Below are 255,790 nucleotides of genomic sequence, written 5' to 3' on the forward strand. Positions count from 1 at the left end.
ACATTAACGCTAGCATTAGATACGGTGGAGAGAAGAAAATTAAGCTGGATTGTGTGAGAAAGATGGAGTGAGGAGTCAGGTACGGAAATAAAAAGAAAGAAATACAAATCATGGAGAAATGATGATCGATTTTAGATGCATGGATAATGAAGAAATCTCAAAGAGCAGACAAACCAGAATCGGAAAATAAAATAGCAGAACATAAAAGATCTTGAATGAGGGGGAATAATAGACAATTTTACAAAAAATTGGCTACAATACAAATGTTAATCCTCTACACAAGTAGTCCTAACTCCTCACTCTATTAACCCAGAGTCTTCACCCATCTATATAGTTTCTAAAATGTGACCAAGAGATGGGTCTTCCCCTTTGCATTGTGAAACACAAATCCTGACTTTGCAATCCTGAACTTGTCACCTTCTCACACTCCAACAGTAATGTTAACTCTGTGAGATGTGGATAAGCAAGGTTCATGTCTGCCGTCTCCCTAGGTAGGCCCAAAACATTGAAGGAGGCAGGCAGGTTCTGAGGTTAGCTATTTAGTAGCCCAACTTTAGTTCTCTTGTACATGGTTCCAATCCTTTACACAATTGTTAGGCATCTTATCTCTTATAGCTCACCCCCACTGATTCCCTCAACCAATGCCTGCTCCATTCTCCCTCATAACCCTCATTTAGGGGGAGGTGATGGCCTAGTGCCGATATGGCTAAACTATTAACTTAAAAACTCAGCTAATGTTCTGGGGACCCGGGTTTGAATTTGAATCCAATAATGAGTATCTGGAATTAAAAATCTACTGAAGCCATTGTCAATTGTAGGAAAAATCCATCCAGTTCATAATGTCCTATAGGGAAGGAAATCCTTGTCTGGCCTTCATGCAAATCCACACCCACAACAATGTGGTTGACTCTCAACTGCCCTCAGGTAACTAGGGATGGGCAAGAAATGTTGGCCAGTCAACAGTTCCCATGACTCATGAATGAATTAATAAATAAAAAGAAACTCCTATGCGCCATCCATAACTTTCATGCCTCCTCATATCCCCTCCATACCCTGTGCCCCCTCCGCCAATCATGCCCTCCATACCATTTCCATTACTTCCATGCATCCTCCGTACACACCCTGTGACTAACAATTGAGTGATTGGAAATACTTTGAGGTCTTTGAATTGCTCCTAAAAATGACACAATTAGAACATAGAACATTACAGCGCAGTACAGACCCTTTGGCCCTCGATGTTGTGCCAACCAGTGGAACCAATCTAATGACCCTCTAACCTAAACTATTCCAATGTTATCTATATGCCTATCCACTGACCATTTGAACGCCCTTAAAGTTGGCGAGTCCACAACTGCTGCAGGCAGGGCATTCCACGCCCTTACTACCCTCTGAGTAAAGAATCTACCTCTAACATCCGTCCTATAATTACCACCCCTTAATTTAAAGCTATTTCCCCTCGTGTTAGCCATCACCATCCGAGGAAAAAGGCTCTCACTGTCCACCCTATCTAACCCTCCGATCATCTTGTATGCCTCAATTAGCAAGACAACGATCATCCTGATATAAAAAAAGCCAGGCAGCGTGCCTTAATGATTATTATCCAATGGCTCTGACATCCATCATTATGAAGTGCTTTGAAGAGTTAGTCTTGGCAGGAATCTGTTCCAGCCTCCCAGATTGCCTGGATCCACTATAGTTTGCTTATCACCGCAACAGGTCCAAAGCAGAAGTCATCTCCCTGGCTCTACACTCAACCCTGGAACACCTAGACAACAAAGACACTAATGTCAGACCCTTACTTATTGACTACAGCTCAGCCTTTAACACCATTATTCCTATAAAACTCATCTACAAATTCCTTGGCCTGGGGTTCGGCTCCTCCCTCTGCGACTGGATCCCAGACTTCCTAGACACAGACTGCAATCAGTAAGCCCATCAATGCCTCTATTTTCTCAAGAGGCTTAGGAAATTTGGCATGTCAGCTACAACTCTTACTAACTTTTACAGATGCACAATTGAAAACATTCTTTCTGGTTGATATGGTCCCTGCTGTGTCCAAGACTGCAAGAATACTACAAAGGGTCATGAACAGAGCCCGATCCATCACACAAATCAGCCTTCCATCCATTGACTCTTTCTACATTTCTCATTGCCTTGGGAAAGCCGCCAGCATAATTATACATCCTAGACATGCTCTCCCACCATTTTCAGTCGGGAAAAAGATACAGAAGTTTGAGGATATGTGCCAACCGACTGAAGAACAGTTTCTGCTATCAGATTTTTGAACGGACTTACGTCACATTAAGTTGTTCTTTCTCCACACCACAGTTATGACTGTATTTTGCACTCTCCTTTCCTTCTCAATGTACGGTATGCTTCATCTGTATAATGCGCAAGAAACAATACTTTTCACTGTACACTAATACATGTGACAATAATAAACCAAATAAAAAAGAAAGCTTAGAAATTCTCAGTAGAAAAAACTGTGCATCTTAAAAATGATGTAACACACAAAGAGCCCAATTTTACCATTTTCATTCTAAGTGCTGAGTCTGGGCGTAATTCAGATCTGACTTGGAAATCTGTTCTCAGGTGCCTCCATAGCACGTAACTTGAAGAAAAAATCACAAGTCTGAATCGCAATGTGGGCAGGGTTTAGCGCGCCTGAAACAACCGGAGCTCTGAACAGCGCATGCTCAGTGAGGAAACAAATTTGAAAATCGCACTGCTGTCACATTGCTTCCAGGCCGCAAAAAGCGGATAAAGCGGCCCAGAAGTGATGTCCTCACAGACATCGCCCCCACACCTACATAACTTTCCCCCTTATGCATCCATCCCATCCCGCTACCCAGATCAACCATGGCCCTCTGCCCCCTTTCCCCCCACTAATCGCTCACAAAGCGGCAGCGAAGCCCCCTGCCCCCTTATCCTCCACCAGAGATCCATTTGGCCTCTCTCCCCCCAGAGAATGATCACCTCTCCCCACCAAGAGAATGATCGGGCCTCCCCACACCCTCCTCCCCCCACCAAACGCCTCCACCCACCCCCTCCATTGCACCACCAGAAATCCACTTGCCCCCCCCACCAACCCAGTATATTTCAAATATCACAGCTGAGTACTTTGACAGTTTCACTGATTAAGTGCACGTGCACTATTATAGCTGTGGAATCCTTTCTCTCTGCTGCCTGTACTTGCAAAATCCACTGAGGTACATATTCAGGCCTTTATTGAAGTTGTGTAATGAAACATATACAAATAACCCGTTGTTTGATTCAACAATCTTTGCAATTGTGTTTAGCAACAGCCAACTTGCAGTAAATTCTAAGAGCTGCATTTCTAAGTTTAGAAGATAATTTGGGAAATGGTAATAAGAAATGTGATGGGTTAGAATTAATTCCCCCCCCCGAGAATGATCAGGTGTCCCCCACCCCTCGACCCCCAAGAGAAAGTTCAGGCCTCCCCCCACCAGACAACGATCTGGCCTCCTTCCCCCCCACCAAACAACAATCGGGCCTCCCTCCTCCCTCCTCCCTCCTCCCACCTCCAGAGATACATCTGACCTGCCTCCTCCTCCCTTTCCCCCACCAGAGAATGATCGGACACGCCTCCCCTACCTCCCTCCAGATAACAATCTGGCCTCCCTCTGCCCTCCCCTTCCCAACCCCCCTATTAGACAATGCCCTCCCCTCCCCGTCCACCAGAGATACATCTGACCCACCTCCTCCTTCCCCCCCCACCAGAAAATGGTCAGGCCTCCCTTCTCCCACCCCCCCATTCTCACCACAGAATGATCTGGCCCACCTCCTTCCCCATCCCTAAACCGACCTGAGTCAGAGAGCTGTCTGAACTTACCTCTTCAGTAGCTAGAGCGCCTGAAACAGACCTTTGCTGAGCATGTCTATTTCGGACCGAATCTGGATGGGTGAACGCTTTGATAAAGACAGAAATGCTGATCAAGTTGGGCGGGCAGTTCATTAATTCAATTTAAATACATGCAAATGCATTTAAATCGCTGTTGCGCCCGTTTCGGTAAAGTAGGCATCTGCACGGACATGGGCGCGGATCATGTTAATGGCCTCACATCCGACTTTATCATGTTTTCACGCCCGAGAACAGGTGTGACACAATAGTAAGTTCAGGTCCAATGTGTCAATCAACCAGAGCCATCCATAATATCAAATACAAAGGCTTTAATACTGTTAACTCCTTATAGTATTACTGAAATAAACATACAGACATTGAAAAACTACTTTGAAGACATAATAATTTATTACAACCTGATAAAGCTGTTAATCAAACAAAGCTAGCAGTCCCCATCAAGATGTGTAGACAGGCCTCTGCAGAGCTGAGTCCATTAATAATTCTTGGCACACAGCCAAGCTTTCATAACAAAGTCATCTGAAAAAACAGATATTTGCCCAGTTGTTTAAACTGCTTATATTGACACAGCAATTTGGCCAAGGGGACTTTGCCTGCCGAACATCTATCTTGCAGATGTATCGAGACAATGGGCACGACCTCCTCCTTCTCCATCCCATCCAATTATATTTTGTCTCCTCCACCCAGCAGCTCATTCCCAGTGGTGCATAAATTCTGGCTAAAGGGTTATAAATAAAGAAATTGTTATAGATAAATCTACTAGGGAAATCACAGAAACTTTACAGTGCAGAATCAGCCCACCGAGTCTGATAACCAAATGGTGTCATCAACTGCTGCCTCCATTATCCATTGAGAAGTCCAGCTTTCATCACAGAATCTTTACAGTGCACAGAAAGGTCATTTGGTCCATCAGAACTACACTGGCTCTATCCTTGATTGAACTTCCCTCCACCACCCTTTCAAAAGGAATCTTCCTAGACATTGACTGCAAATGAGGTAAACAACAGGACAGATCTTTATTGGATACATTGCATTAACATGCTGCATTTTGCCATTCATTTTACTTAAAATTCACAATTCATCTTAACAGCAACTGTGGGCTATACAAAATCCTTATAGCAACATAAAAACATAAGAACATAAGAAATAGGAGCAGGAGTAGGCCAACTAGCCCTTCGAGCCTGCCCCGCCATTCAATAAGATCATGGCTGATCTGTCTTGGCTCAGTTCCACACTCCCGCCCTCTCCCCATAACCCTTAATCCCCTCTCTTATCAAAAACCCATCAACCCGCGTCTTAAAAATATTTAACGAGGTAGCCTCCACCACTTCAACGGGCAGAGAATTCCAGAGATTCACCACCCTTTGAGTGAAGAAGTTCCTCCTCAACTCCGTTCTAAACCGCCCCCCCTTTATCTTGAGGCTGTGCCCCCTAGTCCTACTATTGCAATCCAGGTAGAGAAATACCAGACAAATGAGAAGCGGTTTACATAATATAATGAGAACATTAAGTATGCAGTGCTCTTTATAGCTTTGACTTAATTTGAATGGTTTAAAGTAAATGTAATCTAAGTGTGTTAAGCGTTGCATTCCGATTTTCTCACATTGTAATCTCAAGGTCATTGTGGCCAATAAAAGAATTGCTAAATGAAACAAAAGTGCAAAGAAAAAGCTTCTCAAATGAAGCAAACTGGACATTTTGTGGACAACTAAAGAATATGGGGACTGATAATGAGATCCTGTTGAGAGACAGAAATGACCACTCTTTGATTTCTGTACAGTTTGTACTGCAGAAGGTGGACCTGCCTTTGTTGTGAAATTGCAGTGCATTGGCAACACTGTTGAAAACATTAGCGTCCAGCATTATCTATCGGCAACAACTTTGAAAGGGCTGCTGAACTTCCATATAACCTTTCTGTTTCTGAAAAGGGAGAGAAAAGGTTACGTAAACACAAATGACTCAATTTAAATGAAGCAGCAGTGAGGCTGCAGCTAAGAAGGTAGATCTATTTTGCTGCTCAGAGCCATCTTCTGGTGAAGAGCAGAACCAGTCCTGCTTGGATACAAGTTATTGAAAGGGTGTCTTAACAGTGTACCAAAACTGAGGACATTGAAGAAAAAAATCTGCTTGCCATGGGAAGATTGTAACAATAATTTGACTTTAATACCACTTAATTTTATAATGTTGATTTACAGGTCAATTAAAAATCTGTCTAATTATGTGGCAGCATCACACTAGGATATAACATGCTGATGCCTACTTATGTATAAGTTTTCTCATTTAGTAAGGGTGCCTTTATCTCCACATCACAATGTATTTCCCCTATGACCCATTAAATATGACAAGTAACAAGCATGCAGTCAGTCTAATGTATCTGCATTCTACTTGTTTCAAATTCGCAAAGTGGATGACCTGTCGGGCACACATCTATTCTCAGATTTCTTTTTTTTTGATATATGTTTAATGAAAATATCCTTATAATTTACCTAGCAAACAAACACAGATACAGATCTACACAGTGCTCGGGTGTACATTCCAATGTGACTGGGCACAGGGCTCCCCGTGGCCTGGGGACGAGCCCCTGGTACCCCCGGCATCCACCCCACCCAAGTCCCGTCTAATTGCACCAGTAACAATGGTAATAATATAAAAACAAAAAGGCAGAGGAACGCCGCTGGAGAACCAACTGAGCACTCAAACAGCCCAGGCTATAAACTAGCAAGCAGAGAAAAGAAAGAGAGACAGCGAAGGAGAGAGAAGAAGAGTGAGAGGGAAAAGAGAAAAGTTCTCGTGTTGGTCCCTTCTCTACTGAGCACACACAGTAAATCCCAACCAGCAGGAAGGGATCCAGCTAGACTTTTGAAGTTGTCTCTTTGCAACTGCACTCCAGGTATGTTTAAAGCTTGCTTGATGTACATTAACCTCTCTCCAGATCTCAACAAACAGCTGGATTTCAAGAAGGATCTTGCCACCAGTCAATCATGCTTCCTCTCACACCACTGCCATCTTTGATTCCTCCCTCAGATTTTTTAATCTATGTTTAATTTGCTTGCAGATAGAAGGTGCAAATAATGAATGGGAGATGTATAGACCAATGAGACCAGAGTGTTCTCCCAAATATGACTGTCAGGTAACTTGGAAATACTCAGCATGGAGACAGGAACATCAGAGGCTTTCTAAGAGTTCATTGTTAATATCAGTTTTTTGTTTTTAATATTTCTTATTCACTTATTCAAGAAATATTTAATATTTCTTATTCACTTCTTCACAGATGGACAAACGCTGTACTAATTCAGCATTGCACAGTGAGCTTGATACTCATTGCAGCCTTAATCAACAATCTCACAACCTAGGCTAAAACGTTCAATTTGGCCAGTTTGCAGGATCAGGTATCATAGTGAGACCTACAGCACAAGTGGCCCAGCACATGTAGCCACTCATACGTATAATACACAAACTTCTCATTTCCATATTTTTCAAAAAATTCCAATTCAATCAAATCAAGTCCAATTCAGAGTCTCAACAAGTTGAGACATTCCTGATCCAATCTTGATTTCATTTGCATCTTAGCCAAAAGGCCGAGATGCCACTTTTAAAAATTGCTTCAAATGAAGCTAAACTGCAACCAAATGACTTCAAGCAGCATTACATCAAGCCTTGGAGGAGGAGCTACACCTACTCTAATCAGCTTGGATCATGTAGGTCAAGCCCAAGACAGGAGGTGAGAGCCCTGTCTTGTCAGCTTGGATCGGGAATGTCCCAACTTGTTGGGACTCTGAATTGGCTTTAATTTGACTTGATTGGATTGGGATAAAGTAAACAAAAAAAAGTTAGGAAACCAAAGGCAAAATGGGGGAAGGCCACCTTTTAAAGCCTTTTGACTGAGGGCCTGGTAACTAGAATACCCTCAGCCTGCAGAACTGTGTGCCAATCTGAAAAATAACAGCGCACAGTAAAATCTGATGTATGCATATAGTTTTAAGTAATGAAATGTAATGTTGTGTAAATAAGCATTGTATAGGACTGTAAGAATGACTTTTTTTTGCACTGTTTGTAAATTTTGGATATATTGTGTTGCAATGGTTCATTTTTGAGGTTTTTTTGTGAATAAAGTATATTTTTGAAATAAAAATGAAAGCTTGAAGTATCTGACTAAAGAAATGAATATGCTCTTCCTTTCTTACCCCATGCTATTTTTGTCTGACATTTTTGACAGTCATGAAAGCCCAAAGTTATGACCAATAATTGGGTCGCCATCGTCAGTACTATTGGAAATTTAAATTTCCTCTCCCCTGCTATTTTTGTGCGTTGGTGCAGATTTTGGAGGTCCTAAAAAAAGTTCACCTTGTTAGAGAGTTTGTGACTACTGGGAAGAACCTAATGAGGAGTTGGGAACATTCTGACAGGGTAATGTCTGAATATTCCAAGCTCCTGGTGAGACTTTGACATCTGCAAATGTCACTATTGAAGTTATATTGTAATGTAGTTGTGTTACAATGATAGTGGTTCATTATAGGGCTCTGTCCTGTAAAAGATAATTTGATCATTGTAATCATGCACTTAAGCATTCAAAACTGAATCACAAAGAAAACCTCTGTCAGAAAAGAAAGCAGCCCTCTGCTCCTGACCTGCTTTGATTAGCAGGACATCTGGTTTAACTTGGAGAAAAGGCTATCTGGTTCTTCCATTTTAGCAAACTTCATTGTTTAGATTTCTTTGGACAGCTGATCCCTTTACACATGATTGGCCAAGTTTCACATTTTGTAGGGGGTATTGTTCATATTTTGGTCGACTTTTTTTAAGAACTTATTAACTGATTACCTTTCTTTAATGTGCTAATTGAATAACAGTTTTACAATAGATTGGTTGCTTCAGGGGAACTAACCATTTTTTAAATGGTTTTAATGAATGAGTTCTTGAATAATAGTCCCAACAGAATTTTAGAAATTTTTTTAATGTCCCAAGAACACAAGCAATAGGAGTAGGAGTAGACCATGTGGCCCAGTCCATCATTCAGTATGATTATGGCTGATCTTGAGCTTCAATTTCATTTGACCACCCACTTCCTACGTCCTTTAATTCCCTGAGAGACAAAAATGTATTCAATAATGGAACGTCTGCAATCCTCTGGAGTAGAACATTCCAAAGATTCAGCCCTTTGAATGAAGTAATTTCTCTTCATCTCGGTCCTAAATGATCGGCCCCATATCCTGAGATAATGCCTCCTTGTTTTAGACTTCCCAACTGGCAGCAACAAATTCTCAGTGTCTATCCTAAGAAACCCTCTAGAATTTATATACTTAAATTGATCATCTCTCATTCTTCTAATCTTAAGAGAATATAAGCCTTATTTACTTTGGCCCTCATCCCAGGAACTAACCTAATGAAGCTTCAATGTACTGCTAACAATATAAGTATATTCTTTTCTAAATGCAGAGACCAAAGCTTTGTACAATATTCTAGATGTGGTGTCACCAAAACCCCATACAAGTGTAGTAACCTAGTAACTTTCAAAGACATCCTGAGGTCTGTCTATGTGGATTTTAGGTGAATGGTTATAGGGGATATAAGAGGGCATGAAAATGGGTATGGGGAATGTGATAGGGCTCAAAGTTGAGATTTAACTACTTAGAAATGATGGTGGGTGCTGGCTTGCTGTCCCTGAGAACTGAGGCAGCCTATCTAACCATCCCATCTCTGTACTCACACTGCATCATGGCTCACAAAACCCAACTCTTCACACCTGCGTCTCTCAGAGATAAAGAAAATGTCCAGAATGGAGCTGGGATGCGGGCTTGTATTTTAGAACCTACAGAAGAGCCCAACTCCTTTCCTCAAATGAAAATCCAGTCCTAGGTTAAGGCGAGTTTGGAATGAGTTAAAAATAATCTCCCTTCATAAAGGACTGCAACACATGTTGAAACTGACTCTGCAAATGTTTCTCACATGAAAGAAAGAGACACATTGGGGCATCAGGACAAAAACAGGATTTTAGATTCTCAAATATTGCACCAGATGTGGAAAGGAGGACAAGCATAATGCAGGAGCCTGAGACATCCTTCAGGCACACACCACAAAGGGAATGAGAGCAGATAGCTACAAACGTCAATGCAAGAAATGTCACCTTGAGAACATGGCAGGTGTGCTACAAAAAGTTCAATGACTTCACATGAATGCTCAAAGTTAGTGTGTGTACTTTCAAAACAAATATCTTAGCAACTGGACTATTAACTCTTCAGATCAATCAGCAGCATTATTCATCTATACACATTCTCTAGCAATCAGGATTTAGCATTTGGATGCTTCATCTCACCCTCACATCGTTGCTAGTTCTGTCGGTCTTACCTCTCATTCTCATTTTCTCATATTTCACTGCTTAGAAATACTTCCATCTATTTAGCTTTGAGAAGTATTTAACCTTGGCACATTGCAGCACCCTCTCTGACACTTGTCCCTCCCTCTTGCAGGCCAGGGTGGTACATTACAGAAGGGAGTAGCAGAAAAACAACAGAGGACATGCAGTGCTATACTTGAACCCCTTGACAGTGTTACAGATTACTGGTGCAACAGTCACTGAGGCAATTGGAAAAACCATCCAGGCTGGTGATTTGTTTTTTTTAATTCATTTGCAGGATGTGGTTATTGCCCATCCTTAACTGCAATCCATTTCAGAGGGCAGTTAAGAGCCAACCACATTACTGTGGGTTTGAAGTCATATGTAGGCCAGGCCAGAAAAAGGCAGCAGATTTCCTTCCCTAAATGGCACTAATGAACCAGATGGGTTTTTATCACAATAAACAATGATTTCATGGTCATCAATAGACTTTTTTTAAATTCCAGATTTTTATTGAATTCATATTTTACCATCTGCTGTGGCAGAATTTGCACCCAAGTCTCCAGAGCATTAGCCTGGGTCCCTGGATTATCAGTCCAGCAACAAAACCACTATGACACTGCCTCCCCATGTTCCTGCCTCATGCGCCTTCTCATATTTCATTCTCACATTTTTCCAAGACCTGGATAATATCGAGGCTTGGGCTTACAAGTAGTTTAGCAACTAGGCATCAGGAGTTTGTGTAATAACCTTGGGTATACCAATGGAGTTAGGTCGAGGAATCAGCCCAACAACAAAACTGAAGGTCTACAGTACCGCAGTACTCACTACCCTCCTGTATGCCTGTGAAACGTGGACTGTGTATCGAAGGCATGCAAGACAGCTCAATCATTTCCACATGACTTGTCTTTGCAGAATATTACGCATCAGATGGCAAGACAAAGTACCAGACACTGAAGTTCTCTCTAGAGCAAGTCTACCATCAGTCCACACACTGCTGATGAGAGCACAGACCCGGAGGGCAGGTCATGTCATCCATATGTCAGACAAGCGCATACCCAAGCAGCTCCTTTTTGGGGAATTCTCTGCTGGAAAGCACTCGCATGGAGGGCAGAAGAAACATTTCAAAGATATACTCAAGGCCTCCCTGAAGTCACTTGACATAGACACAGCCACCTGCGAAACGCTGGCACAAAACCGCCCTACCTGCCGCTCCATTCTTCAATATGAAATTGTCAGAAATGGAACTTTCAAACTGTACAGTGCAATATATGTTGTCAGAGAAAGAATGTATGAGGCTGAGGAGCTTTGGTGGACAGTCAACTTTCTCCAAAATCTTGCAGAGCCCTGTTCTGCTGATGATGTTGAATGCCTTAGTGAGTTATGTGAAAGCATAAAGGTATGTCTGTTCTCTACGCTTCTCTTGTAACTGGCATATGGAGATTATGTCTACAGTGGATCTGCAGGCATGGAAACAGGAGTGCAATTTGAAGCGCACTCAGGCTTCAAGTAATGAAATCTTTTCAGTATCACCATGACAAAGGCCTTCCCCACTAAGCTAAGGAGTGAGGTGTCCGTGTCAGCGTTGCAGTCTCCTCTTTCTCCTTTATTTTTGCAGAGTGATGATTTTTGCATCATGCATCTTCTGTGGAATGCAACCCACTTTTCAGCAGAAAAGGAGATGATCTTTAAGATACAATGATAGATGGGACTTAAGCTGTTTAGCTGTGAATCTATTCTTGCTGCATGTATTACTGCTTGCTATGAGTTCATGGCCTTTTTCAACTGAAAGATGAGTGTTTTTTGCCTAACTTATCTGTGATGGGAAATTGAGGAAGAGTGCTAGAGTCAGACTATCACTTGGGTACACAAAGCTCTTCTGCAATGGTGGAGGTAGTGAATGTTTATGAAAGAGGCAGCAATTAAGCTGGCTGCTTTGTCCTGGACGGCGTCTAATTTCTTCAGTACTCTAGATGCACCCATCCAAGCAAGTGAAGAGTATCCTATCACACTCCTGGCTAGTGCACTGTAGGTGCTGAACAGGCTTTGGGGAGCCAGGAGGTGAATTACTCAGCACAGGATTCTTAGCCTTTGACCTGCTCTGGTAGCCACAATATTTATATGGCTAATCCATATAATCAGTTTCTGGATGTTGAGAGTGGAGATTCAGCGATGGTAATGCCATCGAATGTCAAGGAGTAATGGCTGGATCCTTTCTTGTTCAGATGGCCATTGTCTGGCACTTGTGTGGTGCGAATGTTACTTGCCACTTGTCAGCCCAAACATGCATATTGCCAAGGCATCACTGCATTTGGACATGGACTGCTTCAGGATCTGGGGAGACACAAAAGTGCTGAACATTGTGCAATCATCAGCAAACATCCCCACTTCTGACCTTGCGATGGAAGCAGCTGAAGATAGTTGGGCCTAAGACACTACCCTGAAGAACTCCTACAATGATGACCTGGAACTGAGATGATAGACCTCCAGCCATCACAACCATTTTGCTATGTGCCAGGTATGATTCCAACCAGCAGAGGACTTTTCCCCTGATTCCAATTGTCTCCAGCTTTGCTAGGGCTCCTTGGTGCCACAATCAGTCAAATACTTCCTTCATATCAAGAGTACTCACTTTTCCCTCAGACCTGGAGGTAAGATCTTTTTCCATATTTGAACCAAGGCTGTAATGAGGTCAGGAACTGAGTGGCCCTGGTAGAACCCAAACTCTGTCAGTAGGTTATTGCTGAGCAAGTGCTGCTGATATCCTGTTGATGACCCCTTCCATGATTTTACTGATGTTTGAGAGTAGGTTGCTGGGGCAATAATTGGCCAGATTGGATTTGTCCTGTTTCTTATGCACAGGACATACCTGGGCAATTTTTCACATTGCCGGGTAGATGCCAGTATTGTAGCTGTCTTGGAAGAGCCTGGCTAGGGGAGCTGCAAGTTCTGGAGCACTAGTCTTCCATACTAATGTGGAAATATTGTCAGGGCCCATAGGCTTTATAGTATCCAGCACCTTCAGTCGTTTTTTGATATCATATGGAGTGAATCAAATTGGCTGAAGACTGACACCTGTGATGCCGGGGACCTCTGGAAGGGGCTGAGATGGATCATCCACTCAGCACTTCTGGCTGAAGATTGTGGCAAATATCTCAACCTTTATTTTTACACGTATGTTCTGGACTCCACTATGAATGAGGATGGGTATTTCTGTGGAGACTTCTCCTCCAATGACTTGTTCAATTGTCCACCACCATTTACAGCTGGGTGTGGTAGGACTGCAGAATTTAGATCTGATCCATTGGTTGTGGAATTACTAAGCTCTATTATTTGCTGATATGCTGTTTTGCATCCAAGTACATCTGTGCTGCAGCTTCACCAGGTTGACACCACATTTTTAGATATGCTTACTGTTATTCTTGGCATGTCCTCCTGCAATCTTCTTTGAACCATTGTTGATTCCCTGGCTTGGTGCTAATGATACAGAATAGTATGTGCTGGGCAACAGGTTACAGGTTGTGGTTGAGTGCAATTCTGCTGCTCCTGCTGACCCATAGTGCCTCATGAGCGCTCAGTCCTGGGCTCCTAGACCATAAGGTATCACATATATTCATTTAAACTGATGCACCATTCACTGCACTATTGATTACCGACTTCCAAACATCACAATGCTCCTTTTACAATCAAACATAATCAAATATGCAACTTGATCCAGGTACTGATTAGTTGAAATATCTGCACGCTGCTTGTTAATTCAAGATTGTTGCATTGATGAATCATCATTACTGAAGGTTGGTATTGCAGCAGTAGAGGTTAATGGCATCAGCATTTTTCTTAATGTATTACTTGGAAGCTAGAACAGGTTCTACTGTTAAAATAACTTACAAAATGTACAGCAAAGTTAAATGACAAACTTCAGTAACTTTGGGCAAAATCTTACCAAAAAATGCCAATGTTAGTTCCAGTACAAAGAACAGTGTTTCCTGTCGACGTGTTTTCGGCTGAATCTTATGCCTCAATTAGTGGTCATTTTTATGCCCAAGAGTTTCATGCAGCTCCGTTGGTGTGTTCCCTCTGATTCGCCCACGCCGCAACGATTCAACTGCTGCAAGCACTAGGGAGCCCCATATAAACATCTCCCCAGCACTTGTTCCCCAACAACTGCAGGGGATGGCAGGCAAGAGGGCAGCACCGTGCTTTTCGGAAGGGGGCCCTCACCAGGATGATGGATGGAGTGGAGTGGAGTGAGACACAACATACTCTGCTCTTGCTCCAGGAGATGGCCATCTAGCAGGGTCACCAGTCCCTTCTGGGATTAAGTGCACTCCAAAAGACAGGGCAACAAGGTTGGAAGAAGATGAATAGTCTTCTTTGCTCAGCAGGATAAGCGAACCACTCCCAGTCTCCCACTGGACCCCTCACACACTGCTTGCACCCATGACCCTTTCTCTCATCCAGCTACCTTGGCCTTTGCCAACACAAGGCAAAAGGTGGCCCCTTCCCTCCCACAATCATCATGTTCCTCCAGTAGCTGCCATGCTCCTCACACGCCAGTTCCCACCCAAAACTTGCACCTACACTCTTTATCACTGTGTCAAATGTAGAACAAACTCAACCACAAGAAGCATCAGCGGGCGCAGTCAGCTGGAGTCATGCCCAAGCTGAGAACCCTCAAGCATTTTGAGGAGTGAGCCCTTGACCTGGATGGAGAGGCAGCTGTGCCTGCACTGCTGGTGAAGACCAGCAGAAAGAAATGTGAGAACGTCAACACATATGCTGTCATTCTTCAAGTCTCAAGTTAGTAATTAATGTTCAATGATTGTTTCAAATTCATTAGGGGTGAGGCATCTTGCTGTAAGTGCCAGGATCTGCATACATGTGACTTTATTGAAGATTATGGATTTAAGGGTAGCATGTGGGAACAGCAGATCTTTGGTTGGAGGAACACACAAGAGATCTGTCTGGGGCACCCACATAATGAAGAGGCAAGAAAATCCTGTTGTAGGAGGGGAAAGAGTCCTTCAGTGATGTTTCTGTCAGGGGACACCAATAATATATATAAACCTTTTTGCCTAACATCTTTGACAGTCTGAGCCCCACCACAGGCATGGCTCACATGACTTGACTTAACAGGCACACCACTGTTTTTCCCTATGCCAGATCTTACTGAAAACTAGAGAACAAGAAGTTCCCAGTTGAACACTTCCTGCATTTTCTTATACACTGGGCTTGTACAGTCAGGCTCATACTCCACCACTGCTAGCCGTATTAATGGCCTTGAGATTTCAGGCTTTTGGTATTATTTACGCAAACCTGGGAAACCAACATAAAATAGGTATTAGTTTCAAAAAAGATGACAACTCAATAACAGCCTTGAAAAGTGAAAATGTTGGTACATGATTTATACCTTCAGTGTTAGTTATACACAACAATTCATCACTTGAATAGGAGGGGGGAGAAACAGATATATGAAAGCTTGAAAGCAAATTCCAAATCTTGAAGGCATTAAATTTATACTGCCTTTCCAGAGGCTCCAGGGCCAAGCTTCCAAAAGGTTTGAATTTTTACGAGGAATCATAGGGGTGATTCTCCCATCCCACTATGCTGATCGAGTAATGCAGCAGGGCAGAAGACATCAGTGGCGGCTATTTTGTGGGATTCCTGTCGGGTCTCCAAGCATCTCTCAGCCTACGTTTTTCAGTATCAATGGACTTGTGCTGAATATCAGCGTGGCGGCGATTTGCATGTGTTACCATAGCTTACCACATCATTAGCGGGCCTGTGACTAAACTCCACACCCCCCCCCCCGTTAACGTTTCACACCTCTCTGGTATGAAGTCACGCTGGCGGGGTTTGCAAGTGCTCTATAAAAGTCAGGAGCTGGTGTGGCAGCGTTGAACAAGAGTAAGGAGGTCAGTGTTATGTGGCTTCGGCCTCTGGACTGTAGGGGAGTATGGAGGCAGGGCCAGGAAAATTTCCCCATGGTATGGGGAAGTTCTCGGAGAGCTGGAAGTGCTATCCCCAGGCACAGGGATGCTCTATATGGTCTCTGTGGGGTGGGGTGCGGTCCTTTACTGACTGCTGGCTAGTCTGCAGCAATTGGGATGGTCCATTGTCCTGGCCCTGTGGTCTGGTGAGGGACTGCACCGAGTGCTGGGGTTTTAGGGAGCAGGTGGTGGTGCTGAGGCGGTTGCAAGCAATGACGTGTATTTATCAATCTGTCCCTCTCTGACCCCCACCATGCTGAATGGATTCCAGACTTATTGGTCTAGAGCTGGCCATTATGGTGGTGACTGAGGAGGAGGAGGCGACTCAAGAAGTGGAGGGAGTAGGTAGGCCACTCCAGGAGAGCCGGGGCAGACCCTCAGGAAGGAAAGGTGGCTATGAGGTGGGAGAACAGTCTCCCAAAAAAGGTGGCCAGGAGAAAGAGGATGCGAAGGCCAAGGCAATACCGCAACAGGATATCCTGTGGGGGTCTGTCGGAGGACATGTGCCACCATCAGCTCCTCCTGTCTAAGGATACGGTCCAGCACTTGTGTGAGGTGCTTACACCCCTGGCACCTCAGGGGAGGGGAGGCCACCCACTCCCAGTAGAAGTTAAGGTGACGGCGGGACTCAACTTCTACGCCACAAAGTCATTTCAGGCACTCAGTGGAATCTCACAGGCCTCAGTCCACAGATGTGTTCACCAGGTCAGTTGCCTTGTACCGCCTGGCAGGCGAATACATCTATTTTGATGTTGGCTGGGCACAGCAGGGGACCCAGGCTGCAGGTTTCACCACTATTGCTGGGATACCTCATGGTCAAGGGGCAGTGGATGTGGCACACACCACCCTGTGATCCCCTTGAGGTGAGGGGCAATCATTAATTAACAGGAAGGGATTCCACTCACTGAATGTTCAAATTGACTTTGACTATCACACAGGTCTGTGCACACCACCTAGGAGTGACCACTATACACTGAGATGGTCGAACATCCATGGGCTCTTTGAGGACCAGCCCAGCCTGCTGGGATGGCTACTGGAGGACAAGAGCTAACTGCTGAGGTCGTGGCTAATGCCAGCAGTGCGGAGGCCCAGACCAAGGTGGAGTCCGGTTATAATGAGGTGCACGGTGCCACCCAGTTTGTTGTTGAGCATTGCATAGGCTGCTGAAGATACGGTTCCACTATCTGGGTGCCCTGCAGTATGACCCTGTGTGGTGCTGATGCATCATTATAGTCTGCTGCATACTGCTCAACATTGCGCAGCAGCGGGGAGACCAGCTGGAGGAGGAGTAAAAGGAGGAGGATTGACACCCACCCCTCTTCCCTCTCCCTCTCCCCCCGCAAATCTGAGTAACATCACAACAGGATAATGGGCCTAGGCTGGCTGTGATACTGAATCTTTGGTGAAGGCTGGAGGATGATGACCACTCTCTGTAAGGCACACTGGGATCCTGCCCCTGGTGTTACTCAAGTTTGACCCCTACCTGTTCATCGACTGCCACCTGGGCCCACATAGCAATAAGGGATAGGAACACGAGCATGGGTCGAGAGCTCGACCAGGGGTTGGTATGGCGGTGGGGGGCGGGAGGGTGACACCAGGGGGTTTTGATTGACTAAGGGTCCGGTGGATGCGGCAGAAGGTAGTGCAGACAGACTATAACTTCCGGCCGAGAGACCAGTATTGCACATCACAGCAGCCTGCGCCTCGATGTGTGGGACTGGGGAACAGCTCTGGGGAGAGAATCAGAGACAGATTAGTACAGCTGTGACATGCAAAAAACTTTTAATTGGGCTCTTAACAATTACAAAAACTTAACCCTGACAACTGGTAAACTTCACCTGTGTCCTTTTAGTGAATTACAACTTTCTAACATTGTGCGGCCTATTTCTTCATCTAGGTGCTCATCCAGGGTGCACATCGGAGGTGGAGGAGTCCAGCTGTGATCCACAACCCGCTGCCTGTGATGCTTTTGGTGGCTGTCCCCTGGGGGCTGAAACCTGGAGGGCCCCAGCCAACTTGTGGATGGCACTGTTTCGGTGCTACCCTGTTCATCCAACTGGCCCAGGAATGCCCCAGTGTGAGGAAGGGGGGCAGTTGGAAGGTCTCGGGACATCCAGATCTCCGGGGCTCTAGCAGTTCCTCCTTCCTTGGGGTGCCGAGAGGTCCCGGGAACATCCATGAGATGCCAGGATAGCTGGACTGAGCTCCAGAAGCTCCAGTATCACCTGGCACTGCCATTTCTGGAGGCCCAGATGCGATTGCCCCATGGTCTGTGATCCCTCAACCCTGGCCCTCTGAGACTGGGCCAAGCTCTGGAGCCCCTCATTATTACCTCTATGACACAGGGCCTAGTTGGCAAGGCCCACAGCCACAGCCTGCTGTGTCTCCAGAATCCCAGCGAGAGCCCCAGTCTTGGCCAGCTGTGTCTCCAACATGTCTCCGATATACTTGGCCATGGGCCGATGTGCCTCCAGGATGCTGGCGACACGCTTGGCTGTAGCCTGCTGTGTCTCTGCCATGGCCCACTGTGTCTCCAGGATGGCCTGCACCCTGTCACCCTTGAGGCCAAATCCCTGAGCCAGACTTTCCACTGCAGACACCATCCTTGCAGTGATGGCCTGCCAGCACCACCTCCTGCGACAGCACTTTGTTTGGCTCCTCTGAACAACCTTGCAGTTGCGAGGCTGACAGCCCATGCACAACTCCCCGGGTTTCCTGATGCATCTCCATCAGCTTCGAGATGAACGAACCCTGAGGTCTAGATTCTGGCTTGGAGCCAGCTGAACCCTTACCTCCGGCAGACCTCCATGTGCCCACCTCCACCCGATGTGCATCAGCGGTTGTGACGTGCTCACCAGTTAGTGACTCAGAAGTCTCAGCCCTAACACAATCCACTGTCATGATAGCCTCTGTGTTGAGGGGGTTGTGTGGTTGATGCGTGTGCTGAATCACTGGTGCTGTCCTCAGAGGATTCTTCAGGGCCACCCTCTGAAGTGTTGTCCAAGATGTCAGGGAGTTGGTTCAGGAGCAGCAGCGGTGGGGGTGCTGGCTGTCATTTACCATTCTAGGCTCATCCCCCTGCCAGCTCCAGGGCATACAGTTCACAGACCATCAACATCCACAGCTCAGGAACACCCCCACCAGGCTTTCCCCTTTCACAGAAGTTGTGCTGTGTTTCTCCTGCGGGATTGAAAGTGTGATGTATGAAGAGCATGGGATGCAATGTGTGTTGGGGTTGGGGAGATCATGTTGGCCATTTCAGAGAAATGGATCCCCGCTGGGCGTGCTGATTTGGGGGGTGCCACAGGGGTTGGTGGTAGTACTGTGTTGGGGGGGTGTAGGGTGTTGGTTGGTGACTGCCCCTGGGGTGTCCAGAGAATGGTTTGACATTTTAAGCACAGCACATGCGATAAAAAAAACTATATACCATGAACTCTCCCAAGTGGCTCCTTTCTATTACTATTTTCAACTATCTTCTCTCAGCATCTATTTCTCCTTCCTTTTCCCTGTTGTTTTCACCTTTCTATTCTCTTTCACTGTCAACTTATTCCTTACGGATTGTCTTCCATTTCTTCCATTTTGTTGCCACCCAGTCATCTCCTCACTCCCTCCCCTTCACCCTACCATTGATTTACCTCTCTCCCCTTCTCATGATCAGTCAATAATTTTCATGGTTACCTTATTTCCTTATATCCTCCCATCTAACCCCATAGGAAGATAAATAGACTTAAGGTGCAGATCAAGATCATGATCTAGTTGAATGGTGAAATGGCACTTTCCTGTTTCTGGAGGATCCAGATACTGCCCTATGTGGTCAGCTTTGGCTCAGTTCACATTAAATATGTAACTGAAACACACTATTGCAGCATTCATTAGTGCTTGGAGCACTTTATTCCTGAAATATGCTTTTTTCACTAGTGTTCAGCCAACTTTTCTTGCATTTCATTACTCTATAGCTACATTAACAAGGTTTGGGGAATTTGTACTGGTTAATGGATCAATATTTCATCAATATTCATTGTAATATCTTCATATCTTTTATTGCAGCTAATAAATTCACTTTCATTAAAATTTAACATTGCAGCATCCTGTGTTTTCACTAATGGTTCATGATTAATAAGAAAATAAACATGGCTATCTCAGATTCATCATTGAGAAAGATGTTTTAATTTGTGTATGATTTTCCATTGTCAGCTAGGAATCTGTAATAGCCTGCAGGGACCTGAAATGAGTTGCCACTGACCGCCTGAATACAAGGTTCATTAAATCCTCAGAAAATATTTAGACTGTGGCTTCCACATAATATTAACAGAGAGAATAGGCAGCACTACAGCTCCTCAGCAAGATACTGAAGGGAAGGCCCTACTTACTTAATCAAAACCCTGCATAATTAAAAATGGCTCAATGAAACCTCATGGCTGTCTCAGTTCAATTAAGGTTTGCTTTTCTAAGGCTGGAGTTAAGGCACTTAATTGAGGCTGCATATAGGTTGATTTAAACTGAGTGATTGAGGCATTATATAGGTTGTTTTACACTGAATATAATCTTTGCTTCACTTGAACTGGAGAGCACTGCTAGTTAGCACTGCTGCCTCATAGCACCCCAGACCCGGGTTCGCTCTCAGCCTTGGCTGACTGTCTGTGTGGAGTTTGCATATTCTCCCTGTGTCTGTGTGCATTTCCTCCAGGTGCTCTAGTTTCCTCCTACAGTCCAAAGATGTGCAAGTTAGGTGGGTTGGCCATGCTTAGTATCCAAAGATGTGTAGGTTAATTGGGATTAGCCATGGTAAATGCACAGGATTATAGGGATAGGGCAGAGGAGGGGGGCCTGGTTGGGATGCTCTTTTGGGGGGTTGATGCAGACTTGATGGACCTAATGGCCTCTTTCTGCATATTAAGGATTCTATGGTTCCCATTTTTGAGTCAAATGGGTTTGGTTTAAGTCCCATTTGTGCTTGTATTCAATGGGTATGAGTTGCCTTTTCCAAGTAGATGGGTGTCTTCAGCCAATTTAGAAGAATATACTTGGAAGAGTGGAAAATGTCTGATCTGCTGAGTGATTTTCCATTTTTATTTCAGATGCTAGATGGTCACAAACTTACTTTCAACCAACAAAGGAGAAGTGATTCCTGATTTTGTTAGTATGCCTGTCATACAGTGGTCTGAAAATGTTGTTAGTTGATTAAGCTCTGTTTAATGCTGGTGTTCCAGCCACCACCACTTTGGGAGTAATCATCTGCTGAATGGGTGGAGTGCCTACCTAGCTGTCCTAATAGTTCCTTTTCATATATCCATCAGACCTCAAGTGCAATTTTGAGGATAACGAGGCAAAGCTTGTGCCATTCATTTTTACTATATGGGCATTTCGAAAAGCATCCCCAAATCTTTTTTGATATCATTTTTCTGGGAGTTAGGAGGAACAGAAGGGCTCTTCCAAGATTCAGAGAATTCTATGGCTTTCTCCCATGCTTGCCTCTACTCTTTCCATTGTTTGTTTTCACCTGCCTTCTTCCCCACCCACCAACAAGCTGGAAGGTTGTACAAGTTATAATTCCTCTGAGAGCCAATCAATGAGTTATAGCCACATGCCCAATAAGGTGTCCATCCTTCAGGTGATGATGCTAATGAGGCCCAAGCTACAAAATGGCTCAGGCTTCTTTGCAAATTCAATTGTCCAAACCTACCCATTAATTTTAACTGTACTTAAACACAAGTTCCTTGATGAAAATTAACGTTTTAACATATGGTTCATTGAGTTATTTATAATCAGGACAATTGTGAATTGCTTGCTCCATGTTGGTTGCAGCATTGCTACTGGCAGGATTATTAATATTGTGATGTTATTGTCAACAACCCTTGAATCAAAGATCAAGGGCCCTATTTTACCATTTTGATTCTAAGTACTGGGCAGACTTGAAACTGCGAGTGTTTCAGATCAGACTTTTAGGCCCATTCTGAGGTGCCCCCATACGCACTCTACTTGCAAAAATATCAGCGATTCTAAATCGCACAGTCGACAGGGCAGAACATATCTGAAACCCTGCAGCTCCGATCGGTGCCTCCAACTGCACATGCGCACAAAAATGATAGAATGCCACTTCCCTGCCACATCCCTCCCAGTCCAGATAATGCATTCCCTACTCCCACAATATTACTGACCCTCTTACCCCCACATTCCCACCATCCAGACCAATTGTGGCCCTCTCCTCCCTCCCCCCCCCCCCTCCCTCCCCCCCCCTCCCTCTCCCCCCCCTCCCCCTCCCTCCCCTCCCCCCCCCCCTCCCTCCCCTCCCCCCCCCCCTCCCTCCCCTCCCCCCCCCCCCCCCCCCCCCAACTGATCTCCAGCAGTGTGGTAATGGATCCCCTTCCTCTCCACTGATCTCCAGCATAGTGGCAGCAGAACCCCTTGTGCCCCACTGATCTCCAGCAGAGTGGCAGTGGACCTCACCACCCCCCCCCCCACCCCACCAATAATCTCAGACAGATTGATTCCCCCCTCCTCCCTCCCCCCCACAACCTCGGACCCTCCTGCACAAGGCCCCCATCTCCTCTGGACTCTGATGACTGTGTGAAACCTCACTCTCTCTCTCCCCTGGCCCCAATCATTGAGGCACTGATCCACCACCCGCACCTCTTCCCATCAGCACACCTGTAAGTGCTCACTTGCCTTCCCCTCAATGCTAACAAACAAACTGCATGGAACTTGCTGCAATGCTCTGCCAAACTGCCTGCAGCTGATCTGCCCTAAGGAGGGGCAGCTCCATAAAAACCCTCAAGGATGGACAGGCAGGAAAAAGTGAGTACACAATCAGCACCCCAGTTTACTGAGGGCAAACTCACTCCCCCACTCACATGATCCCCAGAATAACAGATCCCCCATTTCCCCACCCACACGCTCCCCAGAATCACAGATCCCCCCATTCTCCCTCCCACACGCTCCCCAGGATCACACCTCCTTGAAAGCTCAGAGTCTACAGCAGTGCAATTTGCAAGGGCTCTGTGCATATCCTTCAGCTGGCAGCGTGCTGAGTTCACTAGGACCCAGTAGCATCCACAAGATCAAATGTCAGTGCTGAGATTTGTGTCAGTGCTGCAAATTGGACATCGACCACCCTGCTGAGCCCCCATCCCCCCCACACACTTGCAGATCCCCCATCAACCCAGGAAACAAAATAGCTGCAACGAAAGGATGCCTGTAAGTAGCAGAGAGCCATCGGATGCTAGGCACTTACCTCCTCACTAACCCTCACTGATGGAATGTCGGAATCGGACTTTTATGGAGCATGTCTGTTTCATGCTGATTCTGGATGGGCGAACACAATGGTGAAGGGGGAAAATGGTGTGCCACTTTCGGGCCTTGGTAAAGAGAGAACTGATGTGGGGATGGACGCAGACCATGCTACTCGCCTCATGCCCGACTTTATCGAGTTTTAGCCCCCAAAAATGGGCACAATACGATGGTAAAATCGAGCCCCAAATGTTACACTTTATTTGCTTTTCTAACTTGATCTCTAGCAGGGTTAGTCCCTTGCTTTGTTACCAAGGCTACCAGTTTCCTGTTTCTCTACAATAAATTGAAAACTGTACTAAATAATATAAAAGTACCTGCTGAGTAGGGTGCCATGGCAGCAGTCCTTTCTTGTTTCAATATACAAAAAATAAGCAGGAATGCTCATCCCAATTCTACTTCAAAGGAACCAGTCAACAATGCCTCCACACCCTATTCCTTCCCTGTCCATTTGCTATCGTTTTTAGCTCCAACTCCTATTGCCCCAGATTTGATCCTTTGATAGCCCTTCCTCAATCCCTAACATTCCATTCCTTGACCTTCTAATGCCCAATTCCAATCCATTGGCCATAGATGTCAACCCAGTCCTTAGACCTACTTATTCAAAGCCATTATGATAGAAGCAACCCATTTTCCACACCTTGTCAGCAGCCTTTGACATTGCATCGGCTCCACAACAATCCAACAGAGGCCCAATATCCGGGAAGGATCAGGCCTTATTCAGGATCAAGGGATGCAACTGCTCATCCCTACGTGACCATGTCCAAATTCCTGGGAAAATACTTCAAATAGAACAATTGTAATTGAAAAGGTGTCCAAATGATCTCATGATCCTAAAGATATAAACAAAAGAGTTTGAGGATTTTAGCATTGCAAAATGCCATGTTATGTTTTGAACAATTCTCATAAAAAATATAAAATACAAAATATATGCAGGGATACAGGGTACGGGGAATGCATAGGAAATTTGTTGCATCATGAATAGAAGGCAGGATAGAGTAGGAATGTGGTACAAGCAGAGAAAGTTTTATTGATAACATTCTTCTGAAAATTGCCCATTCTTCACAGCCAGGCTTCTTAAATAACTAATGGCAACAATTAGAACATTTTGAAGTAATGTTCCGATGTCGCACAATCAATTGTAGCAGTCATGCTGTTCTAAATCCCATCCTTGATAGACTGCAATCCTTCATATTATTGATCCAGCTCAGTAAAAATGCCACAAATGGAGATATCCATCACTCAGATGACTCACAGCATTTGGCCTTCATTCATTTTGTTGTGCATAACAGATACGAGATCGTGCCAGATACACTGGTGCTCCAACACCTTCCATTTGAAGTTAGGCTACTATTCTCCTTAACTCTTTTGAGTGACACCTTAAACTGAGGTCTTGTCTTTGCTCTAATGACAGTTTAAATGGCTCTCATTGGTACTTCTAATAAAGACTTTGTTAGCTTTGTATTAAACTCATCTGTGTATTACAAATGAGTAAGCAATGACACAGCAGCTAAGAATGAATAATGATTGTCACCAACATATCCTCATTACCATAAAATGGCTAGTGTATAATTAAAATAGACTATAACACAACAGGATCTTACTGCCAAGTATTAATGGGCGCTGAAGACAAGTCCCAGAATATTCCTGTTTTTGTTCATGTAATAAATGGTTTGACCTTTACTATGTGGCACCTTTCTTATTCTCAGAATGTCACAACAAACTTCCCTGAATGCTTTTGAAGCATAGCCATCACTGATATGCAGGAAAACACAGATAGCCACAATGCTCATAACAATATCTCCCAAACAGGAAGGAAGTAAATTTCCATGTAATTTATTACCCTGTCACATTTGTGCTTTAAATGATGGTAAAAGGAAAATAACTTACTTTCTCTCCCTGGGAACAAGGCTGACTGGTTCAAGAGAGGAATTTAATAACAATACTGTAGAAGTTTGAACTGGTCAACTTTAATTGGCTATAAAGGCAGGAATCTAAGAATGAATGATGATTATCAGAAACTCATCCTGATTACCATAAAATAGCCATAATAATATAAAAATAAATGGATACAGAATGGAACTTACTGCCAAATGCTATTAGACACTGAAGTCTGTAAAACACTGCCAGCCATGCTGTCAGTTGGTGGCACTGCACCCACCTGAGGCACAGAATTATCATCAGACCCTCCAAGCCCCAAGATGAGTGAGAGAGAAATGGGCGTTCAGGTGGGGGGAAGCTTTCAGAGACCATACACCTGCCACTTCTGGGTCCCTTGATCAGGAATAGCTTGACCATTAGGGACCCAACCCACCCCATCAAATTCCCTCAGTCCGCTAGGGGGCTGCTGGTAAACCCAACTGGGCACACTTGCAAGGGGGTGGAAATGCCATGCAGCCCCAACGAATCCCTGAGCCACCACTAAATTACGATAGGCTGAGTGATAATGGGTATCAATTGGTTTATTACTGCATCTAATTGACAGCCCCGTTGCCGACAGCCAGAAATCTCATATCAGTCCCCTTCACCCTTGTGCTTAATTGGAGGAAGTCTTGCTGCCACTGGGAGACTGTCCGACAGTTGCCTACAATGGGCCTTGTTGCCATGCCTCCCTCCACAAACAGATACTTTAAATCCACTCCATTGTTTCAGGCAGGACTCAAGAGTCAGGCATGCAATGAGGTGACCAGAAGTTAATGTCCTGGAACTCACTCTGGGGAGCATGGATGCTTCACCACCCATATCCGTCCATGCATTCCTGTCTCGAGTCCCAAATTACAATCAGCCCTTTGCAATTACTGATGAAGTTTTCTGTCTTTCTTTGAGAGTGGGAATGCTGCTGTCAGCAACAGAGAGCAACTCAACATGAGTGAGCTTACATTTATGATCTCTGCATGCACAATCCCCACATTTGCTGGGTCTTTACTAACAGGTTTTTCAGCCGTTTATTTTCTGTATTTTTTGATTGATTCTATAAAAGCAATTATATGCACAAGCTTTTATATGTAATACATTTATCTAGGGGCACCAAAAATGCATCAATATTTTGTTTAGGAAAGGTTATTAACTGGTCTTAACTTATCGAGTCTGATATAATCCAACGTAAATTCCCCATGCCCTGGAAAGTATTTTAATCAAAAGCACTCACTGAATTCCTTCCCTGCCGTTACCTAGATTATTTGTGCCTTAACTTCCATTGTTCCTCTGAAGTTACCACTTATTCTTGTAAAATACATTAGTTCTAATAAAACTACTACAATACCACAATGCAGGTATACAAAATTAGCTAAAATTATGTTTCCATCTCATTATCAAATTGTTTTCTGGATACCGATCAAAAGTAAGTAAATGTTGATATAAAGCATTTCCAGACTAATTGTTTCAATAGAAGAATTTCACTGCTGGTATTAGAATATACATTTATGTCACTTCATTTTATGTAAGCAATTACTTGCGTAAAGTTCAATTTCAGCCTTGGGTCACTGTCTGTGTGGAGTCTGCTTGTTCTCTCTGTGTCTGTGTGGGTTTCCTCCGAGTGCTCCAGTTTCCTCCACAGTCTGAAAGACATGCTGGTTAGATGCATTGGTCATGCTGAATTTTCCCTCAGTGTACCCAAACAGGAGCCAGAGTGTGGCAACTAGAGGACTTTCACAGTAACTTTTCATAGACAGAATTTATGGCTAGAACTTTGAGTCATTTACACTGGTGACACACCCTCCACTGTGGTTTCCCAGTTTTAAAATAGTTATTTATTATCCCAAACTTGCCCCGGATGTTTGCAAATGCAATGTTTCCCACATATACCCACTGAAAATACACACATGCAATCTGTGTTCAGATTATAATATCCCTGGTCTCACTGTGCTAACACAGAATATTTACAGAACCAGCTGAGGTAAAGAAAACACTGGGGCAATTCTCTGACCTCACCACACTGTTAGTAGATCATACTGATCCCAGAGAATATCGTACGAGCCAAAAGTCAGTTCCATTCTCGGCGCAAACAGTTTGCAATTCTTTCTAATGACATAAACCATTAGTATTTGCATTTAAATATGCATAGTCCATTCCAATCTCATTACACAATTTCATTGGCCTTTGGGCGCAGTGCGATAATGGGTGCGAATCACTACTCCACTAGGGGACACCTGGCATAATTGTCACCCTGAAGGGCTCAGAGACCGCTGAAGCCCTCAGTTGGTTGGGAGAATGGTCGGGCGGAACCCATTGGGCAGTATCCACCTGGCAAGGCCCACCTGGCACACTGGCTGTGCCCAGCAGTGATCAGGGAGCCTGGCAGCGCAGTTGGGAGGGGATGTCGGGGATTGGGCAGCGGGATCCATTGGGAGAGCCCCAAAGTTGGCGACCTGTGTCTGGGATGGCATGGGGGAAGGGGGGGTGCCAGGCTGGAACATGCTGCTGATGTGAGGAGCGGTCCCGATTTCTGTGAGGTGAGAGAAGGGGGTCTCCTAGTGCTTTATGACATTATGGTGCCCTCATGGCATCTGACTCTGAAGCCGGGCTCACCAGCATGTTTAGGCTGCATTCCATGATGGAAATAAAATTGACATCAAAGCTTCTCTCGTCTCCTGACGAAATATAGCATAAGTAGTATGGTTTGATATCATCCCTTCCAACGGATTTAAGAGACCTGTGCAGCAAATAGAATATCTTGTTCTGTCCCGAGATTTTATGTTGTCCAAGCATTCATTGCCATGCAGTAAGTCAAGTCTCCAAACTCTTAGAATTACCACACTCTCATCATAGATGAATACATTATCAAATACACTGAGGTGTCCTCTCCATTCATTGTACTGTCTGAGGATGGGATTGTGTGACATGTATACGGGAAACTCTTTTAGTCAGTAGTCTCTGACCTTAGCACATTGTTCATCAGGTTTCAGCGCATCACCGGTTTCATTTCAGTCGCTGAATTACAGCTGATGGAGTTTTGATAGTTGTTGATTCAAAACATTTCCACCCTGCAACAAGGACTATATCTTGTTGAGGCCTTGCCACTGGCATATGGGACTATTAGCTGACTGCTGTTCTCCCTGAATTTACTCTTTCTTTGTATCAAACTTCATCATCCTCAGTCTGAATCATTGTATTTGTGGAGGCATTTTCAGTAACACCTTCGAATTTAGAGCATCTCTGAGAGGTTGTAATCTGTGGTGACCAGGAACAACAAAATGTTTTGAAAACCCATGTAGCAATTAAAGCTCCTTTTACAATGACTGCATATCTCTGTTCAGTTCCAGTCAGTGAAATGAATGAAATCTACGAAAGAAAGCAAGATCCATAAAACATTGCCTCACTGCCTGTAATTATTTATACTGTGTCTGAATAATATATCATTATATATAAACTACATGATATCACATAGTTAGAAATGACCCCTTATACTACAGATGAAGAACCATCTAAATATTGAGAGGTCAATGAGGACCTCTACACATTCATCCTTTGAGTTTGATGTATCCTTTGTCCATGGTAAACGAGAAAAACTAGTTGGCTGGAATGCTATTGTCCTTTTGTTGATGTTCAGCTTCAAGCAAAGGGATGTTTGAATTTCCCAGATGCTGTGAATGTTCATGCTTAATTAGGTATTTTCTTGAGTCTTTGTGCTATCTGAAGTTGATATTGCCAAAAGTCACATGGTTTTCAGCCCTCATTTTAAGATTTATTATTTAAAATTTTTAAATATGGTCTGAAATTTCAGATTCCATTCGAAGACTTAAACTATCTGAACAGGCAGTTGTCTCCTCTGGGGAACAAGTGTCATCATTCCACCATTAATAAAGTGTGTATTAAACCAATTACACTCGCCAATTACACTTAGACTCATGTAATACAATGCTACTACAGTGTAAAGTGCATTATAAACACAGTCAGTGCACAGCCCTGCCCAAGATACTCATCACTTACTCTGTACAGGAAAATAAAACCTTCATAGCAGACGTTATTATCTTCAGAGCTTTGACTATCAAATGCTTGCTGGCAACAGACCAGAAGTTGTGTATTTTTCATATAGCCCAAAGGCGAGTTGAAGAGGCATCCAGGTTCGCACGGACTGCCCGAATTGCTGACCACAGTAATTTCAAGCAAACTTGTTCTGAAAGTATATTTCAAACAGCATCACAACTTCAGCATCGTAGATGGCCTCCTGATATATGATGCAAGAATGGTGTACCATGAGCTCTCCTCTTGGAAGACCTTTAGAAGATCCACCAAGGACTTCTTCCTATATCCAAGCGTAGAGCCAGCGCACAACTGTTCACACAGTGACCAGGATTTTCACACTCTATTGAAAAGGTGGTCTCCAACTGTGTCACATTGCACCATTCAGACAAGAGAAGAAAGAGATACATCAAGTTCTTGGGAAAGCCTGGGCATGAATTTGTTCAACAGTAAAGGCAAAATATTGCTTTATTCCAGCTGGATATGGCCCTCAGTTCTGAAGCTGCCGTATCTCCTTGAAGAAGATGTTATTCCTGACATTGTCATCTCTGATAACGAAGCAGAATTTTCCAATGAGTTCTTCCAATCCTTTGTAGCATCATATGGATTTGTGCCATAAGAACCTAAAGTACCCTCAATCTAACAGAGAAGCTGAGCAAGGATCATGCGCCATAAAAGTCTTGAAAAAAATGATAAATCTGAGCTTACTTTGCTTAGGTGCTGCTTCATATCATTATATAACATAACTTCTCCATGCAAGCTTCTGATGGGCTATAGGCTAAACACCAAATTTACTATTTTGCCCCACACCTCGCTACCAACTGTCATGGAGGAAGAGCTTGATCTAACAAGGAAGAAGGAAGAAACCTACCGAGTGAGTCAAACTCTTATGTTTAACTAGAGGCATAGGGCTCAAGACCTTCTGATTTTTGGAAGGGGAGAGAGGGTATGGATCAGAGACCAGAACCATACTGCTATGGTAATTGAGAACCTACAGCAACCAAGATCGTATCTGGTCAAGATGCAGTTAGGCATCATTCAAAGGAACAGATCTGCTCTAATTTCAATGAACAGCATGGGCAGAATGTCCTGAAACTCAACCTACAGACCACCAAATGAGGGAAACCAGGAGTGACAACCCCAAGATCTGACTTCAGAGTAATAGGATTGTTATCTACCGCAGAAGAAGGCCAGCACTCATTCAGGAAAACTGTTGCAACCACCAAAAAGACTTTCCCTTTAAGAGAAAATACTTTTCAGGGAGTTGTAAGGGAATATGTATAGAATAATATGACTTGACATATTTGGAAGGAATTGTGGGGTAAAGGGTTAACTGTAATGATAGCTACTGAGCATGTGTGTAAGGAGCGATCTGAGAGGAGATGAGTGTGAAGTGTCTTAGAGAGTAGCTCCAGTTGATTTAACATGTGTAAATAGCTTATAAATATTTATTTTTGAACATAAGATTACTGCCTCCAGCAAGATCTGTTCTCGGGGAAGAAACCAAAGAATCACAAGATAAACACAGAATAACAAGTTTCTGGAGAAACAAACCAAGATTATGAGTTAAACTGTTAAATTAAAACAAGATTAAGATATGACCAACATCAGTATGCACATGTACAACAATATGTACGCCTATGTAAAAACATTGCATTTTAGGCTGCATGCATTATAGAGTATGATTTTTTTAAATTTAGTTAAGTGAAATCTTTTGCATAAAATGTATGATTCAGGAAATAAAATTCGTAAGTCTTGTTTTGTAATGAGTTGCTCCAGATTTGATAATACACTTATAGCATATTTTTCCACAAATGAATAAAATATCAACAACTCTCAATAACTAATATTAACCACAGCCCTCAGTTCTTTCTAAGGTTCTGCAACTTAATTGTAATTGTTGAGAGTTCTGCACTATTCGAGTTGTTGTCTTTTGACCAGATGTTAAACTGAGGCTCCATCTGCTCTGAAAGGTGATGTAAAAGGTTCAATGGCACAATTTCAAAGAAGGGCAGGAGAGTTAAGCTCATTCTGTGGATCAATATTTATCCGTCGATCAATATCACCAAAAGAAAACAGATTATCTGACCATTGTTACGTTTCCGTTTGTGGGAGCTGGCTGTGCACAACATTGAGATCGGTATTTCCTACATGACAGCAGGGACAAAAACTTAAAAGTACGTCAGAGCTTGTGAACTTCTTTGCAACGTAGAGATCATGAAGACGCTACGTAAATGCAATGCCTTTACTTCTTTAACACAAGGAACTCCCTCCGAAGATAGATTGCAATGCTCTTGTGAACTTTGAACTATTTTTAAAATTTTCTTCAAAAATTGCAAGATAGGAGAACATGAACTGGCAACTTGAAAGGACTGCAGCACGAATCTTGGGATTTCCAATGCATTTGATCACCAGATAATATTCAGGACAAAAATATGTATTTTGATCATTGGAAACAATCAATAGAAAGTGGGAAAAAAGTCTAAATAATTTGATTGTGAGAGGCCTTAAGCCTATATATCACTGTTAAATCTTTCTAAGTGAGAATTCCCATGGCATAATATTGAGGACAATTAGTTTGGATTGCTTGACTTTCTTCTGATGTTTTCACTTTAATTTTCACATTCAATCTTGAATGTGAAGATTTGTGCCTGTTTTCTGGAGTTATATAAATAACCCAACTGCATATCAATGAAATTGGATACCAGCCTAAAACATCCTGACTGGTCCAATCACTGAAGCCAGTTAATTTAACACATTTTATGTTAAGCACAGCTGGAGATAACCAAATGCTGAAGTTAGTATCATTTCCAGCCCTTCAATAATAACTGGGTGCTTGCCAATGGAAAATTCTTACCTCTTTGAGAATTTGGAAAGATTTTTGACAACAGTATGACTAATAACGAAATAGCACAGGTCTCTTGACAATTTTAAGGGCTGTAATTTTAGAATTACATTTGGCGATTAGAGGTATTTAAGAAAGAAAACATCTTACAAGTGGCGTGATAAATTATCTGCCACACATTTAGAGAAATTGGTCACATGTCCATGTAATAAGGGAGGGTAGTTTGTTTCAAAACCTCTTCTTGAAATCAAGGCCACTGAGAATTTTTGCAAATCAACCTTCTTTGAGCTTTTCTGATCTTCATCGAAGCCAGGGGCACATCGGTACCCATTGTCATCTTTTTTCAAAGTGATTTTTAGAATTCATTATGGACGGCTCAATGGCATAAGGGCAACACGGTGGCACAGTGGTTACTGCTGCCTCACAGTGCCAGTGACCCAGGTTTGATTCCGGCCTTGGGTGATTGTCTATGTGGAATTTGCATGTTCCCCCGTGTCTGCATGGGTTTCCTCCGAGTGCTCCGGTTTCCTCCCACAGAACAAAGAGCTGCAGGTTAGATATGTTAGCCATGGTAAATGCATGGGGTTACAGGGATCTTGGCAAGATGCTCTCTCAGAGAGTCAGTACAGACTCGATGGGTTGAATTGCCTCCTTCTGCAATAATGGAATTCTGCCAGACCTGCAATCTAAGACCAAGGCCAGGACAGCACTAGCCACGGCTATGAAGGTGACTATGGCCCTGAATTCCTTTGTATTGAGATCCCTATTGTGTCCATTTTTGCAGCATTTACAATTTTAGTCCTAAGATTCAGTGAAGCTAGGCATTGTTAATACCATTCAACAGACTGGTGAAATCCGTTTAAATGATCCTGAATCATTTTCTGAATGGCTGGTTAGGAGGTTTAAGAAAAAAAATATATGTTTGCTGTTTCTTTTGTTCAATTATCCATTTAGCGGACTTTTCTTCAACTACTTGTGCCAATTTCGGTGGTGTAATTTATCTTGACAGAAGGGTTTCCCATGGGAGTCCATTTGAAATGAGAAGAGAAGAAGGAAAGGAAAGAAGTCAGGTAGGTGAAGATACATGAGAGAGAGACATTTTGTCTCAACTTTTGTTTCCCTCGAATTCAGATCCACATATATTTGGACTTGTTTGAACATTTAAATCTTCATAGACTAGGGTTAGGATTTCCCCTGCAGGCTCCAGGTCCCACCATCAGGTTCAAATAAGAGTTAAGAGCTTGCACTTTCTATCACTTACCTGAGATTTTCCCAGAACTAACTAATTAAAAGTCGCAGGGCAGGCTCACCTGGATAGCAGGCAGGCTGTATAAGCTGGAGGACCAATAGGTGGCCATTCAGCCAAAAGCAGCAGGAAGTCCTTACCTGATAATTGAGGGGGAAGACCACCAAACCCGAAATACCATCCCTCTAATCTTTCTTTAAAATCTAAAATATTCAAGGCCTCTACAGCTGATTTTTTTCTCCATTGGAACTGCATTATTCCCCACCACCTATCAGGGCCTGGAGGCTGACTGGGAACTCCCTTAATCAGTCTACACTCACTTGATTGGCAACTGCAGCTCGTGGGTGAGTGGGTCTGCCTTTCTCTGGAAATCCCATCTCTGGATATATGGCCCAGAGTTTGGGATGGAGCTGGAGAAACTGCACAATCATTGGCAGCAAGATATTCTGTGCCCATACGCCTCCACCCCCACCCTCATTAACAGATAAAATTTCCAACCCAAGGATTCAGAGATGTTGGAACACAATACACAATGTGTAACCGCAAGCTAAATTCCTCCAAGTTCAGCAGTGACATTGGCCGGTGAAGTCATTACATCATTTAACCTTTGTGCAATATGAGCCGACAGTAACAGGAATCAATTTACTCTCTCACAGGGATCTTAAGGAGGTGATTGATGTCTTGTTTGGCAGAGTGTGTAATTCTATCACTTCCCCCAGTGTCAATTAGGAAGAGCATGAGAAAACAGTACATTTTTTTTCACCTAAAGAACAGGACATCATAAATGTTTAATAACATGTACACTTGCTATCCCCACCTGCTAACTTGAGTGGTGAATGCATTAATCCAAATGATTTCAGACACATCAGATACTAGTTCTACTGTTCACTCACAAGTGCACATCTAGACTTCTTCTGAAATGCAGAGCTCTTATTCTGGATATGGTTTCCTTCACTACCAGCACATTGGGCCTGCAAATACACAGTGATCCAATTGTGCAAGTTGCATGTGGGTGAGACAACAGAGGCAGAATTTCTGATTGGGTGTTAATGGTGTTTTATGTACAAACAAATTGCCATCACTGTTTCTACTTAGAAGAGTGTCAGCTACCAATTTAGACAGATTGAATGTCTAACAATCCCAATCATGACCACTGATCTCAGACAGCTGTTGCCAACTGCAGCAAATTCCTGCCCTGGTGGATTCCTCAGCTCCAGCCCTTCCATTATAGCAGCTAGAAGTCAGGAAGAGCCTGGAGTACCAGGGGCTTCAGTTGAAGAAGTTGCCTTGGACAACCATATAAAATTACATGAGAATAACATGGATCCTCGAGAAAGGGATCTGATTGATCTGCAATCTTGAAGAAGCTGGTCAAAGACTCTAAAGCAAGTTAGAGGACATGCCATGTGTTGTGAACAGATCAGCCATGATCTTATTGAATGGCGGGGCAGGCTCGAAGGGCTAGATGGCCTACTCCTGCTCCTATTTCTTATGTTCTTATGTTCTTATGTGAATGCTCCACTGCATAAAAAGCAGTGGTCCAGTGGACAGGGCCTCAAAATGCTGAATTTAACATTATTTTTCTGGAGCCCAGAGGAGCAGGGCTGCTGCACCTTGCCCCAAATCACCCCATTCCCATTGCCACTCTGTCTCCTACACATATTTTAATGCTGGCAGAGTTCACACTCAGTGGTCTACTACTACACAAATTACCAGCAATAGTTAATGAGGCCTGGCCTGCTAAATGCACCACAGTTCCTACTGTGTGCATTTGCTGTGTGCTAGCCGACTGCCTGTTAGTTGAGATTCATGCCTACCCCCTCTTTCCAATAACAACCAAGATCTTTATTGTGGTAGAATTGCTATTCTACAAACCATGGGGTAATCTCCAGCTTTGTCAGCCGGTAGTGAATCAACCTCCCACATTGTTCACTCATCATTTTTCTTCCCATTGTTATCAATAGACAGAGGGTTACATAGTAAGTGGATAATTTCTCTCCAGCATTGAAAGTGTTAAATGTCCCCAAAGTGTATCAAATTCCTTGCATTCAGGACAGTATCAATTTTCTTTGGGTGTCATGTTTATAGGGAGGAAAAAGAGGATGTAAAGGGTAATAAAAGCATGTATCCCTCACAAGAAGTGGCCCCTATTCTGGGTTGATATGTATAAAACCAAGGATAAATTCTTAGGGATGTCCCTGGAGGATTGTCATGGCAAGTTCCACAACATCAGTATTGACTGTAGTCTAGAGTTGACTGAAAACTAACTTACAGACAATGTCTGACATTCAAGGTCATCACATTCCGAAACTATTTTGTTTCAGGCTTGTTTTAAGCTACTTTAGGAAGCACAAGAAAGTTGCGTTAATGTGAATTGCTGAGATACATCAAAGAGTTCTGGACAGTTTTGTTTGTTGGGGCAAACACTTTTATCCCTTTAGCCATTGAAAATCAATGAGAGCATAAGAGGTCACCACAATGTTTCCCTAGAGTCCACTATTGATGTCATCAAGACAATTTTGTCATACTCTTCATTAACTGCAAGCTGCTCCATTCCTTAGTACAGATGGCCAGTGATCAGCAACACAGGATGATGCCAATTAATATAATCATGAATCATTCATTTGAAGCCAATTCACTGTGCTATTATTGGAGACTGCTAGGATGACTCTTGGGAAAAAAGTGTTGCCCTCTATAATCTGCCAAATTGTGGCACTGTAAAAGTCAAGTATAGCAGCTCAGCAAAAATCTAACATAAGACCATAATACGTAGGAGTAGAAGTCAGCCATCAGATCTGCTCCACCATTCAATGAGATCATGACTAATCTGACATTCTTCTTAGATCCACTTTCCCACTTGCCCCCATAAACTTGATTCCCTTACTGATTAAAAAATCTGCCTATCTCAGCCATGAACACACTTAATAACCCAACTTCTATAGGTGGTGAAGAATGCCACAGATTCACTACCCTCTGAGAGAAAAAAACTCCTCCTCATTGCTGTCTTAAGTGGGTGACCCTTTACCCTAAGATTATGACCTCTGGTTCTAGACTCTCTGAAAAGGGGAAACAACATCTCAGCTTCTAATCTGTCAAGCCCCTGTAGAATCCAAGATGTCTCAAAAAGGTCTCCTCTTAATTCTTCTAAACTCCAATGAGTACAGGACTGACCTACTTAACTGCTTCTCGTAACAAGGCATGTATAGCCACCAATATCTTTATGAATCATATTGAGGGTATCTTGAAGCAGTGCTTCATATGTCTGAACAGGTAATGAGCATATTAGACTTCTCCAAGGCCTCTGCGATTATTGACATCCACTGTATGCTGCACAATGTTACTATCCAGAGAGGCCCAGATGTAGCAGAGGAACGGTGGGCCACCCATGACCAAACACAGAATAAGTATTCTTGCTGAAAACATTTTACAGCCTGGAATATTCAGACACGGCAGGTATTTTACGACCTCACTCAAGCAAGGCTCGTAAAATCCCACCTGAGGCCAATGGAGAATTCCGATTCTGGGCCGGATGCGGTGGTGAAATTTCGGCACAGGTTCTCATTTTTAAAATGATCGCAGAAATGCTTGAGCCTCACAATAGCCCTGCCTACAATGCAGTGGCTCAATTAACTTTAGCAATGTTGTCTTCCTCATAAAATCAATTGCCATGGTGACCAATCTTTTGATCTGCTAATAACTAAGCTTACAGTGCTCCATCAGAGGAAAACTTGTTGAACACAGTTGAAGTATAAAGCAATCAAAATTAATAACCAAAAGATAATGAGCGTTTGTGTCACAAAAACAGAAAATGCTGGAAAATCTCAGCAGGTCTGACAACATCTGTGGAGAGAGAATAGAGCTAACAAGTGTATGTGCCTACTGTGTTTCAATTAATATGGTCACTTGATGAATGTGTGTGATACGTCTCGAGAAACCAAACCAATGTTTCTTCTAAGGCAGGAGTAAATTTTGCTAGTTACTTCCTTTGCTCCATATGGTCAATGAAATTGTTTAAAAATGACTTTGTCCCTACATTCTGCTACATACCTTGGAGTGACCATATATATATTTATTTTCACCTCACAGTTTGACGAATCTTATTTTCTGCCCATGCTCTTTGATCTGCCATCAACTACAATCCATGCTGGCTGATCACTATATACTAATCATGTGGCTCAATCACTTCTGTGACCATTTTATAAGCTTTCTCAATTCAGATAACGAAAAAGAGTTACAGCACACAAGCCCTTCTAATTGAAAATAGAAACTAAAAAAACGAGATGAATTTCAACAGAAACACCCAGTTTGTCTGCTGTAAATTTGCAGAATACTTGTGGAAGGGAGGAAAGGAGGGCAGGGGGCAGGGGGCGGGGGGGGAACTCAGCATTGGGGAATGGGGGCTAGTGGTGGGGCCTGCCATCAGGGGCAGGGTCAACAAACTGGAGGTGGCGATGTCCAGGGGTAGAGGGATGTCAACTAATCTCCCAGCATGCCCAATGGCCCCCCGAGCACTCTGCTGCCAGCATCTCCAATGGGTTTAGTAGCATCATAAATTCATGAAACTCAGGTCGCCCAAGAAATGGGCTGGGAATCAGGAGATTTTGTTCACTTCGATTTTTCTTTGGAAAATCGCCCCCTATATTTTTTCCAGTGTGGTGGGTTTTTAGTTGTGTACTAAGTTCCTAATTGCTGATAAACACCCTCACTGGACATGAAGAACTATTGTCCTATTTGTAGAAAGCCAAATTTCTCCATTGTTAAAAAGAATCTATATATTTTAAAAAATTTTTTTGAAAATTTGTTTATATTGATATTTTAACTTCTAAGTTAGATTTAATGAGCGGACAATAGATTTCAGGTGAGGAGACACTTAATGCACAGGTATTTATTAACAAATGAAGATAGTCATTATCCTAACATTTGAATGATTCTTGCTTTTCACTGACTGTAATGACAGCAGACAGCTTGTGACTTTCTTCCTCTTTCTCTCCCTATGACTTCAAATCTGCACACCAAAATTGTTTTGCTGTCTGGATTTATTCTCTGAAGCAAGGGCTCATGCTGTGTTCTCATATTGCAGCATACTTTTGATATCACTATCCCATTTATCAATAGTTGTAGACCATGAATAGAATATCTTCAAAACTTAAACAGCCGACTCGTTCCTGTACAACCATTTGCCAGAGTTAATAACTTACACACTTGTCCTTGTCCCAACGTTCATTGATCTATATATTTTGACCATATCTTTTCTGAACATCTGTCTTGCTTCCTTTTTGCTATTCGCACCATCAATTCACCTTACTGTGTGACTTCGATTTGACTCAAGTCACACAGGCCAGATGTCCTTTATATTACAGTTTGACTCCAATTTGACCCATTATGCCAATAGTCCATTTATCATTCACACACATTTAAAATGAACCTTTCATCTACCAGGAACTCATGCAAAATATGAAATACAGAATTCACTGCACAAAGTACTAAAAGGTACACATTTCCCACAAAATCTATCTGAAAATTTAAATTAAAGATAAAAGATTCAATGGTTTTAACTTCCTTGTTTGATGTGAGAATACTTTAATGTGGTTGCTTATCCTGCTTGCTGACATTATTGCCATTAGATCCCTGGAGATTGCCTTGATTTCAAGCCAGATTTAAGCTGCCATCAGGAAAAGGAAAGTTTTCTCCACAGAAATAGTGAGCCCGATTTTACCGTTTTCATTTTAAGTGCTGATTCTGGCGCAGTTCAGATCTGACTTGGAAATCTGCTTACAGGCAGCTGCATTAGCGCATAGCTTGAAAAAAAATCGAGGGTCTGAATTGCACTATGGGCGGGGCTTAGCACGCCTGAAATGCTGATGTCAGGATCGGAGCTTTGAACTGCACATGCACGGTGAGGAAAAAAATTTGAAAACGTGCCCCTGTCACATCGCTCCTGGGCCACAAAAAGCAGATGAAGTGGCCCTGGAGCGATGACCCCCACAAACATTGCCCCACCCCCCCACAATATGACTGCCCCCACTTATCCACCTCCCCCCCCCCCCCCCTGTTACCCAGACAGGTCCTGACCCCCTGTCCTTCCCCCCCCCCCCCAATGATCGCCTGCAAAGTGGCAGCGGACACCCCCTACTCCCCCGCCCCCACTAGAGATACATCTTACCCACCTCCCTTCCACCTCCGCTCCCCCCAACCAGAGATATACCTGACCCGCCTCCTCCTCCCTCCCCACCCTCACCAGAGAATGATCTGGCCCGTCTCCCTCGCCCCCCCCACCCCCCACCACCACCACTGATCTGAGTCAGAGAGCTGTTGGAAGCTCTGAACCTACCTCTTCAGAAGCTAGAGCGCCTGTCCGATTCACGCTGAATCTGGATGCATGAACACGATGGTAAAGGGGGAAATGTTGGTAAAGTTCAGCAGGTAGCCCATTAATTCAATTTAAATGCATGCAAATGCACTTAAATTGACGTTGCACCCATTTCGGGCGTGAATCGGATCATGGCCACTTTCAAGTCTTGGAAAAGTGGGCATCTGTGCGGATGCAGGTGCGGATCGGATTAATGGCCTCATGCCCGACTTTACCAAGTTTTCATGCCCGAAAATGCAATGGTAAAACGGGGTCCATTGAGTACTTTGAGGATAGCTTTCCTCATCGTCAGCAGTGAGTACCATTACTTCAGTACTGACTGTAAATCGAAGCCATAACGTTTTAAACCCTAAGATATTTTCCACCCCTTCAAAATTTGTTTAGAGGCTGATAAGCTGAAATAATATTTTGTTCTGTTCTTTTTGCAATAGTTCCAAAGAAAATTAGCAATGGTCCATCATTTTTACTTGACAGAGCATATTAACACACTAGAGCTAGAATAAGAAAAGTGAGTCAATGGGGAAAGCTAATGGTTGGCACACAGAGTCCATATTGAATGATAAACTGAGATAGAAATAGCATTAATGAATGAAGATATAAATGGCATTTATGAATAATAAAGTTGAGGAGAAAGGACATCAAGAGGCCAATATAGGCAGCAATTAAATGTCGGATTGTGCAGTCATGATCTAAAAGTAGTCATCCAAAAATTCTAACACAATAATTTTCTGGCATGGTGTTGGGGGGCTGGAAGAGATCTTAGAATTCATTCCCTGCAACAGAATGGTGAAACCCAAGCCTCCTGAGATATTGGGCTTCAGGCTGATTTCCACAAGTGAGATACTGCTTCTCCTCTATGTGAATCCTCTAATTCTGAAGGCTGAAGTACCATTTACCTTCTTCACCTGCACTTGCATGCTTACTTTCAGCAACTGAGATATACAAGAATACACAGGTCTCATTGCATATTCCCCTCTCTTGGTCTATAGCCATTCAGATAATAATCTGCTTTCTTGTTTTTGCTGCCAAAGTGGAAAAAGTCACATTTATCCACAGCATATTACATCTAGCATGCATTTGCCCACTCATTCACATCACACTGCGGCATCTCTGCATCCTCTTTACAGTTCACCTTCCCATCTGCTTCCTGTCACCTGCAAATTTGGAATAATACATTCAGTTCCATATCAGGAAGCATTCATTTATTTATTTGTAATACTGCACAAGATGACTTCAACACTTAGTTTTTAATAGTGTGGTGCCACCAGGGGCTGTGTGCTGGAAGGACAGTATTTACCTCATAATATCCTCCAGTTTATGGAATAGACCTTTCCCTACCAAGGTAGCCACAGAAAAATGCCTTCCGTGCCCGCTGGGCACCACAGGGACTGGGGTGCATTATTGACTCCTTTAATCACGTTTTGGTTTGATGTTTTAAGTTTCCCTTCCACTTTGTCTTTTGTTTCAGGCAGTTCCCTTCCTCTTTGGGAGCTGCCCCATATCATTTATCTCCTTGTTAACATGAGTTAGTTTACTTGGTTTACCAAAAAGGTTGGTGGCCACAGGAACTCACATGGTAGACTGATAAGGAATTGATGCAACAAGAATCAGCTGTGCAGCCTTATCAGACTATATAAGCAGAGTACAGAGGCCTGTCTGAAAAGGGAGGAGGCTGTCATGGTGACTGACTGATGGGTCAACCATAAAGTTATACTCAAGGATGATCTAGCTATTGATTGTTTTCTGTTTTGCTATATGTCTGAAGACCTGTAAATAAACATTCGCCTTTATATTGTATCTGGACAATTGTGAGTTATTGATTTGAAAGAAAATTGCAATCTCCAGCCCCTGGTGACATCAAAATAGTGATACTTGCGATGAAAGGGAAAATCACTTTGGACTCTATTCCAGGAAGCAGAAGCTTCACAGAAAACTAAAACAAATAATTTACTTCCTTAAGCAATTCACTCATTTGAATAAAAAGTGAACATTTCTAATACGAAATGTATCGTTGTGACAAATCAGCAATAAAAAACACATTGTTTAAAGAGATGTGTATATAAGGGTCAATTTTACAAATTCCCATCTCTGACAGACTTGCTCAATGGGAGCAGACATCAGGAATCAAAATTGATGGGAAATCATGGCGAGCATACAATGAACTTTGTGATCTCAGTAAGCAAGGGACCTTTGAGCGTGACTGGTCAAATCAACGCTTAATATTGCGGGCATGATCATTGTTCAGAGCTAAAATGAAATAGAGTGGACCTTTGACTGCTGAAGAAATTGCCTCATAACTAATCAGTTTGTCTCTGATTGTGTTTTTTCTGTTGTTCAGGCGGATTTATGATATAAATGGATTTTTGTGGTACCACGGCCATCTGCTGCAATCCCTGCAACAATTTGTTCCGTCAAATTACAAATGACAATTCACTACCAAAATGCTTTCAGCAAGTAAATATTTATTTATTTCAGAATTTTAATTCATCAAAATAACAATAAATGACAGACCTGTTTTCTTTTCAAAACTGTACTCACATATTAAAATTGAAATGTTTATATATATTTGAAGACCCATAATTAGTGGTCAAACAAACACCAATTGCAACATGTAGACAAAAATGAACTATTCCACTGATTTCCTTAAAAAATTGAATTTTTTTCTTGTTATTTGTATTTATTAATTTAAACTTAAAGCTGACTTTGTTTAAAGTAAAGGAAATATTAAACAAGCATTCTCTGAGACTCAGTTTTGGTCAACATTCAGCATTTACTAAACTGTCCAATTATCTTGTTCTCCATATCTTCACTGTTTTCCTTTTTTGTCCAGATTTAATGAGACCTGCTGACTAACACTGAACAAAACAAAGTGTACCCAACAACATATCCAGTTTAGATTTAAAAAAAAATTATTAACCCTCCCACCACCATTTTTCAAAGTCTTTTATTCCCCTTCATATGCCACAGATGTCACTCTGTAATGATTCAGTTGCTTGCTGCCACTTGTGGGTAGGCAGTCAACCTGCATCGAGGTTGTTGCTGCTATGAATCAGTTGCTAGGAGATAAGTGAGACGAGTGGGGGTTGGTTCATCCTTTGACTTTCCCTTCCTCTCAGGATTATCTCAGCACTTCCTCAGCAGCACTCAGCAGAGTTTTAGATTCCCCCTATACTGTAACAATGAATTACACAAATAAATACATTTATGTGCAATCTCTGTGGTGCACCCAGGCAGTGCTTCATTAGAAATTCTCTTTTGAAACACCATGGCACAATCTATGCTTTAAAAGTCAAGTCTGGGAAGCTGAGACCCCACTTATTAAAAATATCTTCAGGTATAAAAATGTTTCCACAAAATGTAGTGTGAATTTCCCATTGTTAGGTACTATTCTATAAAGTCAAATCAAGGGCTCATTTCAACCTCCAATTTTCTTCTCTCACATAGGATGCACAATTGACATTAACCCTGTCTATCCCTGACAATCTCACACACAAATTTTCTAGCACAGTCAAGACCAAGTCTGGCTGATCCCTTGAATGTAAAATCCGCCTTATCAGCTATCTGAGGAGATCAGGTGGTAATTTTCTCATGCCAACACTTTGATTTATAGACAGCTATTCTCATAAGTTCATAAGATGCAGGAGCAGAATTAGGCCATTCGGCCCATTGAGTCCATTCTGCCATTCGATCATGGTTGATATGTCCCTCATCCCCATTTTCCTGCCTTCCCCCCATAACCTTTCAACCCATTACCAATTAAAAATCTGTCTACCGCCTCCTTAAATTTACTCACAATTGCAGCATCCACCACACTTTAGGGTAGCGAAGTCCACAGATTCACAAGCCTTTGGGAGAAGTGGTTTCTCCTCAACTCTGTTTTAAATCTGCTACCCCTTATCCTAAGACTATGACCGCTTATCCTAGAATGCCTCATCAGGAGAAGCATCCACTCCATGTCTACTTTATCCATACCTTTTTTCTCTTGAATACCTCAATTACCTCTGGAATCGATATGGTGAACCTCCTCTGAACTGCCTCCAACGTCACTCCATCTTTCCTCAAATACAGGAACCAAACCCATGCACAATACTCCAGCTACAGCCTCACCAATGCCATGTATAGTTGCAACAATACTTCCTTACCTTTATATTCTATTCCTTTAGCTATAAATGCCAACATTCCATTTGGATCATAGAACCCTACAGTGCAGAAAGAGGTCCTTCCGCCCATCGAGTCTGCACCAAACACAATCCCACCCAGGCCCTACCCCCATATATTATACCCACTAATCCTTCTAATTTACACATCCCTGGACACTAAGGGGCAATTTCTTAGCATGGCCTATCAACCTAACCCGCACATTTTTGGACTGTGGGAGGAAACTGGAGTACCCGGAGGAAACCCACGCAGACACAAGGAGAACGTGCAAACTCCACACAGACAGTGACCCGAACCAGGAATCGAACCCAGGACCCTGGAGCTGTGAAGCAGCAGTGCTAACCACTGTGCTATTGTGTTGCCCCATATTCGCTTTCTTTATTATCTGCTGTACCTGCATGCTAGTTTTCTGTGACTCATGAATGAGGACACCTAGATCCCTCTGCACCAGAGCATCCTGAAGTCTCTCCCCATTTAGATAATAAGTCACCTTCCTATTTTTGCGACCAAAATGCATGACTTCATACTTATCTATGTTAAACTTCATCTGCCACGTTTTGGCCCACTCTCCTAACTTTTCTATATCCATTCTCTATTTATTTCCAAATGCAAAGGAACAGGGGAAAAAGAAGAAGGCGGGAGCTATTTGGCTTCTCAAGGCTGCTCTGCCATTGAATTGAATCATGGCTGATCTTCTACTTCAACACCATTTTCCTGCATTATCCCTATACCAGTTGATGGCTTTGCCATCTAGAAGTTTATTGATCTTTCTCTTGAAAGTACTCAATGACCAAGCCTCCACAGCCCTCTGAGGTACAGGATTCCAAAGATTTACCAACCTTTTACTGAAGAAATTCCTCTCCATCCAAGTCCAAAATGGCCTCTACCTTATTCTGACTCTGTATTCTCTAAGTCTAGACCCAGCACACCACAGCAACATATCAACCACATTGCTGCATAATAGCGGCTTCTTCCAGGCTTCACTGGAAATTTTAAATGATTTTTATCCTGCCTCCAGATGTCACTACTCATTTGAAATTATTGTGCAGCAGCCAGTGAAATTACAATGCATGGGTGTAGTTTTTATTTTCATTATTGTATTGAAAAGTGGTTTGTCAAATGCAAATAACATTAAAGTCTGATTTTAACTTTGATTACCTGGAAGGATTCAGTGAATAAATGTGTTAGAAATGTAAATTCCTAACACATTTATCTCTGCTGCTATTTTAACTTCAACAATTCTGGTCATCGGTAAGGTGCTTACTGCTAGACTCTGGTCTGTTTTTTCACTGAAGGTCATGGCTGCAATGTCCATTCCCGGAACCATCAGAAAATGTTGATATAATTTGTATTCAACAGGATTCAATAGGGATCAGTTGCACTCATTAGCCACCATCTGTGCAAATAAGTGATCTTTTAGCCATCATTTGACATCCCAAGTAGTGATCAATAAACGTTATTTCATCCTTAATTAACATAACTACTCCTCCATCTTCTCATAGCTACCTGTCCTTCTTAAATGTCATGTACCCTTATATTCAGCTCCCAGTTTATGTCACCTTGCAGCTACATCTCTTAATAGTTATGACATAATACGTGATTTCTAATAGTGCTTTCAATTTATCTGCTTTGAAAGTTGCATTCATCTAGATACAGAACCTTTAGTTCAGTCCTTTTACCATCTTCATAACTTTTACCTTTATCGCTGATGCACTCTCAGGTTTGTACACCCTTTCCCTTCCTCCCATGCTCTGATCACCATTTTCCTTTTCCTTGTTCATTTGCCTTTCCTTCTCAGTTTAATTTATTATATTTATTACATTTTCCCAGACTTCCCCAACCCACTATTTAGTTTAAAGTCCTCACTATGACCTTGTTATAATATGTCTTTAAGGGATATGGATGGTACAGTGGCACAGCAGTTGGCATTGCTGCTTCACAGTGCCAGGGACCAGGATTCGATTCCAGCCTGTGTGGAGTTTGAATGTTCTCTATGTTTGTGTGGGTTTCCTTCAGGTGTTCCAGTTTCCTCTCACATTCCAAAGATGTGCAGAATAAAAGCATGGGGTTATGGAGATGGACCGGGGTGGCATGATCTTTTGGAGACTCAGTGGACTGAGTGGCGTCCTTCTGTCTTGTAAGTATTCTATGGTTATATGGATAGGACATGACATTGTTAGAAAGGAAATGTGTCATGCAATCCAATACAGCTTCATTTTTGCTTTGAGCAGAGCACATACAGCTCTGCTGCTGCTGTCATCAAGTTTTATCCCCATGTATATCTCTTTTCATGTATCCAGTTTTAATAAATGCACCCATAATGTTTTCCAACTCCTTATGAGTGATTGATGATTTTATATTCTTACATAAAAGCACAATGTGATGTGCATCAATCATTTCTTTTAAATAATGGTGCTCAGCTTGGTAAAGATTAAATACAAATATGAAATGCTAAACATTCTTAAATCATGCTACATAACATGAGATGATTTTTGGCAACTTGGGCCAAAACACAGTTGCAGTGTCGGAAAATGTTGAAACGGTAATGTTGTAACCATAATGTAATTAAAAAGAAGGCTAGAGAAGGCTGCAATTATAATGACTACAGTGACATTCATTATTACAGGAGGACATAAGAACATAAGAAATAGGAGCAGGAGTAGGCCATCTAGCCCTCCGAGCCTGCCCCGCCATTCAGTAAGATCATGGCTGATCTGCTGTGGCTCAGTTCCACATTCCCGCCCTCTCCCCATAACCCTTAATCCCCTCTCTTATCAGAAACCCATCAACCCGCGTCTTAAAAATATTTAGCGAGGTAGCCTCCACCACTTCAACGGGCAGAGAATTCCAGAGATTCACCACGCTTTGAGTGAAGAAGTTCTTCCTCAACTCCGTTCTAAACCGCCCCCCCCTTTATCTTGAGGCTGTGCCCCCTAGTCCTACTGTCCTACTGTAGGAGGAGGGTCAAAGGAATATTGTCAATATGTCCACAGAACTTCCCAGTCTGACTTGGGAAGCAGTTAACCTACTGTCCAAATTCAGAACATTTAAGCTATGCTTTTTTGTTTCAGGTTTATCTGATCTAAATAAGAACACCATAAAAATTTGCCTAGCAATTGGGAAAGGTCATCTAAACTGGTTGAACACACCAGGATTAACAGCAGAAGAGCCAATGGTTCCCATAAGATATGAATTATATTAAAGGACCGGTTAAGAATTAGATTAAACTTTCATATTCATGTGGCACAGTGGCCACTGCCTCACTATGCCAGGGATGCGGATTTGATTCGTGGCTTGGGTGATTGTCTGTATGGAGTCTATACATTGTCCCCATGTCTGCATGGGTTTCCTCCAAATGGTCCGGTTTCCTCCCATATTCTGAAAGACATGCTGGATAGGTGCATTGGCCATGCTAAATTCTTCCTCTGTATACCCAAACAGGCGCCGGAGTGTGGGTGACTAGGGAATTGTCACAGTATCTTAATTGCAGTGTGAATGTAGGCCTACTTGTGAATAATAAATAAACTTTTCCTATATGTCATTTTGGCAACATTTTACAGAATCCATAGACCACATCATCAGCCAATGCAGAGAAAAGAACATGTACTGTGATTTTCCAAACACAAAGCTAGCAGACAGGATTGTTGAATTGGTAATCACATCCACTCTCAGAAAGGCAACATTTGCTAAATAATCCTCAGTGTGCTACGCTGACAACCAATTTAAAATTGTCAATTGGAATTGCAGTACAGTGCATTTGCATCTACTGGAAGCTACATATATTAATACACAAGGCTCCGTTCTTTGCAGACAGAAAAAAGATGTACACATATTGCACCTATTTCAGCTAAACAAAATAGGTGACAGCCTATAGCTGATTCATCCTGAAGGCAATGCTTTGATCAATCAGAGTCAAACTGCTTGGTTTAAATTTCAAACAATGCTTTGCAATTACTGTCAGTCACCTGGTGCATTCTCCATGGCAATGCCTCTACCAATCAGAGTCAACTTACCAATCAATTAGCAAGTTCTTTTAATATAGTGTAAATTAATATTTTTCCCTTATATTGGTATTCACATGATGTGTCTTGATGAGCGCAACAGAAAAAGCTTTGATATGTCTCTTTTTTTAGCAATACTTAGGTCCTGTATTACCAAATGACTATTAAACAGGGCAAATAAGGCATCTCCAGTGGAGTTATTTTAAAGACAGTTAGATCATCATATCGGAATCCTCGTGACCTGATATTCTTCAACAACTTCATTACTCTCACAGGGGCATAGAGCCGATGAGAACATTTGCAAAAGACACAGCCCAGAATGAAGATGAAAATGAAGCTGCCATCAAGAGGCATGTCAAGAGAATATGCCAGGTCACATTCCATATGAACTTACAACCTATCCTTGGCCCAAAATTGTACGGATCCTCTTTCACATTCTTGGTACTGACCTCCATTGAAGTACCCAATTATAGACAATTGCACAATATGTTAAGCACAACTGTCATGCATGCAGTAAGTACTATTTTCAATTTGTTTGGTGTGCCTAGAGAAATTGTTATGGATTGCAATTTATTGGTAAAACATTTCAGGATATGTGTGAGAAGTGGAATTTTGATCACCTGGCTACTTCTCCTCATTACCCTAGATCCAAAGGTCTAGTTCAATGAATGAGTTGCACAGTGAAATCCCTAATTCTCAAATGTAGACAGACCAAGCAAGATCTACAAATTGCAATGTTAAATCTGATGGCAACACCTTTAAGTACAACTATTCCATCACTGACAGAGCTTAAGTGAGTACAGTAAAAAGTCTGACAACACCAGGTTTTAGTCCAACCTATTTATTTGATAATATACTCACTAGCTTTCGGGGTTACCCCCTTCGTCAGGTGAATGGAGAGTCCTGGCCTCAGACAGAGCGTATAAAGCACAGACAGTTTAGAGGTTGGACTAAAACCTGGTGTTGTCAGACTTTTTACTGTGTTTACGCCAGTCCAACGCCGGCATACCCACATCAGAGCTTAAGTGAGGCAGACCGGTGCATAACAATCTATCTGATCCATTGTATTTTCTCAGAAACTAGATAGCAACTTTTAAAATGGCAAGAGAAAATGACCAACATGCACAATAAAAATACATGTAGAGAACTGCCAATTTTAAAGTTGGAACAAGTTAGCATCTAGAATCCTACAGAAGATACGTGACAGCCAGCCAAGATGACAAGGTTTTGTTCAGAATCAAGGTCCTATGAGGCCATTTCACACAATGGCACAATGGTGGGCATAACCGAGAACAAATCAGACCCATTCCAGCTACTGAACCGCAATGCAGTCCTATTGCAGAGGACAAGATTCCAAATGGAACCAGGAAGAATGACAACATCCAAGGTCACTGTACGCAATTAAACAAATCCTTCAGACAATATTACCATTGCAAAATCTGAGTGTATCAGCAGTTTACTTCTACAGTTTAAAGTCAAAGGGGGGTGTTGTAAAATGCCTTTAAGAGTTATGATAATTCCAACACTAGAAAGGAAGTGTGTTATGTGTTCCAGTTTAGTTTCATTTCAGCTTTCAGCAGACCACAGCACATACAGCTCTGCTGCTGGTGTCTTCAAGATTTCTGTCCATGTAAATTTGTTCTCATATGCCTCAACTTAATAAATGAACTCACAATGTGTTTACCCAACCCCTTAAGAGAGACTGGTGCCTTTATTTCGTTGTAAAGACATGGCAATCCTTGTTATATGATATATTGGAGCACTGGTCCCAGCATGCTTCAGCTGAAGACAATCCTAGCGCTATTGCTCCTACTTTTCTCAGTACTGCTGCTAGTGCCCCATGAATTTAAATTAATTTCTTCCACACCAAACTTTGAGACATGCGTTTAACTCTCTAATCTTTTTTATCCTATGCCTATTTACTTGTCCTTGCTTGTCCATTTAAGTTTAGCCCTTTGTTCATATTTCTTCAGCAGAACTACTTTCCTAGTTCTACCTATGTCATTTATGCCAATGTGGACCATGACAACTAGATTCTCCCTTCCCATTGCAAGTTCCTCTCCAGCCCAGAGCAGGGGTTCTGAACCCTTGCACCAGGCAGACAACACAGCCGTGTGGACTCTCGCTCATGGCTGCAGAGAATTGTGTCAATTGCCTGATTTTCCGAACCCCTACAATCTCTCTTCTACATCCCCCATCCCCCCTCCCAGTGGTGTGACATCACACCAGTACAAATCACTACTGGTTTTCATGGCATCCCACCCACAGACATCGGTACCCTTGGCATATAAGGTGAATACCCAATCCCACCCATATGCTGAAGTGCCATCTGTCACTGACACATACCTGTGCCTGGCATTTCCCCCGGCATCATGGGCAGACATTATAGCAGCAAGCCCAATAATTAGAATATAATTTATTAAAATTATTGAAATCGGGTTCTCTCCCTCAATGGCCATTACAGGATTTGCGCCCACAGTCAATAGGGCCGTTAGATCATGGCCTGGAAGTTTTTTCAGCTTGTATCTGCAAGAGGCTTAGCAGAAAACTGGAAATGTTTACTGAGAGAATCAGGCTCCAGAATGGTGCAAGTGGGAATCAAGACTTGGACTCTAAAAGATGGTTAGACTTTAAAAAATTAAGCTGCATAATCCCCTCTGTAGAATGGACGAGTGGGATGTCTACACAAGGTCTCTATGGGGCAGTGAGGCATATAGTGTGATTGTGGTAGCTGGATAATAGGGAATCAGTCCTCTGACTCCAGTCAGACACTGGAGTTTTCAGCAGCATAGAGAAAAAAATGGTCCCTAATCCAGTGGTGTCACTGAGGAATAAAATTACAATAATATTTAACTAATTATTAAACTTTGTACACAGCTCTATTAGCCTAAGTGCAAGAGATACTGACAGTCAAAAGCTTGACTCCACATTGTCTTCTAATTGGTGATGATCCCTTTTATACCAATACTTATACTTTGAGTGGTTTCCTTGCAGAGCCCTCTAATCAGATGGAGAGTCCAGCATGAACAGCACATCTCAACGGAGCGTAAGAACTTCATGGTACTTAAATTCTAGAACATGTTTTTTCTGATGTGTTTCATTTTAATTTATACCGTAAGAATGGTTAACATACAGGTGATTTTTTTTGATCCGTTGTTTCTCTGTCAGGACTAATTTTCTACCACCCACACATACCTGTCTAACATTGACACAAACACTATTGCATATAATCCCCATTTGAATTCCAGTTTGAATAGATGCAAGGTTAACACTACTTGCTGCATTGTCAGAATAAAATATCCTCTCAAAATAAAACTGTTATCAACATGGATTAGAATAGGATTGCTCCCTTGACTTTACAGAAGTCTTGTTTACAGTTGACCCACATCCCTATAACCTGTTCTAAAATTTCCTGACAGTTTCTGGGGCTTATATGATGGTCATTAACAATGATCCTCTCACAGGAGAACTGCCTGTGTAGTTGAGGCCAGCATCAACAGATTGTGCTGAGCATGCTAATGAGGCTCAAGGACCAATTTTCATCAATCCTTGAGCATCTCAATTCAAGAGTATTCTTGCACATGAATAGGCCCAGGCTAAAATCTATCCCTTTAATTCCAAAAGGATAACATAGTAAAGTTTAGATTAACATAACATAAGAAACATAAGAAATAGGAGCAGGAGTAGGCCATCTGGCCCTTCAAGCCTGCCCCGCCATTCAGTAAGATCATGGCTGATCTGTTGTGGCTCAGTTCCACATTCCCGCCCTCTCCCCATAACCCTTAATCCCCTCTCTTATCAAAAACCCATCAACCCGCGTCTTAAAAATATTTAGCGAGGTAGCCTCCACCACTTCAACGGGCAGAGAATTCCAGAGATTCACCACCCTTTGAGTGAAGAAATTCTTCCTCAACTCCGTTCTAAACCACCCCCTCTTTATCTTGAGGCTGTGCCCCCTAGTCCTACTGTCCTTTCTGAGTGGGAAGAGTCTCTCCACCTCTATCCTATCCATCCCATTCATCATCTTATACGTCTCAATGAGATCTCCCCTCATTCTCCTAAATTCTAACGAGTACAAGCCTAGTTTATTCAGCCTCTCCTCATAGCTCAACCCCCTCAACTCCGGCATCAGCCTTGTAAACCTCCTCTGCACTCCCTCCAAGGCCAAAATATCCTTGCGTAAGTACGGCGCCCAAAACTGCACACAGTACTCCAGCTGCGGCCTCACCAATGCCCTATATAGCCGCAGCAAGACCTCCCTACTTTTATATTCAATCCCCCTCGCTATGAAGGCCAGCATCCCATTCGCCTTCCTGACCACCTGCTGCACCTGCAAGCTGGGTTTTTGCGACTCATGCACAAGGACCCCGAGGTCCCTCTGCACGGTCGCCTGCTGCAGTTTTTCTCCACGTAAGTAATAATCCTTCCTACCATTATTCCTACCAAAGTGGACCACCTCGCACTTGCCAACATTAAATTCCATTTGCCAGTTCCTGGCCCATTCGCCCAGCCTATCTAGATCCTTCTGTAGACTCTCCACACCCTCCGCGCAATTTGCCGTTCCACCAATCTTGGTGTCGTCAGCAAATTTCGACACTATACACTCGGTTCCCTCCTCCAGATCATCTATATAAATGGTAAATAGCTGAGGCCCCAGCACCGACCCCTGGGGCACTCCACTAGTCACCAACCGCCAATCTGAATAGCACCCATTGACCCCCACTCTCTGCCTCCTATTTGACAACCAGTCCTCTATCCACGCTAACACCCTACCCCCAACTCCATGTCCCCTGACCTTCTGCAATAACCTCTTGTGAGGTACCTTGTCAAACGCCTTCTGAAAATCAAGAAAGACCACATCCACCGGCTCTCCTCTATCCACCGCCCTAGACACATCCTCATAGAACTCCAGTAAATTTGTCAGACACGACTTCCCCTTAATGAAACCGTGCTGCGTCTGCTCTATCAAGCAATTCCCCTCAAGGTGCCTCGCTATTTCCTCCTTGATGACGGATTCTAACATTTTACCTACAACAGACGTTAAACTAACCAGCCTATAATTCCCCGCCTTTTGCCTGGCACCCTTCTTAAACAACGGCGTAACATTAGCCGCTTTCCAATCTTCCGGCACTTCCCCGGAATCCAGCGATGTCTAGAAAATAACCACCAAGGCATCCACTATCACCTCCGCCATTTCTTTCAGAATCCTCGGATGCATTCCATCCGGTCCTGGGGACTTGTCCACAATCAGCCCCTCCAGTCTGTCGAGCACCACCTCTCTAGTAACAGTAATGTCATCGAGACCCTCCAGTCCTACCACCTTTCCATCTCTAACACCTGGCAAATTATTCACGTCCTCCTTATTTTTAGTAATCCTTAAGTTAATCCTTCAAGATAATCCTTTAGTTATCCTTAATCCTCCATTATTTTTAGTGTTCTTTGCTGGGGGGATGTAACATTTGATGACCTCCCTCCAGTGACCAGCACCACCCACCCCTCAGCAAAGAAGGGCACCCTTCCCTTCCACCACTCATATTATGGGTCATTCCACCCCCACCCAACACACACACACCACACATCCATGAATAAACCACTTATTCCTTTGAAGAAACCACAGCTATCAATTGGGCTTAGAGTCTATGTTGGGACAATGGGGCTACTTGAGATCCATTCAAGCATGAAGGAAATGTAAATCAATACAGCAGACTGGAGGCTGAGTAGAATTCCAATAAACTGTCAATGGATGCCTATTTCTGAGCAATGCATCATGAAAATGACAGTGATCAAATGTTTCTAATAGAGTAAAGAGGGTTTCAAAGATTTCAGCTTGCTAGGAAGATTCGGAGATTTTAAATAAAAGCTAGAAGAATACATTGGGGCTGAATGCACAGCTGTGGAGAATGGGCTGGCCCAAATGAAATTGACATCTCCTCTCTACTTCAAAGGGGTCTCTTCAAATCTGCAGCCTCTGATGGAGAGAAAGTGAAAGCTGTTGCAGAAATAAGTGCTGCTGTGATTTAAAAGCATGCCAACTCTCCATCGGTAATTGAGATTGAAGTGGCCTGGCCATTTCTAAACTTCCCTCCCCACCCCTGGGGAGAGTGCAATGCCAATGGTGCACTGCCCCCTGGCAATGACATCCTAATCTGGTACTTTGGGCCCTATTTGCTATTCTGCTGCTGACAGGCTGCAGAGGGAGTGTCCCCCAAGGGTTCTGGGAATTGGGTGAGCTCAGGCTGGGGTCAAGAGGCTGATTTGATCTTATAGAGGTCTTATAAAATAATGAGGAGCATAGATCAGCTAGATAGTCAATATCTTTTCCCAAAGGAAGGGGAGTCTAAAACTAGAAGGCATAAGTTTAAGGTGAGAGGGAACGGATACAAAAGGGTCCAGAGGGGCAATTTTTTCACACAGAGGGTGGTGTCTGGAATAAGCTGCCAGAAGTACTAGTAGAAGCAGGTACAATTTTATCTTTTAAAAAAGTGTTTAGATAGTTACATCAGTAAGGTGGGTATAGAGGGATATGGGTCAAATGCAGGAATTGGGATTAGCTTAGTGGTTAAAAAAAAGGGGTGGCACGGGCAAGTTGGGCTGAAGGGCTTGTTTCCATGCTGTGAAATCTCTATGACTCTATGTTACAAAAAACTCCATTACTTCTTATTTTGAAACCAAGACAGCAAAATCTGGCTTTATAGCACTTGTACTTTCAGCACTACAAGTGACATTTTAGTACCAAAACTGTACCTGTACTTCACATACACTCTTAAGTATATGGTTGCAATGCCTGAAAATCTACTAAGTTGTTAGCCATTAATGGCTAGTATGAAACAATGCAATAATAGTGGCAATTATATTATCTTTAAGTCCCACTGCTACCAGAACCTTGAAGAGCAGTACAATTTCATATAAATGAAATTTCATATAAATGAAATTGCCACTATTATTATACAGCTTAGTTCTTCTAACATTCCTGGAATCTGGTCTCTGGATACAACTTTCCTCCCTCTTGGATATGATGGATGTGAGTAATTATTTAATAACCTCAGCATTTGCTTTATCTCAGCATTTCAATTTCAATTTTGTATGAAGCATTATCTTCACCCTTTTCTACTGCAAATATATTTGAAGAATTACTCTATTGTTTCAATATTTATTTTGCATTTCCTTATTTCTCTTTTTCAAGTGAATCCTCTAACCACCAAATTTCTTAAAATCCTTCTGGTTACTCTAATACTACCCCTCACCACATAATTACATCACCATTTTTCAACATTTAATGTGGTCATGGTTAAATTGTCTGTCAATCAACATAGGACTCCTGTATGAAAAATGTCTTTTGGGCAGGATATATTAGACACATTGAAATGTATCCAAGTGTGAATACCATGTTTAGGAAATGGATTATGAGGGAAAAAAACAGAGATCAGAAGAAAGGGGAGTGGAGTGGAACTCAAACTTACCTAAGATTTAAAAGTGAGATTGGATTGGCTTACAGCTAAGCACTTATTGTATTGAATATTTCAACAGAAAGGAGGATGTGAATTGAATATTATTTTATTAAATAACAGGAATGAGATGGTCAAGCTCTTGTTGAACCATGGTGATCACAAAATGTGCGCAGAGATTAAGCTGAGCGGATAGGTCTCTGGAGCAAAAACTTAATACACAGATTTTAATAGACAATAGATAACTTCATGAATAAGTGAAAATTTTTTCTGTCACCATTTTATTTTTTACATATTTTTCAAGAAAGAAATGAAAAGAAAATTGTCCCATACTAAATAACTGATCCAGACTAATACAAGAATGCCAAATTTCAAATAATTAAAATAATTTACACGGCAAAAGACAACTCTGATTGCTTTCTTTTGGAAATGTAGTCTCCCCAGGCTCTTGGCAATTTTAAAAAGGCACAAGACTTGAACATATTGTTTTTGTTTGCAGAAAATGTATCCCTGCATTCAAATGTATATCACTTGTAGCAAGTATAAATGAGCCAAATTGTGAGCTTGCTGACATTGTTAAATTGGTTGTTGGTGTAACTCTTAGCGCAATCAGAATGGTTCAGCCACATTTGAATTTCAAAAGTACCCAGTCTACCACAAATTACCCTGGAAGGACAATGGAATCTCAAGAACTTGAACAAAAGGGCCTGAATTTTATCCCATCAACATGGAATTGTCTGAATGGGGTTCCCTCCATGATCCCGCCCACCTGCCAAGATCCAGATGCTATTTTGTGGTGGGTAGCCAACAGGTGGCAAGCACATCCGTGTCCCTATTAAGGCCACTTAAGGAACTTTTCCTACCCAGTCTTAATTTCCTGGCTAGTGGGTGTCAGATAACTGAGCATGGGAAATGGAAAAATTCACTGGCCTCAATCTCAGATGGGAAGGTGGGGAGAGAGGATGCTACCATTGGAAACACCCTTCTGACTGGGGGTAATATCTCCCTCATGGAGTAGATATATCTGGACCTCCCTTCCCACCCCAAGCCTATCCTGATTACCCATTCAGCCTCCCTCTATTCTCATGACCTCCTATGGTGTCCCCTCCTCTCCACAGGGCCCCTGCCACTTACCTCACACTAGTTCCCTGCACTTAGTTTCAGGCATGACACTGTAATGTCTCATCTGGCCCCTGCAACACTGTGCCTAGATGGGTTGGAGAATAGCGAACAGTTCCATAAGGTGGGACCTTCTTCCAAGTGTGGATGGAAGACCTGCCTGTTGCCAATCAATCCTCATTTGAGCATAAAATGACAGGAGACCTGTTGAAGTTGTGGAATGCATTCCCCACAAACTCTCCAGATGGCAGGTTGAGTCCTTCCCATCCAAAAAATTCAGGCCCAAGTTAAGGAAGCCATTTCATGCCACTGTTATTCAGCGGTGGGAGGTACTTTTCACTTACAGGATGCTGCCATTAGTACAAAAAGATGTATCTGCCAACCTCACAATTGAGCAATGTCATGTGTGAATTTCAGTGCTGGTGCAATACCAAGTAAGTAGGCTATACATCCCAGTAATTGGATGATCAAATCAAAAGCATGTTTCTTTGGTTGTTCATAATGGGAAAACCAGCCCATGCTTGCAAAACCCAAGAAACATTTACTGGTTGACATAATTCTATCATTGGGCAACACTTGCTGAACAACCCTGAGTGTGCTCATAGCTAAAGTAAGAACCATTTAAGAAAATCAGTTGATTTCATAATGTTGCTTATTAACATTTGCCTAGAGTATCGTACATTTTTAGGTAGAGACCCTGTCCTTTGCAAACTAAAGGAATATGTTGAAGCCTTGTACCTTGCTTTAAATTATCAGGGTTCTTGGGGAGCCTATACCTCTCCATTTCTTTCTTCATAGCAACACCTTGGCCAATCAGAGATAACTTGTCAACCAATTGGTACACTCTTCTCTGAGATTGTAAATTATCATGGCCATTTGAAATTTGGTATTCTTGTCTTTGCCCTGAAGAATTTGAGATGAACACTTTTGATAACATGTCTGTCTTTTCAGGATTCTTTTAATTTTAAAAGCAGAAAAACCATAGCTTCAGGATTTGTTTGAATCCTTAAGAAAAACAAATAGATTGAAACTTAGATGCACAGGCATCAATATGCAATGGGTTCAATCACAATAGAAGTTCAATGTCTGAAAACTTGATAAAACAAAGAAAGCAGTAAGCTTAAGGAAAGTGCATTGCAAAATGGATGACATTTTCAGAAGAGTTATGAGAAGAATTACTTTCAGAAAAAGAACGTAAAATATACCAAAATAGAAATCATTGTTCTCACATAATGACATTCACATAAAACAAAATATATATTTTTTAAAACCCTCAAGGATCAACAATACTCTTACTAACTTAGTTTTATTCTATTCAACAACCTCAATCCTGGGTGTCACAATATGTATAAATGTGAAAAGTGAACATTATTTTATTTTTTGGGTAAACATTAAAATTTGCTATGTTAGGAATATTATTTGGCTGTACAATGAAACAAAAACAGGAGACTATAAGCTCATGCTTTGCTATGACTCATCGTAAGATGCTCAAAATTCTATTCCAGCAAAATGCTGGTTTTTTTCACCTTAACAAATTGTGAAGTGATGACACATTTACTGGGAAAATGTGACATCTCTGAAAGACCACGTTGGACTGGGGAGTATTCTAAAAAAGGTTAATTTGTTTCCTGATTAGGACATGATTAAGTTCCAAGAGATGTTTGGTCACCCACCCACTACAACCATTTATATAGATGATCTGGAGGAGGGAACCGAGTGTATGGTGTCGAAATTTGCTGATGACACCAAGATTGGTGGAACGGCAAATTGCGCAGAGGGTGTGGAGAGTCTGCAGAAGGATCTAGATAGGCTGGGCGAATGGGCCAGGAAATGGCAAATGGAATTTAATGTGGCAAGTGCGAGGTGGTCCACTTTGGTAGGAATAATGGTAGGAAGGACTATTACTTACGGGGTGAAAAACTGCAGCAGGCGATGGTGCAGAGGGACCTCGGGGTCCTTGTGCATGAGTCGCAAAAACCCAGCTTGCAGGTGCAGCAGGTGGTCAGGAAGGCTAATGGGATGCTGGCCTTCATAGTGAGGGGGATTGAATATAAAAGTAGGGAGGTCTTGCTGCAGCTGTATAGGGCATTGGTGAGGCCGCAGCTGGAGTACTGTGTGCAGTTTTGGTCGCCGCACTTACGCAAGGATATTTTGGCCTTGGAGGGAGTGCAGAGGAGGTTTACTAGGCTGATACCGGAGTTGAGGGGGTTGAGCTATGAGGAGAGGCTGAATAAACTAGGCTTGTACTCGTTAGAGTTTAGAAGAATGAGGGGAGATCTCATTGAGACGTATAAGATGATGAATGGGATGGATAGGATAGAGGTGGAGAGGCTCTTCCCGCTCAGAAAGGACAGTAGGACTAGGGGGCACAGCCTCAAGATAAAGGGGGGGGCGGTTTAGAACGGAGTTGAGGAGGAACTTCTTCACTCAAAGGGTGGTGAATCTCTGGAATTCTCTGCCCGTTGAGGTGGTGGAGGCTGCCTCGCTAATAAGAGAGGGGATTAAGGGTCATGGGGAGATGGCGGGAATGTGGAACTGAGCCACGACAGATTAGCCATGATCTTATTGAATGGCGGGGCAGGCTCGAAGGGCTGGATGGCCTACTCCTGCTCCTATTTCTTATGTTCTTATGAACATTCACTCCCTTACCAGTGCACAATGGCAGCAGTGTGTAGCACTGCAAGACGCACTGCAGCAGCTCACCTTCATAGAAATCCTACCTTAAAGTGCAGAAGGAGGCCACTCGGCTCATTGATTCTATGCTGACAACAATCTCACCAAGGCCCCATTCCCGAAACCTCATATATATACTCTATTAATCCCTCTAACACACATAGCCTGGGACACGAAGGGGCAATTTAGCATGGCCAATCAACCTAACCTGCACATCTTTAGACTGTGGGAGGAAACTGGCGCACCCAGAGGAAACCCACACAGACACGGGGAGAACGTGCAAACGCCACACAGACAGTAATCCAAGCCAGGAATTGAACCCAGATCCATGGAGCTGTGAGGCAGCAGAGCTAACCACTGAGCCACCATGCTGCTCCAAAATTTTGTCATCTGCCATGGTGGGTTTCAGTTTCAGGTTCCCAGAACATCATCATGGGTTTCTCGATTGTTAGTCTAGTGACAGTACCATTACAGTACTGCCCCCCCACAACCTTCTGACAGCTTTGACACCACCTTCCAAACCCAAAGCTGCTACCACATAGAAGTACAAGGACACCACCTGCAGGATAGCAACTGGTTTGAAAGTTCCCCTTCAAACCAGTCACTATTCTGATTTGGAATGATATCTTCATTCCTTGACAGTCATTGGGCCAACATCTTGGAACTTGCTAACAATCCCTGGTTGTCCTTACTACAGTAGTTCGAGATGGCAGCACAGCACCAACTTCTCAAGGCCAATTAGAAAGGGCTGTAATGCTGGCCCAGCCTGCAGTGCTCACATCCCATGAAGGAATATACAGAAAATTCAGGTCTGCCAGAACCAGAGTTAGAGAGGGTTCATAGATGTGTGCCTCGTTGGTAGTAATCGTGTCTGGGAGACTTTAGATGGAATACAGCTGCTGGCGATGGCAAATAAAGTGCTGACATAAAGTGCTGAAATGATTGAATGGGAAGTGAAGTATCTTGTAGAGTGGAAGCCAAATTAGAAAAACCAGAAGATTGCATATGATGCCACATTTGTGCAGGATACAATGAGAATGCTTGTACCCTGTGATGAACCACGCTGTGAGAAACACAGCTCACAGTTAAACAATTTAGTCAAGTCAAGTTCTGAAGGAGCAAGATTTTATTTGACGTTCTTGCAAGACCGGGTGTCTAGCGAAATAGGCACACCTCACATAGATTTACAGCACATTTTATACCTTTTTTACAAGCATTGTGATGGCTTTGCAATGTGATGTTCTCTCCTAATTGGTGGTCCCTGTCCCATCTATGTGTTGACATTCTCCTATTGGCTCGAGGTGCCCTAAGTTCCTATCCCATCTAACAATGTCTCCTGTTATCACAAGAGTGCATTAGCAAACTCATCCATCTTATCCAATACTGTTACATGTCCAGTTCAGATTGGCGGTAATCAATCCTTTGCCAACTTAATCACTGCTGTCCCAACCATCTCAGTGACCTTTTCCCCTTTTATGCTTAGTTGTAGAAACAACACATCTTGCAGACCATTTGCTTTTTATAACGTGGGCCTCTTACATTCCTGCAGGATGTGGTGTATGCTTCACTGCACATCACATCTCTGATGTTATCTCTACATTACAGGCAGTCTTTTTATTATCCCTAATTATTGCTGTGTTAGCAGCATCGAACCCTATGTCCTATGTTTGTGACTAAACTCACAGTTGTTTCCATAAAGTGGGTTATCAATATGCCTAACTATATCCAATCTATTTAACTTCAAGCTATTTCTCTATGCTCTACAAATATATGTGTTAACAACATCTTTACCTATTGCTCACAATTCCCCCCTTTTCTTTTTAATTTGTTGTTGACACATCCATCCATCCTCACATTTCAAATTCCTGGAGCATTTGTTCTGCTATTTTATTTACTTCATCATCCAGTTCATTTCCAATTTTCAATAAATTCATTCTCTCTCCATGATCTACCGTAGACATTTTCTTTGTTAGTGTTGTTTCAATAAGCCTTTGGACCAGTCCCCTTACACAGGGGATTATGCAACATCCCACGGTTATCAATATCCTTGCCATTATTATTAAGGAGGTTAGTACTGACACCACCATTCCTTTCCATTTTCCAAACCAGGACTCTAACCAGACAGTGAATACGTTGTTTACCCCAGAGTTTTCTGCTATTTCCTCTGCTAAGGTTGTTAGTCCTCATAAGGCTCGGGTTATAGAGCCATCAGGGGCCGTATTATTTGGGATAAAGGTACAACACTTTCCCCCCAACATTACACATACACCTCCTTTTTCTGCTAACGTCATATCTAAGGCTATCCTATTTTCCCACGCCATTCTACTAGTGGCGTCTAGTTGTTCCTCCAACCCCTTGACAGCATCCCTGGTTTAGTTAATGAATCTCTGTTGGTTATAGTATATATAATTTATCCAATCTACGTTCTTATTTATTGTCACCCACCAAAACAAGGATTCAAACCCAGCTGTAATTTGATTTCGAGCTTTAAATTCATCTGGGACTCCCCGAGGCACTCCTATGGGATCTAGATATATCTTTTCATCAAAAGAAATTCCTATCACTGATCTCTTATTTTTCCTTATCTTTTTCGATTCTTCAAATGCCAGGGTAAATGGTATAGCCAATTGGACAATTGCACATGTACCTTTCCACTGGGGGGGTAGAGTTGGCCTCAGTACCCTTCCTCCACAATACCACCATATATCTGCTCTGGGGATTTTCAATGATGAATAGTTCCCTCCCATTCCGTTCTCTGTAATGCTCCTGATCTCTGAGCATGATTCTAACTCTCCCATATTATGAGTTAACTCTGCCCCTTGTCGGTTCACACATGAAGTGTGATTCACAACAGCAGTGAGAAACTGAGGGGGAGTTTTTAAGTTCTTTGCTTCCACGGGAGGGAACATCAGGGATAGGGATGTGCAGTTCGGATTGCCCCATGCTTCCTTTTCTTGATACAGGGCTAACATGCACTCCACACCTCTTCTGTCGCGTTTCCATCCCAGAGGGAAGGGTACTATTTGGGCCACTGGCCTCCCAGACGCACAGGCATAGCAATTGCTTTTATTTAAGCTTTTTACAGTGTATTTAACTCATTCTACCCAGGCATTGGTTTCCTCATACCCAGTCTCTATTTCAAGGGTTTGTTTTAGGTTGTGTATTTCTACTACTTTTACTGCCCTTGGGTCGTTTTGGGGAACCTTATCATTCTGGTCGGGTGTTTTCAAATTTTTATCTACATAGATTCGGAAACAACATTTCAATTTACTATCTTTTCCTCCCTCCTTCACCCTAATTCCAAATACTGCCTGGTGCAATTGGTAGTCTCTGGTCCAGTTAACTGTAAGGAAGGGTCCACCAGCTATGGAGTACCGGGAGAGGTTCTTAGGATCTAGAACTGGACTGTTTACTTTTTTTTTCCCGGTCCATTTGGTCCCTTTTATTGTTATATATATATATATATAGGATTGCATTTCTTATCTAAGCATTCTGACCTGGACTGCATATATTTCTGATGAAGGGATATTATGGAAGGAAGTCTACCCCAAGGATACTTTCCATCAGCATAAAATTGTAAGAATTCCACCGAATATTTTCGCTGGCTCATCAGATCTCCACATACTACCAAAAAACATAGGTCAGTCTCTACCACCTGTGTTGTAGGGAGATCCAGAATCGTAATTGAGCTTATAGTATTTTTCCTTTCCTTTTCTAATTTATCTAAATTATATCCCATACTTGTAAGTACTTTCTGAGACAAGAGGAAGGAAAGCATTATCCAGGTTACCCCTTCCATTCTATCCCTTTCTCGTTACCTTTTAGGAGAGAACTTATTCAAAACAGTTTCTTTCCCGCGCTCACGCCGCTACTAGAAATTGATTATTTAGAGTCTTTTAAATTTCAGCTTTAAAGGTTCTTCAGTTGGTTCGACCTTCCACGTGTCGGAATTATCTGGAGGTTTTACCAGTCCTTTTGATTCTAGTATGATGTGTCCACCCCTTTTCAGCAGTCCTGATTGCTGTCTCAGTTGTTAGGAGTGCTTGATATGGTTCCTCCCATTCCAGTTGCAGCTTAGTTTCTTTCCATGACTTTACCAGGACCCAATCTCCCGGTCGAATTGTATGTACCGTGAAGTCGAGGGCTGGAGTCTGCGACAATAATCCTTGTTTCCTAAGGGAAGATATCGAGGAGGACAGGCCCAGTATATATTTCTTTACAAATTGATCATTCATTTCAGGAACCGGTAACTCCCCGACTGCTCCCATATAAGACAGTCCAAATAGCATTTCATAGGGGGATAAACCCAAATCCTTTCGAGGAGGTGTACAAATATGCAAAAGTGCTATTGGTAAGCACTTAGTCCAAGGGAGTTTCGTTTCTATTATCAGCTTAGATCCTCTGTCCACTCTAAAACATTAGGTTCTTCTTCTAACAGTTTCAAATATAGTTGTTTAGTTTTCTGTGCGTACCCTTTGATCCACAATCTACAGTATCCTACTAATCCCAAGAACCTCCTAAGTTCTTTTTTAGTCCGTAGTATATTTAGATCTAGGATTCCTTGTATTCTTTCTGGATCTATTCTTCTCCTTCCCTCACTGATTAGGTGTCCAAGGTATTTAACTTCCTTCTCTATGTACTGCAGCTTTTTCTTTGACACCCTGAATCCCTGTTGTCCCAGAAAATTCAATAAGCTATTTGTTGTTTCTATTACCTTTTCCTTTCCTCCTCCTGTTACTAGTAGGTCATCTACATATTGTAGTAACGTGATTTCATCAGGCTTTTTAAATCTTTCTAACACCTGCTTTAAGACTTGACCGAAAAGATTTGGGGACTCTGTGAACCCCTGTGGGAGCACTGTCCACCTGAACTGTTGTTTCCGTCCTGTGATAGGATTTTCCCACTCAAAAGCAAATAAGTCTCGACTTTCTTCCACCAGTGGGCATATCCAAAATGCATCTTTTAGGTCTACTACACTGAACCATCCATGATCAGGAGGAATCTTGCTTAATAAAGTATAAGGATTAGGGACAACGGGGTGTTGTGTCTGCACTATCTGATTCAGGGCCCTTAGGTCTTGTACCAGGCGGTACGTTCCATCAGGCTTCTTTACAGGCAATATAGGGGTATTATAAGGGGACATGCAGGGTTCTAACAGTCCATCTCTAACCAATCCTTCAATTACTGGCTGTAATCCTTGTTTTCCTTGCAAAGGTATAGGGTATTGCTTAACACACACCGTCTCTCCTTTTTTTTTAAATTTATTTGCAGAGGAGGAACGTCTAATCCCCCTCGGTTTTCCTCCCCTGCCCAGACTATCGGGTCTATTTGCTGTTCCTGTTCGTCTGTTAATACTGCCAATGGTTACTGTTAATTGGTTCTTTTCTACTCCAATTGCCAAACCCAATTTAATTATTAAGTCTCTGCCTAATAAATTACTGCCAACTGCTGGTATGTATAAGAGTTGACCCTCTATCCGCTCAGTCTGATATTTAAGCATAATCGGTTCAAACATGGGGACTGTAAAACCTTCCCCTTTCACTCCCGATACCATTAATTTTTTTATCGATTAACTTTATTCCTCTCGGTATATAATTCAGAGAGGATCTAGTGGCCCCCGTATCCACCAGAAACACCGCATCTTCTTGTTGGGGACCCACCTGCAGATTTATCAAGGGTTCCCGGTGGATTCCTGGGGGTAGGAACCCCTGACCTCCCTAATCTTCATCCATACTCATGAGAGGGACTACCCTCTCTTCTCTTTGTAATTCAGGGCACTGTCTTCTAAAATGTCCAACCATTCCACAGTGATAACACCCCTTTTGGGTTTTTTTTGTGTTACCCCACCTTTTAGTGCCCCACCTTTTCTACTTCCGCGCACCTTCCGTTCAACATACTGATACCCTCGTGTCCTTTCCTCAGTTAGGGGATTTACCCTCTTTCTCACAATCTCATCTACGGTCGCTACCATTATCTTTGCCTTCTGTTTCTCTGTCTCATTATCTCTCTTCACAAATACCTTCTGTGCTTCTCTTAACAATTCATCAAGTGGCTTCTCACTCCACCCTTCTATTTTCTGAATTTTTTTTTTATCCCCACTCCACTTCTTAGTGGAAGTGACTACTTGTTCAATTAGTCCAGCTAACTGATGTATTAACAATACTGCTATTTTCTTTGTTTGGTTTCTCTTTTCTAACTCTCTAATCTGTGATTCTGACGTTTCAATTCTCTCCTTGTCGTCAGCCCAATTTTTTACCCAAGACTGAGATGTGTTCAATTAATCCAGTTTAAACCTGTTTAATTAATTCAAACTAAGAGAATTCCAATTATCTTAGTTCCGTCCTTTTTTTTCCCAATCATTTCCATTGTTGATCTAGTGGGTGAAATGGATCCCACCCCTAGGTCGCTCTTATCACAGTCCGGTGATACCTATCAGGGGTGATCAGTCCCCTCCGTACCACCGCTTACACTCGTGGGCTTACACCCTTAAGCTCACACTATTAAGCCGGCTTTCCCTTCTACTCCGACAATCTCTCAGACAGATTCTTTCTTACTCTCATCTGAACATCACATCCCAGGCATCCTTTTCTAGCCTTTACACTCACTTCAAACTTCTGAGCTTCGCATAGGGGGCTACCCCTCTTAACAACTGGTCTAAGGCTGGGTGTAAAGACAGACACCTCCTTATCTGCACGTGCTCAGCTCAGACCTCTCACACACTCACACTCTTTCATCACAGATGAGCACCTACTGTACTTTGATTCACTCCCTTAAATTCGGTAATCTATTCCGGAGCTCCGGTTGTGGCCATTCAACCGGACCCGTAAACAGATCCCAGGTTTCAGCACCAATTCTTGTAGGTAAAGATACCTCTGAATCCAATTGTGAGTCAAAGTACAGCAGTTTATTTAACAAAAGCCTGATTCAGAAAATCCAAAATAAGATTTATTTTTATCACCTTTAAATATCCTCACTAAATCAAGACCCTTGCACATTCTTACAATTCTGGTACAATAAAACAAAACATCACTTGGAACACAGATGCACGAAGAAATACTGAAAGCATTCTAATGTGCAATCTACATGTTTAATTATTTCTACAGCTCTGCCTTTGTAACCAACACAGGCAAGTACAAAATCAAATCTACTGTTTGCCTAAATGGTTAACTCTCCTCACAACTTTAAGATGCAATGTAATGCCACCTTTCCCACTTGGCAGAATTCAAATCTCTGTCCGATCCCTACATAATTTAGTAAACTTAAAGCAATTCACTTTGATTGGCTATACCTATTACATCACATGAGGGTCTCAATTACACAGTTACACCCTCTCTCTCTCTCTGTACCATACAGAGTCAGCCTGCTTGTCTCTTTTTTTAACCCTTTACTGGTGGGAGCTCACTGGCCTCTAATAAATTTGACCTGTTTGATTTGGGTGCCCCATGCCGTGACAAATCCCCTTCTCTCTCAAACAGTCATATAGTCATGCACAATTCCAAATACATAACTGCTATTAGCGTTCACCCCGCACCTCAGTAAAAGCCTATGTCAGGGTTCCCAGTTCCACTGACATACTTCTCTCTACTCTTTCTGCTTCCTCATCACATAACCTCCCCCGCAGCCCCGAAATTAACATTATCCAGCAACTTGCATAGTCAATTCCTTTCTGGGACACCGGCTGCTTCTATCTCACATATTCATTAAGAATATGACAAACCCAATCCTCCTCCGATCCGTACTTTGGCCAGAAGACAGACGGACTCCGGATTGCTTCTTTCACCCAAACAAGACAACAATATCCTCTCATTGTCGTCTTGTTTTTATCCCTAGTACAGCTACTAGTGCTCCAACCTTCCAACATCCTTCCCAACGGACTTTCTGGAGGGATGTTACCTGGGGCCCCAATCCTGACACCTTTCCCGGGGGACTTCTTCCAACTACCCCCATTTTTCCATGGTTTACCGACCACGACCCGGTCGCCAAGGCAATACTTAAAAGTCACTTTTCTTACCTTGGTCCGTGCACAGCGTTGCCCGACCACACGACGGTGCCTATCGTATCCCACTTACTCGTTCAGAACAACTTTCCTAGGATTCTTAACAGTCAGTGGCAGAGAAGCCCACCGATGAGCACCTGGGACCGTTCAATTTGGAACGGGACGCGTCTTCCCAGTTGCCACCGGCAACCTCCCTACCAGGGATGTTAGGATCCCGGACGAGCCCCCAATTGTGAGAAACACAGCTCACAGTTAAACAATTTAGTCAAGTCAAGTTCTGAAGGAGCAAGATTTTATTTGACGTTCTTGCAAGACCGGGTGTCTAGCGAAATAGGCACACCTCACATAGATTTACAGCACATTTTATACCTTTTTTACAAGCATTGTGATGGCTTTGCAATGTGATGTTCTCTCCTAATTGGTGGTCCCTGTCCCATCTATGTGTTGACATTCTCCTATTGGCTCGAGGTGCCCTAAGTTCCTATCCCATCTAACAATGTCTCCTGTTATCACAAGAGTGCATTAGCAAACTCATCCATCTTATCCAATACTGTTACATGTCCAGTTCAGATTGGCGGTAATCAATCCTTTGCCAACTTAATCACTGCTGTCCCAACCATCTCAGTGACCTTTTCCCCTTTTATGCTTAGTTGTAGAAACAACACATCTTGCAGACCATTTGCTTTTTATAACGTGGGCCTCTTACATTCCTGCAGGATGTGGTGTATGCTTCACTGCACATCACATCTCTGATGTTATCTCTACATTACAGGCAGTCTTTTTATTATCCCTAATTATTGCTGTGTTAGCAGCATCGAACCCTATGTCCTATGTTTGTGACTAAACTCACAGTTGTTTCCATAAAGTGGGTTATCAATATGCCTAACTATATCCAATCTATTTAACTTCAAGCTATTTCTCTATGCTCTACAAATATATGTGTTAACAACATCTTTACCTATTGCTCACAACGCTGACGTTAAATGTAAGTGTATTCCAAAACCCAGAAGGGTGACTTGGAACATTAGTTCATAATGGTGCGCGTGAGTTTTTTTGTATAATGTGAGGAATGATGTACAACACAGTGAGGAAACAGTCCAGTTGCTGTGTGAACAATTAATAAAGAATATTTATTAATTTAAAAGAAAAAAACACACATGAGAAGGAGGATTGTAATAGTCTGCAAGACTTAAGGATTATGGAGGCTATACACACTCAGAACATAGAACATAGAACACTACAGCACAAACAGGCCCTTTGGCCCACAAGTTGCGCCAATCATATCCATACCTACCAGGCCTATCTATAACTCTCAATCCCATTAAATCCCATGTACTCATCCAGAAGTCTCTTAAAAGACCCCAACAAATTCGCCTCCACCACCACCGACGGCAGCCAATTCCACTCATTCACCACCCTCTGAGTGAAAAACTTACCCTTGACATCTCCCCTGTAGCTGCTCCCCAGCACCTTAAACCTGTGTCTTCTCGTAGCGATCAAATCAGTCCTGAGAAATAGCCTCCGAGAATCCACCCTATCTATACCTCTCAACATTTTATAAACCTCTATCAGGTTGCCTCTCAATCTTCATCTCTCCAGGGAGAAGAGACCTAGCTCCTTCAACCTATCTTCATAAGGCATGTCTCCCAATCCAGGCAACATCCTTGTAAATCTCCTCTGCACCCTCTCAATAGCTTCCACATCCTTCTTGTAGTGAGGCAACCAGAACTGCGCACAGTACTCCAAGTGGGGTTGACAAGGGTCTTATAAAGTTGCAGCATTACCTCCCGACTCCTAAACTCAATCTCTTGATTAATGAAGGCTAGCACATCATACGCCTTCTTGACTACATCCTCCACCTGTGAGGCCGATTTAAGAGTCCTGCAGATCCAGACCCCAAGGTCCTTCTGCTCCTCAACACTGCTAAGAGTCCTACTCTTGATATTGCACTCCTTCATCCCATTGGACCTGCCAAAATGGACCACTACACATTTATCCGCGTTGAAGTCCATCTGCCACTTCTCCGCCCAGTCTTGCATCCTATCTACGTCTTGTTGCAACTTCTGACATCCCTCCAGACTATCAACACATAATTTTACATGAAACTATCCCTTGGTCCCCAAAACTACTTGCATTCACCTGAACTCTGAGACACCCTTTTTCCCAAACAACATCTAATATTAAGTAACTTTATGCCAAATCCAGCAAATAATTACCAAAACCAGGTTAAGGTGGCTACTTCTGGGATATAGTCCTTTGGTTCAGCAAAGGTAAAAAATGATTGCTTCTCTCGGGATACTACAACTGGAACTCACTACAGACCTGGTGCTAGCTGTCTCTCTTTTCTTTGTGTTCTACCGTTATGCCATTTCTTTCCCTTTGATTTTATGAACCTGTGGACTCAGCTTTTGACAGATACTCGTTAATTTCCTCATCCCTCCACTTCAAAGTTACCAATTCGATAGCCCCATTGTTTTCTCAAGTCATATATGTAAACATTTTCTTTCATTTCCCCAGCCGTCTTGGTTATTTTAATCTTAAATTTTTCCAATTTGTGACATCTGTGAGGCTTATGAGTTTGAGTTTGAGCAAATATTTAAAGTGAAAAGTACTTCTTTATTTGAAATATCCGTTGCCTATTAATTAATGCTTGAATTATGTTAATGTTGCTTGGCCAGTTTCCTTTCTGTCAGCTTTGTGGAGATTGCTTTCTTTTAAAAAGTTATTAATCTACAAGAGGATTGTAACAGTAACTTGAAGATATCCATAGGTCATTTCATACCTAACTTTCATATATGAAATCATGTTTTCTTTTCATTCGGTTACACATTTGGTGATCTTAATCTAATTGTGTAGTTCATGAGAGCAGAAATGGAATCCTTGAAATATTTCCTGTAACTGAACCCAAATGATTTTAAGATTTAAGATTCTTCAAGTTCAAGAGTCATTTGGGCAGAAAGTAAGCAGTGTTTCATGTGAATCATTGGTTTCTGACACTATTCATGTTTAATGCTCAGAATTTGAAGCCATCATCATTTCTTATAACATGGCTTGCATTCTTTTTAATAACATCAAAAAGTGAATTGGAGCATCAGAATATTTTCCACTGTAGATGGAGTATTATTATATCCAAGATTCAATACAAGAAATTCTACTGACATGAAGTTGCTTCAATTTTTGTTTTATAAACTGATTATTTATAACTCACCAGTATTTATGAACAAATTATTTTAATTTTGTGTAAAAACTATAATCCTATCCTAAACCCCTACAATTTTTTGAAATGATGATGCATCTCAGAGAAACCTTTAAAAATGTCAATCCAGAATTTACCAGCTGTTCAAAGCATTAGTCATGTCCACGATGAGCTGACATGAGCCACAAAAATCAAAATGAGAAAAATCATGATTTAGTTACTGTGCAGCTTTGCAATTGATAAAAAAAAGGCCAATCTTAAAACTTGAATAAAAATTATAAAGCTACTTATGATTGACTCTGACAGAAACGGGGGCTTAATGCACAGTGATTACCTGTGTTGCAATTGCATGCAATGGCAGTAATTGACAGCTCTTCCTGTTCTCCTGAGAAGCCCGAATGCTGACACAATCTTTGAAGATGCAGATTGACACGTTGCAAGCAAGATATTAATCTGCAGTCTAATTCAATAAGAAGCTGATTTTGAAAGCATGTCCATTTCACATCTAACTGAATTTCATGTCGAATCTTGCATAAAACCCCAGTGAAAATCACTGTTCATATAACCCTTTTCATAAAACTTCAATTGAAAAATTTTAATACAGAAGACAATCTAGCAATATGTCCTATATAGTCTTGTCCTTAATAAAGTTTAAGTGGACTCTCAAAAAACATTGATATGAATACAGACTACAAAACAAGTTTCAGCTTTCAGCTATCTGAGCTTGAATAAAACCTTTTTAAGCAAAAAGCAGTTCTGCATGAAGTTTAATGGTGACAGTTATATGTTTAAACAAATGTGTACATAGATAGGTCTCTTGTTGCATACAAATTAGTGAAATGGATCTGAAATCAGTCAGCAGATAAACGAAAAAGATAACTTGTTTTTTATAGGTTATGATGACCCACATCGATTGCAATTTTCAGTGCACAAGGCATATATTTCAAAATGTTGCAGTTTGCAACAATTAAAAATACAGGTTTGATTGGTGTCCTCAGGAATTATCCAATCAGATACATACACCGGAACTCTACCGTCTTGCCTGCCATTGAATTGGGCGAACAATGGAAATGCCCATTGACCTCAGGTGAAAGTTTCCAGTCTCACTCAAGCGAGACTGTAAAATCCTGCCTGCTGGATCATCTCCAATTTTGGAAGGAAATTAAACAAATACAGATATCAGGTTATATGTGGCAAAGAGAAAGTTGGAGAATATGAGGACCCATGTGCATATTTGGATCTTGAAGGTTAGATTAGCAGAATCAAGTCTGAGAGCTCCTCTGTGAAGGTGCATGGCCATTGAGTTAGGGGAAGCATCTGCTGAACGCATTTAGATTAAGCAACCCTCTCCCAAAACTAGGAGGTAAATAACTGGCCTGCTAACTTTTCTTTCTGCTCATGGAAATTCAAAGACCTGGGCAACATTTGTAATTCTCTGAATGGGGAGAAGCTGCTGTGACCCCAGGTCAAAATGTGAATAGAAGATTCTAAATGGGCATTTTTTTTGTCAGAAGTAGAGACACCCCAAGGAGTGAAGGCCTTTGTGTTCTTTCTCCCTCGTCTCAAAGCATCACTTCCAGGGAGCATCTATAGAACCTGACACTAAGTGAAATTGGTGAAAAATCTACAAAGATAGACAGTGTTTTTCAACTGTTTGTTCTATTACTGAAAAAAGAGACATTTCTTTGATGAAGCTTTTCCTGCGCTCATCAGGACATTCACAAGAATATAATGTAAGAGAAATAAACAGATTTGTACTGCATGAGAAGAGTGTGCTGATTGGCTGGAAAATGGGCTCCGACTAGTAGAGGTGTTGCCATGGAGAATGCACCTGTTGATGGTAATTCATAATTAACTGCTAAGAATTGTTTGAAATTTGAACCCAGCAGCTATGGTCTGTATGCCAAGAATTAGGCTGACAATAAGACTGGATATCAATTGAGCTCTCAGTGTGATTGTGTGAATACTGGAAGCTACATACATTAATACCTGTTCTTTGCCCTGTTCTTTGCAAATTGAAAGAACATATACACATATTGTACCTATTTCAGCAAAACAAAATAAATGACAGCCATTCACTGGTTAATCTCTCAGGACAATACCTTGACCCAGAGTCAACCTACCTGGTCTAAATCAGCACATTTTCTTATATAGAATAAATCTGCTGATTTTCCTTATATTGCATTCCTGTGAATGTCCTGATGAGGGCAAGATGAAACATGACAAAAAATGTCTCTTTTTTCAACAATGCTCAAGTTCTGTCTCACCAAATGAATATTTGTTTATTTTGTCACTGAGACACAGAAATAGCAAGGAGGTTCAGCAGGTACTGTATAAAATACCAGTTGCAGCAATTGTATTGCATAGAGTTCTGCTCGCTGCTTTCATAGAAATCATACAAATCATAGAAACCTTACAGTACAGAAAGAGGCTATTCAGCTCATCGAGTCTGCACCTACCACAATCCCACCCAGGCCTTATCCCCATATCCCTAAAAATTAACCCACTAATCCCTCTAACTTACGCTTCTCAGGACACTAAGATTTTAGCATGACCAATCAACCTAACCCGCACATTTTTGGACTGTGGAAAGAAACCGGAATACCCAGAGGAAACCCATGCAGATATGAGGAGAACATGCAAACTCCACACAGACAGTGACCCAAGCCAGGAATCGAGGATTGGAGGAAGGATATGATAGCAAAATTATTGGATAAAGTGGATAAGACGGACCTTAGCAGAGAGATCAATAAGCAGGGACCAAATTTGGAAAGAGTTGAGGAGAAATTATTTTCAGCCACAGTAGGGACTGAAACTCACTAAAAGGGTGGTATAGGTGGAAACCTTCATTGCATTTTAAAATGCTACTTGGATTCATATTTAAAGAACTGTAAACAACAACATAATGGATCAAGATCTGAAATGTGAAATTTGGCTGGATAACTTTATTTTGGCTGGCACAATAGAGCATATGGTCTCCTTTTGTGTTAATCTTTCATTAAAAATTCTTTCTATGAAAAAATTATACTGTCAAACGTCTTAGTGCAGAGATCTGCCAGTACTTTTCTACCATTTGGCTTCTCTATCTGTAAAATCAAAGCATCAAAAAATGGTGACAGCACAGGAGGAGCCATTCAGCCAGTCCAGTCTGTGCTTAGTCTCCGCAAAAGCAATTTATGCAGTCCTACTCCCTTGCCCTTTCTGTAGACCTGCAAGTATTTTTCTTCAGGTATTTATCCAATTCCTATTGAAAGTCACAATTTGCCTTATTGCCCTACCAGGAAGAGCATGTGACACTTCATATCTCCCTGTATTCAATTTCATCTGCTGCCTAAGTGCACATTTTAGCTCTCTATATCTTCTAAGTCTAGCACCATTCTCCTCACAATTCACAATGCTTCTAAGTTTTGTATCATCTGCAGATATTGACATGGTGCCCTGCATACTCAAGGCTAATTCACTGATATGTTTGAATAAAAGCAGTGACCTTAAAATCATCTTTTGGATAATCCCATTATATACTTCTCCAGTCTGAAATCTAATGCAGAGAATTGTGAAGTAGTACACTTTGATGGTAGGACAATGGTAGGATAATAAAAACTCAAGAATACAAAGCTAAAGAGAGTGCAGGAGCACAGGGGTCTGGGGTTTTTTATGCACAAATTGCTGAAGCTGGCAGGGCAAATTGAAAAAGCATGTGGATTCTGAGCTTTGTAAGTAGCTGGAGGCGACTCTCCCAAAAAAATTCCAAGTGTTTTTTTCCACTGGGAGTTTTAAAAAGAATCTTCCACACTGCGCAATGCTGAGTGCACTAGTGTAAATCACATTGAAAATCTGGGATGAGGCCCTATCCCCGCAGAAAAGGCCAGCAGCATAACACTAAATGGGCCACTGCGCTTGTGCCAATCTGACAGCACTGAGATCGGCACATGGGCAGTGGCCCCTGTCTGCAGCCTCCCGATTGTTGGCCAGCTCAATCACTGGCCAGTCCCATGACCCTCCATTGCAGGCTCTCCCATCCCCCCGAGTCCAATCACTGAGCCAGGACATGTTAATGGGGAGCTATACTAAATCTTGCTGGAGTGAAATACTCCTGGTGGGGTGGTGGAGGGGTGACGGGCGTGCATGGTTGGGGGGAAGGCGGGGGGAGGGTGGGGGAGAGGCTAGCGGACCTGCAGATTTCAGTCCCAAGCCCGCAAATTGTATGTAAGTTGTAGTGAAATTATCATTTGAATATCTAATGCAGCTCCACGCTGATTTCTGGTGCGGAGCTGACAGCGCCAGAAATCTGGCACTGAGAGACATGCTCAAGGCTAGATGCCCAGTGCGAATCAGCTGGCACTCGAATTTCCTGGCCCGCTGCACTAAGAAAATCAGGGCAGCAGGATGGGAGAATCGCCCCCATGTGTACAAAAGCAAAGAGAAAATAACAAACATTAATAAAACACTCATTCGGCTTCATCTGGGGAATTGTGCCCAATTCTAGGCACCACATGTTGAAAGGACATGAAAGCCTTAGATAAAGCAGTGAAAAGATATACAGTAATGTTTTCAGGGATGAGAGACTTATTCTTGCTTTTATGTTTGATTCATCTCAAAATAAAGGCTAGCCTTCCATTAACCTTCTTGATTACATGTTGCTCCTGCATGCTAACATTTTGTGACTTATACACGAGAATATCTAGATCCTTCTGCACCTTGGAGTTCTGTCATTCTCTCTGTAATACTCTGCTTTTTTATTCTTCCTGTCAAAGTGAACAACTTCACATTTTCCCACGTTATACTCCATCTGCAGATTTTTGCCCCCTCATTCAACTTATCCATATCCATCTATAATCTCCTTATGTCTACTTCACATCGTACTTTCCTACCTTTCCTTGTATCATCTGAGAACTTAGCTACCATGTCTTTGCTCTTCTCATCTAAGTCATTGATGTAAATTGTAAAAGGCTGATGTCTCAACCTGTCACATCCTGCCAATCAGACAAAGACCCATTTATGCATACTCTCTTATATCCTACCAGCCAGCCAATCTTACCCCCTATACCATGAGCTTTTAGTTTCTGCAATTATCTTTGATGTGGCAGTTTATCAAATGCTTTCTGGAAATCTAAGTACAATACATCCATAGGCTCCCCTTTGTCCACAGCAATGTTACACATTCAAAATTTCCCTTTCACAAAACCATGCTTACTCTTCCTGATCACTAAGTTTATCTAAGCGCCCTGCTATAACCGCCTCAATGATTGATTCCAATGACATCCCCATGACAGATGTCAAGCTAATTGGGCATATAGTTTCCTGTTCTCTGCCTTCATCCCTTCTTGAATGGAAGGGTTATACTTGCTGCTTCCAGTTTGACGGAACCTTCAACAAAATCTAACGAACTTTGGAAAATTTACACCAACACATCTACTATCTCATTAGCTCATTAAATCCCTAGGGTGGAGTCTATCAGGACCCAGAGACTTGTCATTCTGCAACTCCATCTGTTTTCTTCCCTGGTGATTACAATTTCTCTCTCCCTACCACCTCCTGATTTACAGCTAATTAGATATTCCAATTCGTCCAAATAGTCAAACCTATAAGTCATTATCTGCCATTTTTTATATTCTGTCCAATCATCTGACCTGCTCCGCATATTATGCAGTTAAAAGTTTTTCCCCCAAGTTGATGCTTTCCTTAACTTCTTTAGTTAAGGGATGGTGATTCCTTCCTTAGAATTTGTCTTTGTGATAGGAATATACTTATTCTGAGTATTCTGAAATATTCTCTTAAATATCTGCCACTGCTTCTCGACTGATCTGTCCCCTAGCCTAGCATTCCAGTTTACTTCAGCTAGCTCAGCCTTCATGCCCACATAGTTGCCCTTATTTAAATTCAAAATTGTAGACTTAGATCCACTCTATTCCCTTTGGAACTGGATGTAAAATTCAATCATATTGCGGTTGCTGCTACTGAGGAATGCCTTTACTCTGAGGTTATTAATTAATTCTGTCACATTACACAACATTAAGTCTCATACAACCTGCTCCCTGGTTAGTTCTGGAACATGCTATTCAGAACATACTACTCAGAATGTGCTGCTCTCAGAAGCTTATCTCAAAAACCTTGTAAGATGTCCTCACCCAGGTTGTTACTACCAATTTGATTTTTCTAGTTTATATGTAGATTGAAATCAACCATGGTTATTTGCCATCCCTTTATCACAAACACCTAATATTTCTTCTAGCATACTTTGTCCTACATTGTGGTTACTGTTACAGGGTCTGTGGACCACTCCCACTAAGTAAGTAAGTTTATTTACTAGTCACAAATAAGGCTTACATTAACACTGCAAATGAAGTTACTGTGAAATTCCTCTAGCCGTCACAGTCTGGCGCCTGTTCGGATCAATGCACCTAACCAGCACATCTTTCAGAGGAAAGATGTAGAAGGAAACCGGAGTACCCGGAGGAAATCCAGGCAGACACAGGGAGAATGTGCAAACTCCACACAGACTCTGACCCAAGCCGGGAATCGAACTTGGGTCCCTGGCACTGTGTGAAGCCAGTAAGGAGTCTCACAACACCAGGTTAAAGTCAACAGGTTTATTTGTAGCAAATGCACTAGCTTTTGGAACTGGCTGTTCCTTTGTCAGGCGGGTGGGAGTTCTGTGTGAAGCAGCAGTGCTAATCACTGTGCCATCATGCCACCAAGCAGCTTTATACAACATTTTCTGTCTTCGTTTCAACTGTATGGAGAGAAACACAGTTCATGTTTTGAGTCCAAGGATTTTTCTACAGAAATGCAGAACAGATTTCCAGGATTCACAATATTTTTCTTTTATTTTTAGCCAAACCTATTGTTCCCACTTCCTCAGACTTCATAACAGTTGTGCAAGTTTCCAGGTAGCTTCATGTCACTGAATCTTTCAACCTTAGATACAAATTTTAGTCACCGAGGAAGCACAGATCAAAGGAAATGTGATACTCACTTCACTGAAGCACTAATTTTTACGTGAAGTAGATCCTTTATCCATACACCATCACCGCTCATCTCAAATCCCAATGGGCATTTGGCAATTATCAGCCAAAACAAATGTTCACAAAGCTAATTATTTTGGCCTTGGAGGGAGTGCAAAGGAGGTTTACTAGGCTGATGCCGGAGTTGAGGGGGTTGAGCTATGAGGAGAGGCTGAATAAACTAGGCTTGTACTCGTTAGAGTTTAGAAGAATGAGGGGAGATCTCATTGAGACGTATAAGATGATGAATGGGATGGATAGGATAGAGGTGGAGAGACTCTTCCCGCTCAAAAAGGACAGTAGGACTAGGGGGCACAGCCTCAAGATAAAGGGGGGGGGCGGTTTAGAGCGGAGTTGAGGAGGAACTTCTTCACTCAAAGGGTGGTGAATCTCTGGAATTCTCTGCCCGTTGAAGTGGTGGAGGCTACCTCGCTAAGTATTTTTAAGACGCGGGTTGATGGGTTTTTGATAAGCGAGGGGATTAAGGGTTATGGGGAGAGGGCGGGAATGTGGAACTGAGCCACGACAGATCAGCCATGATCTTATTGAATGGCGGGGCAGGCTCGAAGGGCTAGATGGCCTACTCCTGCTCCTATTTCTTATGTTCTTGTGTTCTAATTGCAGGCTAGCCACCTGATAAAGCAATTTTTGGTATCCATCTGAGGTATTTATTTTTTTCCCCGAAAGACTATCACTCACTCTGCTACCCAGAGAATGTTGTCAAACAACCTGATATTTCTCAGGTCAAAAGGCAAGTTGGGCTGTTCATCCACCTGAACAATTGACTTTCACAAAAGGTGCTAATCCACAGCAATTAGATCAAGGCAGTATAAAGGAGACTTCAACTGAGCAAGAAACTCAGTTCTATTCCTCATCTCCAACCAAATTGATTCGACATCCTGATCTCCTGAACTGAGTTAATCTTTAACTATTGCATCAGTGCAATCAGTGCAAAGACTGAAACCCAGAAGTATCTGTTACCTCCATAATCCTAAACTCCACTGAGGCCTTGTTCCCCAAAAACCATAAATCAGTCAAATCTAGCCAGTGATTACCACATTATACAGCTTAAGTGACCAGGATTTGGGAATGGTCTTTGGTTCATGAAGATAACAATCTCTTGCACAAATTGACATGCCTTTAGCATTTCATCTCTAGCTGAGCTGTTCCTGAAGATAACTGCCCCCTCTCTGCTTTGATGCTGCTTTTTCAAGACCTCATCTGTATCTAATTCCTGGCTCACAGCATTCTGACTACTAATTGTATCAATTGCAAAGAATTTCCTGTTTCCTATTCTCTCATTTTCCTTCCTTTCTCTTTAGTGCTGTCTAGACCTGATTTACCAAACACATGGCATTGTGATTTACTTGTGCAAAAAAGCATTCATTTTAATAGCATCCTCCCATTTAGTGACGTAGAGCTTTCGTTTGCTTACTGTTAGGACAGGAATGTCAGAACAAATTAGGTCTCTAGCTAGGAGGAGATAACAGTCTTGCTCTGGTGAAATGTTTGATAACAACATCTATATGTAAACAAGATTGGAAATTAAACCATGTTCTGCGTATGTGATTAACAGCTAGAAAAATAGTGATGAAGGCATGTAAAATCGCCAGCTCCAACACACCCTCCCTGATGAGCTCAATGAATTCTATGCTCATTTTGAGCAAGAGGCCAGTGAGAGCATGCCCTCCACCCTGGAAACCCTGGATGAACTTAAATCTGGGGTCACCATTGCAGATGTCAGAGCAGTTTTCTCAAAGATCAACCCACAGAAAGTGACTGTCCTGGATGGGGTACCTGGACGTGCATTCAGATCCTGTGCGGATCAGCTGGCGGGAGTATTCGCAGACATCTTCAACCTCTCTTTACAACAATCTGAGGTCCCTATCTGTTTCAAGAAGACAGCCATCATCCCGGTACCTAAGAAAAACCAAGTAGCATGCCTTAATGACTATTCGCTGATGGCTCTGACATCCATCATTATGCAGTGCTTCAAAAGGCTAGTCATGGCATGAATCAATTCCAGCCTCTTGGATTGCCTGGATCCACTGCAATTTGCCTATCACCACAAGGGGTTCACAGCAGACACCATGTCCATGGTGCTGCACTCAACCCTGGAATACCTAGATAACAAAGACACCTATGTAAGGCTCCTATTTATTGACTACAGCTCAGCCTTCCTCCGAAACTCATCTCCAAATTCTGTGGCCTGGGCTCCCTTAATTATTCTGGCTGCTTTGCTGAGGCAGTGGGAAGTGTAGACAGAGCCAATGGATGGGAGGCTGGTTTGCATGGTGGATTGGGCTACATTCACAACATTTTGTAGTTTCTTGCAGTCTTGGGCAAGCAGGAGCCATACCAAACTGTGATACAACCAGAAGAATGCTTTCTATGATGCATCCAAGGTGTACAGAAAGATCAACTTAATGCGAGGTAGGTCCATTCAAAAGTCTCATGGCAGCAGGGAAAAAACTGTTCTTGAGTCGCTTGGTACACGACCTCAGATTTTTGTATCTTTTTCCCAACGGAAGAAGTTGGAAGAGGGAATATTAGGACCAGAGGAAAAGAGTCCACTGAACCTCAACTGGGGGGCCAAATGCTCCAACAGGAGGTTTATATCAGAACAACACTCCAGATGTTAGTGTAGAATAGTAGAAGCAAAGAATCACAATGGCTTGGGCACATGCAAGAATGCGACCGATAGTTTGACAGAGAAGGCAGGGGCATCAAGAGTGAACGATGGCCTGGGAACTATAGAAGAACATAATGGAGGTTGTTATTTACCCTTTATAGGATTTCTAATGAGCTTCAGAAAGGAAACTGAGTGGGAGAAAGTCCGGAATAAATTGGCCTACATCTGTGTATCTCACAGAAGGGTAAGAAGTGGAAGCAGTTAAGGGAACTGGTAGATAAGTTGCAAAACAGAACAGATTGCTGGCAGGAGAGTATGTCTGTCCTGAACAATCAGTTACTTTGGGAACAAGAGGCACATCATGGGGTGTGTTGTGCTAAGAAAAAGAACTGAAAAGGAACTAGCCAAAGACAGGAATAAAATATTGATTTACAGTCAGAAAATGACAGACCAAGCAAAGAGTTACAAGATATAGTGAGGGCTTTGAGGATGTTAATTCAGTTAAAAAGTATCACCTCTCCTGAAGCAGACCACTCCCTGTGTTTAGTTAAAATCAAACAACCCCAGGCACAGATTAATCAACAGTGAGCGGTTGCTGTCTCCAAAACTAGGACAGTTGTGACAGTTGTAACAGTTGAAAACACTTCCTCCTCTCCTCCCTGTCTCCTATGCGATAAGGAAATGCCAGTGTGTGAGGTTACCCCTGACTCCTGCACTGTCATTATCCACAAACTTTACCCTGAGTACTTTTGCCCAGTTGGGAGTTTAACATACATTTGAGTCAAGTCAATATTAAAGCTGAATGTTGTTTGCAAACATCAGAGATTCGCATAGTTCGTTTGGAAAGTAAGTTAAAAAATGTGATTTGAATTGCTGTGAATTTCTGTGTTCTTTCATTAATGAAAGCACAGGATACGCTGTACAAGTTTAGAATTATGAAGGCCAGGTTGTTCCCAAAATATAAAGATAAGCCTGAAGATTGGCAGCAATCCAATTTCCCACTTAAAAAAAGCAAAATAATTTAATGGAACAAGTTTAAAATGCATTTGATTGTGCTTGGGGGACTTTTTAAAAAAATTATGTAAAGACACAATTGAATGCCAAGTTTTCTCTGTACATCCCTCGCCCCAAATAAACAAGCAGCAGGCTTAACTCTGTGCTGACAGCTGCTTATTTTTAAATCTTCAGATTAAGAGGGCAGATTATATGGCCTGGCTTGAGTGAGACTGGAAATTCCCACCCGAGGACAACGGATAAGTCCGCCCCTTGCTCCAAGACTGTGGCAGATGAGGTGGTAGAATCCTAGCTAATAATGTCTACTGGGCAATACCGGTTATGAAGTTTCTAAATTTACAGCTAGGATTGGACATATCAACCCATTGGGCTTGGGCCTGAATGGATTGTTTGTATTTCTTTTTAAACAGCAGCAGCGGATTAACTACCAACCACACCCCTAGGCTGAAATTTAGTAAGGCCCCCTGACCTTGCCCCCTGTCCCCTGCCCCACCCTTCGTTGAATAGAATAAAGTGACATTAAGTGATGTTAGATAACTTATACCGTTGTACTATGTATAATGTACTACATGTATAATATCATAAAGTTATATGAATCAATTACAGCGATTTTATTCATTTATTTTTTATTTTCTTTACATTTGTACTTTAAAAAGCATCTTTAAAAAGCATCATGATGGTTTTCAGCTCTGAGTAAAATCAGCAGTTTTGGGAATTAAAGCACCCAATAAAAGACTTTACCTTACAGAAATTGGAAATTTAGACTTGCAAATATCTCTGATGCAAAATCACCAAGTCTGCTTTTGAAATTGGAATTGGGAAATATCTGGACATGAGCTGCTACTTCAAGTGTTTAAAATGGAATTTACCTGATGTGTAAGAGAAAGAACAAACAAAAAAAAATTTGTGAGTGCCTGAATTAAACAGGAAAGTTTTGTTTCTGTTTTAAAGATATTAAGAGAACATTTTATTCAACTGAAAAGATTTTCCAGAACTCCTGAAAGCAATACAATAATTTTTCTTGGGTGTAGCTCAATGGAACATATACATTTAGATATTGATGAAAATTCTAGTGAAAGGAAATTATAGAAGAGATTAATGAGGTGATAGCTTTCTCTTGGAGGTATTGGTGTCTTTGCTTATTAACTATTTAAGAGAACAGCATTTGATAATCTGGCCACCTTGGGGACCGTATAAGGGGAAATAAGCAAAGATCTTGAGACAGAGACCCCCTTTTGATTTTGTTGAGAAGATTCTGGAAACATTATTAAATGATGAATCCTCTTAAAGACATTTGGATCCTGGATAGTGAAATTGCCTGGTAAAATACACAGCACAATCCCTATAGACCTGATAAATCTTCCACAAATGCAAAAGGAGGAGTTGTGTGAAAGGGCAGAGAGATGCCACCAAGCATGACAAATGAACACTGCCTGAATAGGAAGTATGGTTTCAAAAACTACAGCCAACAGATCGGAAAAATGTGTGAAGTGACTTATGAATGTGAGATTCCAACAGATGATTAAAGAAGGATATGGAACACACATGTGAGAGAGCAGGAGGTGTTTCTTATTGATGATTGAACTAATATATGAGGGTACATGGTGCAACTGCACTGAAAAAAAGGATTTGCTCAGCTGCTTGACAAACAGAGGAACATGAATTGGTTAATATGGCCTGATGAATAAGAAAATATTTTTAAACGAATTAGGTGCTGACAAACAAAGAACAAGAACAGTACAGTACAGGAACAGCCCCTTCGGCCCACCAAGCCTGCGCCAATGACGTTGTTCTATCTAGGCCAGCCGCCTGTATTCCTCTATTCCCTGTCTGTTCATGTGTCTATCAAAATAAGTCTTAAATGTCACTAACATGTCTGCCTCAATCACCTCACTTGACAGCGCATTCCAGGCTCCCATCACCCTCTGTGTGAAAAAGCTTCCCCTACACATCTCTCCTGAACATTTCCCCCTTTACTTTGAACTTGTGCGCCCTTGTAATTGTCATTTCTGCCCTGGGAAAAAGCTTCCAGTTGTTCATCTTATCAATGTCCCTCATAACTTTATAAAATCTATCAGGTCACCCCTCAGCCTCCGTTTTTCCAGGGAAAACAATCCTAGTTTATTCAATCTCTTCTCATAGCTAATACCCTCCATATCAGGCAACGTCCTGGTAAATCTTTTCTGTATTCTCTCCAAAGCCTTCACATCTTTCTGGTAGCATGACAACCAGAATTGGACACAGTATTCCAAATGTAGTCTAACCAACATTTAATATAACTGTAACATAATTTGCCAACTGGCACACTCAATAGAGAAACTGACTTAAAGACAATTGATTTTACTTCCTCTGACTTTTACCATTTTAGAGCCAAATTAAAGTAAAAGGGAAAGGAATTTTGGTTTGGGATATTGAAGGCGAAGGAGAAATATAGCTTAACAAGAATAAAATAGAAGATGGTGAAGGGCGAACTGGAAAATCTTTTAAGCCTATGCATAATCTACTGCCTTATTGCAATTATATGTACTTAAATTTAGTTAGGAGCTAGCATTACTGCAAAAGCACAGGAGCTGTGTGAAGGGAGGGCAGTAAAAGGACAGTGCCATGAAGTTGGCTACCTTAGCCTGTGCCAAGGGCCGTCTCAGACTCATTCTCTCCACTTCATTCCAGACTTGCTTTCCCACTCCATCCCTGACCAGCACCCTTTCAGCTTCACTTCAGGTCTAGTCTTGCTGCCATTTTTGAATTCTGTTGTTCATGGACTTGATCATGACCTGAACACTACGTCTAGTAATAAAGACAATAGGAAGTTTCATAACACCAGGTTAAAGTTTAACAAGTTTATTTGGAATCATGCGCTTTTGGAGCGCTGCTCCTTCATCAAGTGAGTGGGGATAAGTTCACAAACATGGCATCTATAGGCAAAGACACAACTACAGGATAATTACAGATTGGAATGTGATGAATGGTTGGAATGAGGGGGATGGACTATGAAGAAAGACTCGTTGGAGTTTAGAAGGATGAGGGGGGATCTTATAGAGACGTATAAGATAATGAAGGGGATAGATAGGGTAGAGGTAGAGAGATTTTTCCTGCTCAGAAAGGACAGCAGGACTAGAGGGCACAGCCTCAAGATAAGGGGGGGGGGTGGCAGTTTAGAACAGAGTTGAGGAGGAACTTCTTCACTCAAAGGGTGGTGAATCTCTGGAATTCTCTGCCCGCTGAAGTGGTGGAGATTATCTCGCTAAATATATTTAAGACACGGGTGGATAGGTTTTTGGTAGGCAAGGGAATTAAGGGTTATGGGGAGAAAGCGGGGAAGTGGAACTGATCCACTTCAGATCAGCCAAGATCTTATTGAATGGCAGGGCAGGCTCGAAGGGCTAGATGGCCTACTCCTGCACCTACTTCTTATGTTCTTATGGAATGCAAGGTTCATATCACACTACTTGTAACCACCCCCATGCAACCCCCCACCCCCACCCACCATACTGCCTGGATTTGCAAAATCCAACTAACTGTCCTAGTTTGAGATAATTCACACTTCTTTAACCTGTGATTATCCCCCTCTCCACGTTGTTTGTACCTGTAAAGACTTGATTACCTGTAAACACTCAGATTCCAACCATTCTTCACATTCCAATCTGTGATTACTTTACAATTGTTTCTTTGCCCATACATGCCATGTTGCGAACCTACCTGCACTCATCTGATGAAGGAGCAGCACTCTAAATTCTTGTGATTCTAAATAAACCTGTTGGACTTTAATCTTACCGTGCCCACCCTAGTCCAACACCAGCATCTCCACATCATAGTTTAAATACCACATAATATGTTCTTTTTACCTAGTTCTGGACTAGGCAAATATGGTCCTTATTAAGTATTTTTATATATGCAACAGTTCGAGGGATGGGGGAGTGGGAAATTGATGATTATAATCCCATTGTGTCTTTATTAGGATTGGCTACTGTAATACAATTGTTATTTTCACAAGCAAATCATAGCTCAGTGTTTTTGGAATGATGCTCATTTGGTCACATATTGTAGAATGGAGCGAGAAATATCCAATATAAATTTAGCTTTCCCCAAAGATTATGTCAATCTACATCTGAGACATCGATTTAACCTGGGCTTTATGTTGAATGTCACCTGACACATCCCATCATCATCAAGTAATCATACCAGCAGCGCTGTGTGAGCAGGAAGCCAAGCTAAATATATTGATACAAGGATTAATCTCATGTAGTGCCAGTATTGTGAAGTGGAGACTAATTTGGTTAAAGAACAAAATATAGGTTAAAAGAATTCTACAATCTAAATGTTGGGGTTGGGATGGTTGGAAGGTAGGGCTGGATGTTTACAAGGTGCAAAGAGAATATTCATCAACTCAAACAACAACAAAGCATAGTTAAAAATGTATGTATAAAATGGCAGTGCTAATTTTAAAATAAGGTGATTTGCCCTAGTGTGGGCTAGTTGGCAAAACTTAACCCATCTTTATTCATATCCTGCCAAAATTCTTTAGCATTACTCCATGTTCTATCCTCATCTCTAGTTGCTCACTCAGGCCACCTTGATGCCTTTGAGTAAACGCACATCTCCTCCATAATGATGACAACATGCCTGCAACAGTACATTGTTGAGCAGAATTTAGCCATCCCAGAACACATCCTGTGGCAGACCAGGAAGTGGGTGGTACCTCCGCTCGTGACAGCAATGGACAACAAACATGATGGAATCATGGGACATGCTCCATTATATGATAGGCGCGGGAAGGAAGTCATTGAATCCACTGTCAGCTGATGGGGCCAGAGGTCCAGGTGCTATTTCTAAGGGACAACCCAGATATCCTGCAGTGTCAACAAGTCAGCAGCTTTGGTGTTGCAGAGGCTGACAGGAATTCAATTCCTGACCAAACCTCCAGATCTGGCCTTCATCTCTGTCAGTGAGCCCCAAGCTCATCACCCATTCCTTCAGACTCAGCCTTGTCTATCTTGACTTGTTATCAGTCTCGAGCAGGAGCACCTATCGGCATGTGACTAGAGCAAAGGATGGTCCCACCATTCAGCAATGCCTCCCTCTGGGTTCTTATGCAGGATGCCTGGGAAAGGTGTGAGTACTTTTCAACATCAATGGTATCAGGAAGTTATCCTACCTGAGCAAAGAAGCCTACGTGGAGATTGTAGTGGAGGTTAACAGCTGTGGGGTCCCCAGAAGTACCTGGGTGCAACAGAGAAAGAGGATTAATTACCTCGTCTGTACTACTGAGCTAAGTGATGCTATTGCTAGAACAATTTGGTTCTCATGGGGCAACAAGTAATTTGTCTCAGTAAGGGGACAGTGTAGGAAAGTGGGTGAGAGGAGTGTAAAGCACAGCTGCAGATGCATTGAGACTTTGATTCATGCAGGCTCATGCTTCCATCATTGTCCATATGATAAATGGAAGAGAATAACTCTCCAAAACAGCATCTTACCTAAGCCCACCACCCCACCCCACCATAACCCCATACATTTACCATGTTCAATCCACATAACCTACACAACATTGGACTGTGAGAGCAAACCACCCAGCACCCAGGGGGAATACATGCAGTTATGGGGAAAACATGCAAACAGTCACCTAAAGTCAGAATTGAAGCCTCCGCTCATGGCTGCATATAACAGTGACCTGGCAAAAGAGGGATGCAGTATCTGGGCCTCCCTTCACATGTCGCTCCTTATCTGGTAATCAGGGAGGTGCACTGAGAGGGAGGATGAGTGCCAGCCTGCCTCTTATGGGGGTTCCTCTCCAGGCATTCAGAGTGAGCCACTGCTCCTCAATCCCTTAGCTATTGTTTGCATTGGGAATCAGTGAGGTCAAAGAAGATGTGTGTGCACCTCTGTAAGAACCTCATCTCAGGCAACCAAAGTGTAGACACCAAGATCATCTCAGCTGCGCGGGATCCCACTCAGCAGCCTGCCTCCATCTCAGCTGCATATTTCAGGATCATACAAGGTCATAGTGATTGTAAGTGTTCCACAGGGATCAGTTCAGGGACCTTTGTTGTTCGCAGTATACATAAATGATTGGAGGAAAACATAGCTGATCTGATTAGTAATATCGCAGATGGCACAAAAATTGGTGGAGTTGCGAATAGTAAAGAGGATTGTCAGAGGATCAGCTAGATACAGACAGGTTGGAGACTTGGATGGAGAAATGGCAAACGGAGTTTAATCTGGTCAAGTGTGAGATAATGCATTTTGGAAGATCCAATGCATGTAGGAATTATACAGTAAATGATAGAACCCTTAGGAGTATTGACAGGTGGGGAGATCTGGGTGTACATGTCCAACAATCACTGAAAATGGCAATGCAGGTGAATAAGGTAGTCAAGAAAGCGTACAGCATGCTTGTCTTCAGTGGTCGGAGCATTGAGTACAAAAATTTGCAGGTCAAGCTGCAGCTGTACAGAACCTTAGTTAGGCCTCATGTAGAATATTGTGTACAATCTTGGACACCACACCACCAGAAGGATGTGGATGCTTTGGAGAGAGCACAGAAGAAGTTTACAAGGATGTTGCCTTATCTGGAGGGTATTAGCTCTGAGAAGAGGTTGGATAAATTCGGTTTGTTCTCACTGGAGGTTGAGAGGTGACCTAATAAAGGTCCACAAGATTGGCTTGGACAGAGTGGATAATCAGGTGCTTTTTCCTAGAGTAGAAAAGTCAAGTACTAGGGGACATAGGTTTAAGATGCCGGGGAAAAGTTTAGAGGAGATGTGTGAGGCAAGTTTTTTTTTTACACAGAGAGTGGTGAATGTCTGGAATATTTTGCCTGGGAAGTGGAGTGGGAGCAGGTATGATTGTGGCATTTAAGGGTCAACTAGACAAATACATGAATGGGATGGGAATGGAAGGATACGGACTCCCTAAATGCTTACGGTTTTAGTTTAGGCAGGCATCGTGATTGATGCAGGCTTGGAGGGCAGAAGGGCCTGTTCCTGAGCTGAACTTTTCTTTGCCCTTTGTAAGAGAAATAGCATGTAACTGTAACTGTAGATGGTGAACAGGGTGGCAGAGATGTTCAAACTTTACATAAGTTTAGCATTTGATTAAATAGTCATTTACTTTATTAATGTATGGATGGTCTTATTGTTATGACCTGGTTAGTAGTGGTAATCGTTTGCTGAATGAGTAACAAGCCTACATAGGTCAAGGTGGAATATCAGCATCTCTGTGACTGGGATGGCAAAAATGAAGTGGCTTGTCTATTCATAATGGTGAGTTGTTGTTGGAGGATGTTCAGGATGCAAGATCTAGAGCAAAGGGTTTGTTTCTTTATTTATTTGTTCACGGGATGTAACCGTCACAGGCTGGGCTAACACTTATTGGCGAGAATTGATCCCTAATTTCCCTTAGCCACCATCTTGAACTGCTGGAGTCCACGTGGTGTTGGTACCTAGAGTGCCATTAGGGAGCTCCTGGATTTTAACCCAGCAACAGTGAAGGAATAGCAGTAGATCCAAATCAGGATCTGCTACCTAAGCTCTTCTACGTAGTAGAGGTCATTCATTTGGAAGGAGCTTTGGTGATTTGCTGCAATATGTTCTGTAGATGGCATACGCGGCTGATGTTGTGCATCAGTGTCAGAGGAAGTGAATGTTGAAGGTGTGGACAGGGTGCCAATCAAGCAGGCTGCTTTGTCCTAGATGGTTTCTGAAGTATTGTTGGAGCTGCACTCATCCAAGTGGGGAGTATTCCATCACACTCCTGACTTGTGCCTTGTAGATGGTGGACAGATTTGGGCAGTCAGGAGACCAGTTGCTCTCTGCAGAACGCCCAGTGTTCATAGCTTGTCAAAGAAGACCTCGCACATCATTCAATGCCATGGTTTCTGGTTATGGAACCACAATATACTGACCTCTGCTGATTCTTCCTCTTGTCAGTTGAGGAGTGTGGTTGCTGTCTGTCCATTGTCAGCAAGGATTCCCTCCACTGTGCGAGGTTGCTAAACATACAGCAGACACAATAATCTTAGAGACCCTCTGAGGTACATTTTGAAGAGCTTTGCAGGAGCAGTGTGGGCATTGGTATTCAAATAAACTGTTCATTTGTTGACTTCATTATAACTCTCCTTGGCTGGAGTCAAGGGTGCCTCATTCTTGTCATCAGCCAAGTCTTGAACATTAATGCTTGTTACCTAGAATCTACCCACCCAGGTGGATGGCACCTCCGAGATCTGTGGCACTTGAGTGTCATAGTGTGTATGAATACAAGGAGATGGTGGTGCTAGAGATGAACTTGGTCTCAGAATACCCAGCTAGTGGTTTTGGGGAGTTGGAAGCCTCCCAGTTACATGGTCACATGGCAAACAACACAATTATGTTGACTTGACAGCAGCAGCCATGGAAATAGAGCCACAGAAATATAATAGATCTACATTGTAAAAAAATCTTAGAACCCATTCACCTTGTCAATTCTAATTCATATCTTTTATTGCCACTAGCCCTGCAAACATCACAAGAGCTGCTACAAGAGGAGGAGAAATCGCTTTAGCAGGACGCAGATGTTAAGCCTCAAGGGCCAACAATGAAGAGAACAATTTTGGAACAGCAGCAGAAATGTCCAAGATACTGTTGGCGTTTCCAGAAGCACAGCACATGACTAGGGAGAAATTGTAAGAGCCACCTCTGGACTGAGTGCTTTGAACTCTCAGGCATTTGTGTTGTTTCTAAATGCAAGGGAAATGTTGGTGCCTGTTTTGAGCATCAGACACAGCAGATGGTGCATACTGGTCTTCACCAATGTCCTGCACACTCTGGCACTCACTTTAAGCAGGATTGAGGAAAGCTTTGCCTTCGCTGTTCAACAATTCACTTATTCGCCAGCTCCTGCCTAGAATGTAAGTTAAGGTGAGAAATGAGAGGGAAGATGGAATAAGGGCATGTGGAAAATGGTGCTTCCAGTCCTGGCTCCTTGCACTCCCCTCCATTCTCACCCATTTTGAACACCACTTCTTCACTCCCAACTGTTGAATCTGCCTCTACTTAGGTATCAGGTGGAACAATCTTTGATGAGTCCCCCACAGGTTCCAAAATCCAGACGACATTGACCAACGGCATCTGAGCAGTCAGAGCAGGGGTATGGGCAGCCTACCTATAGCTCTACTTAAAGCACTGGAATTGCACTGTAAAGAATAATAGGAAAGGTAATAGAAGAAAATTTGGGAGTTATACAACGGTAATAAAACAGGTATTTAATCTTATGTTAAACCATCATCTATTCAATAGTTATAAATCATAAATGTTATTTCCAATCTCAGTCATTTCCATCTTCACTGGTGCCTGATATATTTCTTATGGTATGATGACTAATATTGTTCACAGTACCCCTGACAAAGATAACATCAGGGTTTTATATAAAATATCAGTTTACTGTTTGGTGTGCTTTATATACTTTTGCTAATGCAATCCATTATGCGTATACACTGGAACAATGATTATTCATCAAGAACCACTAAATTCTTATCTTGTATATTACTTCTCCTTCCCATTTAATATACTCACTATATTTTGGGCCTCCCCAATACCTCTAAATTTTATATATTATTTTGTTGGACATTTCAACTAAATATTTCCTGCATTGCTTTTTACAAGCCATTTAACACAAAGTTATTTCTGTACTAAATATTAGGTGTTGGCCCTCTTCTCATGTGCAATTTTCTATATTTTTCACAATTTTTACTAAAATGCCCAGTTAACTCTAGTCTTTAATCTGATGAAGGGCAAATGCAGAAAACGGTCCTGTACTATCTGGAGATCCCAGCTGTAACCTTGCATTTTCCATTCTACTTTTGAATTAAGAAACATTTCTATCTTTTCTTTTAGTTTTCTATTGATGACGTTGAATTGGTTTTTCAATTTATTGGTCAAATTTCTGAAAGGATTCTAAAATGATTTTTTGCTTCATCTTGTCCCATTTGGTATCATTAAACTTAAAGATTCAAATTCAACCAAATTCTTTGCAAACAGCAGAACTCCCAAAAACTGGTCCCTAATTGCCCTTGCTACAATCCCTTTCCAGTGACTATTTCCTCTTTTGATTCACCATCCTGGTGTCCACCCTAATCTAAACATTATTTCATGACCATTTACTTTAGGCATCAATGTTCAATGTGAAACATTATTAAATGTACATTGAACACCAAAGTATCTAGCATTTTTTGTATTTACCCTGTCAACTCTTTGTGGTCATGCCCTGAACCCCTTTTTTCCCTTTAGTCCCTATTTATTTTGTCAGGGCAAAAGGGGCACACAATGCAAAATCCTTCAGGTGCTTGGGTGCATGTGTAAAAACAAACCAATCCCCTTTATTTCATCTTAACTCACATTGTCTGTGCAAGTGATTCATAGAGGATTAAAACATTCCAGTTTAAGGGTTGAGGAAAATATGCCATAATTTATAAAAGGGAAAATCAAAATTAAAACAAACTTCAGTTTATGGGTGATTAGTGAGAAGAGAAACCAGGTTAGTTTAAATTAACCCCCTCCCACCCTGTCTGTAACACCCTGTACATTCCCTCTCTTCAGCTAATAGTCTATAATTCCCTTATTAAACCTGCCTCCAGCACACACTCAGGCAGTGTCTTCCACTTGCTGCACAAAAAAATCTTATTTTATTTTTGCCCCTTTTGCCAATTATTTTAAGTCTGCATCCTTTCATTTTCAATCCTTTCATGAGTGGAAACACTTTCTCCTTATCTATTCTGTCCAGACTCCTCATGATTTTGAATAGCTATATAAAATCCCTTTTTTGTTCCTGAGGGAAACAGCCTCAACTCCTCAAATTTGCCTTATTAATTTAAATTTCTTCTCTCATGAATCTTTTCTGAATTAACTCCAATGCCTTCTTAACTCCCTATAAAGTGTGGTAAACAGAACTGGATACAGTACTCCAGCTGAGGGGAAACTAGTGTCTTATAAAAGTTCAACATAACTTCTTGCTCTTGTCCCTATTAATAAAGCCTCAGATACTGTACGTTTTATTAACAGCTCTCGCAACCTGCCCTGTCATCTTCAATGGCTTATGCACACATATAACAAGGTGCCTCTACTCCTGCACCCCCTTTAGAATTGTCACTCTATGTTCTTCCTACCCTCGTCAGAGTTCACAATGCTTCCAAGTTTTGTTCTCATCCACAAACTTTGAAATTGTGCTCTATACACCAAGGTGTAGATCATTATACATCAGGAAAAAACAATTGTCCCAACACTGATTTTTGGGGAACTCCATCACAAACCTTCATATAGTCCAAAAACCATCTGCTAGCCACTACTCTCTGCTTCTTTTCATTCAAACAAATTTGCACCCATTTACAACTGTCACTTTTATTCCATAAGCTATAACTTTGCTCAAGTATCTTATATGTCCCCTCAGCTAACAAGACACCACGATTGAAGCAAAATTCTGCATTGTAAATTTTAATTCAATTTACTTTTCAAAGGAAAGGGCACATTTATCAAAATACAAAACTGACTTGCTCAACTAGGTAGAAGGGGGAAACTTCCTCAGGTTTCTGAATTAACAGCAGTTTCCCAAAATTCTGCCCCAGCAAGCTCTCAGTGCCTCCATGACTATAGTTGAACTTTCAAGAACAACATGGTTCTCAAAACTCACCTTTAACTCTTCCTATGTCATCTTGAATCAGACCTGTTGGAATTAACCAATTAGTCCTTTGTTGTTGCTTGGTTAATTTTATTTATGTTACGTACGTTACTCCAAGATGGGAAACAATGAGGCAGTTCACCATATTTCCCTTATCTGAATTTGTACAAGTCATCATTCATTCTCTGAAAACCTACCCCAGGCCTTCAAGGACAAAAAGAAAGGATTTCTGGTTGCTCCCTTTCAAAGCTTACAGCTGCAAATATTTTAAATTTCAAACATTAGTATATTATGCAGCCTTAATAGCTACTTGATTAATTACTTACTCTTCAATTATACATTGAGGCTTTCTACTTGTTTAATCATCTGCTACAGGCTGGTTGCTAATTATACAGTAATTCTTGATTAACTTGTCAGTGATTATAATGTACTGAATACAAAATGGCATCTTTAGCCCAGTGTTAGTACAAAATGGCAGCTTGACCTTATTAGCTTACGATAGTGAATGTAATGCGAGAACTTCCTAACTTTAAGCTAATGAAACAAAAATCTACCAACCATGCTACTACATAGCATAGAGCAAGGTGGAGAATCAAAATTACTTGTCAAGTGATTTTAACAGTTTCCCTATTTTTAATGTTGGATTTCCAACATTCTGCTTTTCAATTAGTATCTCATCATTTCCTCTCTGCTCTGTGATTAATCCAGTGATATACCTGAATAGTGTCCTTCTCCTGAGTGGAATATCTAAGCTGGGACTTGAATCAGTAAGATAGCTTCACGGAGTGGGTAAATCAGGTAAGAAAGAGTCCGATTGGAGATATCAGGTTGCTTGCCTATTTTCTTTACACTAACAGGATATTCATTTTAAAAAGGTGCTCACTTGTGTATTAAAAACTGTGACTGCAAGTCAAGTCACAGGTATGCCGACAACAATAGCTCTCAGTTCAAGAAGGCAGCCTACAAGCATCTTCTGAAGGGCAATTTAGGGATGGCCTAGCCGATGGCACTTACATCCCGTAGAACATTTTTAAAAAATAATTTATAACCATAAACAAAGTATCCTATTATCAACCTGAATGTGACAGCATTCATCCAAATTCTTCAAGAGGTTCTCCAGTTTTCAAGAGTAGCAGTTTCCTTCTCACCTTTGTCTTTTTTCAACCTTGCAATTGGAGTGATCAGTCACTTATAAACAAATTCTCAATATCATTTATCCAGATAGTTAGATATACTTCCGCCTGTCCTATCAGTTGCAGGCAATGATATCTTCACTTCTCACTCAAACAATGTAGGATGTGTAAGCCTGAATCTTCATTGACCAGGGAAGTGAAACTTGAATTTAAGTTTGTGTTGTGTAGGGCAGATATCCTTGCATGCGTTGTGAATTGAAACATTCATTGGACTGATCTGTGCTCCCTGGGAAACTACGCAAATGTCATCAACGCTGAATTTAAGGCTAGATGCACAGAGCTTGCCTAGATACTTACCCCAGAAGTGTTACACCCTAACCTATGGTGTAATTCAGGGATTAACCAGTGCAACTGAACTGATAATCTCAACGAATGTCCGCAATCATCCTCTCCACTTACCCGACTCTCACTTACACCTGCCATGGTAGCATGTCCCTTTAAGGGCATGCTCTCAGAGATCATGTAATCCATTCAGCCAGAATACTCAGATCCAAGAGCTGAGTGGGGATTTTCTTTGCCAGTTAGGAGTTTGGAGTCGTGGAGTATGGTAATCTTTACATCCCTCTGTACATAGTTACTTCCCTTAATAAACCGTAAATTCATGAATCTACTTGATGGTCACCCATCTTTGTAAGGCGGGGTGGGGGGGTGCGGTGGTGGGTGGTAAGAGAAACAGTCCAGGAGTTGAGGAGTTTGGAAGCATTTTTATCTCTGTCTTGGAAAGAGCAATTTCCCTCCAAATAAACTCGTTCGTTTACCCGTTTTGTTGGGTGTCAGTTCCTTGCAGCTATTACAAGATTTTCAAAAACTTACCTGAACATGGCAACCATAGTCTTTAAAAATGAGAGGATGTCTTCTCTTTGCCTGTCTTCGACAGTCACTAGACTTGACTTGGATAGTCTGCGCTGGCCCATTTCTGCTGCAGCCAGGAACAGAAGTCTGGGCAGGAAATGTGCAAAATAGTGAAGGTGCACAAAACTTCAGGCAGCAGCTGACCAGAAGATTTGGACCGTGCTATAAGATAGTGGAATGACAGGAGAGATGTATTTAGGTGAGTGGAAAGATCGGAACTCTTTCAACATGATCATCATTGCAGCTTTTGAAAATCTTGGATCTTCATCAATACAATATTGCTCTTTTTTTGCAATATTCAACTGTAGCTTTTTATTTGCTGCAACCAACCCCAGGAATTCAAGTCTGGAGTGTGATTCTCATGAAGCTCCACCATCTTTGTATTAACTGAGCACCCATCAGGAAAATACTGAGAGGTTCCAACAGATTAATGGGCAATGGACAGAAGATAGGAAGAAACTCTTCCCACTCATTAAAGGATCAAAGAGGACATAGATTTAAATTGACTTGGAGAAGAAGCAAATGTGATGTGAGAAAAAAAATCTTTTCATACAAGTGGTTTATGTCTGGAATTCTCTGCTTAGAAGCATGATAGAGGCACACTCAAATGAGCATTCAATGACTTTTTGAATAGAAACACCATGCAGACAAAAGGCAGGCGAGAGGCACCAAGCTTGTTTGGAGAACGAGTGCAGATACAATGGGCCACATGGCCTCCTTCTGCACTGTAATGATTTTGTGATTCTGTTGTGCCAATATTCTGCCAATCTCAGGAAATCTAGACCATTTAAAAGAGTTAAATTAAAACTAAATTAGTTATATTTCATCTAAAAAGTTAAATCAAAACCAAACTGTCTAAAAACAAGCAACTCCAGTAAAAATACCTGTAGAAAATGTTGTGAGGATATGGAATGTGCAGCATCTGGTGGCCACAGAGGTAGAATCAACTGAATGGTTTAAAAGACAGAGGAACTAACTTGGGAGTTAAGGGTATGAAGGTTATGGAAAGGCAAGAAATTGGAATCGAATAGACAATGGTCAAATATTGTAACAAACAAGATTACAGAGAACTCTCGAAGAGTACAAAGGCTTACCTTTGTTATGATAACACGTTGGCTCAGAGAATCAAGTGTGGAAGTCATCATACCTGGCTTGCAGCCCTCCTACTGACATTTCCATCCAATTAATCATACAAGTATAGAATCACAGAATCCCTATACTGCAGAAGACCATTCAGCCCATTGCGTCTGCATCAACTCTGACAGTGTTTTGTTTTATTCATTTGTGGGACATGGGTGTCACTGGCTGGCCAGCATTTATTGCCCAACCCTAGTTGCCCAAGTTGACAGTTAACCACAATGCTGTGCTCTAGAGTCACATTTAGGTCACACCAGGTAAGGACGGCAGATTTCCTTCCTTAAAAGGTCATTAGTGGGTTTTTCGACAATGGTTTTATGGTCATCAGTAGATTCTTAATTGCAAATAATTTTTACTGAATTTAAATTCCACCAGCTGCTATGGCAGGATATGAACCCAGGTGCCCAAAACATTAGCTGGATTAATAGTCCAGTGATAACACCACTCGACTCTCATCCAGGCCCTCTCCCTCGCCCTATCCCCGTAAGGCGCGCATTTCCCTTGGCCAATCCATCTAACCTATTCATCTTGGACACCAAGGGGCTATTTAGCATGGTTAATCCACCTAACATGCAAATCTTTGGACTGTAGGAGGGAACCAAAGCACGCGGAGGAAACCCACGTAGACATGAAACGTGCTACTCCACACTGATAGTAATCCAAGGCTGGAATTGATCCCTAGAGCTATGAGGTAGCAGTGCAAACCACTGTGCCACCATGTCCCTCATCAATCTCCAATACATGCTCCCAGTAAGTGACTTTGTGTGCAAAGGGAGTGAGGGCAGAATACTTTCTAAGGTCTGGGTGGCAGCATTGTTAATTGTGGAGGTGGTTGTGTGGTTGGGTGGTTGGAACAGGGCTGAGAAAATAATGGCAGCAATGTTGGATGTACTCCTACCATCTTGTACTTTCTTCGCAGTGGGCAGGGACACAGATCAGTTGCCCACTAAATTGAGGTGTGCAGATAACTTGCAAAATGAAACACACAATTATGATGATATTACCACCTTGCTGCATGGAGACCATCAGATTAATGGAGGCAGTTTCCTGTGGCAGGGTAGTAGGGTAGGGGCCGGTAAGCAGGCGAGTCAGTCCTCACAATCTCCAAAGAGACAAGCCACTTGACTACAAAGGCCTGTGCCCATTTGGCCCCTCTGGAAGTTTGCTTTAAACTTACCCCATGTTAGGTTTCCCATCAATTCCTGATCTGCTTCAGAGCCTCTCACAGTGGGGCTTCCAGGACTCCAGAGCTGTGAAGAGTTCTAATTGAGCCTGTAGCAAATAGTCAGCCCCATCATCCTTAAATCAGACAGGAGCTTGGGAAATGGCCAATCCAGGAAAACAGCTCTGCAAAACTCCATCAGCAAGTGCGGGTTCAGTTTGGACCCCCTTTGGTCCTGACAGCAAGAAAATCCTGCCCAAAGCCTCAGAGAATGCATTAAGAGTTTGTAACAAGAAGGTTAGACTGTACCTGCAGTTCATTCATCCTTTAATTTATGCAAACCCACTCAGCAAATAATCATTGTATTAAGCAATAACACAATTTGTAATAAACCAGAGAACATTTTAATTAAAGCTGGAAATGGGCAATTGTGTTTGTCTTAATTAACTATTTATGATCTGCCTGAATAGTTTGGATATTAAATTTCTAAGGTGTATACAACCTAACAGTTAAATTAAATCCAGCAGTGTTAACTTCTGAAAATAATATATATCCTTATGTACATTTCATTGGGATAAATGAAATGTTCCATGACCAGATATTGTAATCTGACACACAATTCTACACACAAACAACATCACTGCCAACAAAAGGAGGAATAAAACAACACAATCAATCCATTTTAGTGTCCGTTAGGTGAAGTGTCCAGTTCTTGGAAGAAACCCTTCAGCCATATTTAAATATACAATTCAAGGGTCAATCACAAAAGAGTTCATACCAGCTTCTGCTGGGCAGATATTTGCATAATTAAGTCCTGAGGAAACGGCTGAGAGATGAGCTCATATTTTAGTACTGCACTGCTGAAAGGAATACACTCTAAATGAGTCTGCCAAGTCAACAGTAAATATTCCAGTAGTATTCTTTGAGAATTCCATATTTAGTACAGAGTTCTTGTGCTTTGAATTAAAGATGAGTTTGAATCAAAAAACAGGCCACAGCTGCAAAGCTTTCACTTTTCACTTCTTTCAAAGCTCATTCTGTCCATTTTCCTCCGCAGTTTTAAACATGAGGATGGAATTGTAGATTTTCAGAGCTGGTCCTAGTTTAATGCTCATTATTTTCACAATATCAGTCTGTGTCAGTAGTAGAAATGCTTCTCCATCAATTTGCTAAAGGAAATAAAAGTTGTAAAGTATTAACATAAAACCACCTTAACATGCAACAGCAGTTATTCATGCTGTGAACTATTATCCTTCAAGGTGATAATGCTCAATGTTTGGACATCTCAGAATCATATATTTAATGCACCATTGTATAATGTAGTTTCTTCATTCCACTGAGTCAATTTGCTTTTTTATTTAATTATAGCCTGGGGTCTGCATATGCAAACATGAGAAACTGCAAATTATGGCATTGTAATTTTGCTCCTACCAGGTCAGAAGTACACTTTAAACCATATCATGGCTGTTTATGAGATTCCAGTTTGTGGGTGTAGTTTTCTTAGCATGATAGAAACATGATAATTCTTTACAAAAATAGATAACAAAGAAAATTATTGTATTTTAAAATGTATTCCTTGCATTTTTAGGTATTTTTCTTCTCTCCTTAGGTCTTTTGCACCATGCATGTTGCAACAAGACTGCCTTTTGATTTCCCTGCGCTGTCAAAGCACAGCTACAGCTGTGAAAATAAAAGCATTCTCTAGCTTTTGCTCCCTTCGAGAGCCACCAAGCCTCTGCTTTGCACTTCTCCCCAGTGGAGCATGAGAGTAGAAACTCAGCATGTCAAAAAAATGCTGCTACAGACCCATTATTCTGTTTCCTATAGCCAATCAGACCTCCAACCTGAAATATCTGATATCCCAGCTCAGCCTCAACTCACTGAAGGTAAAATATACCTTAATAAATTGTACACTGGAAACCAATTAACAAAGGGTTGTGTGTGGCACAGTGGTTAGCACTACTGGCTCACAGTGCCAGGGACCTGGGTTTGATCCCCAGCTTGGATCACTGTCTGTGTGGAGTTTGTACATTTTCCCCGTGTCTTCGTGGATTTCCTCCGGGTGCTCTGTTTCCTCCCACACTCCGAAAAACACGTTGGTCAGGTGAACTGGCTATGCTAAATTCTCCCTCAGTGTACTCAAACAGACGTCAGTGTGGCGACTGGGGGATTTTCACAGTAACTCCGGTGCACTGTTAATGTAAGCCTACTTGTGGCACTAATAAATAAACTTAAAACCTTTAATTTATTTTGTAGGCCTCAGTGAATATAGGAACTCTCTGGGCACCCAGGTCCCAGCTTGACTGAACTAATGTGATTATTCTAAGGTTCCATGTGGCAAGTAAAATTCCCACAGCATTTTGCCAGTTAATTTGGTTAAAGAAATGTGTCACTTGAAGTTGAATAAACGATTCCTTACTTATGACTGCATAGAACCACCTGTGAAATTTATGTTCACACAAAATTAAAATACAAAGCAGTGCTTTGGTTTGGTTCTACTAAAAATCCTCCAGAAATCAAATACATAGATAATGCAAATCAGATGATAAATAGTGAATCAGTGGCCCACCCTACATCAAGATGAAAAATGATTTGATATTATTCATCTTACACTAGCATACCAAATCAAAATTCTCCCTACACTCTATTAAAACCACTAGGTTACATATTTACACCCCTCTCATTTCTTTTTACTTCTAGAATTCAATTCAAATTCACTTTGTCTGTAGGGAAAATCAATTTGGGTACATTGTTCATTCACTTAGTAACAATTACACACAGAAGTATGATGATAAATTTTAAAAATTAGCCTATCACAAAAGTCTAACTTTGATTAAATAAACGTGAAAAATTATTCCTGCACAGTCAATGAATCCCATCGAGAGCATATATCCTCATCTATTCATCAAACTTCTGTTAAAATGTCTTATGGAGAAGGGCACAAACAAGTTCAAGGACTGATTTATCCTGTATCTAAGGATTGCAGCCTCTTCCCTGAACATATCCAACAGTGACACAAAGGATGATTTTCACTATTCATAACACTCCTTACTTCGTGACATTTCTTCACGAACAGGTTTCATCAAGAAGGATCTGCTCATCAAATACTCTTGTTCAATAATTGATGCACTTTCTAAGACAACAGTACCAGAAGAGACATCCAGAAAGGATAGCACTCAACAACAACCTATTAGAAGAGTTTTATGATCGTGGGGTTTTCTCAAAAGGTTTTTAACACTGAGGTAGTATAATTTTGTTCCATGTCCACCACATCATCGCAGACCTCTGCACCACAGTAATTCTCTACATCTTGGTAATCTATTCAAATTTGATTAATTACTATTATGCAATAATTCTCGTACTCTTTGTTTTGCCAATTTTAATCATGAAGAATCTAAATACCATCTTCTAAATGTTCTTATTCTGTGTTTCATTAAAAGCTAAAGTCCCATGAAGTCATCTAGAGGGCACAGCCTCAAGATAAGGGGGGAGCAGTTTAGAACGGAGTTGAGGAGGAACTTCTTCACTCAAAGGGTGGTGAATCTCTGGAATTCTCTGCCCTTTGAAGTGGTGGAGGCTACCTCGCTAAATATATTTAAGACACGGGTGGATAGGTTTTTGGTAGGCAAGGGAATTAAGGGTTATGGGGAGAAAGCGGGAAAGTGGAACTGAGACACTTCAGATCAGCCATGATCTTATTGAATGGCGGGGCAGGCTCGAAGGGCTAGATGGCCTACTCCTGCTCCTATTTCTTATGTTCTTATCCTGCTGATGAATAGGCAACATGCAGCATCAGTTGGATCCTTAAAAGATTAATTGTTTGTGTTTCATAGTGCTATTTCAGGGAGTTATAACTTTACTATGAGTAGATATTTTGTAACTTATTTTTGCATTTCCAACTCTCCCTCAAGACTACCCTTTGTTTCAGAAATATCTGTCACAGAAATTAGCTAAGCTTTCCACATATGCAGTCATCAGCAAGTGCAGATTCAAGTCTTTTGTGAGAATATTAATATTTATGCATTCCAAGCCGATGGTTTCATCGTAAAGTGGCTGAAAAGCTTTGATCCATCCTTGAGGGAAATCTGAAGATTTCAAGAGCTTTGGCAGTGCTTGCTTTGGCTCTGAAAGTTAATGCTGTGCTTGATTTCCTGGTCTGCGAGCAACAGGTTAATGCTGCCAGTCGATCAATTTGATGTCCATTCTTGCATGAGGCAAATTATAAATTCACTAGGGCAGCAAAGATTTGACATCTGATGGAGGAGCAAGAGAAATGAGTAAGCAGGCGATTAAGTTTTAATCAGCTCACTGGGTTTCCACGAGTGCTTGGAGCAACAGATTGTGCTCATGTAGCTTTACACATCCCTGTCAACACTTACTACCAAGTCAACCAAAAAGGATTTCACTCTCTTAATGTCCAATTAGTGTGGAAATATAAACATAGATTTCTGCACATCATTGCCCAAGATGTGGGGAACTGCCATGAATTATTCACCCTTCGACAGCCAGTATCATAGAATCCCTACAGTGCAGAAAGAGGCTCATCGAGTCTGCATCAGCTATCCAACAGAGCATCTTACCCAGACCCTATCCCCATAACCCTATGTATTTACCCCACTGATCCCCCTCACCTACATATCTTGGGATATTAAGGGACAATTTAGTATGATCAATCCACCTAACCTGCGCATCTTTGGACTGTGGGAGGAAGCTGGGAGGGACTGTGGGACTCTGGATTATTACTGCGGTGGAAATATTTCTATGCCACCACCTTCCCTCTTAAATGGCCTACCCCTTATTCCGAGATTCTGCTCCTGGTTCTAAATTCACCAGCCAGAGGGAGCATCCTATCTACCCTGCCACACCTTGCAAGAATTTTCAATGAGGTCACCGCTCTTTCTTTGAAACAAAGCGCCATGGAATTTGAGACATGGATTAGTCGACTGCTTGTGCATGTGAAGTCAAGAAGGCTGTTTTTGGAATGAGATCCGGTATTGCAAATGAAGTTGTTGCATATTCAGAGTTAAATAACTCATTTTTCCTCAACTACTGACTGTACTTTCCTAATGCAAATGCATGATTTCTGGCAGGAAAATGAAATTCTTTATTGCTTCATCTCTACAATAATATTGACCCATAATCAGCTGTCAAAACTATTGAGGTTGGCGTCATAGTTTTACAGCAGAAGAGGAGCCATTTGGCCCATCATGTCTGTGCCAGCCATTAAGAACCTATCAACTCCAGTCCCATTTTATATCACTTTGTCCATAGCCTTGTATGCTATGACACTTCAAGTGCTCCTCTAAATGCTTCTTGAATATTGTGAGAATTCTACCACCCATCCCAGCCTGTTAGTTTCAGATTCCCACCACCCTCTGGGTGAAAAGGATTTTCCTCACTTCCCATCTAAATCTTCTTCCCCTCACCTTCAAGCTATGCCCCTTGGTTATTGATCCCTTCACTAAGAGGGAATGTTTCTTCATATCTACCCTAGCCATGCTCCTCAGAAATTTGTAAATCTCAACAACCCCCACTCCAACCAGCCTTTCTTCATGGCTGAAACACTCCAATCCAAGTAACATCCTGGTGAATCTCCTCTGCACCTTCTCTAGAGCAATCACATCCTTCTTATAGTATGCAACCAGAACTGCACACAATACTCTAGCTATGGCCTAATAGGGTTTAATGCAGCTCCATCATATGCCTCAGCTAATAAAGGCAAGTATCCCCATATGTTGTCTTAACCACTTATCTACCTATCCTGCTGCCTTCAGGGATCTAAGGACATGTACCCTAAGGTCCTTCTGGTGCTCAATACTTCCTAGCATCCTACCGTTCATTGTGTGTTCCCTTGCTTGGTTAATCCTCACAAAGCGCATCACACACTTTTGCATCACCTTGCACTTAATTAGGTTTTGTAAAATGTGGTAGCAACTTTAAACAAAGGACAGATGCGAGGTTAAATAAAGAAATACAAAAGTTACTGTCCAAGTTGCGCTGCTTCATCAATAGCTACAACATCTCACTGTCTGGCACATCTTTGAAAGGCACTGAAGAGCTTGAATTGTGTGGTAGATACGAACAAAATTCACCACAGCGAGTTTGGTCTAGCAGCCTTTCACAGCACTGTGTTAATTACTGCTTTAGCACAGAAAATTAATACAAAAGGTGGAGAATTATTCCATCAGATTTAAATTATTGTTGAAAATTTTTAGAAATGTTTCTTCTTCTTTTTCCTGCCTCATGTACAGTTGCGTGCCCTGCTCATTCAGGTCCTGGATGCCAGGTTTGCCTCACTGCAGCATTCAGCTATGAAAAATATCTAAAAATCCTAAAACTAATAACAATTGATGCTAGATGCCCTGCCATAGCAAATTACGCCCATTATCTCTATTACCTTTATAGCTATGAAATTCTATTCTATATTGGGATAAAAAAAACTATTTTCTGAAAATACTACTCATCATATTGTAGCATCTAAAATCCAAAAAGCTGGCAGTGAAATTAAAAAACTAAAGCTCAATTTTTTTGGCTCAAATTACTTAATCACTTGAACTTTGCACTTGTGATTTCTCATAAAATCAACACTTCTAAACCTCAGAATCAAATGCAATCAAATCCGACTTACTACAGTTAGCACTTCATTACTTTAGCACAAAACATACAATATATCTGGACATACAATGGTTAAGGGTGAAGGACTGGCAAATTTGTGCAATTAGCAAACTGTACCAATTTTTTTGGCTCAAATTACTTAATCACTTGAACTTTGCACTTGTGATTTCTCATAAAATCAACACTTCTAAACCTCAGAATCAAATGCAATCAAATCCGACTTACCACAGTTAGCACTTCATTACTTTAGCACAAAACATACAATATATCTGGACATGCAATGGTTAAGGGTGAAGGACTGGCAAATTTGTGCAATTAGCAAACTGTACCCATTCCCCAGAGAGACAGACTGTGCACACTGTAAAATGAAACTAATTACATAGATGAGAAGTTCACTGTCAAAATATTTGACAAGACAATAGCACATATTATCTAGAATCCATCATTTAGAACAGACAAGAGCAATGTTAATTATTAACTACCTCATCTTCTTGTTGATAATTACCATATTTAAATGCAAATTACACACCAAGATCATTTGCACTTTAAATTTTTATCTTTAATTATCTTCCATGTCATAGTTCACAAGTAGGCTAGGATATCATTTGTGGTGTTTACAATAGATATTATAGTCTACATAAGTTAGTAATTTGCCACGACCGCAACACATCAAAATCTCTCAAAACTTGCACATGGTTAAAACATTTAAGGCTGTTGACAGTGAAAGACATGGAACTTCACAAATATAATATTTATTTGCCATTTTGCAAAATACAAGTAAATTGCTTTCCTGCCATAAAATTCCTGACTGTTACTTACATTTATGAAGCATCAGTATGACCTCTTTCAATCCCTCCAATGTCTATCAATTGTCTGACTGTATCTTGGATGAGCAGAAATTTCCTCCAACTAAATACTCAGTTGACCAAAATGATTGCCTTCGGTCACCACCACATCCTCTGCTTCCTAACCACTGGCTCCACCCCTTGCTCTGGCAACTGTCTGAGCCCGAATTGGAAACGAGGTTCTGACCATGCAGCTACATCACGTTTCCACCTCCATAATCTGATACTGCCGCAGTTCATCCGCTACCAAAATCCTCATCCATATCATTAACTGCATTTCAAAATGAGCACACTTCCAAAGTATTGCAAAGTGCTTTGGAATGTCTCGACAGCATGAAAAGTGCTATATAATGCAAGTCTTTCTTCTTTTGTTTCCAATAGTCGATTTGCCATCCATATTTAAATACAGGATCTAAGAAGGACAGATTGCCTGCGGTGACAGGGATTTTCAGACCACACCCGCAGCAACACTGGCTCCACAGACGAAACACTTGTTCTTTCCCAGAGCAGCATTGTTGCTCCCTTGTCTCACACTCTGTCAGTACCACACAGCCAGCTGCAATATGCTGCCCACCCCAAGACACTGCTCGATGTCACCCACCACGACCATCTAAAATACCTTCATTGGAAACACAGCAGCCTTCCACCTCCCAAGCCATAACTATTAAGGAAATATCTCCTAGGAGAACAGGGACAGGCCAAGGAGCAGTGATCAAAGCTTCTCCTGCTGTTCTGTTTGTTTCGACTGAGATATCCCACTGGACACAAAACTATGCAACGTATAATCAATTTGGAGATATTGTCAGGGATGCACAGCAGAATTTGTCCAGTACGGTTCAGGCAGAGAAACTATTTGAGCACACACATGGTCTGCCCTTCACTGTGAGCCAGCCTTTTCCCTCTGCCAAGTTTCATATCTGGAACGGCCATCCCTCATTATTAAGTAGCCAACCTATGATCTGACAGTCTGATTGGAATAGAGGTAAGGAAAAGAATTGAAGCAGGCTGAATGAATCATGATTACTACCAGGGAGACAAGAACAGATTCTATGAAACAAATGAGATTAGAAATTATCTGCTAGTTGAGGGAGTCATATTCCTTTCTGTCAAGGGAGATATAACACGTGAATGTCAAACATGATGAAAACATAGATATTCCTCCTGAATGTAAGAGTCTATAATGTGACGATATGTGTAGATTTTATATATACTGTGTAGGTAAGGGTAAAGCTATGTCTGTGTGTGTCCAGGGTTAACGAAAGAGGAGGACGTTTGAGACAGATGGTCTGTGGAATCTAATGGATGAAATGTGTTATCTTGCATTTTGTAATAAAGTCTTAAGATGGGTCTTAACTTACAAGTAAACAGGGTGGATCTTGAAATTTACCTTTGGGGCTAAGTATTGAAATTAGTGTGTAGTTGTTGCATTTCAAAGGTGACAGGGAGAAGATTTGCATATTGCAAGAGCTTTGTGAGTTAAAAGGACAGGCGTTTTACAGGTATGTCAAGAACAGAAGGTTGGTTAGGGCAAGATTAGGGCCAGTTACAGACAGTAGAGGGAAGTTGTGTGTGGAACCGGAGGAGATTGGAGAGGCGTTGAACCAATATTTCTCTTCGGTGTTCACGCAAGGGGACATGAATGTAGCTGAGGAGGACACTGGGGTGCAGGGGTGTAAAATAGATAGTATTGCAATTGATATGGGGGATGTGCTGGATATTCTAGAGGGTTTGAAAATAGATAAGTCCCCTGGTCCGGATGGGATTTACCCTAGGATTCTCTGGGAGGCAAGAGAGGTGATTGCGGAGCCTCTGGCTCTGATCTTCAGGTCGTCGTTGGTCTCTGGTATAGTACCGGAAGATTGGAGGACAGCAAATGTTGTCCCATTGTTTAAGAAGGGGAGCAGAGACTTCCCTGGGAATTATAGACCGGTGAGTCTTACTTCTGTGGTGGGTAAGGTTTTGGAAAGGATTATTAGAGACAGGATTTATAGTTATTTGGAGAGTAATGAATTGATTAGAGACAGTCAGCATGGTTTTGTAGCGGGTAGGTCGTGCCTTACTAACCTTATCGAGTTCTTTGAGAAAGTGACCAAAGAGGTGGATAGGGGTAAGGCAGTTGACGTGGTGTATATGGATTTTAGTAAGGCGTTTGATAAGGTTCACCATGGTAGGCTTCTGCAGAAAATGCAGATGTATGGGATTGGGGGTGATCTAGGTAATTGGATCAGGAATTGGCTAGCAGATAGGAGACAGAGGGTGGTGGTTGATGGTAAATATTCATCATGGAGTTCGGTTACGAGTGGTGTGCCTCAGGGATCTGTTTTGGGGCCACTGCTGTTTGTAATTTTTATTAATGATCTGGATGAGGGTATAGTTGGGTGGATTAGTAAGTTTGCTGATGACACCAAAGTCGGAGGTGTGGTAGATTGTGAGGAAGGGTGTCATAGTTTGCAGGGTGACTTAGAAAGGTTGCAGAGCTGGGCCGCGAGGTGGCGGATGGAGTTTAATGTGGAGAAGTGTGAGGTAATTCATTTTGGTAGGAATAACAGATGTGTTGAGTATAGGGCTAACGGGAGGACTTTGAATAGTGTGGAGGAGCAGAGGGATCTAGGTGTATGTGTACATAGATCCCTGAAAGTTGGGAATCAAGTAGATAAGGTTGTTAAGAAGGCATACGGTGTCTTGGCGTTTATTGGTAGGGGGATTGAATTTAGGAGTCGCAGCGTCATGATGCAACTGTACACAACTCTGGTGCGGCCGCACTTGGAGTATTGTGTGCAGTTCTGGTCCCCACATTACAGGAAGGATGTAGAGGCTTTGGAGAGGGTGCAGAGGAGGTTTACCAGGATGTTGCCTGGTATGGAGGGGAGATCCTATGAGGAGAGACTGAGGGATTTGGGGTTGTTTTCGCTGGAAAGAAGGCGGCTAAGAGGGGACCTTATTGAAACATATAAGATGATTAGAGGTTTAGACAGGGTAGATAGTGATAGCCTTTTTCCTAGGATGGAGAAAGCTAGCACGAGGGGGCACGACTTTAAATTAAGGGGGGGTAGTTATAGGACTGATGTCAGGGGTAGGTTCTTTACCCAGAGGGTGGTGAGGGATTGGAATGCCCTGCCAGCTGCAGTTGTAAATGCGCCTAGTTTGGGGGCGTTTAAGAGATCTGTGGATAGGTTTATGGACGAAATGGGATTGGTTTAGATTAGTGGGTTAGTGTTGTTTTTTTTTTAAAAGCTGGTCGGCGCAACATCGTGGGCCGAAGGGCCTGTTCTGCGCTGTAATGTTCTATGTTCTAGGTGTTTTAAAATCTTACTGACACAAAATAGAGGTAAAAAAAGTTTTAATATTTGCAAGCATTGACAGTTCACATTATCTTGGAGGAATTACCAGAACAATTGGATGTATAAAGGAGTGACAGGGCTAGCATTAGGTGTCTCATTTTTCCTGCATTTAACATGCAGAAATAAACACACTGAATTTTCATTCAGTTATTTGCTTCTGATATCCTTTGTTTCTTTGTCATTTTCAAATATTTAGGGCAGCACGGTGGCACAGTGGTTAGCACTGCTGCCTCACAGCACTGGTTCAATTCTAACCTTGGGTCACTGTCTGTGTGGAGTTTGCGCATTCTCTGTGTCTGCATGGGTTTCCTCCGCGTGCTCCTGTTTCCTTCCACAGTCTGAAGATTTGCAAGTTAGGTTGATTGGCCTTAGTAAATTGTCCCTTCGTGTGAGGGGGACTAGCAGGGTAAACATGTGGGGTTACAGGGATAGAGCCTGGGTGGCATTTTTGTCAATGCAAGCTCGATGGGCCAAATGGCCTCTTTCTGCACTGCAGGGATTCTACGATTAGCATTGCTTCTTGAATGGGGAAGTTATAACTTATGTTATAAGAGGGGAGGGAACCCATTGCAGGCAGGAAAGATGGAACTCTGGTATCCCAGATACCCTATCAAATTTAACAGCAGTACCTCTATCAATATTTTTCTCTACTCCCTGCTGGCAGTCAGATTCAAAGGTTAGCTAGCTGCTGGGTGGAATGGTCAGCGCTGAAATCAGGGAGCAAAGACGAGTGGAACGAGAAACCTTAGTCAAGGAGAGAGGATTTGAAGAAATTGTCGGCGAGAGGGGAAGGTTTCAAAAGTGTTGGGGGAGTGGTGGAATTGAAGAGATTACGTCAGGCAAGGAGGTTGTAGGAGGAGTGGGTGACTGGATCGGGGTGGGAGGTTGCTCGACAGACCATCAGGATAGAAACATGTTTGCTCGAGGAGTTTGGGGAAGCACATTTGCCCCTCAGTGCATAAGCAGTGCTGGAAATGTCCTCAGCAGCTGGATTTGGTGGTTTTGATTCACTTCAGTTGCTAGGGTTAAATCCTAGGAAACAAGGGTTGGAGCCATTCAACACAAAACAAATCTAATAAAACAAGGCAGGCAGCCTTGCGAGTATATTTAAATTACTGACTTACCTCTGGCGGCCCAGTTATTTACCCATCCTCAACCCAACACCAATAAAAAGAGAAGTTGGTGCATTTAAAAGCAGGTTGGATTGGGTTTCAGAGTTTTGAAATTTTAGTCTCTTCCCTCATGATGTTGTATTTCATACACATACGAAACATCGAACAGGGGGAAACTGTATTGCTTTGTTATATGGTGATATCTACACAGTTTTTTTAAACTGTTGTATAACAGATAGCTGGGAGAAAAAAAGTGAATCATCGTTACCTCATTAGTGGTTCTAGCTATGCCCTGCATGCTACAAAACAGTGTACTCTCTGACTTACTGTGAACAACACTTTTAGAGATTTAGTACCTAAATATGTTGTTTATGCTACTCATCATCTTTAAGCCAATGGGAACTACCACTACAGAAAGGGATACCTAACTAGAAATGCACCTAAAATGCAAGTCTTAATGGGCAGGATTTACAAAGCAACACATCATTGGCCAACAGCGTGATCTTCTGGTCACAACATTATCAACGGGGCTTCCCACTGAATGTACCTATCTCTGCTGGAAAGCCCATATCAGGGCTGCACCATTGGCCAGTCGTTTACTAGAAGATTCTAGTAAACAACCCAGAAATGGAGTTTGCAACAATCCTACCAAACTCTGATGAAGGGCAGAATTATTACTTCTGCATTCTCAAATTTATTCACTTCCATCTTGGAAATTTAAGGAAATCACGCAAGATGCCCCAAATTTAATGGAGGTAAATTGTTCGCCTCATTGTTTTTAAGTAAACCATCTAATTTTAATCAGCAACACCATTTTCTCATTCTTCTTCATCCAAACTGACACACTTCATAAGAACCCATGCATTTTGCTAGTAAGGAAAAGGGCCGTTTGTTATTTTTTAAGATTAAGTACGAAAAGTTATACAGAAAAATCTAAAAAGGACATACTAAGTAAGTCCTTTTTGCTTCTTTTCATGTGACAGATAATTGTTTTTTGCAGCCATACCAATGTCATCTTTAAAATAAACCAGATTAAGCTGGGCCTGAGTAAGATGCTATTTTGGAGAGTCAGTGCAGACTCGATGGGCCAAATGGCCTCCTTCTGCACTAGAGGAATTCTACGGTTCTAAGCAGTTATTTGATAGAAAATCTATCCAAAATAACAAGTGTTTGGAAAATAAAGTTTGCCACCTAATCCAATGGATAATTGTCTTGGAATATTTATTCTGTTCTGACAGATGAGATTACATTCCTTTTCCTTTTTACAGAAAACATCAAAAAATTAAGATTTAAAATTATTTCCTCAGAACATCTTCAAACTTACCTCATGCCTAAATGCTTTGGCTTGTTCTTCACAACCGGGCAAACTCAGTATAAATTCTGATACCTATGAATAATACCAGAGACATGTTATTTTCACAGTAAATAGCAACAAGAACTTTAAAGTTTATTTATTATTAGTCACAAGTAGGTTTACATTCGCACTGCAATGAAGTTATTGTGAAAATCCCCTAGTCGCCATACTCTGGCACTTGTTCAAGCACACTGAGGGAGAATTTAGCATGGCCAATGCGCCTAACCAGCACCTCTTTGGACTGTGGGAGGAAACTGGAGCACCCGGAGAAAACCCATGCAGGCACAGGGAGAACGTGCAAACTCCACACAGATGGTGACCCAAGCTGGGAATTGAACCCGGGTCCCTGGCGCTGTGAGGCAGCAGTGCTAACCACTGTGCCAAAGGCACAAATATTCAAATGGCTACACAAGGGTATTCAATATTTAACATTCTGACTATTATTAGTTATTAGCCAATCTCCCACATCTCTACTGAACAGAGGGTTTGCAGCTTCATAAGGGTAGAGCTGTTGTCAGCAAAATATGAATAAAGATTGACAGGGGAAGTAAATCCTGACACTGATTGGAGGTGCGCACTATCTTCAAGAATTGATTTTTTGTCAGGTTATCTAAAAAAAAATGCCAGAAACGTCCAAGAAATTGAGTTGGTGACAAACCTGCTGAACTCCAGGAAAGCATTCATGTTAAAAATTAATAAGCATTGAGGGCAAATGCATTTTTACTGTTAGCAGCTAATTCCAATTCATAACTGGAGTTAGGTACCTAAAGTTGAAAGGAGGGTTGTTACAAAACCCCTTGGATAACCTAAAGAAAAGTCATTCTTTAAATAATGCCGAAACATCACATGCAACAAAAAGTCAAAACATTAAAGCACTTTTCCTAACAAGATCTTTGCGTGACCTAACCCTTGTGTGGATCGTCTTACAATGATGTTTTAAAACTGCACAAAAAGTAAAAAAGAATGTAAAAAAGAAAGGACATCCAGTTTTTCTCAAGTAATTAAAAATTATTCGTGCTTGAAATGTGCCTGCTGAAGGTATTCAACAAAACCTGGGAACAACATCACTCCGATGAATCATTACATGAATAAAAGAATAAAAAGGTCAGATTTTGCTGTAGCAGAATATCTAGATTTGTCCTGGTCACATTTAGGTTTTTACAATTTTTGTGAGATGCATTTCACTGCTTTTACAACTACTTTCAGCATTCTCATCCTTTGAGTAAGTTACAGAAAGTGCCTGTTAATAAGGACGCACCATGGGAATCAGAGCATCTGGGACCTGAGTGAATTGGGAAAGCAACAGCATATCTCCTTAATTGATCAGATTGGAGGGTTCTGCAATTAACAGTAAAGCACAAAAAAGGGTTACTCGCAAGTTTGTAGGTGAATTCAATATCAAATCAGGAGCAAAAAAAAATCAAGTGAGGGAAAGAAGGATTGGATTAACAGATGGGATTAATTGGATTAAGAGACAGGAAGGAAAATTAAAAAATAAAATGGCTGGGATTTTCCAAAATCAGTTAAAACTTTCTGGTCCATTGACTTTTGGTTAGCTTTCCAAATTTTCGATCCTCACCCATGATGGGTCCCACCCAAAAATCCAAGGTGCGAAGTTAAAATTCTACATTTTTAGGATCTTCTACTAGCATTAAAAGTTGATAGAATGAGACTTGACTCAACAGGTCTCTCAGACCATCACGGCAAACAGGGAAAGGAAAGCTAAGCTGAGTGAAGTTGAAGATCAGCTGTGATTGTAGTGAATGGAGGAACAGGCTCAGGGGGGTATGTTCCCTACTCTGCTCCTGTTTATGATCTTAAGCACACTTGCGTAATAGTTAATTTTCAGTGCCAGAGAAGTTGATTAGGAGTAATTAACTCATTATATCATTAAAAAGTACCTCATTTGAAATTACAGCTTAAATTTCTATGATGAATTTTGCTTATCTGAATACATTGAGTACACTTATGATATAATTATCATAATTTTAAACCAAATGTAAAGAAAAAATGTTAGTAATGATTAATTTCATGATTTGACTTCCTTCTTGATAATTCGGCAGAAGTATAACTCAGTCAGTCAGTTATATATATTGTATCATATAAAAGGGGTTGATATTTTTAGTTTAATTTGGGCTAGTTGATGCAAGTAAGTCGAATTCCGATACCAAGTCCTGATTTTAACCCAAAGTTGGGCATCAGTGGGATATGTGGGTGGAGTTGCTGGAAAAGTGTCCACCCTGCCTCAGTCCAGGTGATATTAACTCATTTTAATGTTCTCCCACAGACTTCTGCCTGAATCCATCAAGGACAATAGAGTTGATGGTTAGAAATGGGATATTGCAAGACTGCAGGTCACAAGTAGGTACCCAAAGAATTGTCCCTGGAGAGTTGACAGATAGCCCAGAATGACCATGGAGGTGAGCAGGGAAGGCCCAATGTCTTAATGTGGTACAGTCAGGTGCAATTCTGTTCTTCCTGGTCCACAAGAAACTTCTGTTTATACTACTCTTGTTTGGGCTTCTTCTGGCCAAGATCCTTCCTGCCAACATCCTTTACAGAGAAGACTATGAAAGCCTTAGTCACTCTGAGGGTGGAAGAGTCAATTACTAGGGGCACAGATTTAAGGTGCGAGGGGCGAAGTTTAAAGGAGATGTACAAGGCAGATTTTTTTATTTTTTACACAGAGTGATTTTACCACAATGACATCAGGTTTGACTTGCTTCAAATTAAGTCCCTGCTTCACTGAGCTGTCCCAAAGCCAGAAATTTGCCATTTAAAACAGTGTGTTGTGAATGGCTTGAGTATTTCCCAAACCCAATTTAACACCTCAGGCAAGCTGGGCCACACTTGAGTCTCAAGTACTTTTCTAAATGTTTTCTAATATTTGAGTAGTATTTAATTCTTAAGTTGGTGCAATGGAGGAAATTAACTGCTGAGTAACTGGAAAATTATTCTACTTGCAATGCAAAGTTAAAGTATGGCAGGCTAGCTCAGCCATGTGAAACGTGCCTCAAGTGATATGTTGGAAATCATCGACCTACCATGAAAGCTAGACAAACACTTCTGTAGTCTAAGTATGAACTGCTGCAAAAGCTTGAGCTCAGAAATCAAGTCACGACTGGAGTCACTGCAGTGCATCTGTGATGCAGAAAACTATATGGGTAGTATTGTTAGAGAGGTGGTCATACTGTACATCAGGAGCATGCAACCACAAAGATCAAGATGTAGAATCAATTTGGGTGCAGCTAAGAAATAGCAAGGAGCAGCAAACATCGGTGGGAATTGTTTATAGGCCACCAAATTGTAGTGGTAATGTCGGGCATGGAATAAGTCAACAAGAAAGACGTGTGTATCATTGATGACAAAATGGACAACTTCAATTTACACATTGACTGGGTAGATCAAATTAGTTTTGCTCCTTCCAATTTGAGCTCCCTCTCGGGTCCCCAACCCTCAACATCAATGGTCACGTAGCGTGTGCGTGGAATGGATTTCCGGAGAAGTACATAAGAAATAGGAGCAGGAGTAGGCCATCTAGCCCCTCGAGCCTGCCCCACCATTCAGTAAGATCATGGCTGATCTGTCGTGGCTCAGTTCCACATTCCTGCCCTCTCCCCATAACCCTTAATCCCCTTGCCTATCAAAAACCTATCAACCCGCGTCTTAAAAATATTGAGCGAGGCAGCCTCTACCACTTCAACAGGCAGAGAATTCCAGAGATTCACTACCCTTTGAGTGAAGAAGTTCCTCCTCAACTCCGTTCTAAACCGCCCCCCCTTTATCTTGAGGCTGTGCCCTCTAGTCCTACTGTCCTTTCTGAGCGGGAAGAGTCTCTCCACCTCTATCCTATCCATCCCATTCATCATCTTATATGTCTCAATGAGATTTCCCCTCATTCTTCTAAACTCTAACGAGTACAAGCCTAGTTTATTCAGCCTCTCCTCATAGTTCAACCCCCTCAACTCCGGAATCAGCCTAGTAAACCTCCTCTGCACTCCCTCCAAGGCCAAAATATTCTTGCGTAAGTGCGGCAACCAAAACTGCACACAGAACTCCAGCTGTGGCCTCACCAATGCCCTATACAGCTGCAGCAAGACCTCCCTACTTTTATATTCAATCCCTCTCGCTATGAAGGCCAGCATCCCATTTGCCTTCCTGACCACCTGCTGCACCTGCAGGCTGGGTTTTTGCGACTCATGCACAAGGACCCCGAGGTCCCTCTGCACCGTCACATGCTGCAGTTTTTCGCCACATAAGTAATAGTCCTTCCTATCATTATTCCTACCAAAGTGGACAACCTCACACTTGCCAACATTAAATGACTTCCATTGTTTGCTGGAGCAGGCAAGTGAAGGAGCAGAGAGTCAGGTAAGAAATTACCTGTTTAAAACCTGTTTAAATAAGTTTAAAAGCATTTTCGCGGGCTTTTTAGTGTGTAGTAAGAACTTATCTTGTAGAACTGTTTAAATTATTTAAAAGCATTTTCGCGGGCTTTTTGTGTTTACCGCTTTAAGAATTCAAAGGGAGTGGATAGCAGGGATTTGTGGGTAAGCAGGCTTTTAAACAGCGCCAGGTTTAAAAGGAGGCCTGGTGTAGACAGCGGGCAGCAGAGCGAGAGGGAAGCTGAGTGAGCTACTAGGGCTTAGGATCAAAGGGCTAGGGAGAAAAGGGCCAGGTAAGTTTGCGTTGAAACTGTGCAATATTACTACAGGGAATAATGGAGGGGCATGTGATGTGCTGTTTCTGTATGATGTGGGAGCTGGTGGACCCCAGGGTCCTTCCATGTGACCATGTCTGCAGTAAGTGCTGGTTGCTGAAGGAGCTCCAGCTCAAGGTACATGAACTGGCCTCTGAGCTTCAGACACTGGGGCTCATCAGGGGGAGAGAGGGTGCCATTGACAATGGGGTGAAAGAGACATCCACCCCCCGCTAGACTAGCTAACTCTAAGGGTCAGGAACAGGAGGAAGGAGGGTGGGGACCAAATGCCTCAGCCTCTCAATCTGCATAACAGGTTTGAGGTTCTTGCTTCCAGTGTGGACGAGAACGAGGGCTGTGAGCTTGGTGAGCAAACTGCACATGGTACAGTGATGCAGACACAGGTCATAGGCAAAGAGAAGGTGAAAAGGAACGTAGTAGTAATTGGGGATAGTGTGGTTAAGGGTATTGACACTGTCCTTTGTCACAATGACAAAGTGCACAGAAGGGTGTGTTGTCTGCCTGGTGCTCGGGTCCAGGATGTCACATCTGGGCTGCAGAGGAACCTGGAGTGGGAGGGTGAGAATCCGGTTGTTGTGGTACATGTGGGTGCCAACGACGTAGGCAAAATGCGAACTGAGGATCTGGGGAGGGAGTATGAGAAGCTGGGAATGGAATTAAAAAGTAGAACCGACAAGGTGGTTATCTCCGGACTACTGCCTGAACCGAGTGCAAACGGGCGTAGGGTTGATAAAATTAAGGAAGTGAATGGGTGGCTCAGGGATTGGTGTGGGAGGAATGGGTTTGAATTTATGGGGCATTGGCATCAGTATTGGGGTAGGTGGGACCTGTTCAGGTGGGATGGGGTTGGTCTGAACCGTGCTGGGACCAGAGTCCTTTGGGGGGGGGGGGGGGGGGGGGGGGGTGCGAGGGTAGGTGACATTACGGGGTCTAAAGTAAAGGAGAGGGTGCAGGTAAGGGAGGAGGCCGAGGATGTCCCAATAATAAAAGGAGTAGGGGGCGTGAGTATGGTTGGTGGCGTTCTGGCAAATAGGGTCCAGGTGAAGGCTGGGATGAAGGCACTTTATCTGAATGCACGAAGCATTCGGAATAAAGTGGATGAGCTGGTGGCGCAGATCAGCACTAATGGATATGATCTGGTGGCCATTACAGAGACGTGGCTGCAAGGTGACAGGGACTGGGAGCTGAATGTCCAGGGGTATCAAGTGTTTAGGAAGGATAGGCAGGAGGAAAAAGGGTGGGGGGGGGGGAGGGTAGCTCTGCTGATTAAGGATAGCGTCAGGGTGGTAGTAAGGGATGATATAGGAACCAAAGAGCAGAAAGTAGAATCGTTGTGGGTGGAGATTAGGAACAGCAAAGGAAGGAAGACGCTGGTGGGTGTCGTCTATAGGCCCCCAAATAATGATCTGGAGGTGGGGCGGGCTGTTAACGCGCAAATAAATGCGGCGTGCAGGAATGGAACGGAACGGCGATAATTATGGGGGATTTCAATCTACATATTGATTGGTCGACCCGTGTTGGACGCGGTGGGCTTGAGGAGTTGTTCTTGGAATGCTGCCGGGATAGTTTCCTCGAACAGTGTGTGTTGGAGCCGACGAGGGAGCGAGCTATCTTGGATCTGGTGTTATGTAATGAGACGGGTAGAATTAGGGACCTTGTGGTGAAGGATCCTCTTGGGAAGAGTGATCATTGTATGGTGGAGTTTCTGATGCAGATGGAGGAGGAGAAAGTGGGTTCCCGGACATGTGTCCTTTGTTTGAACAGAGGGGAGTACGGTAGGATGAGAGAGGAATTGGCGAATGTTGATTGGGGGAGCGTGTTGGAAGGTAGGTCTGCTGAGGAGCAGTGGAGGATCTTTAAGGAGATCTTTCTTGGTGCTCAGCAGAAAATTATTCCGATGGTTAAAAACGATCGTAGGAGGAGAGATAATCAGCCGTGGGTAATGAAGGAGGTGAAGGAAAGTGTTAAATTAAAAGCGGATGCGTTTAGAGTAGCTAAGAGTAGTGGGCGAGAAGAGGATTGGGGAGAGGTTTAAATGTCAACAAAGAAGCTGATAAAGAAGGGTAGGATAAACTATGAACCTGGGCTAGCGCTTAATATAAAAAAGGATAGCAAGAGTTTTTATAAATATATAAAAAGGAAGAGGCTGGCTAGGGTGAACGTTGGACCCTTAGAGGATGAGAGGGGGGACTTAGTGGTAGGGGATGGGGAAGTGGCTGAGGTCTTGAATAACTTTTTTGTTTTGGTCTTCATGGAGGAGGACGTGAATAATTTGCCGGGTGTTAGCGATGGAAATATGGTAGGAGTGGAGGGCCTGAATGACATTATTGTTACTAGAGAGGCGGTGCTCGACAGACTGGAGGGACTGATTGTGGACAAGTCCCCAGGACTGGATGGAATGCATCCAAGGGTTCTGAAAGAAATGGTGGAGGTGATAGTGGATGCCTTGGTGATTATTTTCCAAACGTCGCTGGATTCCGGGGAAGTGCCGGAAGATTGGAAAACGGCTAATGTTACGCCGTTGTTTAAGGGTGGCAGGCAAAAGGTGGGGAATTATAGGCCGGTTAGTTTAATGTCTGTTGTAGGAAAAATGTTAGAATCCATGATCAAGGAGAAAATTGCGAGGCATCTTGAGGAGAATTGTTTGGTAGAGCAGACGCAGCACGGTTTTGTTAAGGGGAAGTTGTGTCTGACGAATTTATTGGAGTTCTATGAGGATGTGTCTAGGGCGGTGGATAGAGGAGAGCCGGTGCATGTGGTGTTTCTTGATTTTCAGAAGGCGTTTGACAAGGTGCCTCACAAGAGGTTATTACAGAAGGTAAGGGGGCATGGAGTTGGGGGTAGGGTGTTAGCGTGGATAGAGGATTGGCTGTCACATAGGAGGCAGAGAGTGGGGGTCAATGGGTGCTATTCGGATTGGCGGTTGGTGACTAGTGGAGTAACCCAGGGGTCGGTGCTGGGGCCTCAGCTATTTACCATTTATATAGATGATCTGGAGGAGGGAACCGAGTGTATGGTGTCGAAATTTGCTGATGACACCATGATTGGTGGAACGGCAAATTGTGCAGAGGGTGTGGAGAGTCTGTAGAAGGATCTAGATAGGCTGGGCGAATGGGCCAGGAACTGGCAAATGGAATTTAATGTTGGCAAGTACATTGAAGAACTAACTCAGAATCAGGCTATTTTAGATGTACTATTAGCTAATGAGAAATAATTAATCAATAATCATGCTGTGAAGGAGCCATTTGGAAATAGTGACCTTAATATGAAATAGTTTTACACTAACATTGTATGCGAAGTAGTTAATTCCGAAACTAGCAGATAGGAAATATACAGTAAATGGCAGAACCTTTAAGAGTATTGATATGCAAAGGGATCTGGGTATACAGGCACACGTTACTGGAAGTAGCAAAGCAGGTCAATAAGGTAGTCAAGAAGGCATCCGGCATGCTTGCCTTCATCGGCCAGAACACAGTTTAAAAATTGGCAAATATGTTGCAGCTTTATAGAACCTTAGTTGGACTGCACTTGGAATATAGTGTTCTATTCTGGTCGCCACACTACCAAAAAGACGTGGAGGCTTTGGGGAGGGTACAGAAAAGATTTACCAGGATGTTGCCTGGTATGGAGAGCATTAGCTATGAGGAGAGGTTGGAAAAACTTAAGTTTGTTCTCACTGGAGCTACGCAGGTTGAGAGGCAACCTGATAGAAGTCTGCAAGATTATGAGAAGCATGGACAGAGTGGATAGTCAGAAGCTTTCTCCCCAGGGTGGAAGAGTCAATTACTAGGGGACACAGGTTTAAGGTGTGAGGGGCAAAGTTTAAAGGAGCTGTACAAGGCAGATTTTTTTTTTTTTTACACAGAGTGGGTACCTGAAACTTGTTGCTGAGGAGGTAGTGGGGATGGAAGGGTCATCTTGACAAATACATAAATAGGATGGGAATAGAGGGATATAGTCCCCAGAAGAGTAGGGGTTTTAGTTCAGTTGGGCAGCATTGTTGGTGCAGGTTTGGAGGCCGAAGGGCCTGTTCCTAATCTGTAATTTTCTTTGTAGGTCCTAAATCTGTACAAAAGACTGTGTAAGTATGGGGGGAAAGTTGGCTATGGCAGATTTGCAAAATACATAAAAGACTTGATGGTAGACAGGTAATGGCTAAAATTTAAAGTAGTACTACATGGTCCATGGCAAATATACATTCCTCTAAGACACAAAACCCCAACAGAAAAGTTGACTCAACTGTGGAAAACAGGTGAAGTTAAAAACTGGATTAAATCAAAGGAAGTGGTTTATAAAGTTGCTAGGAAAACTGATCAGCTCATGGATCAGAATCTAGCAGAGGACTACCCAGAACCTGATAAAGGGAAAAGAGAATATGAATGTAACATAGCAAACAGACTGTAGAATTCCTTTTAGGCATATGAAAAGGAAAAGAAAGGGAAAATGTGGGTCCACTGACAGAAGAATTTATAAAGGAGAATATGGAAATGGTGAAAAGACTTTGTGGGTGCCTTTACGGAGGAAGATACAACAGCAACAAGGGCACAGTCTAGAATCAGTTAATAGTGTCTCAGAACAGGACTCAAGCCATTTAAGACTGAGATGAGGTGAATTTTCTTCACTCAGAATTTGGTAAATCTTTGGAATTCTCTACCATGGAGGGCTGTGGAAGCTACTGAGCTATTGAGTATGCTCAATGCAGAAAATAAATACATTTCAGAATACTGACATCAAGGGATATGGAGACAGTGTGAAAAACGTCATTAGTGTAGATTATCAGACATCATCTGAGTGGTGGAGTAGGCTCAACAAGCCGAATGGCTTATTCCTGCTCCTATGTTACTATGTTATCCAAAGATACTTTGACAAGGAAGGAATAAGGACACATCTGTTGCTCTTGATTATTATTTCTTACTAGATATATTAATGTTCCTACCCCATTGTCTTTACAAGGTACCCTGTGACCTTGCTCAAGGTTGGTAGGAATACTAACAACGTATCACAATGGGGTATTATCAATATGCTGTGATGGGAAAAGTGTTGCATAATTAAGTGTGACATTCACACTAAGTGCTCACTGCATGTAAGATTTTAGATAGATAATGTGGAATTTTATTGAAAAAGATTGAGATTGTTTTCTTCCATACCTCTTCAATAGTCCATTTTGCTACTTTTCTGGCAGTGATTCCAGCTACCCCAGGTAATAGCTTGCTGTGTTGTTCCCAGCAGAGAGGCAGACTGGGCACTGGTGATGCTGAAGACATAAACACGGACTGATGCAATGCTTGCTGCAGGTTGAAATCATCATTTTCTGTGGAAGGCAAATTTTGTTAGAAAGGTAACAGATTCATATTAAAAATGATTGTTAAAACAGAAGTGTATGCACAATCTATAATTGCAAAAAATTGATTTGAGTTTTATTAAATTCATTTAGAATTAGAGACCATTCAACAGTTTTGCTTGTAATTCTTGTTTTGTTTCACTCTCTCTCCAAATTATTCCCCATCACCTTTTAGGGTGCTGATTTATGTTGGAGTATAATTCCTCTTGCCACCTACCTTTGAAATTAGATTTTTTTTAGATTTCGATGGTATCAAGCAGTATGTGGAGGAAGTGGGAATATGGCACTGAGATCAAGGATCAACCACGATCATAATGGATGGCAGAACAAGCTCTAAATGCCAAATGGTCTACTCCTGCTCCGAGTTTCTATGTTTCTTTGGTTAATTGTTCAGTCATGCTTCAAGTCTGAAGCCGCACTGAGTGTTATTCAGCTGTTTAGCTGTTGAAGACATCATTCGCAGTCTTGCTTCCATCTAATGTATGCATACAGGCCATGTCTGATAAACTCAAATCAAGGTTTTGAAGAGGTGTTTAAAGAAATGAACAGGAGAATTCTATGTGGACTTCCAGAAGGCATGTGTTACTATCTTGACATTATTTTGTTAGTTAAAGGTGAAGCACGTGGAATTGAAAATAAATTATTGATGCGTTGATGAGATTGGCAGAAACGCAAGAGACATATAAGATGATGAATGGGATGGATAGGATAGAGGTGGAGAGACTCTTCCAGCTCAGAAAGGACAGTAGGACTAGGGGGCACAGCCTCAAGATAAAGCGGGGGGGGGGTTTAGAACGGAGTTGAGGAAGAACTTCTTCACTCAAAGGGTGGTGAATCTCTGGAATTCTCTGCCCGTTGAAGTGGTGGAGGCTGCCTCGCTAAATATTTTTAAGACGCGGGTTGATGGGTTTTTGATAAGAGAGGGGATTAAGGGTTATGGGGAGAGGCGGGAATGTGGAACTAAGCCACAACAGATCAGCCATGATCTTATTGAACGGCGGGGCAGGCTCAAAGGGCTGGATGGCCTACTCCTGCTCCTATTTCTTATGTTCTTATGTTCTTATATGGTCTGGAAGGTGCTCTTTTGCTGTAAAAAGCTCTCTCAGTGACGTCAGCAGTTATGCAGGCAGAGGATAAATCTGTTCACCTGATAATCATCCACTCAGATGTTTCTTGTCCTTTAAATAAGAGAGAGGCAGATTGGATTGCAGCTCTATATTAGTACATAACGATGGTAGTTTAGTAGTTATGTTGCCGGACTAGTAATCCAGAAACCTGAGCTAACAATCCAGTAATTGAGAATTCAAATTTCACCATGCCAGTTTAAACAACTGAAAAAAAGTTAAAAATTAATCAGCAAAAGTGACCACAACATTGCCAAATAGTCCAAATATCCTCCTGGGAAAGAAACTGCCACCCTTTCCCAGCCTGGCCTATATGACACTTGTATTGACCATGGTTGATGTTTTAAATATCCTCTACTTGATAAAATCCAGTGGATTGTTAGGCCAAGGTTCTAGAAAGAATACAATCTACATTGGTTCTAGAAAGCAGCCCACCACCACCTCTCAGGGAGACAAGGGATGAACAATTAATGTCAGCTTTGTCAGTGATGGTCAAAGCCTAGAAATGATTCAAAAACAGGCAGCAAGAATATTTATTAGGTAGTGATTTTCTTTCTGTGGTCCTTTAATTCTTAAGTATCAACTTCTGTTCATGGCAGCTATGGGCTCGATATGAGGAGTTTTGTTTGAAATAATGTATAACAGGAAAACAATACAGAAGTTAGTGTCAATATCACTGTATTGTTACAATGTATTCTGTGTGCTGGAAATTAACATACAATTTGATTCTGTAGGAGATGCCAAATTAATGCAATTTAAACAGCATCAGAGGTATTCAGGTAAGATTTATAACTAATTTGGAGCTGACACGTCAGTTTCAGCCAGTCTCATTCTATTAGCATCTGAAGTTTATAACCATTCAAAATTATCTTTTGTCTATATAATTGGTAAGGGGTCAGTTACATAGAAATACAGAAGGAGATTAGGTTGTCTTCCTCAGAGGAGATTTGATAGATGGGACTCAGACTCTTGCAAGTATAGAGACAACAATCTGCATTATTGTGTTTCTGTGAGAGGCTTTTATTGAACTGATCTTATGATAGCCTCCAGAGGCAGTTTCATGACATGGGTCACATAACTTTGAAAGTCAGTTAGGCAGGCAATACAGGATTGCTTTTCCAAAGCACAAACATTGTTTTTTTTCCCCCAGAAAAAAAATACAAACATTCCCTTTTTCCCAGCAGACATATTTGCATGTATGATGCTGTGTGACCAAGTTGCTCATGTTACCCACTATATACCTACTGTTTTCATGCACTGACAAATCGTAGTTTGTTCTATTAGTCAATCTCTACACATGATTTGCATACAGTCTTCAAATTGTGCAGGTCTCTTAAGGGAACACATGCACATTGAATGTTCTTCTAGGTGACATTCTTTGCCTTGTTCCTGTGGTCCTTGTTGCCTTGGTGACTATGATTGTTCTATTGCAGTTGTTGGGGACTCACTGAGCTCTGGGATTAAAGGTAGTTCTGTACTCAGAACAGCTGCTGAGGTCCCTTCTCTTCAGCTGCTATGAAGGAGCAGCTTCATTAGCTGAGCACATGTGCCTATGGTTGCTTGTAAAGCTGGTTGAGTTTTTTGCAACTCCCTCCCTGAGTTACCAACTGTGGAATTGTAGATCATTCCTCCTGACATCTTTGCATTGCTCATGAATTTGTTTGGTCAGATCTGTCAAAGTTTGGTTCATTGCAGACTTTCATCTATCATTCTTTTTCAAAGGTATATTCTCAGCTGGAATATTGTCCTTTAAATCTTCCAGTTCAACTCTGACGTGAACATTTTCCTGTGGAACATTACCTTGGCTTCATTGCATTGATGTGGTTGGCAACCATCTTGTACTTTACTCAAATATTGTCTCGCTCTCTCTGGGATCTATTGTTTCCCTCTCTCTGGATTATTTTTCTGCTCTGTCTGTTGGCATGTTCAGGGCTACCAGCCCAAGTTTTAGACTTGCCCCAGGTGGGATGACTGGCTGTTTCATCCCACCTATTTTCTGGAACTCAAGGTCTTCCTCCTTGCCATTGCATTGGGCTGTCAAACTAATTTGTTCTCTCGACATAAACACTGTATCATCAAATAGCCTCAATCTTACTTTCAAGGGCTTCATTTTCAGGTCACCACGTTGAGCCATTTCACACAGTTCTGGGAAGATGATCATGTTGTATGACACATTTTGTTTGCTTAATACTTTCCCTCTGCAGTCTTCATGGTAACGGTACAAACTATTTCTCACCTTTGGACTTGGCTGAACCAACCTGTTATATCATGTATAGTACTTCTTCAGATTCATCAGCAATAAGTCATTCCAATGACAATTTGTATAGGATTTTTTTTCCGGCCAAGCACTGGTGTGTGAAATGGCTCTGCTTCTTGCAGGCAAAACACTGTTTTCCTCAACTGGGCAATGTTTCTTTTCCTGTGCATGCTATCATTGAGTCATAAAGATTTACAGCATAAAAACAGGTCCTTCAGTCCAACTTGTCCATGTCACCTTTTTTTTTTAAAAAACCCGTAAACTGATCCCAATTGTCTGCATTTGGCCCATATCCCTCCACTCCCATCTAAACTATCTAAATGCATTTTAAAAGACAAAATTGTACCCACCTCTACAACTACCTCTGGCAGCTTGTTCCAAACACTCACCCCACTGTGTGAAAAAATTGCCCCTCTGGACCCTTTTGTATCTCTCCCCTCTTACCTTAAACCTATGCCTTCTAGTTTTAGACTCCCCTACCTTTGGGAAAAGATATTGACTATCTAGCTAATTTGTGCCCCTCATTATTTTACAGACCTCTGTAAGATCACCCCTCAGTCCCCTACGCTCCAGAGAAAAAAATCCCAGTCTAACCTGCCTCTCCTTATAATTCAATCCATCAAGTCCCAGTAGCATCCTAGTAAATCTTTTCTGCACTCTTCCTAGTTTAATAACATCCTTTTTATAATAGGGTGACCAGAACTGTACATAGTATTCCAAGTGCGGCCTTACCAATGTCTTGTACAACCAAGAATGCCGAATGCCTTCTTCACCACTCTGTCCACCTGTGATTCCACTTACAAGGAGCAATGAACATGTACCCCTAGATCTCTTTGTTCTGTAACTCTCCCCAACGCCCTACCATTAACTGAGTAAGTAGTGCCCTAGTTCAGTCTACCAAAATACATTACCTTGCATTTGTCTGAATTAAACTCCATCTGCCATTTCTCAGCCCACTGGCCCAACTGATCAAGATCGTGTTGCAATTGGAGAGAACTTTCTTCACTGTCCACTATGCTACCAATCTTAGTGTCATCTGCAAACTTACTAACCATGACTCCTATATTCTCATCCAAATCATTAATATAAATGACAAATAACAGTGGACCCAGCACTGATCCCTGAGGCACACTGCTGGTCACAGGCCTCCAGTTTGTAAAACAACTCTTTACAATCACCCTCTGGTTTCTGTCAAGAAGCCAATTTTGTATCCATTTACATACCTCACCCTGAATCCCATGAGATTTAACCTTATGCAACAACCTTGTCAAAGGCCTTGCTAAAGTCCATGTAGACAACATCAACTGCACTGTCCTCATCTACCTTCTTGGTTACCTTTTCAAAACACTCAATTAAATTTGTGAGGCATGATTTTCCATTCACAAAGCAATGCTGACTGTCCCTAATCAATCCTTGCGTCTCTAAATGCTTGTAGATCCTGTCTCTCAAAACACCTTCCAACAATTTAGCCACCACAGATGCAAGGTTAACTGGCCTGTAGTTCCCAGGCTTTTCCTGCAGCCCTTTTTAAACAAAGGCACAACATTTGCAACTCTCCAATCTTCAGGCACTCACCTGTGACTATTGAAGATGCAAATATCTCAGCTAGGGGACCTGCAATTTCTTCCCTAGCCTCCCACAACGTCCTGGGATACTCTTCATCAGGTCCCAGGGTTTTATCTAACTTGATGCGGTTTTAGACGTCCAGCACTTCCTTTTCTATAATATGTACACTCCTCAGACATCACTAGTTATTTCCCAAAGTTCCCTAACATCCATGCTTTTCTCAACTGTCCCATTGTTTATCCTCTATGGCGTCTCGACTAGACAGGGTGGTGGAGGGGGGATTTGGCACATTTGCCTTCATCGGTTAGAGCACTCAGTACAGGAGTTGGGACGTTATGTTACAACTGTACAAGACATTGGTATGGGTACATTTGGAGTACTGCGTACAATTCTGGTCATCTTGCTATTGGAAAGATGTTACTAAACTGGAAACTGAAAAGGTACAATAAAAGATTTACAAGGATGTAACTGGGACTGTAAGGCTTGAATTATAAGGAGAGGCTGGATAGGGGCTGGTGGTACCTTTTTCCCTGGAGCATACGAGGATACGTGGTAACCTTATAGAGATTTATAAAATCATGAGGGGCACAGATAAGGTGTAAAGCCATGGTCTTTTCCCCAGGGTAGGGGAATCCAAAGCTGGGGGGCAGAAGTTTAAGGTAAGAGGGAAAAGATTTGAAAAAGACCTCCGGAGCGACTTTTTCACAAAGAGAGGTGCGTATATTGAATGAGCTGCCAGAGGAGGTTGTAGAGACGAGTAAAATTACAACATTTAAAAGACATTTGGATAGGTACATGGATAGGAAAGGTTCAGAGGGATAAATTCAGCCAAATGCTAGCAAAAGGGACTAGTTCAGTTTAGGAAACCTGGTCACATGGACAAGTTAGGGCCTGGGTCGCTGCAGACTTGATGGGCCGAATGACCTCCTTCTGCACTGTAGGGATTCTACATTTCTGCAGTTTCTGCACTCTGACCTTTGTGACTGCTCAGATCTTTTGACACTGACTGTCTCTCAGTATAATCCGTCTCTTGGTCTGTTTTGCCGTACATGGGCTCCAACCATTGTTTAACAATTTCTGTACATCAACAACACAATTATCACTTTCTTTAGTGTCAATTCCTCATCCTTCAGTAGACTTGCTCTCACTGAGAGGTGTCTCACACTTAGGACCAAGCTATCTTTAATCAGATCATCTTTTAGCTGTGTAAATTCACATGATTTGACTAGCTGCATTACTGCCTTGACATACTGTTTAGTGATCTCATTTTTCCTCTGAACTCCAGTGTTGAACACATTGTTCATCTGTAAAATCCATTTGGGATTCAAAAGGTTTTAAAAATCTTCGTTGTCTTTTTTTTTGCCTAATGGTTAGATTTAGGGTGGTATACACTCTGTAGCAGAGCCTCCTAGAACATTAACAGTGTCGCTATTGTTATCAGTTCAGGGTTGTTGACCACAATTTTACTGCCCTGCCTGCTATGGGAATCGGAGCAAGCAAGGGGCAGACAGCGGGAAGGTCCATCGACCTCGGGTGGATTTTACAGTTTCAAGATAACCAAGGCCTCAATATCCCGCCGATTAATCAAGTCTGTTGCAATCTCATAGTTTTGACATTGCAACTCGAAATTCTGCCAGTTTTAACATGCCTCATTTTTCAATTGGCTTGGATATGGAATTGGGAAATTTACTGAAATACTTTCTACTCGCACAGTAATTTACTTGTGTTTCCCTTTTCTCTACAGCCAGTGCCTTCACTTGCAGCCTTTATCTGTGTTTCCTTTTTCTCTACAGCTGGTGCCTTCACTTGCAGCCTGTGTGTTTTTCTTTTATCTTACAGCCCTCATCTGTTTTCCTTTGCTCTTTTCAGCAGCCTGTTTGCAGAATTTAGAACCTGTGTTTTCAGGATCTTCACCACTCCTTTTGCAAGCTTCAAAACTCTATTTTTTGCCACTTTCCGACACTATGCTATAAGGATTGCAGTCTTCATTACCGCACTGTTGCATGAGTCATTTGTTGAACTGATTTTAAGGTGTCTACCTCCAGAAACAAAGTCTCATAAGTCTCGGATTCTTTGTACACAACAGTGAAATCTGCTGAGCATTCAATATCTGGAGATGCCGGTGTTGGACTGGAGTAAAACAGAAAGAAATCCCACAACACCAGCTTAAAGTCCAAACGCTCCCAGCCACCTGACGATGGGACAACCTGTCCCAAAAGCTTGCGGCTTTTGCTACAAATAAACCTGTTTGGACTTTAAGCTGGTGTTGTGGGATTTCTTTCTGATCATTCAATATTGACAGATGTTTGCTTAAAATCTACACGCTAAGTATTAATACAACATCTCAACTCTACAAATTACATGTGGTCAGTCCAATATGATGCTCCATATTCTCCCTTACCTTTATTTTCATTTTGCCAGTTAATCTTATTTGTAACAACAGATTCCTGCTTTATCCTTGGATGCTTAATTGGCCTTCCAGCTCTAGGAGAGGAGACAAGGTTAAAATAGTTTATTTTCTCAAGACTTATACGATACTAAGAGTAAAATCTGTCCATCATGCTACAATAATAAGGGCAGAAAAAAAAATTATCTATTCAATCATGCGAGCTGGGTTACTTACTCATCAAATTCAAAGTTACCATTCTGGTCACTATCCCGAGCAAAATCATTAACCTGTCCTTTGAAATTCTTTTACGTTTTTGCTTGAAATAATGAATGCAGAAAACCCCAACTTTCACAGGATGAATATCACTGACAAGCAAATGCTTCCCTTAAGCTACATGCCTGTGGTACAACCTGAAATTTTTGACACAAGCAGTGCACATCAGTCCCTTCAAGGTACCGCATGTGCAAAGTCAGGCCAAACACTTAAACAAATTGTCTACGTACTCCAAAAAAAGATGAGAGTGCGCGCTTTGTTGAAAAGTGACTATCCCTAATTACTTTTGAGGTGGTGTTGGTGAGTTACCTTCTTGAACCAACACAGTCTGTGTGGCATTGGTAGTCCCGCAGTTGTTAGGAAAGGAGGTTTTGGATTTCAACCCAGCAACAAAGAAATAGCAACATATTTCCAAGTCAGGATGATTTGTAACTTGGATTATAAGGTGTTGGTGTTCCCATTAGCCTGCTTGCCTTTTCTTTATGAACATACGAACAAGGAGCTGGAGCAGGCAATTCAGCCCCTGAACCCCTCAGCCATTCATAAAGGTTACAACTGATCTGATAGTAACTTCAAATTTGCACTTCGCTTACTCCCGGTAACCAATCACCCCTTGCTTGCCAAGTATCTATTCACTTCTGCCTTAAAAATATTCAAAGATTCTGCTCGCACAATATTTACAGGAAGAGTGCTTCAAAGACTCATGACCATCTATGCTTCATCTGTTTTAAATGGGTGGCTCCTTATTTTTAAAACAATGGCCCACAATATTCTCCCACTAAAGAAACACACACTCCACACCCATCCTATCAAGTCCTCTCAGGATGAAATCAATAGACCTAGGAGTTCAACCCTATGAAGACTCCTTAGGATTTTGTATGTTTCAACCAAGTCACATTTTATTCTTTTGAACTCCAGAAGAATATACAAGCCTAGCCTAACCTTTCCTCATAAGATACCAACCCACTTCAGGTATTAGTCTGGCAAACCTTCTGTGAATTGCATGCAACGCAATTACATCTTTCCTTAAATGTGACCAATACTGTATGCAGTACTCCAAAATGTGGTCACACTTGTGTCTTGTACAATTGAAGCATTACCTCTCAACTTCTGTACTCCATTCTCTTCACAATAAATGATAACATTTTAGTTTTCCTAAATACTTGTTACATCTCCAAGCTAGCCTTTTGTAATGCATACACTAGGACACCCCAATTCCTCTGAATCCCAGAGCTCTGCAATCTCTCACAATTTACATAAAATGTTTCTTCTTTATTATTCTTCCCACCAAAATGGACAATTTCATATTTTCCCACATAATACTCCATTTGCCAAATCTTTCACCACTCAGTTAACCTATCTATATCTTTTTGTAGCCACCTTATGTCCTTTTTGCAACTTAATTTCCTACCTATTTTTGTGTCTTCGGCAAATTTGGAAACCATCCCTTCATCCAAGTCATTTATATAAATTGTAAACAATTGAGGACCCTGCACTGATCCCTGTGACACACCACTCATTACATCTTGCCAACTAGAAAATGACCCATTTATGCCTTCTCTCTGCTTCCTGTAAGACAGCCAATCTTTTATCCATGATACTCCCTAAAATTTGAGCTTTTATTTTCCACTATAATCTTTGATATGGCACATGATCAAAAGCCTTCTGGAATTCTAAGTAACTCTGCTGGTTTTCATTATCTATAGCACGTTACTTCCTGAAATAACTCCAATCAGTTGGTTCAGCATGATTTCTCTTTCACAAAACCATACTGACACAGCCTGATTACCTCGAGGTTATCCAAAGCCCAACTATAACTTCTTTAATAATGACTTTCAACATTTTCTCTACAAGTTTAAAAAAAAAATCGGTGAAATGGAATATAGTAATAAAAAATTAAATAAAGATAACAACAGAAAATAAGCCTCTTGACCACTTAATAAGTAAGTCATATTTTTCACCAGCGGCAACTGAATAAACAAATTTGGCCAAACGTTCTAACACAAAAGGCATTTCACAGAACGAGAACTTCCTGTTGACAGTACAGAATTTTAAAAAAATTATAAGGTCAAAAGGTCAGCTACTTATGCCATATGGATGCCTACATTCCTGGATAGAATTAACAGTGGGGAAAGAAGAACTTCAAAAATACAGAAGGATTCAGGCAATTACAGATCACACTTAATAACCTTGGTTGGGTTAAGGCATATCAAAACAGTCTCCAAACAAACAGAACAAGGATGAACTTCTGTCATTGAAAAGAAATACTAGTTGCTACAGAAACTGTAGTTGGTGAGCTCATCACGACCAGACAAATACAAACAGAGTTCTTGTGCGTCACTTAGTTTTTAGAAATAATGTATTATTTTCTTGTATAAAAAATACCATATGTCATGCAGATTAAGATTAGAGGCTGGATTCTGCCAGCTCACAAAAGTAGGCTTTTTGCTGGCTGGAACCTCATCAGCTAGGCCACCTGCTAGGTGGCCAACTAAGTGCCCAATTAAAGGCCACTTGCTGTCTGTCAGCACTGTACAGGTATCAGGTGGACTGCCAGATGGAAACCAGCAGGGTACAGAGCAGGGATGTTCATTTATGGCCACTCCACGAGCCACAGAGGATCCCACTGGCAGCTACAGCACAGAACCTGCTAGCATGATAATGTCTGTAGAGATCAATAAGAGGAATTCAAAATCTCAATTGACAGCTGAAAGAATGATGGGTCAAGGTTTCACGTTTTAAAACTTTTACTGTAATAAATAACAACTAAACGCTAATCTTCACTATTTTGTGTTTGTAGATAACCTATAAAGTTAAAGTTAATTTATTAGTCATAAGTAAGATTTAACACTGCAATGAAGTTAATGTGAAATTCCCCCAGTCACCATACTCCAGCACCTGTTCAGGTACACCGAGGGAGAATTTAGCATGGCCAATGCTCTTAACCAGCACATCTTTCGGACTGTGGGAGGAAACTGAAGCGCCCAGAGGAAACCCACGCAGACATGGAGAGAACATGCAAACTCCACACAGATAGTGACCCAAGCTGAGAATCGAATCCAGGTCCCTGGTGCTGTGAGACAGCAGTACTAACCACTGTGCCATCTGCCTTTTTAAACTATGGAAGAGAGTATCCCAATTTAACTTTTAACATGATTGAAAATCTCTCACTACAGTTATATATTACACTGTCCCCTAGTGGACACTGCATTTGATAGTAACTAGCCTAAAATTCTCAGCTCCGAATGGCTTTTCTTCTTCTTTTGTTTTCCTAGCTAGGTAACTTCTAATCACAGAACTGCCTTTCATTGTGAGTGTAATGCCATACATCCCTCCTCTGGCTCAAAGCCAAGTAAATCTTGCAGCCTTGTTTAAATCCTGACAAAATGAATCTTCAATCTGAACACAAGCTCCCACTCATTCTAGGCAGTAAAAGATAAATTTAGTTTTTTCTCTGCTTAAGGTGGAGGTCTGAATGATTTCTTCTTTATCTCACAGGACTGTGCAAAAGCAAACTGCATAAATATAAAAGCAAATTACTGCAGATGCTGGAATCTGGAACAAAAACATATGGAAAATCTCAGCAGGTGGCAGCATGGTGGCACAGTAGTTAGCACTGCTGCCACACAGCGCTGGGGACCCGGGTTCAATTCCAGCCTCAGGTCACTGTCTGTGTGGAGTTTGCACATTCTCCCTGTGTCTATGTGGGTTTCTTCCAGGTGCTCCAGTTTCCTCCCAGAGTCCAAACATGTGCTGTTAGGTTGATTAGCCATATTAAACTGTCCCTAGTGTCAGAGGATTGGCAGAGTAAATATGTAGGGTTACGGGAATAGGGCTTAGGTGGAATTGTGTTCAGTGTAGACTTAATTGGCTGAATGGCCTCCTTCTGCACTGTACAAATTATATGAGGTCTGACAGCATCTGTGGGGAGAGAACAGAGCAATTGTTGCTTCGAGGCTGGATGACTCTGTCAGAGCTCTGTCAAAGCATTAGCTCTGTTCTCTCTCTACAGACTACTGCAGTCTGTGGAATTCTTGGTTTTGCAGGGAAGCCTGTAACCTGATTCCAAAATGGCTTTTTTATTGTATTATTCTTTTATTTTTGTTGTATTTTGTATACTGACTTATATTGTTTTTATTGTTTGACCCTTTTACCCAATAATAAACATTAGTTTTATATTGGAATAGAAATGCTAAACAGTTATCTTTGATCCCGATTCCAGTTCATCTTATAACTGAATACATAATTTACAACTTAATGTCTATATCTCCTTTGAGAGACTCGGGGCATACTCACGGTATATCCAGACTGTGCTTATTATCTCCAAGCATAAATATCTAGCACCTGCTTTTCAGTTAAACAATCTGCACGTGCTTTGACCTCTAAACAAACAAACTACCCAGACCTACTCTCAGGCACACTTCAAGTCACATGGCCCACTTCAGTTATCCTAAATTTAAAGTCTTGAAATGTAATCTCGTTCACCAAAATCTACATAAGAAAGCCTAACTGTAACATGAGGAGCAGCCCTTTAAAACAGGAGGCACATCATCACACTCCTGTTATCCTCAAGTGCAAAAAAACACCACGCCCTGCTCACTTGGCTCTCTCTCCTATAACTTCTAGTTAACTTCCCACTCTTGTCCACCTCTCACTATTATCTTTGACTCAATGATGTCAGAGCAGAGTCAGTTGTTACGGGAGTGAGTGGTGATAAGGGACTATGGGAGTGAGAGGTGAACTAGGGCTGACTGAAGTGGGGCACAGTGAAGGGACCGGGGTGAACGGCATTGGGGAAGGAGGTAAACTGCAATAAATACTTACCTTGTAAATATTGAACTTTTTACATGCTTACAAAGTAATGTTGAATCAACTGTTCATGTTAGCTCCTTCCCAAATCCCACAGCTGTTCACTTGAATTGAAGTCTCAAGGAGGTGTACCTTCAGTTCAGGGCAACAAAGGGGGCGCGACTCTGGTGCAACTATGCCTCACCACTATACCTCTCTATTCACCTCAGTGATTGATCCTTAATACAGCTGGGGTAGGAGGTTCCCACTGCAGCTGACAAAAAGGTAAAAATAAGTTTAAAAATGTAGTCAGTGGTATAAGCCACAGGCTTGCCGCTAACATGGGTCGAGACAAAATATTAGAAAAGTTTGATTTGATTTGTCACATGTATTAATATACTACCAAAAGTATTGTTTCTTGCGCTATACAGACAAAGCATACCATTCATAGAAAAGGAGCAGAATATACTCTATAGCTAGTGTGTAGGGAAAGAGCAACTTAAAATGAGGTAGGTCCATTCAAAAGTCTGATGGCAGCAGGGAGGAAGTTGTTTTGGGGTCAGTTGGTACGCGCCCTCCAGCTTTTGTATCTTTTTTCCGACAGGAGGAGGTGCAAGCGAGAATGTCTGAGGTACGTGGAGTTCTTGTTATGTTGGCTGCTTTTCTGAGACAGCGGGAAATGTAGGCAGAGTCAATGGATGGGAGGCTGGTTTGTGTGATGGACTGGGCTTGGTCTTGGGCAGAGCAGGAGGCATACCAAACTGTGATACAACAAGAATGCTTTCTATGGTGCATCAGTAAAGGCTGGTGAGAGTCGTAGTGAACATGCCAAATTACCTTAGCCTCCTGAGAAAGTAGAGGCGTTGGCAGGCTTTCTTAACTATAGTGTTAGCATGGAAGGATCAGGACAGGTTGTTGGTGATCTGGACATCTCAAAACTTGAAGCTTTTGACCATTTCCACTTCACCTCCATTGATGTAGACAGGGGCATGTCCTTGACTACGCTTCCTAAAGTCAATGATTATCTCCTTTGTTTTGTTGACATTGAGGAAGAGATTATTGCCGCTGTACCAGTTCACCAGATTCTCTACCTCTTTCCTATACTCCATCTCATCATTGTTTGAGATCTGAGCCACTACGGTGGTGTTGTCAGCAAACTTGAAAATCAAATTGGAGGGAAAGTTGGCCACACAGTCATAGGCATATGAGGAGTACAGTAAGGGTACAGCCTTGTGGGGCACTGATGCTGAGGATGATCGTGGAGGTGGTGTTGAACCTCTGCAATAGGTTCCCAGACGTCCTAACCCTGTTTGCAGTCTGCAGGTTAGGAAGTCTGGGAACCTGTTGCAGAGGGGAGTGGAGCCCCAGGCCCTGTAGTTTGGAGATGAGTTTTGTAGGAATAATGGTATTGAAGGCTGCAGTCAATAAATAGGAGTCTAACATGAGTGTCTTTGTTATCCAGGTGTTCCAGGGTTCAGTGTAGGGTCAAGGAGATGGTATCTGATGTGGACCTGCTGGGACGGTCAGTGAACTGTAGTGCATCCAGGCAATCTGGAAGGGTAGAATTGATTCGTTGCATGACAAGCCTTTTGAACCATTTCATAATGATGGATGTCAGAGCCACTAGGTTATAGTCATTAAAGAAAGCTGCCTGGCTTTTTTTTGGTACAGGGATAATGTTTGTCTTCTTGAAGCAGATAGGGACCTCAGATTGGTGTAAATACCCCGGCCAGCTGGTCCATTCAGGATCTGAATACTCGCCTGGGTACCCCATCCAGGCCAGCTACTTTCCATAGATTGACTTTCGAGAAGGCCGTTTTGACGTCTGCATTGGTGATCCCAGATATCGGTTCGACCAAGGCTTCCAGGGCGGAAGGTGTGCTCTCGCTGATCTCTTGCTCAAAATGGGCATAGAAAGCGCTGACTTCATCGGGGAAGGGTGCCTTGGTGCCAGCAATTCTACATGCCTTCACCTTGTAGCCTGTTATGCCTTGCAGCCCTTGTCAAAGTCGATAGGGATCCGTGTGGTTTGCCTGGGACTCTAGCTTGGTCCAGTACTGTGATGAGAGCTGTGTTAGGTTGTATACAATTCAGCAGAGAGTCATAGGGTTTTACAGCATGGAAACTGGTCCTTCGGTCCAACTTGCCCATTTCTTTAAACCCCTAAGCTAGTCCCAATTGCCCGCAAATAGCCCATATCCCTCCATACCCATCTTCGCCATGTAGCTGCCTAAATGCTTTTTAAAAGACAAAATTGTGCCCACCACTACTACTACCTCTGGCAGCTTGTTCCAGACACCCACCACCCTGCGTATGAAAAAATTGCCCCTCTGGACCCTTTTGGATTTCTCCCCCCTCACCTTAAATCTATGCCCTCTAGTTTTAGACTCCCCTACCTTTGGGAAAAGATGTTAACTATCCAGCTGATCTATGCCCCTTATTATTTGATAGACTTCGATAAGATCACCCCTCAGCCTTCTAAGCTCCAGAGGAAAAAGTCCCAGTTTATCCAGCCTCTCCTTATAACTCAAACCATCAAGTCCCGGTAGCATCCTTGCAAATCTTTTCTGCACTCTTTCTAGTTTAATAATATCCTTTCAGTAATATGGTGGCCAGAACTGTACACAGTACAGCATGCAAACACACTGACAGTAGATAAAACTAGCTAATACCAGTGTATTTTGATGGGATGGCAGGTTGTGACATAAACCATCTAGGAACTAGAATAATTGCTCCTCATTTGTTTCACTCAGCTTTTTAATGAAAAAGACTGGCAGTAGTGTGCTGAGAAACCACTGTTGTTTCTGATACTATAACACTATGTAGTGTATATACTACAACTTGTTTTTTTTTTAAACCTCTCATTCAACTTCTTTGTCCAATGTAGCTCTTTTTCTGTATTGTCAACATTCTTCACTCTTCTACCCACTTGTCAACCTTTGAAGGCACTGACTGCTTACTGTGATAAAGTGCCACTTTTCATGCATTAGTCCAATCAGCAAAGTGTAAATATGTCATTCAAACACAACGTGTCACAACTATGTCCAATGGTGGTACAGACTCCTGCAAGGCTATCTTGATAATTATTAGGAGTTAGAAATTTGGCTGATGTTCTCCTTCCTCACCCAGAATGGTAACTTAGTGGCCATACTGCTGGGTATTGAACATGCCACTTTTATAGGCCGTACAGACGAGATTTTCAAAGCCGCTTTATCACTCTCATTTTAAACATCAAGGTTAAAATAACATTCATTGGAAATTCCAACTAATGGCTCAGCTGTGCATTGGATAAATTGGCTAAACCACTGTGGGAACTTTATCTTAATCTACTGACAATTACTTAAGACCTCAGCAATTGGGGGTTGTTTTTTTCTGCTATACTCCTGAACAATTAACACGGGCAGTTTTAGGAATGTGTCAGTAAATATAGCAGAATCAAAATGACTCATTTTAAATGTTCTTTATGAGCACCAGTAAGTTTATTTTTCTAACATTATGTAATTTGTGGTAACCATCAAATCTAGGATCATATTGTCATATTATTTCAAAATCAGGTATTTCTCAGGTTTTCCTTCTGGTAGTCTGAATGTGCAGTTAATTTTAATTGTTCTCCAAAATTACAAGCCACATTAAAGCAGAATTGGAGTTAGCTTCCATCAAATGCACTGCTACTTTTCTTTGGATTTCCATATTAATACAAATATAATCTGAAATCATTTACCCTAAACTTTCATGTTCAAGTTTCACATTAAATGGTGAAAACAAATACAAACTCCATCAGATTGATGCCATAAAATGGTTTTTCCATCTGTCATCTTTGCCTATTGTCTTTGTAGTATTATGGTACAGTGACAAGTCTCACAACACCAGGTTAAAGTCCAACAGCTTTATTTGGTGTCACGAGCTTTTGGACTGCCACTCCTCCATCAGGTGAGTGAAGGAGCTGATGAAGGGCAGTGCTCCAAAAGCTCATGATGCCAAATAAACCTGTTGGACTTTAGTCTGGTGTTGTGAAACTTCTTAATGTGCCCCCTCCAATCCAATGCTGGCATCTCCACATCTTGGATTACAGTGCTACTACTAAGCACCATTTAACAGTATGGGTTCATTTGCAGTGGCTCAGTGATGAAATCCTGAGACTTCTATGTTTAAATATGAACTGTTTATTGTTAATCTTTAACTATTTCAGTTTAGCTCTTGATGCAAATATTTTTCCGTAGACCAACTTCATTTAGGTTTTCAACATTTTGCTTCTTTTGAATTACGTCAGATAAGCTTTCCTTCAGTTGTAGCTATCTGCTCACTCTGTACTGCCATCTCCCTCACTCTGGAGTCACTTGGCTCCCTCTGAGGTTTTCTGATATTCTAGCTGCCCTTGCTTTGGGATCTTTTGTTGCCACCAGTGCTTTGTTGGGAGTTGTCCACTCTCTGTGGTCTCTTGTTGCCCTCAATGATTTATTTGGAATTGTCCTCTCTCTGGGTTTCTTCTAATTTTCTGTACATGGCCTTTTCCTTCATACAGTTGCAGTTTCAAATATTGTTGTCTCTTTAAGTTCTCTTGTACAGTAGCTTTATTTCTCCACTAAGATTGTCTTGTAGTCTCCTTGTCGGATTCTCTCTGTGATTTCCTTGTAATTTTCTGATTGTGGCATGTTCCTTAAGCCATCAGCCACTTCATTCCCTATTCTCTCCCCATTAACTTACTCATCCAGATGTCTCTTAAATGATGGTAATGTGCCTGCTTCCACCTCTGGTAGTAAGTTCCAGGCACCCACCACTCTCTGCATGAAAGATTTCCCCCGCATAAAGAACAAAGAAAGGTACAGCATAGGAACAGGGCCTTCAAGCCTGCGCCGATTATGATGCCTACTTAAAGCCGTATGCACTTACGGAATCCTTTTCCTTCCATATCCATCCTATTCATGTATTCGTCTAGTTGTCCTTTAAATGTCGCTATCTTACCTCTCCTACCGCCTCCCTGGGCTGTGCGTTCCAGACATTCAGCACCCTCTGTGTAAAAAAAATTGCCTTGCACATTCCCCAGGCAGCTTAAACCTATGTCCCTCGTACTCGACTTTTCTACCTTAGAAAAGAGCATCTGACTATCCACTCTGACCATGCCACTCAACCTTACAAACCTCAATCAGGTCACCCCTCAACCTCCATCATTCCAGTGAGAATAAACCAAATATATCCAATCTCTCCTCATAGCTAATACCCTCCAGATCAGGCAACATCCTGGTAAACCTCATCTGTACCCCCTCCAAAGTAGCGGCATCTCTCTGGCAGTGTGGATACCAGAATTGTACACAATATTCTAAAAGAGGCCTAACTAAGGTTCTGTATAGCTGCAGCATGACCAGTGAATTTTTATACTCAATCCCCCTATCAATGAAGGTAAGTATGCTAAATAACGACTTCTCCCTTAAACTTCCCCCTCCCATCTTGAACCTGTGTCCCCTTGATACTTTCATCCTGGGAAAAAAAACCTCTGACTATTGACCTCGTCTATGCCTCTCATATTTTTGTAGACCGTTATCAGGTCTCCCCTCAACCTCCGTCTTTCCAATAAAAACAATCCTAGTTTATTCAACCAATCCTCACAGTCAATATCCTGGTGAATCTTCTTTGCACTCTCTCCAAAGCTTCCATGTCCTTCTGGTGCTGAGGCAACCAGCACTGTACACAATACTCCAAATGCTTCCTAACCAAGGTTTTATATAGTTGCATACCAAGTCATATGAGCAAAAGCTTTTCACCCAGCTAAAGAAGCAGCTGTTTGATCTCAGTATGTAAAAACTTTCCAATCTGTCAATTGCTCAGCTTGGTCAATTCCTGTTGTCCTCGTGTCTTTTTCAATCTGGAAAGCTTCAGACAGCCCAGACAGGAAGTTAAAGCTAGAATTCAAGGTTAAAAATGTGATCAATTGCTTTTTAGCATTTGTTAATTACATACTTGCCAGGTCCATGGGGTTTTCCCCCACATACTGACTGAGTTAAATGTGGAATTCAGTTGCTAGCTTCATGAAATACCAGTTTATTTTGCTTCCTTACTCTTCTGGACACACTAACATCTGCACACCCTGGCAACTTAAAATCTTCCTGGTGCTATTTATAATAGAGTATGGAAGATCTATGGATTTGTTACAGTCTATATTCAACAGGATTTACCAGCATATCTCACAAGCAGCTCTGAATAAAACCGTATAATGAATATTAATACTTATGAAATATAGTCTGACCATTTTTCATACAGTAAATTATGAGCCAGACCCACCGGTGTTTCAAATCTTCACATATTCAATTTATTGGCAACCAAATTCATTAGTAGTTTGTGAAAGTGACAATCAAATCAGAATGAATAGCAATTACTTTATTAACTAAATCAGCATGGCAACAAATCCTTTCAATTTGCTCTTTCTTTCTGCAATCAGGGTTTTAAGATAATTTATAGTGAGGAGCACTTTATGTGGATGAGATTGGTCTTGTATTTTAGTCACTTACTAAATTTTGATCAGAGTAGCAAAGTGTGCAGAGCAAATAATGGAGCATCATCTAGGTGTCATCTCAGCAACACTGGACATCTCAGAAGTACTGCATTCCTCAATGAAAAGTGAAAAGTGAAGATAGGGGAACAAAGGTGCCTGTGATATCTATTAACATGGTCCTAGAATATTATTACATCAGCTCATGTACTGAAATGTTAGATCTGCCCCTGAACAAAAGACTACTATGTTTAGTACTAGTTAATATCGATCAGGTACAGTACACAGTTTATAAACTGAGTACCATCTCCTACTCCCTCAACTCTCTGGATTTTGAATGATTTTCAGTTGCTGGTTCTCTGGTTCATGGTATTGTAGCATAGAGATATATTTTACTCAGAATATGGTATCACCACAGATGTGGATCCATTAAAATGAAATCAAAAACTTAAATTGACGTGAGTCATTCCATTTACTCAATGATTTTTGTTTACAAAACAAATGCGTGAACATCTATAAGCCTTCATATTTCTAACAAAGTCTGCAAAATTCATACCTTATGCTGCTGTGCACTTCAGACCGTGTATGCTGGAGTTTATTTTTAAAAGTAGATAAAGGTAATTCTATATTAGATTAAATAACAAGTAGACACTATTGAATATGTACATATATGATTGCAAAGACTGCACAGGTGTGTCCCCTGTCATGGATGAGATTTTCTAAGATTACACCAAATCTTGCAGTCAGCAATAAAACAAGTAATGTGATCTCGTATTGAGAATTTTATATTCAATATTCATATCACAGTAACTATTTGCACAGGACACTGACCTGGTGTATTTTCTTCCTTTGCTGGCACACACAAGAGATTTTTTGCATGGTGATTCTTCATCAGAGATAGAGTCCTCAGCATTCCTCTCTTCTTGAGCAGCAGCTTCTGAGAGCCAATGGTCTTTTGAGAATTTCCTTTAAATCAAGCAATGCATTTTTAATTTGAATCAATAAACTGTTTTATGCTCATCAAATTAAAGCTTACAGTGCTGTATAAACCCAACATGCCAAATTAGAAGGCTCAATGCAGTTGCCAAATAAATGTTTTGTTAATGTGGAGTAAAATTCCCACTGCTCGAGAAATGGTCTTGGCCAACATTTACTTAATAACATAGCCTATTACACCGGTTAGATATTTTCCTATTGCCATCAGGTTTCCTATGATCACTCTACATGATTGACAATTTGTCCAAATTAGTTCGTTGCCTGTAGGGCCAAGTCAACTAGTAACTGCACAGAGATTGCTTAGACCCATTTTACATTTATCTCGCTGCCTGGGCTTTCAGTTTGATCCAAGAACCAGCAGTGGAAGGCCATTGTTTCACCCAATGCATTACGCTGTCTCTACAATTATTATAGCAAGTAATCCAATAATCCTACAGAATGTTTATCATTAGACAGATTGGGAGACAAAATTAGCAAAAGTACAGAATAAGTTCTTGGAACGTATAAAACAATACGTTCAAGAATGAACAATGAAACAGACTGTTTATGATGACTGTTACAATTTTTTTCTCCATTTATTTTGTACTTCAATCAAGTATATTAATACATAAGACTCTAACTTCGAGGTCCAGTGAATTTAAAGGGTTGAAGGGTGGTTGTGCATCTGTATCCAGTTCTGAAAGAGCATGAACAAGCAACTGCTTAAAAACATACACAATTGGTTTATTAAATGATCTCCACTTGCCAACTGCCTAGCAATCCAAATATCGCTAGTAACTAGGTTACCAGTTACCTTGTTTAGGTCATGGGTGGATCTAATATTATGCAATGAAGCAGGCTTAATTAGGTGATTTTACAGTAAACAATCCCCAGGGAAAGGTAATTACTACAGAATTTCATGTTAAATTTGAATATGCTCTATATGAATATGTATTCATAAAGAATACAAATTCAATATATGAATATGTATTCATACAGAATATATATTCAATATATGAATATTGAATATGTATTCTATAGGTATATAAGGAGCAAAAGGATAGCGAGGGATAAAGTTGGTCCTCTTGAAGACCAGAGTGGTAGACTGTGTATGGAACCAAAAGAGATGGGGGAATACTAAATGGTTTTTTTTTGCATCCGTGTTTACTGAGGAAACGGACATGGAGTCTATGGAAATAGGGCAAACTGGTAGGGAGGTCATGGAACCTTTACAGATTACAGTGGAGGAGGTGCTGGCTGTCTTGAGGCAAATCAGAGTGGATAAATCCCCAGGACCAGAAAGGGTATTCCCACGGACCTTGAGGGAGGCTAGTGTTGAACTTGCAGGGGCCCTGGCAGACGTATTTAAAATGTCAGTATTCACGGGGGAAGTGCGGATGATTGGAGGGTGCCTCACGTTGTTCCGTTGTTTAAAAAAGGTTCCAAAAGAAATCCAGGAAATTATAGGCCAGTAAGTTTGACGTTGGTGGTGGGCAAGTTATTGGAAGGTGTGACAAGGGATAGAATCTACAAATGTTTGAACAGACAGGGACTTATTAGGGAGAGTCAACATGGCTTTGTGCGTGGTAGGTCTCTTAGTGATTTTTGAGGTTACCAGGAAAGTGGATGAAGGGAAGGTGGTGGATGTTGTCTACCTGGATTTCAGCAAGGTCTTTGATAAGGTCCCTCATGGGGAGGTTAGTTAGGAGGGTTCAGTTGCAAGGTATATATGGGGAGGTAGTAAATTGGATTTAGACACTGGCTCCGTGGAAGAAGCCAGAGAGTGGTTGTGGAGGATTTCTTCTGAGTGGAGGTCTGTGACAAGTGGTGTGCCGCAGGGATCAGTGTTGGGTCCATTGTTGTTTGTCATCTATATCAATGATCTGGATGATAATGTGGTAAACTGGATCAGCAAATTTGCTGATGATACTAAGATTGGAGGTGTAGTAGACAGTGAGGAAGCTTTTCAAAGCTTGCAGAGGGATTTGGACCAACTAGAAAAGTGGGCTGAAAAATGGCAAATGGACTTTAACGCAGACAAGTGAGACATATTGCACTTTGGAAGGACAAACCAAAGTAGAACATACAGGGTTAATGGTAGGACTCTGAAGAGTGCAGTTGAACAGAGGGATCTGGGAATACAGGTACAGAATTCCCTAAAAGCGACGTCACAGGGGTTGGGTTGCTTGGCCTTTATAAATCGGAGTATTGAGTATAAAAGTTGGAGTGTTATGGTAAGGTTGTATAAAGCATTGGTGAGGCCGAATTTAGAGTATCGTGTACAGTTTTGGTCACCTAGTTACAGGAAGGATGTAATAAGGTTGAAAGAGTGCAGAGAAGGTTTACAAGGATGTTGCCAGGATTTGAGAAGCTGAGTTACAGAGAGAGATAGAATAGGTTAGTACTTTATTCCCTGGAACGTAGAAGAATGAGGGGAGATTGATGGAGGTGTATAAGATTTTAATGGGTATAGAGTGAATGCAAGCAGGCTTTTTCCACTGCGGCTAGAAGAGAAAAAAAAACAGAGGGCATGGGTTAAGGGTGAAAGGAGAAAAGTTTAAAACGGAATACAAGGGGGAGATTCTTCATGCAGAGAGTGGTGGGAGTGTGGAATGAGCTGCCAGATAAAGTGGTAAACGTGGGGTCATTTTTAACTTTTAAGAAAAACTTGTTCATGGATGAGATGGATGTGGAGGGATATGGTCCAAGTGCAGGTCAGTGGGACGAGGCAAAAAATGGTTCGGCACAGACAAGAAGGGCCAAAAGGCCTGTTTCTGAGCTGTAATTTTCTATGGCTCTATGTTGAGGTTAAGTCTGAAATTAAGGTCTTAAGATTTAAATAAAGCCAATTGTAAGGGTGCAAGAGCCAGGTTGGCTGAAGTATATTGGAAAATTAGATTAAAAATGAGAAAGGAATAGAAAATATCGAAAGTAATAATTCAGTGGTCAAAGAATATACATTTCCTGGAGGAATTAAAATGATCTCTAGGAAGTGGTACAAACTTGGCTAGCATTAGATGAAAGCAAGAGGTTTACAATGTTGTCAAAAACTAAACATCAAGATTTTGTTTTGGGAGGGGTGGGTTAAAAATCAGCAAAGGATGCTCAAGGAAATTATAAAGAGGGAGAAGCTAGAATGAGAATAAACTGAGAAATATATTTTAAAAATGATATGCAAAAAGGGAGAGATTAGTGAAAGTAAACATGGATCTCCGAGGTACAAACAAAAAAAATTGTGAGAAATAAGATGTCAACCAAATATTTTATGCTAGTCTTCACAATAGAAAACAAACAGCATTTCAGAAATAGCAGAAAACTAAATGTTTAACCAAAGTGAATAAACAAAGTAAACAAAAAAAACTGGAGAAAATAATAGGACTAAAAAAAAATGAAACCCCTGGTCCAGGTAGGCCACATGCAGGGATGTTAAAGTGGGAGCTGAAGAGATGGCAGATACTTTGCTTTCAATCTTCCACAATTCCCTAGATAATGGAACAATTCCTGTGAATTGAAAGGTAGTAGATGTAGCTTGTCTGTTCAAAAGAAAGAGTAAAAACAGGAAACTCTCGGTCAGTTAGTCTGACATTATTAGTAGAGAAAAAGTTAATATCTATTATTAAAGATGTGCCAACAGGGCACTTGAGAACTCAAACATAATTAAACAGAGTCAACATGGTTTTATGAGTGGGAAATTGAACATGACAAATCTATTAAGAATTGTTTCAGGGTGTAACAACAGTTTCTGTTTTCAGTCAGCACCATACAATAAAGTGCTGCACAATGTTAGGATTTATGGGATTAGAGTAATATATTAGCATGGATTGGGAATTGGTTAACAGACAGAAAAGAAAGAAATAAACAGTTCATTTTCAGGATGGCAAGACGCAACTAGTAGAATGCTGAAAGGATCAGTGATTGGCTTCAGTTATTCATAAGCTATATAAATGACTTAAATAAGCCAGAGTATAAAGTAACTAAGTTTACTGAACATACAAAGCTAGGTGAGAATGTAAGCTGAAAGGAAGACAGAAAGGCTAGTTAAATGATTGAGCAAGAATTGTTCTGCCATCTTCAAAGGTTTGTGTACGCATATTGACAGGTCTTTCTTTTTCTGCTTACTCTTTAAAATTATACTATTTAGTTCATATCGTCTCTACTCACCTCACTCTTGCCACCAAAACATATAATTTCGGACTCCTCTGTATTCATCGGTCACATTTCTATGCATTTTATCAGCCTGCTTATGTCTTCCTCAAGTTTAATGCTATCCTCATCATTGACCACTACAATTCCACATTTCATATTATGTACAAACTTTTAAAATATGCCCTTTATGCCCAAGTCCAGGTAATTCACGTATATGGAAAGGAGCAGTGCCCTGAATAATGGGACATCTCATTGTATACATCCCACCAGTCTGAAAATTAAACTGGTGACCACCACTGTTTGCTTTCTGTTTCTGTACCTAAGTCAATTCTGCATCTAAGTAGCCCCTGTCCCTTTAATTTTGATTTTGCTAACAGGTCTATTAAGTGGTACCTTGTCAAAGGGGGAAATTTTCTTCAAAAATGGCACCCTGATCTCTTTGGGGCAAGATTTGCCAGTGTTCTTACACCTTACTTCTGAGAAATGACCCCTGGTTTTAAAGTTTTTCTGGGTGGGGTGGGGTGGGGATGCAGTTGCTAAGAGGAAGCAGAGGGTAGGGATAAATGGTCTTTTCCATATTTGCAAGTTGTGCTCAGTGGAATCCCACAGTGCAAGTGCTGGGGCCTCAATTCTTTACATTTTATATCAATGACTTGGATGAAGGAGTGAAATGTGTGGTTGATGACACAAAGATAGGTAGGAAAGCAAGTTACAAAGAGGACAATAGGAGTCTGCAAAGGGACACAGATAGGTTAAATGAGTGGGCATAAGTTTGGCAGATGGACCTGGGATCAATCCCAACATTGTGCAAGCTCTATACATACAACCACCCATTCTTCTTATGTCTGCATGAGGTTCCTCCAGGTTCTTCCCACAGTCCAAAGATATACAGGTTAGGTGGATTGGCCATGCTAAAATGTGTAGATTAGGAGGATTAGCCATAATAAACGCGCAGGTTACACGGATAGGGCAGAGGGGATAGTTTGGTGGGATGCTCCTTCAGAGATTCGGTGCAGACTTGATGGGCTGAATAGCGTCTTCTGCACTGTATAAATTCTATGGTTCCATGACTCTGCAGTAGAAGGATCTGGGTGTCCTGGTACAAGAACTAGTAAAAGTTTGTAAGCAGGCACAGCAAATGATTAGGAAGGCAAATGGAATGTTATTGTTTATTGGAAGGGGAATGGAACATAACAATAGGGATGTTCTGCTACAGCTACGCAGGGTATTTGTGACACCATATCAATTCACAGAGTCCTCACCCAACAAATACTTGGGATGGGGTGTGAGGGGTATATCTAATGTGGAAAGATTGAATTAGCTGGGCCTGTATCCAATGGAGAGTAGAAGACTGAGGCGATTTATTGAAACATATAAAGATCCTGAAGGAATTTGACAGGGTGAACGCTGAGAGGATGTTTCCCTTTGTGGACAAGACTAGAACTAGGGGAGCTGCAATGAAAACTGAGTGTTGTGAATGCTTGGAACTGTGTTCCCCAGAGAACAGTCTGGGGAAACAGGGTCAATTAACATTTTTAAAGCAAATGTTGATTGATCTTTGACTGAAATGGAGGTTGAAGGATATAGGGATAAGCAGGAATGTGGAGTTGAGGCCACAATCAGATCGACCATGACTTTTTCAAATGGTTGAGCATGCTTGAGGGGCCTAATTCATATAATCATATGTGGCCTTTTGGAACTCCAAGTTCAACACATCTATACTTCCCTTCAATCATTGGTGAGTATTGTGGCACCTTTCTTAAATGCCCTACTTATTTCTTCCTGTATACTTTGACAACAGTGTAACTATTTACATGAAATGCGCAGTGAAAAAAATTCGCAAGCATATTTCAGGAATTTGTCCCTTTGTTATTTACTTTGTTACTATCCTAAAATAATTAAAACTCCCATTATTGCTACTCTGTATTCTTGCACCTTTGTCATTTGCCTACCAATTTTTTCTTCAATTGCCTTCCCAGAACTTTGCGGCCTATCATGAACATTTGGCAGAATAAAGGCTCCTCTTTTGTTTTAAATTCTAACCAAGCGAATTTTGTCTTTATTATATCATGCTTTTCCATTGTTATAGTAGTTAATTTTATTAATCATGCCTACTCTCCTTCCCTATCTTTTCTAAGTACCTTGTTGTCAGGAATATTAATTTCCCAAATCTCCTGTTCTTGATCAAAGTCTGTCATTGACATTATATCAGTCACAACCCATGTGACTTTTTTTTAGTTCACCAACTTTCATCACTGTGCTCCATACATTTAAGTCCAAACACTCCAAAACCATCTTATACTGCTTTGCATTGAACTATCTGACCTTATCCTAAACCACGCTTTGTTCTATTGCTGTATGCAACTTGTTCTCCTATGTTAAAGATTTTAAATAGCCAAAGGATAATGAGCTGGCAAGTCTCCAAATCACATCACGTAGAAACATAGGAGAAAGAGGCAGGCATTTGGCCCTTAGAACCTGCTCCGCCATTCATTATAATCATGGCCAATCACGCTACTCAACAGCCTGATCCCGCTTACCCCCATATCCTTTGATCCCCTTTGTCTCAAGTGTTATATCAAATGCTCCTTGTGCATAATGTGGAATAGATGTGAGAAGCCAGTAACTAGAATTGGAATCTGGATACATGGCAAAATAATGTATTAATGAACACTTTGATTATTAAAGATATGAAAGAAATGTTTTACTGTCACAAAGTTTAAAAAAAGAGTTTTAAATATAGAACAAAGGCACTGACACCCTTTTACAGCAAACTGTCGCTCACAGAAAACATTGTCATGAATTGTGTGTTACTGATTGATCATTGGGCATTAAATAATTAACTAGGAAATAAATCAATCTGACTTCAGAAACAGATGTAATAATTCTTAAAATGCACACTCTTTCAGCCGAGTTTGCATCAATTCCCTGAAAGAGCATCAGGCTAACACACCAGCCCGCCCTATCCTCGTAACTCCACATATTTACCATGACTAATCCCTTTAACCCGCATATCTTTGGACACTAAGGGGCAATTTAACATGACCAATCCACCTAACCTGTACGTCTTTGGACTGCAAGAGAAAACTGGAGCATCCAGAGGAAACCCACGCAGGCACAGAGAGAATGGGTACACAGTCACTCTAAGCTGGAATTGAACCCGAATTCCTGGTGCTGTGAAACAGCAGTGCTAATCACCGTGCCACCTCAGTGTCACAGCATCTCACCCTGAACAACACCTTTTAAACCCAACATATGTCATCTAAAAGGACAAGGACAATAAACACAGGAACACCATCACATTCAAGTTTCTCTCTAGGCCACGCACTGCCCTAACTTGGAAATATATCATCACTCTTTCACTGTTGCTAACTGAACTCCCTTCCTAACAGCACCGAGTGTATCTACACTACATGGATTGCAGCAGTTCAAAGAGGCAGCTCACTACAATACTTCCAGGGATAATCAGAGATGGGCAACAAATGGTGGTCTTGCCAGGAATGCCATCTATCTTATGAATAAATAAAAAAAAAATTGTCTGGGGTTTAAGGCACGGGATCCATGCCCAGCACCTCATGAAGTCCACCAAAGGCAAATATTTTCCAAATTTTAACAAGGGGCTCAAGCAAAACATCTCTGAGAAAGCCCAAGTTTTTATTACAATAATGTGACCTCCAATTACGATCAGTACTTGCCCTGTAACTGTACTGTTCTTAGCTGCATTTATTCATTCTGGTTCCAGTTTAGTAAGGTTTTGTAGCTTTACGTAAGCTTTTAATATTGATTCAAATATTCTTAGCCTTGAAAATCCAAAAGGGACTTAGCCATCCTAAGTCAGGGAGGAGTTGACAAATAGTGATTAGAAAATCTGAACTCCTTGTTTTACAAAGCAGCAGGCGCTGGTTCTTCATGAATCATGTTTTCTTGGGCACTGGAATCAAAGTATCCATTTATTTCTTCTTTGAAGGAGGTCTTGGGACCAGTCACATTTCACACAGATGAATATCTAGATATCCAGCCTATTCTGAAGGCTTGACTATAAGTTGTTTGGTCAAAAAGACTTGTATTTCTAGAGTTTACTTGGTCATCAAATAGCATTCCTCCCTAACAAATTATGAAACTGTGCGCCTGACCTGATTAGTTCAATCTACATATTCATCCATCCATTCAGTGCTCATTGTCAAACGATTTCTCCATCAGGAGAATAAGCTGTTTATCCTCCAAACCATCCGTTTGAGCTTTGCCAGTAATTAAAGGCAGAACCCCTCAGGTACAGAAACAGGGTGACTACTAAAAATCATACAAGTTTAAACATCATGTAGGCTGCTAAAGTTCAACAGGAAAACTCCTGATGAGTAAACATTTGCCTTAGCTACAAATAACAGTCAAGGACCATGGCTGTATTAATTATAAGGGAGGCTTTCTTCACACAATATGCATACAAGTTGCAGCTCATGCAATCAATCACTGGTCAAACATATTTTTTAATCATATTTATGTCTGTAAATTAGTAGATAAATAGAAAGGAATATGTGCTCGTTAACAGTATAATTAAGGGTATGTGTTCAAATTATAATTGGACAACAATACCCATATATTATACATTATGCAATCCCTTTTAATAGTTGCGAATGGACTTAGATAATTTTTTAAAAATGTACAGTTTTGATTAGTAGATTTTAATTGCTTGAAGTTGGGTCCCTTGCTATAGCTCGAATAAAGTTCTTGAACTTGAATTGTTGTCTGGCCAGTTTGAGGAGTGAGGTACGTTACAGTTGAATAGATATCAAACTCCCGCAACATAGGACGCGAGAGTTATAAAAAAGTTCAGAATGCTTGGATTTTGCTCTGAATTAACACCAATTTGAAGGCATAAAACATGACAAGAGGCTATTAGCAACTACTACCACTACTTAAGGTGGCTACATTTAAAGTGTTGTTCAAAAAATAATCAGCAGACATTAAACCTGATGCATTACGCGGAAATTCAATTGACAGGACATACATAATCCTTCTGACACATTTTCTCCAAATACCATAAAAACCAATGCCATCACATTACAAGTGGTGGCAGGTGCTACAGAAAACTCTGAGGTGGATATCACATTGAAACCATTCCAAATGCAGTACAGCTACTGAAGTTTGGCTTCATCTTGCCTCTTCTATTTGATCATCCTAGTCAATCAGGAAGTTTATGATTAATTTTAATCCATTCAATTCAAATTACTACTTTGTGTAGGATTTCCCTGTGGGAACTTTGCTATGAAGGGAATTAGGACATGAAAGAAGAAAGATTGGAAGTTCTTGCTGTGAGTTACTCCAGAGACATATATGAACAAATAAACATATGAAAATGATGTGCAGGAAAAGCCTGTCCCACACACAAGATACCAAGCACGTCATGGGTCTACCCTTTCAAACAATCTTGTCTTCCCTTCCAGCCACATATGCTGGGAGAGTCAAAAACTAGAAAAATTCCAGGGCGAAGGGAAAGGCAAACTCTTAAGGTTGATATTTGTCGAATGTTTCCATTTGTCTAAAAAAAACATGCTATTTAAAATCATTAATAGTAAAGTAGGATATACGCCATAATTTTATCAAAAAGAAAAACTTAAATATCAATGAAAACGTTACTGAAATGAGAGAATTGGGAGGTGGAAATGAAAAAAATTGAAGATGGAAATGAATGACAGAATTAAAGGGTAAGCAAACATAAATCTGCAAAACAGGAAAAATATAAAAAGGGTAAACAACCGTTTGAAGGCAAAATTATTCAATCCCATGATGTATTATCCTAAAGGCAATTCTGCATATATCAAAGGCTTCAAATACCAGCATATTCGGTATTTTTCTGAGAATGAGAATTCAATCAACTAAGATGACAATAAAGAGAACTGAAATGTCACATGCAACTGCAAAACAATGTTGAAATAAAATCTCAGACCCATGAGAAGTGATGTTCGACAAACTGGAGGGTAGTTCTACTGCATCTATCTCCACTCGCTTGCTCTTCAGTATACCAGGAGCAGAGACTGGTACCTCTCCACTCACACGATCCTGCAGCACATTTTCTCTGTTCAGGTTGATCTGAGAGTATGGACAACCTAATGCACTGCAGAAGAAAGAACATTTCTTACAGTTGGTTGAATGAACGGCAAATCCCTTTTCTCTGTCAACATCTTACAAAAGTAGTTTTTTTTTAAAGCTATCTCCAAATTATATTCTGCATGCAACTTAACCTCCATGAGGATCCATTTCAGTGGAATTGGTGGCACAGTGAGTTAAAACGTTGTCTTCTACCTTTGTGACTTGGTTTTAAATTAAGTCCAAGTTGACAGGACAAATAATTTTTACCATAAAAAGGTACAACATGAAATCAGTCTGGGTATTTTAAACCTAGGTCAAAATTTTACCTTGCTTAGGGAAACTGGCACATGCCTGACCTGGAAACATGTGAAACCAGTGAAAAGATGTTGCATGTGTCCTGACATCATCATGCATTTGCACAATATTTCAGTCGGCAGGTGTACACAAGAGTCAGAATCTCACCCACTGATAATTAAGGAAACAATTTTGCCCATTAAGGGCCCAACTGAATGCAATCTTACACGGCCCTTCTGCTTTTACAGTTGACAGGTGGGCCTACTGGCTAGGTGGTGTTTACATTTTAGCTGCAATCTTGATCCAGAATGGGATGATCTGTTCGGGCTGAAATAATGGTCTGTCTGGCCCGAAATAAAATTTAACAAGGTGCTTGGGGACTGAGGTTTGTGTTTCAATATGTGCCCAGACACTCTTAGCACAGCATTTCCATTGCAATTTGGTTTTAAATAGGTCTGCAACTGCCTGAGACATCTCTATTGTGGCAGTCCCCAAAGGAGTGAACTGGAAGCATCAGCTCACACCCTCCATGTTCTTAGCACCCGTCCTCTTCCCACCCTCCCTTGCAGCTCTGGGCCTTTCCAAGTGTGCGTTTCAGGTTGGCTGTCTGTCAATTGGCCAGCCAGTATCAAATCACACTCAGTAACCAAACATGGCCAGAAGCACATTTTACACCAGCTTCCAGGCCTGCTAAGTGCAGGCACCCAGATGAAAAATTCACCTCCAAGTCTTAATTAGCTAGCTATAATTTTAGCTGAATTTCATATTTATTAATCACCATTTTTGCTGAAAAAAAGCATCGCCTTAGGTTTTGACATTTTCATGAGGAACTTCTCTGCATCAGCTTTCTTACAACTTTGAAGATATTATCTCATTTTATTTTCAACAAAAGAAATTGAAAATACCAAAGCCTGTTGCCAATGTTACAGAGACACTTTAATAATACTGTTTTGAAACCAATTCCCACCCCACCCCCAAACTTAAAACTCAAATGAACACGGCAGCAGTCCAAGAGGACAGGTCATCACAATCTTTGCAAAACAAACACTGAATAATAAATATTGTGCCTTCCTGGCAACATCTAAATCCGAAAAATAAATTTAAAATCAAAGATCAAAAACATGCACCAGGCCAACTTGAGCATTCCAAGTAGGCAAGTGAGATTACACAATTGCTTAAACTTTGCGGTGGATAGGGGAGAACGGTGGATGTGGTCTTTCTTGATTTTCAGAAGGCGTTTGACAAGGTACCTCACAAGAGGTTATTGCAGAAGGTCAGGGGACATGGAGTTGGGGGTAGGGTGTTAGCGTGGATAGAGGACTGGTCGTCAAATAGGAGGCAGAGAGTGGGGGTCAATGGGTGCTATTCGGATTGGTGGATGGTGACTAGTGGAGTGCCCCAGGGGTCGGTGCTGGGACCTCAGCTATTTACCATTTATATAGATGTTCTGGAGGAGGGAACCGAGTGTATGGTGTCGAAATTTGCTGATGACAGCAAGATTGGTGGAACGGCAAATTGTGCGGAGGGTGTGGAGAGTCTGCAGAAGGATCTAGATAGGCTGAGCGAATGGGCCAGGAAATGGCAAATGGAATTTAATGTTGGCAAGTGCGAGGTGGTCCACTTTGGTAGGAATAATGGTAGGAAGGACTGTTACTTACGTGGAGAAAAACTGCAGCAGGCGACAGTGCAGAGGGACCTCAGGGTCCTTGTGCATGAGTCGTAAAAACCCAGCTTGCAGGTGCAGCAGGTGGTCAGGAAGGCTAATGGGATGCTGGCCTTCATAGCGAGGGGGATTGAATATAAAAGTAGGGAGGTCTTGCTGCAGCTGTATAGGGCATTGGTGAAGCCGCAGCTGGAGTACTGTGTGCAGTTTTGGGCGCCATACTTACGCAAGGATATTTTGGCCTTGGAGGGAGTGCAGAGGAGGTTTACTAGGCTGATGCCGGAGTTGAGGGGGTTGAGCTATGAGGAAAGGCTGAATAAACTAGGCTTGTACTCATTAGAGTTTAGAAGAATGAGGGGAGATCTCATTGAGACGTGTAAGATGATGAATGGGATGGATAGGGTAGAGGTGGAGAGACTCTTCCCATTCAGAAAGGATAGTAGGACTAGGAGGCACAGCCTCAAGATAAAGGGGGGCGGTTTAGAACGGAGTTGAGGAGGAACTTCTTCACTCAAAGGGTGGTGAATCTCTGGAATTCTCTGCCCGTTGAAGTGGTGGAGGCTACCTCGCTAAATATTTTTAAGACGCGGGTTGATGGGTTTTTGATAAGAGAGGGGATTAAGGGTTATGGGGAGAGGGCGGGAATGTGGAACTGAGCCACGACAGATCAGCCATGATCTTATTGAATGGCGGGGCAGGCTCGAAGGGCTAGATGGCCTACTCCTGCTCCTATTTCTTATGTTCTTATAATTTGACAATATTTCTTCTGCTTTCCCAGGCATTGCGAACTGCTTTGAGAGAAATAACAAAGCACTAGGGATCAGGACAAAGTAGAAAAACAGCTGGATTAAGGAATCAATTCCAAAATTATTTTAAATAATTTTGTGAAATATAAATATCATCCTCAGGAATGGACAAATTAACTCCAGATTTGAAAAATATATGGGTCTTGGGAGTTAATGCTCTCAAAATTGTGCCTAGGTGAGTTATGTTCAGTTTAATGTTATATCCGACTAATTTGAGAGATCAGTTAATTGCCTGCTGAAGGCACTCCCCATAGGTCAATATAATCAGGAGGATGTAATTTAGATATGAACTTTTCAAGTTCATTTTTAATCAAAGCCTCTCACCCAGCAGATTAACAAGATCTGGAGTGCCATCTGTTTTCTTTCTGTACCACAGCTTTTTAGAACTGATTTTTAGAAGTGCTTAACTTCAGTTTCTCTGAACAGCTTTAACTAGGCAGCCAATCTGCAACCACCAGTTTTCTGCTCACGTCCAATGGAAATCAGAGCCCCCAGAGAGTGCACGCTTCAAACTCACTCACCTAAAGAGGATGTCATCTGCATAGTTATTTCAAACTCTACTGTAATAGATACCAACTCCCAGATGTTAATATACCAATAATATACAGACGTTTGAATGAGTGGAAAAGAAACCTGTCAATGACAACTGACTTAATTATTTTTCTTCAACTAATTGCTTTTTAAAAATTCATGCTACAGGATGGCCTAGCCATCCATCCCTTAGTTGCCCTTCAGAAGATTGTGCTGAGCTGCCTGCTTGAACTGCTGCAGACCTTAAGGTGTAGGTACACTCATAGGGCTGTTAGAAAGGGTGTACCTACACCTTAGGATGGCAGTGAATGAGCGACAAAATATTTTCAAGTCAGGATGTGATTGGAGGGGAACTTTCAGGTGGTGAAGCTCCCTGCATCTACTGCGCTTGTCCTTCTCAATAGTAGCAGTCGTGGGTTTGGAATCTAAGGAAACTTGGTGAGTTCTTGCAGATGGTACATGCTGCTGCCATGAGGATGGGGCAAATGAACTTTTGTGAAGGTGTAGCACAAGTGAGCTGGTTTGTCCTCGATGCTGTGGAGTTTCTTTAGTGTTGTTGGAAATGCAATCAACCAAGCAAGTGGACAGTATTTCATCATACAAGGCACAAGTCAGGAGTAGATGGTAGACAGATTTTGGGGGAGGGTGGTAAAGTGGTGAGTGATGGTTAGATCCTCTCTTGTTGAAGATGGTCATTACTTGGCATTTGTATGTCACTTGCCACTCATCAGCCCCAGCCTGAATATGTTTGGATCTTGCTGCATTTGCACATGAATTGCTTCAGTATGAGGAGTCATGAATGGTGCTGAACAATGTGCAATCATTAGCAAACATCCCTGCTTCTGACCTTATGATGGAAGAGGGGGTCACTGAAGAAGCAGATGAAAGCCTAGGACACTCCTACAGTGATGTCCTGGAGCTGAGATGATTGACCTCCAACAATCACAACCATATTTCTTTATGCTAGGTATGACTCCAATTAATGGAGAGTTTCCCATTGACTCCCATTTTGCCAAGGCTTTTTTATGCCATACTCGGTCAAATGCTGTCTTGATATCAAGGGCAGTCACTCTCACCTCACCTCTGTATTCAGCTGTTTGTCTATGTTTAAATCAAGGTTGGAATGAGGTCAAGAGTAGAGTGACAGTGGCAGGATTCAAACCGAGCATTCATGAGCAGGTTATTGCAGAGCAAGTGCTGGGTAAATCTCTTTGTTACTGTGAAATCCAAGGGTTATTTGGCACATACAGTTAGCACAGCAACTGTAGGTGAAATCGGAACTCTCGACATACATTTATTTGCTAAGCTATTTTATTCTCCTATGTAAACATTCTGGTGTTCTGGACCTCTGTTCAATATTACAACCCTGTTACCCCTGACAAATGCTTTTAACTGTAGATCTTCAGCAATATGTTTTCCCTTGCACCCAGAAAACTTGAGGGCTAAATTTAAAATGGTGGTTGGATATGAGGCACACAGCTTCAGTATAATATTAAAATTGCCTTCCTATGTTTTGCAAGCAGGTTGGCTGCCTGTCTCCTGTCCCAACAATGTTAAAAACAGGATTGGGCAGATTGAGATTGGAATACAGGTCATCATCTTAACATTCCACCTACCCTTACTTGCCAGTTAAATTATTCCCTTATGCATAGACAGGGTAGAAGTAGTTTGCAGCTGCTCCTCTCCCCACAACCGTCAGGTTGCAATTAATTTTCTAGCATGTTGGGGCTGGCAGGCATTTTTCTGCATCCCCAAGTGGCACAGGGATCCACCAGTACAACTTGAGATCTCCCTGACCCCATGATCTTTGGCACAAGTGCAGTGGGCTTGTTGTATCGTTATATTATTCATGAAGAATGAGGAACTAATAAGTGTGACTTTACATGAGACTTACATTCCTATCATTATTCTGTAAATTGAGTTTGTGTCTTTATGTGCCCTGTTTGTGAACAGAAATCCCGTTCACCTGATGAAGGGGCAGCGCTCCGAAAGCTAGTGGCTTTTGCTACCAAATAAAACTGTTGGACTTTAACCTGGTGTTGTGAGACTTCTTACTGTGAATAGATTGTTTCCCCAGTTTATTAACTATGAAATAAGTGAGGAATGTTGATTATTTGACAGGCAATACCGAAACTTCAGTCCTTCTATAACATTTCTCTATGGAAACAGAATTCTCACAGAATCAAATCTGTCCAACAATCAAAGCTTAAATAAGGAGCAGAAACAAGGCAGTGCTTCAAGATCATATACATATGTACACTTATGACTGTGTGGCCTAATTCTCCTCCAATTTGATTTTCAAGTTTGCTGCCGACACCACCACAGTGGGTCGGATCTCAAACAGTGACGAGACAGAGTACAGGAATAAGATAGAGAATCTGATGAACTAGTGTGGCAACAATAATCTCTCCCTCAATGTCAACAAAACGAAGGAGATTGTCATTGACTTCAGGAAGTGTAAAGGAGAACATGCCCCTGTCTACATGAATGGGTGGTCATGATGAGGTGGTGACGGTGTTGTATTAAAGTAAACAGTAAAAAGTTTCACAACACCACGTTAAAGTCTAACCAGTTTATTTGCTAATAAACTCACAAGCTTTTGGAAACACTGGTTCTTTGTCAGGTGTGTGGAACCTTCCAGAAAGCCCACCAACGCCTCTACTTTTTCAAGACTAAGGAAATTTGGCATGTCAGCGACAACTCTCACTAACTTTTACAAATGCACCATAGAAAGCATTCTTTCCGGTTGTATCACAGCTTGATATGGTTCCTGCTCTGCCCAAGACTGCAAGGAACTACAAAAGGTTATGAACGTAGCCTAATCCATCACGCAAACCAGCCTCCAATCCACTGACTCTGTCAACACTTGCCGCTGCTTCGGCAAAGCAGCCAGCATAATTAAGGACGCCATGTACCCCGGACATTCTCTCTTCTCCACCTTCTTCCTTCGGGAAGAAGATACAAAAGTCTGAGGCCATGTACCAACTGACTCAAGAACAGCTTCTTCCCTGCTGCTGTCAGACTTTTGAATGGACTTATCTTGTATTAAGTTGATCTTTCTCTACACCCTAGCTGTGACTGTAACACTTCATTCTGCACTCTCTCGTTTCCTTCTCTATGAATTGTATGTTTGTTGGTATAGCGTGCAAGAAACAATACTTTCCATTGTATGTTAATACATGTGACAATAATAAATCAAAAAATAATATACAGAGTGTATTTTGCAACTGTTACATTTGGGATGAAAATGCTTGCGATACCAAGGAATATAATCAGTGATTTACAGTTTTATATTAACTTTCCAATATCTTCCCTTCTAAAGCTGTCAAAAAGATAAGGATACATACTTCAAAGGTTTTTGTAAAAAAAGGATTCAGTTCAGTTCTGAGATGAGAGATCTTTTGTCCTTACTTAGCCTGTTGTCCACTACCACTTTAAATGACAGAACACGACTGAGTAATTGCTGTTTTTTTTTAATTTTTACACTGAAGCTAAAAAGCTCTTGTCTAAATGTACCTCAATACAACTTGTTTTCTTGCTGCAAAAATTAATTCCCCAAGTTCTTTTGCATTGCTTCAATGGTTTCAGGAACAGGCACGGACATGTACAAATAAGTGAATCATGTGTCTTAGCAAGCGCGGACAATTTTACTTCATTAAACAATATTCGGTGTCTGGTTTGATTAATTCATTAAGTATTTCCAAAATGCACAAAGACCTAAATTGCTCATTTGAATTTTGTTATCTTTTTAACATGTATTAATTTCTTGTAAATGTACAAGGTTAACCAATCAGGCAATCTATTCCACATTACATGTTCCCTTTCAATCACTAAGAATATATATTTACTTAACATAAATAGCAATTTTATAATACTTCAGAGACTACTAGAATTCAATCTAATCTTCTTTGTCCCTATAGGCAAAAACCAAAGCACATGTAACATCATTGAGAAAGACATGTACTTTTCAAATAAAAGCCTCAGATTTCCATTTAAAAAGGCTATTATTGTCAATAAACGTAAATGGAATTCTTAAAAAATGAACAATATTATCAGGGTTGTAAACATTAAAGAACATTAGAAACACCATTCATTGAGTTGCACAATGTTAACATATTGACAAGAAACGAGACACTGCAGCAGGGGGAGACAGAGATCACAAACTGGGAATCTCAAAAGCAGGCCAGGTAAACATGTTGGGAGCTATTTTCTCTAAGTGTAAGCGGAAAGCTGACGTAAACTTTTACATCTACTTGTAGCCTAAGGCCTGCAGCCACAAACATCTGCAATTTAGTACTTTATTTCTGCTTTGCTCTTTATTTTAAACCCATAATGAATATTTGAAGTTATCTTGTATCAAATCTTATTTGGTAGACATTGATCTTAACCCAGTTATGATTGTGCTTTAATTTATCAATAATAATTAGTAGCGACATGTTTTTCATACTGGCCATGCACAGTTAGTATTTCAACTACAGGCTCGATTTTACTATTGCACTGCACCTCTTTTCAGACGCGAAAACTTAGTAAAGTCGGACATGAGATAAATAGCACAATCCGCGCCCACATCCATGCAGATTCCCACTTCACCAAGGCCCGAAAATGGCCGCGATCGGAACTGCACCCAAAACTGGCATTTAAGTTGACTTGGTGAGCTGGATGTCCAATTTTACCCGCATTTCCCCCTTTACCATTGCATTTGGCCGTCCAGGTTCGGTGTGAAACAGACATGCTCGGTAGGGGTCTGTTTTGGGCACTCCAGCTTCTGAAGAGGCAAGTTTAGAGCTTCTGGCAGCTCTCTCACTCAGATTGGTGGTGGTGGTGGTGGTGAGGAGGGGAGGCGATCATCTCTGGTGAGGAGGGAGGCCTGATGCTTCTCTGTGGAGGGGGAGGCGGCGGGGAGCAGGTAGATGGATTTCTGGTGGGGAGGCTGGGGGACTGCTGCCACTCTGCAGACGATTGTTGGGGGTCCACTCTCACTCTGCAGTTGATCGGGGGGTGGGGGGGGGGGGGGGGGGGTGGAACGGGGGGACACACGATTGGTCTAGGTAGCAAGGTAGATAAAGGGGATAGTTATTTTGTGGGGGTGGGGTGATATCTGTGGGGGCCATCACTCCTGCTTTTTGCTCCCAGGCCACTTTATCTACTTTTTGTGGGGGCCATCACTCCAGGGCCGCTTTATCTGTTTTTTGCAGCCAGGGAGCGATGTGACAGGAGAGCATCTTTCAAATTTTTTTTTAATGCGCATGTGCAGTTGAAAGCTCTGATCAGAACAGAAGCGTTTCAGGTGCGATAAGCCCCGTCCACAGCACGATTCAGATTTGCAATTTTTTTTTCAGCCTAAGCGTGCATGGGGGCACCTGAGAATAGGTTTCCAAGTCAGATCTGAACTGCACCTATATTCAGCACTTAAAATCAAAATGGTAAAATTGCCCCCTACATCTTTGTTTTCAATTTTCCAAACTAGAATATTGAATGCGCACACATACAGACCTTTTGATAGATACCTTTCTTCCCTTTTTTAAAATATACAATCAATTATAATTGTCATAACATTATCATTATAATTGTAATTCAATATTTAAATAAATTTCTTTTCACACATTATTTGTCACAGTTTTTCTTTTTGCTTAGGTTTGAGTCCAGAACCTCAGTAAGACTCAGAAAGGGACTCTCATGACCCCTTACACACCCAAGAGGGCAGACATACCCTTGGCTTAACATCTCAACTGAAAAATAGTAACTGTAGCAATGCTCCCTCAGTAGTGCACTGGGGTATTGGCCTAAATTTTGTAATATGTCTCTGGCATATCATACAAAGGAGAACATTTCAAAGCATATCCAGAATTTATAAAATACAACAGATTCATGTTTTTTCTTAAAAACTACTTCCATGTTTTACCTGTGATGACCCGAATGTTTCACTCCTTTTATGTGCCCGATTCCTTTACATCCTGGAGTAGGACATCCTCCTTGTTCAGAAGCTTCTACTAAGTCTAGTGGACCTATATGCATTAAAAAAAACCTTTAAATCTGCAATGTAGCAGTCAACATTTTACATAGTGCAGTACATCCTGCTATTTCACATTTAGACTCTGACTAAATTAGTAACGAGAAGTGTATTAGCTATGCCTTTTCTTCTTCTTTAAACGCAAGCTCCACATGGAAAAGAAAATCAAGAACCATGCTCCTGAGAAAACATGTTATTTTACATGTTTAGTTTTCTTCTATGCTATACACATACATCAATACAATTGTTAAATTAAAACCAGGAACTCTACTCATCTTTCCCTCTGGAAATCAGAGGCATTGGCCATTTGTAGCTCATCCAGTGTCTACAAGGCAGGGAACGAGACCTGACTCCTTTCTGTTCTATATGAACCAATTGTTCATTTAATTCCCATTTGGGAATTTGGACTGTAGTACGTTAAAGATCAGGATATTGTCATTTTAAGAATCTGGTACAGTTTTTCATCCATCCCCATGGTGTACACTTCAGATTTTGTAAGTATTTCTTAAAAATGGTGGCAGCAAGAGAAAGACTGATTTTTTTTGTATGGTGCATCAAATTAAAGTGTCCCATGAATGAGTTAGGTAAAGTAGAAAATCAAGGGACAGAAAGAAACTTTTGTTCCTCAGTCCTTCTGAAAAAGGAGCTGAATCTTGGGTGAGCCAAGTTCTTCTTATTTCTGATTATGAACTGCCATTGCCAGGTATACATACAAACATATGAATTAGGAGCAATAGTAGGCCACTCTGCCTTTCTGCCAATTCCGCCATTCAATAAGATCGTGGCAGATCTGATTGTGACCTCAACTCTACTTTCCCTCATGTCCTCTATACTCTTAGACTCTTGGCTGACAAGAAAGTCCATCTAACTCAGCCTTAAAAAAATTTAACGACCCTACATACACTGCTGTCTGGGAAGAGAGTTTCAAAGGTTCTCAAACCTCTAGGATGGAATAAATTTTACTCATCTGTCTTAAATGGGAGACCCGACCCTTTATTTTTAAAACCGGAGTCCCTTTAGTTTTGAAACCATGTCCCTTAATTCTAGACTCTCCCATAAGGGAAAACATCCTGTCAGCACCCGCCCTATCAAATCCCCTCAGGATCTTGTATGTTTCAACAAGGTCACCTCAAACTCCAATGGATATAGGGTTAACCTTTTCCCATAGGATCACCCCACTCTCTTCATCCTAGGAATCAGTCCAATGAGCATTCTCTGCCTTTTTTTAATGCAGTTATGTCCTTTCATAAACAAGGACACCAAAACTGTACACAGCAACGCCTTGTACAAATGTAGCAAAACATCGCACTTTTTTTTTATTCCATAGGCTTTGCAATTATCAACAACATTCTATTTGCCTTCCTAATCATTTGCTGCCTATGTAAACTAATTTTTGTGACTCATGTAGCAAGACACTCAGATGCCTTTATACCATAGGGTTCTGCCATCTCTCTGCATTTAAATAATATGCTAATTTTCTCTTCCTGCCAAAGAAGGTAAGTTCACATTTTTCCACATTATACTCCATCTGCCAAATATTTGTCCATTCATTTAACCTACATCCTTTTGCAAACTCCTTGTGTCCTCTTCACAATTTACTTCCCAACGTATCTTTGTGTTATCAGCAAATTAAGTATCCAAACATTTAGTCCCATTATCCAAGTCATTAACATAGATCACAAATAGTTGCTGTCCTAGCATTGATCCCTGTTGCATTCCACTTGTTACATTTTGCCAACCTGATAATGACCCATTTATAGCTGATCCCTGCTTTCTGTTAGCTAACCAATCCTCAACCCATGTTAAAATGTTATCCCCTGCACCATGAACTCCTTTTTGTGTAGTAATCTCTGACGCAGCACCTTGTCAAATGCCTTCAGAAAATCCAAGTACACCACATCCACAAGTTTTCCTTTATTTACATTATTTGTTATTTCCTCAATAACTTTTTAAAAAAGTCAAACACAATCTCCCTTTCTCAAAACCATGTTGACTCTGCCTGATTGCGCAGAGATTTACCAAGGACCCTGCTAAACTCTTTAATAATAGATTCCAGCATCTTCCCTGTGACTGATATTAAGCTACCTGAACTGTAGGTTCCTGCTTTCTCTCTCCCTCCTCTCTTGAATAGAAGAGTTACATTTGCTATTTTCCAATTTGACAGGACGGATGCCCTACCAATTCTACTGGTCTCAATTAAGTAATCTACAGCAAATTCCTACCTGACAATTGATCAGATGCTGGGCAGGTGGGAACACATCTAAGTGGTGGAAGGCTGCAGCCTGGTAACAATGAATGGCCTCCAGCCATCAACTGAGCGAGAAGAATGGAATACAATTGAGCTATCATTGGTTGGAGGGTAGAGAAACACTGGGATGATGATCGGGGTTAAGGGATAGGGATAGAGTCAGAGGTTTACAGCATGAAAACAGGCCCTTCGGCCCCAACTTGTCCATGCCGCCCTTATTTATTTCTTTTAAAACCCCTAAGCTAAACCCAATTGCCTGCATTTGGCACACAGAATTCTATACCCATCATACACATGTAACTATCTAAATGCTTTTTAAAACATAAAATTGTACCCACCTCTACTACTATCTCTGGCAGCTTTTTCCAGACAGTCACCACCCTCTGTAAGATGAAATTGCCCCTCTTGACACTTTTGTATTTCTCCCCCCAAACTTAAACCCATTGCTTCTAGCTTTGAGTAAAGATATTGGCCATCTACCTTGTCTATGCCCTTCATTATTTTACAGACCTCTATAAGGTCACCCCTCAGCCTCCTACGGTCCAGAGAAAAACGTCCCAGTCTATTCAGCCTCTCCTTATAACTCAATCAATCAAGTACCGTAGCATCCTAGTAAATCTTTTCTGCACTCTTTCTAGTTTGATAATATCCTTTCTATAATAGGGTGACCAGGATTGCACACAGTATTCTAAGTGTGGCCTTACCAATGTCTTGTCCCAAGACGTCCCAACTCCTGTATTCAATGTTCTGACCAATGAAACCAAGCATGCTGAATGCATTCTTCACCACTCTGTCCATCTGTGACTCCACATTCAAGGAGCTATGAACATGTACCCCTAGATCTCTTTGTCTGTAACTCTCCCCAGTGCCCTACCATTAACTGGGTAAGTCCTGCCCTGGTTCAATCTACCAAAATGCATTATCTCGCATTTGTCTAAATTAAACTCCATCTGCCATTCATCAGCCCACTGGCCCAATTGATCAAGATCCTGCTGCAATTGGAGATAACCATCTTCACTGTCCACCATATCATCAGTCTTGGTGTCATCTGCAAACTTACTAACCATGTCCCCTATATTCTCATCCAAATCATTAATATAAATGACAAATAACAGTGGGCCCAGCACTGATCCCTGAGGAACACCTCTGGTCACGGCCTCCAGTCTGAATGACTAGATGTTGAAGGATTACCTGCAAGGCCTGAGCTGTGAGCTTTAACAAATATTGCATGTAAAGGAAAGCCGTGATCAGTTTGTTTAGCTAAGCTCCTACCACTTATCCTTTAAGAAAATATAGAAGATGGATTTCACAGATGGTGCTTACTGAGAGGTGGTTGAAGAGGGTGTCCAGTTTTAGCACACCAGCCTGCAGGATGGATATCGGGACTGTCAGCATCAACCCAGTAATCATAATCATAGTTCCAGCCATCAAAATGAATCTAGATAAATGATACAAGATGATTAGTCAAACTTAAATTCAGTTATTATAGTAACTGAATTTTTCACTAACACTCTAAAATAATTACATTTTTAAAGATCAATGTTTATGTAAATCTAGTTATTTAGGTAGGAAGGCAACAATTTAAAATCTACCCAGGAAACAATGAACAATCTGTCAAGAGTTCAATATTTGCCAGTGGACCTCCTGTGTGATTGGATATATTAGCCTGGATTTTTATGGAATTGGGGGACTACACAACGTATCCAAAATGTTGGATGGATCTTAGATTTGGACATCCAGCACCCTTTGGCAGCAACAATTTTCTCTGGCAGGGTGGTGGAAAACAGGGAGGATGTGACTTACACATGGGAAACACAAAGCAGGGTTAGTGGAATTAAGTTCAAAAATGTCCAGTTTGTGCTGGAGGAAGGGTTATAATGCTGCTAATGAAAATTGTGTACATTGAACACACTCAACATACAACACTTGCAGCGTTGCTTCAGGAAAGTGCAGCATGCAAGCAACAATGCTAATGATAACTTTAAGAACACAAAAGTGGATAACTTCAAAACATACTATATGGATTAAAAAAAAACTTATTTTGGTGTTCAGAACTTTTGCTGACTTAGAAAAATGAGGAATGAGCAATTCTAAGAAAGCATCTTGAACAATCTGTGGCAAGAAGATGTCACATCATCACCTAGTGGCATAACACTGTAATGACACAGTGCAGGACCCTCTTAATATTTTAAACATAGACAAAAACTTAGAATCAACAAAGCTGACATGGAAATATGCCAACAAAGGACAAGTAGCAAGGTCATGCAAGGAGGAAATGTACTCAGCATATGATATTTAATAAACTATCGATTGGTAAGTTGGTGAGATGGCTTGGGATCATGAAAAACAGGTGAAAATGGACTCCCTTTGTGAATTGTACTTTTTGGTGTAAAACGAATTGGAGAATTCTCGATTCAGTTTCTAGTGGGCTTGGCCTTCAGCACAAGAAGATATCCCTAATTAGACACTAATTAGCAATGCCATTCAGATGGCTTGTACACTCCAGTCTAGAAAAGGTACCACGCCTACTATTAAAAAAGATCTGTGTTTATGTGGCACTTTTAATAACTTCAGAATGTCTCAAAGTTCTTAATGGCCAATTAAAGTATTTTTAAAAATGCAGGGACTATTGTAATAAAAAGAAAACATGGCAGACAATTTGCATACAGCAAGAACAACAAACTGCAGCTGAAATAAAGAACCAAAAATTGTGCTTCAATCATATTAGTCAAAAAATATATACTGACTAGGAAACTGGGAGAATTCTCCTGATCTTCAAATATTACCATGGGATCCACTGCGCATGCTGAAGACAACAGCTGAGACTCTGATTTAACATTTGGTTAATATGCCTGACAGAGCAGCAATCTCATTTTGCAATGTTGGCCTAGTCATGCTCTTAATTTGTATGTTCACATGTTCATGTTTGAAATGTCAACCTAGCTGGTAATGTGGGTCTCTGTTCCTATCAAGGATTTTAAAGGCACTTTCAGCAATCAGTATGCATGGGGCCAGGATGGGCCAATATTATTTCAATCAAGGTTGACTTTATTAGATTCTTTTGAAAGACTTGCTTTCAGCTGCAAACAAAATTAGGCCCAACCTTGTCTTCATTTAGTCTGTGTGAAGATACTGGGACATGGATTTAAAATTAGGATTAGAAACTCTGATCAATTTTATCATACCTCAAATGGACACCCCTCCATCTCTACTGAACTTATAACAAGTATGGAATCTACACCTTGCACATCTGCATGATTCAGATCTGCATCACTCTTTTCATTTATCCATTGGACCAACTGATAGTCACCCGTCACCACATAATAAATCACAAACCAAATCACCTAAACAACTGTACATTTCAACCACAACTACCTCAAAGTGACTTCCACACGCAATAACCCACCTTTACTCTATGATCATCTGTGTCTACAATTGTTGCTACTCTGATCAGCAATGGGTTCCGCTTATCGACAGCCTCAAATTTCATATTTGGCAGAAATCCATGCGTGGGCCGCTGAAACAACACAGGCAAATGATAATTGGTTTGGGAATTACTTTACACAGGCATTCTCTTCAAAAGCTGATATATATGTGACATTCAATAAACCACAATGTTAACTTTGAACTCGGTGTCAAATGGACATAAGGGACCAATTTTTGGTTTTTAAAGATCAGACATTGCACTGAGTCTCAGACATTGAGTAAAATATATTTAGTACTTGCTTAAACACTAGGGAATTAGATTTGGAATCAATTTTTATAAGGCCAAAATATACAACAAGGCCAAAGGGATTTAATTTATAATATCTCAATGTGTTCAGGTAAATTGTTTATTTGATATATTAAATTTGTCTGAGCAACATTACAAATTTATTTTGTAGTTACTTACAGATTTAAATGCCCGTGCAGGAGCAGGCAGAGAGTTTGTTTCTTCTAAATACTTTTCCCAAGAAAACCGTTTAGGATCATGATAATCTATATCAATGAAATAAACAGTTCATGAGTCTTCTTTCAATCTGTCAGTTCAACAAGTAACCCCTTGCAACATTATCAAACCTAGACAACTCTAGTTTTTAACCTTGTACCGGCACTACACATCAATGTAGTGAAGCTACTCAAATGTCACATGTTATATTAATCACATTTAACCCAACAAAATAATGAATACTTTAAAAAGCAAACCCAACATGAGAAGTATATTTTTCGTACAAGTGTTTGGAATGCGATACCTGTAAGCCTGATGGAGGCAAGTTCAATCAAGGCATCAAGACAGCATTAGATGGTTATTTGAATAAAAGAATGTGCAGGGTTGCAGGGAAAAGGCAGGAGATTGGCACTAAGTCACGATGCTCATTTGGTGAAGCAGTGCAGACATAATGAGCTGAATGGTTCTTTTGACACGAAAGCAATTCTGTGATTCCAATGTTCAAAAAAAATTTATCACCACATTTGCCTTATTGCTCTTCTCAATATTTCCCATAACTGCTTTTTTTTAGTTATTTAAGTTTAATTTGATTTTATTTGCTCCTGATATACCAACTAAATGAGCCACGAGACTTCTTTTCACCTGGTGTCTACTTTCCATATCTAAATGTCCATTTTGAATAGAATGATAGGATCCTTACAGTGCAGAAAGAGGCCATCCAGCCATCGAGCTTGCATCAAAAACGATCCCACCCAGGTCCTATCCCCGCAATCCCATACATCAGTTATGGTAACAGGTCGATCAGCTACTTCGGTGCTGATGGGTTTAAAAATATTTCCTAATGGCAACAGTGACTGTTGGAGTATCAGTCTACTTCTCAAGTGGTCCATGTGTTTAGAATCCATCCATCCATCCCTCCACATCCACTTGTATGAAAGGGGTCCAGCCTTGGAGACAATAATTCCAGCAATCCAACTTGATCCACTATTGAAGTTGCTCACATATGCGGTTTCACTTACTATAAATGATTATGCTGTATTTCGCGAATCATAGCTTGCTTTTTGATTATTTTGGTTGACTTCTACCATCCCTGGCAAATTTGGAAACACAAGGCTCAGCGTCTTTCTGAGATGCTGTTTATTAGCAGTTCTGATGGTGGAACTCCTGTTGTTGCATGTGGGGAGGTACGATGGCAAAAAAGGAAGCATTAGATTTTGGTCTCCAAAGTTCCTCCTGGCAGTTTCTTTAGGACAGCCTTGAAAGTTTGGATGGCTCTCTCAGCTTGTCCATTTGATGCGAGGTGGTAAGGTGCAGTTGAGAGCAGTGAAGTTTTGAAACTCAGCGCTGGTTCCATTGTGTGACACCATGACCTCAGCCAATCCATGAGCTGAAAAGCGTTGGTGTAACCTTTCGATGGTAGCATGCAATGTAGATGACATCACCTCAAAAATGCACATCCCTTTACTGTGTGCACCAGTCATGAGCAAAAATATTTTGTCCAGGAATGTACCAATGTAAGCGATACAGACTTGTGCCCATGGCCAGATAGGCCATTCCCAAGGGTGCAGTGGGGTTGTAGCAGGCAACCTTTGTCGCAGTTGGCACTGTTTACAGTGCTTGACTAGATACTTGGGAACAGCATTAATAACAGGCCACCACACAACTTCTGGCAAGAATTTTCATCTTAAAGATGCCCAAATGAACGTTGTATAATTCAGTTAGGAGCCGCTTCTCTTCCTGATACAGGAATGTCTACTCTGGCTCCCCAAAATATGATGCCACCCTGACAATTCAATTCATTCTTGTGGATAAAGAATGGTTTCATTTCCTTGGAAACTGACTCATTTACCCATCTAAGTATATTACCTCTCACTTTGGGCAGAAGTGGATCTTGAATGGTCCAGTTCCTGATCTACCTCACTACGAGTGGCAATGTCTCTTAAAAAAATTAAATGCCATAATTTCTTGTGGCACTGGAACATATGATACGTTCTTGCAAGGGTACATGGCTAACAGCACCCACATTCTTTGTGTGTATTCGAGCTAATACATGAAAGTATTGTCATAGGTGGCATATCTTTTGCATATGCCAACAACCCATTGTTGAGCTATTGCCAAAGCAATCAGTGGGATAGCCTTGTCCTCTTTGAAGAGGCCCCAAGAATGGTTTGTAGTCAGAAGTTTCAACCATGTATGTACAGATAGAATTTTTTGATGCCAAAGACTACTGATAGTCCTGCCTTCTCGATATTTGGGTCACCTTTTTAGACCTAAGATATCCTTGACACATATCTCATTGGTTCATCTCATGGGATAACACCATTCCAACACCATATGGCAATGCTTCACAGATCAATATCAGTACTTTTCACCCATTAAGAACAGGTTTGAAGAATGCAGTAATTGCTTTATCCTGTTGAAAGTTTCGTGAGGAGCTTTCCAAGACCAACAATGACATTTCTTTAGCAGAATATGCAAGGAGACCAATACAATTGATAAGTTTGATAAAAAAATCCATAGTAATTTATCATCCCCAAAAGCTATTTGAGTTCAGTTTATGGGGGCAGGAGCTTCCTTTATCACCTTGAACTTAATCTTCCATGGGGTGCAATCATTGTGCATCTACACGATGCCCCAGGTAAGTCAATTCAATGGCTTGAAAGGTGCGCTTCTCTTTCTCGAGGTGAACTCCTGCTCTTGACATCTTTGACATCTCAAGATATACTACAACCCATGATAGCCCCTATAGCAGACTGTCGAATGTTCTTTGGGGTCTTGCACATCCAAATATATGCCAAAAGGTAGGCATGTGTGCTGGAATAGGCCTGTGAGTGTTTATCATGACAGGAAGCATCATTAAATTCAAGTTGCAGGTATGCGTGACTCATACTCCACTTTGTGCAAGATTGACCTCTTGCCAGCTTTGCATACATTTTGTGGAATTTTGTCATCAATTTGTGGAATTGAATATTTATCCAAATTAGCTGTCTGATTAACAGGTTGCTTATAATTGCCCCAATGACATGTGACCTGATCCGATTTCAAAACGGGGACTTTGGATCAGTGTCCACTTTCTCTCATAAGGCTTGAACAATCAGGGAATCACCTCTGGATCTCATATAAATCTTAGCTTGTAGCCCTTTGATTTTGCCCAATTCTTCACAGAAGACATTCTCATATCTTATTAGTTTGGCAGTCCCCCTTCCCGTATTTGAAAAACCCAATTCAACTTGATTTCTTTAAGCCAATTGCGACTGAGAAGGCTTGGTCCCTCATCCATCTCAATTACCAATGGGACCGGTGTAGACTGTTGTCCATAGCTTACAGGTATCATTGCTTTGCCTTTTATTTTTGTTGTTTCTCCTGTCCAATACTTCAACTTGGTAGAAGTGCTCTTCAAGTCCAATGGTTGCACTCCCTGTCTTAGCCAGTGATATATGTGCTCACCCATCACAGAGGTAGATGCTCCTGTATTCACATCCATCTTAAGGGGCTTCCCATTTACCCAAAACGTTACAGTAATAGGGTCTAATTTACCCATTTTTAGATTAAACAGAGAGTGAACAGCAGAATTACTGGTGTTAGGCTCTTCCACATCATATACTTGTCACATCTTATTTGATCGATTACTCTGCGATCTCGACTTAACTCTGCACCGCTTTATCAAATATCCTCTTTAAACTGACAAGATTCAGGCATGTGGTTTCCTCCACATCTGTAACATTCTACTTTAAGCATTGCTGACTGATTGTATATTCCGTATCTTTTTGCTGGTGGGTAAAATCGTTTCTCACTTCACAGTTGCTTTAGAGATTTTGGTACTACGACTAGCTGCAGGCTGTTGCCCTAACTGGTGACTGGCACCATTCCGTGTGCTCTGCAACTTTATCAGCACCATCCATGACCAGCATTATCACCATAGTTTATTTAAAATTCATGCCTACTTCTGCAAAGAATCTGCTTTGAATTATGTTGATATTCACAACACAGGCCAATCTATCCTGTAACATGTTGTTTAGGATGGCTCCAAATTCACAATACTCCAATAATTGCTTCAGATTAGCAATGTAAATTGTGATCGATCAGCCTGAGCCTCTCACCCTCAAATTAAATTTGAATCTCTGGAGTGTGACTGATGTTTGAGGTTGCAATTGAGGCTTCACTAATTTAACAAGCTCACTAAATGATTTGGAGTCAGGCATACTTGGGGCTTTAAAATTGCGAATAACGTTATAGATCTGAGTTTCACAAATACTTAGGAGAATTGCTTTACATTTTGCCTCCTATTTCTTTTGCTTGGAAATAATACCCAAGGTGCTTGATATATTGTGTCCAGTCCTCTGTGGAGGAGTCAAATGATCTATTCACGCAAAGACATTCTGCTGAGTACGTTTTTTTCTCAGACTTCAATTAAAACAGGATACTCTCAACAGTTGGGCTAAAGGCTGTGTTTACCTTCATTGCCAGATGTAAAGATGCACGTTCACAGACTTCATTAGTGAATGTGAAAGATATTTATTAATAAGAATTGTATACAGTCTCATGGGCTATTAGCTATCTCCCCAAATGTCTCTGCCTAGGAGACTGCCACACCATGGCGTAATTCCACACTCAGTCCCTATTGGTCACCCAGGCCAGTTGACCCTTACCCTGCATTGCCTTAAAGGGACAATCAGTACATTAACGTAACATTTCATAACTTGGCCTTTATCAAGACACCGATGGTTAGATAATCAAATATTTCAACATAAACTAACATTTCTCATTTTAGCATGCAGTGAAATTTTAAGCAAAATATGTGAGATAACTTTTTCAGGTGCTTTGCAATTCATCTATCACTAAGGTATGTGCTACTGGGATTCCAAACATACTGACAGAAAATTCTGACCTACTATTGCATCCATCACCATTGCTGACACCAATAACAATACCTCAACAGCAATATCATATAAACAGGACATGTGGAAAGTAACATCAGGATTGTCTTCATATAATAATTTATCCACCCTGCCACAGATTCACTACTGCCCTTTAGGAAAGGAAATCTGTCATCCTTATCTGCTCTGGCCCAAGTGTGACTCTAGACCCACAGCAATGTGGCTGACTTACAACTAGTGATGCCACTAAAATTGTCTAGAAAGCCATGCAGTTCAAGGGCAAATTAGGAATGGGCAGCAAATGCTATCCTTGATAAAGACACCCATATTCCACAAAAGAATGAATTTAAGAACCAGAATAAACATTACTATTAAATAACATGGCAATTCCCATGCCATTTTCTTTGGTGGCATAGCAAGATGTTATTTGTACTTGAAATGATATTATTTCACATTTGATGGGTTTATGCTCTGGATTATATTCTGGGTTTTGTATGCTGTGAACTCAGTCACACAGGCCAATCAGTCCTGCATGAGTTTTAGCTCATTAAAATTCACAGATCGAAATTCCCACAGGACCCGTTGATTTCCCTGAGTGATGGCAACATACCCTGCTCAAACGTAGCTTCACAAGGTCATATGATCTATTTTATATAACACAACAACCAAAGCATGGAGGGCATTCACCTGGAGGTGTTGTAAGGGTTTTCCCATGCTGCTGGCACCATCCAACGGGGTGAATGTAAGGACTGGTGGCATCACACCTGGAAAACAGTGAAGTTATATCAGCATAAATGGAAATACAAACCACTGATTTTATGCCACCACCATAACCTTACCAGCAATGTGGCAAAAACCCAGTTTCAATCACACTTCCATTGACGTTATGTGGCACTGTGGGAGTTATGAGAATACTTAAGCCTATTTGTCAGAATTGCAATTATACTTATATTGTCACAGCTTTCATTTCAATGGTTCACAACTGAAATCTTTTTACATTGTTCAGTTATGCAGCTTTGTTTAATTTTCAAGATACTATTTTCTAGATATGCACGTTTGATGTAGAAGATCGAAGCCTTTCAATCAATTGGGGAGTATGCCTGCCAGTGCTGACCCTAAATGGGAAGGTGCTTTCATCTCAAGGGACACATAACGAGCACTGCCAAACAGCAGGAAGATCACAAAATGCTTCGGAGGTTATCCGATTCTCGAGAGAGGTGCCAAGGAAACAATTAAGCAGAGTGCTCATTAACTTTAATTATAATTCTCAGTTTAACTCTTGAGACATGGACTTCCAAGCTGAGCCCTGTACTTGATGTTCAGAGGCCTCATTTTCACAGAATCCCTACAGTGCAGGAGGCCATTCAGCCCACCGAGACTGCATCAAAAACAATCCCACACAGGCCCTCTCTCCTTATCTTGCTGGTCCCCCGATACTAAGGGGCAACATAGCATGATCAATTGACCTAACCTGCACTACTCTGGACTGTGGGAGCAAAGCGGAGCACCCAGAGAAAACCTAAGCAGACAATGGAAGAATGCGCAAACTTTAGAGACAATAATCTGAGGCCGGAATTGACTGTCAGGGACCTGGGTTCAATTCCAGCCTTGGGTTATACTGTATGTGGCGTCTGCATGGGTATCCTCCGAGTGTTCCGGTTGTCTCCCACATTCCAAAGATGTACAGATTAGTTAGATTGGTCACGCTAAATTGTCTCTTAGTGTCAGGGGATTAGTGGGATAAATGTGTGGGGTTACTGGGTTAGGCCCTGGGTGGGATTGTTGTCAGTGCAGACACAATGGGCTGAATGGCCTTCTTCTGCACTTTAGGATTCTATGATTCTATATTTCTGAGACATCCAGTAGAATACTTGCAATAAACAAACAGCAGGCCTTTTGACTACTAGTCACAGCAGAGCCGAGTCTGATTGCATTCTTGCCCAGTGTTTGAATATGCACTTCCTGAAGATTACACAGGTATCTGCTTCTGGTTTGCAACTAACCAGCAGTTTCAAGCATAAAAATGGGTGCAAAGAGTGGTCAACGGACAACAGGTGGCAGACGTTCCACAGAGGTTTTTTTGACTCCTTCACTGTAAGTTCAACAGTAATCCCCAAGGACAGACATAACGGTCAGGGTCAAGCTGCTAAATTTATGTCAGATTATTGGGAACTTCTTATCAAAATTAACTGCCAAGTGTCTAGAATTCTCCACTAATAAAATACTGCAGGTGCTGATAATTCAAAATAAAGTTCTAATGAAGGGTCATCAACTTGACACATCACCCTTTTTTCTCTGCACAGATGCTGCCTGACCTGCATAGTACTTCCAGCACTTTCTGTTTTAATGTCTCAAATTCTTCCTCTATTTGGGAACTCCTTATTGAAATTAACTATCAGAATGATAGGGAGTGGGATAGCTTGATCTTGGGTTTGGATATAGCTCGGCACAATATTGAGGGCTGAAGGGCTTGTACTGTGCTGTACTGTTCTACGTTTTGTAATTGGGAAATTAGGTGATAATTCTATATTTAATCAAAAACTGAAAAGATAAAAAGTAAATAGTAATAATAAATATTAATTTCTAGACAGTAAAAGTACTTATCATTTAAATATCATTATAGTCAAACTTCATAATCACATGTGGCTAGATTTCCAATTATTTTATGTCAGAACAAAGAAAATTACAGCACAGGAACAAGTCCTTTGGCCCTCCAAGTCTGTACTGGCCGCGTTGCACAACTTAACTAAAACTCCCTACCCTTCCAAGGAACACATCCCTCTATTCCCATCCTATTCATGTACTTGTCAAGACACCCCTTAAAAGTCACTACCGTATTCACTTCCACTATCTCCCCTGGCAACGAGTTCCAGGCACCCATGACTCTGTGTAAAAGATCTACCTTGTACATCTTCTTTAAACCTGGCCCCTCTCACTTAAACCTATGCCCCTTGGTAACTGACTCTTCCATCCTGGGAAAAAGCTTCTGACTGTCCATCCTGTCGATGCCTCTCATAATCTTGTAAACTTCTATTCCCACTCGTGAAAGAATCAAGAATGAGAGGGCACAGAATTAAATTACTTAAAAGAAGAAGTGCTAGGTGGAAATTCTCTTTCACACAGTAAATGGTTAGGATCTGAATGCACTTCCTGAGTTTGTGGTAGAGGCAAGTTCAGCTGAAGCACTGAAAAGGAAACTAGACTGTTACTAGAAAGAAAGAATGCGCATAGTTAAGTGGGGGGAATTGCACAAAGTGATTTGCTCGTTCAGAGGGCCTGTACATACACAATAGGCCAAATGGCCTCCTCTTGTGCTGTAACAATTCTGAGATTCCATTTCCTCCTTTCTTGTGATCTTGCAAAGCAATCAAGCACAAATATATACTAAATGGCATATTAGCACCCTCTAGTGGTTAGGTTTAACACAGACTTTTTAATATAGACCAGATTTTTACACTGAGCAGATATAAAATTCATTATAAAAACTGATTTGCTCACCAATAGTCATAGCTTTCATCCCAGTTGTCAAAATGCACCAAGAAACGATTATCTACCATGTCAGATACTGTTGCCACACAAATAAATTCTGGATTTTTTTTATCAATTGCTTCTAGTTTCATACCCACTCTGAAGCCTAATGGAGTAATTGTCTGAAAAAGAAAGGATTTAAAAAATATTCATCATTTATAAACTGTGATAATACTGCTTATAGATCTGGCACTGTCAGCTAGGAAGCTACTAATGTCTTATAATAACTTGACCAGCTTGCTGATCTCACAATCCTGCTCAGCTTTCTGTCTGAGGTTTCACTGTAATTGTTCATGCTCTAATCCAAAAATCGCCAAACTGCACAAACCAAACACAAGATTAAACAGACATCGGTGATCCTTACAATATGCTTTTATTTTTATCTAATTAAAACTGCTGGGGTTGGGGAATTAAAAACCAAGTTACTTGCATCAGAATGTCAATGTCACAGAACGTTCTATGCTGTAAACCAAGTAAAGAATTTACTATCAGTTATATACACTCAGGAATTGGCACCTTCGCTGCCTCCAGGATTTCTTTTTTGAAAAACTCTGATATTCAGGCAGTATATAGTGCCATACATGGCAAGTATAGAAGCTGATTGGATTGGTCACATTTATTCACTCACTTGCCCTAGTTACAGATGGAAGTACCAACATGAAACTGACCAGGACACTTTTTAGTGTTTGTATATCTGAATAATCATATCATGTTACTTTGAACTACATTATTTAATTGTGCGTACAAATATACTGCATATTTCACTATTTAAAGGAAATCACTCCAGACTTTTCTTCCCGTTTAGAAAAACACTTTTTTTTTACAAAAAAATCTTTTATGCCAACATACTGAAATCAATCTGTTGCCCTGAAAAGAAAATTATGCATGACCTGAATATGTCCCCAGCATAATTTTGGTTCAGTTATGGCAACCACCTACAGCTCGTATGCCATGGTCATCTGCATAAAATCGCTAGTTTCAAAAGCAACTCTGATTCAATAGCTTGTTTCATTACTGAAAACCCAGGACAACCCCATTCTTATTTCTATCTCAGGGAGTTTTAGCAAGTTAACCTGGACAGTAACTATCTCTCAGGCCCCACTGCAATCTTGTACCTGCGATTTTCCACTCCTGATATAAACCAGACTGGGACTCTGATGAAAGTTAAGCTACACTACCATCAGATTTTTGAATGGACCCACCTCGTATCAATTTGATCTTTCTCTACACCCTTGCTATGATGTAATACTACATTTTGTACCCTCTCCTTCCCTTCTCTACGTACGGTACGTTTAGTGCAGCATGCAAAAAACAATACTTTTCACTGTATAGCTGTACATGTGACAATAATAAATCAAATTAAATAATGAAGTCCTATTATTAAGACTGTCCAGAGCTCTATATCTTTAGAGTTCCTGTGTGAGGGACTCGCATCAAACCTGTAACCCCTCCCTTTAAAATCAGGAGTTGGGTGCTTCAAATTAAAAGCGCTCCTCACTGTATGGTCACATACTTTACAGACAAAAATTGAAACCACATATTTACAGCAGACAGCTGTGAAAGTCGCAACAGCTTCCAAGCCAACTATGTTGAATAATGTTATATGCTTACTGTATTTTGGTTTTCAAAAAGGGATTTGGGCACAGCTTGGGCCTTGCACATCTTCAAATATATTGGCCAGTTAAACTCATCTTCTTTGTAGCCTAGAACAGAAAAAAGTAACAGTCAACTTCACAAGCGCAAGCATTTCAAACAGAAAGATTTACTATCCATTCAGTTGTGTAGCTTTGGAATTCTGGGCCACAGAGGGATGTAGATGCCTATCATTCATTAGGTTCAAGACTGGGACAGACAGATTTTTTATTTCTCAGGAAATCAAGGGATTTGGAGCAGGTGGAAAAATAGAGATGAGGGAGATCAGCCACAATTGTATTGAATGGTTGGGCAGACTCGAGAGGACATAGGATCAATTTCTGCTCCTATTCTTATGGTCTTAGTCACCATAAAAAGAAATTAGGAAACAGCATTTACAATAAGATTGAACAACAAAATCAGATTTGTTTCTAAAAAGGTGGAGGTGGAGCTCCATTCCATCATGATCAGTCATAATCGCGAGCCACATTATAATTACATATTTATAAAGTGGGGAAATGTAAAATACTATAAATTCATTGTTTTGTTTTTAGCCCCTTTGTTTTTTTTTGCACTTTCTTTTGAAAGCTATCTATTTTGCTTCTAGCGATCATGACTGCAGGTCTGGTGCATAGAACTAGTTGGATAAGGAACTTATAATTCTCTGTGTCCATATGAACACCTGCACTGGAGAGTAGGGAATCTGCATTCAATGGAGAGTTATTCCAACTTGCAGCTATCCCATTACTTCCAGCTTACAAATATACTTTTGAAATAAATATAGCCTTGAACTTGTTGTTGTGGTAATGAGATTATAAAGTTTAAAATGGAACATCTCTTGGATCCATTTACAATCCAAATGTTGTTTCTATTATAGGTATGTGTTCACCTCCTATTTTATGGCTCCAAATTTGAGCAAACTGATGAAAATGCTTACCAAAATTTCCGCAAGTCATTTTGTGGGCATTTATTGGTATGATTGCAGACATCATCAACAAAACAGACATTGAGAACATTATTATTAAGGGCATAGCTTTTGACATTTTGACATTATATCTGCATATCCTACTAAACAGCTTTATTTGACCTAAGTTAAGATAACTCCAGAATCAAATTTTCATATTCATGCCCTTTTGTTCTGTAGGCCAATAAAAATGTTAAAATCAGCTGGATGCTTTATCAACAGATTTGTACTAACTATTGTGTTGTTTCAAACTGCTCAATTTGACGTGAACAAACCAAATAAAATTACATAATTATTCTCCATGTTGGCCTCTTTGCATGGTATTCCTATCTGATCTGCTTGTTTCCTGTTGTTGGGAATTTGTATTAAATTATTTACTCATAATATTTCCATCAAGAACTATTTACCAGTCCCTAACAGAAACCTGTCAATTTCAATATCTCAACTTAACCAATTTTCATAAGTAACTTATTCCACTTGACCACAGACACTTCCCTAGAACAAGAATCTGATGAACTGCTCTTATTCCCACTTCAAACATTAATGAGTTTTAAAAATGGATTGGAATTTCTTCCCCCTCCTAATTGCACTCCATTCTCATACGAGTTGTAGCAGAAACTCTTATTCATCTAAATTCTTGTTCACAAAATCTTCCCATATTCATTATTTCACAAGAAAAACATGGATTGAATTCCTCTATTTTGCACCCCGAAAGCCAAACTTATCTCCAATGCAATATTTACCCCTGTGAACAGCTAACCCCTGCCATTCTCTGTAATGGAATCTTGCAATTGACCAACCCTTCCTAACCCCTATCCCTGCCATGGCTGATTGCACCCAACTGCCCCAATGTCAAACTTCCTCTGTTTCATTCGCTGGCTGCCTTTCCGTCAAATGCACCCAACCTGCCCAGCAACAATCTGCTGTTAAATTTGGCAGGACCTAGAGAACCTATACTTGCAGTTTTTTTGGTCTTAAAATCTTCCTCCTGTCCTTTCCCACTTCATAGTTATTGCTGGGGCCAGTGATTCAGTGTCATAATATTTCAGAAATAAGAACAGAAAATGCTGGAAATACTCGTTAGCTGTGACAGTATCTATTTGGGGAGAAAAACTATGTCAACAGGCTGAATTTTTAACCTAAGGTCAACAACTGTGTGGGACCAATTAGTCCAGTTAGACTGCAAGTTGAGGGCATTCTTCACACAAACAAAGGTGCATCATGCAAAGCAGTCCAGCACTAATACATTAGGCCGTGAGGGCCACAGGTGTGGAGTTAAGCCATTCTGCAATGATGGCCTGGCAGCTGTGAATATGATATATTTGGGACAAGTTTTCAGAGGGCATCTCCGCCTCTCTGTCTCCCACCTGCAGGAGCAACACCCACAACTCCCAGCATCTCAGGAGTTCCCACTGTTACCAACTGAGCCACACCCACTGAATTACAAGATTCAGAATTTGAACACAAAAATCAACACAAACACTCAAATGCAGTACTGAGGGAGTGTTGCACTCTCGGGAGTGCCATCTTTCAAATGAGATGTTAAACCAAGCCCCACCTGCCTGATCTGTGGACATAAATGATCCCACGGTACCATCTTGAAGAATAACAGGAGAGTTATCCCTGGCATTTTGGGGAATATTTATCCATCAAATCACAAAAAACAGATTAATTGGTCTTGGTCACATAGCTGTTTCTTAAAGTTTGCAAATGATCTACCATGTTTACTAGATAGCAGCACACGTCAAAAGCCTTTTATTGGTTGTGCTTGTAAAGCATTGGGAGGTCTAGTGGTTGTGTAAATGCAACATGATAAAGAGTTTCATTTATTTATTATCACTGGGCCTCCTATCTGCTTGCCTGACCACTGACCGTTTAATTGGCTGCCACCTCAAAAACCGCTTCCAGAATTCAGAGTGGCATTGGGATCAGGATTCAGGAACAAAAATTCAGCCATAGACCTGAAATATTAACTGGGTTTTCTTGCCAAGGATGCACAAGTCCTGCTGAGTATTTCCCATATTTTCTGGTGTCATTTCAGTTCTCAGCATTTGCAGTATTGTATTTTTGTCTTAATATTTCAGTCTCAGGCAATGATAATGGTGTCGCAACATCAAACTCTTAGAACATAAGAACATAAGAAATAGGAGCAGGAGTAGGCCATCCAGCCCTTCGAGCCTGCCCCGCCATTCAATAAGATCATGGCTGATCTGTCGTGGCTCAGTTCCACTTTCCCGCCCTCTCCCCATAACCCTTAATCCCCTCGCTTATCAAAAACCCATCAACCCACATCTTAAAAATATTTAGCGAGGCAGCCTCCACCACTTCAACGGGCAGAGAATTCCAGAGATTCACCACCCTTTGAGTGAAGAAGTTCCTCCTCAACTCCGTTCTAAACCGCCCCCCCTTTATCTTGAGGCTGTGCCCCCTAGTCCTACTGTCCTTTCTGAGCGGGAAGAGCCTCTCCACCTCTATCCTATCCATCCCATTCATCATCTTATACGTCTCAATGAGATCTCCCCTCATTCTTCTAAACTCTAACAAGTACAAGCCTAGTTTATTCAGCCTCTCCTCATAGCTCAACCCCGTCAACTCCGGTATCAGCCTAGTAAACCTCCTCTGCACTCCCTCCAAGGCCAAAATATCCTTGCGTAAATGCGGCGACCAAAACTGCACACAGTACTCCAGCTGCGGCCTCACCAATGCCCTATACAGCTGCAGCAAGACCTCCCTACTTTTATATTCAATCCCCCTCGCTATGAAGGCCAGCATCCCATTAGCCTTCCTGACCACCTGCTGCACCTGCAGGCTGGGTTTTTGTGACTCATGCACAAGGACCCCGAGGTCCCTCTGCACGGTCGCCTGCTGCCGTTTTTCGCCACGTAAAGTAACAGTCCTTCCTACCATTATTCCTACCAAAGTGGACCACCTCGCACTTGCCAACATTAAATTCCATTTGCCAGTTCCTGGCCCATTCGCCCAGCCTATCTGGATCCTTCTGCAGACTCTCCACACCCTCCGCGCAATTTGCCATTCCACCAATCTTGGTGTCATCAGCAAATTTCGACACCATACAGCTGGTTCCCTCCTCCAGATCATCTATATAAATGGTAAATAGCTGAGGCCCCAGCACCGACCTCTGGGGCACTCCACTAGTCACCAACCACCAATCCGAATAGCACCCATTAACCCCCACTCTCTGCCTCCTATTTGATAACCAATCCTCTATCCACGCTAACACCCCACCCCCAACTCCATGCCCCCTTACCTTCTGCAATAACCTCTTGTGAGGTACCTTGTCAAACGCCTTCTGAAAATCAAGAAAGACCACATCCACCGGCTCTCCTCTATCCACCACCCTAGACACATCCTCATAGAACTCCAATACGTTTGTCAGACATGACTTCCCCTGAACGAAACCGTGCTGCGTCTGCTCTATCAAGCAATTCCCCTCAAGATGCCTCACTATTTCCTCCTTGATGACGGATTCTAACATTTTACCTACAACAGACGTTAAACTAACCGGCCTATAATTCTCTGCCTTTTGCCTGCCACCCTTCTTAAACAACGGCGTAACATTAGCCGTTTTCCAATCTTCCGGCACTTCCCCGGAATCCAGCAATGTTTAGAAAATTACCACCAAGGCATCCACTATCACCTCCGCCATTTCTTTCAGAACCCTCGGATGCATTCCATCCGTTCCTGGTGACTTGTCCACAATCAGTCCCTCCAGTCTGTCGAGCACCGCCTCTCTAGTAATAATAATGTCATTGAGACCCTCCAGTCCTACAACTTTTCCATCGCTAACACCCGGCAAATTATTCACGTCCTCCTCCGTGAAGACATAAGAACATAAGAAATAGGAGCAGGAGTAGGCCATCTAGCCCTTCGAGCAAACAAAAAAGTTATTCAAGACCTCAGCCATTTCCTCATCCCCTAACCACTAAGTCCCCCCTCTCATCCTCTTAAGGGTCCAACGTTCACCCTAGCCAGCCTCTTCCTTTTTATATAATTTATAAAAACTCTTGCTATCCTTTTTTATATTAAGCGCTAGCCCAGCTTCATAGTTTCTCCTACCCTTCTTTATCAACTTCTTTGTCAATCTTTGTTGACATTTAAACCTCTCCCAATCCTCTTCTCACCCACTACTCTTAGCTACTCTAAACGCATCCGCTTTTAATTTAACACTTTCCTTCACCTCCTTCGTTATCCATGGCTTATTACCTCTCCTCCTAAGGTCCTTTTTAACCATCGGAATAAATTTCTGCTGAGCACCAAGAAAGATCTCCTTAAAGATCCTCCACTGCTCCTCAGCAGACCTACCCTCCAACGCGCTCCCCCAGTCAACATTTGCCAATTCTTCTCTCATCCTACCGTACTCCCCTCTGTTCAAACAAAGGACGCGTGTCTGGGAACCCACTTTCTCCTCCTCCATCTGCACCAGAAACTCCACCATACAATGATCACTCTCCCCAAGAGGATCCTTCACCACAAGGTCCCTAATTCTACACGCCTCATTACATAACACCAGATCCAAGATAGCTCGCTCCCTCGTTGGCTCCAACACACACTGTTCAACGAAACTATCCCGGCAGCATTCCAAGAACTCCTCCTCGAGCCCACCGCGTCCAACATGGGTCGACCAATCAATATGTAGATTGAAATCCCCCATAATTATCGCCGTCCCATTCCTGCACGCCGCATTTATTTGCACGTTAACAGCCCGCCCCACCTCCAGATCATTATTCGGGGGCCTATAGACGACACCCACCAGCGTCTTCCTCCCTTTGCTGTTCCTAATCTCCACCCACAACGATTCCACTTTCTGCTCTTTGGTTCCTATATCATCCCTTGCTACCACCCTGATGCTATCCTTAATCAGCAGAGATATGCTCCCCCCCCCTTTTTCCTCCCGCCTATCCTTCCTAAACACTTGATACCCCTAGACATTCAGCTCCCAGTCCCTGTCACCTTGCAGCCACGTCTCTGTAATGGCCACCGGATCATATCCATTTGTGCTGATCTACGCCACCAGCTCATCCACTTTATTCCGAATGCTTCGTGCATTCAGATAAAGTGCCTTCATCCCCTCTTCACTGTTTTCAAACAGCATTGGTGAGAATTCTAGGTGCAATCTTGGGCATTGTTAGCATGTGCAACGAGAACAGGTCTGTAATTTTTTTTTGTCTAAAATACAGACTTTTTATCTATTCAGATAGATGACTCAACGATGAAAATACTGCAATGTCCCAGACAATATAAGAACTATTTTATGGATTAGTAAGGAAGAGCAAAAAATACTGGGATCATTAGAGACAGTTATGACGTATTCCACTAATATACTCAAATTGAAAATGAAGGTGTAATGGAATGAATTAGGTTTCACTCTGTGGGTGTGATAGGTTGAACTAGGTGGTCTTTTTTTGTCCTTGTTCATGTATGTTCACAACATAGCTTGAGGCTGAAGCTCAGCTGTGAAGGAACTCAAACTCACAACCCATCATGCTTCCTTGTCCTTCATTGGTGTTTCATTTTACCAATTAAAGAACTTTCACTGCACATTTTTCATTGGGCATTAAACAAACAAGCTAAGCTTTTATCTGAAAGAGAACTTTTTTGTTTAGGGTTAACTTTATAACATTCTTAAAAGGTCAATAGCAACTTGCTCCATGTTAAAATGTATCTGAAATCAGTTTGGAACTTACCTTTGGGAGGGTTAAGCTTATGCCCTGTTTTCTCACACCATCCCACAGGGTGAATGTCTGATGAGTCAGCGTTTACCCAGAAGTCATAGCAATCAGGATATTTGTCAAAGTGGAGCCTTATTCTGTAGCCACACACCTGCAAGGTTATCTTATTTGTAAATTTCATATTGAGTACATCAGAAATTTATCAAACTGTCTTCCTTTTAAAGTGAAATTAAAAGTGTAAAACAGTACAATCAAAGAGGCGGGGAAAAGAACCCAAATCCATCCGGTTTCCACACAATTAATCTTAAATTGCAAAACTCCATAAAGAAAACGTCAAGATACTTCCTGAATCTGTAACCCAGCCTTGCATTGACACTAACAAATAAAATCGGAACTAGCAGAATGATTTCCCCAGAAATCCCAACATTTTCACTTAATGTTCCCAAATAAGTATACAAGGGTCCACACTGATGTCCATTTAGAAAGTAGCAATCATATTAAAAAAAGCAACAACATAAGATTTCTTCTTTGTAATATAAGCTCAGAACAGTCTATATCACTTGCCTACCACTACATCTTCTTCAACCACCCTCCCCCTTCCCCCTATCCCCACCAAACCCTAAATTTAGAATTCTGGATGCTCCTGAAGATACCCAGGAAGCACTGTAAATGTTATTTTTTGAAAAAAATCATTCATGGGATGGGATTTTCGCTGACTAGGCCAGCATTTATTGCCCATTTCCAACTGCCCTTGAAAAGGTGGTGGTGAACCACTGCAGTCCGTGTGGTGTAGGTACACTCACACTGCTATTAGAGACAGAGTTCCATGATTCTTGTCCTGCGACAGTGAAGGAATTAGCGATATTTCCAAGTCAGGATGGTGAATGGCTCACAGAAGAACTTTCAGGTGATGGTATTTCCATGTGTCTGTTGCCCTCGTCTTTACAGGTGGTAGCAGGTGTGGATTTAGAAGGCATTGTCTATGGAGCCTTGGTGTGTTCCTGAAGTGTATCTGATAGTTTGTATATGCTGCTACCATTGTGTGTAGGTGGTGGAGGGAATGAGTGTTTGTGAATGGGGTACAGGCTAGCAATTTATATGGCTAGTCTGGTTTCTGGTCCAACAGTAACCCCCAAGGTGCTGACTGTGGTTTACTAGTGGTAATGCCATTGAATGTCAAGGGGCGATAGTGTCAGAAAAACAAAGGCAGTTTTAAGGAATGTATATTGGCATTGATAAATATTAGAAGTTACAGTTTTAAGTGGGTTTAGTTCAGTGTTCCTGTGTAAAGAACGGTAAACTGGCAAAGGTGCATGTATTTGTGGGGATTTACTCAGTTCCAGTTATGCTTCTATTGTGCTTAGAGGGTGTTACGGCATGAAAAGTAAACATGTTGGCAGAAGCATAAACTTATTGCTCAGCAATCAGTGGGACCTTTAAGGTATGAAGGGTTTTTGAATTTAGTTTTTTGGCTGGATATATTGAAGTTGAAGATAGGAAACCAGGAAGTGAACATTTCTCGTCTCTGCCAGAAGAAAAGCTGTAAAGAACAAGAGGGTTGAAATAAGGCAGACTTCCCAAAAAAAAAAGATCAAGTCCAGGCAATCTAGGAATTGGAACAGAAAGAATGTCCAGGATGAAGTTAAGGGAACAGAAACCTAGAAGTTGAACAAGGTATTGTTCAGGTGAATTCAAGGAAAAAGCAAATAAAGTGGCCTGAGTTAATGAGACAGCTGCTGTAACCAGATTTACAGTGGGAAAGCAGGCTTTAGAAGTAAATCAAGAGTTTGGTGCCATTAGAATAAAATCTGGGAATTGATAGTTAAAGCAATTGTAAAGACAAAAGAATCCTGAAGGGGAGATGTAAAACTAAGATTTGAAAGTACGTCATTTTGAAGCAGAATTTGAAATCATGTGGATGCTGGAGCTCAGTAAAACATGGGACATGTGCTATGAGAATCATCTGGGGGTATTTTGAGGAGAAGCCCACAGAAATTAATTTGGGTTCAGAGTACCATGCGTTTGATCACAGCCAGTCTGTGTGTTTAAAGGGACTGTGTGCTATTAAGACCATTAAAGCCTAAGTTATACTTTGTCACTCACGTTAACCTTAAAATTTGTGTATGTACATGATGTGGAAACAGAGCAGTATATCATGATCAAACTTTTCATGTTTAATAAATGTTTCTTTTCTTGTTATTGAAACTAATTAGCAGTTCTATGACTCCACATTTTCTAAACGAAAAGCAAAAATTACTGTCTTTTCAGCCCGTGTTCTATTCTGGGGTCTTCCTATCTGTTTATAACACCCAACTGGGATCATAACATGAGATTCACTCTTGTAGGTGTTAATTGCCTGGCACTTGTATGGTGCAAATGTTATTTGCAAACTGTCAGCTATAGCCCAGATATTGTCCAGGTCTTGCTACATTTGGACATGTTTGCTTCAGACACGAACGTTGCTAAACATTGTGCAGTGAACGTCCCCACTTCTGACCTTATTATGGAAGGGAAGTCATTGATGAAGCAGCTGAAGATAGTTGAGCCTAGAAATTTCCGCAGTGCTATTCTGGACTTGTGATGATTGGCCTCCAACAACCATAACCATCTTCCTTTGTGCTTAGCAGGACTCCAACCAGGAGGGAACTTTCCCCCAAATCCCACTAACTCCATTTTGCTAGGGTTCCTTGATGCCACACTTGGTCAAATGATGTCAAAGGCAGTTACTCTCACCTCACCTTTGGAGTCTAGCTCTTTTACCAATGTTTGAAACGAGGCTATAATGGGGTCTGAAGACGAGTGCTTTGCCAGAACCCAAACTGAGCTTTGGTGGGAAAGTTATTGCTAAGCAAATATCACTTGATAGCACTGTTGATGATTCCTTTAATTCTTGCCCCAGCAGAGGAAGTTGTTTCTCTTTATTTATGCTATCAAATCCTTTTACCATTTTAGACATCTTGTTTAGATCACTGCTCAATTTTCTATACTCAAAAGAAATACAATCCAAATTTTTGAAACTGTCCTCGTAAATTAAGCCTGTAAGCATGAGTATCATTTAGTCTTATCAAAAATAGTCTAGTCCCATTCCCTTCAGCAAGTAGGGCCGTAACTTCAACTTAAATAATGTGTGGCTTTGTTTTTAGGAACGATCAAAATATTTTCATAAAAAGCTAAGTTTTTTTTTATTAATTAGTCTTTTGCTGTTTCATCGAAAAGTATTTAGTTTTAATTCAAAAGCTATCTATAACTTTATAAACATTAGGAATGAGAGTAGGCCAAATAGCCCTTCAAAACTGTTCCATTACTCATTAGATCATGGTTGATTAACATATTGATTTAAATCTTGATTCTGTAAACACTTAGAGTTTTTGTTGGGAAACTATCAATCTTAGTTTTGAAGTTTACAATTGACCTAGCTTTAACAGTATTTCTGTGGGTGGAAGGGTGCAGAGTGTCCCACATTTCCACTGCAGTATGGAAGAATATCAATGATACTCAAATTTGCCATGCCACAATAAGCTGTAGCCTACAGAGTCTGAATGGAAAGACTGAAATTGAAAAAATATCATCTTTCACATTAAAGAAAAATAGTATTTGTTATTAGGCAACAGAGAACATTCAGTACCTGTAGAGAAATCTAGAGTTGAAAAACCATTTTATATCCTCAATGATGGGGGACTCTGGGCATTCAGAGAGATTGCTAGAAGCAATATATCCCATAAAATAGGTAAAATCATTTGGAAATATTGTAGTGTCCCTTTAACCAAAATTACTAAATAATGGTTAGATAGCCCAACAAGACGACACTGTAATATCATGCCATATAGCTTGCCACTGCATCAACTGAAGAATAAAGAATGTATAGATTTATGTTTAATTAATTTATAATTGCAAACAGATTACTCAACTATCTAAACTCTCTCAAACAACTAATTTTCAGCAGATACATGAAACAGAAACTGTAGCAAATAAAAACTTGCCAGTTTTGCTACATTTAATAATGATGCAAAAGTTGAAATAAGGTTTGCAGATACACCACAACAACACAGTCTTCAACAGTTGCAAAGTAGCAATGGTGACAAGTCAGAGCTTGTTAACCTCCAAAATAATAATTTTAGAAAACAAGTTCCCGGAAATGTAGAAGCTCCAGAAAATATGTCGGTACCTTCTAACTAGATTTTAATTTTTTTTCTATTTTCATGGCAGATCAAAATTGTAAACGGATTATTTCAACATAGCTGTATCAAGCAGCGGAACAGGTTAAACATTGAAATAGATTGAATGTCTATTTCCAACTGTAATGTGCTACAAATCACTCGCAACTTCTACTACCAATGTTTAAAAAATAAAATAGCCTGCAGGCAGCAAAATGAAACAAGACCTGACTGGATCTGCAGTGCAATATCCTAAATGTTTTTTTAAGTGGGCCTTGCAGTTACTTCTTGCAATCTCCTCCACTTTCCTTCCAAACTCTCAACCTTTACCACCTTGAAAGACATGGGAACACCCGTCCAAGCCATGCACCATCCTGGGTTTGAACTATAATCACTGGGTAAAAATCCTGGAGCTCCCTTCCGAACAGCACTCTGGGTGTACACACACACACATGAACTGCCATGGTTCAAGTTGGCGGGCTCACCACTGGCTTCTCAAGGGCAGTTAGGGATGGACAATAAATTCTAGTTTAGCCAGCGATACCCATATCCTGTGAACAAATGCTTTTTTAAACCTGTTTTCCGAGTGCACATTGTTATTTTTAGCGATGTTATTAATAGATGATGTTTGAAGACAGACCTCAGCCACAGTAAGAACGCAGTACATGGATGGATGTTCGGGGTCAACCCCTTCGAGTTTCATTCCAACTTTAAATCCATTTTTGCTCTGTGGAAATGACTGGCACTAGAATAAAATGAAATATAAGATTAAGAAAAAAATACGGTATTTTACCAGTGCAAAATATTTTTTAAAAAAAATCTCTGAACTGCTGAAACAAAACTAGTCCTTTAGCAGGGATCAGGCTATTATTGTACAACCCAAAAGTGGTGAAATATCTCAAAGTACATCCCAGGAGCACAATCAGACAAAAACTGACACCAAACCAAAGACTATCAGAACAGTTGACAAAAAGATTGGTTAAAAAGACAGCGATGGGGTGGGTTGAAGAACTTGGTCGTGTAGTTTTTCCTTTTCCCACATTACAACGTTCCCCCCATCACACCTTCAGGTTAAATGTCTCCTTGTGCCTCAATGGGCACAATACTCAAGGTCAAGTCTGACCAAATTTATGACACAGTTTGAACATGACTTCTTCCAAATCTTAACAAACCTTTTCCTCTATATGGTTTAGCAGTCTACTCGTCTGCTGCTCCCTAATGATTGGGCATGCTGAGTGTCAAGTCTATGAACATCTTGCTTCATTTCAACTTCAATCATAGCTATTACAGCAGCACAGACTGGTTTATCACTCACTTTTTACCTTTCTATGGAATGCATTTCCATTTCATGCTGAAAACTCTGCTGAATTTACCCCAGGTGAAACTCCTTACATCTCAAGTCTGCCCCAGTTCTGCTTTAAATATTTTGATGTCATTACTATTTAATCTACTCTAAAATCTCCAAAATGCCTGGAAGGCCTTTTTATTGAGAGATAAGGGAGATCTATGCTTTCACATGCCAATAATGAGAAAATGTGCCAATAATGAGAGAACATAAATAAATTAATGTGGTGGAAAAGAGCTGATTCTGCTCTATTGTAATGCACTCACAGATGTAGTTTATTTTAGAGAATGCACTCTGACATGAAGCCAACAAAATCTTAGGATAAGCTTTTTGGGGATAGAGAATGAGTTATCATGAAAATGGGCTTCAAGTCAAATAATGATTTCTAATACATTGACTAGGAATATGAATTTAACTATAAAAATAGATTTTTTTAAACAACAGACTTAAAGCTACTTGAAATCATAGCCAAATGGCTACCCAATGTACATTCCATTCTCAACTCCATTGAAACCGAGATGCGGGGGGAGGGGAGGGAATTCTCCCATCGCTACCTGCAAATTTTCTGGCGGTTCAGATCGGGAGATGCGCATGTCGGCCATTTTGCAGGATTCGCACCTGCGTTCCCGATATATGTGCGTCTCCCAGATCAAGAGAACAGGCGCAATCGAGACCACGCTGGAAACCAACGGGAAAAGAGGCAAGTGTTTTTAATCTGTTTTAAATGTTATTATCGGGCCAACACGGAACTTACTGGGCCCAATAGCATCTCCCATCCCGCCGGGAGTATTTCACTCAGTAGCTCCCCACATTCCCCAGGAGACTCCGCCAGAGTGAAGGGAGGGGCAATTGGGGCCCTCGGGGGGTGGGGAGGTCAGGCATCAGGGTGGGTGGTGCCCCTGGGCATGGGCACCCTGGCCATGCCAGCCTGTGGCCCCAGCATTGCCCAAGGGGCAAGGTGCTCATGCCCAATGGGCACCTTGGCACTGCCCAGCAGACATTGGGCAGTACCAAGGAACAGGGCCTATTATGGATGGGGCCTGGGGCAATTGGTAGCAGTGGGAGGGTCTCACTGTTACTTTGCAGTCTGGGCTAGCTAGGTGATTAAGCTGGCCAGCAAACGGAGAATGACAGATCGGGGCCACTGCGCATGCGCAGAGTTCCAGAGCTGTCAGCCTCTGGCATGAATAGACCTCCCCTCCAGTTTTTAATAATAGTCACAATTGGAACCTCTGCATTGCAGAGTGGGGAGATTCGGACCTGAAGTTGCACTGAAAAAATAATTGTGATCTAGACCAGTTTCCTCATCAATTCAGCACTTCTGGAAGAATCACCACTAATATGTTTGCAAAAACCCAAAGGCAATGATCTCAATGGAATGTGAAGGAATCATATTTCCTATTCTATCAGCACAATATTCAGGTACTGAGAAGGGTGAAGACAAACCAAACATAATCACATGAAGAATAAGACCCTGACTAAGAGGCGGGCTGTCAGATCTGACCTAATCAAGTTACAATTGAAATACATGATCATATTTGAATTACTGCTCACTTAGAGGGGTTGATTACGTGACAAGTGAACTCTTTGTATATTTTACGCATGTTTACTCAGCAGAACTGAGGACAAATAGCCAAGAAACTGAGCAAGATCCTTCCTCCTCTCTCTATTTCTAAGCAACTTGCAATCTTTTGGTCTCTGTCTGCTATTATTTGATTCTCTGCTCATGTGCAAGAGCTTTTAAAGAAAGAACAACTCCACAGCTGTCTCCAGAAGAACAGAACAATCATACATCTGCAATTTTAAACCCCTGATTCTGAAAACAGAAGACCCCCCATTTAAAGCAGCAAGACCACCAGATTTAGCCCAAATCCAGCCAAGTTAGCAAGCTGCAGACTATAAAGCCCTCTTCACTTTTTACAATCTTTTCATTTGACCAAACCAGTGCGCGCGCGTGTGGACTTTGAGCATAGGGATATATGCAAAAGTTGGTGTATTTTATTTTATTTAGCTTAGTTTAAACATAATATATTAATGGCTTTCTTTGTTAAACTCAAGAAAGCCAGCTCTTAGGAATGCAGTGTATAAACAGTTAAGCACTCACTTAACTGGCATAACAATCATTTTCAAGCAAAAATACTTGTAATCAAACAAGAAGGAACTATTTAACCCCTCCTCACCTGATCATAACAGTGTAAACATGCCAGACAATGTTACCATACAACATGCACACATTTTTCTGGATGACAATGGTGTACAGTTTAACAGTCATACCCACAGTAACTAACCTCTTTGAAAAGTTTGGTAGGTGCAACAACAGCTTTTTCTTCTTCCAAATAAGATGCCCAACTCCAGGCTTTTCTCTTACCACCAAAAGTTAAAGCTGCGGAAAATGGAATAGAACACAAGTTTGGCAAACAAGGGTTTGATATTCAAAGCATACTCTATCAAGATCTTCAGAACGTAAATAAAATACTCACAATTGAACTACATGCCAACTCTTAAAACGGTTAATAAAGGTTCGTGTCACACAATGGCTGCCATAACAACATTTATATTATTTAACAACAGAAATGACACATTTGAAAGTTCTACCTAGCCCAGGAAATTTTCTTCCCTTGCTGCTCTTGTTCTTTCATCCACTCCCCAAACAAGTGCACAAGGCAAAATCTAGTGCCTCAGATAAATACCAGCAAATGTGGGACACAAGGCGGGTCAACTGTAATTTACAAGATTGGGTGCAGTTCAGATTTTATACTCAGCCTGATTTTATTCTCATAGAGGGCAGTGCAGGGTGTTAAAATCACCCAAAACAGAGTTTCCAGTGACATACCCTTTGAATATAATCAAGGTTCAGTAGTGAACTCAGGTTAGTTGGCCAACAGTTTAACATTCTTTTTCGCTGCAGTTAGAAAGTAAAGGCACTTTATGAAAGTTACATAGGGCAGGATTTTACAACCTCACTCCGGCAAGATCATAAAATCCCACCCGAAGTCAATGGAGATTTCTATTCAGCGAACCTCACCTGCCCTGGAATCAGGGTGGGCGAAGCAGTAACATTGCAGCCATAGTGTGAAAAGTAGATGAAACTGCTCTATGACGAGGTATTGTTAAATCTATGGTACTGACTTCCCATATGTCCCAGTAAAAATCATTTCTAACTCAGGAGATTTTTCTCAGCATCTAACAATTCTTGTTCTGTTTTCAGCTTTTTTCTAACCAAATGAAATTTGACTATAAAGTAAAAATCCCAAGTAGTAGTGGTTTAGCATGATACCAATTAATCATTAATTCTAGAGTGCCGTTTGTGCATTATATTGTTTGGTGCCAACTTACTTTGCTTTAGTAATCCAGAATCGCCTTTTCTTTTTCTTCGTGCTCGGACGTGGTTGTTCTGAGTTACTTTCAGCACCTTCAGCTCCCCTTGTTTCTCTTCCTAAATTATATAAATGACATTCTGTTCAACTCCTCACTGAAATGTGCTACACCACTTCTTCTTCTTGGTTTTGAAGTTTCTACTGATCATTGCAGTCAGCAATCTTAAATAACAACAACCACTAATAAAGGGTTTCACCCTCCCTGATCTTCAGAAACCAGAAGAAAAGCAAGCAGATTCAATCCTCCCAGTCAAGCTCGGTCATGCCGAATAAGATGGGTGTATCAGTGCACTCCACCCACATTAAAATATGGAAAAATCCTAAATTTTAGACCCTCTGCCTAGTACAAAGTGTTGTAGAATTAACCTACAGCAATATGTGGCATCCTAATGTAAATCTGCAGCATGCACTATAGAGCAGCATATGAGCAGTTCATAAAGGAACCAGCATAGATATACTCAGAATACTACAAATAATTTCCAATTATTGCCATTCCATCCATGTTCTCACACCCCAACAATAGATTGATTATGTTAACCATACAGCAGTATTGCCAGATTTTCCACTATTCTAAATGGCAAGATGCCGCTGGTTGAGCTCTTGCAACTCACTGGCATCAAATAAATTTGGTCAGGCCCTCAAAATTCCCAAGGACTTCCACAAGGCCAAGCAGTTGCTCTGCCTGCACTTCAAATCAAGTCACCTCATAACATATGGGTGCACTATTAAAAATACAATTTTAAAAGTCTATGATAAGTAAAACATACTTTCTTCACATTTAATTTTTTTCTTGCTTGTCTTGATCATGGCTCAGTGAAAATTAGTTTTTAATGGGAGAATTAGAAATTTGAAAAGCAGTTTGAGTTAAAAAAAATCCGCTTTAAAGCATTTCAAGAAAAAAAAATTACCCTAGAGTTTGCTACTGGAGAATAGTTCTTTTAAAGAATATACAGCTTTAACTTTGATATTTACTTTGCAACTTTAGATTCAACCACTAATAGTGACTGCAATTCTGCCTAATCCTATTTGTTGCATTACATATCCATGATTTGCAGCACTAATAAATAATATTAAATCAGAGAGAAGGAATTTGCACCATTATCAATGTATTTCCTTTTGAACTTCAATATGGATGATGCTTAAAAGCCTTTTCTCCCTCTTCTTACAATTCTTCAATCAGTACCCAAGGATCACGAGTACCAAAGTTAACAAATAAAATTTCATTAATTTGCTCATATGTTTATTCTTATTTATCTTTTGACAATTAAAACCACAGAAATGCATTCCAATGTTGAAGTTTTTATGGAACATAAAAGTATACGATAGCAGAGACCCACGAGCATGGTTTTGTGTAACAAGACACACTTTATGGGGAAGAAAAAGGGGAGCTTTTTCAAATTGGCTTATACTGTTCCATAATCTTTGATAATAAAGCTGTGTTCACTTCATTAACAAATATCCCTATTCTGGCAGTGTGCTGTTAATGCAAGAAAGAGCGCTCAAAGTTGACCACTAAAAAAGAAAATTTAACGTTGATGACTCAGGGCCCATGTCAACTTGCAACTGCCATACAATAATTGGCAGTCAGTATCTGGAAGTTCAGAAAAAGGTGCCATGACTCTGAAAATTCATCAGAAAGGATTTCTTTGCCTTTAAGACCACAGTTAGGATTTCACTGATTTAAACCAGACGAAGATAAGCAGCAGTAAAGAAAAAGATTGATAGATTATTTGCAATATATATCCTGAGATTGACACCTGAGATTCTATTCAAATTACAAACTAAATATTTACTGGATTTGTAGGGTTACAGATCAAAGCAGTTCAGTAACTTGACTGAATTACCAAGATCATTTCACCCCTTGCAGCAATATGCTCATTTAAATTTGATTCTATTCAAAACAAAAAACAGCGCACTACAGAACACGAATATTCTCTTGTCTGCAAAATTAAGCCCAAAGCCGACAGCAATATATCTGACAGCATTTTGACAGTGTTCCTCCAATCTTTTTTGCATGCAATCAATTCACGTTTGGCAAAGCTCATTCTTCATGGCACAACAATCAAAGTGTTTCTTAAGGTTATCGGTGAGAGTGTTAACGCTAAAATGGAAGGCACACTATATTTCAATACTGATGTAACACATGTGGTGCATTGTTGGCTTGATATTTAATCACATCTACAGTTGAGGTTGCAGGCTGTTAACTGAAAACTGAATTTGCTGCAGGGAGTTTTTATATCCACCTGACGGGACAGGCAGGATCTTAATTCTCAGATGCAAGACAGTATCCCCACAGTACAAATAGCTTTGATTTTTGTGCTTAAGCCCTGAAGTAGACCTGGAACCCACTACGTCGTGAACTCAAAGACAAGCGTGCTACCATCTGAAACACATTTGGACACCTACATTTTTGAATGCCAAAGGGATTAGGTAAGATGCCCAAATATATCCAGCAGAAAAGAGTAGTAAGAGCAGGTAAGGCCTGTGTATCAGGTGACCAACAAGGCACATCCTCAGGTTTTAGTCCATGTCCATGTCCACCACCAATTTGCAGCAGGTGGTGGTGGACTTGGCTCAGTTTCATCCCTGCAAGCAGTCTTCTCGCCCCCTAGAATGAAGTTACTGGCATTCAATGTTCAATGCACTCACACCCTCCTCCAAAGGTGGCGATGCACACCAATCTTGGGAGCAAAAGGAGTTTTCCAAGAGATTTCACAACAGTACCAGTTCTTACAGATATAATCTGCATCTTCAAGTAGCTGTCCCAAACCACCTTCCACGTTTTCCATTTGGTGTTTCTTAAGTACCATTGGATTGCCTTAGATAATCTCTGAGGTATAGCTGTAATGTCTCCTCCAGGTGTGCATTTTTTGCTAACATCTTGGCAATGGGCCTCCACTCAAGACAACAGATCCTTGCTATATCAATTTGGAGTAGACCAGAATTTGCTTTTTTTGTCAACCTTTTTTTCTTTATCTGCCAATGTGAATTCAGTTGGTTTTATAATACAATCCCTTAGTACAACTCAATTTGAGAAAAAATATGATAACTAACCTTGAACTGTAACGACCACATATTCCCATTTGGCTGGGCTCTTTTTTTTCATTTTAACCAATGGTATATAAATATTAAGTACAATGGTCAGAATCAAGGGCAGCACATTTATTTCATCCATTATGCGTTGCATGCATGTCATTTGCTATGGTTCTTATCATTTATGCTCATGATTCTATGTAGAATAAGGTGTTAAATGGCTGCAGCGTTTCACTTAGAGCCTACTGAGATTCACGTGTTAGATCCCCTATGTTTATTTATCATGAAGCCACTGAATCTGAGTCAATTGTGTCTAGCAATGTCACTGCTGTCAAGTGCTGCCTGTTTTCTGGATCTTCTATCATTTAAATGGAGATGCAGGATGACATGTGCTTGACATCCAATCATCTAATTTTCTCTTACTCTAGGCATTCACCTGTTGCTAACTACAGCTTCGACATGGCTATTGAATTGTCGAATGCAAAACATTGCCTAATTGTTCCAGTTTATGAAACCTGTCTCTAGGATACATCATCACATGGTCTCCCAGCAGGTTAAAGGTAGCCAGGAAGTCATTGCCCAGTGTAACAAGTGTGAACCTGACACCTTGTGGGTGGTGAGGAGATTACTAATTAATTCATGAATGAAGACATACATATTTTGAGCAACAGCAGTAGACAGAATAATATTACCCCATTCCTTTCTTGTGCAGTTATAAGTCAATCAACATTCTTTTCCCTCCTCTGTAGCTTTAGTTTTACCACTGATCTCTTACAATCATCAGCACTTATACTAGTCTTGTAACTGGTAGAACATCAGGGACAAAGTTAATTGATTATCAGTTTAATAAGTTTAGACTGGAGGGAGGCAAGGCTGATAAGCAATGAGGAGCTTAGCTAAACAGGTTAAATTCTCTGGGAGACAGGAGATTGTCTAGAGCTAAAGGGACCAAGATAAGGCTGGTCAAGCAAAAGCAACTTATTTCAACAAGACATTTGTACTAAATTCTTTTATTAAGTGCAAGTTATTTCAGTGTTTTAAGTTTAACTGCTTCACTGCCAAGCACTGAACAATTAAAATTAAACATGCACCATATTTTCACAGGCTCTTACTTGAATCCATTCTCACATGGAGGAGATGGTGGCATAGAGATAACCACTGGACTAGCAATCCAAAAGCCAAGGCTAATGTTTTGGGGATATAGGATCCCACCACAGCATTTAATTAATGCATCTGCAATATAAAGTTAGGCTTAGTGTGGTGACCCTGACAAATATTGTTGCAAAAACCTACCTGATTCACAACTGCCCTTTCGGGAAGGAAATCTGCCATGACCTGGCCTATACGTGACTCCAGATCCACAGTAATGTGGTTCGCTCTTAACTGCCCTCTAAAATCACCTACCAAGCCACTCAGTTCAAAGGAAATTAGAGATGAACAACAAATGTTGACCTTGCCAGTGATACCCACATCCTATGAAAGAATAAAAGCAATCATAGCATTTATAGGAGCAATGTGAGTATTTGTGAAATCCACCAACAATCTGCCAGCATGTACTATACATACCCAATTACTCTTGAGGAGCTGGTGTGGAAGGACTATCATCTTGGCAACTAAGTGGCCAGCAAAGCTGTTTCATAGTGCAATTAAGTGCTGATTGCATTATTGTGGATATGGAGTCACACACATATGCCAGTCTGAGTAAAACCACTAAGATTATTCATCCAGCAAAAGGCAGTGAGTGAAGCATGGTTTCATAATACAAAATTGCATGCTCACAATCAATCAAACTCACTCACATTCCAGGAGGAATTATTCAATCATCCCTATCCTGGACAGGACATGCGGTGACAGTCACTACACACAGCCTAAAAAATGGCAACTCATGGAAAAAGAACGTCTAGACAGAGCTATGTGGCTCCATTATCAATAGATCATGTAAGTCAAAGCTCCTGTCACAGCTTGTAGCAAATGGTGGTGTAAAATTAACCAGTAATGGGAAGAGGCAACTCTGTGAACCCAGAATATATGAGTGCAAATGACAACAAATTCACAGCCAACATCAGCCAGAAGTGGTGACTGGAAAATGCTTTGTGGCCTCCTCTCAAGGTCCCAACCATCACAGATGCCAGTCTTCTGCCAATTTGATTTATTTGATGTGGCATTAAGTGCATGCACTGGTTACAGCAAAGTCTACAGGTCCAGCAACATCCTAGCTGTAGAGATGAATACCTGTTCTCCAGAACTAACTACATCTCTGGGAAAGCTCCAGTACAGTTACAATACTAATACCTCTGATCATGTAGAAAATTACCCAGGTATCGGATTGGCGGTTGGTGACTAGTGGGGTGCCCCAGGGGTCGGTGCTGGGGCCTCAGCTATTTACCATTTATATAGATGATCTGGAGGAGGGAACCGAGTGTAGGGTGTCGAAATTTGCTGATGACACCAAGATTGGGGGAAAGGCAAATTGTGCGGAGGGTGTGGAGAGTCTGCAGAAGGATCTAGATAGGCTGGGCGAATGGGCCAGGAAATGGCAAATGGAATTTAATGTTGGCAAGTGTGAGGTGGTCCACTTTGGTAGGAAGAATGGTAGGAAGGACTATTACTTACGTGGCGAAAAACTGCAGCAGGCGACGGTGCAGAGGGACCTGGGGGTCCTCGTGCATGAGTCGCAAAAACCCAGCCTGCAAGTGCAGCAGGTGGTCAGGAAGGCGAATGGGATGCTGGCCTTCATAGCGAGGGGGATTGAATATAAAAGTAGGGAGGTCTTGCTGCAGCTGTATAGGGCATTGGTGAGGCCGCAGCTGGAGTACTGTGTGCAGTTTTGGGCGCCGCACCTGCGCAAGGATATTTTGGCCCTGGAGGGAGTGCAGAGGAGGTTTACTAGGCTGATACCGGAGTTGAGGGGGTTGAGCTATGAGGAGAGGCTGAATAAACTAGGCTTGTACTCGTTAGAGTTTAGAAGAATGAGGGGAGATCTCATTGAGACGTATAAGATGATGAATGGGATGGATAGGATAGAGGTGGAAAGACTCTTCCCGCTCAAAAAAGACAGTAGGACTAGGGGGCACAGCCTCAAGATAAAGGGGGGGCGGTTCAGAACGGAGTTGAGGAGGAACTTCTTCACTCAAAGGGTGGTGAATCTCTGGAATTCTCTGCCCGTTGAAGTGGTGGAGGCTGCCTCGCTAAATATTTTTAAGAAGCGGGTTGATGGGTTCTTGATAAGAGAAGGGATTAAGGGTTATGGGGAGAGGGCGGGAAAGTGGAACTGAGCCACGACAGATCAGCCATGATCTTATTGAATGGCGGGGCAGGCTCGAAGGGCCAGATGGCCTACTCCTGCTCCTATTTCTTATGTTCTTATGTTCTTATGTTCTTATTTCCTGACTATGAAATACAGAACAGCTATAAACTCAGCCCAGTTAAGGTCCTAACCATATTCAATGATCCTGCTCCATCAGTTCTGCCACCACCAAACTCATCTTCCCCTTGCAACATTCTGAAGGGAACACTCCCTGCGGGTACTCAGGTCCATTCCTTAATCAACCTCAACACTTTCTTCTTTTATATAATACATATAGGACGTGTAGCAAAAACAAAACAGGCCATTTCGCTTCCCAGTCCAGGCCTATGCTTATGCTCTAAATGGAGCCTGAAGATGAGTACATTTACTTTTGTTTACCACAAGACACACGTGGCATCTTACCTTGCAAGCACGAGGGGTGCAATACCTGTCCTTTTACCTTCCTGCTCTCCATCATCCAAGGCCCCAAACAGTCCATCATACACATAGTTATTTCAATTTTGTATACAGTACTGACTGTTGACAATATGGTCTGCTCCACATTGGCAGGACCAAACACAGATTGGGTGATCATTTTCTGAAACACCTCCATTATTCTTCAACTGTGACTCCAAGCTTCCAGCCATTTGTTATTTACATTCTCCACCTTGCTCTCGTGATGACATCTCTGTCCCCACTCTCCAGCCCTGGTTCAGTGAAGCTCCACATAAGAGAAGTAACATTTCATCCTTTCTAAACCTCAGAACCGGAGTTCAACAATTTCACACCACAACCTCTACTTATTTTATTTCCTTTTCTGTAGGTTTCAGTTTCACTCATTGCTCTTGTTTCTGCTTTCAGATGGCAACTGCTCAGCATCTGCAATTACACCTCAAGACATATCTTTTGTTTCTTGACTTGTCCCATTAACAAGTCCTTTAATCCTGGACTACCAACATTCCCGTCATTTAAATCTTTCATCTTCTATTTTATCAAAGAATTTCCCTTTTATTTTTCTTCCCACTCTTTTCTCTTTCACCTGTTTAAAACTCATTGCATTTCTAACTTTCCAAATTCTGATGTAAAACCACTAGTTGTTGATTTGATGTATTGTCACATGTATTAGTATACAATGAAAAGTATTATTTCTTGAGTGCTATACAGGCAAAGCATACTGTACATAGGGAAGGAAAGGAGAGCATGTAGAATGTAGTATTACAGTCATAGCTAGGGTGCAGAGAAAGATCAACTTAATGCGAGGTAGGTCCATCCAAAAATCTGACAGCTTCAGGGAAGAAACTGTTCTTCAGTCAGTCAGTAAGTGATCTCAGACTTTTGTGTTGTTTTCCCGATGGAAGAAGGTGGAAGAGAGTATGTCCGGAGTGCAAGGGGTTATGCTGGCTGCTCTTCCGAGGAAGCAGGAAGTGCAGACAGTGACTACGGATGGGAGGTTGGTTTGAGTGATGGACTGGCCTTCATTCACGATCTTTTGTAGTTTCTTGTGGTCTTGGACAGAGCAGCAGGAGCCAAACCAATCTGTGATATAATTAGAAAGAATGCTTTCTATGGTGCATCTGGTGAGAGTTGTAGCAGATGTGCCAAATTTATTTAGTCTCCTGAGAAAGTAGAGGCGTTCATGGGCTTTCATAATTATATCATCTGCATGGAGGGACCAGGACAGCTCGTTGGTGATGTGGATACCTAAAAACCTGAAGCTCTCGACCCTTTCTGCTTCGTCCGTGTTGACGTAAACAGGGACATATTCCCCTTTATGCTTCCTGAAGTCGATGACAATCTCCTTCATTTTGTTGACATGGAGGGAGAGATTATTGTTGTCGCACCAGTTTACCAGATTCTCTATGTCTTTCCTGTACTTCCACCATTTGACATTTTAACTTCAGATTTCCAGCTCTGTATATTTTGATTTTGCATTAGTGTTTATTTCATTGCCAGTTCCTTTTCAGGAATTCCCCCCGCTTTGAAGTTCTGCTATTATCCTTCATTGCTTTCTATTTCTCTTCTCGTGTTTCATCGGGCATCCACCAAAAGTTGCTTTTACTGCTATTATCTCCTCCTCAATAACTGTCTCTGGGTTGACAGACCAAACACAAATTGTGTGACCACATTGCAGAACATCTCCATTCAGTCTGCAAGGTGTCCCGAGCTTCCATTTGCCTGTCATTTTAATTCTCCACCTTGCTTTCGAGCTAACCTCTTAGCTCTTAGTCTCCTGCAATGTTCCAAACCAAGTTCAAAAACTTTAGGGTACAATTTTTATCTCATCTTGTTTCGTTTTTCTGGCAGGTTTCAGTTTTATTCTTGTATTTCCCGGTTTCTGATTTTGCATGGTGGCTGTTCATCACCCAACCATTCACACCTTCTCCAGAAACATCTTTTGTTTCGAGTTGTTCAATTGACACAATTTAGGCCTTGAGCTCCCAAGACTTTTGTGACTTAATCTCTTCTACCTTCCACCCTAGCACAGAATTCCCCTTCATTCTTTTTCACTTGCTTCAAACCAATGGCATTTCTAACTTTCCCACTTCTGATGAAATGACATTGACCTGAAACATTAACTCTGTTTTACTCCTCACAGAGGCTGCCTAACCTAGTTAGTATTTTCAGCATTTTCTGTTTTTGTTTCCAGCATTCGATGTGATTGTGTTACTCTCAGCTTTCAGCAAAGTGATGGAATAAGTTGTTAATAGAGATAATCACATTTTGATTTAATGTTTTGAGTTTCCTTTGGACTTTGGTTTCTGTTCGGGCCGTCTGCGGCCCCCCCCCCCCTTCCTTTTGGGGGGCTGCCCCTTTTAAATTTGTCCCCAAGTTAATTTGAGTCCGTTTACTTGTTGGGTATGGAAAAGAGGTACCAAATTGCACTTACTCACTAATAAACTGCTCACCAATGCCTCAGTTAGGTTCTGTCTGGACCACTTTGCTCCAGACCTCTCAAGAGGCCAAGGCCAAACATGGACAAAAAAAATGAATTCTGAAGGGGAGGATATTGTGATTGCCTTTGTCATTCAGACAGCATTCAATGGAGTAGATAAGTGCTTAGTCCCAAACTCAGTAAATTTCACTGTCAACTCTAATCACAGCAAACTTGCTTTAAGGATAAAGCTAAAGTAGGCGATGTCTGTAGAGCCCTCTTCCACCACATTATAATAGCAACTGTCATGAAGATTAACTTTACGCCAAATAATGATTTTTAATCCACAAGCTGGAAATCTGAATTGAACTTTTAAAAACAGACATTTTAAAACAGAGATGAAATTGACTTGACCCAAGCTGAATTAGAACATAGAACATTACAGCGCAGAACAGGCCCTTCGGCCCACGATGTTGCGCCGACCAGTTAAAAAACAATGACCCTCTAACCTAAACCAAACCCTTTCCATCCATAAACCTATCCACGGATCTCTTAAACGCCCCCAAACTAGGCGCATTTACAACTGCAGCAGGCAGGGCATTCCAATCCCTCACCACCCTCTGGGTAAAGAACCTACCCCTGACATCCGTCCTATAACTACCACCCCTTATTTTAAGGTATGCCCCCTCGTGCTAGCTTTCTCCATCCGAGGAAAAAGGCTATCACTGTCCACCCTATCTAAACCTCTAATCATCTTATATGTTTCAATAAGGTCCCCTCGTAGCCGCCTTCTTTCTAACGAAAACAACCTCAAATCCCTCAGTCTCTCCTCATAGGACCTCCCCTCCATACCAGGCAACATCCTGGTAAACCTCCTCTGCACCCTCTCCAAAGCCTCCACATCCTTCCTATAATGTGGGGACCAGAACTGCACACAATACTCCAAGTGCGGCCGCACCAGAGTCTTGTACAGTTGCAACATGACGCTGCGGCTCCTAAATTCAATCCTCCTACCAATAAACGCCAAGACACCATATGCCTTCCTAACAACCCTATCTACTTGATTCCCAACTTTCAGGGATTTATGTACACATACACCTAGATCCCTCTGTTCATCCACACTATTCAGAGTCCTACCGTTAGCCCTATACTCTACACATCTGTTATTCCTGCCAAAGTGAATTACCTCACACTTTTCCACATTAAACTCCATCCTCTACCTCTCGGCCCAGCTCTGCAACTTGTCCAAGTCTCCCTGTAGACTAAGACACCCTTCCTCACTATCTACCACACCTCTGACTTTGGTGTCATCAGCAAATTTACTAATCCACCCAACTATACCCTCATCCAGATCATTTATAAAAATTACAAACAGCAGTGGCCCCAAAACAGATCCCTGAGGCACACCACTCGTAACTGAACTCCATGACGAATACTTACCATCAACCACCACTCTCTGTCTCCTATCCGCCAGCCAATTCCTGATCCAATTACCTAAATCACCCTCAATCCCATACATCTGCATTTTCTGCAGAAGCCTTCCATGGTGAACCTTATCAAACGCCTTACTAAAGTCCATATATACCACGTCAACTGCCTTACCCCCATCCACCTCTTTGGTCACTTTCTCAAAAAACTCAATAAGGTTAGTAAGGCACAACCTACCCTCCACAAAACCATGCTGACTATCTCCAATCAATTCATTACTCTCCAAATAACTATAAATCCTATCCCTAATAATTTTTTCTAAAACCTTGCCCAAAACAGAAGTAAGACTCACCGGTCTATAATTCCCGGGGAAGTCTCTGTTCCCCTTCTTAAACAATGGGACAACATTCGCTAACCTCCAATCTTCTGGCACTATACCTGTGACCAACGACGACCTGAAGATCAGAGCCAGAGGCTCTGCAATCACCTCCCTTGCTTCCCAGAGAATCCTAGGATAAATCCCGTCCGGCCCAGGGGACTTATCTATTTTCAAACCCTCAAGAATATCTAGCACATCCTCCCTATCAACTGCAATACTGTCCAGTTTACAACCCTGTAACCCAGTGCTCTCCTCAGCTACATTTATGTCCCCCTGCGTGAACACCGAAGAGAAATAGTGGTACAATGCCTCTCCAATCTCTTCCGGTTCCACACACAAATTCCCACTGCTATCTCTAACTGGCCCGAATCTTGCCCTAACCACCCTTTTGTTCTTAACATATCTATAGAACGCCTTAGGATTCTCCTTAATCCTATCAGCCAAAGTCTTCTCATGTCCTCTTTTAGCCCTTCTTAACTCTCTCTTTAACTCCCTCCTAGCCAATCTAAAGCTTTCTAGTGCACTACCTGAGCCCTCAAGTCTCATCTGGACATAAGCGTCCTTTTTCTTTTTAACCAATTAACATCAGTCTATCTGCAAAACACAAAGCCAATGACATCAGGTGAATATAATGGGCTCACCTCTTATCTTATTAGTAAGGTATCTATGGCAATCACCTGAGGTATTAAACTGTTGGAGACAGGTTAATATGACTAATTGTTTGAACAATGGAGCCGGCGAAGTTAGGTCCCCGACATGATCTAATCATGTCACATTTGGAAAGCATGGGTGTGGATTCTCTCTCGAATCTCCATGGCAAGTGAAGGAAGGTCTTGTGAAAAGTCAATCCTTTATATGCTTTAAGATCATTTTTTTCACAGCAGAACAGAGGGCACAGAGCTTCAGGAGAAAGCCCCAAGTGTGGCCCTTTCTCCATCTTTTCTCCAACCCATCTGGTAAGCTTTGGATCCCAGTTGTTGACTGTTATCATCCAGGGATGTCCAACTGCACATAGAGATTTCTGAAAAGAAACCAACCCAACAGTACCCATCTCCCGAAGAATAACCAACTACATCTTTAAATGGATGTCATCTGCAACAGAAGCATCAAGATCATTGATTTAGCCTGAAGCCAGCCAAGTCACCCAAACAGGCAGTTATTCTGTTTTAAAAGCAAATTACTGCAGATGTTGGAATCTGAAACTAAAAGAGAAAATGCTGGAAAATCTCAGCAGGTCTAGCATCTGTAAGGAGAGAAAAGAGCTGATGTTTTGAGTCCAGATGACCCTTTATCAAAGCTTGGGTCACCAAAATCTGTTGAGATTTTCCAGCAATTGTGCTTTACTTTTTTTTTAAAAGAATGGATTCCAATTTAGCTTCCTATCCTATCCTTCCTCACACTCTATTCTGCACACGTATGTCTCTGAACTTGGGAGTGTGCGCACGCACTGCAAGTCGTTGCATACTTTTATTTTACTTCAATTGGTTCAAATCTAATAAAATACCCTTCTTTGTTAAGTTCAAGAAGGCCTACCCAATTGATTCTTTTATGATCACAATGCATAAACAGTTAATTGAATTGGAAAGTATATCCTTTCGGAAAAAAAACCTGTGATGGTCAAGCGAGGGGCCAAAAAGGGAAGCCATCTGACCCCTCCTCACCTGGCCACAATAAAAAAGGTACACACAGGACACAAAAGGTTTTCAAAAATTGTGATAGACCTCGGTGTAATTTTTGTGATTATTAAGTTTGCCTCTAGCATTGCCTCCTTTAGCTCCCAAAAATAGCCCAACGCAAATGCAACAATTAAGTTGAGTATAGATAAGACATCCAATCTTTCAACTCAGGAATAGTTTGCTAAAAATCAGGGCTCTGACATAATAAATCAGGCTCTGACAAGTTGTTCCATATAAATTCCTCCACAATCTGGTTGTTCATTGCATTTGCTAGTCCTGTGCAGCTCAGGTGCGGAGGTATGCCATGCAGGGCTCAGTCTGGGTGTTTAAAATAGTTACTTTGAAATTAGAAGTACTTTTATATCTTCAACTCCTTTAGAATAACGACTGGCATGATACTAGCAGAAGCATCTGAAGTTAGCACTTTAAGCTGCTTTGTCAGACGGTTCTCAGCACAACTGTCTAGGGGAAGTTAGCACTTCTGGACAAGTGTGTAAAAATCCTTACCAGGTCTTTCTGAGAGAGATTTTCAAGAACATTTTTTGGGATAACCAGCAGTTAGGAAGTTAGAGGAATCAGTTAGGAATTTCCAACATTTCTGCTGTGTTCAGCAGCCCATTTGTAATAACTTCTACTTTGCCAATCAATTAAAAAAGGTGTCAATCTTTTTTAATACATTGCTTCAGTCGTCGGAGCAACGTATTTGACTGGATTCCAGGTAACGAGAAATGGTTCAACAGTTCGAGGAAAATTAATTAGAGAGTTGCTAACTGGGAACAATCCCATCTCCAACCGCCACACCCCCCCAGTTTACTCTTCTTTTTTCAGGAAAATCTTCATTGTATTCTATGCTAAGAGGTGGAGATATCTTAAAAAATCAACATTGAAGAATGAATGTACCGGATTTATAAACATTTGTCAAACTCCTGAGATTGGTCTCTGCAATTAGTAAAGATGTTGTAGACAAAAACAGAAGGAAAGAAACAAATACATACAATATCTTCCTCCTCATCCTTCAGCATCTCTCCATTTTCTTTAATGTCTCCTTTTGCAGTTGAGGCTGGTTTTTGTCTCCTTTTACGATTGCCTCTTGCAACTTCTTCATTATTGTATGTAGATGGTTCCTTTCTCAAAATAGATATCCTGAAGCAAAATAAGAGTAAATAATATCAGTAGAAAATCCATAAATTAAATTACTTTCTCCCTTCCTGAGACCCAGGTTTTTGTTAAGTAGGTGATTCCAGAAGGGTGTCAGGAGAAACCCAATTCTGAGATTCCCAACTCCATTCCCACTTCCAGGCATTTTCTCAATGCAGGATAAGGGTGCGGGGTAGCCTCAGTCCCAAGGTGGAAGGACCAAAACAACTATCTGATCCTGGAATTATTTTGTCATTAGGCTTTGAAATAAATAAAATGCAAGTGTTCCATTGGTGTCTATTGTTAAATGGTACATTGTAAGCTCAATGTGCCTTTACTGCAAATAATGAATAGAGGGCTCTGTCCTGAAAAAAAACAAGCTGACCATTACATTCACTGACATTGTACAAGTACTGAGATGCATTAGAGTACCTTTACCATGGTGAGAAAGTGCTCTCATGCATCATTCAATACTGAAAAAAATGCTTATGAACTCAATGTCATGAGCAGTGATTTAATCCCAAATGCTTACAATTAATTAACACCTTGCAGAACTTAAAAACATAGCCACCTACTTCTGGAATTTCAATATGCTTCATTGTGAGCAACAGTAGTTCGTTATTACAGCTAAGCTCATTATGAAAGTTTTGCCAAGTTTCAAAAGCACAAGAACCATTAATCAATAGAAAATTTAATTAACAGTTTTAATATGTTACATGAAGATTAGCCATCTTTGCTGTGGCTAATGAAATACATATTTGTGTTGTAACAATTTGATCATTTAAGAAAATTTAAATATTAAGAACATAAGAACATAAGAAATAGGAGCAGGAGTAGGCCATCTAGCCCTTCGAGCCTGCCCCGCCATTCAATAAGATCATGGCTGATCTGTTGTGGCTCAGTTCCACTTTCCCGCCCTCTCCCCATAACCCTTAATCCCTTCTCTTATCAAGAACCCATCAACCCGCTTCTTAAAAATATTTAGCGAGGCAGCCTCCACCACTTCAACGGGCAGAGAATTCCAGAGATTCACCACCCTTTGAGTGAAGAAGTTCCTCCTCAACTCCGTTCTAAACCGCCTCCCCTTTATCTTGAGGCTGTGCCCCCTAGTCCTACTGTCTTTTTTGAGCGGGAAGAGTCTCTCCACCTCTATCCTATCCATCCCATTCATCATCTTATACGTCTCAATGAGATCTCCCCTCATTCTTCTAAACTCTAACGAGTACAAGCCTAGTTTATTCAGCCTCTCCTCATAGCTCAATCCCCTCAACTCCGGTATCATCCTAGTAAACTCCTCTGCACTCCCTCCAGGGCCAAAATATCCTTGCGCAGGTGCGGCGCCCAAAACTGCACACAGTACTCCAGCTGCGGCCTCATGGTACTTTGAAGAAGAGTGGTGTTTGATGACAGTTCTCTCAGATTGTCACAAGATTCTTTTCCTTGTCAATTTCAAAGGCATCCTAATGCCTGTCCAAAGTGAATACTGGGTGAATGGCTATGGAAGATACAAGTGGTGGGTGGGAATGGGACATATGAAGAGTCACGGGTGGAAAGAGAAGAGGAGGGGTGTTTGGTCAAGGAGTTGACACCTGACATTCATTAAGACAAGTGCATGAGAAACAGAGGGACATTTTAACCTGCCAGATGGGAACAGGCCTTGAATTCATCTCTCCCTACTCCCCCCAACATAAAAACATGGTGGGACAGCGGACCTTTGTAAAAGGAAACATATCTGGCAAGTCGGGAAAATTCCTGACTGGACCTTCACACCTCTTCCAGAAAATCTGGCCTTGAGAGTTTTAAGGCAATCTCATTCATTGACACTGTTTCGCGTGTGCAACTTCAATGGACTGTGAAACAAGAACTAGGCTCAGCATTAACACAAAGGTGCAGAGCATCTTTTCATTAATGCCAATATCTCTGCCTGAACTGGATTGGGGCAGGATTTAAGTCTCCATCTTGAACCTGATCAATTTTATTGGGTCAGCCTATGTAGGTCTCAAGGCATCTACTTTTTTTAAAAAAATTTATTGGTCACAAGTAAGGATTACATTAACACTTCAATGAAGTTACTGTGAATTAGTCGCCACAGTCTGGCACCTGTTCAGGTCAATGCACCTAATCAGAATGTATTTATGTTCTTTAATGTGAATGTATTACTGCTAGGGAGGAAGTCATGGTGCTGCAACAGGACACTCAGTGCAATACCTGAAACACTAGAAGGTTCTAAATTTACTGAAATGAAATGGCTTATAATGAGCCCAGTGCAAAGAGACAGGACATGGTTGGAGCAGAAGAGATAGCTAACCTCCTATCTTGCAGCAAAGAAAAACCCTTATGACTCTGACTGTCAGTTTCCCATCTGCTTTGTTTCTTCTGGCTTTTTGTATTCAAGGCAAAGAAGCAGAATAATGAGACTACATAACATCCAAATTTCCACTCTCCTGCTGTCATGTAATTGGGGCAGACAATGAAAGCTTTTGCCAACAAATTCTAGTGATGGAACTTCTCCCTCTGAACAGTACTGCAGGACATAATAAATAAACAATTTCTAAAAGAAAAATACACTGCAGAAGTAGAACTAGCAAATCGCTTTTACCTTCATTCAACCAACACGATAACCTACATGTTCATGGGTCTACACTATCATTGATTATGAGGTGAATCTAGCCAGAGTGGAAGCATACATGGTCATGAAGAAATCCACCGAAAAGTCCACCCTTTTAAATGGAAAGAAGCAAAGGAAGGTATCTCTTATGTAAGAGGCTGGAAACCTGTTAAATTAGATCACAGATGTGTTTTGCAAAGGCACGGTGAATCAGGGTTCCAAATTAAAAAGCAGCAACTTGCAGAACAGCAAGTACAATCTTCAAATATACAACTTGAGAAATTCACAAAACACCTTTCTATTTTTGTTCTTAATTCTTCAAGGTTTTCCTTCCTTTGTATTCCTCAATTTTCATTTATTCCATTCATTTGGGTTGTTTTCATCAACCCTAATACTGGCACCTGGAAAAGGCAGCTAAGGGATGGGTATCACCAAGGATTAATGATCCAACAGCTGATAAAAATGAAATTTTTGTAGAGAATGTTATGTTAAATGTTTCATTTAGTTCACACAATCTTGAGGAAAACTAGATCCTATGCTACTGTCTCTATAAATCCACTGCCTTTCCATTAAGTGTATATTCCCAGTACTTGCTTTTTCTCCAAAATTGTACTACCTCAAACGTCTCCATATTAAATTGCTCCTGCCATTGGTCTGCCATGCACCAGACTGTCTATGTTCAGAGTTTCCCAAAGGTAGTTACTGTGTCCACTGGATCACTTCAAAAATGCAAAATTGTTCAGCACTTACTTTTCTTTTGATTGCTGCAAACACCTTTCACTGCAAAATTTACTCCCGTGATTAAACTCCTCAGTTGTTCCATAATGACCACAGTTTTCACAGCAAAGTATTCCATCCATACTGGGTGGCTCCTCAGTGTTTGATGGAATGGGATTTCTGGACAGAGCTAAATACAGCGTTTGTTAATTTTAGGAACTCAAAATAATGTCACAATAGAGAGTTTAACATCTGCAACATTTAAATACAAGCATTATTTTCTTTCAAAAGTTGATTTCTTGGTAAACCACTCAATATATTTTAAATTAAGACAATGAAATGGGGGTAAATGCATGCTCATACCTTATCCAGCCATACAGATCAGCAAAGTGTTAGGTTTAATTTCAGGAAAGTATTTTTTTTCCAATTAATTTATGAGATGTGGACATCATTGGCAGGGCCAGTATTTATTGTACATCCCTAACTGCCCTTGTGAAGGTGTTGATGAGCTGCCTTTAATGAATAAAATTGAGAGATCTCCTTATCTGATTCAGAGGACAGTGACAGTTTGGAGACACATGTAGAGCAGTCTAAGTTAAGGACTCTAAGTCCAGGTTTTCATCCAGTGTTGGAAGCAGGAATGGAATCAGGAATAACAAATTCTTCAAATTTTTATAGTAATTTCAATTTTGCAGGACTCCATGTTATTTCTGTGTGGCCTTTACATGGGTCCAAGAAGCCTTGAATTTTACCCCACAGGAACCTCTTCCGAGGTTGAAGTCACCATTGAGCACCCTACAGGAAATCTGAATTTCCACCTCCTGCTACTTTTGTGCACTGGTGTGGGTTCTGGAAGACCTAAGAAAACCCACTTCATTGGTGAGTTTGTGACCACTGGTGGAACCTTGCTGAGGAATCAGGAACATTCTGACAAGTCAGTATTAAATGTTTTGACAACTTCAAATAATACTATTGTAATGCAAATGATCCGACTACACCAATCCACAGTTGTTCAAGTGTTGAGATGCATTCCAATGGAAAATATGATCTCATACATTCAAAACTGAAAAAGACTGCTTGCGATCAATAGTATAATGACCTGAAGCGATATAAATACCCAGATATCTCTTAAATTAAAACAAAGCTTCAGCAGCTTTCAAGAGAAAAATAGCACCTACACTGTTCTGATTGAAAGGAAATCTGGTCATAGTTGAGAACACTGCCCATTTGTTTTTCCAGTTTCAATAGATCACATTGGTTAAATTTTCAATGGGTTGTTATTGCAGCTGAGTCCATTATGAATGCTTTAAAATGTTTCAAAAAAAACTCCAGGACTAATTATCGCATTGAGGGGCTGTGTTCATAGTTTGACTTCTAATTTTAAGCTATTATTAAAAGGTTATCTATCTTTAATGTATTAAGTGAATCAATATTTTTTTTTACAATAGTCTAACCACTTGAAAGCCACTGAATGAACATGAGCTTTTTGAGTAGGAATGTGCTTGAATGACAGCTCTATTATGTTTTTAGAAGTTATTTTTTAATGCTCATTTCAAATAGATCCTGACATCTGGCCATAGAGGATACTGAGTGAGTGTCCGTGGAGGATACTTGGGAGGGGGATGGGTAGCAAGTAGTGCAAGGGCCAAGGAAGGAACAGGAGGCAACATGGAGTGGCATGTGTGGGTGAGGGGTGAGGTTTAGGCAATTAGGAATTGCATTAGGAGTTGGTCTTCTAACCAGTCCACCTCTGCATCCACATTCCTCCAGCACTCCTCCCAAACTGCATAATGGCCCACAAAAGCTGACTCTTCCAGCTGCATCTGAAACAAAAAAATGTCGGAAAGGGATTTGGAGACAGGCTCAGGTTTTGAGAGTCAGGAATGGGCACGATTTGCTTTTTCCCCACCTGAGATGAAAATCCTGGCCTAAAGTGAAAAAGCTTACTTATTAGTCACAAATAAGGCTTACATTAACACTGCAATGAAGTTACTGTGAAATTCCCCAATTCGCCACAATCCAGCGTCTGTTCAGGTCAATGCACCTAACTAGCATGTCTTTCAGAATGTCTCGCAGACACGGGAGAACACGCAAACTCCACACAGACGGTGGCCCAAACCGGGAATCAAATCCAGCTCCCTGGCGCTGTGAAGCAACAGTGCTAACTGGCCATAGTGTTACCATGCAGTCTATGTCTCCGTCCTTAAAGGACATTAGTGAACCAGATGGGATAGCAATCTGGTTGCTGCATGGTCACCATAGCAGATATTAACTTTTCAATTCAAGAATTTATTTCAATAATTGAACTTATATTCCCAACTGCCACAGAGGGATTTGACTATTGCATTATTAGTTGAGGCCATTGGAATTTATATAATTATAATCAATGACTTACACTGTCATACAACACCAATATAATCCAAAAATATGACAAATTGGGCAACATAAATTATACGAGGCAACCAGTCATGAGATATTACTGATCAGTGAAACATAGCTTTATTGCTTACCGTTAAAGATGAAAAATTATTCAACAAAAGGAGGAAGTATATTCACTCTTTAAATATTTAGAATACAGATCAATATACTGTAGAAGAACAGCTAACAACATTATTTTAGAAGCACAACTGAAAAAATCTTGTAAAATATTCATATATGCACACCAACTATGAAAAACAACCCAAGTTGCTCTGCTGACCTTCCTGTGCTGTTGGAACACTCCATGTTGTTGTCGCAGTTGCCTTCCTTATCCTTTCTACTTCTGTTTCATCAGTGATGATCTCCAAAGCATCAAACTCATTTACTCGGAACTGAAGCCAAAGAAAATTTATTGATTTGAGGTTAATCAGTTTTATTAATACTATTCACATTCTTGGTTATTCTGAATCTAGAAAATACCCAATGCAACAAATCAGATGTGACAACTAATCACAGTGCATCTCAGTGGCTGAGAAGAAGAAAGATAATTACAACCAGTCAGAAATTTGTGCAATCTTTCTACAAAATGTTATATTCTGGTTAGAGACTATATCCATACTCTTTGTATCGAATATATCATTTTATAATTTGCTTAAAAAGTTTAGTTCACTAATTTTAATATTATTTTGAAGATTAGATGTTAATTGTTCAAATATTACCTTTAAATTGCTCCCTGGCAGTGTTGCTATTCCATCCTTCCAGTCCATTGCACTGAAAACATCAAAGTCCTTGCTATCGGTAGCAGGGGCACAGTCACTAACAATGCTTTTCTCCATTGCTGAATTTACTGTCGAGCAAGAAATCTATTGAAGAGAAAGGAGAGCTTTGGATGACATCAGATTTGACCTGTAGCTATACCCAAATAAGGCATTTTGACCAAATGTTAATTTGATGATTCTGTTTATTCTAAGTTCTTTAGCCCCAAATTTACCTCTTTGGCAGGACATGCAGTTACAGACCGAGGTGGACAGTAAACAGTCTGGTAATTTGTATGCGAAGGTGGAGAGATTCAAACTCAGGGGCCTCATCTGAATGAACCTAGTCAATCTTCTGCCTGGACCAGTGGGATGCACTAGCTAGATGGGAATAAGCCATTGCCAGGAATCCAAAGGAATGATTCCTAGCACTCATGCAAGTGGTTGGGAAGGGGTTCATGAAAGAAAGGGAAGTCGAGTGGCCTTTTTTGGTTCTGGCTCTTTCAGCTGCTGGAAATCACAATGGCTGGTCTAAAGCTTTTATATCAGTAGCTCAGGATTAGACAGAGAGGAAAGGAAGGCTCGAGATGAAATTATCTACACATTGTTTACAAAGTCTTAAGGACGCTTGTGATTTTGTATAGTGTGCAGATACTCAAGTTAGACCACTGCAAAGGGTATCTTGACAAAGAGATGGACAGATTTTTAAATCGGTAATGGAATCAAGGGTTATAGAAACATAGAATATTACAGCACAGTACAGGCCCTTCAGCCCTCAATGTTGTGCCAAGTTATGTCCAATCCCAAGATCAAGCTATCCCCTCCCTATAATTCTGCAGTGCTCCATGTGCCTATCCTATAACCGCTCGAAAGTTCCTAAAGTGTCCGACTCCACTATCACAGCAGGCAGTGCATTCCGCACCCCAACCACTCTCTGAGTAAAGAATCTACCTTGGACATCCCTCCTATCTCTCCCTATATATATCTCCTATATTTCCCTCTCTTCCATCCTGGAGTGTGAGCAAGCAGCACCTGTTTAATAGAACTCCACTAGCTGGTTAGGTAACTCACTATGTGGCAACCTTTTTATTCTTTATCTTTCTTGTTAAAGTGAGCTGACCACAAATATATTCCAATTCCACAGTGGTAACATCAAAGAGAACCCCACATCTCCTTCAATGACAAGAGACTGAATCACATTTTGTTTGTGATTGAATCACTATTCTGTTTACCTGGTGTCGCCCCTGACCAAATTCAGAGAAACCAAAAAATTCTGAGCAAGACAGCAGCAAAGGTCAAAACAGAAAACAAACTCCTCAGCAAACTTGCAGGCTCTTCATGGGGTGCAGATGCTCAAACCTTAAGAAACTCAACTCTTGCCATTGTCTACTTGACTACAGAGTATTGTGCCCCAGTGTGGTACAACTCACCAGTCTTGTAGGTAGCCAGGTCAACACAACAAGGCAAATCATCTCAGGTACCCTCCAATCAACTCAACTCCCTCAGCTCCCAATCCTAAGGAGGGAGATTGCAACAAGAAAGCTCCTAGAGAAGGTTTACATCAACCCAAGCCCACCGGTACACTCAGCCTTACCAATCCACTGCTGCTCATCTCCCATTATATTAACCTGCATAGTTAAAACCAGTGTACTAAATAATAACTGCAGGGACCTATAACAGCAAGACTGGAACCAACATGCCACCATTTACAATCACTTCCTCATCACAGATCCCACAGTCCAAACACTAGGCACTCCTCAACCATTTCCCACACTGGTCTTTGTGCAACAAACTGGCATAAATGAGACCTTGCAAGGATCCAGTGTGCAACTGAGACACCCCCAATGTCATTTTGGACTGTCCCCTGACAAAATTCAGCAGCAGGTTCAGACAATTCTATTTAGCCACTGTGGAAACTATTAACTGGCTTGGTGATTACTCCACACGCTAAAAAATATTGTCAATGGGCAGCTGGAACCCCAGAAGCAGCCTGTTAATCTTGTCAGAGAATTCAGGCGTGGGGGAGCCTACTGGGAAGTGGGGCAGGTGCTGTCCCACAGCAGTCTATGGATTTAATGTGGAAATTGGGAAGAGCTTAGGAGTCCTCTCTGGTGGCTGTCTAATACTTATACCTCAACCAGCATCACTGAAACAAATAACCTCATCATTTTTTTTTGCATGTGTAGGAACTTGCTGTGTTTCCTATATACAGTAAGAAGCTTCACAACACCACGTTAAAGTCCAACAGGCTTACCTGATAACAAAGGTGGCGTTTGCTACCAAATAAACGTGCTGGACCCCAACCCGGCACTGCGAGACCTCCCACCGTGTTTACCCCAGAGTGAACACCGGCACCTCCACATCCTTTCCTATATACAACGGTGATTACACTTAAGGAAGTACTTCATTGGCTGTAATGTGCTTTGAGGCTGGTAAATGGGGATACAGCCAGAAAGTGGAGTTGAGGATTATCATATCAGATCAGTCATGATTTACTAAGTGGTGGACCAGACTCGATGAGCTGAATGGCCTACTGGTCTTATAGTTGTAAAGGATATATTAGTTCATAGCTGCCAATCTTACAATGTTGTGTTATGACTCAAAGCAAGCACCCTGGATTGCCCAAGAATGCCAAAGTGCCTCCAGCCTGTGTAAATGGTACTACCATATGTAATTGTATGTTCATTGTCACATACTACTACATATCTCGTGGTCTGTGAAGATATAGTAACGTGGATGACACTTGTCGATTCCTGGCTCCCTGGACTAGAGAAAATGCTGCAGTGTAATAGCAATCTACTGCAGTCTGTTTCTGCTGACTGTTTAAGGTTGACTGATTCTGGTTGTGAACAGTGCCACAGTCACCTGCTATATATACACCTTTGGACACAGGAATGCAGATATGAGCAATATTCCTGTGAGCGCTTGGAAGGATTCCAACACAGAAATTGAGAACAGTGGTTTGAGCTGATCTGCATGAGACTTGCAGCAGAAATGTCGCAGCCGCTATACTAAAACACAGCTTTGAGGCACGGTTCTTCAGACATATTGGAGGTACAAATGCTTCAGATGATATACACAGCTTGAAGCATAATTGGGTCTGTAATAAAACATCATCTGCCAGCTAATCCTTTGTTGCTCATTTTCTTCCTCTAGGAAACAAAAATAATGGTATTGCCACAAAAAGAGCCCCAAATAATAGAATGCCTACAGTGTAGAAGAGGCTATTTGGCCCAACAAGCCTGCGCTGACTCTCCAACAGTTATCTTCCCAGCCTCTCTCCCCTGCCCTATAGTATAACCCCACACATTTCCCATGGGTTAAGCCATCAAACCTACATATGGGACACTAAGGTGCAATTTAGCGTGGTCAATCCACCCAACCTGCACATCTTTGGGCTGTGGGACGAAACTGGAGACTTGGAGGAAACCCATGCAGACATGGGAAGAACAGTCACCCAAGGCCAGAATTGTGCTGTGAGGCCATATCATTGTACACAAATGTGTGATAATACACACAAACCAAATCTTAACTTTTGGAGAACTTTGCCAGGAGGTCAACTAATAAAAAAAGCTTTTCCAAAATCTCCAGAATTATTTTATTCTATTCCGCTGTGGCACACAGCTCAAATGGTAGGCTGCAGACCCCTTTATCTTTTCCACAATATTGGCCCCATTTTCAAATAAACATCATTTAATTTAAAACTCAGAAGGGCACATACCTCCCTTAGCAGTCCATTTTAATGTCTGCAACTTACTAGATTTTAGCAAAAATGGCACATGCTAACTTCTCACCAAGCTATTATCCATTCTTTTCAGTTAAAATGTTCTACTTAAATAGTATTTAAAAACAAAAATTGCTGGAAATACTCAGCAAATCAGTCAGAATCCATGTTATAGTCCATGGAAAGAACAAATAACCTTAATGATTTCGGAAAAGGTTTGAAGGGGTTGAGAGTTTAATGTGAAATCAGTGCAAGGTAAATGCTTTCACAATCAGGAATATTTCTTTCAAAAAGAAATCACAATCTAAAACATTCGATCGTTGAAATCCATATATGAGTAAGTAAAACATTTATGTTACTTTTTTTGCATATTAGTGTCTTACTTTAAATGAGTTAACACCTGTGCATGGATCTACATTTAAAAAAATGTAGCACAAGTGTGCTGGTATTATCCAGGAACAGCTGATGGGAACCTACCCTACCACTTAAAAGTTGTAATGTTAGCCATGCAGTAAGTGGAAGCCTATCAACTTACCAACTGACAATTCTTCCTTTGTCAATCGAGTGAGTGTTGGCAATCTTTCAACCATGGAATGAGGGATCTGAGCCCAAATCTACCCTGAAATAATCCACAATGGGCGCATCCAGCAGGGCTTCCCAAAATGACTGGCCAGTATTGACAACTTTAGCGAATTTGTCCATCTATAACTCGCTTGGTGCTGAAGTCAATTACTCTGTCTTACAATTAATACAGCTAAAATCAGCCAACTTAGATCAGTCCAGGGATGTAATCTTGGATTTTGCTGACTTGTATGGTACAGCTGCTTACCTCTGTAACTAGTCAAGACATCAAGAAGCTTGTTATCTAATGTTTCGTTAATTTGTTTATAAATATTAAATTAGCCAGTACCAATTAGCTTCTCAATAATGTAATTGTGTCACTGTCAAGTTCATTGTTAAGCAATTTGTAATCTTAAAAACAAAAAACGCATATTGCTTTTCCCCTCCTCAGAAATTCCTAAAGCATTTCAAAGCCAAAGAGCAGGAGAGAGTGGAGGATCCAGAGACAGCAGCACCAAACGAGTGGGAGGAGGACTCAGACGGCATGGTAGCACAGTGGTCAGCACTGCTGCTTCACAGCTCCAGGGCCCTGGGTTCGATTCCCGGCTTGGGGAGTCTGCACATTCTCCTTGTGTCTGCATGGGTTTTCTCCAGTCCTCCAGTTTCCTCCCATAGTCCAAAGATGTGCGGGTTAGGTTGATTGGCCATGCTAAAAAATGTCCGTTAGTGTCCTGAGATGTGTAGGTTAGAGGGATTAGTGGGTAAAATATGTAGGGCTATGGGGAGAGGGCCTGGGTGGGATTGCGGTCAGTGCAGACACGATGGGCCGAATGGCCTCTTTCTGTACTGTAGGGTTTCTATGATTTCTATGGGACACGCAGCAACAAAGAGCAGCACCTCACAGAGGAGGGGAGGAAAGTCTGGGTACAGACAGCAGCATCTAAAAGAATGGGAGAGAGGAGGAGGACCAGGAGATAGATAGCAGCATCTAACAAAGGTATTCAAGGTATCTGTGGCTCAGAGTGGACTGACCATATTCTGAGAAATATCAAGAATAATGTCACAGGAAAACAGGTAGTTGATTTGTTTGAGTATTTATCTCATTTAGCTTTCAAAAAAGGTAATTTTACTAATTGTAAGGTTTTATTAGTAGCAATAATATTTAGGAATAGTAAAGCTCATTGGATTGGCTGGTGAATACCACCTATTTCTCTTAATTAGGGAATTTCAAAAGGGGTAAATGGAACATCTACTGAAATAATAGAAGTAAAAGCACAGGCAAGACGAGAGATATTGATTCAAATTTAATTAGTAAAATAATTAATATCTAAGGTAGCACGGTAAGTGATGTGTCATGGCTGCAGAATGTGGGAGCACAGATACCCATGTGATCCAAGGAAAATGCATCTGCAGTGAGTGTCCACAGCTGGAGGAACTTCAGTTCAGAGTCATTCAGCTGCACTCTGCAGATATGACATCTCAGAGAAAGAAAGTGTTACCTTAACTCTTTGTTCCAGGAAGCTGTCACGCCTTGTAAGAGGTCATCGAATTTGGTCCATGGTCAAGTAGGTGTGACTGAGAATGACGCAGATATGGAATCAAGAAGGTCAAATGAAGGAGCTATTATAGCAAGCAATTAGCAAGAATAGTCTGTTGGCCTTTATTGCAAGAGGATTTGTGTATAAAAGTTAACAGGGCTTGCTGCAATCGAATAGAGCCTTGGTGAAATTGCAGCTGGAGTACTGCCATTAAGGAAGGGCATCAAAAAGTTACCAGGCTGATCCTTGGGTTGGAGGGATTGTTCCCTGAGAAGAAATTGAGGAGATTGAGTCTATATTCTCTTGGGTCCAGAATAATGAGAGGTGATCTCACTGAAGCACACAAAATTCTTATGCAACTCAACAGGGTAGATGCAAGAAGGATGTTTCCCCTGGCTAGGAGGTTGAGGGGGCACTTCTCAGAGGTAGACCATTTAGGATTGAGACGAAGAGGAATTTATCCACTTGGGGTGACAAATCTTTGGAATTCTCCACCGCAGAAGTCTATGGAAGCTCAAATCATTGATATATTCAAAACAGAGATGATCAGAATTCTCCGCATTAAAAATATCAAGGGATATGTGGATAGTACAGGAAGTGGTAAAAGATCAGCCATGATGGAGTCGAATGGCTGAGCGAGCAAAGGGTTGAATAGCCTGCTGCTGTTCATGTGTTCATATGCTCTGAAACTATTTCCCTAAGTGGAAAGTCATCTCAGGCCTTTACAGTTCCCAAAAGATCATTCCAGCCACCCAAATAGAAACCTCATCAGGATAGAAAACGAGGAGCACAACCGAGTAATATAGTTAACTCAGCAAGCAAACATGGTATACATAGCTACAGAATGGGTGACTAAATGCAAATATCTGAAAACCAGACATTTCAATTTAATTCCCTTCACAAGAATTACCAATGAACTCTCCATGCCCATAGCGAAACCAGACTTCAAATTTGCAATGTTTGTTGACACCAAGTTAGTGGCCAAAGCTCCAAACAAACAGAAGCTTCTCTAAATTAATCCCAAGGAGATCATTGCTTCTAAAGATCCAGCTTCAACGCAGGAGAAAAATGGTAATGTTGAAGAGTGAGAAGTGAGACAAAGAAGTGAATTTCTTCTACATCATAATCAGTCAGGATGAATGAATTCAGGTTGTCCTGAGGTTCCTGCAACATGATCATACCCCATACTCCCCTGCCTCAAATTTCACCCCTTGCAGTACCTGAATGAATGACAAAGCATAAGCAAATCTGCAGAGTGTGGAATGGATGAGAGGGAATGACACCTTCACAGCACAGGTTGAAGAGAAGGTGCCTTTGAAATTATAAAAATTCAGAATTGGTGAAATCACCTGTGGAGAAAAATTTTCAAGGTATAGTCATGCCTCTGTGCAGGCTTAGGGGTCAGTCTGGCAAGATATGTAGCAACTGACAGGTCTGATTCTTTGTTCCTGGACATCTTAATCTAGACTAGTTTCCAGAGCTGTGCCAGCAATAATTCCCTATCAGGAACAAGCTACCATAAGATAAGGTTAGTCTGTGTCCCACAGTCGTTTTACAAGCTGAGAGGTTAACCATCTCAGTCTGTCCTGAGAAAAAATGGCTGCAATTAGTTCAGAAAGGTGTGTCCAGCCACACAGGAGCACAACATTGTAGTAAAATGAAACACTGTCAATGCTGTAAATCTGAAATAAAAATAGAAAGTGCTGGAAATCTTCCATAGGTCTGGCAGCAACTGCAAAGAGAGAAAAAAACCGGAATTGTCTAAGCTGAATACACTGTTCCGGAAAAGTCATATTCAACTCAAATCATTAACTCTGTTTTTCTCTCTTCACAGATGCTGTCAGACCTGATGACTATTTCCAGCACTATTTTTATTATGACATTCAAGAACAGCAAAAATCCAAAGTCAATCCTAGGGCATCCACATACAAATTTAAGTTAAATGAAGCTTCATGAATGCCAAGAAGACCCCATTCCGACATAAATGCACTGTAGGGATTCTGTGACTGATGATGATCCCATTTTGAAGCTTCAAAATTACCACCACCTTCTCAAGGGCAATTAGGGATGGGCAACAAATGCTGGCCTAGCCAGTGGTGCCCATAACCCATGAACAGGTTTTTAAAAAGCCTTTCACTGTTATAATCTTTTAACAGCTAATTTCAGTACTAGTCTGCCACCTGTTGGACCTTGTTCGAGTATTTTACATAAAATACCAACATATTTTCTACATACATATATTAATTACAAAATGGCATCAAAGAAGCTAATGAGGATGGAAAAATTCAGAAATATGAGTTACTCGCAGAAATGTGAACTGACATTCAAATGATTTTTCCCGTGATGCACTTAGGTAGACCCTCATGCAATCAATAAGAAATCACCAAAAGGATGAGAAGTCGTCATTTTACATTACGAGTCTTGCTGTAACAATCCTTGAAACACTTCAATATCTTGAATGAGGAATATCTGGATCGTTAATGGGATGTTTAGTTTATTATTACTGTTGAAATACCTTTCTGGTCCTGAAAAACTCCTCATCTGCCCCTTTTGAGTAGGGCAGTCATGTTTATTATTTCCTAATCTGAACGGACATTTCCACAATTTAGGAAACTTTGAACATTTAAAACTAATGCACCTACAATTCAGCAGCCACTTCTTCTGAGATCCTAGGATGAAGTCCACCAAGTTCTCGTGACTTGTGAGCTTTTAGTTCTAATAACTTTCTCAGCACCCTTTCCCTGACAAATGTCTTGCTCCGTGATATCTCTGCACCTTCTCCCGAAGGCTCTGTAGGCCAAAACAGAGGCAAACTGCAGCATCCATGTCTGAGAAGAGGCAGGTTTGTGCAGAATTCTTTAAGTCCTTCAAGGCATACCACACCCGTCCCTGAAGTTATCAATAATTTTATACAACTTTGGAAATCACCAAACACTTCTATTATTATAACAAGAGCCACAGGCAGATCCCTTTAATAGGACTGATAGGTGAAGGCATTTTGGGAGTGTTGAGGTGGGGTAGACGTCTTTTCTGCTTCAGAGCTCAAAGCTCTAGTTATGTTAAGAGGGGGCATTAGCTGGAGCATTGAGCAGCAACACAGTAGCACTGTCATCAAATCAACATTGTGCTGTCATGGAACAATCAGCCCACTCTTCATACTTCCAGCAGATTGTCCTTGCACATGTTTTAATGCCCTCACTACAATGTCTTTCAGAGCTGCCAATACCAGATATGAGCACACACTCTGCAGATACCATTTTAAAGACAATTTGACACATCTTGCACTGATAAAATGGGCTAGGTGGCTCTCAAAAATATTTTCAGAAATCATTCAAACACTTTAAAAGACAAAACATTAAGCAAGAAACAGCTGCTGAGATTTTGGAGGTTTCAGAAGATTCTTCCACACGGTACAATCTGGATGTAATTAAATTCAGCTCACTGGAATGAGGTGCTGCCTCAACAATTCCTCAACAGGTTGACCTCCAGAGTATTAAAGGGAGCTCTGAACGACCACATCGCGAGAGTTGTGAAGGAAAGGCTTGTTGACTGCTGATAAATTAACAGTTAAGTGGGTCACAAACATTAAACCTCTTCTGTCTACTGCAGCAAGTCAAAAAGTGTTGTGAAATGTTATGTTCCTGTGCTCCTGGGTTAACACTGAATAAAATAGTTTCAATGATCTTTAATACCGTGTTCTGGATGTATGGGGAGAGTAATATAAAACATATCCCATGAAGATCTTCCCACTCAACAACACAGCCGTCATGGTTATTCACTTGAGGAAGAATGGACAACGTCCCTCTGAAATGGCTAACAGTACTTTCTGCTCAGATCATAAAATAATTACATTTTAAGAAAGAACTTTGAATTGTCCAAGAATGAAAATGTTTCATAATTTAAGAAACACCTCCCAATAGTAATTAAGTGTATTAATTTCAAATTAAGATATGTTAGATATTATTTACACAAGTTATTCTAAGTTATATTACAGCAAGTGTTATTATCAAAAGCTGAAGTGTCTGCGGACAGATAGCTCCCTCAATCAAATGATTATAGAATAGCAACTTTTACTCAATGCAGCGTTTTTTAAAACTTGGGTGTGGGTGGGCATGCTAGGAGGTGGGTGAGGTTATTGTATTTAATTATCAGCAACTTCTCCCTTAGCAATGCTTTTTCTTCATTTACACAATACTTTAAAAATTTTTCTGCAATCATCTGCACATCATACGATGTCTGAAATGTAATTTTACAATTTACTGGCACAACTCTTTCAACAGTCTTTAGGTTAAACATGTATGCTGACAACATGCAGCTCTATCTCACTACCACCTCTCTAGATTTTGCCACTCTCTCTAAATTATCAGACTGTTTCTCTATCATCCAATGCTGGTCAGCGAAAATTTCCTTCAACTAGTATGTTGGGAAGATCAAAGCAATTGTCTTTGGTCCGAGTTAACAAAGCTGAAAATGGGTTCAGAAAATGGCAAAAAAGGACTACCACCCCACTCACACAAACTGCATTCCACAACCACCTCTCCCTAGCAATTATCACAGACTAAATCATACTAGTTACACCTTGGTATCATCTCTGACCCAAGATGAGTTTCTGACCACACATCTGCAGTAGCACCTAGATCATTTACTTCCACCTCATTTCCATCTTCTAAATGGAATTCTGCCTCATCTCATCTAATGCAGACACTCTCATCCATGCCTTTGCCACCTCAAAGGCTTGACTGCGCCAATGAACTCCAAGCTGACTACCACATTCTACCTTCTATAAACTTCAGGTTATCCAAACTTTGTGCTCTTATTTACATCAAGTCTCATTCACCCATCACCCTATTCTTTGCTTGCTGATTATTTGTTCCTGGTTAAGCAACACCTAAATTTCCAATTCACACCTTTGTTTTCAAATACCTCTATGCTCACCTCTTTCTATCTGTAATCATCCTCAGCTCTGCAACCCTCTTTATGTACCAATGTTCCTCTACTTCAGGGCTGCTGAGCATCGCTGATTTTAACTGTCACACCATTGATGGTCATGCTTTCTGTTAATGAGGCCCCAGCCTCAGGAACTTTCTTCCCAGCTAGCTGCTATTCTTTAAATACATCACTTAAAAATCTCCCTCGTTGACAAAGCTTTTGGTGATCTTCCCCAATATCTCTTAATGTGACATGGTATCAAATTTTATAAACATTCCTCTGAAGCATTTGCGATACATTATCGCATTAAAGGGTCATACATAAATATTATTTATTGCGGCATTTTTTGCAACAAGAAAATGCAGAATTAATATTTTGGCTAGACAATACAATTTTCAGGTCATAAAGTCTGGATTTGCTTCGTCTTTCAGTGTACACCTTTTATCAATTGGTAAGTATAAATTGTGCACACTTGTACAGGTTAAGAGATTCATTTTCATTTATTAAGGCATTGAATATAAAATAATTTTGACTGACTTGCTATTGAGCAATTTAAATTACATATCAGGCCAGTGACAAGTATTAGTGTTTGCAAATCTGCAAGATGTCCATATTAATATTATTGGCTTGTTACCTCATAAAAATTCCATGTCAGAGAACATTCAAAAAACACATGTATTATAATCATTTATAAGATCCAACGAATGGACCGGTTGCTGGATTTAAAAGTACCTTTTACTATTGACATACATTAGATTGTCAGAGGGAAGTGATAATGAGGGAGAATGAAAAATGCAAAAGGTTAACAACATTGGAAATAAGACTAGAACCGTCAAACAAAAGAGGTCTACCCTTTAAGACTGAGATCAGGAGAAATGTTTTTCTCCCGAAGGGACATTGGTATGTGAAATTCCTCCTCAGAAGGCAATGGAGGCTGAATCATTGAACTTATTCAAGAGTTAGATTTTGTTTTATGTAGACAAGGATTATGGGGGCAGATGGCAAAACGGAGTTGAGACAAAACCATATCAACTATGATCTTATTGAATGGTGCAGCAGCCTCGAAGGACTCAACAGTCGACTCCTGATTCTATGCCCATATATTCCCACGAGTAGGAAATATGACCCCTCAGGTCTGCAGTATGATTCAGTCAGATCGTGAGCGATCGGATTGCAACCTTAACTCCACTCCCTGCTGCCTTCCATAACTCTCAACTCCCTTGTAAATCATAAATCTGTCTAATTTAGCCATGAATATATTCAATAAATCCAGCATCCACTGTGTCACCCAAGCTGCTTTCCACAAGGATCGCAACACAGGGGAACAGGTGGTGGCCCTTACCAGTTGCATTGAAAACGGCTTTCAGAAAAAACTTGACAAGTGCTGTGTTCCTCGATCTCACAACCGCCTATGACATTTTGGCACACTGGCCTCCTCCTGAAACTGACGGGCCATTCTGTCCATCAAGTCTGCGACAGAACATCCCACCCTGTCCTGATTCCTCGAACCCCACATATTTACCCTGCTAATCCCCCTATTCTATACATCTTGAGACACCAAGGGCAGTTTAGGCCAGTCAACCTAACTTGCACATCTTTGGAGCGTGAGAGGAAACTGGAGCACCCAGAGGAAATCCACGCAGGCTCAAAGAGAATATGCAAGCTCCACACAGACAGGCACCCAAGGGAGAAACTGAACGCAAGTCCCTGGAGCTGTGAGGCAGCAGTGAACAAAGATTCAGAGTTCAACTTGGACCGGCAAAAAGTACATGGACAAACCAATGGAATCTCCCAAGGCTCAGTACTGATTCCAATCCTGTTCAATTTGTACAAAAATGATCTTCCAAAAGACCTCCTGAAAAAAATCATATATGCTGATGGTACCTGCCTCACAACTCAAGCACCTAACTTTGACATCTTGGACTGGACCCTAAAACAAGGACTTGTCAAAACTTGAACAACATTTGGCGATGCAACCCAAGTCCTGCAAAAATACTATCCAGCTTATTCCATCTTCACAATGTGGAAGTCAATAAAGAGCTCAACTCCAACACACCCTAGGTAGGAAGGACACTGACCTTCCGGGAACACCTAAAAACAACTGCAGCCAAGATCAATTCCAGAAACAACTTGATTGGCTGGCTAGTTTAGCAATGTGGGGTGCTGCTACCACCACCCTCCGAATCTCAGCGCACACAGTCTCATATTCAGTAACTGAATACTGCACTCTTGTGTCGTCAAGATCAATGCACACATGCATTTGTACCCCTTTCTTTCCTTATCCCTCTTTTAGCGTACAAATGCAAAAAGAGACAGATATTGTGAAATCCCTTTCCCAAGTTTTGTGTGTGTTTGAACTAAGCAAACGCTTTGATTTTATATCATGAGTTTTTTGTGCGATTATTCATACAGGATTAGAACACTCCAAATGTATGGGTTGAGGAAAATAGGCCATCACTTATAAAAGGGAAAATCAAAAATTAAAAACAACTGTTTATGGGTGTATAGTGAGAGAAGTAATCACATCCATTTAAATTAATCCCCCTTCTGTCAAGGAAGGAGACTAATATTGCACACAGAACTGTAAGTGTGGGTTAAGGAACGTCACGCGCAGCCACAACAAGACTTCCTTACTTTCAGACTCTTTGCCCCTTGCAGTAAGGTCCAACAGTCAATTCATTTTCCTAATTATTTGTAATTGCACGTTAACTTTTCACAATTCATATACAAGGACACACCAATCCCACCATGTCACAGCAGTCAAAAATCTCTCTCTATTTAAATAAGATTCTGTTTTTCTATTCTTCCAACCAAAGTGGATAACCTCACATTTTCTCATATTATACATGATCTGCTAACCTTTTGCTCACTTAACCTACCTACATCCCCTTGAGGCCTTGTTTCCTCCCCTAAATTGCTTTTCTACCTATATTTGCATTGTCAGCAAATTTGGCTACATTACATTAAGTCCCTTCATCCAAATCATTAATATAGATTGCAAATAGTTGAGATCCCAGCTCTGATCCCTGTGGCACCATACCAGTCTGTCAACCTGAAAATGATGCTTTATTCTAACTCTCTGCTCTGTTAGTTAGTCAATCCTCTATGCATGTTAATATATAATTCCCAACACCATGAGCTCTTACCTTGTGTTTTTATATGTGACGCTTTTATTGAATATCTGTTTAGAAATTCAAATACACTATATCTGCAGCCACCCCGTCATCCACCCTACTTGTCACAACATCCAAAAATCCTCCCCTCTATCCTAATGTAGAAAGTGAGGATGTGCAATTGTCAGCAAGCAAAGTTCAGCACCATTCTCAATTCCTCATATACTGAAGCAGTCCATGTCCATAAGCAGCAAGATCTGGATAACATTCAGGACTGGGCTGATAAATGGCAAATAATATTCACGCCACACAAGTGCCAGGGAATAACCATCTCCGACAAGAAAGAACATAACCATCTCCCCTTGACATTCAACTGCATTACCATTGCCAAATCCCGCACGTCAACAACCGAGGGGCGAGCATCGATCAGAAACTGAACTGGACTAGCTATTTAAATATGGTGGCAACACGACCAAGTCAGAGGCTGGGAATTCAGCAGGGAGCTAACTCATCTCCTAACTCCCCAAAGCTTGTCCACAATCTACAAGCCAGGATTGTGATGGAGTATTCTCCACTTGCCTGGATGACTGCAGCTCCACTAACACTCAAGAAGCTCAGTGAGGGCTACAACCCTTGACCAAATACTGACATACAAAAAACATTGAGCCAGCAAAGATCAAAACGTGAAACAACCTCCTCTGCAATCTTGCTGGCTCTTCATGGGACGCAGATGCTCTAACCTTAAGGGCTTCACTCTTGCCATCATCTACTCAACCGCAGAGAACTGTGCACCAATATGATACAACTCATCCTTATCATCTCAGGCACTCACCAATCAACCTAACCTCCCTGGCTCTCAGTCTGGAGCAGCATCTCACTCCCTCATATAAGGGGGCAGGTTGTAACAAGAAAGCTCCTGGAGAAGGTTTACATGAACACAAGTCTTCCACTATACAAGACACTTACCAATCCATCTCTCATTAGACCAGCCTGTATGGCTAGACCACCATGCCAAGGAATAACAGCAGAGGACCTTTGGCAGCAGGAATGGAACCACCATATCAACATTATAGAAGACTGCCTTATCACAAGTTCCACTGCCCACCCAGCTGGCTTCAAAGTGCCATGTGGATGCTGGGGACTCATGAACCATTTCTCCAGTGACCAAGGCCTTCATGCGGCAAATCGGCATGTGGGGCCCTGCAGGGAACACAGGCTGCAGCTATGGTGCACGCCAATCAACGGCTCACATCATTGAAGGCTGCCCCCCTGACAAAATGCAGCAGGGATCTCAAAGAGCTCCAGTTAGCAACCGGGGATATTGCACATGCTAAAAATAAACAGCTTCTTAAAAGGGAAAATACAAAAGTTGTTGGCCCAGCCAGAGACATCCACATCCTATAAATGAATTAAAATGCAGATTGCGACAACTTCCCAATGGTAGATGTTAGACTAACTGACATATGGTTTCTGTCTCCTAATTTCTTAAATAGAGGTGCTACATTTGTGTTTTCCCAATCCACTGAGACCTTTCCAGAATCTAAGGAATTTTGTAAGATTACAACCAATTATGCAGCCAATTTTTAAGACTCTAGGATGCAGGCCATCAGTTTCAGGATACTTGCCAGCCCTTAGTCTCACTAGTTTACCTAGTACTTTACTTCTTCTATAGCGATTCTTTTAAGTTCCTTTGTTCCTTTTGCCCATTAATCTTCTATTATTATTGGTACAATTTTTGTGACTTGTACCACAAAGATAGCTACAAAATTCTCACTCAAATCCTCTGCCATTTCTTGGGTTCCCATTATGAATTCCCCAGTCTCATCCTCTAAGGGAACAATATTTACTTCAACTACTGTTTCCCTTTTTATATTCTTGTAGGAGCTCTATCTGTTCTTATACTTCTCATCAGTTTAATTCTCATATTCTAATTTCTCCCTTTTTTAAAAAACAAACAAATTGCTGATTTCTAAAATTTCCCCAATCGTCTGGCCTGCCACCAATTACACCTTTCCATTCAATTTGATATCCTCCTTAACTTCCTTCTTTCATCATCATGGATGGTGTACTCTTTTTGTTGCATCTTTCTTTCTCAAAAGAATATATCTTTGCTGAGTTATGAAATATCTCCTTAAATGTCTGCTGTTGCTCATCTGTAATGTTAAAATAATAAACAAGAAACATTGACTCGGCATGCACCATTTCAGACAAAAGCACCACAAAGTAACACTAATGTATATGTTATATACCTGAAGAGATTGTGATATGCGGCAGCCCAGTAGGTATCAAAAATGTATTATATTTCACTTATTAGAAATCCCCAGAATGCTTCCCATTTTAATCATGTGAAGAAATTCGCTATAATAGATATTTCCTTTTCTTCACATTAGACCACAGAATATTAGAGAGTGAAACCATTCAATCACTTGATAACAATCTCTCCAAAAATCATTTTAACTTCCAAATATGAATCAAGGATTTTATATAAAAGTCATTAACTTTATTATTTTTGAACAAATCCACCAGTACAAATCGGTTTTTAATAATAAATCTGATGAAAAATAAAAGCCCAACTTTTAAGCAACAACAAAAATATATCTCACTGTTCTAACGTGAGCAATGTATATTTTTCCCCATTTATTTGCACACATTTAATTTCTGATCCATCATGAAGGTGAGGTAGCGTTAGCCTAACTCAATCATAGTGATATTCATCTGCCTGCGCGACTCACATTGGTTAGGGCTTCATTAAGATATAATATACCACATAAAGCAAAACAGCATGTCACTTCTAAAAAAAAGTTATGCTTGTGATGGTACGACAACATTCCAGTTAGACAACTTGAAAGATCGGCTGAAACAATCTAATAGCCTGTCAAGTAATAATGGTGGAATGGCAACTGCATTTTGCATCATCAAATTTATGCTCTGATGTGATTCTCCCTACAATCAAAAACTTTCTCAAGGCAGTTGAACTAAACGGTGATGAGAAATTATAAAACGATACTCAAACAAGGAGTCTGCAGCTTCAGTAAATGGGGCTGAAAAGAAAATTGGCTTCTGAAAAATTGTCAAAAAAGATAAATCAGTGCACTGAGGCACTGAAAGGCAAAAAGACCCTTGTACATAAAACACACAAGACATTATTCCTCTGAGAAACCAGTTTGCCGTTAGCAACTTTCTTTTTCTATAAACTCTATTACTCATTTGGGCAACTATTGTCAAACTTGGTGCAGCATCTGGGACATACATGAAGAAAGCGGGCAAAATTGCCAGTTAAATCTAGTAAATGGTGCAAGGTGCATTTGTTAAGCCACGTATAGAGATGAGTTTAAATCACCAATTAGCATTTTTGGATGGGTGAATGCCTTATAGAAACACAGAATTATAGAATCCCTACAGTGCAGGAGACCATTTGGCCCATTGATACATCATCACCCAGGCCCTATCCCCCAACCCACATATTTACCCTGCTAATCCCCTGCCATTAAGGGGCAATTTAGCATGGCCAAATCAATCTAACCCACATCTTTGGACTGTGGGAGGAAACCCACAAAGACATGGGAAGAATGTGCAAACACCACAGTTACCCAAGGTCGGAATTAAACCCGGGTCCAGGTGCCACCATGCTATCGTTGCAATTTATTGTTGATTTGATCCAGTTCTAGGCAATATAGATTACTCCAATTCTTTGTTTGGTATTGTCTTCGAAGGAAGTATCCAATTTTGGAATGCCAATTTCAGACTGCAAAAATCTAAGCAATAAAAGGAGACGGAGTGAACATCCTCAACTCAGAATAACCTGTTTACAACGATCTCACTTCACATCAACTTCAAAAAAAAGTTAGTGATCCCATCCCTTACTCAGTAGCTGCGTTAGAAAATATCAGCAGAAACCCGGTATAGCGGGTTAATTGCTTCTGATCAATTTCCTCTAACGCCCATTGAGACAGATAATTCCAGAGGAAGACTGTTGTTTGAAAACTACATACACTTTGCAAAAATAATTAATTCACCACACCAACAGCAAAGTAAATGTTTCAACAATATTTCTCCAGCCCTGAAAGAGAGCCGGAAACTATTTTCAAGCAGCATGTGGGTCAGAGGTAGATGCATTAAACTCACCCTTGTAGCAATCAGACCACTTTCACTCCGAAACAATACATCGCGGGCAGGGCTGACCCGGCCCGATTAAATAACCGACTTCCGAACGATTCAACAATAACATTTAAAAAAATCAAATCTTTACAAAGAAAAAACACCGTCCCTTTAAATTTAAACAATTAGATCCCTATTATCTTACCTTCAGGCACAATCACCTCGTCCTGCTAGCCAAGTGCACTAACTAGCCTTCCCTGCACCTCTAGTCAAAAACCATTTGAGGTCGCTCTGCATTATCTTTTTGTAAAAAAGAAAGATGTTTTGTACTTGAAAGTTTCCAGATTGTACTCAACTATGTACAGTAGTTTCAAATAATGAGCAAGGGGGAAAAATACACTTGATTTGCACGTTCACCGCAGTTGTGAGCAGCGCTCGCAACTAATGTGCCGGAAAGTAAGAGTGACAACTAATGTTACTTTATAGCAGATAAATGAAACTGAAATGTTAATGTGTACCGTCGTCAGACTTTTCTCCTGTCAAATCCGGCATTCATTTGATAGAAATTCTCAAGTTGGTGGATTTCAAACTAGTCTCTGGTGATAATTATACAACTTATATCCTCGCACTGTCAATAAAGTCCCCGGGTTAACAATTACCCTCCGCAAAAGGGGGGGGGGGGAAAACTTAAACCTACTGGAAAATTTAATCATTTAAATGCGCATCACAATCGCGTGCACTTCCTGAAATAAAGCTGGGCAGCTTTTTTTTTTAAATTTTCCTCCCCAGCCAACCAGCCCCCAAACCCTCGACTCTTCCCCCATGTTTTATTTTTTCCCCTTCTCTTCCCCCCTCCCTCTCCTTCCTCCCTCGCGTTCTCTCGCAAAATCCCACCCTGAGATTTCTCTTCCTCAAACACTTCTTGTATTTTTTTTATTTGGGCAGTTTCTCAAAATGGCGGAGTCTATATTCAATGTAAAGGCCTAAAAAAAGGAGACACGTTGCATTTAAACGTGAATTTTATTGCATCCCTTTCTCTTGTTTTTTTTAAAAAGATACGGAAGGTGGGGTGGGAAATGAGAGAGTCGGAGCCGAAACATTGTATCGAGCGGCCACTCGCTCCCCATTCCCATGGAAGGCTCGCACTTTACTCGGGCTCCACAAAATATGCTCTGTGTGTCACTGGAGAGTTGAGTGTTTGCAATTATTATTATTATAATAAACCACCTCCAACTATCAGCACTCACCAGCAAACGTTCAAACAAACACTCCCTTTCCTCCTCTGCCCAAACTGGGGAATTTTCCTCCTTTCTCTCATTTTTTTCCCCTCTTTTTTCCCCCTTCCACCCCCCCCCGTTATCAATTATTTTATTTCTAATTGCTGAAGGGGACTTGTGTTGCTCTGGCAGGCACACTCCCGGCTTCCCTGCAAATACTTTTTATTATTATTATTTAAGTTGCAACCAAATGCAATTAGGATGGGAGGAAATTAGGAAAGGAGAGGAAGGTTGAAAAGGAGGAGAAGGTGGAGGGGGGGGGAGAATGAGATGAAGGAGGGGGGTTAGTGGTGGTGAGAGGAAGTTAAATACTCAACCCAGCTGGAATGAGCACCCACAAACACCATTCGTTGTCTGGGGGTTTTTTGATCCTAATTTATTTTATTTTTGCTTTCCTCCCCTCTCCCCCCAAAAAATTAAAAAACAAATTGCACCGTTTCTTACCCAAATTCTGTCACGAGTAGCAGACAAATTTTCCAGGTCGGCAGTGCGCACGCGCACGGGACAGCTGCTTGCAAGGAACTGCAGAGAAAAAAAACTAGAGACTGAGCCACTCACCGACCTTCTGTGGGCTTTCTTGTTAACGTCTGCCTTTCAATCGCCTTCATTTCCAATTTGCATAGCGTTGCGCTATCATTTCCACATCAAACTCTGTCGGCCCACAGTACTAAATGAAAAGCTGGACTATGTGTATGTCCCCGACCTCCCGAATGAGAAACTTGCACTAATGTGTTTAGTTATTTGAAGGCAATGATGCCTCTGATTCATATTTCTTTTTTGTGTGCGTTAATTTAAGTTACTATTGCTGCAAAGACTAGTTTTTGTCTCTGGTGGCTGGGTGGATTTTCTTCTGTTTCCCATCTTTTCCTCTGTTGTCTGAGTTTCTGTTTACTCATAAACTTTCAGGTACAAGTAGGAAGGGGAGATGAAAATAACACTTATTCAGCTGTCATGACTGGTATCTCTGAAAAGCTTTAGTAGTGTTTGCAGATTTTTGCTGAAAAGCTTAAAAACTGCGGTCATACAGTGGGATCTGTTGGATAACTCTTCACCCCGAACTGTATTTTCATACCCAAACATCATATGCTTTGTCAAAATGAAGTGCAAATAAAACTTTTAAAATTTCCTTTTAATACTTTTTTGTTCATGGGCTATCAATGTTGTTGGCAAGGCTTACAAAATAGCTGTGTTGATGTGAATAGAACTAGTCAATTAAAGACTCGCCTGATGAAGGGATAATGCTCCAAAAGCTCATGCTACCAAATAAACCTGTTGGACTTTAACCTGGTGTTGTAAGCCTTCTTACTGTGCCCACCCCAGTCCAACACCAGCATCTCCATATCACAATTAATTCTGACAACCTATCTTTTGTGTTCTTACTTAAGTCAGGTCCAAGTTCAAATTTTGCAAATTAGATTCCTGAGCCACTTCAGAAGGAATAGTAGCTAAGGTGGTTTCTCATTACTTCACTCATGGTTTTCATCATCAGAGTAATTTCTAGAAGCTGGAAAGCAATCAAAACAAGAGAGGATCAACTCCTTTTAAGATGAAGGGTTCACTCACACCTGTCAGAAGAAATATCCCTGCTAGATATCCATCAGGTATTCCAAGTTGCTTCAAGTGCCATCTTGTCTATACTTGGGCCTGACCCAACTCTTCTGATTCAAAGGTGGAAAAATTATTACAGAGCCAGTGGCTACTCCATCTGGATATAAATACCGTGGAGGAGATCTACCAAATATTTAAAGGTATTACAGGACAATTCGAACAAAATCTCCAGAATCACTGCAGAAGGGTCAGGGAAGTTTCAACGTTAAGTTACATCCAACAACAGCAATCACTTGTATTTATCCAGCAATTCAATGTAACAAAACATCCCAAGGTCCTTCACAAGAATATTATAAAGCAACATTAAACACATAGAACCATAGAATCTCTACAGTGCAGAAGGAAGGCATTCAACCCATTCTCCAAAACAGCATCTTACCTAGTCCCATCCCCCTGTCCAATCTCTGTAACCTCACATATTTATCAGGCTAATCCACTTAAACTACACATCTTTGGACACCGCAATTTAGCATGGCCAATCCATCTAACCTGCACGTCTTTGGACTGTGGGAGGAAACCAGTGCATTCAGAGGAAAAGCATGCAGGGAGAATGTGCAAACTTCACAGAGACAATCACTCAAGGCCAGAAATGAAACTGGGACCCTGGTGCTGTAAGGCAGCAGTGCTAACCACTGTGCCACTGTTGTGATGGGAGATATGATCAAAAGCTTGGTCAAAAAACTTGGTAGGTTTTGAACAGTGCCTGAAAAGGAGGAAAGCAATGTAGCAAGGTGAAGAGGTCTAAGGAGCAAATTCCAGACATTAGAGCCTAGGGGAGAGAAGACACAGCCACCTATGGTGAAACAATTAAAAATGAGGATGCTCAAGAGGCCAGAATTAGAGGATTGCTCATATCTGGAGAGTTGGAGGCTAGAGGAGATTAGAGATAGAGAGAAAAAAGGAGAGATTTGAAAATGTGAAAAAAAATTGAGATGTGAATTTCAAAATTGAGGAATGCTTAACCAGTCACAACCAGCTAGATGAAAGTGAAGAATCATTGGAGAAGATGGTACAGCAAAAGTTATCAAAGTTTACAGACATATTAAGAAGGACAAGGAGTTATAATTTAACTTTGTCACGGAAACATAGGGCATCGTTTGAGACTATGATGAGAACTGTGTTGGTATTTGCAAAGGCTATGCAGGGGGGTTTAAACTGATTCAGAGGGGGGGTGGGATCCTGAGTAGCGGGGGTGAAAGTGAGGGGGGCATAGATGGGGACTGCAATGCACGGCATCGTGGGGGTGAAGCGGAGCAGGGTTTGAAATGCGTATACTTTAATGTGAGGAGTATTCGCAATGAAGTGGATGAACTTGCAGCGTGGATCAGTACCTGGGACTTTGATGTTGTGGCCATTTCAGAGACATGGATAGAGCAGGGTCAGGAATGGTTGTTGCAGGTTCCGGGGTTCAAATGCTTCAGTCGGAGCAGAGAAGGAGGTAGAAGGGGGGGAGGGGTAGCATTATTAGTCAAGGATTGTATCACGGTGTCAGAGAGGAAGTTTGATGAGGACTTGTCTGTTGAGGTAGTATGGGCTGAGATTAGAAATAGGAGAGGGGAGGTCACCCTGTTGGGAGTCTTTTATAGACCTCCTAAAAGTTCTAGAGAGGTTGAGGAAAGGATTGCGGAGACTATCCTGGATAGGAGTGAAAGTAATAGGGTAATTGTTATGGGGGACTTTAACTTTACTAATATTGATTGGAATAGCTATAGCTCTAGCTCATTAGAGGGGTCAGTTTTTGTGCAAAGCGTGCAGGAAGGTTTTTTGACTCAGTATGTTGATAGGCCAACGAGAGGTGAGGCTATATTGGATTTGGTGCTGGGAAATGAGCCAGACCAGGTGCTAGACTTGGAAGTTGGTGTGCATTTTGGTGATAGTGACCACAATTCAGTTACGTTCACCTTAGTGATGGATAGGGATAGGCATGAACCTCGGGTCAGTAGTTTTAGCTGGGGGAGGGGTAATTATGAGGCTATTAGGAGAGAATTAGGAAGCATAGGTTGGACTAGGAGACTACAGGGTCTCGGTACGTCCGAAATGTGGAGTTTTTTCAAGGAGCAGCTACCCCGAGTCCTTGATATGTATGTCCCTGTCAGGCAAGGAGGAATTGGTCGAGCTAGGGAACCGTGGTGCACTAAGAAAGTTGGTTCGCTGGTTAAAAAGAAAAAGGAGGCTTATGTCCGGATGAGACTTGAGGGCTCAGGTAGTGCACTAGAAAGCTTTAGATTGGCTAGGAGGGAGTTAAAGAGTGAGTTAAGAAGGGCTAAAAGAGGACATGAGAAGACTTTGGCTGATAGGATTAAGGAGAATCCTAAGGTGTTCTATAGCTATGTTAAGAACAGAAGGTTGGTTAGGGCAAGATTGGGGCCAGTTAGAGACAGCAGTGGGAATTTGTGTGTGGAGCTGGAAGAGATTGGAGAGGCATTGAACCAATATTTCTCTTCGGTGTTCACGCAGGGGGACATAAATGTAGCTGTGGAGAACACTGGGTTACAGGGTTGTAAACTGGACAGTATTGCAGTTGATAAGGAGGATGTGCTAGATATTCTTGAGGGTTTGAAAATAGATAAGTCCCCTGGGCCGGACGGGATTTACCCGAGGATTCTCTGGGAGGCAAGAGGCGCGATTGCAGAGCCTCTGGCTCTGATCTTCAGGTCGTTGTTGGTCACAGGTATAGTGCCAGAAGATTGGAGGATGGCGAATGTTGTCCCATTGTTTAAGAAGGGGAACAGAGACTTCCCCGGGAATTATAGACCGGTGAGTCTTACTTCTGTTGTGGGTAAGGTTTTAGAAAAAATTGTTAGGGATAGGATTTATAGTTATTTGGAGAGTAATGAATTGATTGGAGATAGTCAGCATGGTTTTGTGGAGGGTAGGTTGTGCCTTACTAACCTTATTGAGTTTTTTGAGAAAGTGACCAAAGAGGTGGATGGGGGTAAGGCAGTTGACGTGGTATATATGGACTTTAGTAAGGCGTTTGATAAGGTTCACCATGGAAGGCTTCTGCAGAAAATGCAGATGTGTGGGATTGAGGGTGATTTAGGTAATTGGATCAGGAATTGGCTGGCGGATAGGAGACAGAGGGTGGTGGTTGATGGTAAGTATTCGTCATGGAGTTCAGTTACGAGTGGTGTGCCTCAGGGATCTGTTTTGGGGCCACTGCTGTTTGTAATTTTTATAAATGATCTGGATGAGGGTATAGTTGGGTGGATTAGTAAATTTGCTGATGACACCAAAGTCAGAGGTGTGGTAGATAGTGAGGAAAGGTGCCTTAGTCTACAGGGAGACTTGGACAAGTTGCAGAGCTGGGCCGAGAGGTGGCGGATGGAGTTTAATGTGGAAAAGTGTGAGGTAATTCACTTTGGCAGGAATAACAGATGTGTAGAGTATAGGGCTAATGGTAGGACTCTGAATAGTGTGGATGAACAGAGGGACCTAGGTGTATGTGTACATAAATCCCTGAAAGTTGGGAATCAAGTAGATAGGGTTGTTAGGAAGGCATATGGTGTCTTGGCGTTTATTGGTAGGGGGATTGAATTTAGGAGCCGCAGCGTCATGTTGCAACTGTACAAAACTCTGGTGTGGCCGCACTTGGAGTATTGTGTGCAGTTCTGGTCCCCACATTATAGGAAGGATGTGGAGGCTTTGGACAGGGTGCAGAGGAGGTTTGCCAGGATGTTGCCTGGTATGGAGGGGAGGTCCTATGAGGAGAGACTGAGGGATTTGAGGTTGTTTTCGTTAGAAAGAAGGCGGCTACGAGGCGACCTTATTGAAACATATAAGATGATTAGAGGTTTAGATAGGGTGGACAGTGATAGCCTTTTTCCTCGGATGGAGAAAGCTAGCACGAGGGGGCATAGCTTTAAATTAAGGGGTGGTAGTTATAGGACGGATGTCAGGGGTAGGTTCTTTACCCAGAGGGTGGTGAGGGATTGGAATGCCCTGCCTGCTGCAGTTGTAAATGCGCCTAGTTTGGGGGCGTTTAAGAGATCCGTGGATAGGTTTATGGATGGAAAGGGTTTGGTTTAGGTTAGAGGGTCATTGCTTTTTAACTGGTCGGCGCAACATCGTGGGCCGAAGGGCCTGTTCTGCGCTGTAATGTTTTATGTTCTATGTTCTATTGTGGCATGGGCGGAAACCTGATAGGAAGCATCGAAACATGGAACTCCAGGAAAGATGGGTGTGGATTAGGGAGGCAATAGCTAATTCAAAGATTTGGAGAGGAATGCAAGGTTTTAAATGGAATTGTACTTTCTAAGGATGGTGAGATGAATGATTGTCCTTTTGAGGAAAGTGGTGATGATGGTCAATTTAAAAGGAAAGAGAAACAATATCTGAAGAGAGAGAGCCATTATCAATATTAGCTAACATGCAGATCAGGAAAGGAAGTTGGGTGGTCAGCAGTTTAGCAGAAATAGGATTGAGGGGCCAGGAAATGAGTCTCATGTGGGCAAGATGAGCTCAAAGAGACCGTGATGGGAAATAGGAGAAAAAATCTTGGGAAGGATGCAAATTAGAGGCTAGGGCAGGGGAGTTTTCCTGCAAAGTTGGCCTGGTGGGCTTGGGGAAAGGAAGTAAGTGACAAAGGCAGTGAATTATATGGTCTTAACCTTGGAGATAAAGAAGTCCATGAGATCTTCACACCTGTTGTTTGATGTGAAAGTGGAGGAGAACGAAGTTTAAAACGACAGTTCACAATAGAGAAAATAAATGATCGTTATCTTCGCATTCCAGGATGATTCTGTAATATGAACATTTTTGGCTCACCCAATACCATTTTATGACCTGGCAGGATTTTTGCCACATGCATTCAAAACTATGCCCTTGGGCCTAATGAAATGAAGATGAGAACCGTACCAGCGGAATGGCTAGGTGAGAAAGAGTAATGGCTTAAGTGGGGATTGTTGCATTAAAGGTGGAGATGTGGATACAACAGAGCACATCAGTCACAGCAGAATTGTCATGGTGAACAGAAGGCCAGAGGCCAATTGTTGAAATTTGAAAGTAAACCACTTACATTTGTATTTTCCCCATTGTTTTAGGCTAGTTTAAGATTCAATTCACCTGAAACAAACCCTGCTCAGAAAACTGGCCAGACCCCAGAACAAAATTGCAAGTTTCCACCAATTGCATTGCTTAAGGAATGCTCTTCAAATTGCATGAATTTTTGGACACGTAGACATCAGCAGGCATGTTGTAACAGTTTATTAAAAAATCATTTTTGGTAAGAAACTGACTAGCATACAAATGAAGCGAGTGAATTTTTTAAATCATTTTTATAAAGACATTTTTGTAATTTTAAATTAGGGTGGGGTTCTCCCAAAAAACTTCTAAGTGCCAAATTCATGTAAAAACTGGAGTAAATCCCACTGGGTTTTTCAGGGTGATTTTCAAAATGGATCTCCGACACTCTGTGCATCACAGAATGCCCTAACATGAATCATGCTAAAAGTCAGTGGCTGGGGCCTACTCCCCCTGAAAAAGTCAACAGCATAGTGCTCAGTGGGCCACTGCGTGTGTGCCAATCTGACAGAACGTAAATTGGTGCATTTGCAGTCACCCTGTGTTGCCAGCCTCCCAATTTCTGGCCAGTTCATTTGCTGGCCAGCACAGTAACCCTCCATCACTGCCCTTTCAATGCCTCCATGGCCCGATCACTGGCCTCCCAGATGTGTCTGGGCCAGGCCTGAACTGCCTCCTGCCCCAGTCTGTCTCAATCTCCCTCCTTGCCCCATCAGCAGCCCCAGCCCCAGCCCCTGCACCCCCCCCCCCCAAAGTCCCGACACCCCTCCCTCCCACCCCACCCAGCCTGATGGCCATCCCCAGTCACTGGCCTCCCTCCCTGTGTCTTTGACCCAGTGCAGATAGTAGCAGTCTCCCCGAAACAGGCCACGCTCCATTAGGCCCTGTCCTCTCTGACCCCACCCCCTTGCCACTGTCCAATGCCCAATGGGCAGTGTCTAGGTGCCTCCTGGGCATTGCCATTTTGATTCTTGGGCAGTAACATAGGGTCAAGCTGGCCCGGTTAGGCTTGCAATGCGCGGAGGCACCCCCTCCTCCCTCCTTACCCCTAACTCCTGTGGGGATTCCATGGCTTCCTTTGACACCAGCAGGGTTGGGCCGCCAGCTCCCCGCTTGTGGGGAGCTGTTGTAAATCTTACTGGAGTGGAACACTCCTAGCAGGGGTGGGGGTTGGAGAGGAGAGGGGGGAACAGGAGGAGGCACTAGCAGACCCAGAGACTTCAGTCTCAGGCCCGATAATGGAATGCAAATGAGAATTAAAATAATTTATTCAGTTCCGTGCCAATTTCACCCCCCCCACCCCCACTACCACCCACTCCTCCACCCCCCCCCCCCCCCCCCGCCCCCCCCACCCCACCACCCCGAAAGATACTCTTACTAAAAATATTTATTTTGGTGATAAACCCATTTTCAGTTGAATTAATAAAGCTTGTACCAAGTTACCAATCATAAACATATCAAGGAATATCTCTCATTGAAAGGAAAACAAAGTCATGTTTACATGTTATACATTACCTTATTTTCTAGTTTAATAAGGCAAATTAATTTTATTGAAAACTTGAACTGTAACTTATCCAGTGTAATTTTGAGTGCAACTTTAAAATTGCAATTAGAATGGATGTTCTTCCACAATATGTTAGCCTACACTTGCCGAAGCTATAGCGGAATTCAAACTTTTCACCTTTTGACTCAAGAATGGAAATGCAGCACTGTGCCAAATCTCAATCCCAATCCCAGAATTTTAATGACACAATTTTGGGAAGCATTATTGATTTTTTTGTTTTCCTGATATGTAGTTGATATCCACCATAAATCACAGTGTATTCATCAACCAATCATACAAGAGAACTCAATTTTTCTAGCCCCAAAATCATGTTTTTGCATACATACTAGCATACAAATTAGATGCATGAGTAGTCATAGTCTACTTGGCCCCTCAAGCCTGCTCCAACATTCAATAAGATCATGGCTAATCTTACTATACCCTCAACTCCACACTCCTGCCTACCCCCAAAAATCTTTCAACTCCTTGCTTATCGAGAATCTATCTATCACTCTCTTAAAAATATTAAAAGACTCTTCTTCTAGAGCCTCTTGAGGAGAAGTGTTCCAAAGATTCATGACCCTCTGAGAGAAAAATTTTGCCTCATCGCTGTCTTAAATGGGCCATGACTTATTTTTAGACAGTGACCCTGGTTCTAGATTCTCCCACAAGAGGAAACATCCTTTCCATAACCATCCTGTCAAGTCCCCTCAGCGTCTTACATATTTCAATCAAGTTGTCTCTACGCTTCTAAACTCCATTGGACATTAGCTCAGCTTGTCCAACTGTTTCTCATCAGGTAACTCATCCATTCTAGGTAATAGTCTTATAAACCTTGTCTGAACGGCTTCCAACTCATTTACACCCTTCCTTAAGTTAGGAGACTGAGAGGACATGAGGACACCCAGGTCCCTTTGCATTCCAGAACTCGGCAGTCTCTCACCATTTAACTATATGCTTCCTTTTTATTCTTCATGCCAAAATGCACAGTTTCAGGTTTTCCCACATTATCATCCATTTGCCATATCATTGCCCACTCACTTAACCTATCTATATTTCTTTGCAGCCTTATGCACGATGTCTATTTTCATGATATACATGATATACTCACATTAGTAGTCAACCAGTAGTCAATTTTGCTTGCCATAAGTGCATGTTTTAGGGATCAAGCAGCTGAATTTGGCTGTGTTGTAAATAGGTGCAGGAATTTCAGACACACTCACTCTATGGGTCCTATTTTATCATTTTGATTCTAAGTGCCGAGTGGACTTGAAACTGGGAGTGTTTCAAATCCAACTTTTAGACCCATTCTCAGGCGCCAACATACACACCTTGCCTGCAAAAATATCAGCAGTCCGAATCACACTGCACAAGCCTGTGGGCTTAATACGCCCAAAATCCTGCAGCTCCGATTGGTGCATCCAACTGCGCATGTGCAAAAAAAATCGAATGCTGCTCCCCTGCTACGTCCTTCCCAGGCCAGATAATGCCTCCCCCTGCTCCCACAGACATTGCCCCATCCCCACAACATGACTGATCCCTTTATCCCCCACTCCCTCTGCCACCCAGACTGATCATGGGCCCTTCCCCCCTTCCCCACCCCACCGATTCCAGGCAGAGTGGCAGCAGACCTCCTTTCCTCCCCCCACTGATCACAGGCAGGATGACAGCGGACCCCCCTTCTCCCCACAGATTATAGGCAGAGTGGCAGCAGACTCACTTCCCTCCCTTCCGCCCCTCCACCAGTCTCAAGCAGAGAGCTGTCGGACGCTCAGCACTTACTTCCTCACCAACTCTCACTGATGGAGCGTCCAAATTGGACTTATATAGAGCATGTCTGTTTCACGCAGATTCCGATTGGGTGAACGCAGTGGTAAAGGGGGAAGTGCCAGTAAAGTTGGGTATGCAGCCCATAAAGTCAATTTAAGTACATGCAAATATAGTTAAATGGCTGCCATGCCCATTTTGGGGGCAGTCCCGATTGCAGCCATTTTCAGGCCTTGGTAAAGGGGGAACCCACGCAGAGGTGGGTATGGATTGCACTACTCACCTCCTGCCCAACTTTGCCAAGTTTTTAACCCAACAGTGGATGCAATATGATGGTAAAATCGAGCCCTATGTATTGGAAGCAGGTGACATTTCAAAATGGCTACCACTCACATTGATGCCAGTGTTTTATTTTTATACTCAACAATCAGTCAACCTCTATTTTTGGAGAGATTTTGAGGCTTCAACTGTTTACTTTGATATACCAATACCTAGGTATGTAACTATAATTATTATCCTATTGTTAAAAAATGTTGCCATTACATTCTTGTTAAGTGATTCTGTGTTTTCATTTGTCCCATTTTGTCCCTGTAACTCTCAGCTTATCTGTCACAATTTGGATTGTCCCATTTATTACATATTTCACAACAATTAAAAATTGATTTTAGAAGAACAGCTGTTCCTTTTATAATACAAGTGGGAAGTAAGCAATTACTACAGATCTACTTGTGCACAATAAAATATGGGCTTTCCAGACGGTCTCAATCTGATCTCGCTTTTACACGAATAACAGCAGGAGAGAGCAAGCCAATGCCCGAAAGAATAATAGAAGATACAATATCCATCTGTACTTTGTCGTCATGAATTTCAATCAGCTGCGTCTACTTACATTTCTCTCTGAAAACATTGCTGCAGAAGACTCAGAATGAGCATGGGACACCAATGCTAAACCATGCTATCTCCTCCAGCCAACACCAGTAAAGTAATATGACTGCTTTAACAGTGCCAATTAACAGGGAACATTTCATTGAACTTTTACGTTCTAGTTCTTTCTGGTAGTATCACAGCTTAGTATGGCTCCTGCTCTATCCAAGACCGTAAGGATCTACAAAAGGTTGTGAATGTAGCCCAATCCATCACACAGACCAGCCTCCCATCCATTAACTCTGCCTTCACTTCCTGCTGCCTCAGCAAAGCAGCCAGCATAATTAAGGACCCCACTCATCCCAGGCATTCTCACTTCCAACTTCTTCCTTTGGGAAAAAGATACAAAAGTCTGAAGTCATGTACCAACCGACTCAAGAACAGCTCCTTCCCTGCTGCTGTCAGACTTTTGAATTGACTTACCTTGCATTAAGTTGATCTTTCATACACTCTAGCTATGACTGTAACACTGCATTCTGCACTTTCTCATTTCCTTCTCTATGAACAGTATGTTTTGTCTGTGTAGCGCGCAAGAAACAATATTTTTCACTGTATGATAATACATGCGACAATAATAAATCAAATCAAATCAAATCAAATCAAATCAAATCAAATCTCCAAGTGCTTAAAGGAGATGTAGTAGATCTGAGCCAGTAAGCTGCTCTCACAAAATGATAGAGGTCACAGATGCACTACCTTAATCAAGTTCAGCAGGATTAACATAAGCAATAGAAAAGGCATACTAATGCTAAAAGTCTTAGTGATTTGGCCCACTACACTACAGACATGTAGAAATCTGAGCAATTGTTCAGAATGAACTACTATCTGAACCATTCTACAAGTTTGAATTAAAATGGAATGTACTCCATCAACATAGAGATTTTTGTGATCATCACTTTAGAATTTTGCATATAGAAGTATCCTTTCTTTCCAGTTACGATGTCCTGTTTTCACTTGGTGAATTTAGCAACATTGCAAGAAGTTCAATCATGTCAGCATGAAAGTATGATGTGATTTCGCCCTCCATCCCACCAGCTGAATGTTGGGGACATCATTATAATAAATTAACACATGATTATCAGGCCCATACGCTGGAATCATCACCCCATGAAAATAATCCATCCACAGTAACATGATAACAGAACAATGCGAAGCACAACTGGTTTGCAAAGGCATACACCTGGTGAGCACACCTTCCAAGGGAGCTTAGGTGAGTGCAATGCTCGGGGTTTGGAGGAGAAGGTCATGCCTGGATACTGCTCAGGTAGTGCTCAGATACATGCTTGGATAGTGCCTGGGTCATGCCAACTTGGTGCCAGAGTAGTGCCAGGTGGTATGCTAGAGAGGTGCCAAGGTGGTGCACCTGGGTGAATTGGTTTTCTCGCTGTGTTGGGGCCGCCTTTAAAAGCGGCACCACAGATCACCACAGTGTTTAAGTTAATGGCCAGGTGGGTGAATCAGAGGCTGTCTCGCCAAAAATATGTCATGGGACCCGTAACATTGACTTTTATTCAGTGTGCTGCACTACGTGGCACAAAAAGCCGCCACTGTCATTGGCAACTTCAACATCACTTTTCCTACCCAACAGTGGTTTTTGTTGATATCAGGGAAAACACCAATAATAGTCTCCTTGCTGTCAACTTTCCAACCTATTCACTCCTTAAAAAATTTATGGTACACTATTTTGTCTTAAGATATAGTAACTGATAGGGAAGGGTACTTCTTTTTGCAAGCTTCTAAGGTGATGGCCACAAAAATGTGTATGTTGATGGAGTAGATTCCATTTTTATTGAAACCTGTGGAATGGTTCAGATAGTAGTTCATTCTGAATGATTGATCAGCTTTCTACATGTGTATAATCTATTAGGCCTTGTACTCTCTAAAGTCACTAGAATATCAACATTTGTATGCCTCTTCCACTACTTCTGATAATCCTGAATCTGATAAAAATTGTGTTCTAAGAGTGCATTTGTGACCTCTATCATGTTTTGAGAACAGCTTACTGGCTCAGATCTACTGCATCTCCTTTAAGTGCTTAGACAGAACTAGGACACAAATGTTCAGTGAAAATTTCCTGTTACTTGGCATTGTTAAAGCAGTCATATTACTTTATTGCCTCTCTAGTGTTGGCTGGAGGAGAAGGTATAGTTCAACCATTTGTGTCCCATGCTCAGTCTGGGTCTTTTGAAGCAATGCTTTTCGTGAGATTTCAGAAGCTGCGGCTGATTGAAATTCATAATGAAAAAGTACAGCTGGATATTACACCTTCTTCTACTATTCCAAGGAAAATCCCAGCCTATGTTTACCTGGTTCATGTCATCTATAAATTACCTTGAGTAAATGATAGGTCATTATATCAACCTTGGATTTGATTTGATTTGATTTATTATTGTCACATGTATTAACATACAGTGAAAGATATTGTTTCTTGCGCGCTATACAGACAAAACATACCACTCATAGAAAAGGAAATGAGAGAATGCAGAACATAGTGTTACAGTCATGGCTAGGGTACAGAGAAAACTTAATACAAGGTAAGTCTATTCAAAAGTCTAACAGCAGCAGGGATGAAGCTATTCTTGAGTGGGTTGGTACATGACCTCAGACTTTTGTATCTTTATTCCAATGGAAGAAGGTGGAAGAGAGAATGTCTGGGGTGCATGGGGTCCTTAATTATGCTGGCTGCTTTGCTGAGGCAGCAGGAAGTATAACAGAGTCAATGGATGCTAGGTGAAATTAATGGTCTTCTGTTAAGACTGCTCAGGGGTGGAGCCTTGCAATATACATCCTCGGACATGTTTAAAGAATATTAATAGTGTACAGCATACAATCAAAAGTCATATTGTCACAAAATTGAATAAAAACCGAAGCAGACATGCAACAAGATGAAAATGTGCAGGCGGCACATCCAGCGGAGGCATCAGACATGGAGGGCGAGTTTTTTTGTCAGGTTTTCATTACTGAATATTACAATTAATGCATAGGTGCTCTTTGACAGATGTAGAGTCATAGAAGCATATAACACAGGAAGAGGCCCTTCAGTTCATTGTGTCTGTGCTGGTCATCAAGTAGTGATCTGTTCTAATTCCATTTTACAGAACTTAGTCTGTAGCTTTGTATGCTATGGCTTTTCAAGCGCTCATCTAAATACTTCGTAAATGATATTAAAGTTCACACCTCTACTACCTTTTCAGCCAATGAATTCCAGATTCCCACCACCCTCTAGTGAAAAAGTTTTTTCTCAAATCTCCTCTAAAACCCTTACTTTAATTCTATGCCCCCTGGTTATTAACCCCTCAACTAAGGAAATAAGCTTCTTCTTATCTATTTCCCTCAAAGTTTTGCACACCTCAATTAGGTCCCCCTTCAGCCTTGTTTGCTCGAAGCAAAACAACCGCAGCCTGACCAGCCTCTCTTCACAGCTGAAACTCTCCAGCCTAGGCCACATTCTGGGTGAATCTCCTCCGCATCCTTTCTCGTGCAATCACATCTTTGCTATAGCATAGAGACCAGAATTGCACACTGCATGCTGGCTTCAGCCTCACAAGCATTCTATATAGCCCCATTATAACCTCCCTGCTCTTATATTCTATGCCTCAGCTAATCATGGCAAGTATCTCAGATGCCTTTTTTTAACCACCTTATCTACCTGTCCTGCTGCTTCAGGTATATATGGACATGCACCTCAACGTCCTTCTGGTCCTAGCGTCCGATTGTTCATTGTGTATTCCCTTGCTTTGTTAGTCATCTCAAAATGCATCATCATACACATTTTTGAATTAAATTCCATTTACTATTATTGTGATAGTCTGTCCATCTGATCAGCCCGTCTATATCATCCTGTAATCTAAAGCTTTCCTTCCCGCTATTTACCACACCACCAATTTGCACGTCATTTGTGAACTGATCATATTCCCACATTCCCATCTAGGTCATTAATGTACACTACAAACTGCAACAGATTCAGCATTGATTCCTGTGGTACATCACTGGATACATGCTTCTAGTCACCAACCTTCAACACCTCCACAGCATCCATACAAATGAATTGGTTTGCCTATTGTTGTTGTTATATCTCATCTAATTATATAATCCACATCCTATTAATCCCTAAGACTACCTGCTTGACCTCCAAAATCTCACCAACTCCAAAATCTCACCAGCTCCAACCTCATCTTACGCTCATGGCCACAGAAGCCTTTCTCCAGTTTTAAATTCTCCAGTGCTCTTCTCCATAGAAGAATCCATAAAGTTGCTACAATGCAGAAGGAGGCCATTCGGCCCATCAAGTCACTAACACTTTGAAAGAGCTCTCTACCTAGGTCCACTCCCCTGCGCTATTGCTGCAACCTTGCACATTTACCATGGCCAATCTACCCAACCTGCACATCTTTGGACACAAAGGGGCAATTTGGCATGGCCAATCCACCTAACCCACACACCTCAATTGCCTCCCTGCACTTCGAACCTTTCATAAACTCCAACTGATCCAGAACATTGGCAACTGCATCTGAGCCCACGTTAACTTACTTATCATTTTTGTCTTAATTAACCTTCACTGTCCCTCCATCCCGAATTACATTAATTTTAATATCCTCATTCTCACTTATAATCCTCCAGGGCCTTGCACATTGTAACCTCTTCATACAGTCATACAACTCACTCATCCAGCTATGACTCCTGAATTTTCTTATCCCCCTTCCTCAATTTTCAACCTTTTCAATCTCTCATTCTGAATTTTTACTTCTAACTTTGTCCCAGCACAAATCAGCTTGAAAACCAGGCATACATTATAAAATCTAAAAGGTTGAGTAGCTGGTTGAGAGCCGAGCACATGATCCACGTCTGTCGGGCAGAGATCAGGCACTCTCCTTTTTTAGCCAAAGGGACCTAAATCCCTGAGTGCCACTGCAAAACTTGTGATCACTGGTTCCTCCACTCAACAGTGGTTATCCATTCATGTCATAGAAATCATACTGTACAGAAGGAGGCCATTCGGCCCATCATGTCTGAACCGACCACAATCCCACCCAGGCCCTACCCCCATATCCCTACATATTTTACCCAATAACCCCGCTAACCTAAGCATCCCAGGACACTAAAGGGAAATTTTAGCATGGCCAATCAACTTAACCTGTACATCTTTGGACTGTGGGAGGAAACCGGAGCACCAGAAGAAAATCCACACAGACACGAGGAGAAACGTGCAAACTCCACACAGACAATGACCCAACCCGGGAATCGAACCCAGATCCCTGGAGCTATGAAGCAGCAGTGCTAACCACTGTGCTACCGTGCCACCTCTAATTGAGTAGGAAAGTGCCATGTCCTTCATGGCACTTTCCTACTCACATCAATTTGTGACCTTCTGTCTTACTACAGTCCTGTTATTATAATACAATCCTTGGACTTATTTACTATACAAGGCACAAGGCACCAATCAGTAATGTTTGATAATAAATTAACCATAACATGTTTAAGACTAGGTACGGATTAATTTGAGAATAGCTAAGCATAGGTATAAAGCTTGAAGTCATCAGAGCTATGTATTTTGCCCTGCTCAATGCAAAAGTAAAACTATGACTGGACCACACGACACTTCATCTTCAGTCAAAACATGCCAATATCCTTTAAAGTCAAGGGCAGGGCCTTTTCCTGCTGGAGATGCCGGTAGCATAGTGCTGAATGGGCCTTTGCGCACGCACTGATCTGTCAGAGTAGAGATCACCGTGTGCACATTGGTGCTGCACTTCCAGCCTCCCAATTGCTGGCCAGCCCTGTGACTCCATGGGCCATGCGATCCCCTGCACCCCCTGAGCGCTGGCCTCCCAGACATCTCCAGGCTAGCCCCAACCACATCCCCCGACCCCGATGGCCAGTCCTGATTACTGTCGTTCCTCCCTCTGCCATTGATCCTGCAGAGTGGCAGCAGGACCCAGCACCCCCACTGATCTTCCCCACAGGCTATACCTCCAGTGGGCCACACCCGTTCTAGCCCCAGCCTTTTGGCATTGCCCAATGCCCGGTGGGGTGCCAAGGTGTCCCTAGGGAGTGCTAAGATTTCCTTGGCAGTGCCAGGGGACCAGGCTGACATTGCTAGGCTGTCAATGCCCAGGAGACATGCTCCCCCCTTACCTCCGACCTCAGGGGGGCCTCCAAGACCTCCCTTCACTCCAGCGCGGTCGGGCCAACAGCTCCCGGTTATTGGGGAGCTGTTGTAATCCCTGCTGCTGTGAACCACTCCTGACTGGTGTGTGTGTGTGTTTGTGTGTGTGTCTCGGGGGGTGGATGGTAGAGGCTAGCGGGCCTGGTCTTCAGTATCCCAGGCTCGCTAATGATATTAAAATGCCGGGAATCCGGGGCCCAGAGATGTGTGGATGCCATGGTGCCGAGCAGGAAACCTGCTAAACAGCCTTCGTTTATGTCTCCCAGCCTGCTGTGCTGCGTTGCTGGGAGAATCACCCCCATGTATGGCATCAAATTTTGCACCTCCAAATCTTGGATTTAATTCTTCAAATGTGGGCGTTTTGTAAGGGCAACATTACAAAGCTTCATTTAAATGTCATGTATCAAGACATACTTTCAATGATTGATCCTTCTTTATTACACGTGATTCAGCTGTGCCAATCTGTGTACTCTTTAATGATTCTATCTTTCTTGTCAGCAACACTTCATGCTGTCATCTTGATCCAGAAACATTTAATGATTTTGCTTTCAATTTCCACACCTCTCCTACACATGACCCATCTCAGACACACATTTTCCCTTCCTTGGCCTCCCTGGTGCATGCAGAACACTACACTTTCCACATATCTTGCTAGATTTGGGTGTTCTGATGAGTGCATTAACAATTAGTGTTGTGCTTAGGGCCTGTAAGCTTTGTCAACCTGCAAGAGTCACTTGTATTTATCAGCATCCACAAGTAGCACTTCGATGCTATCAGTTTTGGGCTTGATTACAATCTTTCCGGAATGCTTCCATAGGAGTGTATGCAATCACCAACTCAACAATTCTCTCTGCAAAATCTGCATTATAAAATCACAGAACATACCATTTCTCTGCATTTGCTGACAAAATGGTCTGTGAATTCTGTAGGCTATTGTCAAAATGAACTCTAATTGACGAATATAGAAGGTTAACCTGATTCTGAACTGGTCTTCCAATTTAGTCCATAACGTTTTGAGATTGAGAGGGGTAAGAGATGCGAAGACTCTTTACCAGGTCCTTGGACATCTCAGGCGAGCTTGTGGGACAAGTGTTTCCTGAAACTGTAGAGGAGCAGCTGCCTGATGCATCTAGGGGGTCATGTCAGGGTGCTCCTGACATGGAAGGCAGGCCCCTCTGCCCCTCTAGTGGTGATACTCGCAGCTTAGGTTCTGCAGTGACAGAGGCAGATCTTATACCTGTGTGGAAGGCTCCCAATATGGCTGGGCCTCAAGTCCTCAGTCAAGGGTGGATAGGTTGAAGGTGCAAAGGACAAAGTTTAAAGGAGATATAAGAGGTAGATTTTTTACACTGAGAGCAGTGGGGTACCTGGAACTCGCTGCTGGAGAAGGTAGCGGAAGCGGATATGGTAGTGACTTTTAAGGGACGTCTTGATAAGTACATGAGTAGGATGAGAGTAGAGGGATACTGTCCTGAGAAGGGTAGGAGGTTTCAGTTCAGTCGGGCAGCATGGTCAGTGCAGGCTTGGAGAGCCGAAGGGCCTGTTCCTGTGCTGTAATTTTCTTTGTTCTTTGTTCTTTGAAACAAGATGAAAACTATCACAGGCATCAAAAACCATACAGCAGAAAGGTCAGCAGCCTACCCCTACTTCAGCTGACTGGCAAGCATGTAAAGAACTCCATCAAGCCTCACTTGTATTTCAGAGGGTTAGATTGTATATACAGGTGATCCCTTGCTGTTTATTTGTCAATAATGAATTGTGATATGCTGCATCACAGAATGATTCCTTCAATTATTTAACTACAATTTAGGTGGTTAACCTCTGGGATTAGCACTCTGTACTAAACCCCAGAGCAAGAACATTCTTGTCAGGGAATAACATTATTGGCAAAAAGAACAATCACTAATTTAGAATGCAAACTAACAAGATTTTTGTAGAAACGTCACATTGGCAGCGTGGTGACAGAGGGGTAGAATGTTGATACAGGGGCAGTACAATGGCACAGTAGTTAGCACTGCTGCCTCACAACACTAGCGACCCGGGTTCAATTCCAGCCTTAGGTCACTGTCTGTGCAGAGTCTGTATGTTATTCCCGTGCCTGCTTGGGCTTCCTCCGAGTGCTCCGGTTTTCTCCCATAGGTGTGCTAGTTAGGTGTGTTGGCCAAACTAAATGCTCCCTCCGTGTACCCAAATAGGCAACTAGAGGATTTCATTTATTGTGTTAATGTAAGCCTACTTGCGACAGTAATAAATAAACTTAAAAACAATGGATTAAAAGAATTAACTCTTTTTTTTCTCTCCAGAGATGCTGCCAGACCTGCTGAGTTTATCTAGTATTTTCTGTTTTTATTATTAAGTTAAAAATTAATACTTGACATTCTGCTAATTGAGTCATGGCATGATATATTAACTTTCCCATGGATCTCAGAACTTTTATGGGCTTCTTCTTCCTTGAACCTGGTCTCCACTCACAATGTCCCTCAAAATTTTAACATTGACAACTGAACTTTTTTGCAGCTTTAAGACTTCAACTCTAATTTCTCAATCTATCTTAACTGCTGCAGCTGCTCGTTTCACAGTTACTTGCAGAATGCTTTTCTCTCTCTCTTTCTTTCTCTGCCTTTGAAACTGAAAGTGTCTTCCTAACAATGACTGTTAATTTTTTCTTAAGGCAATTACTTTAGCTCAAATACTGGATTCTAATATTGATCTGTTTTTTGTGCCAGACCCCAACCTGGTGACAATTACATTGAGCACTTCTGGATTTTTATGGCTATCCATAGCCTATGACAGTTTAGACACTCCTGGCTTTCTAAGGCAATTGCCTGTTGAGTGGCAATATCTGACATGAATGTGAGTTTCCTAGCAAATGCCTTACGACTAACCTGTAACTTTCTCCCCCTTTCTAGGGCAAGTGCAATCCCCTGAAATGTGCAAGGACCTTCTGTGAGTGTTCTATTCTATCCCTTTTTTGCCCATGTTGTACATCTACGTCAACACAACCAATAACTTCTACCCAAATATTTGCAATTCTTGACCAATAAGAAAGGTGCTTCTGGCTTCCCTCCAACAAGCTAACCTTAGTTGGTATTTATTTGTCTACAATTCTAGCTCTCAGCTAGTTTTGTCTGGCCAATCAGCATTCCAGTTTGGCATTTGTATGCTGCTAATGCTAGATTCACTGAAGCCCAAATGTGTAAATATGTTCCAGCAATAAATCCACGTGTTCTTCTTAAAATAACATTACTGTATTTTGCCATTTAAAGAGATGTCAACTTATAGATTACTTAACAACATTCCAATAATATGTATAAATTACAGGTTTTCATCATTAAACTTATGTACCTTACTATTGGATAACATAAGCCTTATTGTTTGCATAAATGTGTCAATGAGGTGAAGCCACAGCTGTAGCAAAATTGAGATGGGAAGGAGGGACACCAAATGAAATCAATGCATTTTCCATGCTGTGGCCTAATGGGATGATAAGTATAGTCAAGGAAAATGCAACAGGGCATTGCAAGGCTAAAAAATGATTTGGTTGAGTGGACGTATAAGGAAGGATAATGAAAAATATTTTATATTAATGAGTGGTAAACCTCTTTGCATATACTCAATCATGCCTTTCCTGCTGTCCCTCTTGTCTTCATCTTATTGTCACTATCCCCCTCCATATATTAACCTTTGGAGTGAGTCTTCATGTTCCAGGATATCATTCCTCAGTGTTTCAATGCTTTCTCCTCTGAGGTGCCAATTGTTCACTGCATAATGCACAACTACAATATGCAAGATTGTTCTAGGAGCATAGCGAAGGGATTTACCAGATCCATATAGGCGTATAAATCATATTTTCAGGAGCTCACCAGTTTTCTTGATAGTCACTCAAGTTGCCCCATGGCTACTTTTAAGAATATGCAAACGCTTATTGGAAGATAGGAACAGGAATAAGGCCATTCAACCCCATTCAATTAGATCATTTTTGATAAGTATCTTAACTTTATTATCGACTTAGTTCACTAACTGTTTGCATAATCAAATCTATCTAATATCAAAGTTGAAATTTTTATTCAGCTTTACCACCCAATAATTTTCCATTCAATAGTTAGATTTTTCCATGGTTAAGCTGTGAATGAACAAGGCTTCAGCCTGAAACTGTCACTTTGTAAAACTAGTTCTTTGAGCTAATTGCTTTATTAATTTCTAGTTTTGTGGATCCCTGTCATATTAGACTTTGTTATCTTTGGAACTGCTCCCCACAGAGTTTTGCAATCAGCAGCTGGGCAAGCCACATTTATCACTTTGTCTGGAAAAAGCAGTATCAGAAGATATCACCTTGCCTCTCAGTTAGCATGTAACTGAATACTAGCATATGACATTCTTTACTCAGCTCTCATTGAAGTACCGGCTACATTAGAGAAACAATGCTACAATGTAAGGGGATCATTGCAAGCTTGAAATATAATCAACTACAACGGTTTAAGAGACTGGATTTTATATATTAAATAGTTCCTCAATGTGTTTTGTTCCTAAAATTAGTTGAACTCCACCCAGGTGCTCACTGAAGTGGACTGGCTCATTATTCTTACTATTGCTCTCTACTTTTCTTCCACACTGCCAATGGATACCAATCCATCCTTCTGCTGCTATCATATTTTGGCCTATTCAAGTGAACTCTCATGACACAGTGCAAATAAATAATCTTGTCTTATTATTTACATTCATTCACTATAATACTATGAAGCGCACGTGTGTTCAATAGTCTAAATATTCCTTCTGTTTGGTTATAGTGGAGACATAATGAGGTAAGTGGAGGCAGGAAATGAAGCAGGCTCAAGCTTAATGCATACCAAACTATGGGTGGCTACATTGAAATCAGATGGTAATGATATAGTGGCCACATACTTCACATTTATTTTCATCGTAAGTAATGCCAATACAAGAGAGGCATCCAGTCATGTTAGGTAGTGGTAAAGGTGAAAGAGAATTTAAAGGGTCGCAGCAGGCTGTCAATTCTGTGTGCCTTTTGGAGGAAATAGAGGTTGATGAACAAAGCTAAATATTCAGGAGAGGCAGATGATGTCCTTTTGACCTCACCCATACCGTAGAATATGGAGCTGAAATGCTACCTTTAGCTGGTTCACAAGCAGGGCTCTCAGAGATTGTGCTTCACAAGGGATATCTTCAATAAATTATGCCAGATTTAGTAGCTACTGCCACCATATGCAGAAAATTGCCAGTGATTGAGAAGACCCCACCACCCTGCATTTTTATGTTATTGGGATATTCCAGGATATCTTTAGGGACATTATGAACATTAATCAATTGGTTTGGCACAGATGCATCAAGCACGAGAAAAATCTTTTCGTTTCTCAGAGTACCCCTCTAGATAAACTCTCCTATCCATATTCATGGACACCCTCATGATCTTGCCATTTCAGGTGGCCCCTCTATTCCCAATATAACAGACAAGAAATCTGCCTCAAGTAATTTGGCACTACACTTCCAAACTCCCAACTGTCTAGCCTTTGTACTGCCATTCATCATGATATTTTTGCCACTCCTAATCAGCTAAATGACACCTTCTCCTTCACTTCTGATGCCCTTGGCCCCGTGTAAACCCTCACTCACCCTAGTCCTTTCTCACTGTATATCCTTCACCTTCACGCTTTTAAGTCCAAGGCCAACTTCAGTATCTAGATGTGATTGACAACTCACCTAACCATCGATGGTCAGATCTTTCTCTCCTTTACTAGTGCTGATCATGGTTCAAAAATCATCTTGGAATGCACTCTACAAGTCATCTTGTTGAACTACATTTCCCTGTTTCTTCCACTTTCCTATTTGTTACTCCTGTGCAGATGGCCTGGCTATTTTCCATCATATATGCATACATCTGAGGGAGCTAACAAGTGATAATTTCTGTGCAGTTTTGCTGGAAGACAGAAAAGTAATGGGCTGAATTTTGTTGAGAGAATCATGATCTCAAATCTGGAAGTGGCCAGGGGAATGTCAATTTGATCTTTCTAGAATCAGCCAGTTAGGAAGCTATCTTGGGGAGCCCCATCCATTTGTGCTTCTCAGTTGGGTTCCAGCATTGGAATGTCTTTTTTTTATGCTCAATAAGTTTTATGAAAGTCAGTTTGTAACTGCTTGGAAACAGCTTTCTTTCCAAGGTTCCTTATTGAGTGTTACCTCCATATGTTGATCCCTTCTAAGACATCAGTGAAAAATTGATATTTAAATACTCTGATGCAGGTGTAACTTCATCCTTCTTAACTCTTGTCATATCCTTTGCCTTCTGTTCCTGTTTTGTCTTCATTAACAGGCATAAATGGCAATGCTGAAGTAAACTTTAAGGGTGAATGACAGAGGGATGGGGATGATTGAAGTGGTTAAGGCCCAATTTTCAGAATACTCTCTTAGTTAAAATGCTGAGAAATTATATTTCTAATCAATTCAGTCAAAGCTAATACTTCGAAATTTGTTGGACTGTCAAACCGTGTGACCTCAATCATTTCCTGGCCTGCCCACTAAACTCAATCACTTCCAAATCTGACCAGCCATGCATTTAACTTGAGATTTTCTTTTACCAGCTTAATTTATATCAAATGCAATTTTGGTATAATTGGCAAGCTTCATGGGACAACAGCTTTTTCCCTATTATCTTGTCATTTGCAAACAGGCAGTAGGTTAACCCCTATCTCTATTTTAGCATCAGCTGGAATATCTACAAGATTCTTCGGACCACCCAACATAACTTCAGTATACATTTCCTGGGTGTTTCTGATTAAGTTACTGCAAGAAATTGGAGAAATCCTTATATTTGTGAATTGATGTAACATTTGCATTTTTGGACATTAATGCAAAGATCAAACTCCCTGTTCTACTTTAGAAATCCAAGTGATATTGGATAAATCTTGGGCCATCTTTACAGACTTATATAAGAATACATTTATTGAGATGCACATTACAAGCCAGCAGCTCCTAATTCAACAGCCATAGCTTCCATCTGTCCCTATTTGTATTTCCTCTCTTTACCTTAAAAATTGAATTATTTCTTTTCAAATTTCATCTTCTAATTTCATGCTCAACTGATCTTTCCCATGGTAAATATTGAAGTAAAGTATTTTTTTCATATTTTGACCATTTCATCATCACTATCTGTGAATTTATCCTGCTTATCGCTTCGTCACCTTATTCCCATCCTGACTTTCCTTTTTTATGTTTATACAGGTAAAATATATTATTATTGTTATATTTCATAGTCCCTAATAATTTAATTCCACAATTCCTTTTTGTATGACTAACTTTTTTTACTCTTTTCCTGGTCTCATCATATTCTCCCTTGTGATGTCCTTCTCTGCTGTCCAGGAACTAAGTGCATGTCTTTTCCAGGGTCTTTTTTATTCATCTGTGGTGTCTTATTAGTCTTTTGTTTGTTCTCCATTCCAAGTAGAATATATTTCTATGGGCTTTATTGAACACAATCTGAAATGTTTCTCATTGCTGTTCTATATTGTTTGCTAATATTGTAGTGCATTTTATTTTCCCAAGCTCTATTTTCATTCCCTCGGAATCAGCTTTTCTGCAATGTATTGTGCTTCTGCCC

General features: G+C 41.3%; 1 protein-coding gene across 2 annotated transcripts; it reads right to left on the reverse strand.

Annotated features, from left to right (window-relative positions):
* Positions 1–97,464: 97,464 nt before the first annotated feature.
* Positions 97,465–231,661, reverse strand: l3mbtl3 (L3MBTL histone methyl-lysine binding protein 3). 2 transcript variants are annotated; one of them, XM_080192466.1, is made up of 22 exons: positions 231,596–231,661; positions 211,876–212,019; positions 211,437–211,548; positions 208,772–208,928; positions 205,272–205,419; positions 191,562–191,661; positions 190,514–190,608; positions 187,521–187,625; positions 182,742–182,877; positions 176,052–176,143; positions 174,411–174,562; positions 171,600–171,676; positions 166,000–166,085; positions 165,514–165,624; positions 163,431–163,545; positions 159,752–159,854; positions 150,413–150,580; positions 140,179–140,313; positions 127,815–127,897; positions 120,273–120,436; positions 110,376–110,438; positions 97,465–98,307 (listed from the first exon to the last, which is right to left on the reverse strand). In XM_080192466.1, the coding sequence occupies exons 2-22, from the start codon at positions 211,990–211,992 to the stop codon at positions 98,164–98,166; spliced, it is 2,463 nt and encodes an 820-aa protein (XP_080048592.1). In that variant the 5' UTR covers positions 211,993–212,019; positions 231,596–231,661; the 3' UTR covers positions 97,465–98,163. The 2 variants fall into 2 exon arrangements, with proteins under 2 accessions (XP_080048592.1, XP_080048593.1); XM_080192467.1 differs by lacking the exon at positions 231,596–231,661 and adding an exon at positions 230,393–230,480.
* Positions 231,662–255,790: the final 24,129 nt, after the last annotated feature.

The sequence above is a fragment of the Carcharhinus amblyrhynchos genome, chromosome 7 (genome assembly GCF_965287045.1).
Source record: "Carcharhinus amblyrhynchos chromosome 7, sCarAmb.v2.hapA, whole genome shotgun sequence".
NCBI lineage: Eukaryota > Metazoa > Chordata > Chondrichthyes > Carcharhiniformes > Carcharhinidae > Carcharhinus > Carcharhinus amblyrhynchos.

Bases quoted from the DNA above. Each gene is read 5' to 3' on its own strand.
- l3mbtl3 (XM_080192466.1), bottom strand. From the start codon at position 211,992: ATGGAGAAAAGCATTGTTAGTGACTGTGCCCCTGCTACCGATAGCAAG. The intron at 208,929-211,436 runs GTCAGCAGAGCA...CGCTGTATTTAG, and splicing joins TGTTCCAACAGCACAGGAAG to CTCTGTCCAGAAATCCCATT. The intron at 174,563-176,051 runs GTAAGCATATAA...TTTCTTTTTCAG, and splicing joins TTTTTGAAAACCAAAATACA to ACAATTACTCCATTAGGCTT.